This window comes from Girardinichthys multiradiatus, chromosome 7 (genome assembly GCF_021462225.1).
Source record: "Girardinichthys multiradiatus isolate DD_20200921_A chromosome 7, DD_fGirMul_XY1, whole genome shotgun sequence".
NCBI lineage: Eukaryota > Metazoa > Chordata > Actinopteri > Cyprinodontiformes > Goodeidae > Girardinichthys > Girardinichthys multiradiatus.
Window position 1 is genome coordinate 26584635 of NC_061800.1, and position 253165 is coordinate 26837799.

Below are 253165 nucleotides of genomic sequence, written 5' to 3' on the forward strand. Positions count from 1 at the left end.
CCAGTCTTCATCAACTAGGATGAGCCTGAGGAGCTTCCGCAGTGTCCCGCTGGTCCCCATGGAGACCTCGTCCTCCTCTTCTGATGACAGCTGCGACAGCTTTGGCTCTGACGGAGGCTTTGCGAATACGGTAATGATAAGAAAAATATTCATATCTGGCTGCAGTCTGACTGCGATGATGGCAGCTGATACCTTTTACTGACTTTAGAGGAGCCTGAAACAGACGAGGAGGACTGCAGAGAAACCAAAGGGTTTCGAAGCCACGTCGGAGGAGGACACATGCAGTGGGTTTGAGGAGAATGTGATCAGCAAGCAGATCAAAGCAATGGTAACAAATGCAGAACTTTTAAAACCGTTAAAGGTTGCAGGTTTCAGTTGGTAATAAACTGTTTTGTCTTTTAGAAAGTGGACAGTAAGGCCCCTAAACATGGCCGCAGGTCGAATTTCCTAAAAGTTGCCATGGCGTTCCCCACCAGGACAGACAGGAAGAGACCTGCGTCTGAGCCGCTACCTCAGCCTATAGTGCAGGACCCTGAGGACGAGGAGGAGGAGAGTGTCATGAACAAACGAGCTCTGAATATTAAAGAGAACAAAGAAATGGTATGATCTGTCTCTTTTGAGTCATAATAAATACTCAAGATAGAGATGCTCTCATCAGAAACTTGTGGCTGATTTCTGATCACCAGTTTTTGTAAAGCACTGCACTGTCAATTCAAATTTTAGCACATTTATTGACAATAATCTTATCAAGATGTTTTTTTGCCTTCCTGCCTTAAGGAGTTAATATATAGATGTATTAGCGGCAGAAACAAAATAATACACCATGTATGAGAGAGCAGCCACTGTTTGTGATTAGCAAGGTTAGCATTAATAAAACAGCCATCTCTGTGTATTCCCTGAACAATGTTGATCCTTAATTAACTCTGAGATCCCATAAAGGATACCAACTATCTCAAAATCAGCATGTTCCATACTTAAAAGGATATGGCAGAGCAATTTTGCTGTACCCCGTTTAGCCTCCCTGTTATCTGCCGAAAGTCTTGCTCTCTCTTGCAGAATGAAGAATGAACCACAGACATCTCTTAACAAGTCGTAGAGGTTTAATTCTTAAACATCCTACTAATACTGAAAATGGATAACAATGTCTTCACTTAGCAACAACTCAAACACTGAAGGATGCTGTTATTCCAGTAACCTGATCACAGTTAGGTGTGGTGCATGTTCTGTTCAGAAAAGACAGAATTTTTGATTTTCAGACCAGTCAGGGCCAGTAAAGCTAAAATTTGGCAGATTCTGGTCACCTTCCAATTACATGGTACATCTCTATGTGACCCTAATAATTTTAATTGATACGTGTTAATTATACTTCATGGATTTTTTATTTTCAGCTTGCAAAGCTCTTGGCAGAGTTGAACAAAATACCTAGACTTCTTCCAGGAAAACAAATGGCAAAGTCAGCTTCAACCAAGGTAATACATAACCTGGAATGAATTTACTGTTACAGATTTACTGCTTTGCATAGGTTAATATATTTTTCTTTCAGACTACACGGAGGCCTCAAGGGTCACCTCAGACACAATGGGCTCACTGGAGAACCCCAGATCGCTTGACACCCCTCCTCACACGGTCCCGCTCTCAGGTGAATGGACCTTCTAGCCTGCCACCAGAGGAAGATACCATGGATAAATTCAGCCTGGTTCGCAAAAGCCCATACTACGAAGAAGATGACGAACCTGTAAGTCTAATCATGAGCATCACTATATCACCCCACCTTCTTAGCATTAATAGCGTTGTAACAACACTGATTTCCTTCACAGCCGCGTCGCCGATCGTACAATAGGCCCAATACCATCCTTCATGTGGTGCGGCCTGTGGAGGAAATTACCGAGGTGGAGCTTCAGAGAATCTGCTATAACGTCCGAGAGAAAGTCTACAATAGCTCCACTGTGAGTCTTGCATCATCAGAACTCTGAAAACAGTCCGTGTTGGTGCAGCTTTGTGACTGGATTTTTATATCTTTATTCTCTGTTCAGGGTTCCACCTGCCACCAGTGCCGACAGAAGACGACCGACACCAAAACCAACTGCCGTAATTCAGAGTGTATGGGGGTGAGGGGGCAGTTTTGCGGCCCGTGCCTCCGTAACCGATACGGAGAGGAGGTCCGAGATGCTCTACTGAATCCAGTAAGTAGCAAGTTATTTAGCACTGTAATCACCTTTCATAATGCATGTGTTGATTAATTTTCATGCTTGTTGCAGGAGTGGCAGTGTCCGCCTTGCAGAGGGATCTGTAACTGCAGCTTTTGTCGGGCGAGAGAAGGCCGATGTGCCACGGGAGTGTTAGTCTACCTTGCTAAACACCATGGCTTTGATAATGTGCACGCTTACCTGAAAAGGTGAGGATGCCTTTGAGCTTTAAATTGATTTATATTTCTTTCATTTCAGCTTTGACCACTGCCAATACCCATTTTCGACCTTTTATATTTAAAAAGACAGAGGAATTTTGAATACCTTCTTGATCAGGTCCACCATCACTATTGGAAACCTCTAAATTCATTATGTTGTCTGACAAATGGAGGGTTGAAAGCTCAAACAGAGGAATTTTGCTGTAAATAAATTCAACCTTCCTGTGATTTGCTGAAAGTCCTGCTCTCTCTCGCTCTTTTGCAGCCTGAATAAACAACAGATGTTATAGAAAGTAGTTTTTCTTTTAAACGGCTTTGGGAATCTGCTTCCTCTGAAGCATTTTCTGCGAACCTCACTAATACTGAAAAAGGTTTTCTTTTTCTCATTAATGACTTCTTAACCGAAGAGTGTTGCCAAGGAAACCACTTACATTAGGTGCATTCAGTTACTGGAAAAAGATTGGAATTTTGAACGGCTGTTAAGCCGGGCAAGCTAAAAATTATCCAGTCTGATTTTAAGGTTCATCTCTGGTATTTGTTTAAGTATATCAGATGCTTGATAGCATATATTCTTTATATTCTCTGCAGTTTGAAAAAGGAGATGGAAGAAGAGAGCTGCAAGTGAATAGTGGAGGAGAAACCACTGCAGATACCCCTGACGACTGACAAGCTTCCTGACCAGTTTATACACAACATTGCTCACTGTGTTTAAAGCACAATAGCTCTCAGTGCTAATTGTTTTTGACTGTCTGTAAGCTATAACTGTGGAAAATAATTGCCCTGTACGCCATTTGCAGTCTTATCTGTGATCGAATTAAATCGTCCTACGATGCAAATGTTTCCTTCCAGGCTTTAGACTGATCCCTTTCTGCTTTACATTGTTTTAAAGGTGTTCCTTTTGAAACATGATTAAATCAATTAAGCCTGTTCTTTGGCTTCAGGTTAATGCTTGTGTTCCTACAAGTTGCTTTTATATTTGCTTGCATGCATAAAAGAAAGCTTTCCTGTCTGTTGTAATCTAAAAATGGCCCAGGGATCCTCCTGCTGTAGGTTGGAAAAAGGGCATATAGAGCGAGGTCCACTGCCTTCCTCCTCTAAACCATGAGGAGCTGTGATAAACTGCAGCGCCTGGTTAAATATCCTTCATTAGATAACTGTCACTAATGGTGTGGAAACAATTAGCACACTCTAATGGGTATCTCATACCTGTAAATCACTTTCTCCCGTTAAAGCACGTTCTCGCTCTGCACCAGCCTCTGTGGCTCATTTTCTGCCGTTCAATTGTTGAACAGAAATGGCTGAAAGTACCTCTGAAGTGGCAGCAGAGTTATAGCCTGCATTTTCTGCTCACAGCTCTGATCCTCTACATGAAATGACATAAAATTAACCTTTATACTGTTCATTGTTGTAATGTACTTGGTTTGACCTATGGTTGAGGATACTTAATCCTACGGTGCTGTTGCAAAATGTGATCAGTTAGATATTTTTGTCTTTTACAGTAATTGCAGGTGGAGGTTGTTATATTGATGGTTCTATGTTCCAAACACAAAGGAAATGTGCCTTGCGCTCATTGTGTTTTATGTACATGTTCAATAAAGCGTTAATCGGTGCAGAATTGTGTCAGTGGTCCTTTTTCTCTGTAACAGTGGCAGCTGTAATCACTGGTTTTAAAACACGAAGAAAATTCTTGAGTGACTACAGACATGAAACCAGGAGGTTTATTTGAAACGTTACTGGGGTACAGCTAGTGTTTTTGGTGAAACCTCCATTCCTTCGGGGTAAATTTCAACAGAGCCGATGACCTACAAACACTTAAGCAGTGAAATTGGTTGTCAGCTACCTGCACAAGCTCGAACAGGTCAGATGATCACCATTTACATCAGCACGGTGCTGCATTAGGAGCGCGACAGAAATGCATGTTGGGTATGTCAGATGAACCTCAATTGGTCAAAAGAATGTAAAACCAAGTTATGCCACTTTGTTAATATAAAAAGTGGTCATAGAAAAGATGATAGTACACCCCTTTCCAATTCCTGGGTTTATATAACAAAAATTATCTGGTCTCTTCTTGGTACTGGAATCATTTCAATATAACTTCAAGCATACAAAAATCCAAAACAGATCTAAAACCTCCCATTATTTATTGAACTAAAACAAAGCCACAATCAAAGCTGTGAAAGCGGGAAAAATTGAACACACCCTTGTTTCTTCCATAGGATTTAAGAAGAAAGACAGCAGCCAGGTGCATACATGTGGGTCTGTTCACAATGCCAAGGTGGAAAGATGTCAGCAATGACCTTGGAGAAGCAACTATTGCATTCCCCATCCATTCAAATGTGAGGTTAGGACAACAGAAGTACTGAAAAAAGAAAAGCGTCACAATGGCCCAGCCAAAGTGCAGACCTCAGTCTGCGAAAATAAAGCAAAACAAATGCCCGCAAACTTCAATTAACTGAGGCAACATTGTAAGGAAGAGTGTTTTCCTCCATCACAATGTAAGAGTGAAACGTAGGTATATTTTATGTTTGTAAAACATCCCAGAAGTTTATCAAGGAGCTATGAATTTTCTTTGAATCTGTAAAGCCAGATGCAGTGGAGGAAGAGCAAACAATTCAGGCATCTGACAAACTGGAAGCCTATCAGAAGACGGACATGTGTAATCAAAGATGACTCGTTTTAAATTGTTAATTTAGCAGCACTACAGCAAAATTAGGGATTCATATTTCATGACAAATATCTCACAACTACCTGTAACATATCTATGAACATTCTAACCCATTCAGCCTTCTGGCAGTACAGCGTTTCACAGACCTTAGAAGAAGCTTGTTCGAGCCCAAGAAGTGGAGGACAGCTAGTTTGGGTAGACTGGAAATCAAAACGTGTTTTTTGGTGTTCACAGTTGTTAGTTTGAATTTTGCAGGTCCTCCAGCATCCTCCCAGAGTCCAAAGAACTGGATCTTAGATTAATCAGTGACTCTAAATTGCCTTTGGTGTGTCTGAGTTGGTTCTATGAAAGACTGGCAACCCCTGGTCCAATGTCTGGCTCTAATCCTGCCCTGTCACCCTGAAAAGGAGTTGGTTACTGAAAATGGATGGATGGGTACAACAGCCAATTGTCAATGGGAGAAGAACCTAATTGCAAGGATTCTACTTATACTAATCTTTAAATAATTCAATCATTTGTTCTTCTTTGTATAGCCATCAGTTAAGATTTTCTGATGACAGAATCTGGATTCTTGTAGCGCTTTTGCTCGTGATTTTGTTGCACGGTGACTTTCAGCCTTTCAGGGTTATGTTTACAGCTCACATTATGGCCCATCTGTACATTATTGCTATTATTATTCTTGCAGCCCACAGGCTTCCCCTTGTAAATGCTACCATTTGTTGAGCAGAAATGAAGACAGCAGAAGAACTAAAGGTACCTGACATTAGCCATGCACAACACTGACAATACGATGCAACAAATCTTCAGCAGAGCTGCACAAAACATATTATTGTTACCAAGTTCACATATGCAGACTTGACTCAATTGCAAACCTAAATCTATTGACCCAGCAGGCTTACCTGCTTACAGTGATCATTCTCAATTTCATTTCCACTCTCTGTTACTTTTTTAGCACAATTTGTGTCTCATTGTGACAGTTTTGTTATTTCTACACGATCCTTTGCGGCACATAGTCATATTGTGTCTCAATTTTCTTCATGCATCTGTTAGATTATGTAATATTGTAAACATTTTACATGATAGTTTGTCTCTGATTCATTTCATGTGACTTTAGCTTGGCCATTTATTGTGCAGCATCTTCACAAAGGGGTGCATCTTTCTATAAAACCTCCTAAATAAATAACTAAATGACAAAATAACTTAACGAATAACTAAATAATAAATAAAATAAAAAAAACAAATAAATAAGTAATAAATGAACTCCTTTGACCAGAAATATTTCAGCAAATGGAAATCTTTTCAATAAATCTTCAGATGAACAATAAAATCATTTGCTGAGTATGTTGTGGAGCAGTTATGAGGTGTAGTGTCTACATAAAACTACATGTATCTTCTGGAAGCAAGGTTATGTAGTGAATACTGAGTTGCATTGAAATGTTAGTATGCAAATAAAGTCTGGAAATTAAAAATGCCTGAATGGAGTAGAAAAACTAAACTAAACATGTAGCTGAACGTCTGGAGGGAGTAGGTCAGAAAGGTTTCCTGATGCCTGTGAATTTATATATTGATTATGGCAACTGTCAGGTAGATTTGGCAGATTTACTGCCGTCTCACTGTTCCAGTCTTAAACTAAGGCGGTAGTTAAATAAGATCCAATTATCTACTATGCAGGAAAAATAGGAAATACTGATTGTTCATTAGCAATTAGCCATTCAGAAAAAATGAAACTATTACCTCTGGTTTTGAATGTTTGTAAATCAAAAATTAGTTTGTAAAACTAACAAAAAACCTCACTTTATAAATGTGTAGTTTTCTGTCATTTCTAATTAATTATCAGATAATTTATCAATTATCAATCAGTTGAGTTTATAATCATGCATTTTGTAAACAATATATACATTAAGTTAGAACATCACATATTTTTCTTATCATTTTCCTTTCAAAAGGAGCATTTCAAAAACTATTATTAGTATAATAAAGATGCACTTGAGAATACTGGTCCTGTATTAAATATCAATGATCATCCACTTTGGGTGATGAATATTTAGGGAAGTAATTGTTTACAACGCTCGAGCATTGAGCTGATCTGGTAATCAGGCTATGAAATACAATATTTATTCATTAGAGCAGATTTAATGAGGCCTTGCGGCGCTAATTATGAAAACCAGTGTAGCAGTAAATGAATAGTGTGCGGTGGTGGGCTGCGGGGTACCTGTGAGGAGGGTCTGGGGCTTGAAGTGCCCTGAGTAGCATGGCGCGGTGAGCAGCGACACAGGGACGCTGGCTCAGGCTGTCCAGCTCACAGATGTTCACAACCAGACCTGCAGACATGCTGCAGATGGGACCTCACATTCCAGCATGACCCAACACCTGGAAGTGTCACATCTAAATATGGTGCCTTATTGCACCTAAACACACAGGATGCCCTGACAGAGGCAGAGGTATATGGCAAGGCTTTTAAAACATTGTTTTACGGATACTCTGCAGACCATGAATCTGAAACAGGCTGTAGTTTCTATTTGCATGCAGATCTGAAGATATGTGGTAGGATTTCACAGCATAATATGGGCTTTTGATTGACTGATATTTTCATTATGGCTGCAGGGTAGCGTGAACACTGTTAATTTGCTTGAGAGTCCTGCAGGTATACGGTGATTGTAGCGGAGCCAGAAGAAAAGCTGAATAAATGAAACTCACAGGGCACAATCACAATCTGTGGGTCAAAATCAACTGATTAATTATAATTTAGAATCAATCTGTCAGGCCTCTGTAATAAACACCCGTTCAGGCTTGCTGCTTAATAACCAGCTTTACATGGTACAATAATGTGGACTATATTAAAACTCCTCCATTATACTGAATACAAAATAATGCTTGGAGAAATATAATAAGAGCAAACATTAAGGGGGAAAAGAGATACACTGTTTGTATTTTTGATGCAGCTCATCATGAAGACTTTCCACATAAAATCTCCCCCACTGGCTCTGACCTCTACATCCTGTGAAGTACAGTGAGGAAAGTGCTGCTAAATGCATAGTGAGTGACTCTGGGTGGCAGGAGGCTTATGACATGTTCCTTTCCTGGCTGGAACAGCCAGGAAAGTGATGGAAACAGCAGTTTGGTCCAGGTGTCAGGGACATTATCAAAGAAAAGGGCTGCCTGCAGTTGCTCCATCTTGCAGGAAATTGCCAACTCACCCTAACAAAGGAAGGCATAAGTGCACTTGCTGCTGCCTTCAAGGGGAGCGTGATAAGATGACATTATAAATACAGAATTGTTCGCAAGAGGTGGAGGGCTAGGCACATCAGGCAGCTGAACTTGGCAATTTAGCTCCTCGCGTGCACGTCCAAAAGCCTCTGTGGGTTTGTCTGGAACAACATCTGCTGCTTATTCTGCAGAGGAGTTATACATTTAAAGATATATTAAATTTTAATTGTGGATATTTTTGCCTGCTTGGGAATGCTGCTGATCACAATATTTAAGATCAGTTCCAGGATAGCAAGCAAACTTGGAAGGACGAGCAGATAAGAAGCATTTAGAAAACAAAAGAAATGTATCAAAATCATATAATAACAAAATTATAACGTATCAATTTAATGGCTATTAATAAAAAAATGCTTAAAAAGAGTTCCAGAAATTTCACCAAGTATGACTAAACATTTACCAAATAATAATTAAAAAAACAAATAATGGGAATAAATAGACATTTCTCATAAATTATGTTGTTTATACTCTCATGCCAAGAGGTTGCTGTTGAGATAAAGAGTTCTCCTTCTTACCTGAAGGGGGAGCTCTAATGCAGGTAACCTGGTCCACTTTGTCTCTCCTCAACTTTCAACAACTCTTTGGTGCTCAGGAAAGAGTAAAATAAAACCTTCATCTACTATATATCATATTTAATAGACACAAAATGATTCGCAGCTAACAACCGTCAAAGGTCTTTCTTCTTGCTTTAACTTTAGGGTTCAGAGCTGAATATTCATCGCTTAGACAGATTATTGCAACAAAATGTTGTGAAACTTTATTTTTTTAAAATATTTTTTAGGAGTCCATTAGCAACACAGGGTGCAGGACCCCGAGAAGCTGCTGTTGGGGGGTGAATAAGACCAGCTCTCTGATCTGTAAATCCTTTCCTAAACTGAAAGAGCAGGTACACTGGATTGATTTTATTGAGATCATGCATCATAAATGGGGCATGGAGAGGCTCTGAGCAGCCTTGAGATGGTGCTCCTCACGTGCTTCATTAATTTTTACTTCATTAACTCTCTCCTTCAGAGCCTGCAACATAGGATTCATTGCAGGTCATGAAGCCAAGGCTTCGGACAAACGGACGCAAGCTGCTGGTTGCATTGAATAACACTGTCAAAACAGATCAGGAACAGAGGAAACCCACAGAAACTATGGATCACGCCTTGTTTATATGTGCAGTCAGTTCTTCTGGACAAATTCAGAAGGATTTAAATGATGCAAAATGGAGAAAGAGTTAGACAGTGGCAGTAAATTCTGCAACGGATGTAAAAGTTCTGCAACAGATAAGAGGCCCCATGAAGTCAACTCACAATGACAATCACATACATTTATTTAAAAGATAGCAGTTCTGTTTTCCTGCAATCTTTTCACTTACTTTTTGTGCCTGAGTGGTGCTTCGGCAGTCGCTTTCTTGTCTCACAGCGAGAAATTTCAAGGTCTCCGGTTGGCCCCCCTTTAGAACGGACCATTTGTTTAATATTATAGCCTTAAACCTAACAATATCAATCAGTCATGAAAGCGCCTATGCATGCTGCTATGCCCTGCATCACCATTAACTCCACAGAAGTGACGGCCTCCGCTGGATCGCATGGAGATCAGAGGGAGGCTGTCTGCAGGTAAATAAATGGATGGTGTTGCTTTGCTGTGGCAGATCCCCCCCCCCCCCAACTGGACCACCACTTCCACCTTATTTCACCTTTTATTTCTACTAACAGTATAGGTGTGTGAGGGACTTTCAGTAGAGTATCAACAGTGGATGCTGATCTCTTGTGTAAAGTTGAAGCAAAACTTGTTAGATCTGAGATTTAGTTAAGAAGTGCCTCAAATTGAAATCTTAACCAAAGATTTCAAGAAATGTAACAATCCACTGTTTTATATCGCCTGTATTTGTTTTATTTTCTTTCTCACACAAATACGAAGACCAACAGATGTGTCCTACAACTCTTGACTCTTAACTTAAATCTACTAAAAACCTGACTTTAACACACTATGCAACACAGAGCTGAGATTTCCACAGGAAATTTGTGCAAACTGTAACATTCATGACTGACAAGGCTGCAGTCCCAGAGAAATAAAAGCAGCTATAAACATGGACGTCCTCACGTATTCATAAGGTGAACATATATGGATATGAAAATAGCTTTTTTGAGTAAAACGTTGCACAACCTGAGGGAAAACAATGCTCGATCAATTTTAAAAAGAAAATTACATCTTAAGACGAACGCATTACATCCTCATTCAAAAATTAACTCATTAAATGTATGCAATTATGTTTAAATATCACTATCCTATGGCCTGGATTACCTTAACTTTTCGACATTAATTCATTTTTGTTTTATTATTTTTTATTTTAACTGAGTTAAATAAATATTTCCTTGGTACATGGTTAAGTTTAATTTGTTTTAATTAGGTCTATAAAATATAATGAATCTTGGTGTTAGAATGAGCTGTTCTTTTTCTTGTGTCAGCCTTGTTGAATTTATCAAAACAGGTTAAAATATGAAAATGATGTGATGAAACAGCAAAGAGTTTTAAAATCATTCTAACCAATTCAGGTAACGCAAGACCAACAGCTGTAGGCTGAACAGTGCTGGTTTTTGACATGGGCGATGTGGCTCACTGCCAAGGGAGCCATTCCATCAGGGGGCGGCAGTATTCAGATAAAACAACTATCTATTGCTTTCTTACCTTATAAGGGGGATGGGCTCAATGTTCTTTAAGAAATCCAGACTGAATTTGATTATCTTGACTCCAAAACAGATGTGGATTGGTCTACATTCAGCAGAGATTCTTAAAAAAAACTGTTTGAGATTTACAAAATATTCACTTGATGCCATCAGTTTTGACTTAAGGACCACCTTTAAAAACAAACATAAAAAACTACACTATATAGACTAGTTAAACCTGGACTGGACACATATTTTTAAAAAGACTGTTTTGATTTGTTAAACCTGAAATGGTGGCAAACCCATACACTGGAGTAAATTCTTGGGTTAAATCTTTTGGAAGGTGGTGCTTTGTTTTCTAAATCTATGTTTTTCTTTGGAGTTTGGCTGGTTCACATTCACTCTCATTCCGGTTCCTGAAGTTTGCGTGTCGGTTACACATATGGATTATTCTTGCACAAAATAGCTCCAAATCTCAAATGAAGAACCAGTGTCTCAGATACTTTTTCACAAACCAATTTAAATTAGATCTTTAGACACTCAGTAGCTGCTTTTTTAATTTTAATTTTTTTTGTTTTTACATAGACATAGCTTTCCCCCATTCCTTCAGCTGGATCAATGAGAAAATACCAAAGATGACATAAGTTGACTGACAAAATAGTATTTTTGCTCCAAAAAGTGATTACCAAAGAGGCTGAAATGTGACACACAGTAGATGATGAGCTGAAGGGGGATGCCTTTCTCAGGTCCTGTGTCAGGTCATAATTTCTTCCACCTTGTCTGCTGTGAATAGCTTTTTGGACATGATACTTCTTCTTTTGTCCTCCACTTTATTTATTTATTTTTTTAGCAAACACTGCAGATTATGTCATGGCCGGACAAAAACTGGACAGAATAAAAAAAAAAAGGCCTTTGAAAGAGCTTCTGAAAATCTGAAAAAATATTGATCAAGACCACTGTGGGTGTATAAAATAGAAATCTCTGTAAAAATTGTATTTAAGTGTCAGATTTGCATACACCCAACAAGAATAAATTGTTTACTTACCGCAATATGTTGATGTTATGCACACATATTTCAACTTAGGTTAGTCAGACATGTATCCCAGTTGATTTTGTTTCCTTTGTGCAGTTTTTTTCACACGTTATATACTACAAACCCACCGCCTCTCCTCAGTGAGCATGAGAACAAGACACATCAGCGAGCCGGCGCAGAGAGCCTCTCGTCAGAAATTCTTCACATTTCAAATCTGTTACGACAGCTGTCCCACAGAACATGTGTGAGGGTCTGTTTCCACCGCACATGTTGAAATGATGATTCCCTCATTACATTTGACATCAGATAATATCTCCAAAGCTAACAGTTTGACCAAATCTAGTAAAACAAAAAGCATTCTGGGTAAGCTCTTGAAGGGAGAATTAATGGGAGCAAAACAAAAACAGCTCTTAGACAATTAGCACCATGGACCACTCTGTAATCTTAAGATTATTTTCACCACTTAAAAGCAGCACACATGGTTTGTATTGTGGTAGTGGCAGAATGAACAACAGTCGAGAGGATTTGACTTTCTGTCTCCCTAATCTGCATTTCCTTTAACGATCCTTTCTTCTGTTTGAAAAAATGACAGCGACGATCAAATCCAGCTGCAGGACGTTGTTATCACTCACAGTTGTTAAATCTTTGAGAGGATTTTTCCCATGAGGATGGCGTGAAGTTTATAAAGCTGCTGAGTTTGATGTTTAGCTCTGAGCTAAACAGTTACTGCGTTTTGTGGAAGTCTTCATACCCCTTCAACTTTTCCATGTTTTGTCAAGCTACAGCTACAGCATGTTTCTACCATCTTTGTACATCTAGAAGCTGAAATCTTTGCACGTTGTTCCTTGCAAAATAGCTCAAGCTCAGTCAGATTGCATAGAGAAAAGTCATGCAAAGAGAAAAGTCATGCAACAGCACTTTTCAAGTCTTGCCGCAGATTCTCAGTTGGATTTAGGTCTGGACTTTAACTAGGCCATTCTAACACATGAATATGTTTTTATCTAAACTATTCCATCAATGCTCTGGTTGGATTTATAGGGTCATTGTCCTGCTAGAAGGTGAACCGTAACTCCAATCTCAAGTCTTTCAGAAGAAAAGCACCCCACAGCATGATGCTACCATCACCTTGTTTCAGGATGGAATGGTTAGTTTATGGTGATGTGCATTTTCTGCCACATATAGTGCTTTGAATGTAGGGCAAAAAGCTTAGTTTTGTTCTCTTCTGACCAGAACATCTTCTTCAACATGTTTGCTTGCTTGTAGCAAACTGCAAATAGGACTTCTTATGGTTTTCAACAAAAACTTTCTTCTTACATAAAAGCCAGATGTGCAAAGTGCACATATTTATACATCTGCAGCTCCTCCACAGTTGGCTGCTTTTCTGATTAATGCTCTACTTGCTCAGCCTATCAGGCCCATTCAGCTGAATAGCCAAGTCTTTGTAGATTTGAGGCCGTAAAATACTGTACATTTTGAGATGATGGATTGAAAGGTGCTCTGTGAGATGCTTAAAGCTTTAGATATAGTTTTATAACCTAACCCTGCTTTAAACTTCTCCACAACTGTATCGCTGACCTGTCTGCCGGGTTACTTGATCTTCATGATGCTGTTTGTTTACTAATGTTCTCTAACAAACCTCTGAGCCCTTTGAGTCTCTGTTTACCAACTAGGCACCTCCTTCATGAAATTGGTTGCACTGGATTTTTAGGATATTTAGAAGCAACAGAGTAAAGGATGTTGAGTTCAAATACACATTATAATTTTCATATTTTTGTTTGTAAATAAGTTTAAAAACTATGTGTCATTTTACATTTATGCTCCTCTGTGTGTTGGCCTGTCAAAATCCCAATAAAATACATTAAAGTATTATATCAATACATTTGAAAAGTACTATATGCATAAGCTTGACCAAAACACATTCACGTTAAATGAAACATGATAAAAGACTCCTGAGCTGCTTTAGAAGCTAATAATTGTATCTATAGCATATATAGACGTCTTGTTGATGACCTAAAAATCGAAATTCTTCTACTGTAAGATATAGCGAGTGAAATTAATTCATTTTTCTGGAGAATTCCCCCCAGCACTCTCAAAGGGACCCTCAGGGAAGCCACTTTAAGAGGCTCCACACTGGATCTGGTTAACAGAAACATCCCAAAGCTATATTCATTTAAATAACACAATGTAGTTTGTGTATTAACAAAAACTGTAATTGCAAAATCTGAAATGTAACCCTGGGGCTTGTTGCTTAACCAAACATGCTTTGGCTGGTTAGGCTTAGTCACAGAGGAAATGTCTGGCACGCAGATTGGATTTGTTCTCTCCAAAGTCAAAGGCAGGAAAACAATTAAGTGTCTGCCGCACATTTCACTGAGTGCCGCTTGACACAGTTTCTCACATCGTTGGGGCAATTGTCTGCCGAGAGCGTCGAGACAAAGCCATTACTTCCAACGTTTGTCATTTTCTGATTTTGAAACATTTCAATTAAACCACTGATGGAGATAATAAACATAATAGCGTGAGAATCTCACTGTTTTCTTTTGTCCTGTCATGTCCATTTTCAGGACTGAGGGTGTGTAAGGGGGAAGTTTGGGCCCAGAGGTGTGTGTGTGGTTTGTTACACCCCTCCCCAGCCCCTCCTGAACCCTCGTCTTTCATTCTGTGTCTGGTCCTTTCAAAACAAGGTGAAGTTCAGCAAAGTTTCTCTGCAGAGATGATCAAACAGTCACATCACTAATGGCGATGGGTGACAGGGCCAGTGAATACAGATCAGCTTTAATTGTGGTGGGTCTTACTGCCACTGTCTGTCAATCTGAGCCTTTGAATACGTGAAAATTTGCTCCGTTCATTCTGTTAAATGATGTATCCAATTAAACGCTTCAGAATTCACGATCTTCAGTCAAGGTTAAATGAAAGCAGTTACTCCTGTCAATGAGGTGATTAACAGCTGCCTTCTTCGTGCACATTTTGTGCAAAAAATTCAAATTTGAGACTAAAGCATGAATCTTAATTCATTACATGCAGCCCTGCTTCATAAATGTCCAGCTTGGTCGCTCTTAATCACCTTGTTCATTTAAAATCTCAGTTTGGACCTTTTATTATTAAGAAGCATCCCAGTATTTAAGTCCGAGTGTTTTACACACTCTGATTAAACTTACTCAGTGGCAGATTCACATTTAAAGGTTTTTTTTTTCTCTCTTTTATCCTGAAAGAGTTTTGTCCTAAAATAAAGTACTTAAAGTATTTTAGGATGTGTCTCTACCAGCTTACTTATTTAAAGATAGCAATTTTTGGCTATTTTTCTTTGCAAACCAGGTCTAGCTCAGTCAGACTTGATGGCAAGTGTCTGTGAACATCAGTTTTTGAGTTTTGCTCCAAATTATCCAGTAAATGTAGGTCTTGACTTTGGCTAGGACATTCCAATACATGAATGTGCTTTTATCTAAACAATTTTTTTGTAGCTCTAGTTGTATGTTGAGGGTCGTTTGTCTCCTGAAAGGTGAACCTTCACCCTACTCTCAAGTCTGTTGGGGCCTCTAATAGGCTTTCTACAACTTCTTCCTCGCTGTTAATGAAAAACATCCACACAACATGATACTGCCACCACCATGTGTAACAATGGGGATGGTGTGCTTGGAGTAGTTTTTTGCAATAATCCTTCCGAATTCATGATTTTCAGTAGAGGTTAAAAGAAAAGCAGATTAAAAGCTGCCTTGCTTGGGAACATTATGTGCAAGAAATGCAATTGTGGGGCTAAAACATGAATCTTCAATAATTAGATGCTATCCTGCCCCATAAATGCCCAGCTCATTTATGGGCGCCTTGTTCATGTAAAATCTCAGTTTGGTCCATTTCTTTTATTATTAAGAGGCATTCAGTTATTTAAATAAGAGTGTTGTACATACTCTGATTAAACCTTCTCAGTGGGTATGTTCATATTTAAAAAGCCCCCTTTTTGTTTTCCCTTTCATCCTGTAAAAGATTGTTAACCTAAAATAAAATCATTAAAGTTTGAGTCTTTCAAAACAGTCTCTCAGAGTAACAATGCCAAATAAAATTTGACCCACTGGCTCTTTAACAGTGATTGAATGGACACCGCAAAGCCCGCTTAGCAAAACAAAGGAAAAGCTTTCTGACAATTGACATTAAAATGAACAAGTGCATAAGAGGAGGAGAATTAATTTCCTCTCTGCAAGATGAATGCTGCAGCAGGTTATTAATGAGCATATAATATGCTTGTGCAAGTAAGTTTCACTGTGTGGTGGTGATAAATGTGATAAAGATGGTGAGGAGCATGTTGACTAATGAGTATTGTCCAGAGATCTGAACCTCTTGCCCTCTGGGGGGAGAGCCGCAGTCTGAATTTCACACATCACATGATGGTACATCCTGAGGTCCACCAGACAAGCTGCTGGGTGCAAACTGTGCTCTGTCATTCCTACAGAACTTCTGCCCTCTCCAGGCTCAGGTTCAGATGCAGCCTCAGGACTTTGTTTTAAAATTGACAGAAACTAAAAATCTCACTGTTTTTTAGATGGGAGGCATTTCATTGTAAAATATGAGGCATTGTTCCTTTTGTAATAAGAAATGTGGACACATGTAAAAATTACTGCAATGAAATGAGTCAGCGGCCGATTATCAAAGAAGGCAAATGTTTTTTAAGCAAAGCAAAGACATGAAGAGAACAATTTAATGTTCAGGGCTGTTTTAGATACACTGGCATTTTATTTTACAATAAATAAATAAAAAATGTAAAAACTTACCGAAAGCACATTCAATGATTTTTGATTTGAAAGCAACTTTTCTGAAAGTGTGTGCTTAACAAATATTGTTTATTTTTTGTTTTACACTCAATTTCTCCACATAAGTTTTGACATTTTTCAACCTTATTCCTATAGTTAGTTTTATTAAATCACAAATAAATTTTATTGTTTCATAATTTTTCCTTAGATGTGCAAAAATATTTCAAATAGTCTCAAAGTTAGATCTTCAGAAAAACAACATATGTTAACTTGGAGTGCCAAAATCTTGTGTAAATTTGCAATGGTAATTTTAAAGGCAAAACACTTTTTTTCTTTGATGTAATTAACCAAACGGGGAGGTATGTAACTGTAACGTTCTAGTCCTACAGTTTTGGAAACACAGCAACACCATTCTCTGTGGAAACCGTGGTAAAGATGTGTAGAAAGTCTTAAATAAATTAACCTTTTTCTGCAGTAGCAAAGTTACACCAAAAATTTTGATGCAGTTCTCCGACATTGAGTTTTGAAGATTTTTTACCTTCCTTATCATCCTCTTTACTGTGTGTAATGATGATTCTTTGAAAAACCGTATGAACAACAGAGATACCAGGCTTCGACTGAGGAAGTTCAGGACGAACAAATCCTCAAAGTCCGAGTTATTCTGGTTTCTCTCAAACCCCCAGTCGGTCGTGGCAGATGGCCGCTCACACTGAGCCTGGTTCTGCTGGAGGTTTCTTCCTGTTAAAAGGGAGTTTTTCCTCTCCACTGTCGCTACATGCATGCTCAGTATGAGGGATTGCTGCAAAGTCAACGCCAGTGACTGTCCACTGTCTCTACATGCTCATCCAGGAGGAGTGAATGCTGCAAGTCACTGACTGGATGCAATCTGCTGGGTTTCCTTAGACAGAAAAACGTTTTATCCAATTTGAATAAAAAGCTAACTCCGACTGCACTGTTCAATTGTTAGGATTAATTTGAATGTATGTACCTGACTGTTGTGAAGTACCTTGAGACAACATGTGTTGTGAATTGGCGCTATATAAATAAAACTGAATTGAATTGAATTGAATCTACCTTATTTAGTTTTTTTTACAATTTGTAGTACATTGTTAAATGTGGTTTAAACCGCTCCTGGTCATGCCGAAAACGCGACGTCAGAAGACTGTTGGTCACTGATTGGATAGGGGGCGAAGTCACTAGTCACAGCATATTATAATAACTAATAACTTCAACTGTTAAATCGCTTTATGCTGGATCTAATGTGTATATGAGCACCATTTTAGCAAGCTAGCATTAGGTAGCATTAGCTTACCTTCACAGGTCCACTAGCTTGTATCCTTCTGTTTGATACCACTTGGCTTCCCTATCTCCCAGTACTTAACCAGTGTGCTTTGTCTTGCCGCCCGCAGCCATCTCTGGCTCTCTTCTTTCACTCTGAGTCTGACAACAGCCATAAACAGAGCAGCAGTCAATGCTGTTGCTGTGTTTATGTCACTACAAATCGCATCATGTTACTTTTTCCGGACTGTGGGGCCGCCTTGCTATTAAAAATCTCGTCTACTCAATTGTAATGGAAAATTAATCATAAGGGTAGCATTACCCGTGAAGCAGGCTGTGAAGCAGGCAAAGAAATGAAATGACAGCAACACAAAGAAGGGTTATACCAAAGTACAGAATTTAGTTCTTTGCAAACCAGGTCTAGCTCAGTCAGACTTGATGGCAAGTGTCTGTGAACATCAGTTTTTGAGTTTTGCTCCAAATTATCCAGTAAATGTAGGTCTTGACTTTGGCTAGGACATTCCAATACATGAATGTGCTTTTATCTAAACAATTTTTTTGTAGCTCTAGTTGTATGTTGAGGGTTGTTTGTCTCCTGAAAGGTGAACCTTCACCCTACTCTCAAGTCTGTTGGGGCCTCTAATAGGCTTTCTACAGCTTCTTCCTCGCTGTTAATGAAAAACATCCACACAACATGATACTGCCACCACCATGTGTAACAATGGGGATGGTGTGCTTGGAGTAGTTTTTTGCAATAATCCTTCCGAATTCATGATTTTCAGTAGAGGTTAAAAGAAAAGCAGATTAAAAGCTGCCTTGCTTGGGAACATTATGTGCAAGAAATGCAATTGTGGGCCTAAAACATGAATCTTCAATAATTAGATGCTATCCTGCCCCATAAATGCCCAGCTCATTTTGCCTTGTTCATGTAAAATCTCAATTTAGTCCATTTCTTTTATTATTAAGAGGCATTCAGTTATTTAAATAAAAGTGTTGTACATACTCTGATTAAACCTTCTCTGATTGTATGTTCATATTTAAAAAGCCCCCTTTTTGTTGTCCCTTTCATCCTGTAAAAGATTGTTACCCTAAAATAAAATCAGAACAGAATTTAGTTATGTTAGTGATTGCTCTGACAACAGATATTAACAAGTTTGGGGGAAGAGCTATTTTCTTGTGGCCTTTAAAGATCAACACCCATCTGCTTTACTTCACTGACATGGTCTCCTGTTTTTCCCATTTTGAAGAGTGGCCAAGACAAATGGGCCTCTGTGACACATCATATTTACACCTCAGCAAAAAAGGAAGTCATGAAGAACTGAATATAAATTAAAAGTAAAGTATAATTATTAAAATGCTTTTTTACAACAACTGGCAGTATAGGGATTTTATTAAAAACAATTATTTCTCAACACTATTCTCTGAATAATTGTACTTACAATAAATGGGATGTTTTGTTACTGCACTAAGAAATTAGGAAATGTTATACATAATTATGCACATTATATTGCATATATTCCAGGAAAACTGTGTAACTCACATTTCTTCCTTTATTCTATATGTTAGACATTTTGATTTGCACAAATTCACAAAAATGTATTTGGAAAGAATACATAATTTAAAATCAAGTAAACATTGACTTACTTGACTTACCTAGCTACAGTTATGAGATACTGCCACACACGCAAAAACTGATTTATGAATAGAAGTCAAGTTGTCTCATGTTTGCAGATAATTTTGTGCAACTTGTTTTAAAAGTTACATGAGTGGAAGAAGGCAGTAGGAGCTGCAGACAAGCTTAAAACGGAACAAAATAAAACCATCACAGATTTCTATATATCGAGTCCCATGGATGAATAATGGGAGTCGAGCCTGGAGGCCAAAATGCACATTTGAACGACTGCCAAGTATACAAACTAGGTTCAGTCTCAGGGGGCTGGGTGAATAAAGGAAGCAGTGGATTAAATCTGATCCCTTCTCAAGCTGCTGCTCCTGTGCGCCACTCCCAGTATAGAGACCATTTATACTCTAGAAAGGGCCAAACATCAGCAGTTGGTCTCCTTTAAACAAGCCTGACTAAAGTAGAAAAATAAATAAAGCCCCGGGCGCTACACTTTAATGTATTCAATTAACTGGGATCCCTCTAGAGAACTCCAGCTCACACTTGGATAAAGAGAGCGCGTATCGCCTGGAGATGAATATGCTGAATGCTCTCATTCTGAAGACCATGATTGGAAATCTTCCTCAACAGGTTCTTACTTAATTAAACTTCCCTTCATCTGACTTTCTGTGGCTTTCGAGGGAAAATTGGCGGCGGCGGCGGCACATTCAAAGCCGGAGGGAAACTTCGCTCACTATTGCTTGTTGTTTACGGGGCAATTCGGGAGACATGTAGGGCCCCCGTGACATCCATCCGCCATCCTCGTGGAAAGTCAACTCTGCCTGAAAGAACAGAGAACTATATGAAATCTCCAGTTCAATCACAGACAATTATGTGGTGAAATGAAAGAAATTCACCAGCCGTCAAGTCTGAGTGGGAGGGATAATTATCTGGCAGTCATTACTGCTCCCATTATAGCATTTAACCACATTCATATACTGTATGAACATATTGCACTTGTTGGGGACGGGAAAATAATCAGAGCAGCCTTTTCTTGGAGATGTATGAGAAATATAACATGTTCATCACCATGTCCTTGACTGATAGATGTATGTTAGAGTGAAATCTATCTAATTATCTCAAATATGTCTCATGAGGACCCATTCAGGGTCTATCCTCTACCTTATTTTCTCTCTGCAGCCCCTTTGTGCAGCAAAGCCCCAACAGTATTTTCTATCTATTAAAATCCATCTCTCGTCACATTCACCATTCGCAGCTCTTTTTCTATAACAAATCAACTTAATCAAGCTCAATTAAGTGCCATTATTAGCTATTTATTGTTATCTCCCTCAATGTGGGGCTGACAAGTTCACCCCGCCCACGCTTGTCCCGCCTGATTCCGGGACCTTTGCTTGTCATGCTCAGTTCTAATTGGCCTCAATTGTGTTGTTCTTGTAGGAAAAAAGATGGGGCACAAACTCTGAACTCTGAGCAGCTCCGACAAATCCTCCAAAAAGGAGGAAACACTGCATTAAGATTCAGTGATATTTGCTTTGAATAGGATGTGGAGAACAGGCATGAAGAGGGGTGGGCGGGTGTCAGGGATCCCTATTGTGTTTAAGCCTGCAGTTAAATCCTGGTGGATTCTCCTTAATGCAGCATAGCAAATGTGTTTCCACAGCTGTCAGAGTGATGGACTCCACTGCTGCTACCTGTGCTCCATAGACCTGCAGCATGGTGGTGTTGCCTGATGAGAGGATGAAAGGAGGGAGGGTGCGTGTGTGCTCCAGTCACAGAGGGGGGTATATGTGGGGAAGTTGCATCCCATCGCAGGAGTTATTAAGTTTGTCTCTCGGACACACTCGGTTTCACCAGGCTGCTCGTCCTTCATTTATAATAGATGCTAATCTGTTCAGGGCTGACTGATGACAGAGCTTCCTGCCCTTCACAGAATTAGTCCTCGGCTTTATCAAAGGACCCAAACTGCCTGCTAATTAGACTCGTTTGCTCCAGCATGAATTATTTATTCCCTTTGTAACTGATCAGAGGCGATTGTGACGCATCGCGCTGCTTCCAGTTTTCACACAGATGCTCATGCCTCCACAAATTTACTTTCTGTTTAGGACTTAATGGCAGCAAGTGCTACAGACGCTTCAATCAGAGCTGGGTTTGCTTAAAAAGAGACAATGCCAACAGAAACCTTATTAACATTTAAGTATTGGGTAAAATAATATCCCATAGAAGCCCAGTTTTAATGCCACAAGACAAGGAAAGCTTTTTTGAGTGGCACCATTCAAACACAAGGTAATTTAATGTGCTGTGCAGAAAAATAAAGGAACTCGGGTGAAAGAATCACATCTTAACAAAACGTAATTTAGGGAACAATTGCAAAAAAGAATTAGGCATCACATGAAAAGAGAAATATAAAAATTACTAATTTAGTTAAATGAAAAGCCAAGACATGGTAGAAATGATCTGAGAAACATTGAAAGTAAATGCTGCCTCCCCTTGTTTAGTCCTGGTCCTGAGAACACAGAGTGAAGATGTCTGGATGTTCTCAGAGGTCCACATGTTCAAAGTTCACCAGCAGCTCTGAAATGTATTTAGGCCCAAGACCAGTCAATGCCTTAGAGACCATCAACCAGATATATAATAATGAAAGGGCCAGGTTTGTTTGGATAATCTTTCCCCTTAATGAATGAAAGCATGATTTCAAAACAGCTTTTTGATTTCACTGAGGTCTGTGTTTGTCTTATATCCAAATTTATTTGAGGATCTGAAACATTTAAGTGTGGAAAAAAAAAGCAAAAACAGAAGAAATCTCTAAAGGGGACAATATTTTATCAAATCACTATATATACGACCTGAAGCTCTGGTTATCTTCATCCACTGTTTAGCACAGTAAGGAGCAATAAGTTCACATTTTGAACACAACAGAAAGTATTAAACGCTTATTATTTGCTTTCTGGTTGCATTTACAGTCTTGACTCACCTGTTGCCATCTGCATTTAGCTTTCTGCCTGTTTTAATTCATGTATAATTATGGTCTGTTACCTTATCTGTTACTTCTGCTCCCTAATTTGCTGGGCTGTCCTGTGTCTGCTGTTTTCTTTCCTCAGCATATATACTTTAGTTTTCAGTACTTCTTCCTCATTGTCCCTGTATTTGCCCTGGTGTATTGTTTATGTAGTCCAAGGCTCGGCATCCTTTGGCTCCAGAGCCACATGTTACTCTTTGGACCGAGAAATTACTAAAAGAAATGTAATGCTTATAAAAATGGCTTCATCATGCAATATCTTGAATTTCCAAAAAGAATAAAACTAACTTTACAAGCAATTTCTTTTTTTTTTTTGGTCACCAGGATGCAAACTTTGTACTTTTTTTAGTCATTTTCCATAAAAGTATTAAAAGCTTCCTTTAAGTATTTATAGTCTTTTAGTAAAAGTTTACACGAAAAATCAAATTTTTAACCGTAAAACAAGTATGTTTTCTATATATTTATAAAAACGCATGTGTTACAATTTTCTTTTAGCTTTCGTGGCTCTGGACAAATTTTATTTTGCAGACAACTCTATGGATAGTGAAGGTTCCTGGCCCCTGACCTATCTTACAGGTTTACTGTGCAGTGTGGATGCATTGTATTTATATTGTGTTTAATGCATTTTCTGTCTTTTGATGCCTCGAAATACAGCTGGGGGTATTTGATGCTATTGAAAATAATATCTACAACTTTTTGTGTGTTTTAAACAGTGTGGTGAGGTTTTCTCAAATTATATGATTTTTGTTCACTTCGCTAAATCAAGACTCATTAGGTGGCAAGTGGTTCTTTTACAATTATATTTAAAAGCACGGTTCCTTCTAAATAAACCATTGATTCATTAAAATAAAGTAAAAAATAATTATGGTTTATATCACAGCATTGTGATTGTGATAATCCACCCTGACACGGTGAGCAACATTTTTTCCTCTTTCTTTGCAGAACTGCATCCAAGAACACAATATTACATCAAATTTAGTCAAGCTCTGATTTTGTGTCATATTTATTCTTTTGTTTAACAAAGACCCCAACCAGGAAAGCAGAAACAACAAAGTTTCTACTAAAATGACCAAAACACAGAAGGATGCACTTATCCAGAAACAGAACAATTATAGCAACCAATCATGCTTCTATTCTTCATGTGGAGTATTCCATTAAAATAGACCCTACAGAAATTATAGATACACGATTCTTACAGCAGCTTCAGGATGTTCCAGCAGAAAGGTTTATGGATATATTCCAAAAAGTTTTCTTCTCATCAAAACATTCACTTCCTAATTACATCTACTTAAGCAATTTTGTGAAGGAAAAAAAAATGTTGCGCCTAATTGCATTACTATCTGGAAGGCAAAAATATGCAGAGGGAAATAAACATATAGCAACGTGAGGGAGCTGTTAATTAGTCATATGTTTGGCATACATTACCCAGCAGCACAATCCGGCCTGCTCAGATAGGAGGGCAAAGGTAGCAAGGCTTCTGCTCCTGAAGCTGCAATCAAATAAAAACAGATGTACAGATAAACAGCTGAGAAAAAGTTTGGAGTGATTGTTCTTCTGCCCAAAGGGATGATTTTCCTTGAGATGAAAAATCTCAAACTACAATACCTCCTGATAAGGTTAATAAAAACAGTCCAAGTATTACAATAGCTTGAAACGTGTAACTACTGAAATATTCATGATGGAGCATTGTGCTGCGTTTAAAAAGCTCCTATTTACAAATCATGCCCAATACAATGTGATCCCGAAGCCTGCCATTTTCTCACCCAGCATGGGTCAGCACACGGTAAAGCAGAGTTTTATCTCACAATTTAAAAGTTTATTCAGACTTTGAAAGCCAGCTGCTGGAAAAAAAAGCCCTCCATTCCATAATAATACTTAAAAATGCTCTTTTGGTTGCCAATTTTAACATGAACAATAGGAAATTATATTGAGGCAAAGAAAGAAAAAATCTTTTATAATGAATACCACCTTTAGTGATTGCAAATAATTGCGTTAAGTGGCTTATTTGCCTTAGGTTGGGGAGGGTGACTCCAGTATAACTAATATAAGGATGTGAACCCGCACCCACACTGATGAGGTCTATTCACATCTCGGCTGCCCTGTGCCCCCTCCCGGCTTCTTGTTCTCGGGCGTGATATGAAGTATGATGTTAAAGTTTCAGATCAGTAAATTTATACTATTATGAGGCAGAAAGCAACAGCAGGAGCATTTTCTCAGCATGCAAGAAGAGGGGGAGCTAAAGACATACCTGAAACTGTGTAATAGCTAACCATGCAGAGAGCATAAAGCTTTATAATAAAAGCAAAATGTAAAAGAAAATAATTGATATAAAAACCTTCAGTTTTCAGTAAGCATTAGTACTATTTAAATCAAAAGTACAAAAAATAAGATATACTTGTGGTTAAAAATGTTTATTTGTGTCTGTGAAATTAACAAAATGGTGTCATTAGTAACAGGTTGGCAAAACATCACTTGCCATGTGGCTTCCCCTTAACCAATAACAAATAACTTTAAGCTGTAGTTAAACAAAGATATGTTAACAATTAGCCGCTCAACATTAGCTGGTGTCTAAGCCCTTCAGACTGCGGTTCAAGGAAGCTTGCATGGCTGAAGCATGTCTAGGTCCAGCCAGCTAACTCGGCACCAGACCTCTACATTCCTCACCACAGGTGATGGTCCAGTTTAGACCATGCTTTCTGTTGCTGCTTTATTTTAAATGTGGGCGAGCAAAAAGAGACACGGCTCGACCACCAAGTTGCTTCTCCTCCTGGTCCCGGAAGACTGTCCTGGTTTCCATTTTTAAGTTGAATTTTGTTGTCTGCAAGGTCTTTGATTTGCTCTTAGTTTGAGCTGATCTTAGAGGACAGTTTTCCACGGGGCCAAAGTTCCAATTTTCTGGGGTCCTCAAAATCCTCCTTCACATTACCATGTGGATTCTGTGGAGCAGAGATTCTGGCCAATCAACTGAAAATGGTTGCCACGTCCTCTAAACAGAGAACAACTTGGGGTAAGGTGAATCCATCACTGTGGCAGAGATGGTGAAGGTAGTTAAGAAGCTCCCTGGTGGGAGGGAGCCAAGAGTGAATGAGATTTATCTTGGGGTGTATTGGGGATGTTGTGGTTGATGCTTCTTCAGTGTCACTATGGGCAACTCAGACAGCTCCCACAAAGTCGCAGACTAAGGAGGTTGTTCCATTTTTTTGAAACAGGGGACTACTTGCTGGCATTCCTGCAAAACTGTACTCCAACAAACTGGAAAAGAGGCTCTGACTGATTTGGATTCTGCACAATGAAATGTTGTTTATCCAGGCTGTGGAACAATTGACCAGAATTTCACTCTCACAGACCTACTAAGGGCTTTGGCGGTCAAGTCCAAATGTGTTTTGTGGACCTGGAGAAGGCTTATGTCCCCTGAGGCATTTTGTTGGGGGTAATGTGGGAGTATTAGGATGCCCTTTGAATTCTTCAAGTCATGACCTTCAGCATACAGCAGAGATCAGAGTCATCTCTGAAGTCTGAAGCCATGATTCCTGAGTGAAAAAAGGCAGACCTTGCTTCTGGGTTTTGGGTCAGCCTCTGTCTCAGCTGCAGCAGCTTGAGTATCTTGGTGTCTTGCCAAGTTCCAAACCCTTAACTATGGCTCATGCCTGAAAGAACGAGATCCTGGATGCAAGCATGGCTGGTCTTAATCTTAGAGACAGGGTAAGGAGCTCCATTATCCATGAGTAGCATGGTGTAGAGTTGCTGTTAATTGAGTTGGCTTAGGTATCTTTGACTAGGACTCCCTCCTTTGGAGGGTCTGGATTTCCCTCCAGAACCTGCTTACCTCTGCAACCTGATATCAGACAAGCATAAGAGAACAGGCGAATCAATGGTTGCGCTTCAATCTGCCCTTAAGGTGTACCATTTTTAGCTAAAAAAATGACAAAACCCCCATTGAAATATATGCTACCTTTAAAATGTATTGTAGCACAATAAATTTCCTTTCTGTTTCTAAGGTGGATTATATCCAGAACTTTTAATATATTAAATCAATTTGTGGTAAATCTTCAGAAGTCGCAAAAGATTTATATTTTAGAATCATGTTTATCCAAATTTTCAAATATATTTTTTTCAGTGCCTCATTTTGGCTCTTCTGGTTTGAAGGAATTAATGTCTATAATAACTATAATGTCAATACAAAAATGAACAATGTCACCTCAACGCATCAAAGCAGAAGTGGTGAAATAAGAATGGATGAATGTAACACTACAATAAAACATGGTGGAGATGTAGCATGATGTGGGGCTGTTTTACATGTCGAGGCCCTGGAGACTCCAAGTGATTCAAAAGATTAATGTGTTCTGCAACGCTCTTGGTTCTAACAACCAAAAACAAAAACGAGCAGTTGGACTACAGAAGAGTAAAAAACAAGAGTAGATGGATTAAGCTTAACAGAAGAGCAATACGTTCCTATCTAAAACACTTTAGGGCAGAGTTTTGTCATATTCAAAATTTGGTTCATGTTTTTTTTAAACACCAGTAAAAGGCACCAATAACTGTAATGAGACAGGTTTTATGAACATACTTTCAAATCTTCAGAATTATTCAGGAGTTCCAGCAGTTACATTGCTTTGAAATTGACCAAAACAACATCAAATCACACCTGAAGCCACAAAACCAGTAGATCTGAAGGTTTTTCAGTCTCCCCAACTAGGCCCTGTGAATGAGTTTGTTAGTAAAATTACAATGTTGTAACATAATTTTAATTGTGACATGATGTTCTAAATAAATTAAAGTCTGTTCATCTTGAGACCCTCTTGGGGAAAAAAACACTCTCTAAAATTGGTTTAATGAAAACAGAATCAAACCAGGAAATTAGTTTTGTTTCAGAACAAATCCTTTACATCACTGTGTTACAGTTTACCTTTCGGACAAAAAAAGGATCATTAGCAGTATTCTGGCTGATGGTGAAAAACAAAAATATAAAAATGACTGCACACATTGTCTTCCTTTTGAAAAGAGATGCCTGGGGAAATCATCAAGAGAACAAAAAACAAAATGGTGCCATAATTACTTTAGGGTACCCAGTACTCTCTTATGAAATCTATCAGTGGCCACCATGTCTGCGGTTTGACCTGCAGTTTAGCTGCAGAAATCTGAAGCAAACAAGGGAGCAGAAATGGACCTCCCATTATGGATGGCTGCAAGAGAAGAAAACCCTGCAGACACTGACCAACTGGACAAAAAGGACACAGCAGGCTCCAACTCTGCAGGGAATATTTGATTCAGTTTTTTGTATTTTATGAACAAGTAAGGTGTTAAATAATGGAAGTTGACTGGATTTGTTGGAGCACTCACAAGAGTAGTTCTGTGAAGAATTAAATTGCAACTCTGGAAACAAAGAAGGTAGAATAGCTGCAGGAAAGTGGTTATTTTTGTTAATTTCAATAAAAAAAGACAATAGTTACTGCAATTTAAAAATAAAAAAATAGAAATTTAAATAAAAGAAACCTTTTTCTAACAGGTGCAAGTTTGCTCCTCTTGTCGTCTTCTAAAAACATTCGATGGTTGCTTGAGACCTCAGGAGACCAAACTCTCAGGGAATAAAATCAGGTCATACCCTCCAGACTCTCAACTCCCCATATTGAAGTGTCTTTGTGCAAGACACCAGACATCATATTTTTTCCCCAATTTGCTCAGTGTTGAGTGTGTTGGCAAAATACCCTGAAATAAAGGGCTTTGTATAAGTAAGTGTGTGAATGGGACATCTAACAAAGTGCTTTGAGCGCTTGACATCAAGCTATGTAAATGCAGTCCGTTTTCCATTCTTGCTTGATATAAGATTTCAACACTTCAGAGTCTTCTGCAACACACTTTTCATCTTATGATGAGCAAAATTCATTCAGAGGGTGATAGTTATGGACTGCAGGCAGGACAATTTAAGCTAGTTTACTAAGGGGTCAGACTTCTGCAAAATGCAGAAAGTGTGTTGGCTCTGTGTGCTCAAATATTTCATTCTCCATCAGTGGGGACTTTACACATAAGCTTTTGGAGAGGTGCCTGATTATAGTATAATATATGGGGGCAAATTTGGAAAAATAAAAAATTTCAGTATTAAGCTTGTTTAAAGAGTTTACAGCTGAATTTTGTTTGACAATAGTCACTTGGATAATGTCTCTATGAGTGGTGGGGAACACTGGACAACTGTACGTGTTTGCATGTCACTGCAGGTTGGTCACAGGTCTGAACAGCCTGTAGGCTCCACCTGAACAGTTGATTGGTGAAGAAAGTCCTCTACTGTTGTTTATCTGATTTACAGTGAGTAGAAGAGATTCAGCACTGCTATCACATTTTAAAAAGCTGGGTGGGACTGAAATGTAGCAATTATTTCTAATATTTAGTTTTGCTTGCTTTTAAAAAAAGTATACTAGAAACTTCCAGATACTTTATTAATTTGTCTAAGTGCAGGGGATGATTAGATATCTTTGGGTCAAGATTTGCTCCCCCACATTTAAAATCGAAGTAGCAGTTGCTCCACTTGTTTCATCCCTCAGGCTTATATGGCTCTCTGGGCAATTTGCCTTAGAAGCTAGAAGTTACATCTCAGTTTTGCTTGTCTGGTTAAAAGTTAAAAAAATGTGTGATGTTTTCATTGGTGTGGTCAACAACATGGCTGACTACTTTTGACAATACAAGCGGATAATGTAATTCTCTCAATTTTATGCATTCAAGCTCAATAGGAACAGCTACAATAATATAAAGTGTACAGTGCTGCCTCTGGTCTAAGGAGAAAGAACCCATCAGAAGTGCAAATAAGCAGTTTATTTTTCCAACTTTCACTGTGTTTTATATGTACGGCAGCCATATTGATATTGAAATCAGGGCTGCTCAGCGACCTTCGATTTTCCAACCTAGAATTTCAACATCAAAGGGTTTTCTACTTGATTTTTCCAACTTGAAGGTAGACTGCATACGTTCCAGCTTAGGGTTGAAACAGCTTGTGTAGTTTTCAAAATATCCAATGTTAATCATACTGAAGGAAAGTTTTACACTTCACTGGCGTACTATACGTGATTCTAAACTGGTCACAAAATGTCACTTATTAATGACAAGCCATAACCCACATTCAATGAAATATTTCAACTATATTTCAAGTTTATTGAATAAAAAGATTGTGTAGTTTGAACCTGAGAATGATGTTCCAAACTGGTGATTTTTGAGCATTCCTCAACTGTTCAAGTCTTTTGTTGTCCCTGTCTCAGCTTTTTTGTACCGTGTTGCAAGCATCAAATTCAAAATGAGTAAATTTTATTAAATGTTTTTGAGGCACTGGTGGCCTTTATTTTGCAAGTTGATCGACAGGAAATGGCATGGAGAGAAGGGGAAAGACATGCAGCAAAGGTCAATGGGCCAGGACTCGAACCAATGACGGTGCCATGGAGGACTGTAGCCTCCATATATGGTTCACCCCTGCGCCACCGCCATGCACCCTAAATGAGTGAATATTTGCAAAATAACACTAAAGTTTATCAGTTTGAACATTTTTGTTTTACACAATGTCCCAAATTCATTGGAATTGGGGTTGTATTTATATGTTCTATATATAAGTTATATATGCACTCACCGGCCACTTTATTAGGTACACCTGTCCAACTGCTTGTTAACGTAAATGTCTAATCAGCCAATCACATGGCAGCAACTCAATGCATTTAGGCATGTAGACGTGGTCCAGATGATCTGCTGCAGTTCAAACTGAGCATCAGAATGGGGAAGAAAGGTGATTTAAGTGACTTTGAACGTGGCATGGTTGTTGGTGCCAGACGGGCTGGTCTAAGTATTTCAGACACTGCTGATCTACTGGGATTTTCATGCACTACCATCTCTAGGGTTTACACAGAATGGTCAGAAAAAGAGAAAACATCCAGTGAGCGGCAGTTCTGTGGGCGCAAATGCCTTGTTGATGCCAGAGTTCAGAGGAGAATGGCCAGACTGGTTCAAGCTGATAGAAAGGCAACAGTAAGTCAAATAACCACTCGTTACAGCCAAGGCATGCAGAAGAGCATCTCTGAGCGCACAACACGTTGAACCTTGAGGCGGATGGGCTACAGCAGCAGAAGACCACAACGGGTGCCGCTCCTGTCAGCTAAGAACAGGAAACTGAGGCTACAATTTGCACAGGCTCAACAAAGTTGGTCAATAGAAGATTGGAAAAACATTGCCTGGTCTGATGAGTCTCGATTTCTGCTGCGACATTCAGATGGTAGGGTCAGAATTTGGTGTCAACAACATGAAAACATGGATCCATCCTGTCTTGTATCAACGGTTCAGGCTGGTGGTGGTGGTGTAATGGTGTGAGGGATATTTTCTTGGCACACTTTGGGCCCCTTAGTACCAACTGAGCATCGTGTCAACGCTACAGCCTACCTGAGTATTGTTGCTGACCATGTCCATCCCTTTATGACCACAGTGTACCCATCTTCTGATGGTTACTTCCAGCAGAATAACGCGCCATGTCATAAAGCACGTATCATCTCAGACTGGTTTCTTGAACATGACAATGAGTTCACTGTACTCAAATGGCCTCCACAGTCACCAGATCTCAATCCAATAGAGCACCTTTGGGATGTGGTGGAACGGGAGATTCGCATCATGGATGTGCATCTGTGTGATGCTATCATGTGAATATTGACCAAACGTTCTGAGGAATGTTTCCAGTACCTTGTTGAATCTATGCCACCAAGGATTAAGGCAGTTCTGAAGCCAAAAGGGGTCCAACCCGGTACTAGCAAGGTGTACCTAATAAAGTGGCCGTGTATATATATATATATATATATATATATATATATATATATAAACACCCATAAATGTCTAATCTTTGTACTTTTGTTTGCATGGACTTGTTAATACTTAGATTGTTGCTGCTGCAACTGTCTTTGTTGTCACACAATAGTTTTCTAAAGTGTTTCTCACTCCACACATGGTATTCTTGAACCGATTAAATATTTACACACATTCTTTCCCATAGTGGTCCAACCCCAACCTTGCGTTTCTTCTCACAGTTTCTGCTTCCTTTATTCTCTCTTTGTATCCAATCATGGCACCAGTCTGTTTGCAATTAAATTAATTAGCTGATAGAATAGACATGTTGCTTTTTTTAGAGTTTTATTTCAAAACACTGCTATATATTTTGCTAACAGTGTGTCAGTTTGTTTTTAGTTAGAGGATTTTATTCATTTTGAACTTTCAGATTATTTAAATCCCTCAAAGTTTTAAATTAACAAAGGATTATCAATGATAACATTATCTAAGTGGCCTTTAAAAATCTTTTGTTTAGTGTTCAATTGGGATTGGGACCTTGAATGACTCTGATCAGTGTCAGGGAGAAACAAATCCTCATCAGGACAACCCTTACCATGAGTCAAAATCAGTGACAGCTGCACTGCAGTCAAACTGTACTAAGGATGTTATCTGATATGGCATGTACTCCCGCTCTGTGTTACACTAATATACTGGTTGAAAGAACATCTATATGCCCCCCATTTTCATAGAAAAGGAGGAGAAGTTAATTTAAATATACCAAATCTTTTCTCTTCAGCACTTAATTTTCATATTTGATCCTCAGGAAAAAAAACCACAGTAAATGGTTAGACTGTTCAGATTTCATTAGTTAACTATTACCTGTCATTTCTTCAAGACTGGACCACTTATTTCTTAATCTTGCTCTATTAACTGTTTAAGACACCAGTTTTCTCCTGCGTTTAGAGGTAGATTAGAAAACAAAAACAGGCAAACATTGCTTTTATTTGCTGGTCAATGGTGAGATGGTGAGATGGCAAGATTGTTTTATTTCTGCTTCAACAACATTTCTCCTTATTGGTGTTATGAATATTTATACGTGTTGAACTTTTCCTCATTTTAACAATCATTACTGTTTTCCAGCCTCCCTAAGTCAATACTTTGTAGCTCCACCTTTTGCTGCAATTACAGGTCCATATCTTTTGACATATGTCTCCACCAGTTTTGCACGTCTGGAGGTTGAAAATTTTACCCATTCTTCAGATTGGATGGATAGTGGCTGTGAACATAAATTTTCAAGTCTTACCACAGGTTCTCTGGATTTCTGGACTTTGACTGCTCCATTGAAATGCACAAATAAACTCAGAACTAAACCTTTTCATCTTAGCTCTGGCTGAATGTTTGGGGTTGTTGTCCTGCTGGAAGGCGAACCTCCGCCTCAGTCTGAAGTCTTTTGCAGCCTCTAATAGGTTTTCTTCCAGTATTGCTCTGTGTTTAGCTTCATGAATCTTCCCATAAACTCTGACCAGCTTCCTTGTTCATGCAGAAGAAAAACATTCCCACAACATAATGCTGCCACCACCATGTTTCAGTGTGGGAATGGTGTGTTTAGGATAAAATGTGTTTTGCATGTAGGCTACAGAGTTCAGTTATGCTCTGTTCTGTCCAGAACACCTTCTGTAACATGTTTGTGGACCCCTAAATGGCTTGTGGCAAAACTCATCTTCTTATGGCTTTCTTTCATAAATGTCTTCATTCGTGCCACTTTGTCATAAAGGCCTGAGTTATGGTATGCACAAATAATAGTTGTCATGCTGACAGACTCCCTCCTATGCTGTGGATCTCTGCAGCTCCTCCTGAGTCACCATGGGTCTCTTGGCTACATCTCTTGTTAATGCTCTCCTTGACCAGGCAGTCAGTTAAGGTGGACAGACATACATTGTTGGATTTGCAATTGTGTTATACTCCACTTATACTTTCCACTTTCAGATGAAGGATTTAAAGTGCAGTTAAGTGACTTCTGAATGAAGTTGGTTTCACAGAGAAATATTTTCTGGTATCAGAGCAAAGGGGAATTTTATAAAAAAAATTGAAAACATCTATCTATCTATCTATCTATCTATCTATCTATCTATCTATCTATCTATCTATCTATCTATCTATCTATCTATCTATCTATCTATCTATCTATCTATCTATCTATCTATCTATCTATCTATCTATCTATCTATCTATCTATCTATCTATCTATCTATCTATCTATCTATCTATCTATCTATCTATCTATCTATCTATCTATCTATCTATCTATCTATCTATCTATCTATCTATCTATCTATCTCTATCTATCTATCTATCTATCTATCTATCTATCTATCTATCTATCTATCTATCTATCTATCTATCTATCTATCTATCTATCTCTCTCTCTCTCTCTCTCTCTCTCTCTCTCTCTCTCTCTCCTCTCTCTCTCTCTCTCTATTCAATTCAATTCAGTTTATTTATATAGCACTAATTCACAACACATGTCGTCTCAAGGCACTTCACAGAGGGTTTGAAATGGTGCGGTTAGAATAAACTACTGTGTGCTTGGCCATTTTAGAATGGGCTATGTGTAGGGGTACTAAGTAAAATAATAAACTGATAAAGTTTGTCCATCTAGGGCCCACTGGTGGCCATTGTTATACTTAAAACCACAAGGATCAGGATACCGCTCTGTCAGACTGATTATAACCATTGGAAAAGAGAGGGGGTCATACAGGTTGTAGAAATGGAGGGTGTGTTTGCACCTCAACCATAACTGAGCCGGTTTAGGCTAAACCTGACTCCCCCTTACTACATCCAACAGGGAGGGAGGAAGGCAGAGGTAAAAATAATTGGAGTGTTTCCTGTTACATTGTGTGAAAGGTGGGTAACTTTAAAATGGGCTGAGTCAGTTCAATAGAATCATACAGATTTCAAGTCAGGTACATACATTCCACTTAATCCTAACTATCGAACAGTGCAGTCATATTCAGTTATTTATTCAAACTGCTGAAAAGGTTTTTCTATCTAAGGAAACCCAGCAGATTGCATCAAGTCAGTGACTTGCAGCATTCCCTCCTCCCAGATGAGCATGTAGAGACAGTGGACAGTCACTGGCGTTGACTTTGCAGCAATCCCTCATACTGAGCATGCATGTAGCGACAGTGGAGAGGAAAAACTCCCTTTTCACAGGAAGAAACCTCCAGCAAAACCAGGCTCAGTGTGAGCGGCCATCTGCCACGATCGACTGGGGGTTTGAGAGAACAGAGCAGAGACACAAAGAGAACAAAGAAGCACTGATCCAGGAGTACTTTCTATGGGAAGGAAAAGTACAGGTCCTTCTCAAAATATTAGCATATTGTGATAAAGTTCATTATTTTCCATAATGTCATGATGAAAATTTAACATTCATATATTTTAGATTCATTGCACACTAACTGAAATATTTCAGGTCTTTCATTGTCTTAATACAGATGATTATGGCATACAGCTCATGAAAACCCAAAATTCCTATCTCACAAAATTAGCATATTTCATCCGACCAATAAAATAAAAGTGTTTTTAATACAAAAAACGTCAACCTTCAAATAATCATGTACAGTTATGTACTCAATACTTGGTCGGGAATCCTTTTGCAGAAATGACTGCTTCAATGCGGCGTGGCATGGAGGCAATCAACCTGTGGCACTGCTGAGGTCTTATGGAGGCCCAGGATGCTTCGATAGCGGCCTTTAGCTCATCCAGAGTGTTGGGTCTTGAGTCTCTCAACGTTCTCTTCACAATATCCCACAGATTCTCTATGGGGTTCAGGTCAGGAGAGTTGGCAGGCCAATTGAGCACAGTGATACCATGGTCAGTAAACCATTTACCAGTGGTTTTGGCACTGTGAGCAGGTGCCAGGTTGTGCTGAAAAGTGAAATCTTCATCTCCATAAAGCTTTTCAGCAGATGGAAGCATGAAGTGCTCCAAAATCTCTTGATAGCTAGCTGCATTGACCCTGCCCTTGATAAAACACAGTGGACCAACACCAGCAGCTGACACGGCACCCCAGACCATCACTGACTGTGGGTACTTGACACTGGACTTCTGGCATTTTGGCATTTCCTTCTCCCCAGTCTTCCTCCAGACTCTGGCACCTTGATTTCCGAATGACATGCAGAATTTGCTTTGATCCGAAAAAAGTACTTTGGACCACTGAGCAACAGTCCAGTGCTGCTTCTCTGTAGCCCAGGTCTGGGGAATGCGGCACCTGTAGCCCATTTCCTGCACACGCCTGTGCACGGTGGCTCTGGATGTTTCTACTCCAGACTCAGTCCACTGCTTCCGCAGGTCCCCCAAGGTCTGGAATCGGCCCTTCTCCATAATCTTCCTCAGGGTCCGGTCACCTATTCTCGTTGTGCAGCATTTTCTGCCACACTTTTTCCTTCCCACAGACTTCCCAGTGAGGTGCCTTGATACAGCACTCTGGGAACAGCCTATTCGTTCAGAAATTTATTTCTGTGTCTTACCCTCTTGCTTGAGGGTGTCAATAGTGGCCTTCTGGACAGCAGTCAGGTCGGCAGTCTTACCCATGATTGGGCTTTTGAGTGATGAACCAGGCTGGGAGTTTTAAAGGCCTCAGGAATCTTTTGCAGGTGTTTAGAGTTAACTCGTTGATTCAGATGATTAGGTTCATAGCTCGTTTAGAGACCCTTTTAATGATATGCTAATTTTGTGAGATAGGAATTTTGGGTTTTCATGAGCTGTATGCCAAAATCATCCGTATTAAGACAATAAAAGACCTGAAATATTTCAGTTAGTGTGCCATGAATCTAAAATATATGAATGTTAAATTTTCATCATGACATTATGGAAAATAATGAACTTTATCACAATATGCTAATTTTTTGAGAAGGACCTGTAAATGTTAATGGATGTAGCTCCTTTGGTGGTTTCATCTAGGAAGAAAAAATAGATAAACTCTGAGCCAGTTTTTGAGTTTAGAGTATGAGAGAGAGCACATACAGTTAGTCACAGTAAAAGCTCAGCCAGTAGCTATGTCTAGAAGAAAAATAGGGTTAAACACTGAAAGACAGGGCCAAGTGTATCATCGGTAGAAGGTGAGCATTAAGTTGTTGCCAGCAGAAGCTTGGACGATGCCCCCCTCCAGAAAGGTGTCACAGGTAGATACAGAGTCAGCCCAGGTGTAGCTTCTGGGAAGAGAAAAGAGAGAGAACATAAAGTTAAAAGCTGAAATAACAGCAAATAATGCAAAATTAGAGAGTAGTGTGAGAATGTAGCAGAGAGAGTGAAAGTGGTCATTATGTCCTCCAGCAGCCTAAGCCTATAGCAGCATAACTACAGAGATAGCTCAAGATAACCTAAGCCACTCTAACTATAAGCTTTATCAAAAAGGAAAGTTTTAAGCCTAGCCTTAAAAGTAGACAGGGTGTCTGCCTCACGGACTAAAACTGGGAGCTGGTTCCACAGGAGAGGAGCCTGATAACTAAAGGATCTGCCTCCCACTTCTAGAGACTCTAGGAACCACCAGTAAACCTGCAGTCTGAGAACGAAGTGCTCTGTTAGGAATATATTTTTAATTTTCATCAGAACTCTTGCTGCAGCATTTTGAATCAGCTGAAGGCTTTTGACTGCATTTTGTGGACATCCTGATAGTAAAGAATTACAATAGTCCAGCCTTGAAGTAACAAATGCATGGACTAGTTTTTCAGCGTCACTCCTGGATAGGATATTTTTAATTTTGGCAATATTCCAGGAGTGAAAGAAGAAAATCCTAGAAATCTGTTTAATATAAAAATAACACCAAAAATAACACCAAGGTTTTTTACTTTATTACCGGAGGTCAATTTAATGCCATCCAGGTTAAGTGATTGACTAAGCAGTTTCTTTATTAAAGAAACTGCTTAGTCAAAGACGACAACTTCTGTCTTGTCTGAATTTAGAAGCAGAAAATTTAAAGTCATCCATGTTTTCAAGACATGCTTGTAGTCTATCTAACAGGTTGGACCGGTCAGGATTTATGGATAAGTAAAGCTGAGTATCATCAGCGTAACAGTGAAAATTTATCCTACGCTGCCTGATAATTTGACCTATTGGAAGCATATATATAGTAAAGAGAATTGGCCCAAGTACTGAACCCTGTGGTACTCCACAATTAACCCTGTAGTTTAAAGATGATTTATCATTTAAATGAACAAACTGGAATCTGTCAAACAGATAAGATTTAAACCAGCCTAGCGCTGTTCCCCTGATCCCTACAGCATATTCCAGCCTTTCTAAGAGAATTTTGTGACCGACTGTATCAAATGCAGCACTGAGATCTAACAGAACCAGAACAGACACAAGTCCATTATCTGAGGCCATAAGAATATCATTAGTGACTTTCAGCAGAGCTGTTTCAGTGCTATGATGAGCTCTGAAGCCTGACTGAAACTCTTCAAACAGGTCATTGCTGTGTGAATGCTCACACATTTGATTAGCAACAATTTTCTCAAGAATTTTAGATAAGATTGGATATAGTACTGTAATTTATTAAATCATCTTGATCAAGCGAAGGTTTCTTAAGTAAAGGTTTAGTTACAGCTACCTTAAAAGCTTGTAGTACACACACAAACACACACACAATCACAACCACACACAACACACAAGCACACACAAAAAAAAAACACACCCCACACTATATATATATTATATAATATATATATATATATATATATGAATATGTATATGTTATATTATATTATATATATATATATATATATATATATATATATTATATATATATATATATAATATATATATATATACTAGAAAGTTTGTTAGACTGTTTGTTAGGTTGTTTGCTACATTGTTTAAGCTCAAACCCAATTTTTTAGAAATGTAAGTCTCTGGAGTTAATTCCCAGCACAAATGATTTTTTTTCCAAGACTGCACCTCATGTCAGAATAATTAGTTCATTTTATCTGATTCACGTGAATGCATTCAAGCAATCACTTCAGGGTGATTGTAGTGTGCAGGAAAGTTTTTCAATTTTAAATTTAACTGAAATAACAAATTATGCACAAATTATTAAACCGTCCGTCGGTGGCAATATTTGTGAAGGAGGAATTACTGTATGGGTAATTTCTAAATAGATTAAAAACAAATGTATGGTGATTAGAAAGCAGAGTGAGATTTCTAGCATGATTAAAATAATGAGTGTTGAGATGTTGCAGCATAGAGCAAAGTTTTGCTGTGCATGGTCTCTGTAGGAGCCGGCACTTAGCCTATTAGAGCCTGAGCCTTGGCAGGCTCGCAATTAAACATCTCCATGAAAAATGGCCTCTCAGAGCACATTTAATGGCAAGGGAACTAATACAGGTGGCTCTGAATGGCAGGAGAGGTGACTCACCTTACAGTACAGACTCCATCACACCCTTACCACGATCCTGCACAGAGCCCCATCTCATCAGCATCAACGATCCTGCCACAGCACCCAAATTAAAAAACATCACATATAATAGCACTCCTCTGATGTGATTCTGACTGGGAGATTTGCTTTCGCTCTAATTTCTTTACTTTTATAAAGAGAGAGCATGTCACATGGGGTCAACGTTTGAGTTGATACGTTGCTTTTAATAGAGAAAGATGAAAACATCAATACAAGCTCATTTACAAATACATTCTGTAGTCCAGTTGCTCATACCTAATTGATTTTAACAGCTTCACAGATGAGGTAGCAAGAAATCAATGCAGGGGCCAAGTTAAGTGACTGCATGACAGCTTGTATTGAACACAATCCAAGTATAATCTAACTGGACAATAATCCAAAGACAACATTGCTGGAGGAGATGCAAACATCACAGCAGAGTCCGACCACGTGTCACCGTGACACGCCGGTGTCTGGTAAGAAGACGAGATGGAGTGGAATAAATTTTTCCGGTAAATGTTATTCCAAACAATATGAAACGTGACCAAGGGGTGAAGCGGTCTACGCAGACTGACCATCCTGCAAACCGTTTATCAGCTTGAAATGCTATTTCATGCATTAATACTCCACAGACCGCACCCCAGCCCCCCCAACTCTTTGAGTAGAAAAGCCTCCGATTTATGATTACCAGTCAACTAAGCAACAGCCTGTGGCCCCTGTTGACATGGTGCTACCTTTTACTTCCCTCGTCGTGGGCTTGTTTCCGGGCCCCTGCAGGCTAAGAGACAAGGCTGTCAGGATAATGTGATCAAGGTGGATGCAGGCTGGTGACAAGCTAAATCGTGGCTGAAGAGCGAGTGAGGGTTGGGGGGGGGGGGGGGGGGGGGGGATGTGACATTCTTTGATTTTTAACCATTACAGAGTTTTCACAGAGCTGCAGTCAATTTATTTTATTTATTCTAATGAAGAGCATTAGGAGTGCCATAGTGTGCCGAGCTGCACATTGATCGCCTCGTTAATCACACTTTGCAGACACTCGCAAATCAAGTTCTAACAGCAAGCACTGAATCAAGAGCAATGAAGCATGAGCTCCTTCACAATTTATGATCTTTCAAATTGCATCTTTTCAACCATTAAATTGCAAGATACCATAAATTTTTATCCTCTCCTCTTCAGCCCCGCTATCGATTCTGTCGTGTGAAAAATAGAAGAGTAGTAAATTCAGCCAGTTAGACAAAATTTAAGCTTAGTCTTCGATAAAGGAAACTGAATGGCACACGGAAGGCTGTTAATTTGCCATTGAGAACAAATATCAGGGGTGATAAAAATTTTAAAGTCCAACAGGGGCTTTAAAGACGTGATTCAGGTGGGTTTCAGTCCTCTGCAACCTTGAGCTCTTTACCTTAACTGCCTCCCAAAATGCCTGGAAACGTTCAGGATGTTTTACCAACCCGTATTTCAAGATTAGGTTCCTGATGTGATACAGAATTAAAATTAAATGGCCCCCAAATAGTGCATAAAATGACCCAACTCTCTTTTCTGCAGCTGTCACAGATCCACCAGGTTTTAAACAAGATGTAAGAACAAGGTGCAAAAAATGGCAAAGATGGTTGTGTAGGTATTTCATTTTTCACTTTCCTTTTCTTTCCTGCAGAAAAAAAGTAGTCAAGTTTTTCTTTCTCCCAAACTCTACAATTCAGTACTTAAGAGTGGTCATTACATTTAACCTGCGAAAATCTAAAACGGTTCTTACCTGCCCCATACTGTTCTCGGAAAATGGCATAATTGTTCCTAGATTGCATTTCGCTCACACCAAGCTGTAAGGAACACTTGTCAAACAATAGAGTCAAATTAGTTCTCTGTGATTGAGCATGTTGAGCATCAATCTAGCGCATTATATATCTGGGAAAAGAAACAGGAGTGCCATGAAATAGACTCAATTACTGTGATAAAGCAAAGGAGAGGCAAGAAAACCAGGCAGTGGCTTCCAAAAATTAAGGATTAACCTCTTCACGTCTGTACAGAGACCAACTCTTAAGTTGTGATTGGAAAGACTGCCTGCTGTTACTTACTTACCTGACTGGAAATAACAATGCCCACATTTGTCTTGGAAAAGTTTTAAGTCCGTTGCACGTTTGCTTCTCTTTGTACTTGGTACAACTTAATGAACTTAGGGCTAGCTTTGATGTACAGTGCCTCCAAAAGGAGTACCCATCCTTTTTAACACTAAGTTTTTGTGATGTAGAAAAGTGATTACATGATGCATTTTCAAAACCTTTCCACCTTTAATGTCACATATCCAGTGTAATTCAACTATAAAATGATCATCTGGTAGAGAGAAAAAATAAAAAAGCTGCAATAACCTGCATAAGTGTGCTCCACTGTAAACCAATTTTTATTCAAGCACCTTTTGATTTAACTTGAGCCTTCAGTTTTTGACTGGATCAGCATCCCACATCCCACATGGGGGCATCTCTTGTCGCCAGCCATGTTTAGGTGATTCCACTGATTTTCTGACGTGTTTAATCCAGAACTCCTTCTAAATTGGCCCAAAACTTTAATTTCAAGTTATGCTGATTTTGATGTATGCTTGACTGTTCATAGTTTCATTAACCACAACACAAATTCCAGTTCCAGCTAAAGCTAAATAATCCTAGAACATGATTCTGCCACTACCGTGTTTCACTGTGGGTTTGGTGACATCACTTCCAGCCATCGATGGAAACACAACAGGTTTTGTGCCAAGTAGAGTGAGGTAGAGCGGAGTGGAGCTGTGTGGTGCTAGAACAGTGAATGGAAAAGAGGCAAGAGAGAATCCAGTAGATCATTGTCACAAGTAGAGCACAACCAGTGCTTGATGAAAATGTATGCAGTTGATTTTTACTGTCAGGCTTCTGTCAGACTGGATGACCAGTCTCCCTCTTGTTTTTTCATGACTTTCTCTAACCTCTCTGCACACTATAGCTTCAGCAAAATCATGCAAAGGAGCAAAATCATCCGAATTTCCAATTCAGATATACTATAAATATTAGGTGTGTATTCAAGAAGACTAAATGTTGAAACTGAATCAAAAAGGGCTTTCACAATCTATTAGTTTAAGGGTGTGCAGAATATTGTTTTTTAATTTTATACATTTTAACAAATTTGTTTGTTTTTCATTTTAACTGATGTCATCTTAAAGACTGAAACACTTTTGAAATGGTTTATCATGGGCTTCTTTTTCTACACCACAGAAACCTGATATGTTAATAGGAGTGTTTCACTTTCAAAATCTACTTTAAACAGAAGTAAAATTAGTTCAGACAATCTTCCTAAAGTTTGAAACTCCATATAGCAGAGAAATCCTCAGCGACCTCTGCAGAAAGACACCATAAATTATATAGAACTTTAACAGGGCACCGTTCTGAAAAGCTGAACAGCGAAACCACAGTGGCATGGCCAACAGGGAGCGGAGATAAAGCCCGTCTTTTCCTGCCAAACTGAGACAGCACGCCCAATATGACTCCACAAACCGAGCAATGCGACGCTGGTCAGGCAGCAAGCGTTTCAGACACAGGCACTCCCCGAGGGGACGGCAAATCAGCAGAGGAAATAGCACGTAAGGAAAACAAACCATAAGAAAAGGCATAAAAGCTCACAAACATGGGATTGATCAGACAATTACATCCCATCTGGCTTGTTAAACTCAATCTGTTATCATGCAAAGGCCTGATGTTTTTTTTTTTTTTTTTGCATAAGGCTGTTATGAGACCTGCAAACAACCGAACCAGGAAAGATGGTGATATTTAATATTGGGCCTAATTAGAATTGAAACATATATACAGTGCCCTGCATATTTAATGGCACTCCTATAAGTTGTTATATAAATAAGTTGATTTTATTTGAATTGAATTCAATCATGGATGAGTACACAAGCAAAACTGCATTTTAGTGGATGTTAAACAATTTTAATGAAAATTGGATCAGTTTTGGATTCAGGTGTGAGTTCCTTACTGGTTTGAGGGTGTGGATATTTATATGTGGTAGAAAATAGAAAATCTGGGTAGCTATGACATATTTGGAGCCTGGAAAGTGAAACTAAATGTAGAACCTTTTCATTAGCTTTACAGCTTTTTAAATGTTTCTTGAACTAAAAACAGGGGAGCTCTTAGTTTTGATGCCTTTAAACAAAAGGAAAAGAAGTTCGTGTTTTTCAGTATTTGACTGGCCTGAGCAGATTAAACGGGAAATTGCTGATTCAGATATTTGTCCAAATGACTGGTGCATCTCTATTCCTATGCTTTGCCTTACCCAATGCCATTCTAATACGTTTTATGAGGTCATAACTATAAGTTAAATAAAAGGGAATAGTCCAAATTAACACAAAACCTGAAATGAAAAACCGTTTTAAACAGTACAGAAAGGATGCTCTAGTTTCATGGATAGGCATCTATGAAACTGTCTAAATATTTTCCTTTTATCGAGAGAAATCTGAGAGAACAGAAATTACATTTGGGATTCCTCTAGGCTCCATTCTTGGCCTATTTTTATTCAACACCTACTTGCTCCCCCTTGCTCAGATCATGGACTACTACAATATCTTTTACCATACATATGCTAATGACACACAGCTTTCTATTTCTGTCACCACATGACCACAATCACTTAAAGTCCCTGAGTTGGTGTGTTCATAATATCAATGAGTTGATGCATCAGAAGTTCATCCAAGTTAATGCAAAAAAGATTGTAAAAAAGAAATAATTGTTTTTGGTCTTAACAATGCAAGGCAAGATGTCAGGAATTATCTAGACTCAAAGAGACCTAAGACAGCAGAGCTTGCAAGAAACATTCAAAAACTACTACATTATAAAACAATAATAAAGGGTTTCCTTTCACATTAAGGCATAAAACAGTTGATGCATCATTTTACCTTCAGTGGGTAAAGCTTTTGTAATGGTGTGTTTACTGGTCTATAAGGCACTGAATTGTATTGCACCTCAATATTTATACTCAGTGTTCCCCATGTCCAGAACTAAATAACCGGCAGCATTTAGTTCCTATGGTCCTGAGCTCTGGAGCCAACTCCTTAAAAACCTGAGATGTGCTGAAACTGTTGGCTCTTTTGAATCAGTAATAAAATCATTGGCTGCAGCAGCTTTCTCATAAAGATCCGAGATTACTTTATCGGTTCAGTTTTTATCATGTCTTTATTTTTGGTGATGCTTACATTTTACTATTATTCACGTATTTTTTGTTTTTTAATATAACTTAATTTAATCCTGTTCTTTTATTCCAACGTAAAGCCCTTTGAATTACCTTATGAATGCATGATGCTACACAAATAAACTCGCATTGCCTTGATTTAAAGGAATGACAAATTTGATCTTTGGACTAGAATTTTGTTGTACTGCACAATGACAATAAAGTATCTTATCTTATCTTATCTTATCTTATCTTATCTCATCTCATCTCATCTCATCTCATCTCATCTCATCTCATCTCATCTCATCTCATCTCATCTCATCTCATCTCATCTCATCTCATCTCATCTCATCTCATCTCATCTCATCTCATCTCATCTCATCTCATCTCATCTCATCTTATCTTATCTTATCTTATCTTATCTTATCTTATCTTATCTTATCTTATCTTATCTTATCTTATCTTATCTTATCTAAATTTGATGATCCATGCCTAAAGGATCCTTCAACATGCTGAGCTGATCTTCACTCACAAGTTGTGTTGAACAATATACTTCATCACTCATTTCCTTTTGTGATACCACACCACATCAGTAACGTGGTATCACGAGATTAACTACAATGTGACATCACAGTTCATCCTGCCATGGCTCAAACAGATAATGGGACCCAAACATGTCTATGTACAAGCGTCTATCAACAAGCACACAATAGGGCACTAAAAGATTTACTTTCTCCAGACCAACAAAGGGAGATGCTGCAGGATACGACAACTTCTTATGAACAACAAAAATGCTGCCTGACAAGCTCTCTGAGGACAGTTGAGCTCCTGGCAGATTACATAGATCTGTATCTTTTCATAAAATGGACTGCTGCATTTAAGTGGCAATGACTGAAAATACAATCTGAATTGTTAAGTGTGCCACAGCCATTACACAGAGATGTCTGGGCAAGTAATGGTGAGAGCTATCGTGTGATGACAGTTTCATTGCACAGCGACATTCTCAGAGGTATTGTCATCATCCATGACAGGTAATATGGGTCCACTGGGAGCTGCGTACGGCGTACAGTTAGTTTCTTCTTCCTATAAACACCCACCAGCCCATCTTTACTTACAGCTCCGTCAAACCCCCAGAAAACACGTTTTTTCAGTGTAGCTTCAGGTCTGAGTGCGGTAATTAGATGTTAATGTGAAATAATGGAATCATGGAGGGTTGTTACATAGGGAGAAACGCAGACCTGGGCATGATCTCAGAGCAAAAAGCACAATTGCTTAAAAATCAAAACATGCTGTCAGCGGCTCACCTAAGCAGCAGCAAATGCCCCGGCTTTGGAATACATTACAATGGTAATTGCTCCCAGCAAAATTACCTTGTCTTAGATGAGCTCGACCAGACATCCGAGACATGCATGTCGATTGGCTCAATTTCACGATCATTGGGAGGCTGAAATCAAGGCCTTTATGTGGGAGAAAATCAGAGCGGAAATTGACACAAACATCTCATTGGAGATATTACAGGAAATTGTACAGAGAGCTCCATTTTGACAAGCTATTTTCATGAATCTATTCAAAGTGGAGCTATACTTTGAGAGGTTTTTTTTTCCAGGTGCACGTCTATACATTTCATGGAAAAAGGAAGTAGCGCAAGTGTGGGGGCAAACTCACCTTCTGGCACACTGAGGAATATTTGCGAAGTGTGATGTATACTAACTGCAGTTAGCTTTCAAATCCTGCAAAGATGCTTCTGTTTCACCTCTGCCTCAGCTGCCAAAACTGTGTTTCTGCATCCTAAAGAGAAACAAAGGAGATGGAACGACACACAAAAAATGACTTAATAAACAAAAACATGCCATCATTTACGTATCCACCTATGATTGTTAGCTTTGTCTCCTCCCGCCTTGGCTTTTTTTCTTCACATACATCAGGACGGGGGAGAGTTAAAATGCCTCTCCTGTCTGTGATCTGATGAGGATCACCTTCATCCCATTTGAAAGGTGATTTCCGAGCAAAATTGTTTTCCCCGAACACATGCTGCTTTAGCCGAGAGCACATTTTTCCAGCATGTTAACAAACATATAATTTCCATAAACACGTCCAGTAATTGACAGCTTGATTTTGGCTCTGCCAGGAAGCTGACAGACAGTTCTTGGCTGCTTTAATGCAGACAACGCGGGCTTAAGGCCTCACCAGGCTGTAATGAGCTTCTCAGGGCTTTGTCTGGATTAGACCACTGAACACAAACAAAAATCTCCCTTAAATCCCATCCAACATTCTTTATCCTGTTGCACAATGCACTAAATTAGACATTTTGTTAAATTAATGTAAGGTTTCTGCTTGTTTTTCGAAAAGATTCCTAATTTGTCTACATGTTTTATTAACTTGACTTATGTTTTGATGTACACCTGACTTTTATGCAAATTGATAAATTATGCAAGAATATCAATGAAAGTTAGGCTTCTTTGAAAGAAAGCTGTAAAGAGTGACTGCTACAATGAGTTTTATGTAAAAATTTACTGTACAAAAAACCCCAAAAGTAAATTACAAAAAATATTTTAGCATCCCTACAAATCAATGCTTTATGGCAACTTATAGCCCAGGTTTACAGTAGTTTTTTGTAGACACGTACAGTATTTAACTGTAGAAATTAGCCTTAAATGAAAGTAAAGCGTGATCATGTTTGTAAAAGTCAACATTAGGTTGAAAGATTTTATAAACAATGACCGTTTTAAATTCAAGAAAAGACAGGATGAAAAAGGTTCAGATAGGTACACTCTTCTGTCTTCTTGTGCTGCATCTAACCTATGAAACCATTTGCAGAATGACCAAAAAAATGAAGGATATGTTCTCCTGCAACAAGTTTGAAGATCTTCTCAGTGAATTGGAGCCAAAAACCTCTGGCTATGGATTTTTGCCTGTTTGATTTAATTTAGAAGAAAATGTTGCTAGATGTTTGCGTGTGTCTATATGCTTCAATTGTTGACTTTTGTCCTGTCTTACCTCTTACACAAAATGATTTGTAAAATATGAAAAAAAAATTCTAATTAAATGAAGGTTTCCGCAACACTCATAACCAATGATGTAAGCTCCTAGCATGGCATTTATTTAATTACAAATGTATTGAAGAATATGTATGATACATCATGGAGGATTTTTCTTCTCTTTTGTCTGCTGGCTGTTTGAGGAGTTCCTGCTGTATCTCCGGCCTGGTTGAACATCAGCGGGTCTTTTCTGCTGATGAAAAGCTCCGGTCCAAGTGCATGCATGAAGATGAATGTAAGCACAAGAGGCAGGAGGGAAAAAAGAGTCCGATAAATCTGTATTGAACAGCTTGTGAAGGATGTTAATACATATTAATGGTGACAGGAATATTTGCAAGTGAATACACTGGTAAAGGGGATTAAACATAACTCTCCATAGAAGGGGAGGTATCATCACTCCCATTCTGGCGTGGGACTCGGCCATATCAGATTCATCCCCATGCACATTGCCAGCAAACACTAAGCCCTTATCTCTCTGCTGGGCCTCTCCGGAGAGTTTACAATTTCTCGCTTCGTTGGAGCCTGAGCTGAGCTTGTTACTGGCACAAAGGCTGAGAGATGGCCTGGTTGAGAGCACAAAGCTGCTCCCTCCTCTGGACGGACATATTTCCCTCAGATAACGGACGACTTGTTGGACAGCAGCACTACAGTGTCCCTATACATTAGTATGACAGCCGCACATTCTGCACACACTGAGGCACGCAAGAAAAGTTAAAGTTCGGGAAAATACATGACACGCTGTCATGGCATTGGTAACGTCCCCTTATTAATGAGCTGTTGGACGTGGCAGGGGGACATGAACTCAGCAGATGTGCTCCGGTCCCTGTGAGACACTTCTAGCCATCAGCAGTATTCTCGAGGGCGAAGGCATCACGACCACGAGCCATTTGCTATGCCACTGATCACATCAACTCTCAAGGGGATTAATGATGGGAACACAGACATGAAATTTAGAGTAAATGTACCTTTTAACCAGACAAAAATCTATGTTCAGTCATTTTTATACAAGTGACCACATTCAGAGTTTAATGTTGGAAGACGTCTTTCAGCCCTCTGGGCACATGTGGTTCTGATTCATATGTAATATCTAAACTATCTGCAACCCTATTAAATAAAGCTTTGACTATGTCTGTTGGGGATTAAACGAAAATCCAAATGTATTATTTCCTAAATGAAATGTTTATAAATATTTAAGAAATAGTTTTATGGACGGGGATGCTGGTTATGTTGTGTTACAGTTAGTATCACACATTACAAACACTGGCACTTATAAACTTTGAATATGGATTTGGTGTGTTACCTTGAAATGCACACTGGCCTGTACTCTTTCCTTATGACTGCATGTCTTACACCTTGAATTAGAAACTGCTGCTTCCAGCTTGAGATGCTGTATGTTATCTGGTGTTTTGAAGTGTCTCTTCTCTAAAACCTAAACGTATTGGTTGTATAATGAGATGTGGCACACAGATCATATCATTCCTGATCAACTGGTTGCAGTGTTTTTAGCACTAATGTACATCTTGTCATTCTTTGAGTGTTTTCCTTGATTGTGTTCATGCACCTGGTGTTAGCAACTCATTGCAGCTGGTTATTCCTTTAAAATAATTCAGCAGAATTATCAAATGTTATCAAATAATTCAGCTCTGAATACAGAAAGAGGAACAATTCAAAATCAGTGCCCAGAAAGGAACTGTCGGCCAGTCTGACAGTGACCTAACTGGCCGAACAACAGCTTTATGTCATCAAGACATCAGCATCGGCACCTACAGAAACGGGAGTGTGGGAACAGGACCCGCTGAGGTTCTAATCATGTTCCCAGAACAAGGTGACCCAGTTTGATTCCAGACCAAAGTAAGTCCTCAAATCAGCTTTACCTTGCTGGTTCAATAGCAGCTTGGGCTGAAGAATCATAAGTGGCTAATTTTAAATTACTTTTCTATTTCTACCAAACTTTCCCACAGGTTTAAGTCAGGTAAAATAAACCTATTAGAAGAAAACCTTTAAGTTTGAATTTCAGAGACAGACAGTGATAGAACTTTGGATAAAGTCAGACATTTAATGTTCATTTTCAGTTCCCTTTGGGATTTTAAGTAGTTGTTTGTTTATGTTTGTGTCTTTATTTATTCACTAAGATCAATCTGTGTGATGGATTTATGAGTAGGTGGGTGATTATAGTCAGTCAGTACCTGTGTAAATATTGTAAGACTTAAAATAAATACTCTGTTTAATACACAGATCTCACTTTTTCTTTAAAATGTGTGTTTAGAATGTAATTAAAGAAAATTATTTACCCATCAGGATTATAATGGATAGATGAGACTGATCAGTTTTCGTTCGTTCGTTCGTCGTCTTCCGCTTATCCAGGACCGGGTCGCAGGGGCAGCAGACTCAGCAGAGACGCCCAGACGTCCCTCTCTCCAGACACCTCCTCCAGCTCCTCCAGGGGGAGCCCAAGGCGTTCCCAGGCCAGCCGAGAGACATAGTCCCTCCAGCGTGTCCTGGGCCGTCCCCTGGGCCTCCTCCCGGTGGGACGTGCCTGGAACACCTCCCGAGGAAGGCGTCCAGGAGGCATCCGGTATAGATGCCCGAGCCACCTCAACTGGCTCCTCTCAATGTGGAGGAGCAGCGGCTCTACTCCGAGCTCCTCCCGGATGGCCGAGCTCCTCACCCTATCTCTAAGGGAGTGCCCGGCCATCCTACGGAGGAAGCTCATTTCAGCCGCTTGTATCCGTGATCTCGTTCTTTCGGTCATGACCCAAAGTTCATGGCCATAGGTGAGGGTAGGAACGTAGACCGACCAGTAAATTGAGAGCTTTGCTTTTCGGCTCAGCTCTCTCTTCACCACAATGGACCGGCACAGCGCCCCCATTACTGTGGCAGCTGCACCGATCCGTCTGTCGATCTCCCGCTCCATTCTTCCCTCACTCGTGAACAAGACCCCGAGATACTTAAACTCCTCCACTTGAGGCAGGAACTCCCCTCCAACCTGAAGAGGACAAGCCACCATTTTCCGGTCGAGTACCATGGCCTCGGACTTGGAGGAGCTGATCCTCATCCCAGCCGCTTCACACTCGGCTGCGAACCACCACAGCGCATGCTGTAGGTCTTGGCTAGAGGGGGCCAGCAGGACCACGTCATCCGCAAAAAGAAGAGACGAAATCCACTGGTCCCCAAACCAGACCCCCTCCGGCCCTTGGCTGCGTCTAGAAATCCTGTCCATAAAAGTTATGAACAGGACCGGTGACAAAGGGCAGCCCTGCCGGAGTCCAACATGCACTGGGAACAGGTCCGACTTAGTGCCGGCAATGCGGACCAAACTCCTGCTCCGCTTGTACAGGGACCGGATGGCCCCTAATAAAGGGCCCCCGATTCCATACTCCTGGAGCACCCCCCACAGGGCATCATGAGGGACACAGTCGAATGCCTTCTCCAGGTCCACAAAACACATGTGACTCAGTTGGGCAAACTCCCATGAACCCTCGAGCACCCTGTAGAGGGTATAGAGCTGGTCCAGTGTTCCACGGCTGGGACGAAAACCACACTGTTCCTCCTGAAGCCGAGGTTCGACTATCGGTCGGACTCTTCTCTCCAATACCCTGGCGTAGGCCTTACCAGGGAGGCTGAGGAGTGTGATCCCCCTGTAGTTGGAACACACCCTCCGGTCCCCCTTCTTATAAAGGGGGACCACCACCCCAGTCTGCCAGTCCAGAGGCACTGTCCCCGACCGCCCCGCAATGTTGAAGAGGCGTGTCAACCATGACAGCCCTACAACATCCAGACACTTGAGGTACTCAGGGCGGATCTCATCCACCCCCGAAGCCTTGCCACCGCGGAGCTTTTTAACCACCTCGGTGACTTCAGTCTGGGTGATGAAAGAGTCCAACCCCGAGTCCCCAGCCTCTGTTTCCACCACGGAATGCGTGATGGCAGGATTGAGGAGATCCTCGAAGTACTCCTTCCACCGCCCGATAATGTCCTCAGTCGAGGTCAGCAGTCTCCCGCCCCCACTATAAACAGTGTTGGCAAAGCACTGCTTCCCCCTCCCGAGGCGCCGGACGGTTTGCCAGAATCGCTTCGAGGCCAACCGGTAGTCCTTCTCCATGGCCTCACCGAACTCTTCCCAGGCCCGAGTTTTTGCCTCTGCCACAGCCCGGGCCGCAGCACGCTTGGCCTCACGGTACCCGTCAGCCGCCTCAGGAGTCCCACAAGCCAACCACAGCCGATAGGACTCCTTCTTCAGCTTAACTGCATCCCTCACTGCCGGTGTCCACCACCGGGTTCTGGGATTGCCGCCACGACAGGCACCGCAGACCTTACGGCCGCAGCTATGGGCAGCAGCATCGACAATAGATGCGGAGAACATGGTCCACTCGGACTCTATGTCTCCAACATCCCCCGGGATCTGGCCGAAGCTCTCCCGGAGGTGGGAGTTGAATACATCCCTGGCCGAGGGCTCCGCCAGGCGTTCCCAGCAGACCCTCACTATGCGCTTGGGCCTGCCGAGTCTGTCCGGCTTTCTCCTCCTCCAGCGGATCCAACTCACCACCAGGTGATGATCAGTGGACAGCTCAGCCCCTCTCTTCACCCGAGTGTCCAAAACATGCGGCCGAAGGTCTGATGATACGACAACAAAGTCGATCATTGACCTCCTGCCTAGGGTGTCCTGGTGCCAAGTGCACTGATGGACACCCTTATGTTTGAACATGGTGTTCGTTATGGACAATCCGTGACTAGCACAGAAGTCCAATAACAAAACACCACTCGGATTCAGATCGGGGAGGCCATTCCTCCCGATCACGCCTCTCCAGGTGTCACTGTCGTTCCCCACGTGGGCGTTGAAGTCCCCCAGCAGAATAATAGAGTCCCCGGGAGGGGCACTATCCAGCACCCCCGACAGGGACGCCAAGAAGGCAGGGTACTCTGCACTACCACTCGGCCCGTAGGCTGAAATGATAGTCAAAGACCTCTCCCCAACCCGAAGGCGCAGGGATACAACCCTCTCATCCACTGGGGTAAACCCCAACACGAGACGGCTGAGCTGGGGGGCAACAAGCAAACCCACACCAGCCCGCCGCCTCTCCCCATGGGCCACTCCAGAGTAGAAGAGAGTCCAACCCCTCTCAAGGAGATGGGTTCCAGAGCCCACGCTGTGTGTGGAGGCGAGCCCGACTATTTCTAGTCGATATCTCTCGACCTCCCGCACAAGCTCAGGCTCCTTCCCCCCCAGCGAGGTGACATTCCACGTCCCTAGAGCCAGCCTAAGCATCCGGGGATCGGGCCGTTGAGGTCTCCACCTTCGTCCGCCACCCAATCCTCTTTGCACCGGTCCCTCACGGTTCCCCCTGCAGGTGGTGGGCCCACTGGTGGATGGCCTCGCGTCTCTCGTTCGGGCTTGGCCCGGCCGGGTCCCGCGAGGAGCAACCCGACTGATCAGTTTTATTGAATAAAATTGAATGATATATAATTTAACATAGCCTTTATCATTGACTGCGCTATTATTCGTCAACATTACAGCAAAGTCATTAGCACCACTAAAACTGAAAACCACTAAACACACTCAAAACAACAATTATCTCCCCACCGTCCCCTGGGGAAAAAACTTAGCAGATCATAAATCTATGGAAGCATTTCTTTCTTGGAAAATATACAGTACAGAGCAAAAGTTTGGACACACCTTCTCATTCAAAGAGTTTTCTTTATTTTCATGACTATGAATATTGTAGCTTCACACTGAAGGCATCAAAACTATGAATTAACACGTGGAATTATATAGTGAACAAAAAAGTGTGAAACATCTGAAAATATGTCTTATATTCTAGATTCTTCAAAGTAGCCACCTTTTGCTTTGATTACTGCTCTGCACACTCTTGGCATTCTGTTGATGAACTTCAAGAGGTAGTCACCTGAAATGGTTTTCACTTCACAGGTGTGCCCTGTCAGGTTTAATAAGTGGGATTTCAAGCTTTATAAATGGGGTTGGGACCATCAGTTGTGTTGTACAGGAGGTGGATACAGTACACAGCTGATAGTCCTACTGAATAGACTGTCAGAATTTGTATCATGGCAAGAAAAAAACAGCTAAGTAAAGAAAAACGAGTGGGCATCATTACTTTAAGAAATGAAGGTCAGTCAGTCTGAACAATTGGGAAAACTTTGAAAGTGTCCCCCAGTGCAGTCGCAAAAACCATCAAGCGCCACAAAGAAACTGGCTCACATGAGGACCGCCCCAGGAAAGGAAGACCAAGAGTTACCTCTGCTGCGGACGATAAGTTCATCCGAGTCTCCAGCCTCAGAAATCGCAGGTTAAAAGCAGCTCAGATCAGAGAACAGGTCAATGCCACACAGAGTTCTAGCAGCAGACACATCTCTAGAACAACTGTTAAGAGGAGACTGTGTGAATCAGGCCTTCATGGTAAAATAACTGCTAGGAAACCACTGCTGAGGACAGGCAACAAGCAGAAGAGACTTGTTTGGGCTAAAGAACACAAGGAATGGACATTAGACCAGTGGAAATCTGTGCTTTGGTCTGATGAGTCCAAGTTTCAGATCTTTGGTTCCAACCACTGTGTCTTTGCGCGGCGCAGAAGAGGTGAACGGATGGACTCTACATGCCTGGTTCCCACCTTGAAGCATGGAGGAGGAGGTGGGATGGTGTGGGGGTGCTTTGCTGGTGACACTGTTGGGGATTTATTCAAAATTGAAGGCATACTGAACCAGCATGGCTACCACAGCATCTTGCAGCGGCTTGCTATTCCATCCAGTTTGCGTTTAGTTGGACCATCATTTATTTTTCAACAGGACAATGACCCCAAACACACCTCCAGGCTGTGTAAGGGCTATTTGACCAAGAAGGAGAGTGATGGGGTGCTGCGCCAGATGACCTGGCCTCCACAGTCACCGGACCTGAACCCAATCGAGATGGTTTGGGGTGAGATGGACCGCAGAGTGAAGGCAAAAGGGCCAACAAGTGCTAAGAATCTCTGGGAACTCCTTCAAGACTGTTGGAAAACCATTTCAGGTGACTACCTCTTGAAGCTCATCAACAGAATGCCAAGAGTGTACGTAGCAGTAATCAAAGCAAAAGGTGGCTACTTTGAAGAACCTAGAATATAAGACATATTTTCAATTGTTTCACACTTTTTTGTTCAGTATATAATTCCACATGTGTTAATTCATAGTTTTGATGCCTTCAGTGTGAAGCTACAATATTCATAGTCATGAAAATAAAGAAAACTCTTCGAATGAGAAGATGTGTCCAAACCTGTGGTCTGTACTGTAAATGGCTACTTTTTTAACCTTCTGTAACAGTTAGCTGTAGTCCGAATCAGTTTTATTGGCCAAGTTTGTGTGCGCAAACAAGGAATCTGACTTCGGTTTCACCTGCTTACAGCGTACAGACATTACATTTAAATATACAAACTTTAGGAGATTAGAAAAAAAAAATATCAATATGTACATATAGTGCAATTATGCTTATTTTGCTCCACAGCAGAGTAGCTGACTACTCAGGCTTTAAGGTATTCATTGTGTTCATCAGTGAGACAGCCTGGGGGAAGAAACTGTCTCTGCGAAAGCTGTTCTTTTGCAAATAGCACTGTGTAATGCCGACCTCAAAGTAAAAGTCTAAACAGTTTGTATCCAGGATGTGTGGGGTCTACAGACATGTCAATGGCCTGTTTCCTGATCCTAGACCTGAACACGTCCTGGATGGACGAAAGGTCAGCCCTGATGATTCTCTCTGCAGACCTGATGTTTTCTTGCATTTTGGCACTGTCCTATTTTGTGGATGAGTCAAACCACACAGTGACGGACAAACAAAGGACAGACTGAATAACTGCAGTGTAGAAGATGACCAGCAGCACATGTAGGTAGTGGAGGATTTTTTAGGTCATCCTTCCAGTCTTTGGCAGACAAAGGCCCTTCTATAAATTATCCCATTTAAAACGTAAGAGTTGATATTGTATCATGTTTAATCCATATTTGTTTTGCATGTAAGAGTGCTGGTCCAGACGTTACCTGCATAGATCATGCACGGGTTCTTTCAACAAAGTGGATAGTCCCTTTCAGATCACTTTCAAGTAGCTATTTCCACCTGTTTATCATGCATTTTCACTCTTGCTCCTACTAAGTAAAATTGGTCTAGAGCTGCAAAACCTTCACAACCTTACCTGGCTTAAGGTATGAAGAGCCACATTGGAGGGTGTAAAGGGCCATATTTGGGTCTGAAGTGCAGATTATCATTTAGCTTCCCTTTAAAGTAAAAACAATAAAAAAAACAAGTTATTTCACTGTAACTCACAGCAAAAATGTCAGAATGGTTTCAGTAGATTGTAAGTTGACAAGTTATATTGGATTGCTGCTTGTCTTACAGTAGGACTACTAGTCACAGCAATTTTAGCAGACATGTTGCTGAGACAGCTCTGGCATTGTTTTCTGGGACACAGTGAAATTCTATTTTCAGTCTTAGTTGGTGCAGTAATTATCTGCATTGTTGGTGAGAATAAAGAAAATAAAGTGCATGAATATGTGCCGGTCAATTGGATTCTGTCAGTTTGAGCAGAAATGGGTACACAAGCGAGCAGCTTGCCAGTTTGTAATAACGATGGTGTTTGCGTGGAACAATTTCCCCTCTAAAACAGCTCATCAACAGCAGAGAGAGTCTGTCACCCGGGGTACGGAGTGACAAGTCTTCTGCATCTTTGTCTGTTATTAACATGTCTCTTACGACAAGCTCAATTATCTGACACTGCCCGCAATTTCCATTCCTTTTTCTGGCACAATGTAAAGTTCCTCTCCTTCATTTTCAAAGCTGGTCGTTTTGGATCCGGCAAATACTGATATAAGACATGTGTGGGAGGAGGAAGTGAAAACTGAGAGAAAAACATCTGCGAGTCAGAGCAAAGTTGCTGCTGGCTCGCAACATTGAGACTTGATCAGTTCTGTTTCATAAAGTAATAGTCTTGAAAATATTTCATACAGTTAAGCAGAAGGAAAAATATAAAAGTTTTAAGATTTCAATGGCTTTTCTATGTCACAGTTAACTACGTATTCATTTAGTTCGGTTTTCTTCTCGACTAGGATTTCACATGTAGTCTAGACCAAAACTGACTTTTAGTTTTTTTGTAGTCAAAATAAATTTTTCAGACCCTCAAACAAAGTTTAATTTCAGAAACAGATAACCAGTATAAACAATATGCAGTTTTGAAATGATAATTTAGTTTATTGAGGGAAGCAAGCCATCCAAACCAACGAGGCCCTGTGTCAAAAGGTAGTTGCCCCTTAAACTCAATAACTGGTTATGGCTCCCAACAACTACCTTTAAGTGTTTGTGATAACAGACAATCAGTCTTTTACATCACTGTGGAGCAAAGCGAGGAAGTGTTTTTTCCACTCTTTGTTGGAAAATTGTTCTAATTTGGCCACACTGGAACATTTTTGAGCATGTACAGTGGTTATACACAGCTAAATCCAAACTTTGACTAGGTCTTGACAAAACCTTTCATTGTTTTTTTTTTTGCCGTTCAGGAGTTGGACTCCTGTGCTTTGGATTCTTGTCCTGCTATATAACCCAAATGCACTTGAGCCTGGATTGATTGCTGGATTTTTCCATCAGGGTTTTCTGCTAAAAAGCATAAACTGGGGTTCCATCAATTACAGCAAGACAACCAGGTTCTGAAGCAGCAAAGCAAGCACAGATTGGTGGTGTGATGTTGTTTTTATGAAATGTTTTGTAACTTTTCCACCAGATGTAAAAAGACTCACACTTTCAAACAAGTTCCAATGTTTTTTTTTTCAGTCCACAGAATATTTTCCAAAAGGTTTTGGAGATCATCAAGTTTTTATTGGCAAATGTGAGACACAGTGTTGTATTCAGCTTTGGTTTTTACCTTAAAACTCTGTTGGGCTTTTAATTCATGATTCACCATGGGGGTGATTACATTTTCAAAAGCGCAAGGTTGGTTTGGATAGCTGTTATCAATTAATAAATGAAATCATAAAAGATGCTTTTCGTATTCACCCAGGCTATTTCTGCCTGATATTAAAATTTGTTCAATAATCTGAATCATTTACTGTAGGTGTGACAAAAAGCAAAAACAGAATAAATCTGTAAATGGGCCAATACTTTTTCACATCATTATAACTGTAACAGCTACACTGCAACACTGCATTTCGTATTCAGGGAATGAGGCTGTGAGTGACTGCTAAAGTGTCCCCTAAATATATTTTGTAAAGTACAACTTATTAATGTGTGAGGGACTTGCGACCTGTTTAGAGTGAACCCTAAACAGGTTGCCCACTGGCTGCTGAAGATAAGCACCAGCACCTTCATGAACCTGAAAAGGAAGAAGCAGGTCTGGACAATATATTGATGGATGGATAAGATGGTAACCCAGGAATACTATTTCCAAAATACTAAAAAACATATACATTTGGATTGAATGCATTCCTTAAAGAGACGGGAAACACTAGCTAGGTGTAATGCTACCACAAATGTTAAGCTAATGTCAGGATTCTGACATGATTTCAGGGTGTTTGGGTTCAAGTTATTCTTACTTTCAGTTTATGTTTTGGATCTTGTTTCTGTTATTTTCCTGGCTGTGCTCTAGTTTTTTCGTGTTCTAGTTCATGTTCTGTATGTTATTTTTCCTGATTAGTTTGTATCCTTGAATTTCTGTTTTGCTCCAGTCACGTTTTGTTCTCTCCTATCTGTTTACAATTAGCCTCATTCAGTCCACCTGTACCATGTTAATCAGTTTTGTTTTTCACCTGTACCCTGCTCCATTTATACACCTTCATTCTGTTCATTTCTCGCGGAAACATTTCGGATCATGTCACCCTGTTTTCAGCCAGTTATTACAGTTCATGCCAAGCTTGTCCATGCCTGTTTTTGCCATCACCTTCTGAAAGTGAGTTTCATTTATTAAATCATTTACTCAGCACCCATGCTTCCTGCCCATCTGCATTCCGGGGTCCTCCGCCACACCACACCTGACAGATTCAGCATAAAAATCAAAACTTTGTGCATTAATGTCCTTGTAGTGTAATATCAACTTATTCTCTGTATACAAATGCACGTGAATAAATACGTTTTTTCTCTAGGTTAAGATTTAACTCAGTGCCAACTTCTTAAAATTTCAGTCTCGTTTCAATCTCCAAATTACTCTGGCTTGTTCTTGGTTTCACATTAATGGCCTTTACTATGATTCTGGTCATCATAAAATGTACCTCGCAGTGAAAAGCAGTAATTTCTTCATTAAAAATAGATCAATAAAAATATTGTCCACTGACTATAGTGAATATGATTTAAATTACAATTAAAGCCCAAAGACTTTGTTGTAGATGCTGATTAGTATGAATTTCAGACGGTGCTGTAATCAGTAAGCTATATGTGCATAATGTCTGTGACCTCCGCAGTTTTGATTCCTCTGTCTGCCTGTAGTGTGGCTGCACTCATTTGAATGTTGAACAGTTTCTAAAGGCTTGTGCTAATGAAAAATTAAGTTAAAGGTGCTTTCTAGCTGCAAGTCCTGATTAACCAACTAATGCAGGAGCTTGTTCCCTTTCTGATTCACTTTAATGAACCATTCAAATGGCTTTTCACAGAACGGCCTGATAATTATTTTCAGTCTATATAATCTTGCAATCACTTTTGAATAACCCAACTAAAATAGAGGGTAAATGCCACTGAAATGACTAACCTCATCTTCATATTTTGATACAGATAAAGTATGGACAGACATTTCTTACAACCTTTTATCAAGAATTTCTCTTTTCGAGAGGCTTAGTTCTCGGTCTCAAAAGTTCAAGGCAGATCACTGATGGTGGCTATTCTAAAAAACTATTCAGTTCCCCAAATTCCTGTAAGATATAACCCTGGTGCTTTGAATCTTAAAGCTATCTCCATTTGTGTGCGGAGGGATGCCTGCAAAGTGAAAATGTTCCACCGAAGTGAAATATCGCCCTAAGTGGGAGTGTCCGGGTTGCTGCGGGGGAACGTTAGAGGAAGTGGTAATGATGACAGCTCTAACTCAGTGCAGGTGCAGTAAAGCATGGCGGGTTGGTCAATTGCCCAGAACCCATTACTTCTCCCTGGAGACCAACCTTGTAATGTGCAAGGTACCTTCTGTAAAGGACTGATCTATTGTCAACAGGGAAATCTCTCAGCTTCCACAGAAATACCTCACAAGGTTACATTGGCAGGTGAAGGGGTGGCTTTGCAAACATACTGTATCATGTAAGTAAACACATGTAGTAGTGGTTCATTAATAGCAATGAAATGTTCACCAATTTTTATAGCTACCATGTCTCATAAACACACTCCTTAAACTTGTGAAAACCATTCTCTGAAGCTGTTATAGGTGCAAAGGGTGGACCGATGTCATAATAAACCTTTTGGATTAAAAATGAAATGTCACCGAAGTTCGTGTGTGTTTGAAGACAAGTGAACCTATATAGTATTTCAACCAAAAACTAGCACCAAATGTAAAATAAATTTTACTGTATTCTGGACTTTATAACTATGTAAAGAAAAGCTTTGTAATTAAGTTTCTGTCCTTCTGAAGGAAGAAACAACACAAGTAGTCCTTTGTCTGAAGTTGTCTAATCCTTATGCCAAATAAGGCAACTTTTAGTTAGATGTTCTGCAGGTGATCTTCAGAATGGTCTGGCTTGTTTAACTTGTTACTGACTTCTCAGATTTCTAGGACTACAGCAGGGAAGGTGGAATATATTTAAAATGGGTTGGCCCATCAGTCACCGATGTAGGTGTTGTGCTGTGCCAAGGTTCCCTGTCGAGATGTCTTTCTCCGCAGCTTTTTAAGGCCACCTTTTACCTCTGTGGTGCATTCAAGTCAAATCGTATGGTGGAATATCTATATTACAATAACTTCAAAATAATTACTTTTTATCATCAAATGTCACCACGGTTTTATTCAGTGTTTCTATACCAACATCTGTGCTATTCAGATTGGTTCTATTAATGATAAAATCCAAATAAAACTCCACTGACATCTACACTAGTTACTTTTTCAAATGCTGCAATACAATACAATTTACATCTAATCAACACTAAAATTTCCTCAGTAGGTAATCCAAGTTTAGTGTTTAGTTTAGAAACTTAAAATAATAATTTAAAATTTTGCTGAAATGTCTAAGTTTGCAAAGTCTAGAGACTTACTGCATACAATGAACATCCGCAGTCTTTGAATTTAACCGAACCTGACCTGTGGGTTGCTGCTGTCCCTGGTACTAGTCAGTAGGATTGACTTTGTTATTAATTTAAAATATTAATATAAAAAATGCTATGATAATCTCACAATTTAACCATTTGCTTTATTAGCTATTAATCTACACCCATGGTAACAACACGCTGTCTAGAAGCGCATAATTATAAAGTATTAGTGCAGTAACTTTAGCCTGTAATAATTTATTTTGCATGTTTTAACACATTTTAATTAAACGATGATAATAATAACTGTGATAAATTTACAAACAATAATCTTGATGCAAAATGTTCTCAAAATCAAATCTCTATTTGTGAATAATGAAAAAAAAAAATCATTTGTCTGTAAGAACCTGTTCTCTACATGCAAGTGATAGCTACACCTGCAAGATAGTTCATAAGTGCACAGTGTTCATATGTGAGATTCATACTGTTTCTCTATTTGTGAGTGCCTTCACAGCAAAGAAAACCTGTAACTGCGCCAGAGATGGAAATGGGATGACCTTGGGTGGCAGACACAGCTCTGTTTCTGTGTCATCTTCAGACAGCCAATGTTTGACCACTATCTACTAGATGCATTCTATCCGACACTTGTAACAATGGTGTAAATGGGACACAAATTGAGCTCACCTTGAAGGCAGACTTCAGTCCTCTTGAAGGCTGAAAGCCCTGAATGAGCACAGTGCCCAGAGGCAGCTCAGAGTCCTTGTTTTGCTCCCTGAGACGTGTGTAATCAGAGAGAAAGTCCAGCACAGATTACAGTCTTCAATCAGTCACCAAGGAAAATGATATGTACATCATTGTCTCTGCAGCACATCCCAGCCACTGTCAGCCTCCATGCATATTACTTGTGTCAAAGCTGCCAGGGACATGACGAGAGAAACTGAGAGACATCAATGAGCCGCCACTCAGGGAAGGGCTGTCGGGTCTTTGAGCGCAGCAGCCAGACTCAGTCAGCCAGACTCTATACTCTGACCTCTCGGATGTTGTTGACACCGTTTAATGTACATTTTCAGATTCAAAATGTCTCCTTTCATATCTGAAACCACCCTCAATTGGTTGGTGGCTACCTCTTGTCACCAAAAGAAAATACTGAACACAAGCTCCCATTTTTCCCCTCTCACTCAAAGCCAGGAAAGTTACAGTCGTCTGACCTTGAGGTACACAATGGGGAGAGTTACTTCATATGGAGTGAAAACTATATGACTGCTGGGAGGACAGGCTAAAAATTATCCGTCTAATCTTCTCATAGATCTATAACATAATCGTGTTCAATTTTCTTCTCACTAAAACGCAGACACACGCTGTGTTTGAACGCAAAGGCATAATGTGGAAAATGTTGATGCAGGTGTCTCATTGTTGTCGATTCAATTTTCACAGTTGGATCTGGATGAGAAAACATATAGTATAAATGCAAAACAGCAGGAAGAAGAAATTTTGCAATAAAACAGCAAAGATGGATCTAGTCTGAATTCCACCCTCTTGAAATAGGACATGGCCAGACCATAATTTCCCTGAGACTAGAGTGTTTAATTTAAAACTGCGAAGGGCACCTCTGCAAATAAAAAGGAGATGGAAGGCAATTTGCAAACACACTAACCACACACACACTCATACGCACAGGCTGTACTTTTCTACCCAGTGTACTTCTTTAAATGTTTAGGATCCACCTGAACATTGCTAAAGCACAAGAAATACTGAGTCTTCAAGCATCAAAGCGCTACTTCGGAAACTCAGGTTTGTAGTGGATTGAAAAAGAATATATTTCAGTTTGTGGTTATAAAGTGAAAAAATAGGAAAAAGTTCAACAAGGGTGAATACTTAAAAGAAAAAAAAAACTGAAAAGAGTGATGTGTAATTGTATTGACCTAGTGCAACTGACTGGTTTTAGAATAGTACTTAAGTTCTGCCTGTAGTGTCAATCCAGCTGTTCTGTGAAGGCCTCAGAGGGTTGTTAGAGAACAAATAGCAATATGAAGACCAAGGAACACAGCAGACAGGCAAGGGATAATGTTGTGGAGACGTTTAAAGCAGAGTTAGGTAAAAAAATGGCTGTCCAACTAAACTGACAGAACGGGCAAGGAGAGTATTAACCAGAAAAGCAGCCGAAGGGGCCACTGGGAACTCTGGAGGAGGATCTGCAGGGATGCATACCTCTTGTTTAAGAATCTGCTGATAAGGCAAATATTAGTTATGTAATCCACATCTCTAAAAGCTCGGTAAATGGAAAGCCATTACTGAAAAAGAAAAGCTTTAACAAGCTCCATCTGCAGTTTGGCAAAACCCATGTAGGAGACACAGCAAACACATGGAAGAAGATGCCCTGGTCAGATGACACCAAAATTTTGCTTTTGACCAACTTGCAAAAATGCAGTTTGTAGTGGAAGAAACTACACATCCCCAGAGTGAAACAGGCTTGTGGCAGCATCATGCTGTGGGTTCGTCAAAGATGATGGGAAGATGGATGAAGGCAGAGGTCAGTCCTGGAAGAAAACACTTGAGATTGGGGTGGAGGTTCACCTTCCAGCAGGACAACAAACCGAAACATAAAACCAGAGCAACAAAAGAATGGTTTATATCAAAGTATATTCATGTGTAAGTCTAAGTCCAGGCCTAAAGTGAGCTGGGTATGTGTAGTAAAACTTGATGTAGTAAAACTTGATAACAGATGTTCATAGATGCTCTCCATTCAATCTGTCTGAGTTTAAGCTTTTTGGACAAAAAAGTGATATATCCCAAAAGACTGGCAACTACAATTGCAGTGAAATGTGGTTCTAAAAAGCATTGACTCGGGTGGGAGGGGGGATTAATAAAAATGCACACCAGACATTTCAGATTCTCATTTGTAAAAACGTTTAAAAAACGTAGATCACTTTTCTTTCCAAACACCAGTTATGTACTACTATGTTTTGTTCTATCACATAAAACCTTCTGAAGTTTGTGGTTGTAACAAAGGAAATGTGATGAAGTTCAAGGAGTATGAATACTTTTCCAAGACACTGTACATAATAGCTCCACTGTCCCACACCAGGTATCTTTTCACCTTGAGAAGTCCAGTGTGCACACAGACACCTTCTGGCTCGACAATTCTGTCTGTCTCCTCTGTTCCTGCTGGGGATCCAGAGGGAGGTCACCAAATGGAGTAAAAAAAAAAGAAAAAGGTGCTGACCTTCTGCTAAATTGTCCACATTCGTGGAATATCAGGTTATTGAGTTGATCCATGCTGGGTTTCAGAGGCTGGGGAAAATGATCTATGCTATTGTCTGACTTCTGCAGTAGATCAAAGACAAGAATATGTGTGTCGAGACGCGACACTTTTAAAAATGTTGCCCCAAATGTCCTAATGGTTTCAGGGGAGAAGTGAGCATCACAACTCTGTTGTAAACAAATACATTAAGCTTGGTGGTAAGTGCTTTCCACTTATGAAGATGCTTGCAGCTCATATCCAAAAGAAAATAAATAACAGCTCTTCACTCTAAATTCTTGGAGCCGCTGCTGAAAAAAAAGGGAACATTGTAAATGAATGCAGCTGCAGAACCCCAACAATTCATTGCACTGTACTTTCAAGTTGTTGATTCCTTGAGAAAGGCAAATAATAGTCATTTTGCAAAATTGCAGGCCTATCCTTCAACAACTGGCAAAAACAGTTAAAATTGGGCACGGCTAGGGAAGAAGCAGCCCCGTTGCTGAAGCATTTCATATATTTGGGACAACATAATGAAATAAGTCATTTCTGCCAACAGTTCACATTACCTCCCAATGGTTAAGAACCATAATCCCAATAGCATTTTGAATTCTACCACACGTACAGTGGAAAATGTTATTGCATGATTACAGTGTTCCTCTACCTCCACATAGTTATTTTATTTATGAATTTTGCACATGAATTAGAGCAGCTGAACACCGTGTTCAATTACACAGCAATTCGGAAAAGGGAGCTAGAACAACCACAGCTATCTGCTACAAAATGGCATGGAGAACTTGCAATGCAAACACAGTTTGAAATGATACCCGTCTATCACAAAAGACACTGTGGTCGTATAATTGAAAACTCTTCAGAAATAAGACCCAAGTCGAATTCTGTTTGACTCGTTTTTGCAAAATGTGCTTCACATTATGTCTGCGCAGCAACAATTACAAGATTCTCTGAGTGTTTGCTGCAGTGAGATGGTGCTTTGGCAAATCAAAGCCGCTGTTTCTTTGTGATTAAACCAAAGGTTCCTGTTAAGACTCATTAACTGGAACGATGAGAGCTCCTCTTATTACAGTGATGCTGACATCCTCATCAGAACAAAAAGGGAGAGAGGAAGTTTGTTGGCAAAGTTTGGCATAAATCAAGTTAGTCACTTGAAATGAAAGAAGGAACAGCAACCACTTAATCATTTCTTTTTTCACTTTAATCTGCCGAGCTGCCAGGGAGAATCAGGTTTTATCTGGACTGCTCAAAAAAAAAAAAAGGAACAAAAGGAGAACAGGTTATTCTAATTTTGATTTGCTCTGTAGTCAGTCTGGGTCTCAGGGTGGCGTTTGCACCACATTGCAGCAGTTTTGTCTGTGTTTGAGGTCTTGAAAAAGGGGTGAGTGCCCCCGGTATTGGTGAAAGGGGGGTGTGATGGCTCCCGGGCTTGATATGGGTGAACATCACCCATTATTCAAGGTCCATGTATAATTTTTAAGTATTAAGTGTGGACTTTTCCAGACTCAGCTTGCTGGAGCTCTCAGTCCTTTAAGTGCATTTCATACTATCTTAAAATACTGAAGTTCATTATGAGATATTTCTGAGGAGGGAAGGCTTTAAACAAGCTCCAAACTGATGGATGGATGGGTGAAAGAAACGAAGGATGGAAAGATAGAAGGAAGGAAGGATGGATGGATGGAGAAATACAGTGGGAATATTTTGTTTTTTTACATACTCATTCCAACCTGGAAAAAAACAAAAATCAAATTCTAGATTTTCCAGACTACGTAGGAACCTTATCACCTGCAGACAGAACATGTGTACATGGAAGCAGGTGCAATAACAAATTTACCTGCACACACAAGGAGCATGAAGCAGTGAGGAAAGTTGGTAATAGATTTGCTACTGATGGCCGTGGGTGCAATAGGAATTAAAATTTGATCTTGTTATCATTTTTATTATTACTTTTGTAATCATTGTGTGTTGTGGTTTATTGTTATTATTTTTGCCTGGTACCCCTGACCCCTTAAGAATCCATAGTTGAAACATTCCTTATTTCTTTTTAATTGTTATACCCTGATGAATTTGTACAGATACATCTTGGGCCAATAACTTCTTACAACTGTGCAACAGGATTAATGTCCATTTTCTCTCTTTTATGGAGCAAATCCGCCACTGACACTACAAGGCAACCAGTCCCACTACACTAAGCAGCGAGGACAGGAAACACAAAAGAAAAACCCTCCTGGTTGTGACATCAAACAATGCTGGGGTATCTTTTCCAACCTCCATCCTTCAGGCTAATCATCATTAAATTGGGAGTAAAAATGTGCAAGTTTATAACTAAATTTCCAATAAAAAAAAAAAAAAGAAAGAAATACAGTACGGGTCCAACAACTTAAAAGAAACCCCCCAAAAAACCTCGTTGATTCCCAGCTTGTTCGTCCCTGAGGTTTGTGTATCATAGGTTTCATTCCTGCAGGGAAGCAAAGATTATTACAATATTCAGATTACCGAGCAGGGGAAATTAATTGGACTAATTAACATACAAGTAAATGATGATACCGTTAACACATTTCATTAACTCAAACTGTCATTCTATGTTGCTGGTGCACTTGGTATTGCATTACAATGAATTTGATTCATTAAATTATGCAAATTAAAGAAATGAGAAAACAGACGAGTCTTTCTTTTTGGTGCACGATAGACCACTTTTTATGAAGTATTTTGCTCCAACTTAAATACAGCGTTAAAAAGCATACTCTTCTCACTAAGAATTACCAGACAAAGCCTTTCAGAGATGTTACTAAACACCAGGTAGGCTAGTGTGTCTCTTTCATGCAATTACTATCATTATGGGTACTATTAAATATCTAATAAATATCAAAGAAAAAAGGGGAAAAGTTCCTAATTATTAAAGACGTACACCGCAGGTTTTAGCAAGTGGAAGCTGTTATAGTTTTATATATATATTTATCATTCACTCATCTATGAAATATTACCTCTCAAGCCTCTGTGAGGTTTGCTCAAAGTCATGAGGCAGTGCTTTGTTCTCGTCCTGACATTTCTGTGTGACATTAACTCGCAGCTAATTGAGGGTCTGCACCTGCTGGTGGCCTTGGTGACTCCCATCTTCATCCTGGCAGCGCTACAAGAGGAGGGTCAAGGGGTCAAATATACCTCTCATCCTGCTCCCTTAGCTGTAGTGACATCTACTGGACTACTACCCCAGAGTGTAGGACGCATGGGGAAAACGAACCTCAACGCATCTTTACAAGGAAACAGTGAAAGTGTCAAGAGAAATAACATCAAAATGGGTCAAAGTCTTGTCACTGTAGCATGAAATACATCAGCCAAGGCAGATGGTTGTATTACATTAAAAACGACAATGTTTTAAATAAAATAAAGCAGAAAGGACATTGACAGGTTAACAGAAAATATTTGTATTGATGTTAAATGCTCACAAATGTTTTTACAGAAGAGTGGAATAAAGATAAACCCTCAGTGTTTAGTAAATAACGTTAATATGCTGCATGTTGGAGAAAGCTCCCAAAGAAGCCAGAATGGCCAAAAAAAAAAAAAAAAAAAAAGCAAACGGAAAAGACCGAAAAATTCCCCACATCACCATTAAAGTAACTACTCAGTGTGCATGTGCATTTCATTGTACAGTTTGGAGTCAGAAATGACATAAAGATATACCGCAAAATGGAAAAAAATGGGGAATGTAAAACATTTAAAATAAAATGACACGAGGATAGAGAAGCTGTACATGCGCTGACGTCGGTATAACAGTTTCCAACAAAACATTTAAATCCAAGATGATAAACAAGATTAAAGTGATGAGGACAGTGCTGCATAAAAGTACCATTTTCAACAATCCGTTACTTTTTGATATCGTGATAGGACCAACGAAGTAGGACAAAAGTTAAAAAAGCTGTTAAAATAAAGAGATTATTCAATATATATATATAAACATAGCATGATGACGGTTTATTAAGCACTTCATTTGTAAAATTGAGAGAGAAAAAGGAAACAGAAATATGGCCTGAGAAACAATATGGGTGATTTACTGTACTTATAGCACGCAGTCAAGAGTCACCCTGAGCTTGGAGTCAAATTTGGCAAATATCTCCAAAGATAATGGCTTTTTTTCTTTTCATATTACAGCACGCAGTTTCTTTCTGACGTTTTGCTTTTACCAAATAGGGTACAAAAACATGTTGATTACGCAGAATGGAAACATTTTAAATTTAGATATCACAAACGCACTTTCAATGTTCAAGACGAAATATATAAAAACATTTGATTGTTTTTCCATTTCCACCTGCTTAATGTTGTTGGTATGAACAATTCAACTATATATAGATATATATATATATCTATATATAGATATATATATATATATATCTATATATATATATATACATATGTATATACACACACACACAGAAATCTGGATGAAGAACAAACTGGAAGCAGGCTGGCTGCCAGAAAATGATGCACAACAATAATTAAAAACATTTTTACTTTTGCATGAACTTAATAGATTCACTTCAGCTGCATAAAACTTGCTCTGCTGTTGGGTCCAAGTCTCTCTTTAAAAATGTCTTTGAAACAAAAGTCATCCAGATATAATAGCAACAAAAGGTGAGAATACATTTGCTTCACTTAGCAATAGTTTTTCCCAGAAACACATAATTGACAAATAAGTAAACTTAAACAAAATGGCATTAAAACTACACAATATTGTACAAAATAAGGCATTTCTTTGTGTGTTTACTGCAACGTCTTATTCCCACCTTTTAGTCTCCACTTGCTTGTTTTCCCCAGTGGACACTAAAGATGGACATGGACTATTTCTGTGGTAAAATATATATTTATATATATATTTATAATCTATAATTTTCCTTCAAAACTCGAATAAAAATGCAAGAATACAGAATGAGAGATGTAGAAGTTCATAAGGGCAAATCACTTCATAACTTCACTGGCGGCGACCGTGGTGACGAGCTGGAGGGGGATCTCTGCGTTGGCCAGTATGTCCTGGGCGTTGTTCGAGCCCTGCTGGATGTTGGTGAGGATGAGGGTGGTTCCGCCCGCCGTGATGATGCTCTCAGAGGAGCCTGCCGACTCCATGGAGGCCACCACGGCGGCGCCAGAGTTCACGCCCTTTTTGTTCTGATGGGTTTTAATGTGCTTGGCCAGGTGGTCGCTCCGCATGAAGCGCTTGGAACATTCGGGGCAGACGAACTTCTTCTCTCCTGCCAGAAAGAAAATATAGTTTGATAAAGTTTGACGCTCAAAGCGTCCTAAAAACATAAGACTGTAACAAATCTTTCAACCCTTTTACAGATATGACATACACCCTGAACAATACAACTGTAAAAGGAATACATTTGTTAGATGTGAACACCCTTAAACTAATATGGTGTTTAAGCAATTTTGATTCAGTTTCAGCATTCAGTCTTGTTTATTAGGAGTTTTTTTAAGCAGTCCACATTTTAGCTTGGTATGGAGCCCGGCAAATGTCAGCAGGTAAAGAAAACAAAGCTGGTGGAAATCCATGCTCACAATGCTGCAATCCATGCGCGCAGATTACTCAGTGACATCTGTCGCATTAATGTTAGCCGCTGCCGTCATTTTAAACGTTTTATCTCAGTGTAACAAAAATAAAGTCATATTATAAGCTGTGAAGTGTGCTGATTAAAACATGGCGGTGCTTTAGGTTTATATATGACAACAGATCCACTGAATTTACCTCGCAGTTGCGGACCATGCGTCTAAACTCGACAGATGTCACTCAGTAATCTGCTCGCATGGATTGAAAACCAGAGTGTACGGTTTGGTCAAGCGTGGGCGCAGATTTCCACCACCGTTGTTTTTTTCCCCGCTGACACTTGCTGGGCTCCGTAGCTTGTTAATATTTGCCCACTCTATCATGCAAAAGTTATTCTAACCTGTCAGATTGTGAGGACATCTCTTTTCAGACGACGCCACATATTTTCTGTCAGATTTAATTCTGGCGTGGCCATTCCAGAAATAAAAATGTTCTCCTGTTGAAGCCATTATTTTGTTCATTTTGATCTGTGCTTGGACCCGCATCACTCAGCTCCTCTTCATCTTCAGCTTTCTAAGCAGACCCCTGAAGGTTTTGGATCAAAACTGATTTGGATTTAGCCCACCTTGACAAAAAGTGTTGTTCAATCTGAAGAAAAGTAACGTCGCAGCATGATGCTGCCACCACCACATTTCCCTTCGGGTACGGTGTTCCTATGTTGATGTGCGGTGTAGCTTTCATATCAACATTGCTCTTTAGGGTGGTGGATAAAAGTTCAACCTTACTTTCATCAGGTCATACTTTTTGCAAGATGTTGGGAGATTTTAGCCAGGCCTGGATGTCCCACTTAGTAGAAAAGGTTTCTGTTTTCCAACCCTGCTCCTTGTTGCAGACATTTGAACGACCAATTGCAAAACATCTTAAAGGATAAATATGCCGCTGTAGTTTAATGGAGAATGCCAACAGGTGCAAGAGATTCTACTGAGGCGTCCCTTCAGAGAGCTCAGCTTGCCGGTTATAGCAGAATAACAAGCCATGGCAACACTTTCATAGCTCTGTTTAGCCTTTCAAGATAATTTTTAGAATTAAAACAAAGACTCTTGAAAAAACTGCATTTTTTCCATTACTAGTGTCCAGACCCAGTCTGGCATTTTAGTCAACAGAAAGACAATGCTGTAATTTCTTGCATAATTCAGTTTACTGCTCACAAATTACCACATTTTACAAATTTTATGGATGTTTTCCTGGTGCACAGAACCTAAAAAAAAACAAAAAAACCAGAGGGGCACCTGTGTGTGTTCGTCTGTGCCTCTGCAGCTCATCGCTGCGTGTGAACCTCTTCCCGCAGAACATCCAGCTGCAGACGAACGGTCGCTCCCCGGAGTGCCAGCGCAGGTGCGCTCGCAGGTGTGACGTCTTTCCGTACACCTTCCCACAGCCCGCGATGTGGCAGATGTGCTGCTTCTTCTTCCCTGTGCCTGATCCTCTGCAAATAAACAGAAATACGTGCCTCGTTATCCAATTCTGTTTTAACTCCATCTAGGTCGGAGAACTGCTGAAAGCACAAGCCGGGCCTGCTCACCTGCCGCCCGACTCTTTGCAGTTAGGACAAGTACACGCGACTCGGCGCAGCCTCTTGCCCTCCTGACCGAGCAGATCCTCTTCTTCTATCAGTCTGCCAGGGAGGTGAGACAGATCGTTTGCGTTCAGGGTAGAGTCTGTGCTCAGCCAGTCTCCAGTGTCTGGCTCTTCTTTTATCCGAATATCTAAAGAAAATAACGTATAAAGGATGTTAGTGACACCTCTTGAACAACTATTGCTGCAGCTAATGTTCCACCTCATAGGCTGAAAATCTGTTTCCATTGAAAATCAACAGGCTCGAATATTCAACAGCTGTTTATGTGAGATACAGGTCCTTCTCAAAATATTAGCATATTGTGATAAAGTTCATTATTTTCCATAATGTCATGATGAAAATTTAACATTCATATATTTTAGATTCATTGCACACTAACTGAAATATTTCAGGTCTTTTATTGTCTTAATACGGATGATTGTGGCATACAGCTCATGAAAACCCAAAATTCCTATCTCACAAAATTAGCATATCATTAAAAGGGTCTCTAAACGAGCTATGAACCAAATCATCTGAATCAACGAGTTAACTCTAAACACCTGCAAAAGATTCCTGAGGCCTTTAAAACTCCCAGCCTGGTTCATCACTCAAAACCCCAATCATGGGTAAGACTGCCGACCTGACTGCTGTCCAGAAGGCCACTATTGACACCCTCAAGCAAGAGGGTAAGACACAGAAAGAAATGTCTGAACAAATAGGCTGTTCCCAGAGTGCTGTATCAAGGCACCTCAGTGGGAAGTCTGTGGGAAGGAAAAAGTGTGGCAGAAAACGCTGCACAACGAGAAGAGATGACCGGACCCTGAGGAAGATTGTGGAGAAGGGCCGATTCCAGACCTTGGGGGACCTGCGGAAGCAGTGGACTGAGTCTGGAGTAGAAACATCCAGAGCCACCGTGCACAGGCGTGTACAGGAAATGGGCTACAGGTGCCACATTCCCCAGACCTGGGCTACAGAGAAGCAGCACTGGACTGTTGCTCAGTGGTCCAAAGTACTTTTTTCGGATCAAAGCAAATTCTGCATGTCATTCGGAAATCAAGGTGCCAGAGTCTGGAGGAAGACTGGGGAGAAGGAAATGCCAAAATGCCAGAAGTCCAGTGTCAAGTACCCACAGTCAGTGATGGTCTGGGGTGCCGTGTCAGCTGCTGGTGTTGGTCCACTGTGTTTTATCAAGGGCAGGGTCAATGCAGCTAGCTATCAGGAGATTTTGGAGCACTTCATGCTTCCATCTGCTGAAAAGCTTTATGGAGATGAAGATTTCATTTTTCAGCACGACCTGGCACCTGCTCACAGTGCCAAAACCACTGGTAAATGGTTTACTGACCATGGTATCACTGTGCTCAATTGGCCTGCCAACTCTCCTGACCTGAACCCCATAGAGAATCTGTGGGATATTGTGAAGAGAACGTTGAGAGACTCAAGACCCAACACTCTGGATGAGCTAAAGGCCGCTATCAAAGCATCCTGGGCCTCCATAAGACCTTAGCAGTGCCACAGGCTGATTGCCTCCATGCCACGCCGCATTGAAGCAGTCATTTCTGCCAAAGGATTCCCGACCAAGTATTGAGTGCATAACTGTACATGATTATTTGAAGGTTGACGTTTTTTGGTCGGATGAAATATGCTAATTTTGTGAGATAGGAATTTTGGGTTTTCATGAGCTGTATGCCAAAATCATCCGTATTAAGACAATAAAAGACCTGAAATATTTCAGTTAGTGTGCAATGAATCTAAAATATATGAATGTTAAATTTTCATCACGACATTATGGAAAATAATGAACTTTATCACAATATGCTAATATTTTGAGAAGGACCTGTATTTATCGTGGGACAACTGCTACTTGCTTCATCGACGTATGTGCAGTTATCACACTGTTTATAGTTCTTAGGTAGAAATGTTACAGAGACAGGAATTGTGATTTGCAATGATAATTATAAACTTTGGTTTTTGCAAACCTTTCAAGCTAAGTGGTTAGGATTGTTACTTCTACTATTATTCCCACTCCGTTTGATGAAGGCATCAATAAATGCCAGTATTTTTGGAAATATGAGGTAACACAGTTGTTGTGTGCTGTTCTGAGGTATAACTGTGTAATTCTAATGTAACTAGTGTACTGTAGTAGCCCATTAGATGTTGGGTAGGTGTTTTTATTACCGCTGAGCTGGAAAGTGTTACAGAACCAAACAAAGTTTTTGCATTGCTGCATTTTAACACCTAGCTCCTTCCTTCTAGGCCTTACTCCTACATTTTGGCTGTTCACACCAAGGATGTACCCGTTGTTTCAGTAATGTTAAAAGGAGGACCAAATAGCAAGTTTATCTGACTCTTCAAACTGAGATCTTATTGTGTTGAAACAACAAATATAAAGTCTGGTTTGTTAGTATGTTTGGTATTATTGTCCATCTTCCGTTTTATGGTCATTTTTTTGCAGCCAAGCTGGATGACCGGCTTCATGTCATGATAAAATAAACTTGTCTATTGATGTTCAATCGCTAGCAACAAGGCTGTTAAGATGTGTAAAAAGACCTAAAATAAATTGCTACAGGAAAATCTCACAGATTTTATTTTTTTGAAAGAAACAACCTTTAATTTAAGTACCTTCACTGGTCCAAAACTCCCACATTAGCAAATGAATGTTTGTAACAAATTCTCCAGTGGCAGAACTGCTCCCCTGCTGTCAATGCTTTGTGTAAACCCTTTTTGCCAAGAGGACTGCAGTAACCAGCACTTCTAACATTTCAAGTTGGAGCAAACACAGAAAGTGATCTTTTACTGCTCCTTGGTTTCCTCTCCTTAGCTCATCCCGCAGGTTTTCTCTTCGATTTAGGCCTGCAGACTGTGTTAGCCGTTTCTGTGCTCCTGTTCTGGGACATTATCCTGCAGAAAGACCGAATTGTTACCCATTTCCAGTTTACTGGGAGAGGCTATCGTGGTTTTATCTAAAATCTCATGAGGCCATGAACTCTAACGTAGGACCCTTCCAGGACCTTAGGGAGAGAAACAGGCCCACAGCATCATACATCCTCCGCCATATCGCATGTTTCCAGTATGGAATCTTGAATGCTTTATCTCTGAAGCTTAATTTCCAGAAACCTCTATTCTACCTGGGTTGATTTTTTTTCTCTGTGTTTCCATTGTGGCGCCTCAAGTTCGTAGATTACTTCCTCTGACCCTGAGCAAGCAAGTGTGGTCTGAGGAGATCTTTGTGGACCGCAACAGGGAAGTCCAGAATGCAACTAAAAACAATACATTCTAAATATTACAGCATTAATCTGAGCCGGGTTCGTGGTAGTTATACTTTAAAAGCCATAGATCGCCACTCCAAATTGTGTGAACATTGGGTGAGAGGGTTTTAAATTAACTGAAGCGATCTAGTAGGAAGAATAACCACATATACCCACATGGCATGTCTGCACAATCCAAACTTCAACTTTGTAAATCCCGGGCTGCTTCGACGAGAACTTTACTCTCTCTCTTTCTGTAGATGCTGAAAGTAGAAGTCTGCACTTCCTTTAATTAAATATATCCACTATGGTTGATAGATTATATCAAGGCATTGGAAGGCAAACTCTGTAAAACGCTGGTATTTAGCAAGGGGGTATAGGTTTAAATGTTGTGTTTGCAAAAGAAAATACAGGCTAAGAAATGTCAAGCAGCAGAGGTCAAACTGGGATCGTGTTGACACCACCTACAGTTTTCTCTGAGAAATGTGAGAATTTCTTGACTGAAATGAATGGACAAAATAAATATTTTCATGTTATTTAAAATCCATTTTTATGGCAAAATAAACAGAACGTGTGATTAAAATATTGTTTTTGTTTAGATGCATTATACATTTACCATTTAAATGAACTAAAACCTGAAGCTCAGTTTGTTCAAAACAACTTTTCTTTTTTCTTTTTTATGTTTGCCGATTTGAAATTGGCAACATTAAAATTTGTCATCGTTTCATAGACTTAAGTGCAGACATTTTGTCACCAATGAGAAGCACAGGTGTAATTAAAACCATCAGGGATTGTTGTTCTACTCTATTTAAGTGCCCTCATACTCCATGACAGGATGACAGTGACTTCCCATGCAGTGCTGCGACATGAAAACCAAACTAAATCATCTATGGCCATTATTTACTGGAATCTTTATACGTGAGCTTTCATTCATGTCATGTGACATTTTCACTTGTCTTTAAAAATAATGTTTATTCACTCACATGGAAGGTAAAAAATGCGTCGGTCAACAATTAAAATTTCCATCGGACAAAAAAAAAAAAAAAAAAAAATGGTCCGTGCAAAAGTAATATGAATAAGTAAGAAAAAGATAAATGATAATAAATTATGGCAATTTAACAATAATAATAGACTCAATACACAAGAGTAATAAGATTTTTTAAAAGAACAAATGGAAAATTCTAATTTTGGCACATAATTTTAACTAGTAGCTGCCCTACTCTATGATCCCCACAACCAGAGAAACCCAAAAATGTGTGTGCACTGATAAGGATAAACATGTCCTTTTTCACACACTGTGTTGGGCATGTTACTTTAAAAAAGCAATTAGCTATAGTTACTAGTTACTTCTCCAAACAAGTAACTGAGTAACAGAGTTACTCAACTATAAAAGTAACCAGTTAACAAGGAAAGTACATAACTATTGTGTTACTTTTTTAAAGTTTGAATATGTCTACGAATTTAGATTTCTTTCCAAGATTTCACAAGCCAGTTGTATAAAGTGGAATTACATAGAAAAGTACTCACACTGAATGTTTAATATTAACTTCACATGTACGTTTTTGCCTTTTACCCAAAGGATAATAATGTAGTCTCTGTACTTCCACTTTAAAAACACAATTTTTCCCTCCAGACCTGGCATTGTTGCAGCTTACATCTGCTAGTTTGCCTGAGCAGGACTGCCGCATGCGTTTGTGTGGAAACTGAACATTGTATTACTGATATAAAAAAGATGTGCTGTACCTCCTGGGACCTCTGTGTCTCCTCCTCCTTCCTGTTGGCCAACTGAGTTGACCGTCACCGTCTGGAGGTTGGGGATCTGCCCCGCGCTGATGCTCCCCAGCGACAGGGTCTGGACAGGTGCCAGGGTTATCTGCTGGGGTGGTGTGGTGGGCAGCTGGAGGTTCTGAAGATTCTGCACTCCCTGTACCTGAAAGGTCTGCCATTGTATCTGACCTGACGGGGTGACCGTCTGAGCTTGGATGATGAAGGTTCCTGGGTTGATGAGCTGGACGTTTTGCAGGTTCTGTCCTCCTGTAGTCATGGACTGCACCACCTGGCCGTTGGTGGTTTGAATGGGCACCTGTTGCAGCTGGATGATGGGTTGAGCTGAGGAAACCTGGATGTTCTGCTCCTGATTTTGGTGGAGGAAGCTTTCTTGGAGAGCAGCACTTGAGTCTGCTTGCTCTGTTGCCACCGATTGTAACGAAGGGTCTTGTGTCTGCAGACCGGCCTCATTTGCTGGAACATGTAATTGAGAGGAAGACGTTGGCACATATATCTCAGTATTTGCATTTGGGTTATGTCCTGGTAGCGTCTGTGAGAGGTGATCATCTGTCTTGTTCAAACTCTCTGAGTTATCTCCTGGTTGATTTGCCATAATCAGCTGGCCATCAGCAGTGACCCCCGTTGCTATAGTCTGAGCACCCGACAGGCCAAGGGAGTCCAAGTCAACACTGTTAATAGGAACAAAAGTTATGTTCCCGGGAAGGCCCACAGGCACGTTTGTAACAACCTGGCCTTGGTTGTTAAAAGTGGAACTGCCAAAGGACACCCCTTGGATCTGCTGCACGCTGCCAGCCTGTGAAATGAGGTTTTGGTTGTTAAGGATGTTTGCAGATGTTGCCACATTAAGACTCTGGCTACCATCAGGCAAAATCTGAATCTGGCCTGTGGCATCCTGAGTCAGAGTTGGTCCCTCCACACCAGAGGTGGAGAAGCTCAGCTGTCCGTCAGCTGTCTGAATCTGAGGAATCACTTGGTACTGAATGTTAGGCACTGAGTTGGCAGAGGAGGCGTCTGTGCCAGACGTCACAAAGATAGGCTGACTCTGAAGGTTCTGGAGAGGAAGAACATATTGTCCGTTTGATGTCAATATTCCTTGACTCTGGATGTGTATTATTCCAGACTCGTCCTTTGCTGCTGTTGTGGGGGTTAGCACTTCCCATTTCTCAGTCCCAATAAGCTGAGAAGATGGCTCTGACGCCTAAGAAAAGAAAAGAGATTGAATTATTATCAGTTTTTAAAATGGTTTTTTTCATACCATTAAGAGAAAAAAAAAGAACTAAATCAGCAGCAGAAATTTGAGAAGCACACACTAAAATAGCCAGAATATTTTGCTGACCATCTACATGACTTTGATTGATCATCTACTCTGGTCTTAAGCAGGACTGCATCAATGACCACATATTTATGTCAATAGACACACAGGTCAATAAATACAAAATGTTCTTTTATTGGAATGAAAAGCAAAAGCAGATCAAGCCCTGGTGAAATTACTACTTCATACAGGGTTCTGAAACGTTCCAGACGTTTACAGGGTTACATTCCCAGACGTGTCAGATGACTTCTGGGCCATTTTTACCAATTGGCTTTATACACTCTCCAGACGCTATATTAGAAATAGCCATTAAAAGACGGGTACACTGTGGTCATCAAAGGATTAACATGGTCAGCAATAATTCTCAGGTAGGTTGTCGTGTTTAAAAAACGCCCAACTGGTTCTGAGTGGCTAGAAGTGTACCGAGAAAATCTACCCCATACATTTATACCACCACCTGCCTAAACCATTGCTTTTAGGCAGGAAGAATCATGCTTCTACTCTACTATCTTAGGCTTTTTAAAAAATTTCTTACAATCTGCTACTGCTGGGCGCTAAGCGATGTATTCTGATACCTGATGTTGTAACTATTGATTATATGAGCTGCTGGCCTTTCTATCATGTTGAACCAGTCAGTCTGTTCTCCTCTGACATCAACAAGACAGTTTTTAATTAACAAAACTTCCCTCACTGTATATTTCCTCTTTTTTGACCATTCTCTGTCAGCTTGTTGACCACGCCCAGATCGGTCCATTTGACACCAAAAATCATGCCACATGTTCAAAGTCATTTAAATCTCCCCTCTTCCCTATTCTGATTCTCAGTTTAAACTTCGGGAAGTCATCTTCACTACGTCTGGATCCCTTAATGCATTACGTTCTTGCCATGTGATTGGCCGACTCCTATTTATAGGATTAATAAACAATTAAACAGGTGCACCTAACAAAGTGGCCGGTAAGTGTATATTATTAGCATGCAAAGCATAAAGCAGCAAACCTAAAACAATATAGGCCATCAAATAAAGCATCCAAGTGGTCGTTTGCCCTGTCATATACATTGATATTACAATGAAGATTGTAATGCAATGTATTATCCAGCTTTAGCCCAGACTGCACAAAAAAGATGGACAGCAGGAAGCAACACATCTAACAAAAGTTGCATGTTTTAGTAACAATTTTATGGTGCTAATTAGAGATGCCAAATGACCCATATAAACTGGCCTGTTCTCATTTGCCCAAACTGACACACTTCTCATGGCAGCAGCGCTGCAATATCAGAGACACTCAGCCCCTCCCATCCCCGCAGCCACACCTGACCACAACAGTAAGCTGCTGCTAACATGGCAAGTACAGCCATAAAAAAAAAAACAACATATGTGACTATTAGCCAACAACGCAAAAGCAAAAATGTTTTCAAAAGTAATCTCCTATGAGGCTGACGAACAAGAGAAAAAAAAAAGAAATGTCGAAGGATGCCACATGCTAGCTGTGCTAATGCTACAAGCTAGCGCTGCGACACTGATGTTTGGGAGCAACTTAGAAAGGTTGAATGATCCGCTGACGGCTTAGTCAGCTTCTGAATAGTGAAGCAATGAAACAAACCAGTGTGCCCCCCTCCATTACTCCTCCGTTTAGTTGTAAAGGCATTAGAGGCTAGTGTAGCTAAAACAACACAAGTAATGGTGGAGCCAGACTAAAGTGGACATCTAGAGCAGAAAGAAATAGGAACCTGTAGCAACCTTTCCTGCTGCTGTTGTTAATTACTAAAGAAAATATTATGCAAAACCAGAAAGAAATTGTACAAGGCTGCTGCTGAATACATTCACATGGACCAGATTCTTGTTTACACTGTAAAAAATAAGTTTTGTTTGCCTGAAATCCATGTTTGTTTTGAAACACTATTTTAGTATAGAATGATCCTTTATTTGTCTGTGAGTAGTAACATTTACTTACATTAACAGCTAATTTACAGGCAAATTGAATCACATAGTGGGATACTAAAGATAAGCAATTTTAATAAAATAATTCCACAACTAAATCATAAGGTACACACTTCCACAAAGAATATTAACACGTATACTGTTATCTTGTCTACTGTTGTGCCAAACAGGGAAGCAACGCTTTTAAATTATATATTTCTCTAAACGATGGCTGAATTGTCTCCAACATATTGGCTTTGCCCTAATTAAGGAAGTTAAAAACTTGTCATATTGTAATAATCACGTTTTCTCTTAACTAGAAAGAACCCTGTGCCTTTAAAAAAATTTTGCTGTGGTGTCGAAAACGACATCGAGTATTTTTCCTCCGAATCAGCATCGAGTTTGAAATTTTAGTATCGTGACAACCCTAGTCCTAATTAGGTCTTCAGTTCAACAAAAGGTCCCAATTAGGACCAGAATAAAAAGCAGTATGTTGGATGCACAGGAGGAAACCCTTAAACATGCATTCTCCCTGCTCCAAGAACGAACTCACCCTCCTGCGACCCAAAGAGTTCAAAAGCTGCTGCCAATATCTTCTATCCACTTTCTTTATAGTGGACTATTGATTACACTATCAAGCTTGGTGATAATGTCAACATGAGTCTATAAAATGCTAATTAACAGAGCAAATTCAACCCAAACTGAACAGAGGTCTACATCTGAAGATTAACTGTTAATGCAACTGATTTACAGACTGAGAGCCTCTAATTTTTTACACTGGAAAAAAAGTACAATAATTATTTGGTAAATAAGTCTCATGAGACAAGCAGTTATGCAACAACAAAGGTGTGAGAGCAGCATGTTGTTTACATTTCTTTTTCATCTCTGAATGACATAAATTGTGATTTATTTATTTATTTATTTTGACTTTAAACATTAAGACCTTCTGTTCTGTAAAATAAATCTTTTTGTAGAGCTAAAATCACCCCGAGGAAATGGTCAAACAACACTACGTTTGCGTCCTAAGTACCAACGACATAAAGCTCTGACAGAGCCCAATAAATCTCTTAAAGCTGCTTTAAAGGGTGTAACCTTCTTCTTATTAGACATCAGACATTCTCAGTGAATCTCAAACTTGAATAGTATGCACACAGAATAAGTTGATCAGAAAAAAAGAACAACTTAATTATTAATTATTATTAAATTATTATTAATTAAACTGATCAGCATATTTAAAAAATGTACAGATGGTTTTTTTTTAACTGCTAATTTAGCAATTTTAAACTACAGGAAACCTGATACAATCATTAAGCCATATTTGAGTTTGTTGGACTAAAAAAAACATGTCAGCAGTCAAACAATTAATAAACAATCACAAAAACTAAAACGATCTATGAAACAGAAACCTAAAAACATAATCTGTATTAGCTGATAACTACAGCTGCTTATAGAGTTGCTGCACGTCTAGTTCACATCTGAAAGTGACGTTCTAACAAAGTGTAAAAAGGATATAGTACAAAGGCCCTTCCATATGCTTCACATATGGCACATCTGGTTACGCTATTCTTAAAGAGATACACGCACTAATACTCTGCAGTCATGTGCAAGGACCAGATAGATCTACCAAAATAAATAAAAAAATGATTTGTTAAATGATCGAAGGGAAATTTGGGTTAATTTTCTGGTGCAGTAAACAATTGTCACTAGGTATTGGCTGGGATGAGATTCTCACTATACAACTTCGAGTAATATTACCAAAGTATTACAGTAATTACACAAAAGGTAACCATATGGTTTCATGTAAATGGGGGGCGGAGGAGGATTCTTTCACTCAGCTGAACAAGAGTGCAGCAACAAGTGGGGGACGGGCAACTTTGACGTCTTTTTTCTGGGGATCTCATCAAAAGGGGTTCAAACTATGGGAATTATGTCAGAAGGTTTCAGCTGTTTTGCACTGATAATATTAAGACCCATGTGTAACTCGATATCGTAATCAACCCATGCTAGTTATCAGACTTGGTATTTCTGTTGTTTGGTACCAAAATGCAGCTGCTTTGTAAGAGACCGAGATATTAGTCCACAAGCAATTACAATATCATTGTGGAATATTGTGACAACTATATCAGTTATGATTAAACCAGAAATTTCTACTGCCTTCTCTTTCAGCATTCCAACAACAAAAGAGGGTAAACCCCAAACTTTACCTTCATTGATCAATAAATCTAAATCAATATCAGGTGTGGGAATCAAGGGCAGGGAATGTCATCCATTGGCATGAACAGCAAGAACACATTGCACTTGAAATATATTAACCTAGTAAGCCATTAGCTTCACATTGCACCCAAGCAAACTTTTGTGATTTTGCACACATAATATTTTGATGATGACTGCGATTTGACATATTGTGCAGCTCTACTTTGTGCAAGCATATCTAGGAAAAACCACCACCAGTTTGAAGAGTTGTGACTGAGCAACTCACTCGAGCTAAGATTGGACCAGATGTAGCAGAGGTGCTGACTTACCACATCAGCTGCAGCACCTCTGTTCACCTCTGACGATGGCGACTCAACCTGAGTGCAGGTCGTTGCTAGCAGGTCGAGGGGTGATTGTTGAGCATCCTACCCCACCACGGGGCAGTTTAAGGGGAAGAAAGTGGGTGGCCATTAGTCAGAGCCACACAGACAGAGTGACTCATAGCTTAAGAATGTAAAGGACTACAGCGTCCCAATATTGAGCCCCTCAGGCAGCACCTGAGCCCAATCCAGAACAGCTGAGAGCCTTAGGGGGGGGTTTCAATCTATCACAGTAATAAAGGAGGCGGGATCCATGGGGAGTGTTGCCTGAGAGGTTCAAATGAGGGTATAAGACCACCCTCACTTCCAAGTTTTAAATGTCCGAACTTCAGTACTCATCACTAAAGGTGACAAGACCGCAACAAGACTTATGATGCACTCATGATAAAAAAAAAAAAAAAAGAGTGAAACCTTACCTGATTGCCCCTGTCTTCATCCTGCTGGATAAAACTGTCGCGAACGCAATCCATTTCATCCGGTTTTAGCGGCTGTTCTGGGGCTGCGAGGTGAAAATAAGCTGGAGGTTAGCTCACCAAAACAGCAGTTGATGCTAATGTTAGCTGTACGTACCTGGCTATTACACAGACTGCCTAAAGTGTCGGCGAACAAGTAAGAGAAAAAAAACCAACACATTAACCGGCATTAGACTGCACTATCACTGAAAAAACTACTTAACTGCTCAGGTATACAGCGATGATTAGCTGTGTCACAAACGAGCATCCCTGCTAGCCCGAGTTAGCTAGTTAGCTTCCGTAGGGTGAAGAATAATAAATAAAAAAAACATACCAGTCATTGCGTAACTTGTCTTTAAACGGAAAGTCTTGATAGTCACAAACCACGGGGCATGATGAGCTGATTAAACTGATTGCATACGCGCAGAAATAGGTTATAACTGACTGATTTATTTCTGTTTTGATTGACGGGCGGTAGGTTACACAAAGGGTGGGGCCTCCACCGTTGACTGCGCCACATACAGGAAGTCCCACCGCTCTGCTGAAAGCTGATTGGCTGTTCCATAGCATTGAGCTGTGCCATTTGTCACTTTCAAATGTCCATCATTCTTTATTGGACCCCTCTGTTGAGCGTAGAAGTGTAGGTGGCAGTGAAGATTGTAGTTACGTTGTTTACCTTTAGTTACGTTGTTCTTAACACAGAGTCACACCTGGTCACAGAGAAGCCTGTGTGTATTAATGTTACAATTAGGAACGCGAAATATACAGTTGTTAACCTAGAATACAATTGTATCGAATAACCCTTTATTTTGGTCTTAGTGGGAAAATGTATCATCAGCAAAGAGATAAGCAAACAAACCAAAAAACACAGACACACAAATTAAACCATAGAAAACATAAATGTGACATAAATAGGAAATTCACATTCTAAAATATACAAGTGTATTGAGTTGAAGTGTACCTGCAAAAACTGTTATTTTTATACATAGGCTAGGTGGAAAAAAGAGAGATCTGTGCAGAGAACAGCAGAAATAAAAGCATTTTAATCTGAGTCGCTGGAAGCAGTGCTGGTTATACAGCCTTATTATTATATAGTAGTCTAAACACACACCTCTTAAATTTGAGCATGATTAACATTTGTCTACATATGTCACATTTGCCCCGTGCCATTTAACTGAAAAACATACTAATCTGTTGGTGGAGAATGTACACAATGTAATCCTTAAGCAAATTGTTGAAGCACCTTCTAAGTCACTTTCGACATTCAGTGTTTTTAAATTTACACATGCCATTAATTATAATAAGTCTAATTTAATCTGAAAAAAAGTTTAGCTGTCCGTATAAGGTTTTATAGAAATCCCATAGTTTATATAAATTCCTTCTTTATACTGTGTTTACGCTTTATTATTTTTCAAGTAATGCAGTTTTACCTCTCTTAGTCTTATCCAACTGTGCATTGTGTGTATGTGGGCCCCATATGGATTTTCCTCAGGTTTGATAGGCACTAAAAGGACCTTGCTTATTGTACTGGGCCCACTTTGGTGGGTTAAATACTACCCTAGTTGGGTTTCAAACAGGTATTAAGACATCATGTGCTATTAGTCACACTTTTTAATTTTTAGTTTTCCTGCATCAAATGTATGTGCACTGTATTGCAAAAGGATTGAAACCCCTATTTTACATTTTGTCAGACAACAAACTTCAGTACAACTTATTCAAATTCTGTGTGACAGACCAACACAAAGAAACGCATAATCGTGAAGTGCAAGGAAAATAATACATGATTTTTTGAAGTTATTTGCAAGTAAATGTCTGAAAAGTGTGGTGTGTATTTATTATCAGGCCCCACGGGTCTGTACTCTGTAGATCTCAAGTTAAATTTCAGCAAATTCTTCTTTGGTAAATAAATAGCACAAGATCTCTCAGTTCGATGTGTAGCCACAAATTGCCCAAAATTATAACTTAGCCTTAAGGTTCCCATAGAGTTGGGCATACCTGACTCCAAGGACATCCGCGAGTACTCGAGGCGGACTCCATGCGGTCTCAAGGCGGATGTTGGCTGGACATGTCCGCGCAAAGCTAAATGTTTACGACCACATACCTACGTACCAGTGTCACACAATAAACTGCTCTGTGGGAAAAAAGTCTCCACATCTCCACATCTGTTTTATATGTGACACACTGCTCTGAGAAACCATTCGCAAAGATGCACAGTGTCATTGCCGTTTTTTGCACCGCACTGACAGGTGTAGTCCCTTTCTTCTTCCCAAGTATGGTATAATCGCATTTAATACCACCTTCTTTCATTTTGTTTTTCCAAAGCGAAAAGACAAATTAGCTCTTCCTCCCCGTCTAATGACGTCAAGATGGAAAGTGTGAAAAATGTAGGGATTGGTACGCTTGACTATGACTACAGTGGGGTCAGCACGGACTACAGTATGGCAGACTGTGGGAGCCTTTAGAAATGGACAGGGCCATTCTAACATAAGAATATGTTTTGATTTAAACCACTGTAGCTTCACGGTGTGGAGGCTATCTTCAAGGTGATGTGCAATGTTAGATTACGATAGAAAACACATATTTTGTAAATCAGGAAAAGTTCAGCTAATTCTGAAAGTTGATGCTGAAACTGGAAGGTGAGTCCGGAGCAAAAGTGGTTCTTTATTGTGGCCTCAGGTGTTTTGCATTATGGGTGTAGTATAAGTACATGTGTCCTCAGTCCACCAATCTGTCATTAGAGCATTCAGGCCTGTATATACTGGCATTAAGTTAAAATCAGATCACCCAGGACGAATGTTAGGTCTATCTAAATGGAAAAAAGGAAGTAAGCTCTGATGATATCTGTAGAGGACAGGGTGTGTAAATTCATGCAAAATAGACAAAAGCCACAGTCCTAAATGCTTGTCATTATTAAAGCAAGACTACATCCAATGATAATATTTTCATTGTGTCATTCTACACACAGTTGTGTAGCTCTTAGACTTTTGTTGACTTTTTATGGCCAGAAACATATAAGATATTGCTGTGTTTTTGTAATTTCTATAAGTATCGCAGGCTGCGACTTCAGAGAGAACCTGCATGGATGTCCATTTCTGGAAAGACTGTCAACTGTCTTGAATGTTTTCCACTTGTGAATAATCTGTCTCACTGCAAACAGATGGCCTGGGAATTGTTAGCAAATTACTTTATAACCCCAGCCAGATTGACGAGCAGCAGCAATTGCTTCTGAAAGATCAGTGTTGATCTTTTTCCTCCTTGGCATTGTGTTAACACACACCTGAATACTACAGTGCAGAAAAATATTGAAAATATTGTTTCAAGTGTTATGTTTTTCTGCATCTGAAGATGTCTTACCTGATGTAAGATGAACAACTGATGATTTATTGTGTATATTGATATGTGGAATTGATCCAAAATGATTTAACCACTTGTGAAGATCTAAAATTGGTACACTTTAATCTGCTAATGCAATTATGTTTCTATGTACATTTATTTTTAATAAAGTGTATGTTTTATTCAACTAAAAAATGAAAATACATATTGAACACTGATTAAAATTACTTAATAGGGGTTTGCTCAAGAAACAACTAATATAAAAAAAACTAGTGACTGAGAATAATGTATGTTTCTAAGATTTACATGTTAGAACCTACTTATGATGTTGTGTGCTCTTCTGTAAAAATCTAAAAATTCATGTTAACTTATTTGATGCGTTTTTCTGACATATAGTAGTTTTTCTTCTCAATATCTTTAGAAAAATACACAGACAAGACAGAACCAGAGTTTGAATTTGACTTGATTTCTTCCCCTCCATCTGACTGTGCAGATTACAGCATTGTGAAAGTGCATTGAAATGAGAACCTGCATGCTATTGTATCTGCTCTGTGGCTGTGATGCTATCAGGACCCCACTTCTGAGTATTATTTGTGGTGTGTCAGTTCCTCACAGTGCGCGGTCACACTGAGGCTATTTCGCCCCAACCTTCAATTCAAACTTGGCCCATTACAGCCAGACTACAAAAGCACTTTCCATGCACTCAGGAGCTCACTGCAGTGAATGGTGGATATTTCCAATCACTCTGCTGTCAATCCAAGTGTCAGGTAAACACAGGCCAATGGAAACAGCTTTAGAAAACCTCACAGCTACGTCTGTCTTGCTCCAGGAGTCCTTGGAAATGTATCAACAATTTCTGCAAAGACCTCCAAGTTAAAGGGAAAAGTCAAATATCCTAAAAGCAATACAAATGTAACTCAGAGATGGAGGCTGTGGTCTACACAGACACGTACCTTTTGCCAAGTTTGTCTTCAGAGCTGTATAAGTGTTGTCTCAAGCTGAAGCTGCAAACAAAAGAAATGATAATGTATTGACAGATCTCATGAGAGGAGTTTGAAGTCAACAGAGTTATTTCTCTGCTGGGGTTTCTTTAAACATTCGGTTTGACAGATATACCTGTAAACAGCTACATCTGTGATTTACTTCATGAACACAGATTTGTTTTGCTGTAAATGACTAAATATTTACTTGTGAATGCAGGAAAATTAATTCATTTTAGCTTACAAATTACATAAGGAACATTTTTACTAGTTGGAATAGTCTCATGTATTTAACTGCAGTATATGGTAGTTAGGGCACATTGCAGAACTATGAAATGGCTATTTGTGTGTTAGTGTCCCTTGTAAAAGTATTCATACCCCTTGAACCTATTTACATATCTCAAAAAACTTTTATATATTTTACTGGGATGTTTTTGACTTTATTTTCATCACATATTTTCCAACAATGCAGAGCAAATACGGTTCAAGGAGATCTAAACGTAGTGTGAAGATTGTTCCAAGTCATCAGTTCCATCATCAGTAATGCAGCTTTCATATCTGTTAATGGGGTATCTCCATACTTATATGTAGTTTTCCCATTTTCTCAAAAAATTTTATCAATTAGTAATTATTCTGTGTGTATTCAGGTTGGGATAAGCATTAACTCAAGCTTTGAATATCACAGCCTGTTATTCAATCCATCATTTCAAAATGATGGATTGAAAATGATGGACAACTGCAAACCTACTAAGACAGGGTTATCTACTTAAACTGACAGGCTGGGCAGAGTAAACATTATTCACGGATGCAGTCAAGAGGCCCATACTAACTCTAGAGTAGCTGCAGATATCCACAGCTCAGGTAAGAGAATCTGTCAACCGGGTAACCATTAGTTGTGCTCTCCACAAATCAGATGTTTGTGGCACAGTAGAAAGAAGAAAGCCATTGTTAAAAAGGCATAAGAAGTCCTGTTTGCTATCATGTAGGGGACACAGCAAACATTAGAAAGAGATGAAAAATAATTATTTTACCAACATGCAAAATGCAATGTGTGGTTGAAAGCTAACAGTGAAGCCCCAGAAGCCCCACTGTGAAACATGGCAGTGGCAGCATGATGCTGTGGGGAAGGTTTCTTTAGCAAAGACAGATACGCTGCATAGAGTTTATTGGAAGTGGGATGAAGCTAAATACAGGGCAATCCTAGAAGAAAACATATTATAAGTGGCAAAAAACTTGAGACTGATGAGGTTCACCTTCCAGCAGGGCGACGACCTTAAACATACAACCAGAATTGTCAGAATCCGTGGTGTGTCTGCCTGCAGCTAACCATTTTACCGCCAGGTGCCGTTGCCTGGAGGTGCAGGAGAAGGGACAGGTGCAGCTCATCAGGCTTATCAACTGGGCAGTATATGAAGAGGCGGCGCCTGCACTTCGTTGACTGAGCGTTTTGCCCTTGCGGTACAGCTACTGCCCTCCCCTGAAATCTACTCTCGTAGTTTGAAAGTTATTTCTGAAATTTTCTGTAAACTTGCACTGATTTTACCTGTCCGGACACTTCCAGGTGCCTTACCTCTGAATCCGACGGAGTTGACCAGAGATGTAAAGAATCGGTTTGAACCGAGTCCCGAATTGAACCTTCAGGCTGACTCTTCTGTGAGCCGCCAGCGAAGTGAATCCTGTCCACCCTCCCAGCACCTTCTGTCGGCCCCATCTCAACGAACACGGCGGTCAAGGCGAGCCACTCTCTCTTACACCACTGGATCTATGACCATTCCCCCCGACGGGTTTCCCTGCGCTTACAGGTAAGCTGCACGTTCAGTCCTGGTGCATTTTCTGAGGTCCAGTTTGTAACTCTGCTCTTCTCCCGCAGCTAAACGGTTTCAGTCTTGTTTCCCGTTCCCAGGATCATTTATTACCCAGTCAAAGTCAGACCTGAATCCATTTGAGGATTTGAGGATTTTTGCAAAAATTGAAAATCTGTCTGTGCTTAGGCTATATTGCAAAGAAGAATGTGCAAAAATATCAGTGTCTATATTTGTGGAGTTGGCACTGACATACCCCAGAAGACCTGCAGCTGTAATTGTAAATGAAATGTAGTTCTGCAAAGCATTGGCTCAGCAGGGCTGAAAACCTATCGCCCACAACCTAGTTTTTGTAAGACTTAGAAAATCTTGAAAATCATTTTCTTTCTACAGCATAATTATGCATCAATTTGTGTTGGTCTATCATGTAAAATTCCAATAAAATAACACTGAAGTTTGTGGTTAACAAAATGTGAAAAGGTTTGAGGGTTATGAATATTTTTGTTGAGCTCCTCAGTGGGAGGAGTAGTTTTCTTGCAATCTTGCAAAGTAGTGAGTTTGATTCCAGCTTCCTCCTGCCACATGTTGATGTGCCCCTGGGCAAGGCACTTAACCTCAGTGTATGAATGTGTGCAGGTTTGTTAGTGCAATTGGGTGAATGTGGCTCTAGTGCAGAGTATGACTGGAAGAATAATATATACATTTAGACAGTTTACCATTTAAAATATTAACAGTTTGTTTTATGAAGGGCAGTCAGAGACAGAGTGACCCTACTGCACACAAAACTGTGTTGTAACATACAATGATTCCAGTTTTAACTGGCTTTCATACTGAGAAGAGCTAAAACAGAAAATGTAAACAAAAATACACAGAAGAATAAGCTAAACTTATGATAATGTGTAATGAAATGAGTGCTATATGCAAAACATACAGCACTCTTCACATTGGCTCTACTCATAAAGATTTGGAAAAAGCCTTAAAAGAAATTAGTCTTTTATTGCCGTGTAATTATTTCACACTGAAAACTTTGCTGCAGTTCCCTATTAGGGAGCTTAAGACATTTTTATGTATCTTTCTTATCATCCTCTCCACTGTATGTGCTAATAAGATAATCATGAGTCCCAATTCAGCCTTGTTTTAGTTGTTTTAAATGTTTTTGACTATTGTAGGACTTGATACCATTCAATGAATCCGCAGAAATGTCTTCATATTTTTGTCAAATCTTAAATGCTATTCCTGAATAGGTGTGATAAACACTGCTATTAAAACAGAGTTCTTCTGCAAAAGAAAAAATATTTAGTGGCCTATAAACCCTACAGTAGTAGATATTCAGTAGAAGCTGTTAACAGTTTAAATAGAGGGGTTAAAATTTTAAGAACGACAAACTTTTAGACTTCTAGAGATGGCAAAGATTGTAGAGTTTGTTATCAGCAAGATGTTCAAAAGCCAGAATATTGGATTGAATTTGTACTTAAGACATGAGTAAATTAAACTTCCACAACAGCATTATTGATGAGTTTTGTCCGCAGGCTGCAGAGCATCTTTTTCAGTTATTTATGCAACTGTTTTTTGACTGACAATGTTTTCACTGATTACATACCTGTGACAATCTGGACTGTATTACAAGTGTAATAAATAAGTGTGGTTGTAAAAATGACCCTACCAGCTGCATAAACCTGTCACCTGCAAAAAGCACAACCCCACAAAACAGATGAGGCCCCTAACTGTTTATCAGCCAGGATCCCGAGATCCAAAATGGTTATAAGATTTTGCTCAAAGATGTGATCAAACACTGAAAATATATGTGTGGATTCAACAAAGAAATTAGATCATAAGTTATTAAAATGATTTATCTTCAATATTGTATATTTCTGAACAAAAATGGTTAGTAAGTTGTGTTCCATCTTTCCAAAATATATAATGAGTTTTACTAAGTAAAGATTATGCATGTATGATAAACAAAGGGTGAAACTATCCTTCTATAAGGTAAATAATTATTATAATTCAGTTGCATTTTAAGTTCTTTGGCCTTGTCATGTTAGACATTAAACAGAAACCAGATTACTAATATAAAGCTTCTCTAATTGTGCTGATAACCTAAAGCACTTATTACTCACTAGTTTGCAGATGGGTTTAGTGCCTTGCTCAAGACACTAAGCAGCATGTGGCAGGGGAAGCTGGAATTAGAACGACAGCTTCTCAGGCAGGTGATGAACCACAACTGCCCCAATCTCAGCTTTTCAATATACATTTGAGTATTTGTTTTTGGAAGGTGTTGAAGTCAGGTAACTGGTGTAAAAGCACATGAGTCACAAGCAAGAGATAAAAACACCCATTTAAGTTTAGAAAGTTATATTTTACCTGCTTGTTTTTCATAATTAATGTCTCAAATTCAAATTATAATGATCCTAAAAACATGTCAGCTTATATGATAAATAGCGTCTTATTAAACGCTGATAACATGGCAGAGAAAATAAAAAGCAAAAAGTAGAAACCAAACGTCATGGGGTGAAATCTAATGGCTCCTTACCAAGCTCAGCTGTTTACATTGTTCTTTTCACTCAGCGCTGCATCAACAAAGTGTCATCCTCTTGACAGCGTGAACAATAAATCTAAGCAGTTCGCTGTATCATGGTGGCACAACATAAGGGAGAGGAAATTGCTGCATAAACACTCCTCTATATGCACACTTTACTGTTATTTTTGTCACATCATGGTGCCGTTTTGACGATGTGCAGCTTATAGTGTCAGGCAGGAAATCACACAATAACAACAATTACAACATGGCTTTTATTGTCATCCAAAATAGAGATAATTTCTTTTTTGTAATGATACACTACAGTGTTTTTGCTACAACCATCAGATTTCCCAATACAATCCCCCCGTGCATAGTTACAGCTCTGAAAAATGCCACATGTTTATTTGTTAAAACTCATACATCTTTTTTTTTATTCTTCAAAGGTTGTTGGTGAGAGCGAAGCGTGATTTACGATGGCAGGCCGCTCTCTGTTTTGTTGGGTGTGAGTTTTAAAAGCAAGCTTTCCACTCTTTGCTCTTCTTGATTCGATGCCACTGTGGTTTGCCTCGGGCCAGAGTGGCACCACTTGATTGATGGCACTGACAGCAGATTTCTGCAGAGATTCTGTCACGTTTCCTGGATTGTCAGTCCTGCAGGGCAGCTTTTTAAAATCCACCTGATAATAGCTACGAACAGCAACGTGAACAGCTGTTTTCTTAATCAAGAGCCATGACGTCACCACAGAAATGACACAAGATCCTCTTCTGAATCCTTAAATCATCTCTTTCATGTGACAGCAAAATTGCTGCTATCAAAGCCTGAAACATCATGTTGGGGATGGAACAAGAGATTTTTTTGCATGATGTTTTGATTCTAAATAGCTTTATTACTTGCGCTGAAGAGATTTATTGGCACTTTATAAAAAACAAAATTCTCCTCGAACCAGACCACTTCGAAGAACTCATCAATCCCAGAGCCTCAAAATTGCAGCGGATGAATAATCTTCTGTGTGGGGTTTAGGTTGGCCAACACCACTGCCATCCCAAGAAGAATGCAAAAGCAGTTTTGGTCTCAAGCCCCCATTGTGATCTCCAGAGGATTTGAATGGTTTCACTTAAAAAACTGTCAGCTGAAGCTCGATGAAGGAGTATATATGAGGCCTCTAAGTGATGGGTCCCTCCTTTGTGTGTTGTGTGGAGTTTGAGTGATTAAAATCTGCGGTTAACACAAAGCAAAATAAGCCCAGTGGTTTATGATCCACACATGTCCCTCCGTGATGCTTTTTAAATAAGCACAATGAACACCCTCCTATATTTTGCCACTGATCTCAGACCTCCAAGACTGTAATCCACCTTATTTCCATGACAAACACCATGCTTTCTGCAGCCTCCACAAAACATCCCATCCAAAAGTTGGATATGCAACACATTTTTTTTTTGCTGCAAAATGACCATTTTTATTCAATCTTTTCGTCCCCATCAAATGGCCATTTTCTTTCGCTGCACTCTTAATGCTTACGAGATATTCAGCAAAGCGCTGCTGATCTACAGCTCTTTTGTCCGGACTCCCGCCGAGAACACAATCTTACTCAGAAGTAGCTCGGGCTGCAGCAGCGCAATTCCATCAGCATAAATGCTTCACAAACACTTACACACAAAGTATAGGGGTGAGAAAAACACTACTTCAGACAACAGGAATCGTTTTCTGGCTGCATGGCCGGATTGTGCAGATGTCTATTTTCATGCTATACCGAGTGTTCTGAAATGTGGAGTTTTTCCCCAAGGAAATGTGCTGTGAGTTAGTGCCTCTTTTCGTTTTGTTAATATGCATTTGGGCCTCACTGTTCGAACAGAGAAGGAAAAACGCCTCATCCTGGAAAGAAGAGGTTTTCAAACTTTGTGTTCAAAGGTCAAAATCTGCCTTTAAGGTATGGTCAAGAAAACCTATTAAAGAGCAAATCCTTTTTAAGTCACAGTTATAAGAAATGGCACTTTATGCTTGCAAGTGTTTGATTTGTGACTTTGAGCGGTTCTAGATTTTGACAGTAAAGTGTTTTAAGCAGTTTAATGGTATACAAAAATGTTCCCCAAACTTGATTTAACTTACTTTTCATGTCTCAACAAATAAAGAATCGATAACATAAGTAACATCAAAGCCTGTACTGTATCTTCCGTACCATCCAATATCCCGTTTAAACAATAATTTAAATCATGTGGATCCCTGAGTATTCATTTAAAACCCAGGCAGATAGTGATTTAAATTTATTGTTATTCAACCAAGAAGTTTGAATGTAAATGACAAAGGCATCTCTCATAGGATTACAAAAGAACGTACAAAGAGCATCATTTAAAAAAACCACACAAATGAAAAATGTCATGTTGAAAATCATCTTTTTTTGTCATTACAGCAATCTATTCCTTTGCATGAAATGCTGACCAGTTTCTTTTTTTATTATTCCACTGATATTTTAATGATTCATTTTTGTTGAGCTCCACGTCTTTGAGGTAGGAAGGCCTCCTTGCTATCACGCTTATCTTTGCCTCCCTCCACAGATTCTCTATTAGATTCAAGTTGAGACTCTTGCTTGGCCACTCCAAAATGTTACATCCTGTCAGAAGAAACATGATGGTAAAATCAAAAGATTACTTTAAACCCTGAATCTGGCCGGGGTATGACTAATTTGAGTCTTAACTGTAAATACTGCAATATAGTTTTTTATATATTTTTTTTGTTGTTGTTTATACTATAATAATTATGCTACATTGTGTAAAATATTTAACCTAAAAGAAAAACAGTATAGAATTATGTGGTTTTATAAATGTGTAACATTTCAACAGTTACTCTTAAACAAATCCCATGGATTTTTTGGGATGGAGTTTCTAAACAGCTTTCCCTGCTTCAACATTGATATTAAAACCTGTTTTTGAAAGATGCTACAATGTTTTAACAAAACTCTACCAAAAACAGGCGGAGCTTTATCACCATTTTCTAATAGCTTTCTTAATTTGCACATTCAGTAACAAAAAAGCTTTGTTAAAGGAGCATCTCTCTCTAATTGACAATCTTTGCACAGGGTGGTGCTGGATTAGCTTTCTTTCTCCCTGTTTTGATATAACTCATTGATAATTTGGCTTATACAGCATTTTCTTTGCAGTTCCACTTAAAAAATGTCGGCCCACACTCACAGATTGAGTTTTTCTCGTCATTTATAAACTAGGCACTCTAGAAATAATCATTATTAGTGATTGCTGTTACAGCAGTGTGCTACAGGTGTCTCCCAGGTGGCGCTCAGTTGAGTGTGCCCTTAAACTAAGGTGTGGGCAGCGTCCAGCTTGGCTTACTTGAATCGAACTTTAGAGAATCATCCCTCCAAAGATTGTGTGCGCCGAAAGCAGAATGTCATTTTGTGGCCCATTTAAACTTATTAAAATTCACTTAAAATTGACCGCTCTTAATTGTTGTACATTTAATACATCTTTCATTAAGAACTGAGCAAATGATAAATTCACTAGATGACAGAATGTGATCAGTTGCTTCAGGTTATTTATTTAATAAATAAATAGTACTTAGTGTAAAACAGTAAAAATGTCAGTCAGTCAGTCATTTCCTACAGCTTCTTCCATAGTGGGTCGCAGGGAAGCTGGTGCCTATCTCCAGCAGTCTATGGGCGGGAGGTGGGGTCCACCCTAAACATGTCGCCAGTCCATCGCAGGGCACAGTAAGTAAATTGTGGAGACGCTGTAGGTAATTTCACTGACTCAGTCATTTGCACTGGTTGTTGTGTCTAGTATAAAACTCTGCAGAGTGAAGGGGAGGCCGAGTTTAATTGGATGTTTTTAAGCAACCGTAGAACCTGTCATTTGATTAAAATTCTTTGCAAACTGCAAATGTACAAAATATCAGCAAAAACTTCATAAAGGACAAACGTAGTGTTACATTTTGACAAATTCTAACAATTAAACTAGTAATATGGAATTGTTTATTAAAACTACACCATTTGTCAGTTATTACAATTCCTACATAAAATGTTAACATTTAAAATATTCCGGATTTATCTTTCAGAAACCATATGAGCCCATTTAAAAGTAAGCCTGTTCTTTGTGAATCCAGCTTGAAATATGTAATCTTCTGTTTTCTGTGTTATAATCGAGTCCTCACAGAGGTTGCCCTGCTGGCCTTGATGCCATAAGTATCAGCGGCTTAGTTTGCTTATGCCTTGGGCCAGATCTGGTTTCAGGGGAGAGAGCGCACACACATTCAGTGAAAGGTTAACTCAATCTGTTTGGAAATAATAATTAAAATGACCACTTTCTTTTGGCAAAAAGCACCTGAATCCTCCATGTGCCCTTCCAAAATCAGCATCACTTAACAGACTTAATTATAATTGTCCCCTCTACACTACAGTCAGTGTCAGCTGTGTCTTTTAATTCTCTAATCAGTGGTCGGCAGGACCGCTATCGCCGTCCCCATGCAGCTCTCCACTCAATACAGACATCCCTAAACACACACAGGCTGGTTTTCGTCAAATGTTTTATTGAGTGTAGACATCTGGCCTACTGTAAAACATGCTTTATCTGCAGGAGGGGGAGCAGAGCAGGTGGTATTGTCTCTGCTGTCAGCTGTGTCAGCGCTGGCACCAGTGATGGAGATTAATGAAGTATCTAGAGACTAATATGCTCCTTAAAATGCTGCTTCGATTTGGAGGGGGGGGTCTATCCCCCGATCCCGAACCTAAACAGAGAAACTGTCAGAATTTACACAGCCTGTTTTTTGGCTCTCAAGGTGGGGGAACCAAAACCTTTGGATAGGCGCTAGAATGCCACCAGATAATATTCACACCCTCTCACTTTTTCTACTCTTTGTGTTAGAGACTTTTTCTAAAGTAGATCTGAATATTTCTTTATCTACACACACAGTACCCAATGACTATAGGAGAAAACAGCTTTTAAAATAAATGTGAAAATTAATCATGTATTTCATGGCCATGGTTCAATATTTTGTTGTTGCACCTTTGGTCAGCCTCAAGTATCCTTATGTAGGTCTCTACAAGCTTGGGACACCCGCTTTGAGTATCTACCATTCTTCTCTGTAGATCCTTCCAAACTCAGTGAGGTTTGATGGGCAGTTTTAGACAACAGACATTTTTTAAATCTTTCCCTGAAATTTTATTTGGATTTAAGTCCAGCTCTGGCTGGGCCACTCAAGTCTGAGTTACAGAGCTCTCTGGATCAGGTTTTCTTAGAAAAAACAGTGTATATTTGACTGCTGTTATCTTATCTAGTGACCCAGTTCCTGCCACAGAAAAACACAGCATGATGTTGCCACCACCATGCTTGATAGGAGGGATGGTGTTAGCAAAGCAATGAGCAATGCTTGTTTTTCTCCAGACATGATGCTTGGAGTTTAGGCATGAAAGCTTTGTTTAGGATGATGAAAACCTTAATTTGTTTCTTCGCTCTAAAAATCTCCAAAGTGTTTTTCTGAGTAAAATTCAAGCTGGCCGCCATGTCCGCTTAATTGCTTGATTTCTACTCCGATATCCACTGTCAACTGTGTGACATCATATTCAACCAATTGAACTTTAGCACAGGTGGGCTCCTGTTAAGTTGCAGAAACATCTCAAGGGAAATCAGTGGAAATCAGATGACTGAGTTCCATTTTAACTGTCATAGCAAAGGGTGTGAATACTTACGTACCTATTATGTTGGTGTTAAATTTTCTACAAATTTTCAAAAATGTCTGACAATATATTTTCGCCTTGTCTTTATGGAGTATTTTGAGTAGACCCTTTTTTAAAAGAAAACTTTACACAAATTGGTTTCAGAATAGGTGTGTAATGTATTGAAAAGTGGAAAAAGGGAACGGGTGTGAATACTTTCTGATGACACTGCATGTATCCGCCCAAAAAAAGCCATGAAAAATAAAATCAGTTGTGTAAACAACAATAACATTCTTCCCAAGTCACTTCTTCTTTGGTGCATTTGGTGCATTGAATTTGAAAAAGATGACATCTCCATCCTCAACGGTGTAGTTTCTGCCCTGCTGTCTGTATTTCCCAGCTGCCTGTTAGAAACAAAAAAAGATGAAGTAAAATAACAGGAAACAGAACTGGCATAAGTTTATAGTACCATTACACAAACTACATTAACTATTTGGTTTAATACAAAAAACATAGTAATTACAACAAGCTTAAATCGACGGGTACCGGATTTTCGCTGTTTTTCTAAAAACATTTCGACACCTATCCAGGAGTTTATGTCAGTTCTGGAGGCTTGGAGTTGAGCATCCTGGAGTTGGAAGCTGCTATTTTTAAGCACTTGGAAGCCCATCCTCCTTGGAGCAATCCATCTATTGTCTGCATCTCAGATTGAACTGAAGGTGGAATCTGAAGACTGCAAGCTTTCTGAAATTATGCTCATACTCCTGCATGAACATAAGGGTATCGTTCCCAAATGTAACATGACATGAATGCTCCTTGGAGGATGGGCCTTCAAGTGTTTAAATACATCAGCTTCCAACTCTAGGTTGCCCAACTCTGAGCCTCTGGAACTGACAAAGAACCCTGGATAGGTGTTGAAACATTTCCAGAAAAACCGAGTGAAAGTCCAGGGGTTTTCTATTTAAGCCTGTTGTAGTTGCCATGACTTGGATGATTGGAAATATCTGTCTGTCTGTCTGTCTGTCTGTCTGTCTGTCTATCTATCTATATTATTTACTTTGGGATATTAAACTGCACTGGGGCACTTCCAGAAGCTTTTAAAGCAGTGACCAAATGGGGCCCACTTATAATCTTGGGTAGGCACCCCAAAAAGACAATACAAAAATTATATCGGCACACTAAGAACAAAAAATTGTCATATTCATAAAAAAATTAAAGGAATAAATGAATATGCAACTTATAGAAGCATTTCCTCACCAATTACGCTGCATATGAGACTGTTTTACCTGGGGTAGGGCACTTGGGTGGGCAGTAAATCTATTGGGGTGGCCATTGCCCCTGTGCACACCCTTTGGTGGCGCCACTATCACTTGCATATATCAAACTTGCAAACACACACACTGAATCAAACACACAGAAATGCATGCATGTTTTGCTGGTGGGGGTGCCTGAATTCCCACTGAGCGAGTAATCCTCTCGTCTGCCCATTTGAGCTTTGTGTGCACAGGCCCAAAATGTTAATAAGTCTTTGATTACAGCGATTTGAAACTTCTCAAGGAAACTAAATAAGTTCTAACATTTCTTTTGTATACTGTAAGTGTTTGTTCTTCTTCCCGGCAAACTCAAAATAATTGACTTGAAGTGCTAACACAGACAGGTTTATGCATTCTGGTTCTGCACAGTGCACAATTAATTAGAGGAATCAATGTCCCTTTAAAAGGCTCAGGAGACCATTTAATCCAAGCTCAATACCACCAGAAACACAGGATGGAGAGGCAAACAGGAAAAAAAAAAAAAATCAATGGCTATTTGTGATTCCTGAGTATGTATTAAACCCGACACATCTAACTGGTTCATTTGCACTTGAAAGCAGCCATCTGGAGCAGCAAGCTTGGCTTAAGCAGATATGATTACTAATAATGTGATATCCCCGTACTCTGGCCCTATTCATGCAGCCTATTCCCACAACTGGCATTAAATAGCACGGACCTTAATGCCGCAGTCAGAGACGCTTCATGTTCTTCTGAGGCTCAAAAAGGGATTAAAGAGAGAGCAAGCAGTGAGGACCTGACATTCAGATCTCAACCCTGGATAACAATGGTGAAACCCCCCCAGAGACCAACACGATTCACTGTGTTACCAGCTTATGGGGGGTGTGGACAATACACTGCCACTGCATTAAATATAAAAAAAAAATTTTTTAAAAGAGGCTTGAATACTAAAGAGGTTTAAATGTTTTTTAGTGCTTCCTTCCTCACTGGTCTCCATGGGCCTTTTGTGCCACCATAATTACATTAGCTGAGTCTGTAAGTGGGCACATGGAGTAGATGCTGCTGATAAAGAGATCGTGCCAGCATGGCTTACGGCTGCTGATCACAAGGTTTATGCAGAGCAAACTCAGTCACTTCTGCTTTCATTTAATGAAACAACAATTTTATAGAGGTTTGTTAAATCTGAAAAAAAAATCTTATGGCACTAATTGGTTGAATTTTTATTCTGTAGTTTCAGCTTCCAGATTAGAAGCTAATGCCAGACCAAAACTTTATATTTAAAATAATTCATTAAAAAAACACAATGACATACACTGTCTTAAAAATAATTAATAACCCTTTTGGCACTTAATCACGTTACAACCATGAGCCTCTGTGTATTTTATCAGGATTTCACATGATAGTCCAACAAAAAGCAGCATATAATTATGAAGTGGGAAGAAAAGGATTTTCAAACTTTTTTAAACCAGTACAAATCTGAAAAGTGTATTTGTCCCCCTTCACTGTGGCACCCCTAAATAGAATCCAGGGCAGCCAACTGCCTAATAAAAGTCTGCCTGTGAGTCATTTAATCTACATATAATCCAACAACTGAGAAGGCATTAGAAGTTTGTTAGGGAACAAACAGCATCGGACAGCTCAGGGATAAAATTGTGGCCAAGTTTAAAGCAGGGTTAGTTTACAGAACAATATACCAAATATGGCACAGAAGGAGCTCTGGTCAGGTTAGACTAAAACTGAACCTTTTGGCCTACATGCAAAATGCTTTTGATGGTTGAAAACTAACTCTACACATCAACTTGAACACACCATCCCAATAGTAAAGCATGGTAGTGGCAGTACTGTGCCTTTTAACAAGGACAGGGATGCTGGTAGGAGTTTGCTGGGAATACGTGTGGTGTAACATATAATGCAGTCCTGGAAGAAAACGTGTTAAAAGCAACATCTTTAAGTAGGAACAAGAACCCTGTACAGCCAGAGCTACAATGGAGTAGTTTAGATCAGTGCACATTCAGGTGTTAGAATGGCCCAGTCAAAGTCCAAATCTAAATCAATTGAGAGTTTGAGAGTTCATTTTCTTGTCACTGTATTTTGTTTAGTGCTGTTGTCAAGGGGGGCTGAACAGATTTCAGATTTTTACAAGTTAAATAATTACTAGGTAACACTTCCTTCCACATCACAAGTTTGTACTCCCCATCGAATAAAATCCCAATAAAATATGTTGATTACTGTGCTTGAAATGTGACAGAAAGGTAATATAGTTTAGTGGGTGTGAGTAATTTTGTAACACTGTTTGTTATTATATTTAACATGAGGGTGCACATGAACAATTAAAAGGTCAAAACAAAGGCTGGCAGACATGTAACTAAGACATGCAAGTCATATTTCCGTGCTACCATCCATGAAGCTGTCCTTATTTGAGGAATTTTACACTTTATTTAACTTGCCACTTTATATCACTGTCACATGCCTACAGTGGGGACCTGGCGAGGGAGAGGTCTGAGCTACTGGCACTCTGTACGGATCTGATAAACGCCCGGCGAGCTGAAGAAGTGCCTCCTCTGAGCGTCTGAGCCGAGCCAAAAGCAAGAGCTACCATCAGCCAGTTAGAACACAATGGGATAAAGATATGCACAGCTGGAGCACGATAGCAGTGTTTAGAGCCACCATCAGCTGGCTTGTCACTGGTGGTGCCTGAGTGTGTGCAGTAATTTCTTCCCCCGAGTAAAGGTGAAGAGGAGTTTTCAGTCGGAGCTGCGTTGCGACTGTCAGCTCCACAGATCACAGGAGACTTTCCCTTCATCTCCTCCGGCACACTAACTGCTCACCTTGACAGCGCTCTCGCTGCCTTCTTCTTTAAAATCCTGGAATTTCATTACTTCTGCCATAATGAAGCCCCTCTCGAAGTCCGTGTGGATCTTCCCCGCAGCCTGTGGAGCCTTCGTTTCTTTCTGTTACAGAGGAAGGAGAGGAGAAGACAAATGAATTGTTTTGGAGAAGATGGATTACAGCAGGCGAGGGACATGGTGTTTGATAGGGTGATAGCAGCGTAATGACTCCAGGGGTGTTTTTTCAGTCGCCGGGTATTCTTGCCTCTGACCAGATTTCTGGATAGCTTTCCACTCAGCTGTGGCCTGCTAGGGCAGCTTGGACACCGATAAGGACCTAGCGCTGCTATCAATGCTTTCTGAGTCCCATTCCTTGGCTGTATTGATTTCTGTCCAAGCAATCTTGTCTCATTGTGGGTCGCTTCTCTGCTCTCTGGTCATGACAGCAACAGGACCCGGTGTTGCAGTGAGAGGCTAAGGTGGTATAGACCTCACTCTATCAGGTCAAACTATTGTGAGACCCCAGAGTTTGTAATTCAAATCCATGTTTGGCCCTCAGAGATTTTATGCCGTGTTAGATATGTTGCTATGAACTGCTGTTTCATTATCTGTTGTTTGACTTAAGAGGTCTTAAAATATCCAGTTTAAATGACGAATTCAACAAATCTGAATGGTTTGCCAGAATCAAATCAATCAAAGTCATATCACAGAACATCAGTGGGATGCTGAGGCTCAAAAAAGTAATAATGTTAATAATAATAATCTAATGATAACAGGGATGCTTTTGGGACTATATGATGGATAAAATAAATTTTTTCTGCAGTACTTTTACAAATATATATAGCCCCCATTCCCAGGACTTGTCTTGTTGAGTGTTGATTCTGTAACTCACAGCTTTTCATTTAGTCTGTCCTGCAGTAATAACTGAACATAGTCTGCTTGCATGAAAGTTGTTTAAAGTGGAGAAAGTGTTGGTAGTCTGCTTCACTGTACTTGTATTTTAAGCTTTATCATTATAGAAATGTCAGTAGGTTGGCTGTGTGGTTTTGCAGATCACGTTTTCATAGATCTGCTGCAAACGGAGTGAATAACTAAGAATATTGCTTTGGTTGCAGCTTAAAAAGTTAGTAGTTACAGCTGTGATCTGTTTTTTTTTGTATTGGTGGTGGGTAGAGAAGCTCAGCTGTGATAGGCATGGCTTGTCGTCATTAACATTAATTTGGTACGGCTGTTTGTATTGGTTTCTGTGTTTGTATTGGTTCCTGCTCTACCGTCCCTCTGTTGGCTGCAGGAATTGTTGCTTCAGTTCTAACAGCGGTACTGGTATGTTGAGGTGTCCAGAAGCTCCTCACTTTGGACTCAACTGAGTGATGCACTTGAAGACAGTCACAGAGTGATGCTTTGGTCAAAAATCTTTCCAGGAAGTTCAAACAAACAGGAGAATGTGGCGTGGGGTTCGACTTAGAACAACCTGGTCCAGAAGCTCTGTTCTAGGGTTTGGTCTCCTACATGTAAACAAACTTACAATTTGGTTCAAATTATTCATCCCCCTTGCAAGATTTAGGTTTATTTTACTAACATGTTTCTTCAGATTAGAAGTGATTTAGGACTGTCCAAGCCAGAGTCCTGTATGGAATCTGACGGAGGATATTTGGAGTAGCTACCGATTATATGGCTAAGATTTGGAGTTCATTACCAAAGATAAATGGACAAAAAAACTACAGTGGAAATAGGAATTTTTTTTAGGGACAATACCTCTACATTGTCTAATTACAAGTATGATATTAACTATCTAGAGAGGATTTTAAGAAAACGTAAGGTAGGTAAGGTAAGTTTATTTATATTACGCCTTTCGGCAACGAGACACTCAAAGCGCTGAGCTTTATGTGTGAACGTGAGCGTTATGTGACATCATACAACCAACAATTTAAGGGAGCCATTTAAAGTTCTTTTGTGATGTTAGACAGTTTCACAGATCTGCGACTTTATTAAAAGATACTTTCCTTTCTGACAAAAAACAAACTGTCTGGCTAGCGTTGTTCTGCACATTGACAGTATTTCAGTATTTCAGGATACAAGCACCCTCAATGGACATTCAGTATTCACCATTACAATGATTAACTATGGATTATTTCAATAAAAAGGAAATTAAATAGTTAACTTCATGGTCTCTTGTTTTGTCTAATATCTGCTTTTATAAAAACACATTGGCATATTATTTTCACAGGGTTATTTCGACTAAGTAACTTCAGCTGGTTGGCCGAAGTGAGCAAAAGAGCAGAAACTCCCTTAAACTAAAAAGTCAGAATGTAAAGCTTGCTTCATGCTATAAAACACATTTTGAGACATATTTTGCATTAGCTGAATAGTTTTGTAAAATTTTTCTGAAACACTTTAAGACACAAGTGCTGAATGATGAAATGTGCAATATATATGCACCGAAATGATGTGCGGAAATGACAAATGAGCCAAATAAGTGACGTTGCCGCCGTGCATCATCGTGACTCCTGCCTGTCGAGCCGCTCCCTGCTCAGGGGCTGTTGAGCGGTTTTAATTATGTATATAATCAGGCTGGGGTCAACATATTTCATGCCACAAGAATGATGCGTATTTAATGACTCTAATACATTACCATCTATTTGCAATCTCACTGACGGAGTACTTGTGTGTTTAACTACCATTAATCAGCATCAAGGTTTGTCTATTTGGAGAAAAAATAGATTAAGGTTATTTTTTTTTTTTTTTTCATTCGGTGCTTTACAGGAGAGCTACATTGTCCAAGTTAAGAGCTATGCAGAGCAGGATGATAGATAATGGTCACCTCAAGGCTGCCTAATAAAGCATGTTAAAGAACTTAGGAACATGACATTACTGAGCAGAGTTTTTACAATGCAAGATGTATTGGCTTAATATAGTTACTCACTGATGCTTACCTGACTAAATGCCCCTCGCACACAAATCAAGGCTTGCTGTAATCACTTACACCGATGAGACACAAGCCTGTTTTTTAAGGATACCTTTGAAGCATTCGGGGGCTTTTATTGTAAATAGCAAGGACATCAGTCATCATGAGATAGATCCGATGATGTCATCTGACTGAGACATAATGAGTTCTGCGTGAGAAAACAGGAAGTGAGCTCACCTTTACCCCAGGCTGGTGCACGGTTTTAGATTCTTCAGTAAATTACATGCAAAGGAGAGAAAGCATCCTGAGATGTGTTGGAAAGACTGACCTGTACAACCAGAGGAATTTGATGGAGCAATCTGAGCATTTTGGTTTTCCCGTGTTTTTAATAGGTTGTTTTTGTGTTATGTGCTGTTTATATTCAAATTCAAAATCTAATGATATAAAAACTGTTAAAAACATCCTGTAGTATTTTTTTATTAAATATTTTGTGTTCAAAGTTGTTGAGAGGGATTTAATTAGATTAAAATTAAACTTTAATATCACAATCAAAACCTAAGAAAGGAACTTCAAGAATAAATACCTACATTTCTTGGGCTTGCTTTTGTCACCTTATAAATTTACTATTTTATTGATATTTGCAATGAAATGGATAAAATCTGACTATACCACTGGATTCACTTTGGATTAACTGGATTGACTAGAACTGAACCTGGATTCTGTGTAACTAGAAATTAATTGGACTGGCTTGTCTTTTGGGCCTGACCAGAAGCCGGCCACAGTTCTGGATCTGTTTTGTTGAAATCTGAGGAAGCACTTTACATTATTGGTAACAAACAGCTTTTTTTATAGCTGTGGAGCAAAATACTGGCATATATGCATGGTCGAATATTGTTACAACCAATTGGAGTTATGGGAATTGTGAAGTGGAAAGAGAAATAAAAAATTGTTTCCAAACTTTTCTTATAAATAAAACTGATCAGTGTGTCAAGTATTTTACCTTACTTTGATACCCAAATTAGTAATTGAATACTGTGTACTTAAATGCCTTCAGAAGTTACCAAATTAGCAAATACAGTTTGCCTGTGTGCCATATAGTGTCAGTAAATAGAGCTGTTCAGTTCTGTGAAGACCTCAGAGGTTTGTTAAAATAGTAGTGAACAAACAGCATTGCAGAAGTCAGAAGAAACCATCTTCAGCGCCATTTAGGGGACACCGCCAGCATGAAAAAAGGTGCTCTGGCTATCAGTTGTGGAAAGTTAACACTGCACATCACCCTGAACACACAATCTCTATAATGAAACATTGTGGTGGCAACTTTATGCTGTGGGGATTCTTTTCTTCAGCAGGGACAGCAAAGCAGGTCAGAGCTGATGGGAAGATGGATGAAGATACATACAGCAGAATCCTGAGGAAAATCTGTCAGAGGCTGCAAAATACTTAATATTGCGGCAGAAGTTCACTTTCCAGCAGAACAACAAACCCAAACATGCAGCCAGAGCTCCACTGGAATGGTTTGGATCAAAGCATGTTCATTTGTTAGAATGGCCCAGTCAAAGTTCAGACCTAAGTCCAACTGCATACCTGTTGCAATACTAGAAAAAATGCAGTTCACAGATGACCTGACTGAGCATGGGCAATTTTACAAAAAGAATAGGCAAATATTTCAATCTTACAACTATAATTCCTGTATCCAATATAAAGTAAAAGGTTGTTTCCGGGGGGCTGAATATAAATGCACGCCACTCTTTCAGATTTCTGTACAATAAATATTTTGAAAACTATGTATCAATTATGCACTACTTTGTTTATGTAAATCTATAAAATCAGGTTTGTGGTTGTAACTTGACTTTTTATTTTATTTTAAGGGGTATTTTTAGAATATTTTATTATTTTTGTTGCTTTTGTCTGTTTTCATATGAACTTTAAGTGGTGGTTATTATAGTGATGAGAGGTTATTAATGGCCTGAGTGTGAAAAAAAGGGCAAATGTGTCAAACAAACAAACAGCTTCTCTGAACTATTAGTTTGAAAGGTGAACTAACAATGCAAACCTTGCTTGGGTTTACTACTCAACATGGATTGTAAAGTCTAAATGTTAAAAACAATGAATTTACAGCGACCCATTTAGAGATTTTAAACATGTCAGCATAAGAAAGACTGAGATTCAGAAATCTTTTCTGATCTTTTTGGCAAAAATTGCTTTGCGCAACAATAAGAGGAATTACAGCAATGTATATTAATTTTCAAATGGATTGAAATCAATCTCCACGGTAACATTGGGATTTAAAACAGCTTAAAAACATTTGTATGAATCCTTATTTTTTTCTTTTTACATTTTCATCAACAACCATTTTAAAGCTGCACTTTTATCCACACAAAGAAAAACAGAGAGAAAACACACAATACCAACATGCAACGCCGACATCTGTATTGATGTAAATCCTGTGATCCCATTGCACGGAGCTCTTGGCGGGCAGGGCTCTGTAAACTGAGACACACACGGAGGAGGAACCCCCAGCAAGGCCCACAAACAGTCGGATGAAAAGCGACATCAATTTTGGCACAGACACCCCCCGTCACACAGATTAGGCAGGCACAATGCAAGGCCTCCTTATCTCCAGCGGCAGGAGGAGGGCAGGCAGATCTGCACAGGATGGAAACATTCTCACGGACGTAATGGGCAAAATCAATTGTTGTCCTCCTCAATCAATGTGGGCCCCCACTTTCACCGTTCAGCAGCTCACCAGTAATTGAAGTTATCCTCGGCCTGTAATGACTAGCTAAAGCAGGACCATGACAAAGTTGGAAGTGCTTGATATCAGCGAGGGTGTCAGCAGGGTGGAACATGGGATGCTGTGAGTGTTCACGTCGTGGTGCGGTCAGCTCTTACCCGGATGGTCCAGGCGCGGACCTCATCTGGACCGGCGGTAAAGAAGTACTCCAGCTGCAGGGCCGCGTAACCCGCCTTAATGATCTTGCTCAGGGCGCTGGTGGAGAGAAATTGTAGCCAGAATCAAAGAGTCTGAAATGTTTTATTATACTTCATTGACACCGGCGGCTAGGCAAAGTTCGCTTCAGCGGCAAGGCGTCGTATATTCCAATACAAACTCATTAAGTGAGCAAGATGGGTCACTTCATTTCACATGAGACATTCAACTCTCCAGTGGTTTGCATGATTAATTAGAATGCTTGTATTCCCATTTAACATTTTTAAGAATTCAACTCGACGCCTCGGTCTTTGCTACGAAAAAAGAGAAGGGGAAAAAAAATGTCTCCGCTGTCACAATTTTTCTCTCCATAGAGGTTTTCACAGGAGAACAATAAACCCAAAATGGCCAAGTTATAATTATACCTACAGATGACAGATGACAGTTAAAAACTTAATTTGGAGGAAAACCCTTTGACTGAGTTGTTCAAGAAGAAGAGGGATCCTTTGCTTTATAATGGTAATTACTCTGCCATTTATTATTCTATCAGCACATGCAATTAAAGGAGTGCATGGAGGACACAGCTGATAATAAAGTGTGGGGAGACTGAATGCTAATTAACCTCTGCGTCTTGTGCTCTTTGCAGCACTTCTGTCTGTCCTCTTCGCTCATGTTCTGCAGCCGACTCTCCAGGTTGCCGCTGAAGGGGATGACCAAGGCTCCGGGGTCGTGACTGTCCACCCACTCCTTGATTTTCACCAACCTGATGGAGAAACAGCAGCCCCAAAAACATTTGATTTAGAGGGAAGCATTTCTTGTCGGCTTGGAAATGCATATTCACGAGAACAGTAGAGAATGGAAATAGTTTTTTAAGAGGCTGTCTTTCAGAGAGATGATTTGTTTTGACGGAGTAACTGGAGTAAAGAAAGCACAAAGAATTTTTTTATAAAAAAGTCTGTAAAGTAAATGATACCACCAGAAGTGAATACATGTATTATCTGTGTACTGGTACGTTTTGGACAAAAAATAAAGCTAAAAACAATTTAAAATATCCTTTCTTCACCTGCAGATATTCAGTAAGACTAAATATCAGCTTTTATTTTTAATTTCCATTGCACCAGATTTGTGACAGTTGACATTTTTTATCAGCATCACTGAATCCCTGTTACAAGGTTGTAATTTACTCTTAAGCTCAAAGTTTAGGTTAGGGGGAAGTGAAAAAACATCTGTTCAGATTTCTGATTGTTCTTAATGTTTCTGATCCACAAAGAGAACTAAAAAAAACACTTAATTTGGTTTGAAAACATATTGATTCTGAGAATATTTTTTACAGTTGTATGTTCCAAAAAATAGCTCAGAGTTTAATAGGTTATAGAAGTCCCCATAATTATTGGTATTTGTAATAAAAATGTGTAAAACAACATAACATAAATTCATTTTTAATTAAATCTAATTAAACTTTTAACTCGAGTATATTTATTCTTTTTCTATGATCATTTTTGTTTTTTTAATCATAAGTGTCCCACCAAGCATGCCGATATAGATAAATAAAGCCGTTTTGTAATTTTACTGAAAAAGGAACAATTAACTTTTTTTTGTTGTCTAATTAGATGCGGGGTTTTGCTCTGCCTTAGCTATAAATACAGGTGCGTTACAATAAATTAGAAAATCATAAAGTAGTTAATCTATTTCAGTGATTCAATTTGAAAAAAATGAAACATATAAATAAAATATTTGTGTTTATGTTGACGCTTATAGCTAATGCAAACTAAAAAATATGTCTCTTACAAATTAGAATAGCACATAAGACCAATAGGAAAAAGATTTTCAATACAAAAATGTTATATTTTGTCCATGTCATGGTGTACAAAATCATGAGGAACAGCAGGTTTTCCTTCCACTTCATTTTCTAATGCAATGCTTGGACACAACACTATGTGAATGTCGCGTTCTGAGGTTTAGATTGACCAAAGCGCAGACAAGAGCTAGGCAGCAGCATGTTTAAAGGAGTCTTCTTCTTTATTCAAAGAATAATCCAAAACGTAGCAAAAAACACTGCAGGTACAACACAAGATGAAAATCCAAAAACTTACAAAGTTTATTCTGCAGGAACATAGTAGACACCGTACTTAGGCGAGGGTAGTGAACGGGGTGGTGAACGGAAGGAATCAGTGAGGAACTAAGAACACAGACCAACTAATACACCGAGGGAGACAAAGGCAGATAATCAAAGGAACTAAGAACAGGTGTGACAAGGAGGCTGGAGGAACAGATGGAACTAATACATAGACTAAAACATGGCAAAGGGACTAATAAACAATAAAGAGACACAGACCTAAAAACCTATAGACAAAGATAAATAACCAAATGAAGCATAAGAAAACTAGAATAATCATGAACTAAAGGAAACAGGGAAACAGAAGAACAACAACCTAAGACCTGGCAACCTAAGAATAAACAAAGAATTCATAAAGAGACCCTGATTACAAAAGTAAACAAACCGAAAGCCACACTGACTCAATTAACTAGAAAGGAGACAGAGAACTAGAATAAAAGTAAACAATAACTAAAGCTAACCTATCAGGAGGGAGAACTAGAACTATAGAAACTAAACATAAGGAACTATGCTAAAAAGAACAGAAAAATGGGAACTAACACAGAATAGAATAAACCACAGAAGGGGAACCAAGACGAGGAGAAACAAGAGAAAGTAAACAGTAAACTAGAAGAGTGCAAGGTGAACAAAATACCAAACCATAAATAAACACAGAGATACTGAATGAGAAAACTAAACTAGAGAACACAAGGAAGACAAGGGAACTAGAGCAACAAATATAATAATAATCATAATAATAAGAAAACTATAACAAGTAATAGGAAAGCAACCACTAAAGGAACTAGTGGTCGCTTTAGTGGTTGCTTTCCTATTACTTGTTATAGTTTTAGGAAAGCAACCACTAAAGGAACTACACAAAAACCCAAACTAAATGAAAAGTTGAAAACACAAGACCACAACAAAGTCCAAAATGTCGTACCACGACAGTGAACAGTCTTCCTCATGATTAAGTAGGCCATCACATGCACAGATTTTCTGAAAGAAGTTTTTTTTCTTTTGGTATATTCTACTTTTCTGAGAAGCTGAATTTTGGCGATAATCATTAGAATAAAAACAACAGAAAAAAATATTTCACTATTTATTAAATCTATATAAGATATTAATTTCACTCTCTGTGTTGAAGTACTGAAATAAATAGGAAATATTGCAAATCTAAACGGATTTGCTTATTATTATTATTTGCTCTTCTGATGGCTTATATCTTAATAAACTATTGACACAGTACACTATACACAGAACAGTAGAAATGGGGAGCAGTCCCATCAAACACAAGCAATGGATGAGAAAAGCATGACAGATGCCATAGATGGAGGCTGTCAGAATTGTGTCTGATACACACTAAACGGTGTTGCATCCTTCCGTCAACAAACCGCACCACGTATGACGTCAAATGTTCTTCTGTGTATGCTGTTCACACTGGAGCTTGATTCACATTTGAATTATTCTGTCAACAATCGTGCAAACAAATCCAAATCTCACCTATTGCTGGACATGTAGTATGAATGTAGCCTTAGCCACGTGTCGTTCAAGTAAGTATGCTGATTTTAATAAGTCTAAAAAGGGCTAAAAAAAACAGCTGCTGGCCTAAATCTGTTCTTATAATACAGTCAGAGCAGTAACTACACAGCTTAAAACAGCTGGAACTGTGACAAACAAGACTTGGCAAGAAACAAAGTAAAACTTGCCAGCACATATGGAGAAATAGGATGGGATGGGATGTAAACAATATGGGAGGTATAAATAAAGTGTACAATTTAATGTTTTTTTAGGGGGCTATGTATCTATCAAAAAATCCATTGTAATCAAATAAATGGTAAGTAAAAAGCATGCAGTTTCCCTCTGAAATATAACTAATATTTCCACAGGTAACAAAACCCAAACATTCGGCTGCTTGGCAAATGTTTTATTATGGAGGAAATTGAATTTATCTGCTGGGTGTTAAATAAACATTTAGCCTAGAGCCTGGAGGGTAAAGAACAAATAAGCACTAAGTGTTTCCTTACTTTTAAATGTCTTTGTAACATTTTGTTTTGTCTTCCAGTTCCAGCAGAACACCTGACATTGTAGGACAAAGATATCCTCACATTTAATGGCAACGCTCAGTCAGAACAATACAATGGGGTAAGGGCAATTATGAGATTAGCCCACAAGCTCCAAGGCTGGGATTGGACAGATCGCGAAGAGCAGCATTGCACAAATCCATTTTCACACGTCGACACCCGGGCCCCGGATTGATTCTGAGGGGGTCCCTGTCATTATGTGTAATCCAGGTTTCCTTTTTAAAGGCTCCATAAGGAATCAAAGACTGGGAGGAACCCAGAGCGCCTCAATATCAGATCTGTTCCAATAACAATGTCCCCAGCGTTATTGCCCGCAGCACCAGATCATTGCCTCTACCTAATGATTATCAATATACAACATATAAAAGGGTAGCACACACAAGGACGGCGCCATTTGCTTTGACTGAATGCTGTTTAAGTGTCAGTTTGTTTCTCAGTTTACATGCACAGCTATTAAGAGACATAACCTAATATTTCCCTTTTCTTTCTGCATTTTGAATAAAAGTGGTAACCAAAGTCTTACAGGAAAGTAAGAAAAAGCCGAAAAAGCCTCAAAACATAGGATATGGAGGGGTGCTCCGAGGCGGGGGGGTCCAATCTTAGATAATAACAGCTGTAGTTTGTCACTTTTAGCGGCACAGCTATCTATTTGGTGGCATGTTATTTGCATTCCTCAGGTATTGCGTTCTCCTCAGGCGGCTTGAATAATGATTCACAAATCACTCTCTCCACACCAGTCAAGGGCTGTGATCCTTTGAATAGACCATTGTACCTGGGACTGTAATTGGTGAAGACTTTGACAGAGCCGAGCGAGCCGGCCGGGTAACAAAGAGGTTATTGGTGGAGGGCTGAGGGATGATTTTAATAATGTGAAGCCGAGATGGAGAATGCGAGCCACAAATGAGCATCGGGGGTCTCTGGGTCCTTGCACTGAGTGACATGGGAGCAGACAAACACCTTGCTATGAGGGAACATGAAACACCCCCTTGCCTCAACTCCCGAAACAAAGCGCTGTCAATTAAGAGCTTTGATGCACCGTCAACAGGGCGCCTGAAACCAGTTCTGTCAGCATCACCACTACATCCTGTACTTACTTTTGCTATGTGTCTCTGTGTAGCTTCCAATTATTTATGTGGATGTTCAAATTTTATAAAATATTTATGTAAACCTTGCTTCAGTTCATCTTTCATGTGTTTTTGTGCAGATTTACAATCTAATTTATTCTCTTTTAGATAGATTTTATAAATCCAACAATGAAAGCTATGAATAACCCATTCCTTTAGTTAGATTCACTTTTGAAAGCTTCTACAAGTCTGAAGAAAGACTGTTTGAGTGTAAGTGTCTCTTGTCAGTCTCCCATTATGTCCCAATGCTGAGTGCCATCTCTCACTGCTCTGCTAATAGACAGATTCAGCACTTTCTGGTCCTGATATCCCCCTCTGAACAAATGATGCCTGAAATTTTTATTCTCTTTATAATGGAACTTCAATGGCCTCGGCTGCAAATCAAGTGGAAATTTTTGCATATCAAGTGGGAAAAATTAAATGTTAACCACGTTTTAATGTGATTAAGGGTGACAGGGACATTATTTCTGCTAATCATTCAGTGGCATGAAGGCTTCAAACAAGGCAAAGGCGCGAGCCATGTTTGCTGCTTTACTTTCAGATCATACTCAGAATACTCCTTCTGCCGCTCATGATTTGAGCAAACTTTTCTGAAATATACACCATGCATGCATAGTTTCTATTTAAACGAGTAAAACAGGTCTTTATGAAAGTATCGCGTTCATCTTTCAGTGCCTTGCAAAAACCCTCATACATCCTAAACCTTTCTACACACACTTTTAGTGAAGGACCAACACACAGTAGCACATAATTATAAAGGGGAAGGAAAGATTTGAAAAGTGTGGTGTGCATTTGTATTGCAGACAGCTATACTCCGATACCCCTAATTATAATCCACTGCAATCAATTACCTTCAGAAGTCACCTTACAATTTTGTATGTATGTAATGTAATGTAAATCTCAATATAAATCCAGCGATTCTGTGAAGGCCTCAGAGGTTTGTTATACAACATTAATGAACAAACACCATCATGAAGATCAAGGAACACAGCAAGCAACAGGGAGGACTATGGTAACTCTGGAGAAGCTGAATAGATCAACAGCTCTGGTGGGAGAGCAAGTATTCGTTGTGCAATCTAGCCTTTAAGAAATGATTGGCAAGAGTGGCAAGAAGAAGCAAACATTAAAAGAAATCCACAAGAAGTCCTATATGCAATTTGCTTCAAGCCATGTAGGGGCACAGCAAACATGAGCAGGAAGTAGCTCTTGTCATATGACACCAAAATTAAACTTCTTAACCTACATGTTAACTACTATGCATGGAGGAAAACTAACTCTGCACATCTACCGAAAGATGCCATCTCCACTGTGAAACATGGCGGTGGCAGCATCATGCTGAGGAGAGGCTTTTCTTCAGCAGGGACAGGGAAGATGTTCAGGATAAATGGTAAAATGTCTAAAAAGGTCTCGAACCATGCATTTTCATGTGTTGGAATGGTCCAGTCAAAGCCCGGACCTAAATCCAATGGAAAAACTGTGCTCACTGACACCATGTATCTAATATGACTGATATTGTAGAAACATACCCCAAACAAATCCTGGGGAGGCTGAATACAAGAGCATGCCACATTTTATGATTTTTATTAGTAAGAAAACTTGAAAACTATACATAATATTCTTTCCGCTTTTGATGGTCCTTCACGTAAAATCCTAATAAAAAATCATTGAGATTGTGGTTATAATGTGGGAAAATGTGTAAAATTTCAAGGAATATGAATATTTTTGCAAGGCTCTTTTTATCAAAACAAACAGCTTTTTATTCAATGGCTGTTTCATTTACAGAGATCCCATTTTAAAACAACACATTACAAATAATGAGGAAAAATACAATCGAACCATCCACAACAGATCGGCTCTGAATAGTGACGTCCTACAGGGGGCCACCCTCTGGAGCTTATTTGTCCTTCTTTGTGTGGGAATCCTGAGGAGGGATAATTTTTGTCTTTCTGTTTGCCTGGGGCTTTCCTGGGCTTTGTCCCACCTTTGATCTGCTGAAACGGCTCAGGAGGGGCAAAACAATGGCACTTTTTTTTAAGTACGGGGACAGCTCTACCTGAGACAATGACCTGTGTCTGTACGCAGGTAGACTTTATTACGAGAGGGCCCAGTTAAGCCAGTAAAAGGTGGGTCACCACCTCTAGTTTGGGTTCTGATTTCAGAGGCAACTGAAAGCTGACAAACCAAAAGAGAAATCTGCTCCACGCCCGCAGGTGGAGACCCCAGCACCTGAACCCAAGCTATTTCGCACATTAACTAAAAGTCATCTATGTTCTGCAGCACACTATCCCCTCCTCTGCTTCTTCTGTTTAGAAGACAGAAATGAGAGGTATGAGCTCATGGTGGCTTTTGAGGCTGGGAAGTCAGGGTCTCTGTGGGATGCTTTTCATCCTCCCAGTGGTGAGCTCCTGAGCGACAAGAGTGCAGAAGCTCTCTGCTCCCTGTGGCCATAGCTGCACAGGAAAGCATTACACATCATCATCTGAGCACCACACACACACACACACACACACACACACACAAGCACACACACACACACACAAGCACACACACACACACACACACACACACACACACACACTTTATCCCCAATATTATCAACTTCTTTTAGCCTTCAAAGCAATCACAGGCTAGAGGAAACAGAACACGGTGCACGCACAATGGGAGCAGCTTTAATTAAGAGCATAGCACCTCTAACAAACCTTGAGGGTGTGCTGGTAACAAGCTTTTCTAAAGCAACTTTATTTTCTTTGATATTTGCACCCATTAAATCTCCCAACTTTAAAAATCCAAACACACCACGAAAGCTTAACCAACCACCAGTCCCTGTTTTATTTTCTTCAAAATGTTTGTCGAGGTGGCATTTTCAAAGCTAGATCAGTGTTTAGGGGTATTTACCAGTGTGCGAGGATAAGGAGAAGGCAAACATTATGAATTCAAACCCGAAAGAGTACAATCTGCATCACCAAAATGTTTCTCTATATGGGGTATCTATGCTGTCATTTATGGCGGTTGACTGGGTGAGAGAAAATAAGGGGGCTGGGGTGGAGAAGGGGGAGTCATCAAGATGTGACAATTGTGACAAGAGAAGGCAAAGTGTAGCGCCGACGAACACCACACATATTTCTCCATCTCGTCTCCCTTTTTTTTCTTCTTCAGGATGACAGCTTAATGTCTACCACATGCAATATTTATTCTCATCGTGTGTCAGACTGTCTAGCTGTCCCAGGGAGTACAAAGAATGCCACTTATTAGAATAAAAGCCGAAGGAAGGTAATCAAGGACATATGTAGCATCAGCCCATCATGCGCCCCCCCTTACAGTCCAACATCTTATTTTTTTTCTCCACTATTCATAACAGTTCAATAATAATCCTGATAATAAGCTTTCAGGAGCTCTATGTGGCAACACTAAATTCATTTATTTGTCTCATTAAGGCGACCAAGGCTGCAGGAGACTCTCTGTGGCAGGCCTGTTTGCTCTTAACTTTATCAGAAAATAATAAAATTCAAAGCACAGTACAACGACACAGGAGCAATGGGAATCTATCATTAGTCAAAGTTGACTCTCACCGACATTTCTTTTGTCTGCAAAATGTCAAACCTTAGACTTTACAGGTGATCAATTCCCAGGGTGGCTGCAAAAGAGAGTAAAGGATACCGTTGCTGCACAGGTGTCTAAATGCATTATGAACTGCAGGGGACCCGCTCTGTCTCCCTTTACGCTCATTTCTGATTATATGGGAAGGATTCACAGGGTGTTGATTTTTTTCTTTTAACAAACTGATTTCTGACAGTCACAAAAAGCAAAAACACACGTCTCAGTCACGTTTAGGCTCTTAGTTACACAGAGCTGCTCATTCTCCTAAAAAAATCTGAATTTTTTTTATCATGTAACCTCTCAAAAACTCTAAGAACTAAAAACATATGAAACTGTTTGATGTCAGGGTGGTCAGTTATTAATTTACAAATGAAATTACCCAGTAAAAAAATTGAATTGCCCCTATTCTCAGTTTCACATTTCAGGGACAGCAATAACACACTCCAGCCCAGTAGTTGCCGCTAATCCACCCACAGCTAAAAGATGAACAGGATGCATTGAAAACTGTATGAGGTCGGGTACATCCAGGACAGGTTGCCGTTCCATAACAAAGAACACCGAACCACGCGAAAACACACTCATGCCTAAGCCAAATTTAGAGCAACAGATTAACCTCGCTGTCGTGGTTTTGGACTGTGGCAGGAAACCCAAGCAACCAATGAAAAAGTTATTTTTGAGTCATTGTGCTGCCCCTTAAGCCCTGCCACCCAGGGTGGTAAGCCACAAAACCGTTCATTTAAAAAAAGCACAGACAATTTACAGTATTCCTTAAAAACAACGTTAACAATTGTTTTCCAGGCTTTCTGAATTTTTTTCTTTGCTGTTTTAGCAAAGAACTGCAAATACTTTTTTATATGCCAATCCGTATTATCCTTGGCAGTACTTTCAATTCATATCCGCCACGGAGGCCTTCTGTACCCACTTTGAAAGCTGATGATTAAAAATTATTTTTTAGAATCTCCTTATAGTTTTATAGTTTATCATATTTGACAGAAGTCAGCCAGGTTAAATAAAATATAGAATCTGCAAAAACAAAAAACAAAAAAACACACACACACAAAAAGGAAAGCCTTAAGTGGGATTTCAGCATTTTTCTAACATTTTATCGCATCACTTTACAACATTACAAGCGGTAATACAAAATGGAAGAAGTTAAAGACAAAATGGTAACACAGATACAAAATAGAATAGAATAGAAAATTGGCGAAGGGGTGAAAAGTGAGTTCTTTGCCAACTTGTCTGTTTTGCAAAGACACAACAATGGTTAATCTCTTGAGTTAAGAGCCTTTTCATGTTTGCTTGATTTACAAGTCAGTGTCAAGTGGCATAGCAACCAAATATATGTATGTAAAAAAAAAAGTTAAAATAATGACGTGGTGCTGAAAAATAATGAAAAATAAGCAAAATGCAGAGAAAAACATGGAAAAATTTTCAGAAGGCATTTAGAAGTATTGATAAAGACCACTTAAAAATTACAATAAAAGTCAGGCACTTTGGAACCACAAAATACAGAAGTGTGATGACTCAAGACTTTTGTACAGCACAGCCGAGACAAGGTGCTTTCAGAGTAAAGCTTAAATGATTCAAATTTAGCTAATTCTACCACATTTATATATATATATATATATATATATATATATATATATATATATATATATATAATATATATATATATATTTTATTTATTTATTTATTTATTTTTTAAACATTTATTTATATTTTAACAAGTTTTGGGCTGTTTTCTTCTTTCTATCTCAATATTTTATATTTCATTTTTCTTATCTTATTTGCCTTATCTTATTTCTTCATGGTTCTGTAAAGCTGTTAAAGAACAAATAATAAAATAAACCAAAAATGATTCATCTTATGAAAATATAACTTTAAATTGAAGAGATGGCAACAAAAACAGAAGCAAATCTGTTTTAATAAATCAGGGCTTTCTTCACTTTAATAGTTCACGCTCCTCCTACAGGCCGACCTGAGTATCAGATCTGAGTAAAGCAGAGTTATTACTACACTTTTACACTGAAGTGTCTTTAAAGTTTATGTTATTTTGCCAACTGCTAACAAATCCAATGCAGTCATTTAAACCACTGGTTCAGGCCTTCTTTAAATATTGCCTCCACTGTAACTTTAAACCTAAGTCAAATTGTTCCTAATATATAGTATTGAAAATCTTTTCTTTACTTTCAAAAATAAAACAGGCTTTGCAATAAATTAATCACATTTTACTAACAAGTACTAAATGGCAAATAAAGGGGCATTTTTGTGAATTATTTTCAACTATAATTTAGTATCAGAGTATTAGCCACAGCAGCAGCATGGCATAAAGAAGGTTGGTAGGTAAACTGCACTGCTTGTGTTTACAGTAAGGCTCCCCTTTCAAATAACTAATAAACTGGTAATAACCTGTTACTAATGAAACTGCGGTAAGTAAATATTCTGTAAACCATTAATAGATAATATAATGCATTATTTAGAGGGTGAGAGAGTCTTTCAAAGTGAGCATTACTTCACCAAATAGTGATTCTGCATCAGTGTTTGAAAAGTTTCCTATAATGTCCGTATACCTGCTTTTAAATAGCTTTTAAGTGTTAATAGTTTAATCATATCATCATTATCAATAATTTATAATCACTTTTTCCAAAGTAGTGCCCAGTGTATGTTTCTTATTTGAAATAATGCCAAAGTTTGCAAATACTTTGGCATTATTTCTGTAAACTTTATCTTTTAACAGTACAAATCTGGTTAATATTAAATAATCAACTTGAAGTTTCTTAAGTGTTTATGACTGAGAGGCATTGCGTAAGTAAATCTCAAGTCTTTCCACTCAAGTCTCAAGTCTCTAGGAAAGTGAAGACATGCAAGTTCTCGGTCAAACCCCAAATGATAAACCTTGAATTTACCAGATATGCCATCTAAAAGCAAAGTAATAAATAACGAAAGTAACAGAGGGAGTAGTACGTTCAACTGAACTTGATCAAAAAACATGCTCGTGTTGCATTGCACATTCAAAGATTGTACCCAGAACTTCAACAGAATGATTCTTCATAGTACCATACCTGTTACCTTTAAACAGTGCATCTCCAAAACTATTATAATAAACTGATACTGTATGTAGCTGCATGTTTTATGTCTAAAATAGTTAAAGATATCAATGCAATCAGCTGCTTCCTAAAACTTGTAATATAATTCAGACAGACTGTAAAGAGAAATAAAAAAAACGTAGTAGAAATAATTCTGGCAATTACACTAAAGTAACTTCCTACATAAAAGTATATGCTTTAAACTTCAGATATGTAAAGATTTGCTCCGTTTTGGGGTATATATTTTTTTTCAGCAGGTTTTATACCTGTTTATACCTGTTTTTATACCTGGTCTTATGTGGAAAACGTATTTTTTGTCCCCTTGTTATATTATTAATTAACTGTGATTAACCACATTTCTTTTGGGTCTTTTTCACTTATCACAGACAGGCTTGATTATTAACACACATTTACTTAAATAGAAACATTTTGCCTGCATAAAACAGACCAAAAGATCCCCAAAAGCAACACATCCTGTTCCATTTAAAAGAAATTCAAGATTAGAAACAAATACGTCGACATTTCTCAGTCTGGAAAGGGTTACAAAGCCATTTCTAAGGCTTTGGGACTCCAGTTAACCACAGTGGAGAAAACATGGGACAGTGAGGAACCTTCCCATGGTTGGCCGACCTACCAAAGCTACTCCAAGAGTACACCAAACACTAATCCAAGAGGTTAAAAAAGGGCCCATTACAGCATTTAAAATACTGCAGCCCTCACTTGCCTCAGTTAAGGTCAGTGTTCATGATTGGACAAGAAGAAAGAGACTTAATATAAATGGCATCCACAACAATTCAAAAACTGCTGACCAAAAATAACATAAAGATTCATCTCAATGCTGTCAAAAAACACATTGATGATCCCCAAGACTTTTGGGAAAATGTTCTTTGAACTGCGAGACAAAAGTTAAAACTTTTTGGAAGATGTGCCTCCTTTTCATCTGCTGTAAAACTAAAAGCAATTTAAAAACAAGAAGATGGTGGTGATATTGTGGCTACTTTACTACTTCAGGACCAGGACAAAATTCCACCCCGGCTATCAGTTTGTGACATTAAGTTCAAGTGAACTTGAATACTGCAGCAAGACAATGATCCAAAGCTCAGCAGCAAGCCTACCTATGACTGGCTCAAAAAACAATTGAGGTTATGGAGTGGCCTATTCAAAGTGTGGACTGAAATTTAATAGAGACAGTGTGACCTCAAACAGGTTGTTTATGCTCAAACCCCCAAAAGTGTAGCTAAATTAAAACCATTCTGCAAAGAAGACTGGGACAAAAGTCCTTCACAGTGGTTTAGAAAACTCATTGCCAGGTTTAGCAAACTCTTGATAGCAGTTGTTGGCACCAAGGTTTAGAGGCAGTCACATTTTCACATAGGTCCAATTTGGTTTGAAAAGCTTTTCGCCCTAATGAATGAAATAATAATTTGAAAACTGCAGCTTGTATTTACTACGTTTATTGTTAAGTTTGTTGTCTGATAAATTTTTTTTTGATAAGTTCAACAAAAAAGCATAAATAGAATAAATCTGTTAAACGATTAATACTTTTTCTACATCAGTGTGTTCTACACAACAATTAGTTATCAGAATCAGAATCAGAATCAGAAAAGCTTTATTGCCAAGTACGTTTTTGGACATACAAGGAATTTGTTTTGGCGTAGTCGGTGCAATACAGTACAAATTAAACAGTACAAACATATCTACAATATAATATAAATATAAGTGCACAGTTTTAAGTGAGTGAGAGTAAATATAGAGCAGTATAAGATGCAAGAGCAATACAACAGTGCAGGTGATCATTGTGCAAGTAAAGCAGTGCAAGTAAGCAGGAGTCCAAGCTGAGCGTTAATGTAACGCATAGAGTTGGAGTTATTTGGTTCATCTGGGTACGTAAATTTTGACCAACACAGTTTGCATTCTGTATTTTGTTTCTTGTTGAACACTTTTTGTAAAGAAATTAAATGACATGAGTTTAATTTTTCCTTGACTGGCGCTCAGTTGGGTTACCATACTTCTTCATGCTTCTGTTCTGCAACTTGATTGTATGCTGTGTGACTCTTCTGCACACACAGAAGTCAAGAAATGTTTGAGCCACACATTGTTTGTGTACAATATCAAGTATTTTCAAGTCAAAAAGCTCAAGTCCAAGGAAAGTCATGAGTGACTGGTGTGAAAGCCTGAGTTAAATTCCAAGTCTTTTGTGATTTTATGAAGCTCAGTCTAAAGTCACTCAAACCGTGACTCCAGTTCACTGGAGTACACACCTCTGTCTACTTATTTTCCATCTTTTTAAACATCTTGATTTGCTCTGATGAGAGTCTACAGATGAATTACACCATGACCAAAAAATCATGGAGAAATAAACATAAAAATGTTGTGTTTGATTAAGGAATGACAGAGGGGATTAGAAGCTTTGGTATGTCATTCTTGTGGCTTCATGGTATAATAAGTACACATATTTAATTCAACACAGACTGAGTGTCAAATACTGTTCACAAAATACGTTAACACATACGTTTGGGACAAAATATGAAGTGTTTAAACTAAAGAGAGAAGTCCACATGCTTTAATCTGCCACACACACACATAAAGACTGGCATATAGTCATAGAGGAAAAACTAGAGCCAGACTAACAGAGTTAATAAAAGCTGTTTGCGATGGTACCCTGCAGTTCTTCCTCTCACCGGGGAAAACCACTTGGCAGAGGCACTCACAGACAGGTCACCCTTGCTGGTTTCCTTAAAGGTCAACTCATCTACTTAAGAGGCTCCAATTTACTTTAATGCACATTGTCCAAAAGAAAAAAAAATAATAGCAGAAAGAAAAGGAAATGACTAGAAAGAAAAACATCGCAGCATATAGCTGGAATATTCTCAAGCATGTCCTTTTCTCTCCCAACTACAACTGCTCTTTGTTCTCGGAGGAAGATTGGATAAATATCTGATTTCAAAAAGAATAAAGACTAATAAAAATTGTCGCATGGTTGTAAAACAAATAATGTCTTCGATGATGGGGCAGAGTGCAGCCACCACATCGTCAGCAGTGCTCTAATGACCTTTCCTACAAAACAAACTTCAGGAAACCCAGCAGAGAAATAGTCTGCCAAACAGAGGAGAAGGCCTCTTGACAGTCTCTTGTAGATGCCATTCCCTATCACGCAATGCCTCTCAGTCATAAACACATGACAAATGCAGCCTTAATCATTTTTTACGAGCGGGGATGTGCAGGGGGCAGCGCATGGCTAGAGGGGAGCGGCGAGCAGCAGGCGGCCCCCTCTGCACAGAGGAGAGGGCTGTGTGGTAAAGTCTCCTCTGGAACATCACTCGGCCAGCGCGCCTTTGATCTTCGCACCGCAATTACGCCAGCATCCAAATGAGCATGGAGTCGCCTCTGAAACAGACTTCAAACATGCACATGTACGCATTCTCATACACATGCACTGTATAGGATTGAAGCCATGTGCTCCTCTCGACAGTAAATGATGTTCTGTCTCCAGCAGAGAACCTGAGGATGAAAGGAGGCCTTGCTCCTCGTCTGATCCCTCCATTAATGATGGCTTGCTAAAGCTAATACTGTGTATTCTTGTCTAAACAAGGGCAGCTTGGTATGTGGTTCCCATACTCCAAACGAGATGATCTAACTCGGTTTCAGAAGCGCAAGTTGTTAAATAGGCAAATGTGTGCGTTAAAACGTGGTTAAATGGTCAATGGTGGCAACAACATGAGCAAAGACTATGTTTGCTGGGGTATGTTGCTAAAATTGACCTAAATCACACTGGGGAGCATACACTCAAAGACACACTTCAAATGACAACAACTCTTGTGAACCTGTGGAATGGCCTGAATGGGCATCCCAAAAAGCCACCGATGAAATTTGCCTAATTCTGTGATCCATCGTCTTTTCCTTGGCACATTAAACCTGAGAATGCAATTTGTCTTTCTGTTTGGTTTGAATAGTTCTTAACCGTATCATCATCTCAACTGCAGCGGTGGAAAAACACGGGAGCATGGCGACAGCCAAATGGCAGTCTGGCGTCTCTGCAGCAGACTAGCTGCCATTAGGGCTGAGAGCAGCATTTATTGTACAATTAGAGCCGACGAGATCTACCTGTAATCATCTCCATACAGGTGTGAGCTCCTCTCTGGACAAGGGAAGTGACTCATCACTTGTCAAACGTCAACACTTTGATGTCAGCATTGTTCATTGCAGAGCCCTCGGGGAGCGCTACTGTTTGACTGTTTAAAGCAATCAAAGATTTATGCTGTTTCACACCTTAAAAAAACATGGGAAATGAAAAAAAAACTATTTTCCCTCTGACGATGGATGTTCGTCTTTCCATGAATCACTTGATTTATGAGCTCTTCCTCCTCCCCCTTTCTGACAGTTTTACATCTGTGACAGGAAAATTTTAACAATCATAGATAAACAACTTCTCTCGCATTACAATGCTGTCAAGTAAAGCTCCAAAAGTACATTTTTCTTTTATTTGTAAGCCTGACACAACAAGCCTGGAGGACGGCTGGAAAAGTGCAATAACAATCCACATGGTTGGTTCTGTGGACAAAACAGCTGTTGTGTAGAAAGGTAACCCTCTAAACTTAGCCCAGCAGGGCACATTAGCCATTGAGGACTATTATTTTTGCAAGATCCCAAAAAAGTCTTGCAAGATAAAAGATTACTTTCATTTAAATCTCATACAAGTTCCTGATTTCTTTTATGTGACATATCAGAAAGGGTTTTGCGATATTTGATGAAGGTTGTGCAAGGCTCCAATGTACTTGTGGTAAAATCTGAAAAACGTTTTGCAAGATTAAGACGATTCCTGAAAGGTTTTAAGAATTCCCGCATAAGTGAGATAACCCAGACATTTTACAAGATCGCAAATTACTTTTTGAGAGAGCCCACAAACGTTTGCAAAGTTCAGAGTTAATTTTGTGATGTCACAAAAAATCTTTGCAATATTCTCAAATGGTTTTTGCAGAGATCCCGCAAAGGATTTACTTGATTCAGAGGTACTTTTGCAATATCCCGCAAAGGTTTTGCTAGGTCTTAGTTTACTACTGCAGGATCCCATAAAGGTTGGTGGCTCAGTTCAAACCCCCGCTCCATCCATGTCAGACACTTCACCCGTCTTGCCTGCTGATGGTGGTCAGAGGGTCCAGTGGAGCAGAATGTATGGCAGCCCCACTTCTGTCAGTCTGCCCCAGGGAAGCTATGGCTATAGTACTGTCAGTGTGTGAATGTGTGTATGAATGGGTGGAAGACTGATTGTAGCGTAGCGTGTTACACTACAAGGAGTCCTTGGACTTGATCAAGCCCTATACAAGTGCAGGCCATTTACAATTTTGCAAGATCACAAATTACTTTAGACAAATTATGCAAACGTTTTGAGTGACGAATAAAGTTTGTGACTTCCCGCAAAACCTTTAGAAGATTCTGAATTTCTTTTACAGAGATCCTGCCAAAGGTTTTCTAGAATCAGAGTTATTTAGCAAATTTCCACATAAGTTTTATAGGATTGCAAATGACGCTTTGTGGTATCCCTCAACAGTTTTTCAAGCTCCCTATTTACTTTTGACAAGATATAGAGAAGGTTTTCCTAGATCCATAGTTAGTTTTGTGAATTCCTGCAAAACATTTCTGCCAAAGCATTTAAATGAAGACCACAAGGAGCATCTCCACCAGAAATAACAACAGAGGTTTGAGTAGTTCTTGTTGTTTCTTCTTTGTTTCAACAGTTATTGTTTTTTAGGAGCGGGTAACTCTTAATTAAGTGGAACATGCACAAATGATTAAATACAAAAGAACACTGTAAATTACCTACTTATGCAGTCTAAAAGTTAGCACAGTGATAAAAGTAGGTGTACATATAAGAGTGAGTCGCACACAAACTTAAAGTCTTTTCAGTGCTGCTCACTAAAAAGACTTTAAGCCTGAGAGACTATGTGATGGAAAATTAACCACTTTTAACCAACCCATGCCTATTTGTGGCAATTTGCAGCAAAAATTAACCCAACTGAGAATCTCTTCTCACCAGTTCTCTAGCAACAGGTGAGAAAATGTTTTCGAGACAGGCAAGAAGCCCACATTGCAGTGTTAAAACCTATCTGTCAACATGACTACCGTCCTGTAAACCAAGTTGTACAAAGTTCTGTTTATTAAAAGTTTAATTAAAGTTTAACATGCATGTATCTGTTCATCACTGCTGCCTGAGTCGTCGTGTTGAAGCGTGGGAGTTTCATAGCCCTAAAAAAAAAGGTTGTAAAGCAGCAGCGACAACATGTGAAGACAACCCCAACTATTTGGAGCAAAAAAAGCTGCAGTTAATTTGTGTCACTATGATTCATCGCCTCGCCTCCAGATAATATCAATCACTTGTTTTGGCTTTAAATGTACACATGCTAGTTTTGTCACTGGAAGCGCCTCCTCCTGCTTTGATATCACATGGAAAAGAGAAATTTTGATGCAAAATGAGGACCATATGCTTGCGTGCGCTTAATGAAGTGCACAGTCTGGGGGCTGCGGTTACAGTTTGCAGAGTTGGATGCTGTGTTGGGAGTTTTACTCATTGCCACCTCCGGGCACAATCTCTCTCAAAGATGTGACCGTTTGCACCAGCAGGGGACTACAGTCAGCTTCATGCGCCTGCTAACGGATGCACGCAGAGGGAGGCACATGCATGTTCTGTGGCTAACTGCAGAATCAGTGAAAAGTTAGTTAAAATGAATGCAACTCCTTACATAAGAAGAATGCACAAGCTCTTTGGTGGTGATTAGAGAGTGCGGCGAGTCTGCCCACGCCCTTCTTCTGAGCACTTACCATTTGTTCTTCCTCCTTATGTAGTCTTTCTCAGACAGATTAACGAGGTAGATCATTGGTTTGGATGTCAAAAACAAGTATTTGTTCAGCACTTCGATCTGAGGGAGAAAGAAAGACGAGTTCTGACAATCCCAAAACTTTTCAAAAGTGGCCTTTGAGGAGAGCACAGACAGGGACAAATGAAGCCAAATGAAATTATAAGCTCTGCAGGGGGACAGCTAGGAAGAGCCTAAATCTAGATCAGACTGGCCAGATGTCATTAACTTGTACAAAAGTGAGATTTAACAGAAAAGAATACGAACATGAATGTAGCAGATTTACTTTCAGGTCACATAAAAAGATTGCCAAGATAAATCACTTTAATAAATTCGACATTCACATCAAAGTCTGACCTCCTTGTCGTTCCAGTCGTGATAGTAGCGGACGTGCTTCTTTTCATCCATGACCCAGCTCTTTATTTTGCACATAACGTCCTGTTTGGGGTTAAAACAGAATGAACAAGAAGCCATTAAAGGAGATGAAACAGAATAAACCCAGCAGGGTATGGGGTAATTATTTCCTAAATGCATGGCATCCTGATGCCAAAGGGAACAATGGCTTGAGCTCGCATTCAGGCAGGAGTGGCCCTGCTTCGACAGGGGAAGGCAAGAACAAGACCCCTTCCTTTAAGCCCTGACAAAATGCCTTCTGGGGTGTCTCTCGGCTCCACTGGGACTGTTTAATGAAAAGGAAAGACAAAATTGCAAAGAGCAGGGAACTAATTGAAAGTTGGTTAGTAAAGGTGTAAATTATTGGTCCTTCTTCAGGCACTTTACAGAGCGCAGTCATACTGAATAAGCACTTGTGAGCTGCGGCGCTAATTATTCACTGTTTCTGAAAATATTGAGCATTTACCGCAACGTACGCTGCATTCATCACTGACGCACTTGTGGGCTGAGACCACAGGCGAGACTGGGTCTTGACAGGATCTGGAAGCGGAAAAGGGTGGGAAATGGGAGGGGGTAGTTATAAAATTTGTAATAAAGAAATTGAGCCTATTATTGTTGATCCAGCCCTGCAGAAATTAGCGGAACACACTCTTTTTGTTCCTGTCAACTTGACCTCCCCCTTCATATAAAACTCCCCCACCCCCTGCAATACTCTCCCTGCCTCCTCCTTCCCTCCCCGAACCCTTGCAGCACTTCACAATCATACTCTCTTTTGAAAGAACTGAGGAAAAAAATCCTGCCAGAGCCTCAATTACACAATGGCAGAAAAAGCTCCACACACTGACCCCCAGCCAGCTGCATTCACTCTCTGCACATCTCTCTCCGCAGGAATTCTAAAGGCCTTTTAGTCAGGCAGCCAGAGTGCAGCCAGCGGGAGAGAGTGCAGGAAGAGCTGCATACACTCCGCCCGCGCCGACCCAAGTCTTCATAGAGAGATTAATCATCTGTGAAATGGAAACAGCAAACGGCCAGTGACACGGGCTGAACCCGCTCCAGGTTTCCCTCATCAGCTCGCAGCCGCCTCGCAGCGCTCCTCTAACAGGCAGGTGTTAATAAAAGACATATAGGTCCCACAGGGGTCAAACACATACGCTTGCCACCATGGAGCGCCGCTGGTGGGCCAGTTTCTTATTATTGTTTTGCGGAGGAGAGGGAATTTTGAGGATCCGTGCGGACTGAAAATGATGGACTGCTGTTTTTTGTAAACATGGCGCCGGCAAAAATGAATTTACAACGGTGCATACATATGAGCTCTGCACTCCTGCATGCACGTACATTTTATCTTGGATTTGATGCAGAATATTAAATGTACTGTTTTTTATTATGATAGCAGATAGTACTTTTTTCTGCTCAGGTCTAGAAATAAATGTACAAAGACTCTTAAAGAACATCTTTAGGTTGTCTTTAAATCTTTTACACTTAAAGTCTTCAAGCTTTTGTTTTGCATTCAAACTGTTTCTGCATGAATGCTTTTATCTAAAACCATAAATATTCAGCTTTTTTTTTTTGCATATCTTAAATGAAAATATCCAGTTTTACACAGCTTTTCATGGTTTTATACCCTAAATCTTATAAACACATATTTTACTTTTAATTTCTCTACCTATCATTACTTTGCCCATTTTTAAATGATACACGGGAAACGTTCAGACATGTTTCTTCCCAAAGCATCTTCCACTTTTGTAAATATCTGTATATTATGTCAAATAATCAAAGATTTTATTGTTTCAAGTCGCTATCTTGGAAAGCATTATGTTTACATCTGTGACAGCAACATACACAAGTAAAGAAATGCAGTGCATTGCAAAAGTATTCATACCCATTGAACCTCTTCACATTTTGTCAGGTTACAACGACAAATGTCTTTTGAATGTCATGTGATAGATCAACATAAAGTAATGCGTAATTGTGAAGTGGAAGAAAAATTCGACATGTGGCGTGCATATATGCTTATAAATGCTTTTAGAAATCCATATTTAGTAAAAACATTTATGTTTCTGAATCTTAGCATTAATCCATATGGTCTGTGAAAGCCTCAGAGATCTGTCAGAGAGTATCAGTGAACAAACAGCATCATGGAGACCAAAGAACCCAGCACACAGCTTGGGCAGAAAGTTGAGGGAAGATAAAGGCAGGGTTAGGTAATCAAATGACATACCAAGATAGCAAGAAGAGCACCTAAACTGACAGGCTGAGCAAGGAGAGCATTATTCAGGAAAGCAGTCAATAGGCCCATAGTGATTCTGGAAGAGACAGAGATTCACAAGTAAATTTGCAGAATCTGTCTGTTATAGTTGTGCACTAAAACAAAAAGAAGAAACATGTGGAAGAAGGTGCTCTGCTCAGATGAGGCCCTGCTTGAATTTTTCACCTACATGCAAAGCGTTATGTGTAGCAAACAACTAGCACTACAATTTACACTGAACACACCATCCCCACAGTGAAACAAGGTGGTGGCAAGGCTGCTTTTCTTCAGCAGAGACAGGGAAAATAGTCAGAGATAATAAGATGATGGTTGGAGCTAAAAACAGGGCAATCCTGCAAGAAAACAAGTTAGAGGCTGCAAAAAGCTTGAAACTGGGGCAGAGGTTTAACTTTGAGCAGGACGGCATTAAACATACTGCTAGAGCTACCATGGAATGACTTTGATTAAATAATATTGATGTGTTAGAATGAGCCTAGTCAAAGCCAGACCTAAATCTAACTGAAAGCATGTACCCAAACCATGTATAACTTTACTTACACTTTACAGTAATGCACTACTTTGTGTTGGTCTGCTCTAGAATCCCACCCAATAAATACACTGAAGTTTAGGGTTGTAACATGAAAAATGTGAAAAAAAAATCCAAGGATATTAATAGTTTTGCAAAGCACTATGAGTGCCTTTAAATCCATATTAGATTTTATCAAATGTACTTAGACAAATGAATTTTTTTCTTGTAAAGTCTCGTGACACAATGATTAAACACAAATTCAAATACGTTTTTAAACTACATTGCAAAGAAAAATATTTGAACAACTGTACTCATTTCCCCGTTTTCATTTTGGCCACGTTGTCTTGATGCTCTGCATATGGATGGTGACATAAACACGTGCAAGTGAGCCTGCGCACAGCTGAGCACGTCAAACCTCTGGCTCAGCGTGCAAGGCAATCACACAATCCCACTCCAGCCTGAAAGCTCGCTGCAGCCCTTTGATGGTCGCCATTCTTTAGACCGTCTAGAGAGGTTCTTCTATAGATTCTCACTTGCCGATGCGTGCGCAACCTTTGACAAGTAATGTAGATTATTTTTATTCATTGCCTAAAATTGTTAGCAATTATGGCAGTAAGCGGCCACCTGCCTAGCCTGAATGGCTCCTGTCTGTGCGGCGTTGGGGAGGGCTGCTGGCTGAAAGAGGACGGATGGTGGTTGTGGGCAGGGGGGCCGGGGGGTGAGGGTAGGTTGTCTGAAGCAAACCAACCACTGACTGGGTGTCTGCAGCAGGTGAAATAGCCCCCCTCGTTAGTGTAATGAGTGGTCAGATCTGGAATTGGGCCGCTCCACTTCGACTGAAAGACCAAATATATTCCTTGCATACCAATCTGTTCCTTCCTGGTCCAATGATAGGTTAGCATCAAATCATCACTAAGGTTGCCCTCTCAGCCTCATTACTGCAACAATATAACAATCCGAGAGCTTGTGAATCCACATTCAGCTTGATCCGACATTCAGGGTGCGGATTTTATCTCCTTGGCCTAATCTGATTTTTTTTTGTAACCTAGCACCTCCGACAAACTGTCAAGGATTATTCTAAACATTTACAGTATTTGTAACCTGGTATAGACGTATGTGTCAGCCACTGTATGGCCTTAAACAATTTCCCGAGCTGCTGTAGGAGGATTAGCACGAGCAAGAGCTGTGCCATGATTTGAGTATTACTTTAGATGAAAAGAGCTGTGTGGAAACACTTTCATTAGCCCAGTGCTGTGACCCGGGGTCGGCAGCTGAATAAGTAACACTCTATTAATGATTTCTACAGCAGAAAACCCCTGACCCCTGATCACTTTCAATCTCAGAGAGGGAAAATGGGCCAGGGGGAGGGGTAGGACCTATTGGAGGAAGATGAAAAAAAAACATACTTTTTTTCTCCACGGCCATGTGTGTGGGAGGGTTATTATTTGTGCCTTGCTGTGAGGGGGAGCAAAGGGCCTGCTGGGACATTGACTCACATATTCTGGTTTGAGTTTCTTGTCACCGCCTCTAACGGCCATTTTCTCCAGCTTGTCGATAATGGGGATGATCATCTCCACATCCTTCAACCTCAGCTCCTCGTGGATGATCTCCATATCTCGAACAGGGTCTACCGTCCCCTCAACGTGGATGATATCCTCATCCTCAAAAGAACCTGCAGGGACAGGACGACAGGACACAAACACACACAGTCAAAAAAAAAAATATATATATAAATAAATATAAATAAATATATATATATATATATATATATATATATATATATATATATATATATATATATATTATATATATATATATATATATATATATATATATATATATATATATATATATATATATATATATATATATATATGTTTCTTTATCTCAACAACAATACCTTTGATTTTTGTGAATAACATGTAATACAGAGCAGTGGATCAAAGCAGCAAAATCAATGACATTGACTTTCTGGGAACAAATGTGAAACTGTGATTCAGCTAAGAAAGGAAGGAATCACTAGTTGATGCAGAGAATGTGGGACAAATAGACATCCAGATTTAAAGCCTTGTGGGAGTTTTTGGAAAGTCACAACAAACACAATTGGGAGTTTAGAAATACAGATAATGTTTCCTTTTCAGTCTGAAAGTTAAAGAGATGCTAGAAACCAACTTCAAGTGTCATAGTACATTAAACTCATCTAAAACTGGAATGCAACAAAACAGGCAAATTATTATAAAAAACTGGCCCAGAGATTGAAAATATAGCACAGAATTTTGCTTAATTAAAAAAAGCATGTCATCATTCATAAATAAAGGAGGAGAGTCCTAATCTCCTAATCATGTGCATCTTAACGTTGGCGTTGCTGGTGATTAGGTAATGAGTCTCTGAAGCGGACCATTTAGCCAGTAGCGGGCTCTCAGGACCCTCTCTTCTCATTCTCTGGCAGGGGTGGGAGCAGGTGATGAGGGGAACTGGAGAGTACATCTGCCACATGAGAGCGGCAGCCTTTAACATTAACAGGGGATTAGACATTGTAAAACCTATTTCATTTGTTAAACTTGAGGGTTGTGATCCATTTAACTTTAAAATGTGATTTAATTTACTTTTTAAAACAGAAAGGAATGGTTCAGAACCCACCAACTTCTTAGAAGAAGCCTATTTTATGAAAGACAGGACCTTTTTATGTGACTCATTAGAAACATGAAAAAGAAAAATTAGCTGTTCAGCAATATTCTTTTGGTTTATAAGACAAACTTTCATTGGATAAATTTACATGCTACATATATAGATAAACATGCAATCTACAGGACAGCAACACGTTCTTAGAATATTAAAACACCCCAGTATTTATGTGAAGTCTGCCCATTAAAGTGCTATCAAGCAGATGTCAGCACAATTATGTCTGGTGAAAAAAGTTTAAGCTGTTATTATGGGCCCCAGCTATGAGTCTGAATGCTTCATGTTTTATACTATGTTGTATCTTTGTTTAAGAGTCTTGTTTTGAAGAATCAAATGAAGCAGTTCTCGAGTTGTTGCCCTGTTGTGTTGACAGACCCAGCTAACAAAAGCTGCTCATCGGGCTGCCTGAAAACACTCACTTACTTTGAAAAAGTCCTCACCACATAATTAAATCATTTGGTAGCATTTCTAGGACTCGGTAGAAAAAAGAAATGGTGACAGAGTTACAGACCAAATACAAACCATTTGTAAACCAGAGTGACAAAACTTAACTGGCTAAGTTAGCTGCTAACAATGCTAAAGCTACCCTCTGCTTCAGTGCTGCCTATAAACTCTGACTCAAAGGTCTGTTTCATTGCTTTTAATTAGCCTGATCTATCTATCTATCTATCTATCTATCTATCTATCTATCTATCTATCTATCTATCTATCTATCTATCTATCTATCTATCTATCTATCTATCTATCTATCTATCTATCTATCTATCTATCTATCTATCTATCTATCTATCTATCTATCTATCTATCTATCTATCTATCTATCTATCTATCTATCTATCTATCTATCTGTCTATCTGTCTATCTGTCTGTCTGTCTGTCTGTCTGTCTGTCTGTCTGTCCGTCCGTCCGTCCGTCCGTCTGTCTGTCTCACTTATATTTTAAGGGAATTCCAGTATAATCAGCATTTTTGGTTTGTGTGAGAAAACATTTATTTGAGTAAATGTATTTTAAATACCTTAGCGATGAGACAATCTGCAGACTCCTTAAAAACCTGTGTTTTAGCTCTCTATTTTAGTTATGCATCAGATGCCCGTTTGAAAGTTCTAAGCCACCTGTGGTGTGTAGACATATTTTCTTACAACATTTGTGCTGTGCACAACACTAGAGGATATCCATTCAACACTGACTGAATGTGTATATGAGCAATAGCAACCTTATTTGTCACTGACAGATTACTTTTCTCCCAATGTGTCTCCAGGCCAAGCCGCCCTGGGCCATGAGCCATAATTACTATCTGAACAAAAAAAAAAAACAGCCTGAGAAATAAGATATAACCTTACTGACTGTTAAAGTATTGTTAAAATATTGTCACATAAAGTGGCTGAGAAGCAGTGATGGGAAAAACGGCATGAAAAAAAACGGCATTACTTTTTTCAGTAACGAGTTATCAAATAAATGACTTTTTTTTCCACGTTATGCCGGGTTGCGTTATTAACTAAAGCTACTCATTGAAGCTCCTGTCATCCGTCGGGAGCTTAGTTTTTTTTTCTTTGGTGAAGGGAGGAGCAAGGAGCAAGACAATCGCATAAGTCATGCTGATTGGCTAAGGTAGAGTAAGCTTTCATTGTAAGCCAATCAGAGGCAGTGTTCAGTTTATAAATAACAACCAATGCACGCCCTGCTCAGGGAAACTAGCAGATGTAAGCTGCAACAATGGCGGGTCTGGAGAGAAAGACTGAGTTTTCAAAGTGGAAGTACAGACACTGCTTTATTCTCCTTGAGGTAAAAGGCAAGAACGTACATGTGAAGTAAATATTAAAAGTTCAATGTATGTACTTGTCTATTTAATTCCACTTTATGCAACTGGGTTCCGAAACCTTATATATGCATACTTAAACTTAAAAAAAGTAACGTAATAGTTGCTTTCCCTGTTAACTAGTTACTTTTATAGTAGAGTAACTCAGTTTAAACTCAGTTACATTTTGAGAGAAGTAACTAGTTACTATAACTAATTACTTTTTTTAAAGTAACATGCTCAACACTGCTGAGAAGTAGATAAGTGAACACATAAGCATCTTGATATAATCAAATATACTACAAACACAGTCATTTTCCTTCTCTAACCTTGATGCTAGTTTGTAAGGTCTATCTCCTGGAGATGGTTTTCAAATGCATGCACTGTTGTCAAACAGAAAACAACCATCACTTGTTAAGTTTTACAGGGCAGCATAATGACTCTGCTGTCTCATGACAAGTAAGTGGATGTCAGGTTGAATGATGGCTTGCCTTTAGCTGTTGCAGTGTTGAGGGACATAATGTTTGGAATGTGCACAGAGGAACCACTGAATCCATATTCCTGTGTTGACACCTGAGTTTGTGCAGAGGTGTTGACAGGTGAGGCCCTGTGAGATTACATCTAAGCAGGATTTAGCAGTAACGCATGCAGAAAATAATTTAGAAAACAAAGGTTTGCATGGCTTTCTTAGCGGGAAATCCTTATCATTTGATACACCATAGAGCATGTGATCCAAATGAAAGCATTAACTGGACTGAGTACCTGCTTAAATTTAGAATAGAAATAGAATATAAACATTTATTATTGTTGCACCCTGGGGAAATTCTAGTGTACCAGCAGCAAAGTAAAAGGTAAAGGGATTCATGCACATACACACAAAGGTAAAAAACATAAAAACAACAACAACAAAAAAGAATAAGAGATTTTATAGTAAAGTGAAAATTTACAACATAGGAAAAAAATTCTGAATAGTTGTTAGAATAGCATACCCCGATTACAAGAAACGTGCAACTGAGTTGGGTGATATAAAAAATTACAAAATATGCATGTATGTTAGCGCATAAAAAAACTACAACAACAACAAACTCTTTACAAGAAATGGAAAACTTGTGCAAATAAAAGCAGGGATGTAAAAAGGCATTGAGTTGCAAAGATGTTTATAAAGGCTAACAGCTGCTGGGAGGAAGGATCTGCAATAAAGCTCCTTTGTGCACCTAGGATGCAGCAGTCACTGAAGGAGATCTCCAGTTCTGCAACAACTTCATGCATGGGGTGGGAGACATTGTCCAAGACTGATGTTATTTTTGCTACAGTCCTTCTGCCTTCTGTATGAATTCCCTCATCAGTAACTTCTGCATCCATTACGGCGTGACGTGTTTATTAAACAGTCAGATACAGTACATACACAGATTTTTAATGCATAAATTAAAATATATTCCCCACGTGAAGAAAATAAACAATCTTTTTTTATGACAAATCTATTCAGCAAATTGCTATTTTGAATGATAATGAATCAACAGGGGTTAAATCAACTAGGAATGTAACTTTATAGCCAGAATATACAATGAAGGGAGTTTTAGTACTTCACTTGCATATAAAAACATATGTTAAATATAGAACTGAAAATACTTAAGCTCAAACTTGTATTGACAAAATTCTTTATAATTATTCATTTTCTTTATTATAATTCAGTTTCATTTCTTAATATCTTATACTTTCAACATTTCATTTTCATGTTGAGCCATAACTGGACCTTCTGCTCAAAACTCTAATTATGAGGTATTTGTCTGTTGTTTGTTCTGATAACTTGTAACACAGAATTAAACTAAAAACAGAAAACACAATTTTTAACCCAAATATTACCTGTTTAAAAATTAAGGATATTGGATTAATTTTCACCTCACTATTTAGTAGCCCTAACGTAGTTCAATGTTTGCATAACCGAAAAATTAGTCTAAAATGTCACAAGCTGCAGTTGTCTTTTGAAGACATATATGGTTAAAATAAATTGTCAGTTGCTGCACTTTGGTTCAATTTGTTTTATTTGGTAATAAGGGTTCAGTAGCATTAAATATGTATGTCTTTTTCCATTATGTTGACACCAAAGTGATCTAGTTTACTGGTTGAAGCGGTGATAAACACCTGATTTTTTCATAAAAGCCCTCCTGACTGCTTTTACAATCAACACCAAAACACAAGACATCCCAACATCCAACACCTTATTACTCATGCAAGTCAACCGAAGCTGCAGACTATGGTGCAAGCTGTCATCCTGTGTGTTGTCCTCATGGTGAAATGAACTTATTCAATTACTCTTTGCCTAATCAGGCTGTTTTGGTTCCTCTCCTCTTGCAGAGGTACTCCACAGTATAAACAGTTCACTTACGCCACACAGAAAGGGGCTAATCAGTGGAATTATTGTTTTGCCGCTCCAATTTAGCAGCTTGCTGTTTAGCACTGATTGGAATAAAAATTTTCCATTGTGTCTGCATGAACTCTGGAAATATAATGCAAAGTAATCATTTTGTTAGCTGCAGGAATATACATACATTATGAATAATTAGGATTTACAGTTTTGAGGCACTGTCTTTCAGAAGGAAAAGGCATCAGTTCACTTAATCTTAACCAGTGTTAAAAAGCTTTATAAACAAATAAGAGCACTTAAAAATATGTTTTTTAAGGATGACGTAGAAAATTATTATTTTCCAACAAATCCTAAGATAATCAACAATTCATGAACATTTAGATAAAGAAAAACTCTAAATCAAAAATTCAAACAGGCTTTTAAGGAGCAAGAGCAGCTGACCACTCAATATCTAGTCCTCTCATTCCAGAGTAATTTTCCTCAATTCATTTCGCCTAATTTAACATTCACATCCACTTTAACCACCTTCCCATTCAGGGCTTAGAGCTAGACAATAAATGCATGAAGGAGAAGAAAAATCTGATGGGCCAATCTCCACAATTAGTCCTTTTAACAACTGGGTCAGGGCAGTGAAGACAGGCTTTATGAAACGGCGCCGCCGCACAAAGCCTGGTGTAAAACAATAAAAACATGGGAGAACTAGGGAAGACGTTGAAAAGAGGAGTCAGCGTAGTCTCACGATTCAATTTTTACTGCCTCAGTTCAAGCAGTGTATGTAGACATGCATAAAGACACTATTAACAGGTGCTCCTCTGCTGACAGAACAATGGGATTATTCTCTAGAGAGCGAGTTGTGTTCAATGGCCTGATTAGGGATCAGGCTAAGCTGCTCAAAATCACAGCAGCACCCCAGGCAGATGTAGCCCGAGAAGGAATAACTTATTCTGACATTTACAAATGAGAGTGATTTTAAAAGGAAAAACAGAACAACAAAGAAGGCTCATGATTATACATTAACTCCATTATGTTCTCTGCAACCCGGTTTCTGAAAACTGTCTCTTCATTTAGAGCGTGCAACAACAAAAAACATAAAGTAATCTCAAGTTATCCTAAATCATTGCCAGGCAGTCATTCATGCAAAGGGAAGATCAATACTGATTGAGGTGCGTCCTCTGAAGCTCTTACTTGGATTGGGAAGATATGTGGTCAACATAATTCAGGTAAATTACAGTATTCATTGACTTCTTACTTCCTGTACGTGTTTTCACATGCAAGATGGAGAGCACATCTAAAGAACTTGCATTTCTAACACTGCTTTTAAAAATGTTCATGCAAACTCAGTGCCGCAATCCTTCTGGCATTCAGGGCAATAAAAGCTATTTTATGAGTGTGTCAGGGGGAAAGCACAATATGGACAACTTCCAAGCCTAAAAAACACAAGCGATAGACTTGAGGGCATTTATGCTCATTCAGGAAATCTCCTCTACTCAGTTTTATTTAGATTTATGAATTTGACAGCAATCCTGCTTCTATAACTAAGTTTGTGGAAGATTAACTTTTGTGTTACAGCAAATGGTAATTATGGCAACTATGTACATTGGCAACTAAAAAGCAGTTTGACACCAAAAGAGGGTGTTACTCAATAAGTGATACACTAATCACCCCATTTATCAAAACTGATCTCTGTGAAATTGCAGTAGTCATTAGCAGAATATGGATTCTTCCTGATTCACCGATACTCTGGTGAAAGTGAGCCGGTACGGTCCGGTACTGCGTACCACTAAAAGATTCTGCGCCGATACGCAGTACCGGGATGAGGTAAGAACGGCTGTCTGCTATGAAGCCGTCATCCAGAACCAGTTGCGGCTGCAAGAATTCACGAGCACACAAATGTTGGACCACTTGTTTGCTGAATATTGGACCATTTGCACGTTGCTGGACACCACCAGGCCTCCTGGCGTTTTCGGCCATTTTATATCCAGGACAGTCCGTTCCTACAGATCCCGTCGGACATTGCGACTGATATGACGGGGCGCCCCAAGTCTGACGTCACAGGACGCTATATAGGAAGGCGTCCATTTTGAACACTCGCCTTCAGCTGGAGACCGTGGCACGGTTACCAACATCTGAAGCATCACCTGGAGAAGAGTCCCGAGTGGATTTCATTTATTCTCTCTCGTTGGCCAACGAAGAATTCATAACTGAGGTTTCTGGAATAAGAAGGCCAGAAATTTCACTTTGCCGATGGAAGACGTGAGTTTAACACGTAACTAAAAAACCACGAAGTTTCAAGGAGCCACCTTGTTTTGTCCTAGTCGACTGTGGTGGTCAGATCATATTTTCCCTTTCGCCAAGGAGGCCAGAGGACGAAGATTAACCGCTTTCCCTGAAGTTAACTGTGGATGCACAGTAACGTCCAACTTCCACCCCATTCTCTCTCAACTCCACTCAGAAGGGAGACAACGACAAGTAAAACCCATCCTTTATTTTATTTCTTTCTTAGAAAGTCTGGGCAGGGTACAGGAGGTTTTAGTGCGATGAGATTCGCTATTTAATCTAATGTGTTCTGAATGATATGTGCATGTAACCTTTTTATTGAAACTTTCATGTGCCGTGTTGGATGTCTGGAAGCCGCTGCGCTACCCAGCTTTGTGTGTGTTTTGCAGGGTTGTTGAACACCTGAGAGCAAGCGCAGGTGCGCTGTAAGACTGGACTGTTATAATAACTTCATGGTGAAAGTCACCATTTTCTTTGTCTTCAACCTTACTGCTTGCTAGCTTGCCGCCAAACGTTTTATAACCCCTTGTCTGATCACCTCGCCCAGCATTGGGGGAGGTTTTATGACTGAGTATAACTGAGTTACAGTTGGAGCTGCGCCCCAACCTCCACTCACCACCACACCCCTTTGTCATATTATCATTTTTGCCATAACTGCTGGTTTGATCCCATACGCACCGCACCCACTGCTGTTTTGGTTTATTTTGTTTAGTTAGATATTGTATCCCATTTTTGTGTAGAACTTTGCATGTTTGAGTAGGTGAAGATTATTAAATCGGAAGAGCGAGTGCATCAGGGCTGCGATTTAATAAATATTCATATAGATGGTAACAACGTTCTGTGTTTATTTTGTGCAAGAGTGATTCGTCAGTCAAGATAAGGTTGAAGTTCCACACGTTTCGGCAGAAACGGTCGATTAAACAGTGACATCTCTGGTAATAGTTATTAATTATTACTGAGTATTTAACGGTTGTAATTATCAAAGGCATTGAGCCACAATTACAACACCAGAAGACATCTCTGGTCTCGATTCATAAATGTGGATTTTGGTTAAATTAATTTTGTCACATTATGATTTTTAATTATAATTATTGATAAAGATTAATGAATCAATAATCATAGTTCCAACACAAAGAAGATCAGATCCGCTAGCAATAGGCAGTCTAAAACATGACTTAATCTGTTTATAAATATAGTTTATTTTCTCCTCATTCCAAATAGTTTCTGAACTGTTCTGCTATGCTGGAGCCTCAATGTTCTTTGCTTCTCTCCCCTCTGAGCTCGAGGTTTTTGTGAACAGCCAGCTTTTAAAACGAGCACCACTACGTTTAATGTCTGTCTGCTCGCTGCTAAATACCCCAGTTAAAAGCAAAGGGAGAGAAACTAGTTGTGGTTCAGGTAATTGTGCTGAATTACAACAACACAGTACAGCTCGAAAACACCGCTTATGACCAGAGATTTCACATACGCTACACGAGAGCGCATGCGCACTTACCTACAAAACAGAGCGGTTGCCAAGGAGATCAGTGCGTTCGATTTAATGAACTGGGAGATTTTACACAGGAGAAGCACAGACATAAAAAACCTCCGCTTGCATTAGGACAGGACGAACAATAAATCACTTACCATCAGACTTTTAAATAAAAACCACAAAAACAACCGAACTGTAAATGTTTTTATTTAAATGAAATCAAAACTCGACCAAAATGCAGAGAACAACAAGAACTTCTGTGTTCAAAAGAAAAGACGGAAACTGAAGATGAAAAGTTATGCATCACAAAATGGTTTATCATTGTTTCATACGTGGCAGTTCTTTATTCTACATGGTCAAGTGATTCTAATTTCTGCCTTATACAGACAGCCTACAGTAAAGTAAAATATTGATCCCGGTATTGATTAGTTTGAGTTTGGACTTTGCTGAGAGAGAGAGAGAGAGAGAGAGAGATCTTGAGGGGGCCACAGATGAGAGTAGAATTTTAAACCACTTTTACCCCTGCCGATACTACACATAAAACTGTAATCTTATTTCATAATTAAAACAGAAAAGCTAGCTGTTAGACCCAATACTTAAATCCTTTTCTTACCACTGTATTCACTTCTTTGGGTAAGAATACAGATTCTCGTTGGGTGTTGTTTTCCTAAAATGCTATGTTAACGCCCTTCTGGTGAGGAATAACCTTAATGTTTCAGTGTGAAATCATTTTAGACTAACATCTAATTTGCCACTTTAAAGGGAACATATCATGCAAAATCCACTTTTGCAGCCCTTAAATACTTTTTGTTTTGTACTTTGAGTCTGTAGGAATGCAGAAACGTTGAATTTAGTCTCTCTAGGTGCTGCATAGATATCTTTATATTCCGTTTGGGTCATATTTTTCAATCCGTTCAGTTTTCTCTATTTTGTATTATGTTTTTTGAACTGTTACATCACAGTATTTGCTGCAGAACAACTAAACAAGGTCATGAACTTCCTGGTAACCAATTTTGCGAATCCACCATTTTATTTCTCGCTGTGATTTTGTAGTCCACGCTTAAGTATGCTGAAGCTGCAGGTGAATAAGTCTAAATGTTCGGTCGTTGGGTGTAACTCACACAATTCATTATACCATACCCCATCATCAGAACCTTTTCAAAGTGTAAACTACACTTCTTAAGTTACTTCTTGTAGTTACTTGGTATGGATGGGGCGTTGTAAATACATTAATAACACACCATTTTAAGGTGTGGTTCTGCAGGTTTGTCGTCTTCATTCTTCTGAGTCAGACTCTGGCTTGAACATATCTTCCGTTGCTAGATAATAGTATCTGTTATCAAACTACAAGAATGGCAGGGAGGAGCTACAATAACAAGGAATTCAGATCAAAGCATTGCAGTCCCACTATATATAGACCACAACTGAATGATTTGGGTATGAAAAGGAAGGTTTTAAAAGCATGATATGTTGCCTTTAAAGAAAAGTTTTAGAGATGCTAAGACTTTCAAAAACTCCCAGAACATAAAATAAAGAAATAGTAGTCAGGTTTCAGATCTAATCTTAGTGCAGAAACTGCACTCCCAAAGATTCTGAATGACCACAGGTGTAAAATGAATAAAAACAAACATTATTAGTAGTGCTAAACCTAAGGAAAGAGTTTGATACTGTTGGTACTGATACTAAACAGGCTCAGACAGATTGAAATCTCTAGACCTGTCCTTAAGTGGTTCAACTAATGTCTCACTGATAGTAAATTCTTTTTAGATGAAGAAAATTGTTCAAAGGAATGTAACTTAAATTTTGGAGTACCCCAAGGCTCAATTTCAAATAGTACACCTTTTGATTCATACATGGCATCATTAGGTGGTGGCATCAGGTAACAATGTTACATAATTATTATTTTATTTTATTGTGTGGAACTATTCCTTAAGTGGTTAAACACACAACTTACTGACTGTGAATCAAAATCTTATGTTTAAACTATAAACTACCTCAAGGTTCAATTGCAGGCCCCACATTTTGTAAATGTTACTATTTGAGGATTACATTAGGACACATTTCATTAATTTAAATAGCCATGCTGATGACACACAGCTCTATACTGCCCTGTGTATGGATAACAAGTGGCCAATTGATACACATTTTAACAGTATTTTAGACACAAAGTCATCAATGACAGTAAATTGTTTTCAGCTTAGACAGAACAAAACTACAGTTTCAGTCATTGGCACAGACCCTTAGAGAGATAAACTAATAGCACACCTTCGAACACTAGCAATAAACATTTGAGATCAGGTCCAAAACCCTGGGCATCATCTTAGCTTCAAATGTAAAGTTTACTGCATATTATAAATGTTACAAAGAGGATGTTTGAACTGTAGAAACTTATAGAAATGATTACTGTGATATACTATATACTTTCTGGTCATTCTAGGAAAACATGTCTCCATTACAGCACTATTGAAATTTAGCTGCAAGACAGTTGACAAGGACAAGGACCAGAACCCATATCCCAGTTTCCCAGCCTCTGCATTGGTTACCCGTACATTTAGAACTGACTTTAAGTGCTTTTACTGAGCATTTATGCTCTTAGTCCACCATTATTTGTTAAAGTTGCTTTCTTTGCACAGGCAAGTCAGAACCATTTTGTCTTCAGGAGAGGATCTTCTGTTAGAAAGTAAAGTAAGTACTAAAACTTACAGAAAGGCATCTCTTCCTGCTATGACCTTTAGTTGTGGAACAGCCCTGAGGGCAGCTGAAAAAATTGTTCATAATCCGTGTTATATGTTCAAATCTATTTGATTGTTTTGTATTTTTTTATATTTTACAATTCCTTACCAATACTTTGATCTTCGCGTATTAGTATTTATATGTTTAGGTTTATTGAAATTTGGTGCTTTTATACTTTTTTGTCCTCTATAAGAGTTTAGTTTCTTAGGATTTCATAATTTCTAGTGTGTTTTATGTGTTAGGCCGGTTTTTAGCGTTTACCTGCACTTTGTGTCATAACTATCTGTTTGAAAAGTACAACAAAAAGTACAAAAAAGTTCATTTAATCTTATTAATGTATCACTGAATTTAATGGTGTATATTTCCACCGTGCTTGATATCGCTCCCAGTAAAGGAAAAGTGTTGGTTAGGGTACCTTGTTGTACAGACATGTCTGACCCAAGTGCAATGGAAAGTCCTAGGAAGTCTGTGATTTTTCCCTGAACTAAAAACAAGAACAGCCGGATTAATTTTATTTTCATTAGCTTAACCTCTATCGTCCCATTTATTTAGCCAAACCTCTAAACATGAGAGCACCTTGATTGAAAGGAACAGTCAGATGCAGAGAACTGTTGTCCCACATCATTCAGAGAACAAACCTTTTCAGATCCCTAACTACTACAGGGCTGCTGATTGCACAGACACCGGCAATTTCCTAACCAACTGCCACCTGAACAATGATGTGTTCGGCTTTCAAGCCCTCCAGTCTTTCAAAGGTGAATCATTTCACAGTTTGGAACGAGATCTCCATAGCAACTCCCTTTTGAAGAGTGTAGAATCACCGTCCAATAATTCTATGATCATTGGGCCTCGCCGTTCCCAGTGGTTCTTTTCACGGCGGACAGGCGGAGGGGGGTGGGAAGGGGAAGCAGGAAGATTCTACAGTCTATTTCAGGCAATTCATCTTGCGGGCCCATTAGAATTCAAAATATTGCGACCTTCAATCACTGGGCATGTTATCTGGAGCTGTGGCGATCTCCAGTCAAGATGGGTAGACATTTTTCTCTAATCATCCTCGATGAGTGGAGGCTGACAAAAACTCTTCATTCTCGCCGAAGCAAAATGCTCATTTAAATGCTGTGACAGCACCTCAACGCAGCCTGGATACACACAGACAAAAGGAGGACGATTCCACCGCAGACACATGATTGAGACTTTACAGTCGGAATATTGCTTAAAGCAGGGACCAATATAAACAAAGAACCACATGATGCTTGGGGGGGGGGAGGATTTTTTTTCTGACCTGTTTATAACGCAGTGTTGCTGTTTTTGCTCAAGAAGATGCACAAGGCAATGAATTAGAAGGCAACTAAGACTATCCCCACTGCAAAGTATTTATAGCAAAGCCTTGGAAGTCCTTGTTGGTTGGTTAACTGGCCACAATTTATGAAAGAATCAAAACACCTTACAAGACTCCACACTAGAGTAAAAAAGTATTTGCCCACTAAAGATTTCTTGTATTTTTGCATTTTATCTCTCACATAAATGTTTCAAATGATCAAACCAATTTTAATATCCAACAAAGATAACCTGAGAATGTATTAGATTAAATTAATAAAGTAGTTTCCATTCTATTTTATTCTAAACACAAAATGCAGTTTTGAAATGATAATTTCATTTATTGAGGAACAAATATAAAAACAAACTAGTCCTATGTTAAATTGATGAATTAACTGTTAACCAAATTTGTTTAGGTTCAGTTTTACTAGCCAAACCCAGGCCTGATTACTGCCTGACCTGTAGAATCAAAAATCACTTAAATAGAACCTGCCTGACACCACAAAGTAGACCAAAACATCCTAAAGCAACACAGCATGCACTAATTTGGAGAAATTAAAGATCAGATGAGAAACAAGGTCAATGACATCTGTCAGTCTGGAAAGTTTTACAAAGTAACTTCTAATCAGAATCAGAATCAGAAAAGCTTTATTGCCAAGTACGTTTTTGGACATACAAGGAATTTGTTTTGGCGTAGTCGGTGCAATACAATACAAATTAAACAGTATAAACATATCTACAATATAATATAAATATATGTGCACAGTTTTAAGTGAGTGAGAGTAAATATAGAGCAGTATAAGATGCAAGAGCAATACAACAGTGCAGGTGATCATTGTGCAAGTATGGCAGTGCAAGTAAAGCAGGTGTCCATGCTGAGCGTTATTTTTATTTTTATTATTATTAATTTTTTTATGAAGTAATGAAGCAACAAAACAACAATCAGCAAAGGCCAATAAACAATGGAAGCAGACGACATATTTACACATGGCTTACTGCTCTGGGCTGACTGAGGCGTACTGGACGTTTGTCAAGTTCGAGAATCCGTGAGTTGATGAGTGATAAGGCAGAAATCCCGGAGTCAGCCATTACTGGCGTCAGTCGGGAGGCAGGCCAGCTATAAATCATCTTAGCCTGAAGAGTCAGTCGACTTTGCTTGTAACGCCTGTGGCTGAGAATCAGGTACTTTTTTCCAGTGAGCCGTTCACACAACATGAAGTCACATGACATTAATATACCTTTAAGGTAATCAACTTAACTCAGAGAACAAGAAGAATAATTTATTATTATTATTATTATTTATGAATTAATTTAGGTATTTTCTTCTCAAACAATCCAAATCTATAAGTCATACTGAGTCCACCTTTTTTCCTTTTGCACTATTTGTACCATCTATCCATCTATTAAGAAGATTCTCCAAACTTTATAAAAAAAAATTTTTAGCTTTCACTTCCTTGCCATGTACAACTGCTTTTTTCAGTCCAACAGTTTCATGCAGCCTTTTAGATATCCAACACTGCAAGACTAAATTCAGCCTTTGTCTGAAATAAAGTTTTATTGCCCTCAGGTCCCTGGTTGGTGTGTTGCTGTTGCTGAGTGAGCTACAGTAATTATTTGTTTCCCCTGTCCACCACTGCACTGTATAAACACAGGAACTGAATACAGCTTTAGATTATGTTTAATCCTTACAAAAACTGACATTTTAGTCTTCTTCATGTATTGCACCCCAGACCATCACTGACTGTGGGTACTTGACACTGGACTTCTGGCATTTTGGTATTTCCTTCTCCCCAGTCTTCCTCCAGACTCTGGCACCTTGATTTCCGAATGACATGCAGAATTTGCTTTCATCTGAAAAAAGTACTTTGGACCACTGAGCAACAGTCCAGTGCTGCTTCTCTGTAGCCCAGGTCAGGCGCTTCTGCCGCTGTTTCTGGTTCAAAAGTGGCTTGACCTGGGGAATGCGGCACCTGTAGCCCATTTCCTGCACACGCCTGTGCACGGTGGCTCTGGATGTTTCTACTCCAGACTATGTCCACTGCTTCCGCAGGTCCCCCAAGGTCTGGAATCGGCCCTTCTCCACAATCTTCCTCAGGGTCCGGTCACCTATTCTCGTTGTGCAGCGTTTTCTGCCACACTTTTTCCTTCCCACAGACTTCCCACTGAGGTGCCTTGATACAGCACTCTGGGAACAGCCTATTCGTTCAGAAATTTCTTTCTGTGTCTTACCCTCTTGCTTGAGGGTGTCAATAGTGGCCTTCTGGACAGCAGTCAGGTCGGCAGTCTTACCCATGATTGGGGCTTTTGAGTGATGAACCAGGCTGGGAGTTTTAAAGGCCTCAGGAATCTTTTGCGGGTGTTTAGAGTTAACTCGTTGATTCAGATGATTAGGTTCATAGCTCGTTTAGAGACCCTTTTAATGATATGCTAATTTTGTGAGATAGGAATTTTGGGTTTTCATGAGCTGTATGCCAAAATCATCCGTATTAAGACAATAAAAGACCTGAAATATTTCAGTTCGTGTGCAATGAATCTAAAATATATGAATGTTAAATTTTCATCATGACATTATGGAAAATAATAAACTTTATCACAATATGCTAATATTTTGAGAAGGACCTGTACATTCTTACCAGGGGTCGGGAGAGCACTACATTTAAAACTTTTTGGACTAAAAATATAAGCTTTATAGAGGAGCATAAACCTTCAAGCAGCAAAATGTAAGAATAAAAGAGTTTTGACTAAACTGGGCATTCAGGCGCTGACAGCATGAAGATCACAGTAAGAGTCTTTGCCAAACATATCAGCTATTTTCCATATTATTATATTATTTATTATTACTACAGCTATATTTATTATATTGACAGTGACTCTATGGTCGTGAAATTTTCATAGGAATATTCTATTGATGTTTCAGAGATCAGGTTTGAAATTTTAATTAAATCTCAATTATTGAGATTAAATATAAAATCTGCATCAGCTTAAATGCCATTTAGTGAGTAAAGTAATGTAAAAGTGTTTGGTTTCTTTTTAACTGCTGTGCACAGAGATGGATCAGCTTACAAAGACATAAAACAAACAGCTAAGTTGTAGAGAACTTTAGTTGCAGTTGTAGTATTGCGTGCGTTTTGTGCTGATTTTTATGTCTTTACTGCTCTGCTCTTCTTAAAGTTATATTGAAAGCTTGACAGGTTTATGTTAGTCTCCAGCAGGCTGTTTATTTTGCCCACAGACACGCTACCTCCTAAAGCTTGACAGCATTACTTCAAAAAGCATGATAACTATTAGCCTTGCCGCAACTGTCTGTGATTTTCGCCACTAGAAATATTTCCAAAAATCTTTAGAATTAAGGCATAACGTTTGGGTAACTGACCTCAATGCAGTCCTCTTATACAGCTGACTGACAGCAAATGAAATAGTTTGACTTCAAACATAATTTAATTTGATCAGATTCAGATAGATAAATTAATGTAATTTCAGTAGTAACAATAAGATGCTAGCAGCGAGCTTTAAATGAAATACTAGATGCTTCTGCAAAAAACTAAAAACTAAAAAAAACCCTCAAGATGCAAGAAGTGTGATTCTCTCAAGCATATAATCAAGCTATATAAAAGAAGAAGCTTCAGCGCTGCACTCTGCTCAGATAGATATAATTACAAAACCAAAGCTGCTTTGTTTAATGTTAAACTGCAACAAACCGCATTGTTTCTAAAGACTTGACAAGTGTGGAAACAATAGCATGCCAGATAGCTGCACATAAGAAGCTTTCGATTTCTATTTCCAATTGGTATGTTTGCCCTCTCTGAGTGAAAGGAAACAAAAGAACTGGTTTTGAGGTGAGGATCTGGCGTATTCATTTAGTCCTCAGTCAAAGAAAAAAACAAACAAACTATGGGTTCGTTTGACCATATTTACAATAGAGTATATGAAAAATCCATAACTCAACATAAGCAATGCTACTGTATAGACTGCAATGCATACCATAAAAAATTTTTAAAACACAAGAATGGAAAACTCTCTTTAGAAACTTGAATGCAAACAAGAAAATGTCTGACAACAATTAAAAAGAACAACGTTTCTTACCAGAAAAAGATCCCTGAACAAATTTGAAACAACAAGGGGTAGCTCCTAAGAAAGAAACCATAATTTTATGTGTGGTAAAAATCTGTTACAGATTATTTCATGTAAAGACAATTATATTTCAACAGTTTTTGTCTCTTTGAAAAACTGGTATGGGATGCTCATGTCACTGAATGCTTCATGTGGATCTTCCAATGCACAGTCATCATACCACTATTTTCACTATCTGCATAAAAAAACAAAATCAGCTCAAGGTTTGTTGCAAGGTACAGGTCCTGGTATGGCCAAAAATAATCAAGGTCCCAAACAACACATGACAGAAATTTAAAGCCTTAGTTGATAGCTGTCATGATCTTCTGTCCTAACGGAAAATGAAAAATCACTCTTTTTAGGACTCATTGCCTGTGTTTCTTGAATTATTGCTCTGTGACCACTAAGCAGGCTCATGAACACAGTTTGAATTATACAGTAGGAGCGGACTGGATGTTCTGCACTGTTGAGTGAAAGAGTTTATAAATCGTCCCTCTCTTGATTTTAGGTTCAATTTTGCATCAATCTGTGATTTTTTCCCAGTTAAAGGGTTTCTTGGCTGTGCTATTTTAGCAAATTGTGCCCCTCTTGTTTGTTTTGGTTCACCAAAGCTTTTAGGTTTATTGATTTTTCTTGTCATTTGTCAAATTGCTTTAACACATACTACATCATGACTGTCTGGAAGATTTAGCTTGTTTATTTATTTATTTGTTGATTTTTTTAGTAATTCAATAATGAATTGTTATTACTAATATTTGCCAATATTTTGATTACTATTTCTTCTTGTTAGTAATGCCTGACACTGATTTTGCTTTTTGGCATTCGTTTAACTTTGTCCTTTGTACTCCACATCCCAACATTTATCACAGTCTTGGCCCTAAAATGTCCTCTTTCCTTCAGTATCTCAGAACTGTCAGGCTTTCCTAGTTTTAATTGGGTGGTCTGAAACAGAGCATTAATAGAGTCTGCTGCTGCCAACAGTTTATTTTGTAAATTAAACTCATAGGCTTGCACTAATGTCACTGGATCTATAAATTGCATCTGTTGGGAGTCAGGCTGTCATGAAACACTGAGTGTTTTTAGGACCAGCATGCAGATCAGGAACATCTAGCTACATGGTGAGTTGAACAGAACTTTAACAACTTAATACACAGGCAAAACGTACACAGGTGGGGTAGGAACAAGCTAACATGCTTGGAGTGGGTGGTCAACAGTACGATCCAGTGGTGAGAACAGAAAACCAGAGAGAATAAATACTGAGGGAGAATGGGGAATGGACCAATGAACCAAGGGAACTAATCAGAGAGGGAATCAGAAACAGCTGGAGGAAGAGAGACCGAAGGCAACTGAGGGAGGGTGGCCAATTAACAAAAATGAGCAGGGAGTCTAATGAAGTAACAGAAAACTTTTAAGTGAACAGAAATAAGTAAACAGTGAAACTAAAACTACAGAACATAAACAGAGAGGAACCAGATCTATCAGGATATATGAACTAGGGGTTCAAAGAACTCCCGTCTTTGAGTTGTTTGGACAAATTTCTTGACTTAGGCGTATTTCTAACAAAATGCTACTGTCAACACTCCTGACATTTGAGGTGTTATATCTCAAGAACACCTAATGTGACTTATGAAGCCCCTGACAGGTTGATGAAGCGCCTGAAAGGTTGCACCAGGCACATCTGGTATTTTGAGACCATCATTGAAAGAAAGATTATGTGCTGAATTTCAATGAAATCATTGTAGTTTTAATGACCTTTTTAAACTGGTCTTGAGTAATTTGTTAATTGGTTACACCTTAACAATTGTGGATTATGTCAATAACTCTTGTTTGCATTGGGGGCATTGAGTAATTTTTGTGTGATTTTGTTTCTCTTTTTAAATTAGTCAATAACTCTTCAGTTTTGTGGCAGAACAATACAATAAATCTTGCTTCAGAAACACTGGCTGTGCTGTTTAAAAGGCCCATTCATTGTTGGTTACTGTCTTTTATGGGGAAACAAAGGGACCTAAAATTCATTGAAAAGCCACAGACATAATAACTAATTTATAAAGTTGCTAACTTGATCATATTTTTGGTATCTGCTCATGATTAAAAATTATAGAATAACATTAATCTTATTATGTGACTTTTATTGCAGAACTCATTGTTGACTCAAGTCGCAACCGTTAATTTCACCTGACAGGTCCTGTAAATCATTTTTGAATCGTTCAGTACGTTCTTTTTCCTTATTTAGTGTCACAAAGCGTGAAGATGAACAAAACAAAGGGAAAACTTCACTGCCACAGATACAAGATGTCTGTGATAACTTATGAACAATATAGAAGAATGACTACATTTTATGCTATTTTCCATCTGTTTGCTCTCTCACCTGCCCCAATCAGAGCTCTTTTCATACAGCAGAGAGTCAATACAATCAGCAAACAAATTCTGCGATTTCTGTCTAAATGGACCTTCTTCTTCTTCTTCTTCATTTTACCCACTGCCATGTGAAGTATTCTAGCGCGTAACACTTTAATTGGCCAAGACAAAGACCACGAGGGAGAAGAAGAACTAGAGGCAGAGAACAAACATTGAAAATGGTTTAAAGTCTATCGAAGCAGCAAGCAATATTTGCAAACAGAGTAAATAAAGAACAGAGTTAGAAATGATAAGAAAGATAAATGGAAACGAAAGTAAACGATCTGACAAGATACAGTTCAACTGAACTGAATGCCTTTATTGTCACTGCATTTTAATTCCATTGCACATTACAGAACAATGAAATTAAAAAGCAAACCCCATGTGGTTAAACATAAAACAAGTATGACTTAAAACAAGCATCAAGGACAATTAAATCAAGTACATTAAACAACCATCAATGAAATGGTCAAATATAAAATACAAGACACTTACCTCCTTTGCTCCCATTTAGTTTCAAATCAAAAAGCTTTAAAAAGGATTTAGGGCAAATTTTTATTCAAGGGGTTTCCCTGTAGGTTTGTGTTGGATGGTATGGCTTCATTCATTTTAACTGTTTAGTTGGTCTTGGCTCCAATGATCCCAGATGTCCTGCCAGCAAAGCTAAGTGAAGCTACAGCTTCTGGTTTCAAGCGGTAGTGTCCAAAAACAACTCTCTAATATATGTGTAATTCCTGATTATATGAAGCTCGGTATAATTAAGCAAATTTTGACTCACGTGTCAGGTGGAAGATACCATCACAGGCACTGATGTGGGACAGGAAGGCATTTCCCAGGCCTTGGCCAACATGAGCACCTTTCACCAGGCCAGCAATGTCCACAACATTAAGGAACGCTGGGATTTTACTACAAAAAAAATTAGATAAACCAGAAACTTCTTCAGATACGTCTATGTTCTTCACAAAGTTTCAAGAAAATTTGATGAAAATCCCCCAAACAGATTTCTTACAGATTGTCTTTAGTTTTTTATCTATTCTTAAATTTCTGCTTTTTGAGATCTTTTAGCTAACTTCATGTCATGTTGCCAGACAGGTCCTATTTAATTGATTTCTTGACCATCAGGCCATGGTGTGGCTAGTGAAACTAAAACAAAGAAATGTGGTTTATTAAATTATTTATTGATTTAAAAAGTATTTGATAAACTCAAGTGTTTGCTTGGACAGCCAGAACTGGGTATGCTGGCAGTTTTTAATGTCCTCCACTTGTAAACTATTTTCCATACAGTAATATGACTGATTTCAAATTTTTGGGATACCTCTCTAAATTCCTAACCAGACTCACAACCTGCTACAATCTTCTTTCTGAAAGTCTCAGACAGCTCTTTTAATCTTACCATGGAGTTCACTCAGATTTCAACTGTCAGGAACACAACAAACTGCATGTCTAATGTTTAAACAGGATAAATCTGCTTTAAAATGCTGAGTAATACCTTTCTCACCGTGTGTACCTGATGTAATACGTCCCTGTGTGAGTTTAACTGCTTTAAGTGGTAAATACAGGTTAGAATGTCCTGACTTGTTTATCACCATAAGACGCAATGTTTTATTACATTTTACAGGAAAATGAAAAACACATTTTCCTCAGTTTTTATTGTTCATATTTCTTGAAATTGATTATCCATAGGTTTAGGGTTTGCTATTTTTTTCCCACCACTGTTTGTTCAGTTTTACACAGCGGTGCTGGAGCTTAACTGGTCCTTCAGTGGTTTTGTTTTGTACTAGAGCTACATTTCTTAAAAACTCCTCTTGCTTGTTCATTGCCTTTTAACGCTCTATCTTTGATATTTTAGGCATGTATTACATTTTCATGGACTTGGCTGTTCTTCAAATACAATGATGGCTATTAACTTTCAGTTTGAAAGCAATGTCTTCAGTAACAAAAATGTTAGCAACTACTTTGAAGCTACTAGAGGCAATACTAACAGCACTTCTAGCCTATTACTACTACTACACTTGCTATGACTACCACTATTAAAGGATTGCCACATAGCAAAGTTGGTGAAAATAGGTTGCATGTAGTCCAAGGCAGCAATTGATTCAGGGGCCCACTTTCAGTTAAATTAGCTATACACCAGCCACCCCAGTACCACTAATATTTCTTTCATATTGTCCATACTTAATTTTTTTCTGTGGCATAGCAGCTATATAAAATTCAATATGGCTTTATCCACACTATTAATAATTAAAAGTAGCTTTTTTAGGATGAATCACACCAGGTCAAATAGGTATTGAACATTTTTTCTAAATTTTTCTTAATTTAAATATTTCTAATGGACTATTGACATCAAATTACCACCAGATTTCGGCAACAACCCAAGTAATCTACAAATATAAAGAAATCCTAACAATCCACAAATGAAGCATTGAATAAAAAAATTATTATTACAAAGAATAAATATTGAATACATGAAGGAAGGGATGTGCAAAAAGCCATCAAAAGCCAAAAAACTAACTGATATCTATCAATATGTAGAAAGCATTCCTGCTGCTATAGGAAATCAGTTTCAGCTGGTTTTATAACTGTTGGCCTATAAGGAGGTTTGTCATTACTAAGTATTGCTCAGAATGGTACAATTAGTAATAGTAAAGAGACCTTCACAAACTAAGCTTACTGTTGCGAAACATACTAAGGCCAATGGTAACAGCTGCATGTCTAAACCTCTGAAAGAACATAATTTAACCCTGAACCAGCCATGGCCAGGTATCCTACATATGATTTCGGACAGAAGAGTCAACAAAATAATTAAAAGACTTGTCCAAGGGTCAATGGGCAAAACCAAGAGAACTTCAGAAACACCTGGACATTGGAGGTACAGCTTTTCCAATGAAAAAGAAATGAGTAATGCACTAAACTGCAAATGCCTCTACGCACACTCACTGTGAAAGACTCCACATCTGAAGAGAAGACTGTTGAAGCTTGCTTAAAGTTAGCTGCAGAAGATTTCACCAAAAAATACCATGCAAAAAGTGAAGTTCACAAGTTAGAAATATTAAAACCAAGAAAAACCTTGATGTATTAAATGGTTATTTTACCTGCTATATATAAAATGCTGTGAACATCCTCTTGTAAAGAACTTGTATGATAGGCCATCAGCTACTAAGCAGTTTTAATAAACATTGAGTTTATTCAAATGTTTGTATTTGTACTGTTGCAACCATTTTTCATGCATTTGATATAGACCATATTGTAGCCTGAATAACTGGTTTCTGTCTACTTAAACAGCTTCTATGGATGTACATTATCATTGGGTGTTTGATGTTTCTTTTCTTTGAGAGAAGGAGAATAGAGCATCAATTGAACATCACACAGAGCACATTATACAGCTAGATATCAACAACATTGTTGTGTGATTTCTCACAACTATAGCACAGGGGGCTTCAGAAGCTACGAATGCGAAGTGTGAATAATGCGTGATGGATGAGACCCCATACCTGGCAGGTTTGTGGAATTGGCAGAGGAAATCATAGCGTTCATCTGGAATGGGCACTCTGCTTTCATTTGGGTCAATGGTGCAGAAGGGGAAATTTTCTGCTGCAGCCTGACTCTTTGTCAGCACGTTGAAAAAGGTTGACTTCCTGAAAACAACAACAGTACTGAGGTCAGGACACCTGAAAATGCTGGTGTGTGGACCCTTGAAGGTTTGATAGGATGAACATGAAACACTGAGGTAAATGATGCAAAACTGACTTCTTCTATTGGACACAAAACAGAAACTCACTCATAATAATCCGATGATTTTAGCTCTAATGCTAATCCCACATTCAAGATAACCATAAGACCAACAGAACATGAAATTTCATGCTGTGATCACAGTTGTACTTCTTTACTTTGGTACAAGCTGTTTTAAGAGCAATAGAAATATAAGATTAAGAGAGCAAGATTTAAAATCTCATTTAAATGAAGTTTGATTGCTGCACGTTTGTTGGCTTCTTTTAAGAAAAAGAAGCCAGCAAATGATGGCACATAGATTATTTTTAGTAGAAGCCTGTAAATAATGTGGCCATTATAATAAATTAAAATAGTAAATTTTAAAAAACTTAACTAGGGGCACGATGCTGGTGGTGTAGGGGTTAAGCGTGCGACCACATATAGAGGCTATAGTCCTCGAAGCGGCCATTCGAGTCCCGGACCCGGCGACCTTTGCCGAATATCTCCCTCTCTTTTTGCCCCTCTTTCCTGTCTACCTACTAAAATGAAAAATAAAGGTCTCTAGTGCTGAAAAAATATCTTAAAAAAAAAAAAAAACTTAACTAGGCCAAATACATAAAGTGAAACTATTGGTTAATGCGTTACACCTGGGTAAGGGTGGGTAAATTGTAAATTGTTCAATTAGAATATTATTATTATTGTTATCAATATTATATTATGTTATAATATTTTTCTGTTTTTGCTATTTGTCCTGCTTCTGTCCAGTGCAACAAACACTGAATACCAAAACCTGTATTTTAATTAAATAAGTAAACAACAACATCCACAGTAAAGTGCCCTCTTGCTACAAAAAATTCTGCTCATTAATCTTAAGAAAAACAAAGACAATAAAACTAATTTATCAGCATGAGAGCATAAAATTTGGCATATAGACTATATCACCATTTTTCCAACATGTTTTCAAACTTACTCTCGAGTAATTATCTCTTTAGATTTATGATGATTAGGAAAAAGCTCTTTGAATTACTGCCAACTTCTCAGCTCAGCTTCTGTACAATTTTTCATCTACTGTATGTTAACCAACATTTCTTGACTATTCTTAACATACAATAATTCAAAACCTTTTTATTATTAGTTAGATCTGTTGGGACCCAGCCATGGATTTCAACATTAAACTCCGGTACGAACTCTTCTGGAACTTTTCAAAATAAAGTGCATTAACCTTCTTCCGGCACAGCCAGGAAACGGAATAACTGCGGACTTCCTGTGACGCCGCTACCCAAATAAAAGCACCGCTGTTGCTACATCCGCTCTCTTCCACACCGGTGTTCATCGGGATAGGAGGGGGACAAAGCGCGCTAATAAAGACATAAACTCTTCAAACTGAATCCAAGAGTGTCATAAGATCATGCGATCATATGCACAAGTTAAATATGAGTGAAGCACTGTTTGTGTACCCGGTGATTTCATTCATAAAGAAGGGAAATTGAGGTATAAGCATTGCTTGACTTTCTCTCCGAGCCCTGCAGAAGCAAACGGTGTTCGAGAGAAGCCCCTGCAAAGATGCGGTCTCCCAGTCTGGAAGGAAGACAGCAGAGACCGCATCACCGTGTTAACCCGTGTGGTCAGCGGACAGGACGGGCCGCCCAGCTACAGCTCCGGAGCTAACCCTTTTGTTCACAGAGCGAACGCACCTTCATCCCCCAGCGAAGCTACCGAGGTTAGCTGAAAGCTAACCGCTTGTTGACTGTGGACGTTTCTTCAAACTTCATCGCCCCTTGGACAACATTTCCTCACCATGGTCAGAGGTTAGGTTTGGGCAGATTAACAGTTAGGATGAAATGATCTGAATGTTTTCATTCTATGAAGTTTGATTTTGTTTGTATTTTTAAAGGTATGTGTTTGATTCTGGTGCTAAATAATATTTACCCAGAAAGGTTTAGTCTTCAATCCAGTAAATAATAGTCCCTAAACATCATTTACTAGATTTGATAACTAAGTAAACACCATTAAGCCCCATTTCTCCAGAAAGATTTGGCTTGTTTCCAAAATACTCCCTTAATAATATTTCTTCAAATATTATTTCAATAAATAAAGGCAGCTAATTAGACACTGTTGAGAAATGGTCATCCAGAAGGTTGGTTTTATTCAGCATATCGTTCTTAAAACATTATTTTATTAAAATAATATTTTATCTGATCTTGCATTGTGAATGGTTGTCTAAAGGTATACCAATTATTGTCTAAGTTGGTTCCAAGACTAACTTAACTTCACTTCCAGATTCTTCAAGATAATCCTTGGTTCACAAACATAAACATTGCATGATAATGTTGCATCACTCTTTCGGTCATGGTTTCAATCATCTTTAATCAACTTGTTTATATTGTACATAGCCCATTAGTCTTCATTATTCTTTAATTCTGCTTGGTAGTTTAGTTGAATTGTTTTAGCACAGTAAAGAGTTTGTTGATTGAAATATGTTTGACTTTGAGTTGACTTATTTTTGTTAATAAATTCTTGTATTTTAAGAAATTGTGTGAATTCATTCCATATGTGTGCAGAGTTTATGCTGTTCAATAATGTCAGAGCTCGTCTCACACCTTTCTATTTTGTCCTAATACCATCGCCTTACTGGGCTGGTATTCACAGGACAACCCTTAACAGACCGAAACATTATTTGATAAAATATTAAAATATTTATATTAAATATCAAATAATATTCTCAGATTCATAATTCCAACAGATCTATCATTGTACAGTGTTGTAGGTGTCGTCCCTTATGATATTTTGTACCTATATACCTGGTTGAAACATACAAAACAGCATGCTGCTGAAACAGCAGATAGCCTGACCATGCCACCACATGTTAAGGACAGTCACGTTCTTTGGTTACCTTACCAATTTTTAGTTGTGCTTTGTCTTTATGACTGATTTTCAGTAATAATATAGGTTTGGGTGTCTTTTAAAAACACCTTGTCCAAATGAATGTTAGATGCATTTGCCAAAAAAAGGCTCCAGGATGTGCTTGTCAAAGATGTAAATGTTCCTGAATTATTAGCTCTTCTGATACTCAAGTAGTTATTTAGAGGTGGATAAATTACACTTTTTTCACAGATTATGTATTTTAATTGTACCTCTTACTCTACAGCACCCTTCATGTTTATTTACAACCCTTGTAAAGATTAGCAAAATGTCATGAAATATGTTTATCTGTTTTGCTGTAGCATATTTCTACAAAACAAAAACATTTTGCAGTTCTTTAACAATGAGTTTAGGAGAATTTATATTTTTTTTACCTCCCTTACCATCCTTTAATGGCATGTTGTTTTGTCCTTCCCATTTTGAACTGTGGCTTGTAGAACTGGGCATCTGGGATACAGGAAGTCTCAATGTAAATGTTTCTATATGTTAATTAGGTAGTTTCATGTCTTTTATAAGAATTGTGAAGTAAAACCATATAGAAAAAATTTAAATCTGTGAATTTGAGAGTTTCACGAGTCAACTAAAACTGATGCTTAAGCAAAAGAAGAATATCATTATCTATCTGAGCTCATGTAGTGGGTTAAGGGCAGTTTGGTCTTTGTGCTTCTATAAGAGTTAAATAGACAGAAATAAAGTTTTTTCAGCATCATGAAAGATAAAGTCAGACAGTTTCCTAAGTGTGAGGCATGTCAAATTACAGCCAACTAACAGCTGGTTTAGATCTGAACACAGTTCATTCATGAAGAGAAAGTTGGAGGGTGGACGAGTTCTACTTTGACAGAAATATGAAGTGGCAGGCTACAACCTTGCAACTTTTACTTCCTATATGAGGAAGAAACTGTGGTTTTGCCTTGATGAGAATTGAAAACATGGGATCTGTTTGCAGAAGCCTCTAAAACCCTCCATGCTATCAACTTGCGCTGCATATGAAGTGATATCTGCAGGAAACTGGAGCTGTACGTAATATTTTCCTCCACTGGAAACCACTATACAAACCGGAGTTAAATGGCTGCTAAAACACACCCCTGACCTGTCAAAACTTTAATCAAAACATTCTTGGTGACTTCATGGGTAAAAACTACAATAAAATAACTAGACAACACCTTCATATCAAGACCCTTTATTTTCTTTAAGCTTTTTTCAGTTGAATAAAAACAAAACTGGGGCAATTATTTTTGTACTAAAGGAGGAGCGATCAAGAGTCAGCACACAGCTTCAGTTACTACAGCTAGAAACCACTGATCAGACCCAAAGTCTGGGTGCAGTGATGGACTCACACCTGAACCTTCAGAGGCACATAAAGACAATTACTAAGTCGGTCTTCTATCACCTGAAGAACATCTCCAGGATTAAAAGACTAATGTCCCAGCATGATCTTGAAAAACTCATCCATGCCTTTATCTTTAGTCAAATTAATTTTTGCATCCTTGTCTTCACAGGTCTGCCTAAGAAGTCAATCAGACAGTTGCAGCTAATCCAGAACGCTGCTGCCTCATCCTCACTAAAACTAAGAAAGCAGAGAACATCAACCCAGTTCTAAAGTCCCTACACTGGCTCCCTGTATCTCAGAGAGTAGATTTTAAATTATTTTTCTTTGTTTATAGGTCACTGAATGGCTGAGAACCAAAACACTTTAAAGACCTATTGCTGCTATATCAACCTTCTAGACCACTTAGGTCTTCTGGTTCAATTCTACTCTGCATCCTCACAACCAAAACCAAACATGGAGAAGCAGCATTATATGCTCCACTAATCTGGAGCATAACAAACTTCCAAAACTGCAAAAATGCTGAATCCCTGAGTTCTTTTAAATCAAGGCTAAAAACCCATGTGTCTAGAATTACCTTTGGCAGTTTAAACTGCTAGCGGAAACATCTTTAACTTCAGTATACAGTCTGACTTTTCTTTACTTTCCATTGTTATGCCACTCCTATGTACTTTCTTTTTCTGTTTTATTTTCTAATGTTTTCATCCTGTAAAGTGTTTGAATTGTCTTGTTTCTGAAATGTGCTATCAAATAAACTTGCTTTAACTTGCCTTTGTGTAAGAAAAAAGAGGCTGACATACTCCTGCAGACAATACCTGAAAATCGGAGTAACAGGGAGGGAATGTGTCTTGGTTTAATAGGTCCTAAACTGCAAATAGTCTCATACTGGGGAAGACCTTAGCAAGAGCTCACATGGACAGTAGCCCGGGCCTCAGAGGGTTCAAGGGGGCCCCCAGAAATTGGAGGATTACTTTAATGAACAAATGTTCAAAAAACACTGCATAACTCGTCTCACTGTGAAGTTTTTTCATTTGTTTAAAAAAAATTTGTAAAAGACCACTACACAACCATTTGATGTCATAACCCCAAAGCCTATAGAATTTGATCACCAGCTAAGCAAGGCTGTCTGATCTTTGGCACATGATGCGTAATTCGTATGAGCACCACAGCTCAGACATGCATACACAGGTGTGAGCAAACACTACAGAATCATTGCAAATGAGACTCAAAAATGCAGCAATGACACAATAGTTACATAGCCTAAACTCACGCTACACTATGCAGAAGCTCTGTCCGCACTGATGCAAATTCACTCACCTCAAGTGAAAAGTAAAAGTGAAACTAATGACTTGTCATGCTTTCTGATTAATGCGGCTATGAATTATTTTTACCACATGGAGAACTCACAGAGCAATAGAATTTCATTCCCAGAGGATCAGCTGATTCTTTAATATGAAGAAAATAAATCATAAATGAATTATTAAACCCAAACACACCATGAAAAGAAACATACCCCATCCTGATGCAGCAGAACAATTCCCCACCCCTGATCCCAGTACGCATGCACTATTCAAAGACAAAGACCCTGCAAAAAAGTAATCTGATTACATGTTCAAATAAATACCCTCCATATCCCCACATTTAGACCCAAATCATGTTCATTTCTCAATACACCAGCATTCATAGTAAATATGGCAACAGTGTGACAGCAGCTTTAGTTTAGACTTCAGGCAGCTTCAAGCGTATGCCCCACTGCATCTCAGTGACATTTATTTCATCATTACTAGAATGTTAGCTTGGGGACTAAACCTGGCTCCTAAATTCAGCCCTGAATGACTTTGTCAATGCATTCTTGATGATAGCTTAACCTTTGACCACTGTAAGACATGATGAGTTACATAAGAAGCTATTTAAAAGAAACAGAATATTTTATGCATGATTCCCATCTGTTTACCTCTGCTTTCTGAAACCAAATAAACATGAAACAATCAGGCTTTTCCTTTCCAATGTGATCTGTTTGGGGTTTTTTTAGGTCTTACCTGCCGATTCCAATATTGACAAATTTAGTTTGTTATTCTAAGGACTACAACACACAAATAGGATAAATATGGACAAATATGTCCTTAACCTTTATCTTTTTATAGTAAACTCAGAAGCGGGCACTTAGGTGCATGCAGTTGGTTTGTGTGTTATTGACCAGAAAAAGTGGAGTTCTTTGTTTTTATACATTTTATGAATAGAAAAAAAACATGTTCTGTTTTTAATGTTTATGTTTGAGCTGCCAATCACTAATCAAAGCTGCTCCTGGTCTGGTTTGACTAATTGACTGGTGCATTTCTGGTGCATCTCTGTATGAAAAAAAGTATATCAAAGTTTTTGCTTGCTGTCATGTAATTAGAAATTTTCCAATGAAAATGTATAAATGTTTTGAGGTACAATTATTTACCTAAAGAAGATGCCTTGGAATGCAGCTGCCTATAGTCATAAATAATAAGTTCCTATAAATGTCAAGTCTCTGATATCTTACTTACCTAAATAAAACATATAGAAGATGACAGGACAGGTAATTCAAAACAGCTCAAGAGAGTGAGAAATGTAGTATGCAAGTAAGGAAAGATGAGCTGGGGAACACATGGCTTTAGACATTTACCAGCCTTTGCAGTGCTGCAGATGTAAAGGACTAGAGGCACCTTTTCCACACTGAGATCCACACTGTCCTAAGCTGACCATACTTTTAAAGTTCTGCTCTTATAGTGAAATATGAATTGCATTAATGTTCTACTCAGCACCTATTAATATTTGTACGATTAAAAAAAGGAAGAATGTAATGGTGATGTAGAGAGAAGGTCATTATATCTATACTCACCCAACATTGGGCAATCCGACAATCCCTATCTTGAGAGAAGTCCCAAACCTTCCAATAGGCGGTGGTGGCGTTGGTACATCATCTCCTTTGGCCTAATGAAGACAGCGTGGAAATGTCTGCAGTCAAAATCAGCACTTGCCATTACATATAAACTCTGATTCTCGCTCTTTTTTTGGAACCTTTCGTCTTTCACAAAACACACCTTTTTCGGAGCCATCTCTCTCACTCTTAAACTCTGAATCGACTTCTACAGCAGATAACACACTCACAAAAGCACATTCATTCGCTGCAAAAAGAGCTCAGTCTTTAAACATAACCAGCCTGACTGCAAGCACTTCAGCTTGAACGCTGTCTGCATGCGCTCAAAATAGAAGCATGCAGCATGGGGAAATGTAAGTTGACACTGTAAGTTGGCGAGATGACCTGCACCTCCATATTTAGCTGACGGTATTATCATTGCGGGTTAATGAGCTCCTATAAAACCCACCCTAAGCAGTGCATGTGTGGAAAAGCCCACTTTGTCAGCATTCAAGGCAGCACCTTTATGTTATGCATCAACTTCCTGTCTTTTCAGCTTTGTCTTTTTATAATGTTTTTTTTTTTTTTTTTTTGAACCTGACAAGGTATATAATGGGATGTTCATTTGTTGAAGACAAATATGCAAAAAGGGGTAATATCCCAGAACATCCCCTGACACTCCAGGGCAACCAGGCCCACCATACTGCCTAAGCTGAGAAAAAGATGTTTTCATCAATTTTGAGCGGTATCAAAGTAAAGATACAAATATTTCAGCAGGATGAACAATGTTACTGATGTATGAATCTGTTTTCTTACTGTGGCCTTATTTAATCTACCAAATTACAGTGAACAAGCTGGGGAAGCTCCAGCAAGTTATGTGAAAATCTCAAGGGAAATAGAAAAAAATGAATGAAGATATTGTCTGGTTGAGGACAAAACACAACAAAATTATAGAAACAGTTTCTAGAGAACAAAAAAGAACAATTTTTAGGGAAAAATCTGCAAGAAAGATGCACTTTACGCTGGAGTAAATGGAGCTGTCAGACAGGTTCACAGCACAACATCCCTTCACACACAGTTTACCCGGACCCCCTTAGAGAGGAACAGGTGTAGCCACATGAGCGCATGAAATTACAACAATTAGTTAAACATCCTCAAATAAACTTCCCTCTGCAGACGCACAAATTGAGGCGCAGCCACACCAGAGAGCCTTGCCCCAATCCAGCAAAGCCTGCCTGGGTTTAACATGCAGAAAATGAGTCTCTAATAATCTGGATTTGAGGCAAAGGGGCCTGCGCATTTTGCAGCGAAGAACCCAGAAATGAATAGATCTGAATTAATCATTTATCTTTTGTTGATGGATGCACCCCCACTTAGACTCGTCACAATAGATGCAGAGCGTTTTGTTCGACCAAATAAATCATTCCCATTGTTTAAGGTACATTGATCAATCTAATGGCATGTAATGAGCTCCTAATTGCCACAGAGAAGTGCTCACGAATGCAGCGCGGTATTACAGATTCAACTCTTGGGTTTTCACTCCAATGACAAGGAAAGAGTGTGTTCAGTCCTCTTGTCCCATAAAAGGAAAAAAATATTCAGCTTTTATTCTGCAAACAAAGGGGTTTATTTTTTTTTCTTTATTAAATTCTGAGATTTATTTATTTATTATTGCACATACACTCAATAAATCTGATCACAAATCTAACGCTTGAAAATAATTATTTTAAAATATTTTTAATTGTATTTTACTTAGTGTGAGTAAATTATGTATTTCCGGAATCAAAATGAATCCAACTTTTTTTTAAAGATGACAATCAGCCCTGCCTGTTAATAAAGTTAACAGCATTCAAATAGCTAATTGTCATAACTGCAAAAATAAAATAAAATAATAATAATAATAATTATTATTATTATATTTTTCTTGACAGTGTTCACTTACTGATGAGATTTTTATTCACCCCCTTCCAAAGGTGCTTGGGAGCTTTAAAGCAGGAGAAAATGAAGAGCATTTGAACAAATTGCGTCTGTGTTTACTGGCAGCATTCACACCACATAATAGTGCATTATTTGCTTGTTTTTGAATACGGTGATGAGTATCCTTCGGTCCAGCTGTTTTTTTTTTTTTTTTTCCTCACTGGAAAATTGCTTTGACTTAAAAAAAATCGCATCAGAGCAGGTCAATTTTACTTTGTGCCATTATCCCCGATCGTTTCAACAAGCCAGCGTACTTGTTGACAAATCAACTGCAAGTTTTTTTTAAAATAACACAGCGTCTGCTTTATTGTGCACATTTAACTGAATGTGCAATTAAGCTGGAAATGCACGCTAAGGGCATGCAGTGCATCGGCCTCTGAAGGATGCAGAAATTGTCTTTAAATTCCTTCTTTTTCAAAAATTTTGCAACAATCGCTGAAAACTGTCGTTTTTAATTAACCTCTCACCTGCTCTCCCTGACAAGTGCGCTGAGGAAACGCGTGCGCCAAAAAGACCAACACGTGTGCAACCTGGAAATGAATTTAAGAAAAATGCGAAGTTGATCCATTAACACGTGTCTCCAAATCTGATTTGGATTGACATGCGGTTTTACGCATTCCGCTCTCGGAGGAGCGCTATGCTGCAGGCCCTCTCCAAACTTCATCCAGCCCCCATTGAAAAATTCTTCCACTATGACTTATCAAATTCATAAGATATATAACAGCCTCTGAGAGCAGCTGATTTTCACCAAACTAATGCATGCATAACACACATCACTGACGGCAGCCAGCCAGTTTGGATAAAGTAATCTGCAAGTTAAGCCAAACTATTTTAAACGACGTATTGCGCATGATCTGAATATGAAAATAAGACCTGAAGCAGAGAGCAGGGCCGCGAAACGCTGTTAATAAAATGAGCGAAACGCTTACCTTCCGGAGATCTGATGCGGGAACTCAATTCTGCAATCAAAAAGAGAGGGGACATTGCGCTCTTCGTGTGAGAATGCGTAAAAATAAACTGCGTGCATTTAAAAAAACAATTTGATCAAATCGCGCCTTTGGGTGACAGTCTGAGGCATAAGGCTGCACGGCACATGATTGACGGCGGGGTTTTCAGTGTTTCTATCTGCGGTCGGGCTTCTCATTGGCTGACTGCGAACCCCCGGTCAAGTCTGCGGCCACGGGATTGGCTGCGCGTCCTTTCCAGCTGTACTTCAAAGAACACGCTCGCTACAACTAGGTAGTGTCGGGGTTGCTGCGAGCCAAGAGAGAGAAACAAACCCGTGTGACCTGAGTCACAACGCGGTGAAATCTCAATCACATTGGAGTCATACAGCCTCGATATCGCAGACACTCTCAGCGCTGCGCAGAGCCTGGATATGGCTACGTCTATACTCGGGGTGAGTCTGGCTTCATTCGCCTAAAAAGTTACGTTGCTTCGCAAAAACAGGGAAAAACTTTGTTGCTTTTTTGTAAACATTTTGCGTTTGTTGTCACCTATAAATCTTTGACTTGTTTTTTATTAGATAATCAAACTTAAAATTGTTTTTATATATAAAAGCAAGAACATGTGTATAGCAGTTTGAACGTTTGCCTCATGTTTCAGGAAACTTAAAAACAGTTCCTAGTTGCACAGATTACAGAAACGCGCCAACCTTTTTTTTTGGACCTGTTTTGTATATCTTTCTTATTATAAACCCAAAAAAGTGCCTCAAAACGGAAACTTTTGTGTTTAGGGAACTTATTAAAGCTGTTCTGTGTTGCTCAGATAACTGAAATTGAAATATTTGTGTGTCGATACATTTTCCGTGGAATCTCTTCTAAATATAACAATAACTTTGTAAATAATTCGTATTTGCAGTTTCTCACTGTATGTGTTGCTGCTTGCTTTTAATGAGAAACTTTCTGTGTGTCCTCTCAGGAAGAGCCACGGTTTGGAACTACACCCCTCGCTATGCTGGCTGCAACCTGCAACAAAATCGGCAACACCAGCCCTCTGACAACTTTGCCAGACTCCAGTGCTTTCTCCAAAGGCGGATTTCACCCGTGGAAAAGGTCCTCCTCCAGCTGCAACCTGGGCTCCAGCCTGCCTGGCTTCACGGTGGCAACCAGCCGAGCCTCGACGGGACTGACGCCGACGAGCGGCGGGGGTAACAGCGCCTTCTGCTTAGCCTCCACCTCGCCGACATCCTCCGCGTTTTCCACCGAGTATAGCGGCTTGTTCTCCAACTCCGCCGGCGTCACGACGCAGGAGTCCGGCCAGTCCGCATTCATCTCCAAAGTGCACACTTCGGCGGAGACTCTATACCCGAGGGTGGGGATGGCGCACCCGTACGAGTCGTGGTACAAGTCCGGCTTTCACTCCACCATCTCCGGCGACGTCACCAACGGCGCGTCCTCGTGGTGGGACGTCCACAGCAACCCCGGGTCGTGGCTGGACGTCCAGAATCCCGCGGGCACCCTCCAGACCTCGCTGCACTCCGGGACCCCCCAGGCAATCCACTCCCAGCTCAGCGGCTACAACCCGGACTTCTCCTCGCTGACCCACTCGGCCTTCAGCTCCACCGGGATCAGCCCGTCCGCGTCTCACCTACTGTCCACCAGCCAGCACCTGTTAACCCAGGACGGCTTCAAGACAGTCATTCCTACTTACACAGACGCTTCCGCCGCCAACGCCATGATTTCGGGCGGCACTTCAGGAATAAGTAGCTCCTCCCGGTCCTCCAGGCGGTACTCCGGCAGAGCAACGTGTGACTGTCCGAACTGCCAGGAGGCCGAGCGGCTGGGCCCCGCGGGGGCCAGCCTCCGGAGGAAGGGACTGCACAGCTGCCACATCCCGGGCTGCGGTAAAGTCTATGGGAAAACATCCCACCTGAAGGCGCACTTGAGGTGGCACACCGGCGAGCGGCCTTTTGTGTGCAACTGGCTTTTCTGCGGCAAAAGGTTCACTCGGTCCGACGAGCTGCAGAGACACCTGCGCACTCACACCGGCGAGAAAAGGTTCGCCTGTCCGGTGTGCAACAAGCGCTTTATGCGCAGTGACCATTTGAGCAAGCACATCAAGACGCACACGGCGGGCGGAGGGGGCAAAAAGGGCAGCGACAGTGACACCGACACCAGTAACCTGGAGACCCCCAGGTCCGAATCCCCAGAACTTATTTTAGAAGGGGTGAACCCCAGAATCACAGTTAAGGATCCGTCTCCTCATGATGAGCCGTGAGGCTTAATTCTCCAAAACAAAAACAACAAAACGACAGCAGCTTATTAAATAAACTGCACAATGAAAACGGGTCCAATTTCACAGACTTAAAAAAGGGAAAACAATATTTTCCAGAAGCAACTGCAAAAATTAAGAAAACTATATAGATTCTTCTCTGGCGTGATGATTATGTCATTCGTAAATTCATCCAAAAGAAAACATTAATTTACTGAGGGAATATTTGAGGGAGGGAATGAAAAGGATGTTGACAAAAGGCTGCGCCAAACCTTGTTGAACTTTCCTTGGACAGTGTTGTACATTGAGGACTAAAAAAAAAAAAAGCCCCAACTGTGTTATTTTTCATGTAAATGTTATAGGCTCTGATTGTTTTCTTCGTGTTGGTATCCTGGAAATCAGGGAGTTTTACTTTTCGACGCACTTTTGTGGATATGTATGTAACACGGCTTTTTAAAACTTCTGTTAATCATTTTTTTTTTATTTCTTTGCTAAAAAAAATAATTATCTATATATAAATGTTTACCTGTATAAAGTCACACGTATAAGACCTTCATTTATCGTAATTAAAACATGTTTAAAACATGCCATGTGATGCAGAGTTTATATTTATTTGTTAGAATTTGATGTGGGAAAAAATAAGTATTTTATTTTTTAACATTTTAGCAAACCTTAACAAAAAAAAAAAACTCTATACTTCGATGGTTTCCCCTATGGAATAAATTAATGTTTAATGCCCCGGAAAAGACATTTCATGCCCAAATGAAAATCTTGTTAAATGGTATTAATTATGACTTGGAGCACATCGCAGCCCCATGTGTCTTGTATTTGCGATTAGGGGATTCGTGTCTTATCAAATATCTAATTAATCTCCGAGACATCTATTGTTCACTTTCACTTTATCGAGGGGCTCCGCTGACAAAAGTCCCCGAATCTTTATTCTAATTGTCCAAATTAACTGCTTTCATTTGCATAGCAAACGACAATACAGATAATTATGGGTATATCTTCTGTCTTTTTGCAGGAAAACATGGATGTAAAGGGAATAGAGTTTTTTTTTTTCTTAAACTGGAAGGGGAAAAGAGGGCAAAAAGTCAAATGCAAATGTTGAATTTTAAATGCTTTCTGCGCGCCGCAGTCAAATGGTCCCTGCGTGTTATTTGAATATCAGTAGCCCCGCACTGAAAAGGTTCAAGGATGCTCCCTGACTTCTTTGTGCTTACCCAGTGCAGCGTCCGACTGCCAAAGAAAAAGGGGAAAAGAGAGAAAGAGACGGGAAATAATTACAGCATGAATTCAGGACTGGGAATACATCATGGAAGAGCATCTCACCCAGACAAGCCTCCATTTTTACCCCCCTATAAGTAGGATGTTAAATTGAGCAGAAGGTAATGGGGAGGGAAATTATTTTCATTTCCTTTTGTGCAACTGCGTTTTTTTAAAGGAAGCGGCCAGATTGTAAAACTATGACATTAGGCATTCAATTTGTTCTTAACAAAAATAAATAATAAAACACAAGAGGTGGGGGAAATAGAAAAATTGTAAAATTTTGACGACTGAAGTGACGGGCTTAATAAAATATCCAAATTTTAAAATAGTCAAAATATCTTTAGTTTAATGGCTCTAATAATTTAACATGATATTAAAAATACAGTAAAAGAACGCCATGTCTATATAAAATACCTGTATAATCTCAAGAAAATATATAAACAAGCGTTATTACCTCTATTGTTTTATGTAATTTATATATGAAATTTTATTTTAGCTTTCAGAGCGAGAATTATCCAGGAAAAATCATTGTTCCTTTTGAATAAAAAAACAAACAAAGCATCAAATGGAGGCATTTCACGCGTATGCAGCAGCTAAAACCTTCCCGATTATTTTAAAAAACAAACAAATCGAAAAACCTCGAAGTATATGACGTTGTTTTGATATCTATTATTACCAAATTATTTCATTTACATTACTCTTAATTTTATTCTATAATACATTAACTTTGTACAAAATACGAGCACAGAATAAGAAAAAGGTACTCCAAATTTTAAATGTATTGTTTTTATTTGAAAGGAATTAATAGGCTTCTAATTATGACACATGGTTAGAGGGGAATAAAAGAAAAACGAGCACAGAAAGAATAATTCAAAGAAAGTTGTTTTTCCTGTGGACTCCTTATAACAAACCAAAAATCCAACACTTTTCAACGAACAAAATAGTTTCGTGGTAAATAATTTATACCTTTTTATTAAAAGCACAGAGCGCATGTTGACATTTCCTGTTCACTGCTTCCCCCTAGTGGACAGAAACGAGATCAACGCGTAGTTTGAGCACAATAATCGTCAAACGGGGGATCCTACAGGATGTTCAAAACTTTACAGTCATGTACAACAAAGAAAACAAAATACATCACAAATTTTCTGCTTTAAAAATTGGGAGAGCTTTTATAATAAAAATTAATGTTTTCTTTTTATTCTGTCCCTACTCCTGCTCCTAGTTCTTCCCCGAACCTCTCTGTCTTCTCTCTTCTCTCTGCTTCTGCTCCTCCTATCAGCTGTTCTGCCTTTGTTTCCATCTGTGCTTCTCCTGCTCCTCTCGCCGTCTCCACTGTGACGTTTGTCTTTATCCCGGTCCTCCCTGCCTCTCTCACGGCTTCTGCTTCTGTCCAATCTAACCGCAGAGCTGCTGACTTCCTGCCTGTGCCTGCTGTTATGCCTCCTTCTCTCTTGACCTCCCTCCAGCCTGATCTTGTTTTCGGGGGTGCGGTACCGGCTCCCGCTCCTTCCCTTGTCTGTCCTTCTTTGTCTATAATCTCCAGAGTCCTCTTTAGCCCTCTTCTGTCCAGTGTGGGGGCTCGATGACCTGCTTCTGTGAGAGGAGGCCTGTTTCTGACTCTTCACTCTTTGCTCGTTCTGTGAGCTGTTATCCCGACGGGATTCTTCTTTCTCGTTCTTCTTCCTCTTTTGGCCCTTGGACTTGCCCTGACTGTCTGAATCTGAGTCACTATTGCTGCTGCTGCTTTTGGAGGAGTCACACGAGCTATCACTGCTCTCTGGCTTTTTCTTGTGCTTTCTTTTGCTTTTCTTCTTCTGTTTTTTGCTCTTCTTCTTCTTGGACTTCTTTTTTTCCAACCGGTCAAGTTTTCTGTAAAATGGGGAAATTAAAGGAAAAAGAATTCAATGAAATCTTTTAGACAAGATAGCAGAAAAAGGTGCTTACAATAGATGAAAAACAGCAAAGTCAAAATCTCCAAAACAATTTCCAAAAAAATCAAATCGCTATTATACGAGCTTATTATTGATTTGGGGTTTTTTTGGTGATGGAAAAAAGTGATTCATCAATATAAGGGTTTCTGATACACTTCTCACATATCTTTAAAATAAAGGGTTCAGCGAAAAATCAAAAAGGAATTGTTTTCATGCTGTTACCTCAGAAGTTTCTGCTTCTGCTTGGTCGTTAATGATTTCAGAAATTCCACCTCAGGATCATCTTCCTCATCGCTGGCAACATATTCCTGATCAAGTACAAACATTTACATTCTTACTGCAGTCAGAACATCAGTTTGCAGATGCATATGATATAAATATATATAGCTTTCTGTAGAGATCTAATCAACCTACAAACCTTTGAAAGAGACACTTGCTTTTCTGATATTTGAGCAGATTCAAGCATCATCAGCCCTTGTACATTTTGTTACAACCACAAACTAATGCATCTTGCAGATATTTTGGCTGATAGACCGACACACATTTAGTGCATAATTGTGAGGTGGAAGGAAAATGTGCATTCCGCTTTTGGGATATGTTTCTACCAGTTGTGGGTATATGTACAGTACAGAGCAAAAGTTTGGACACACCTTCTCATTCAAAGAGTTTTCTTTATTTTCATGACTATGAATATTGTAGCTTCACACTGAAGGCATCAAAACTATGAATTAACACATGTGGAATTATGTACTGAACAATAATGTGAAACAACTGAAAATATGTCTTATATTCTAGGTTCTTCAAAGTAGCTACTTTTTGCTTTGATTACTGCTCCGCACACTCTTGGCATTCTGATGATGAGCTTCAAGAGGTCGTCATCTGAAACGGTTTTCACTTCACAGGTGTGTCCTGTCAGGTTTAATAAGTGGGATTTCAAGCCTTATAAATGGGGTTGGGACCATCAGTTGTGTTGTGCAGAAGGTGGATACAGTACACAGCAGATAGTCCTACTGAATAGACTGTTAGAATTTGTATTATTGCAAGAAAAAAGCAGCTAAGTAAAGAAAAACAAGTGGCCATCCTTACTTTAAGAAATGAAGGTCAGTCAGTCCGAACAATTGGGAAAACTTTGAAAGTGTACCCAAGTGCAGTCGCAAAAACCATCAAGCGCTACAAAGAAACTGGCTCACATGAGGACCGCCCCAGGAAAGGAAGACCAAGAGTCACCTCTGCTGCGGACGATACGTTCATCCGAGTCACCAGCCTCAGAAATCGCAGGTTAACAGCAGCTCAGATTAGAGAAAAGGTCAATGCCACACAGAGTTCTAGCAGCAGACACATCTCTAGAACAACTGTTAAGAGGAGACTGTGTGAATCAGGCCTTCATGGTAAAATAGCTGCTAGGAAACCACTGCTGAGGACAGGCAACAAGCAGAAGAGACTTGTTTGGGCTAAATAACACAAGGAATGGACATTAGACCAGTGGAAATCTGTGCTTTGGTCTGATGAGTCCAAGTTTGAGATCTTTGGTTCCAACCACCGTGTCTTTGTGCGGCGCAGAAGAGGTGAACGAATGGACTCTACATGCCTGGTTCCCACCGTGAAGCATGGAGGAGGAGGTGTGATGGTGTGGTGGTGCTTTGCTGGTGACACTGTTGGGAATTTATTCAAAATTGAAGGCATACTGAACCAGCATGGCTACCACAGCATCTTGCAGCGGCATGTTATTCCATCCAGTTTGCGTTTAGTTGGACCATCATTTATTTTTCAACAGGACAATGACCCCAAACACACCTCCAGGCTGTGTAAGGGCTATTTGACTAAGAAGGACAGTGATGGGTTGCTGCGCCAGATGACCTGGCCTCCACAGTCACCGGACCTGAACCCAATCGAGATGGTTTGGGGTGAGCTGGACTGCAGAGTGAAGGCAAAAGGGCCAACAAGTGCTAAGCATCTCTGGGAACTCCTTCGAGACTGTTGGAAAACCATTTCAGGTGACTACCTCTTGAAGCTCATCAACAGAATGCCAAGAGTGTGTGGAGCAGTAATCAAAGCAAAAGGTGGCTACTTTGAAGAACCTAGAATATAAGACATATTTTCAGTTGTTTCACACTTTTTTGTTCAGTATATAATTCCACGTGTGTTCATTCATAGTTTTGATGCCTTCAGTGTGAAGCTACAATATTCATAGTCATGAAAATAAAGAAAACTCTTTGAATGAGAAGGTATGTCCAAACTTTGATCTCTACTGTAAATATGCACAACTGGTAGATATACAGGTCCTTCTCAAAATATTAGCATATTGTGATAAAGTTCATTATTTTCTATAATGTCATGATGAAAATTTAACATTCATATATTTTAGATTCATTGCACACTAACTGAAATATTTCAGGTCTTTTATTGTCTTAATACGGATGATTTTGGCATACAGCTCATGAAAACCCAAAATTACCTATCTCACAAAATTAGCATATCATTAAAAGGGTCTCTAAACGAGCTATGAACCTAATCATCTGAATCAACGAGTTAACTCTAAACACCTGCAAAAGATTCCTGAGGCCTTTAAAACTCCCAGCCTGGTTCATCAATCAAAACCCCAATCATGGGTAAGACTGCCGACCTGACTGCTGTCCAGAAGGCCACTATTGACACCCTCAAGCAAGAGGGTAAGACACAGAAATAAATTTCTGAACGAATAGGCTGTTCCCAGAGTGCTGTATCAAGGTACCTCAGTGGGAAGGAAAAAGTGTGGCAGAAAACGCTGCACAACGAGAAGAGGTGACCGGACCCTGAGAAAGATTGTGGAGAAGGGCCGATTCCAGACCTTGGGGGACCTGCGGAAGCAGTGGACTGAGTCTGGAGTAGAAACATCCAGAGCCACCGTGCACAGGCGTGTGCAGGAAATGGGCTACAGGTGCCGCATTCCCCAGGTCAAGCCACTTTTGAACCAGAAACAGCGGCAGAAGCGCCTGACCTGGGCTACAGAGAAGCAGCACTGGACTGTTGCTCAGTGGTCCAAAGCACTTTTTTCGGATGAAAGCAAATTCTGCATGTCATTCGGAAATCAAGGTGCCAGAGTCTGGAGGAAGACTGGGGAGAAGGAAATGCCAAAATGCCAGAAGTCCAGTGTCAAGTACCCACAGTCAGTGATGGTCCGGGGTGCCGTGTCAGCTGCTGGTGTTGGTCCACTGTGTTTTATCAAGGGCAGGGTCAATGCAGCTAGCTATCAGGAGATTTTGGAGCACTTCATGCTTCCATCTGCTGGAAAGCTTTATGGAGATGAAGATTTCATTTTTCAGCACGACCTGGCACCTGCTCACAGTGCCAAAACCACTGGTAAATGGTTTACTGACCATGGTATCACTGTGCTCAATTGGCCTGCCAACTCTCCTGACCTGAACCCCATAGAGAATCTGTGGGATATTGTGAAGAGAACATTGAGAGACTCAAGACCCAACACTCTGGATGAGCTAAAGGCCGCTATCGAAGCATCCTGGGCCTCCATAAGACCTCAGCAGTGCCACAGGCTGATTGCCTCCATGCCACGCCGCATTGAAGCAGTCATTTCATTCCTGACCAAGTATTGAGTGCATAACTGTACATGATTATTTGAAGGTTGACGTTTTTTGGTCGGATGAAATATGCTAATTTTGTGAGATAGGAATTTTGGGTTTTCATGAGCTGTATGCCAAAATCATCCGTATTAAGACAATAAAAAACCTGAAATATTTCAGTTAGTGTGCAATGAATCTAAAATATATGAATGTTAAATTTTCATCATGACATTATGGAAAATAATTAACTTTATCACAATATGCTAATATTTTGAGAAGGACCTGTAGAGACTGTTCCCTACATAGCATGCGGCAAAGCACAAACATAAATACTTATGGTTTTATTTTAATAGTGGACGTTTGCAGGCCACTAAGAGGTGTCCCATTACCAGATTCTCCCAGCTGAGCTGTGGACCGCAGCAGCTCCTCCAGTGTTACCATCGACCAATTTGTTGCTTCTTGGATAAATGCTCTCCTCACTTGGCATGTCAGTTTAAGCTGACAACCGCAGTCTTTACAGTTTCAGATGATGACTCACCAGCACGCTGTACGCTTTCAATTTCTCAACAACCTTCTCCCTGACCAGTCTGCTGTCGTTCTTGGTCTTCATGATGCTGTTTGTTCACCTACCTTCTCCTCTGAGGCCTTCACAGAACAGCTGGATTAATACTGAGGTTAAATCCCACATAGCAGGACTCTGTTAGCAAATTAGATGACTCCTGAATAAAGGGGGATGAATATATAATGCAGGGCACAATATTTTTGTTTTTTAACTGTAAGAACCATTTAAAAACCATCTTTTCTTTCCAATCCACAACTCTGCACTACTTTGTGTTGCTCTCTTACATAAAATCCCACTAAAATATATTGAGGTTTGTTGTTGTAATGCGACATAATGGGAAAAGATTCATGGGGTATAAATATGCCTGCGGGGCACTAAACGTATGTGAAAATTTCAGTCTATTTTCATGGTGTACTACTGTATAAATGTGTGTTTTTGTGTATTGTCCTGTGAACACCAAGATGGCAGAGCGAGACAATTACCTGTGAAGGATCACAAACAGTAGAACTCCTATCAAGGACACATTTTTTCAGGGCAAAGCCACTGTTTCGCATCTCGGCCATTAACTCAGAGGGGTGCATCGACGGGCCTGTTGGCACAAATCACAGCCTCAGAGTCCCATTGATGTGGGAACGCATATAGTCCGCTATCTCCACAGTGGGAATTTCAAAGGCTGCTTTGTTAACCGAATGGGACATCGAATCAGCTCGCTCCACTTCCGGCTGAGCAAATCACACAATATCATCCTCCGCCAAAGCAGCGGTTAGGGGAATCAGAATACACAATAATTACATTTTTCTCTCCCGGCACAGGAGGGGGACCATTACAGCACTCCACCATCAACCCCACTGACTGGACTCTCTGAGGGTAAACATTATTACTTTACAACTCAACTCGCTGATTGCAGAACTCAGAATCAGCTCAATGCAGGGAAGCTGGAGCTGAAGCTGAGTAGGAAAAAGTGCAGCAAGAAGCCAGACAGAAAAAAGCTCCTTCAGCAGGAAGAAAAAAAAGCTTCTCATTCTTCCCAACACAAGCCAGTTAAACCCATAAATCATAAGAGATCATGTTTCATTAGTCATAACTCATCTGTATGGCAACATAAACCTTAACCTACCGACCTTTACTTGCATGTTGTCATCTTTTACGTCTAAATAAAGCTTGTGCTGACATTTTAGAAGCATGCTTTATAAAACAAAAAACAATATTTGAGGAGGACATTTAAAACTATTATATACCTGCTGCGTCGTCTGTGGCCACTGAACTGGCATTGATCCCTGACAGTCCAAACAGCGGACACTCTCTGTCTGTGTTCACATGGCCCCATTTGTGACATTTGATGCATCTCACGTTGCGCACCTTGAGAAACAACACAATCCAAGTTAGTTTATTTACATAGCAACAAAAGTCACCTCAAGGCACTTCATATTACAAACAGTTACATTTTATACCCGATTAATTCCAGTATGGTCTAATGTTTTTGTCCGATTCGACTTTTACAGACTTTTTCTGGCCAATTACGATTTTCTTCTGAGGTCTGACCTGCTGATTTCCTTTTTGACCAATTCAGATACGTTTTTAGGACTATAATATGTTAAAGAGGAAAGAAATGTGCTGCAGGTTTTCCAACAAAGGTGGTACTTTTCAATCCATTATCTTCAGCTCTTTCTTAGATTTAGTTCAAAGTGATGCTCTAGTCAGTCAGCAGGTTTTTGATTTCAGTAGAAATTAGATAAAAGGGGTCTTTTTGCCTGCCAGTGAATTTGTAGCCCCTTTATGGTCTGTTGGATTCAAAACTGCTACCTTTACTGAGTAAAATGAGGCACATTCTTTTCCTTTTACAGTCAAAGTTTATTACATTTAGTTGCCGAATTAGAACAAACTTTCTATAAATGGGTTTGCATATGTTCTGGCACAAATCATGTGTTTGAATGTGTCTATGCTCCTTAAAGATGGAATTTAGGATTTGGCTTTTCAAGTGTGTGCAATGACACAAATAACCATGGGTACGTGAGGTAGGTTGTATATATTGAAGGAGTAATTAATAGCTAAAATACAGTAGTAACTGATGTCATGAGCAATGTAACTCTCAGAAGTATAGTTCCTAAAAACGACAGAAACACGACTGAGTTGTATAATTACGTAGAACCTCTGTAACATGAACAGTGTGACCCGAGTAGAAGCTCTCTGTGAACCACACAGTCTGAAGTGTAAACTTCTCCTATCACTGTAAACAGAGCAGGACTTCCACTTTTTTGTGCACACGTGTTTGGCCCACTTCTATCAGGTTAGCACTGAATTTAACGAACTAGGCTTTAGCCTAAAGTTAGGAGGATCCTACTAACAAATACAAGAGGACTGTATCACACTCACTTTGGACCTGTCATTTGCCCCCATTATCCTTTTATCAGACTCTGCTTTTGCCTTTTTTCTTGATTTTTAGTTTTGATTTGAGCTCTGGGGTTTTTTTCCCTACATGTTTGTAACCTTTTCTTTAAAAAAAGATTTTATTAAATACAATTGTTCAAGACATCTGGCAGCAATGAAGTGATACCACTCCTGTACGTCTGTGGAGCGAATCTGCTTCAAAATAACAATAATCTCTTACCTGGATACCAAATGGCTGATCTCTAATATTCATGTCATCCTTCGCATACCTACGAGGCAAAAATAGAACAAGGTGAGAACGACGGATAGAAACGCTGACTTACAACTTAAATGTCAAATGTTAGAAACCATCACTTACTTCTCTCGAGGAGCCACCTTCTGCCATTCAAATTTGCACTCTTCCTCTCCTTCCTGAGAAGCAAACTCTTTCAGTGTTAATTATTCCTCAACGGTTACTTCCACTCACATGATTTTACAACTTAATCAACAAAGAATATTGTAATTTGGAAGACATATTAGAATTTTCTTGCAATGCACAATTTATAAAAATGCAAAGACAATTATTAGTCTATCAGAGTTTGGATAAAGGAATTTTAGCACATGACTTGTTCTAAACTGCTGCTCGTCAAAAATGCGACACCAGGTTTACTTATTTGGAAGTACTAAATAGTAACATTAACAGTGATCAGAAGAATATTAAATTTTTTTTGAGAGACAGAAAAAAAGTTGAAACCTTAGTTTTAACTTTAAACCTTAAGACACTTTACTTCTTATTTACCTCTTTCTTCTCCTCTTCAGGTCAGAGGCAAGTAATGGAGAGTTAAAGAAAGAAGAGCACACATTAAACACTTAAAGTCTTTACCTTAACAGTCAAATAACCCTGAAAAGTAGTGATAATATTTTTGAAGAGCTGCCCTAAGCAAGAAATAATTTACCTTTGGATGCTCCAGGTGGAGCTTCGTACATAAAATTGAGTCCATTTTTAACACGATCATCTCCCATCAACACCCTACGGGTTTAAAAAAAAAAAAAAAAAAAAAGAGCTACAATGCACTGCTTTTTTAAACATTTATGATCAAGGTGTAAAACATATGAGGTTAGAGGAGGCCTTAAAAGAGACTTCTTTCAAAGTCCAAGACTAACCTGTTGTTGTAAGTATCCTGTTCTTTTAAATATGCCTGCATAAGATCTTCCTGCTTCTTCTTGTCGAAAGTTAGTTTCTGTTCAGCCATCCATACCTACAAGATCAAAAGACAGGGATATTTAGAGCAGATTTCCTTCCTACTTCCCTATACTTATGTTAGGAAACTCAAAAACATAAACTACTCCTCCCACACCTACACAGTGCTCAAAGTATTGCTGATGCACTCGTACTATTAGCTGTGTCATCGATCAGGTTTTATCACAGTAAAAAAAGATCAACAAAAATAGGAACTAACAATATTAGCAGGTCAATAGCGTCAAGTAATAAAAGCAAAGTCTGAATTTGGAGTGTCAAAAAAAATATATACAAACTTACAACTGAAGGAATTATCCCTAAATAAGTAACATAGGTAATTAGTTACTGTTAGTAACATGAAGTATTTCCAAAATTCACAATATCATTTTTGGGATTGAATACTTTTTCTCTTCAATAGAGCAAACTGCTGTTATAAAACAAATCACTGTCAAATTGTGACGAAAAAGCTAGAAGGAACCGAAATGAAACGTTAACCTGTTATTTTATTTCTTAAACCAAGGCCACAATAAGTACACCTCAGTAGACATGGTGTATTTATTGACATTTTTTGGTATTAGTTAAGTGGTAGCTTTCGCTTTTGCTCGCAAGTAAGCCGTCTACAGCTAACAGCTAACTAGCTAGTTACCCTCAATCATGCTAACGCTTACGGGAAACTAGCTCTTACCTTTTTAATATTCGACTTAGAGGCAGGATGAAAATCCTTTTTACACATAAAATTAGCAAATGACTTCCCCATGGCTGTTGTTAACCACTGTAAGAAGACAGGAAACTGTTGCGTTGCTTTAAGCTAAAAGAGCCACTAGTAGTTTAGCTTCCCTTCGCTTGTAAACAAAACCGTGAAAACGAAGTTGGTTTCACGTTGATATACGACCGTCTCATGTAAATCTCGTCATCAAGCGCATGCCCACTACAACAAATTAAATTTCATTAGTGTTTTTATTCTGTTTTCTGTTTATTATATTGCATTTTAAAATATTTATTCATATGAAGTTCGCCTTCCTACTTTATGTACCACTTATATTTTATTAATGACAATGATCCAGTGATGATTAATGAATTTATTCTGTAATATCTATCTATCTATCTATCTATCTATCTATCTATCTATCTATCTATCTATCTATCTATCTATCTATCTATCTATCTATCTATCTATCTATCTATCTATCTATCTATCTATCTATCTATCTATCTATCTATCTATCTATCTATCTATCTATCTATCTATCTATCTATCTATCTATCTATCTATCTATCTATCTATCTATCTATCTATCTATCTATCTATCTATCTATCTATCTATCTATCTATCTATCTATCTATCTATCTATCTATCTATCTATCTATCTATCTATCTATCTATCTATCTATCTATCTATCTATCTATCTATCTATCTATCTATCCATCCAAAGGTCACTGTTCTTCTTCAACAGTGCCAAAAGATTTAATGTAAGAAAATATTTTGTTTGTTTGTTTTTTGTAAAAAAAAAATCTATCCGACATAATTATTACGTGCTAATTTATTCTGAGATATCATATAAAAATATCTAAATATTTCCTGATATGATTTATTACAGAATGCAATAAATAGTTGCTTATCGTTGTCAATATAATGTATAGAAATATGCTAAGGAGATTAAAATCTAAATAAATAATTAAATGTTAAAAAAAAAAAAAAAATGACATACCTAGACTTTAAGTGAATGAAATAAATATAATAATCTGAAATATTAATTCACGGATGTGTTGGTATTTCAACACTGTCCATCTTAAGGCAGTTTCTGTTTACTCCGAATCTAAACGTGACTTCATGTTTTTGTCACGTGACTGTGTTGTTTCCGTGTCAGTGCTAAGAACACAAAGCCGCTGAGATCCTGCAGACAAGCAGGAATAGAAACCGATACTGACAGCCGCCAGACAACGGCTCAGGTGGTGTGCAGTTTTTGTGTCGTGAAGAAGTGGCTGCGTTCGTTGGGATTCTCATAAAAAGACTTTTTGACAAACTTATTTTTTCTCTCCTATCTAGCCTATGATTGAAATGTTTCCATCCTCCTGTGACACCTTTGTGGCTCTGCCTCCTTCCTCTGAGGGACAGCGCGTCATTTTTGGGAAAAACTCGGACAGACCCTGTGATGAAGTCCAAGAGGTTGTGTATTTTCCTGCCAGAGACTATGGTCCAGAGGAGAAGGTTGAGGTAGGTGACACATAAATTGCTCATGACTTAAACTTGCTGATTATGAGACTTTGCAACTTTTTAATCTCCTGTGTCCTGTTACGTTTGTGAAAAAAGTGCACATATATAGAGATCGAGCAGGTCGCCCACACCAATGCAGTTGTCCTGAGCAAGCCAGCATGGCTGTGGGGGGCTGAGATGGGTGCAAATGAGCATCAAGTGTGCATTGGCAATGAGGCAGTGTGGGGCAGAGAGAGCGCTGATGGTGAGGAAGCTCTGCTCGGAATGGACCTTGTCAGGTAAAATCAATGCTCTGTCCAGCTCTTTGTTAGATGCTGTTGAGGTAGGAAAACTTTACTGGCTGTCAGTTAACTCTTACATTACTCCTCACCTCTCCCCGACTCTTTTATTTGGCACCCAAAGGACAATCCTCAGTCAGAGATCAGTTGTACGCTTCCACAAGTTTATAAATAAACCAATCTGAATTCAGAGAGGGGACACACACTCACACTGGTGCCTAGAAACGTCTGTGTGTTGTCCGTTTTGGAGGGGCCACAAATACCTTTATATACCCCTCGCTGCTATGCAGTACACATACACAATCATTCTATCTGTGGATATCTCCCCAGCAACCATATAACCTCATATCCAAATAAGGAGTATTTCTGGTTCTTCTCTTATAACAAACTTATCCCGCCTTGTCTCCTTCCCCAATTTATGACCTTGCCCTCTCTGTGCGCTGTTCTCCCCTGTCTTCTTCTCCACCATCAGTGATTCCTTGTCCTTCACTAATTTATGACTTTGGACTCTCTACTTCCCTCCCCAAGGACCTTGCACTTTCTATGCTTCACTCCCTAAGCTTGACCCCCCCTATGCTCTATGTACACATGCCAGTTACACACAGAGATAGTTAATATTACACACATAAATAGTTTATATTCTACAATGCTCAACTGTACAGTGCGATGCAAACGTGTTGATAGTCCTCAAACTTGTTCCTTTTCCCTTTATTTTGTGGAGGTAATGTGATAATTGTGGCTAATTGTGAAGGGGAAGGACGGGAGCCATAGTTTTAATTTTCCTTTTTGCAAAAACAAATCTGAAAACTGTGGCGTGCATTTGTAATTAGCCTGCCCTGAGTCAATCATCCGTAGACCCGCATGAACTGCAATTAAGTTGCACGTTTTTGGGGGCATCTCATGTTTCCTGTTTTGTATACAGGCAGAAAAGTTTGATTTTAATGTTTTCTGCAGATCTCCTCTTCCACATGTTTGCTATGTGGAGTTCTTACAGCATTCTTTCAACAATGACCTCCCTAGCTGGAGTTCAGGACCAGAAGTTATCCTGCCCACAGATTTTCCCACCTGAGTTGTGGATTTCTGCAGCTCCTACAGAGTTACCATGACTTTCTTGGCTCCTTCTCTGATTAATACTCTCATTCCCCACCTTTTTAGTTTTGGCAGATGGCCATATCTTGGCTGGTTTGCACAGCTGTGCCATACAGTTCTCGTTTTGAATGATGATGAATTACTCACGATGATCTGCTTGAATTGCAGAGGAAATGTAGTGACATTTACAGCTATTCCTCAATAGATAATAAAACTACTATGGACCATTAATAATTACAAAACTATCTGAATCTTATTGTAGGTGCTCTAATTATTTCTGATGACGTTTATGAAATAATAGAAGATGAATTTGTGATTCTGCAATTTTACAGACTTGGTCTTGAGCGTGCTGACACGGCTGAGAAAGCCGTTGACGTTATCGCTGTGCTGCTGGAGAAGTACGGTCAGGGAGGCCCGTGTATGGAGGATCAGTGTGGCTTCACCTACCACAACAGCTTCCTCATCTCAGACAGGAAGGAGGCGTGGGTGCTGGAAACATCCGGGAAGTACTGGGCAGCGGAGCGAGTGGAAGGTAATCAGAAACGGAAAGCAGATTGGCAATTAGGGGAAAAGGTTGAAGTTGCTGTACACTCCTGAGACTCACAGTGGATATCCAACACTTTCAGGTATCATCAGTTGTAATGCCTTGCAAAAGGTTTCAGACCCCTTAAACCCTTTCATATTTTTTTATTGTACAACCATAAACTCGAGTGTGTTTTGTTAAGGTTTCATGTGGTTAGGTTAGTAACTTTTTGGCCAACATACAAAATGCTGTGTGCCGGAAAATTAACACTACACATTACCCCACACACACAAATCAGACAGTGCATCATTTGTAGTAGCAGCATCATGCTGAGGGGATCCTTTTCCTCATCAGGGACAGAACTGAGGTGAGAACGGATAGTGCCAAATATGGGGCAGTCCTGGAAAGAAACCTGGAAAAGCTTCATCTTCCAGCCAGCTGGCAACTCTAAACCTACAACCAGAGCTACAATTAGTCGTTCAAACAATAGAAAGTCTATGTGTCAAAATTGTCTAGTCAAAGTCTGGGTCTAAATACAATTGAGAATCTATGGTGAGACTTGAAACCAAATGTTTACAGATACTCACTATCCAGTCTGACTGAGCTGGAGCTCTTTTGCAAAGAAGAATGTTTAAAACATTTCCGTCTTTAAAGGTGCAAAGCTGGTAGAGACATACCCCCAAAAACCTACAGAGATACTGGCAGGGAATGGTTGTTCTACAAAGTATTGACTCAGCTTAGCAGAATTCAAATGCACAGTTTACAGATTTTAATTTGAATGAAAAAAGAACAAACAACATGTATCATTTTACCTCATAATTATGCATTCCTTTGGGCTTGTCTGTCGCCAAAAATCCTATTAGAATACAATGAAATTTGTGGTTGTAATGTAAAAAAACTGTAAATAATTTAAAAAAAGGGTCACTTTGCAAGGCCATCCACATTGAAAAGCTGGTTATTGTTTGGTTAACGATATATAAAGGTTTAGTAAAAAATTCTGCAAAAGATTGAAAAACTGGACTCTAATGCAAACAGCTGTCTCCATCTCAAAAATTATTTTCTCAGAATAAACTGTTGCTCAATCAAACCTGTAATATACTGAATAAACCTTCAGCTGTGCAAATTCCTATGCACTTATCTATGTCCGGTATTAACATGATGCTTCAGTAACTGGTGAATATCATAGTTTCACACCTTGTTTCCAGGTGGATGTCGGAACATCTCCAACCAGTATGGAATAACAACAAAGATAGACAAGGAGCATCCAGGAATGAGGGAATATGCTCGAAGCAAAGGCTGGTGGGATGGAAAGTCAGAGTTCAACTTTGCGACGGTCTACTCTTTTCTGACCACAGCCAGAATAGAGTCTGCTGGGACTCGGTACTGTGAGGGGAAGAGCTTGTTGGAAAGGAGAAATGGTTGGTTTCCTCAGATGTCACTGTGGTGATTTGGAATCTCGACAGGAAAAAAAAAAGGTGGAAACGTTGACAGTTTCTTTATGTCTTGTCTTTTTTTTTCCCTCAAGGCCATATTAGTGCAGAGGCAATGATGGATATTCTGCGCGATAGAGACAGTGGCATCAACATGGAGGGCATGTTCATGACAACAGGAAGCATGGTGTCTGTGGTACCCACGGATCCGGCTCTGCCTGGGGTTCATTATTTCACAGCAACTCCAGACCCAGAGAGGTGCCACAACTCATCAGACCGTCGGTTCATGAGCAACAACTGTAACTACAGGAGATTTACTCTGTCCTTCATTTATTCATCAGGTCTGTTTTCAAACCGTTTATATTTGTGAAAAACGCTCATGAGCTGAAGGAGACGTCCTCCCCCAGCTTTGGTCCAGACGATCCAGTGAAGAACAAACCTCGCTTCCAGAGCAAACCGGACCGCAAACATCCATTGTTTGTCAAGCATGAGCTTATCGTTGCCATCATTGACTCTTACAAGGTTCAACACCCTCACTAAGGCCACAGAACGATCTAACCTAATCCTTTACCATAGCGAGGTTCATTGTTAACATATCCTCTTGTTTTTAGGAGAGAGGACAGAAGATCACAGAAGGTCTGAGGCAGCTTGAGAAAGAGACGATTAAAGAGATGGAGAAGCTTCTAGAAGTGGGTGTGGAAGTTCCTGATATTTGGGTGAACCTGTTCTCCGGTTGTGTCCAGAAAGAACTGGGTGTGTACAGCAATAGCTAAGAGCTGTGTGACATGATGGAGAACTGCAGCAGGCCTACAGTGTTTCCTTATGTGCTGCTTGGAGTCAGTTAACAGTGACCTTCATGAGATCTCTGCATAGCATTGTACATGAATCCTGCAATATATATAAAAACATACTTTTATTAAATAAACATTTGACTGTAAGCTTAGACAAGAACTTTATGTATATTTAATTTAAATTAGTTTAAGTTTTTTTGCATTACAGATGTGTAGCAGTTGGCAGAACACACTACAGATTCAATTGGACATTAAAGGATTTATAAACAACTTACAACATTAAAATCAATAAAACACCTTGAAAAAACAGACAATTGATCTCTTTTTATTCAAAATTAAGAATTAAAGTAGCAGCATTTTAATCTTAATTCAACAAGGTTTAAGTAACAGGTTATTCGAAAGAAGCATTTTCAAGGCAATACAGCAGAGCCCTTTTCTACAAAGCAACCCTTTTATCATGGATGAAGACATCTTGATGGTCCTTGTTGGTCTTCAGCTGAAAATCCATCCAGGTCTTTTCAATGAGTGACATTAGACATCAGACATTCAATCACAAACATGGACCAGGAGCTGCAGATTTCCCTCAAGAACAAATATTTTTTTAACACAAATATGAAGCATTCAGCAAATATGCACTGAAAGAAACAAGATACTGGTAACATCACCAGTAAAAAATGAACCCTTCCCACTAACAATGCTCAAGTCATGACAAACTGCAAACCTCTTAAGCAACAATGCTTTAACAGTGCTTCATTTCATAATAGCTCTTAAATAAGTAAGAAAGCAAATGCTGAACATATAATCTTAACTTCCCTTTAAGACATGGGCCATTTTAACCATATTCAATTTATTAAACATATTATAAATTGTTTTTTTGTATTATTTTAAAATAAAAGAACCATCATATTTTAACTCTTATTTGAGGTTATACATCAAAAACATTTTCTACAAGATGGGCAAAATTCTTTTTTATATTTACGAATGATAGGTCACTTAAAAATAAAATAAAGTACATAATTTGCAGCTAAATGACATTTAGCTGCAAATTAGTAAGAAAAATAAAAAATCTATCATCCCGAGTGTCATTATGCTGTGGAAATTCTATGGAAATGTTTGATTTAAAAAAAAAGTTTTTTCTACTGCTTTTTATGTACAACATTTCTGCTCATTTTTGTTATTTTTTAAATTTTTAAGTTATGAAAACCCACTTTAGAGGGCCTGAAGACCTACAAGTGGCTCTGGAGCTGCAGGTTGCAGACCTATGTTTTAGGGGACTGGCCTTAGGTAGGAGTGATAACATGTGCACAGTTTTCAATAATGAATACATTCAACAGATAGGTAGCATTTTGTTTCCCTGCAAAATCACACTGTGCTAAAACATGCAACGACTGCATGAAAATCTAATGAAAATAGACTCAATTGAGAGACTTTTTTTAACATCAAAAGGCCAACAATTCCCTACAATACAGAGAAAACTCCTAAGTCCGTTTTTTTCCCATACAACCAAGTTTAACGGCAATAATTACAGTATATGCACATTCAGTTTTACCTTCAAGTAAGTGGTTTAATGAACATGAAAGATCATCTGAAAGTATATCTGTACTGATTATATATATATATATATTATTTTTTTTTTCCCTTTTTAATATCACCACAAAAGCACTCAACACACCCTAAAAATCACAGTTGTTGCTCAACCAGAGTTGAATGTTATATAACATATAGCTCTCCTGAGAGCTGCTTTGTACAGTGCACAAACTAAGCAAACATTCCTGCATGAACTGAAACGTGTCTCTTTGCACCTTATGGGAATCTCTTTGGGAATAAAGTCAGAATCGACTTTGATGCCTTGTTTTATGTAGTAAAGTAGTAATGAAGCTCACTGTCTTCGAAGCTGTACTCCTGCTTGATGTGCTGAAGCACCCTGCCCTGCTGCAGCCGTGACCCATAGAGGACTGCCTCGCCGCGGTCCTGCGCCAAACCCACCTGCTGAAGCCAGTCCACCAGCTCGCAGCCACGAAAACAATCCAGCATAGTCCTCACCCCACACCTGTAAGGCAGTAAAGATTTTAGCTGCAGGACCGCTGCTCTGAACATAGAGAAGTAGCTGAGCGACCACACACACTAGAATGTCTCATAAACATACACCAGAGATTTACTCAAGATAGTTTCCAAACAAGCTCAGAACAGAGCAGCTTTGAGTAAGTCTGTATTCTGTCACCTTCTCTTTTTAACAATGTCATGAAAACACTGCTGTTTGTGGTATTTGGTGAATTGAAGGCAGGTCATCCTGATGTCATCTGGTAAATCAGGCTCCGGCTCCTCTTTCTTCTTCCTTCCAAACCAGCGACTGTATAACCTAAACACCAGTTTAAAGAATAAAAAAAGAAAAAAATGTAGAATCCAAATGTACACATAATACATTGTATTATACAGTTTACATACACACATCATTGGCAAGAATATCATTATTCATTTTAGGCCTTTAACACATTATCTGATTTGTTCTTTATTTGTTTTGGGTGGATAGTACAACTAAAATGATTTCTGCAAGCACGATATGCTCAAATTGGAATTTATTTTGAATTTTCTCTCAACCAAAATAAACAAACTGATTTAAATACACAGCCTTGCTAATATTTAGATAAATGTCTCAGAACAAGAAATAAAAAAAAGGCATGCTGTTTGCAGCCATCAACAAGCCACTGGCCTAATTCTAGCAGGATATTAGATCACTCTTTTTATTTCTTTCATACAAAATTGGGGCACTTAAGTCTGTCTTCTTGCTGCCCTCCCAACCACTTAAAATGCAGAAAATTATCTGAGTTTCAGGGGCGGGATGAAATTTTGTGCAGTCCCTCTCAAAGCACATAACCTAGTCTCCTTGTTCAGGGCACATCCAACAGAAAAGTACATTTCTTTTAACATTGTGCTCCTTTAGGTCTCCTCTCTAATGCCACCCTGGGCAGTTGCCCAGGGTGGCCCATATCAAAAACCATCCCTGGAAAGATTCAACACATGCGGATACTTAGCCCGTGCTCGGAGTTCATGGCTCTTTAATGGGAAAGTAGATGCTGTGATTTGAAGGCAAATAATTTCAAAGTATGGGGTGTTCGGTGCAATAAAAACTCAGAATAAGCAAACTAACCTGATTTCCTACTGTATTTATTTCAATTATACGTTACGTGTATGGATGGCTTGATCTGCAACACGGTGTAAATTACTTGGAGTGTAGCTGTGTTATTCAAACTATTCATGCTCTTTTGGAAAGAGTACAGTTAAATATAACAAAAAACTGGGCCCACTACTTTAGTACAAAACTTTACTACAAAACATTGCTTAATAAAATAGATGTAGAGTAGCAGACTTTATTATATAACCTGGAAATCCAATGAAGTTGTCCTGACATACATGCCTGGGTTGCGTCATTGGAGACAGGCTGAAGTGACAGGTTTTGATTACAGGTGCACCGATTGCAGTTTTCTGGCCGAATACTCATCTTTAAAAAGCCTGACCTGCTGAGTCCAATATTGGCCGATACCGATATTCTTTATAACCGACACTGTCAGGTGTCATAAGGTCACAACACACCTTCAATGTTCCAATCTTATGTTGTCAACAGTTGTGAACCGCACATGTGCAGTCGTGACCTGGTGGGCGGGTCAGTCAGTCAACGCTCTCTCACAGCAGATCAAAAGGACAGTGGGTGATTTTCAGACCTTTGTGGAGATGGATAAAATTGGTGGATAAGATCGGTTTCACATGCAAGTATTGGCTGATCACCGATCACCCAAAATTAAGGAAATCGGGGCCAATCCATTGGTGCACCCCTAGTTTTGATCCCTTTACAACAAAGACGCTATATTACTGTTTGCCTTCTCTGGAATGATGTTTAAGCACCTAAAACTTGGAAAACATATGTGTACTTAGTTTTAGCTTTATTGCACCAAACACCCCAGAATTTGCATTGGCTCTCATTCAAATTGTTGCATCTACTCTACTTTCGCCCCAAAAAGGAGCTTTTTTTTGGAAGAAAGAAGTGACAAGAAGTGCTCTTGAATCTATCCATTGTCCTGATGGAACATCCAGCTGTGTCAAAGTTCAACCATCTGACCGAAACTGTCACCGTCACACGACAGGGAATTGGTCAGGATGTTCAGGAACCACCTAAGGTCAGGCCTGTCATAAACAGGAAGATGCTGAAACTCCATGGTTACAGTCCACACTGAAGCCAGAGTTATATCATCAATGGCTATAAGAGTCTCAACAAAGAGAGAAGCACCACCTTCAAATTTAGCGCTTTCAGACTAGACTGGCCACATGGAAACCCTTCAGTTAAAAAGTTTAATGGCCAAACAAGACAAAGATTAGTCAATTTGTTCTCCATTACAAGATGTTAGGAGAGGTCAGGCTGATGCTTTCAAACGGAGACCCCTGTACCAACTGTCAAGTATTTATACATTTTCAACTTCATCTTAAATCAACAGCTTGTCAATTGAAACGTGGAGAAACAATAGTTTGTTCCAACTGGACAATGATCCTAAACACACAACAGAACCACTTTTATAGTGGATCAAACACGATGTGAACCCCATTAGAAACTTCGAAAAAATGCTTCAACAGGCCAGTTCAATGTGACCCAGTAATAAGTTCTACCATTTTTGATTAAAAAAAAGTGGTTAAATATTAGCAGGAATGATTCCAGTACATTGCTACAAAAATCCTACAAAAAGCATTTGGTTTTTTGTTAAGAGACATTTCATCAAATATCAGTAGCAGAGTGTATATTTTAGCCTGTATGAATAATTTTGACCCTGTGTGGGTTAGAGAAAATCCACAATAACGTCACAGTTGAAGACCCAGCGTTGTCTGTTATAAAATCAACCCAACCTGATTAAACAACACTCCAAAAAAAAAGAATGAGTCTGAAGTTAATATGACATTCCTGCTAAAGAGGAGTGTAGGCAAATTAAAAGAAATGCATTTTAGAGACGTCTTTAATTGCGCTTCATGGCATTACTGTTCATTACCTCTTCAATGGCAGTAAAATCAAATGCTTGTCCAGTCCGAAAAGAGCAAAGGAGATAAATCCCTGTCAAGACGAAGAAGAATGCGGATTATTTCTGTGTGGAAGTAAAGCTACACGATTTACAGACATCTTTATTTATTAGACTGACCTGTCCATAGTTGGCTATAGCACAGAAGAACTGAAGCTCCAAGTAGAGACGCCCATGAAGGTGGTTGTAAAGCAACCACAGAGAGCTGGAAAAGTTCTGTTATTAGGAGAACATGACAGAGGTTAAACTCTGCTGATCACACTTATTGGTGCCTCTGGTGAAGATGTGTAAAAATACTTAAATCAATTTAAGCTTTTATTGCAGTTGCATAGCCTTACTGAAAAAAAAAACTTTAAAAAACCCTTTAACTTAATTGTATTTCTCTATTTTTTTAAATTTAGATTTTTTTGATTATTGACTGAGAAACATCTAACTAGTAATCCATTACTTTCTGTTTCACTCATAAGTATGACATGACACAGAGGTTCATTTGCTTTAAGCCTGTGGCTACAAGGCTAGACAAGGACCCATATTTTTCTTGCTACAATGCAAGGTGAGCAGGATGATAAGTGAGGTAAAATGTATGGATATTGAAAGCTTATTGTTTGAGAGCTGCAGCAAGGTGTGGCCTCTTGGGGTCATCAAGTTTCCCTAAAAAATGACAAGATGTCAAGCTGTAGTTGTTTGGATGACATGTCTGGAAAAGGCCTTTTTTTTTTTCCATTGCCACAAACGTAAACATGTGGAAATTGCTAAATCCTACTTGGACTTTAAATGTAACCGTGTGCTTTCGTCAGATGCACAAACACTCAAGGAAGATTACCTCATGGCCACTATTAAGCATGGTGGTGGATCTGTGATGCGTTGGGCCCTTGAAACATTGTTATTGTGCATGACATTAGAAGCTCATTGAAATACCAGCAGATTTTAAATAACTAAACTGAAAACAGGGTTGTGCATGGGTCTTTCAACAAAATAGGGATTAGAAAATGGTTTAAAAGACACTACATCAACCTTCTTCCTTGGCCGTTTCAGTCTCCAGACCTAAATCCTAAAGAAAACCTGCGAGAAAAAGATCCTTCTCTCGGGTCCAAACATGTGAAAGGTTATAGGCGGAGACCAAGTGCTGGTCTAATGGCATGATAGGGTCACAAAGGATTAACAGGAGGCGAAACTATAATTGTGCCAATGGCGATTTTGCTGAAAACAATAATTTCTTAAGGTTAAAAACATTGTTTTCCTTATTTTTTTCCTTCTGAATAAATATGTTTAATTAAAAGCTGGATTTGTAAAAAAAAAAATCTTTCTGAAGTATAGCTACTGAAATTTAAAAAAGTAATATATTTTCAGTCTGTTTACACATTTTTTCCAGAGGTGACAACAAATTTGTCCACAACCATATATTTGAAATGTAGGTCAGTCCTGTTCTAGCTCCAGCTGGTAGAAATCAACTAATTTCATTTCCAAAAAAACATGTTTTTCTACTGATCTCATTATCAGATCTAAAGGAATCGATAAAACCTTAAGCTAAAAAAGAAAACAAAAAAAAAGAGACATTAGGTTTCACCATCTAGGTTTTAAAAATTGGGGTATTTCTCAGAAAAGATCTAGGAATTGTACATTTATTTGAATGGTTTGTGACAATGGCGGTGTTTTACTCACGGCCAAAAGGAAGACAATCAGAAGCAGACACAGGAGCACATGACGGACCACTTGTCTATCTGCGACCTGTTGGAGCTCATCCATTTGAGCAAGGAGGCAGTCTTTTGACTCGCAACAATTCTCACACTGACCTGAAGAGGGCAGCAGCACAACAGAAAATGAACGTCCACAAGAGAAAGGACTTTGCTGCACCGAATGTGTCTTTACAGTTCTTAAATTACAAGGTTAAAAATGAAGGAATTTCTACCCTAATATGATTTAGGTCTGAAACGCCCTCCCTGGGGGGTTTAGTGCTTTTAAAATATTCCTGCGAGAAAGAAAACATGCCAGTTGGTTATCAGTGGAAATACCTGAACATGAGGTTGGGGTGTTGTTCATATTTGTGCTGATGATCATGTCAGGCATGGGTGTGGCTGCAGCACAGGCACATCTGAGACACTCTGATAGAGCAACCAAAATGAAAAGGACCCTCTTAATATATAATTACACTTCCTGTCTGAATTACTAACGAGAGACAGTACAAAACAGCATGTACAGTATATACAGTAATCAGTAAAACACATTGATTTAATAAAAAAAAGGTTATTTTACAACTATACTTTGTTGCTTTTGATTTGATTTAATTTTATTTTATACTATTGCTGTGATCAGTTAGAAGAAACCAACAGTAACAATACACCCAACTACTGGTTTTATCACTTTCCCATCTTCAATGTATTTTATTAGGATTGCATATAATAGACCAACACAAGAGTGCATAATTGTGAAGTGGAAGTAAAATGATATAAAAACATTTTTGTAAAAAATCTGAAAAGCGTGGTCTGCATTTGTATTTAGCACCATAATTGTTTAACAACTTTTTGTTACATTTAAAACTGCAAGTAGTTCAGGGTTTGTCTTGACTAGCTTCCTGTATTTCTGCCCATTGCTCTCTACAAAATAGCTCAAGGTCAGTCAGGTTAGATTTAAAGAGTCTTAACATCAATTTTAATGTCTTGTCAAACATTCTCAATTAGATTACGGCCTGGACTACGTGTCTAGGCTGTTGTCCTGCTGGACAGTGAATCTCTGTCCCAATATCAAGTCTTTTGCAGCCTCTAACAGGTTTTCTACCCTAATTGTCTTGTATTTAACTTCATCCATCTTTCAACTCTGATCAGCTTCCCTGTGTCTACTGAGAAAAACATCCCCACGGCATGATGCTTCCACCACCACTTTCTAGAGAGGATCTCTGCAGCTCCCTCAGAGCTACCATGGGTCTCTTGGCTACTTCTCTGAATTCTGAAGGCAAATTGGTTGCACTACATTTTATTTAGGGGGCTCAGAGGAAAGGGGGTCAAATACAATTTCACGCAATACTTTTCATATGTTTAAAACATTCCTGAAAACCATGTATCCTTTCCCTTCTACTTCACAATTATGGATTACTTTGCATTGATCTATCACTAAAAATCCCTTTACCTAGACGTTTGTGGCTGTTTCTTGATAAAATGTTAAAAAAATTTGAAGAGATCAATATTTTTGCAAGGTATAAATACAGTTGGGCGTGATCATGCGCTCATTGGTGAAATAATCTTTTTTCTGCTAAAAAATGACTTCTCTGCGTTTCCTACGGTGCTTGCTTTAAGTTTTTGTAACTGTGCCGGGTTTTTAAACACACGTAGCAGAAAGTATAAATCAAAGAAAGACTTGGTATTAACATACAGAGTTGTTTACAACACTTTTGTAATGGCAGCTTGTAGATAAATCCTAATCTGTATTACTGATTGTTGCCTTAATTGCCAGCACTCAACTAGTGTCTTATTAACCACCTTTGGATATTTGGCAAGACCGTTTTCAATAGATGAAAGTAAGGCTCCACGCTATTAGACAAACCTCACAAAACAATATTATTGCTGAATATTTTGGCACCCAAAAAGTCATGGACTACCATATACTGAATTCAAGCTGTCCTTTCTGATGGTAATGCTGCAGACAACAATAGTGCGATGATGACTGCTAATTGATAGCTTGTGCAGCTCTACCTGAAAGTAACATTAATAAATGGGCTGCTCGCTGCTAAGCTGCAAACTGAAAAACTATAAAATGGCAATGAGATGAAATGAACAGCCCGGGTTTTTGATTTATTTGTTAGGTAATTTGCATTCCGTTTATGGTGTGGGAACTGTTTACATCTCTTCAGTTGAAGCATTTAATTTCACTGCTGGTGCAATGCCAATAAAAGTATTCATTCAGCCATTCAAATGATGATTTGTGAAAAGACAAATAGAGATAAAAGACTAATTTGAAACTATTTCACATTAGAAAGTACCTCCTTCTCCGTTTCCTGCTTCTATGAGAGTCCGAGTATCTGGCTCAACCACGGTTGCCTGATCCTGTGCAGCTTCAGATGAAAAGTTTCTTTCTTGGTTTTGTTCATCTTGACCCCAACTTCCTCTACTGAGACACACCAAGGAGCCTCCTCCCAGGAGTATGCTGAAGCTGACCACTACCATGGTGCAGATTATCTAACAAAAACACAAAAATTAGACACAATTTGTAGCTCTGGAATATTACTAAAAATTACAGAAGACATTAACATTATTCTTCCTGTTTTTGTTTTTTTTTGTACCTGTAGTTTGCCGTAGAAGAATGAGGAATCAATAGCGTCAGACCTTTTCTCGCCAAAGATGAGCAGGATAGAGGTTACCAAGGAAGGGATCCTGTAAAACATGTGTTTGTTCAAATGATTAAAATGTTAAACAGAAACCGCTTAGCAACACTGCCATAAAACATGGAGCTGTGGCACTGATCTGCATTAAGAACTAGCAGGAAGACAAAACACACAGTTAAACACAGAAATATATGAATATCTTAATAAATACATTATTGTGCTGATATATAAAAATATTAAAATTGATTATTTTAGCTCTCATTTCCTTCGTTTTTTCTTTGCATTCATTTTTTTAATAGCATAATTTTCTTGAACTTATTTATTTCTGCCACACGTTCTCAATCACTGTTCTTGGCTTTAGTGTTTCTGTAAATGTATTTTAGTGTGTTTACTTTATCACAGATCAATTAGCGGCTGAAAAAAAAACAACTTCCATAATCCTCTTTGATAAAACAGATACTTGTTGTCATAGTTTGAGATACAGCTTGGGTTTTTATTTTCTGCGAATCAGAGGTGACTCACCCCCACCCCGCGATGACCAGCACGCCTGGTGCTCCTCTCAGATCCTCATACTTTTTCATGAGCACAATCGAGAGTGCTATTAATCCTAAAACCAAAGACATTTCCATTATAAAACTAACAATCAAATTCAGATTTCAGAGTAGATTTAATTCTGTATATGGATAAATGTGTTGTAGGCTTACCTGGCCACATAAAACTACTATAAAGTGAAACAGACAGGAGTGTGAAAGTGAAGATCTGTGCGATGAAGTTGTCTTCCTTCACCATAAAGTTCCACAGGATCATCCCAAAGCAGCTTAACAGCTGGAAAACCACAGCACCAAACATACAGTTAAAGGCTTTGCTGATGAGAAGTTACTTACAGCTACAGTTTTTTACTTGTTTTATTTCAGAGAGAAATACAATTTAAACTAAGACTGCTGAGCAGCAGGCTTACCTGTGCCAAGAACAGGTTGACTGTAAACATATGAGGTAGCCTCTTAAACTTTTTACTTAAAAACATGACAGCAACTGTCCACAGCTGGCAGGGAAGAAAGCAATTTGAAATTAGTTAAACAAAGACTTTTGCACAGATGTTAAACTTTCAAATTTGTTGGGTCCTGAACTAAAACCAACGCACTTCATAAAAATTTTGGAAAAATTGAACATTATGCAAAAAAACAAAACATCTTAAAAATATAAACATTAGTAAACCACAATAAGTCTTTAAATTGTTTTTCAGAGCAGATAAGTAATTACAAATGCATGTTTGGAGTCTCTTTTTGCATATCTTCCAAATTCTTCCAAAATATGGATTTGGTCAGCTGGTCTCTCAATGCAATTGATCAAATTTTCTCGACGAGAAGACAGGGGTTGGGAGAGCCCGCTTGCCCGGACGGGACATTTTTCTCCGGATACACGATGGACTCCTGGCAGACGTGGAGGATTGTGTGTTTGTCGATAATGTCAGTCGAGGATGTGGAAGATGTGTATATAATTGGATGTTTGATATCAGGATTTCTGCTTTTTGGAGTCAGCGGTTACCTGGCATATCGAGAAATTCTGAGAATGTCAGCAGCTGTTCTGGCAATTGTAAGGCTGCCTGGCATGTGTGATGGGATCTTCAGAGCGATCAACACTCAGACTGAGATGTTACGTGAGCTGAATCGCAGACTGGATGTGATCCTTATACAGGATCGCAGGCAAGTTGCGGTTCCTGGACTCAGAGGTGAAATGGGATAAATCTTGGAGAAAGTTGTTCGCTTGGATCTGGCAGAAAGACCAGGAATTTGGCTGTTGGGATTCGCCTTTGAGAAGCACTAGTGAGACTCTCAAGGCTGACGGAAAATTAAGAGTCAGCCTAACCCAAATAATTATTGTTTTTCTGAATCTGGGTCCCCTGCACGGCCTTGATGGCTGGCTATCTTCAACCTCTCCTGGAAGTTATGTAAACATGACGCTCTGCTCCCTCTGCACCCTCCCTTCCCTGAGGACATCTGTGGACCTGCTCAGAACTTTGTGGCCGGTTGATGAACATTCCAACGTACCATCAAGGACAATGGCCTCTGTGACAGTGCTTAATGGACTTACTTGCACACACTCACTCGCACACACACACATGCTCAAGATAAACATATGCATCCCTCACACCACCTTCACTGTTCCCGGCATGATGTTGTTTTGTCAACTTGTTGCTTCTTTGTGCTGAGGTTTTTTGCAATCTCAAACTGAATCCTGCTAAGGATAAAGTGTGAAATATGATTTTTTTTCCCTCTACTTACCTAATGTGGCCTCTTTTCTCATCTAACAAGGGCAGCGCCTGTGAGTGGGCAGCAAAGCCTTGGTGACCCGTCTCCCTTGTCTTGTGTCATGATGTATGTTTGAATGGGTTGTACTGGAATTCTAATTTCCCCTCGGGGATCAATAAAGTATCTTTGAATTGAATTGAATTGATTGATGTTTGTGGTGCAAAAAGACTTTAGAGTCACGCCTCTCTAAAACAGAAAGACATTGCCATAAATGGACGATGACAAATCGCCCGGAGGATGGAGAGGGCCCTCTTACTTTGCCATCTGATCCTTTTAGCAGGAAAGTGGGTAAGATTTGTTAAAGTTACTATGTGAAGACGGCGGATTTCTGCTCACCCACCAAAAAGGGCGTCTTTTCCTGAAACACTTTTTGCACTATGATAATTGGAATCCTCCCTTAAGGCAACAAATAACCCAAAGCTAATGGAAGAAGACACAAAAATAGTTCATGCCAAAGCAAAGACAAATCCCTCTATCAGTGAGTCAGTAGCCAGACCATTATGGCGACTGTGGGTGTTGTTGGTAAGCATAAAGTTTCTCAGGTAAGGTGGTTTTAACTTTTGCGTCCTCTGTCAGTTCCAAACATTTACTCACATCCAAAGATATTATTATTAAACTAAAAGAACTGATGTCACCAACCATTCCTCCATAATGTTTACATATTTTTTTTTCTCAGTGCCTGAGCCAAATGAACAAATTGCATATCAGCATTTTGACTTCCTATCAACAGCTCTAATGCTGCACACCACATATGTTACATTGGCAGTGAAACCTTCACATGTAAAACACAGACAGATTACGTGTAGAAAACTGAGACTTTCAGGTGCTTCCATTCACTGTGGATTTGTGTTACACAACCAATGAAGTGCTGCTCGCCAATATACTCTGATGACATAGTTGTTTGGAAAAAAGGGTGAGCCAACCCCCAGGCTTATCGGTGTAACAATGTTGGTTATAAAATTAGCAGAAATTCCAACGTCTGCCTGAATGCTGCCAGTTTTCTTTTTTTTTTTTACTTAAAATTTTTATTTTAAAGGAGGCACTGACCACTGTGGTAAATTACAGGTAGACTGGGCCCATCACAGAGTACATATAAATTCCTGGTAGGATGCTGGTCTGTTAGGTCTCTAGCCTACTGCTTTCAGACATTTCTTCTGGCCTTCTCTTCACTGGAAAAATGTAATTATGCTATGCTGAAACTTTGTGTAACATACATAACCTCATCATTCTTTTGGCTTTATCGTCTGTTCTTTGTGCTGACTTTCTTACTTTTAAAGCTTTTTTTGATATTTTTGTGATGGAAATAACATATCCATCTTGAACTGCAGGCCAGAACAAAACTGAAAATAGGAAACATGCCCTTTCAAAATACAGCGGAAAAGTTAAATTATATGAAAACACAAAACCAGATGTGGTTAGCTTTCATCAGTGATGGGGCTACATTTTAAGTTCCGTAAAAGTGACACTGAAAGTAAGAATGGGGAAGTAGGTCTGGTTCCGTGAGGCAACTCATCCTCTGAAAAGTTGAGGCTTTTAGAGACAGATGGTTCAGTATTTTAAGACATGAAAAAATACCAATTTGTAAATATCATTTCCTTTAAAAGGAAAAGTCTAGTCCAAACAGTAAACTGGGTCTACTAATCGAGCCAACATTAACTGGTAGGTTATAATGCCGTCAATCCACTTCTAGGAAAAATAAAAACAAAAGAAAGAAACAAAAAGGAAGAGTCTGGTTAAAAGCCAGTTATGAACAACAAGTCTGTGCATGTTACACTGCGCCTTACCAGAGCCACTAAGCTCACTATGCTCATATTAAAGCTGACAGTCTCAAGTGAATTCATCAAACACTGGGGATCCATCAAGTGGATGGTGAGTAGCCAGGCTGAGACGTACATTATGGGAGCTGAGAGAAAAGTGCTGATCACCAACCCAGAAGTTACCTGTCACAACAAAACACATGTCAAAGAAAAGCATAAAGAGGACAATTACCAAACAAATAAGAAAGCTAAGCTGTAGTTCATACTGTAAGCAACTCACAACTTCTAGTTCAGTGTTATAGTAAACAGCATAGATGGCCACGCTTGGTGCAGTGGGGAAGACTCCGTACAGAAAAGCAAAATCTGAGAGACTGGAGTGGTTCGTAGTATTGTTGGTGGAATCCAAAAGATCCACCATGTCCTTACAGATAAGGGGCATTATCAGCCTAGAAGCCCAAAATAAAAAAGAGATGAAATAGTTAAAAGTGCAGTGAGGGGAACTGAAATACTTGGATAAACTAGCTGATAAAATGCCATGTGCTCCTGAGACCTCAACATCAAATTTGGTAATGACTTGTGGTCAGAGAAAGCTCTGCGTCATCTAAACCATTAGCACAAAACTACATGTTAGGGACACTTCACTTTACTCACCCTCTAAGACTATGCACCACTGTTATAGTAATACCAAAGCATCTGTTGTTCAAAATAGCCATAAAATGCAATGAAATTCAACTCACAGTTTTGCTGTAATGAGCAAAATCAGCGTCACAACAGTGGATCTGGTCAGTCTCCTCAACTGGCCCACCATCGTCAGACCCAAATAGAACAAAGCTGCTCCTCCGAAAGAGTTGGCCAAGCCGTCTATGAACTCAGCCATGAAAGCAGGGATTCTCTGGTGCAGTGCAAAGTGGGCAATGATGCCTACAATGACCATGAATACAATGGGGTTCTTTAGGACTTGCAGGACTACATGTCCCACAATCAGCAGTTTTCTCTGCTGCTGGTTTTCCTGATTCTTGAACTTTTGGATCTCGCACAGGGCAAAGCCGATGGGATTTAGGAGCATCAGGGACACAGGTGCAACCAGGTAGATATACTGGAGGTACTCTGGGTATGTGCTTTGGTAGAGGGCTTCAACTGTGGATAGAGATGAAAGCAAATGGGTCAAAGAACAAAGTAAAAATCAGGCAAATCTAAGGTCTTGTTAATACTTTCTAGTATTTTAACTGTAAAAGTTTGAACAGAAATATTTTCACGTGCACTGCTTGCAAAACTGTATTATTGTCAATGCACATTAGTTTATTGATTTAGGAGAGACTGTATTGGGGTCTGATGCTCCCTTTCTGTATGATCATGCAACCTGCTTAGAGAGAAGCTGTAGCAGCACTCATTCAATCTCAGACACCCAAAGCAAAATGTTCAGTTTATTAAGCAAGAGAAAAAAACTCAATTTTCTTTGCACACGATTACCTGGACTCAAACTGAAATATGTTACAAGCCAAATTATCAACATGTCATATCAAAACAAAGAGCAAGCATGCTAATGTTAGCCTAACACATCAACACTTTCAGCAGGAGGTAGATGTAAATTCATTGAACACTGTAGCTATATGTGTAGGTCCAGATATTTCATTAGAGACAAATGTTGAGCTAACCTCATGTTGGAGTCGCACATTTAGGCAGTCCTGCCAAAACTCTGGTTGGGGCAATTCATCTGTTTATGTCAAAAGATAATAAAACATCTTGAACGTCACTGGCGTGTGTGTTATGTAGGTAAACAATCACACCACTGTAGACCAGAATATAATACTGACAAAATATTATCTCATATAAGAATAATTAGTTTTCATGATTTTTCATGAAAGCTGGAGATTCCACAAGACACGAAGCAGACCAAAAGCTCCAGTTTTATTTCAGAAATAAAACAAAAGAAACTGAACCACTAAGCACTGACAGCAACACAGACAAGCTCCTGCCACAGCTTTGAAAATGAATTGGAAACAGTTTCCTCCTGCTCCAACTGTTAAACGGAGTCACAACCTGCAAAAAAAGCCCACACACGTGTACTTTAATTTGTTTAATCTATTACACTGAATTCAATTTTGTTCTTACTTAAGGGTATTTCCATTAAGGATTTGTGTTGTGCTTGAAATTTGATCCGCAGTGACAGTGAGAAGTATGAATAGCATGAATATCATTCAGCTTTTAAAGATATATTCGAACCATGTTTTTGTCAGCATGGAGGAATTATAAAAACAATCAACAACAGTGATAAAAAAAAAAAAAAAAACTAGTTCTGGGTGGACACAATTTTGAACTTATCAGTTCTCTTTATGAAGTGCCCAGTTGGAAAGTTTCAAGAGTTTAGCTGTTAATTTGAGAGGAAGCTTTTAGAAGTAGTCTTTCATCTTCATTAGTCCAGCCATTCTACGCAGTGCACCCATACAACTGGCAGCTAAACAAGCCCACAGCATGATGCTGCCAACACCAAGGCATTTAGCTTGTCAAACATATGCAGCCTACTGAGAGCACCAATCAAAAAAAAAAAAAAAGGAATCCCCTGCTCCAAAATGAACACCTCCAAGATGACTGGAATTTGCAACTGAGCACACAGACAAGCTGAATCCCTTCTGAAGAAAAATGTATGTCCAGATAAGACAAAGATTATGTTACTTGGCCATGGCGAGGCTATTAAAAGTGTAACCACTGTTTTGACTGTCAAGCATGGTGGTGGTAGCATCATGTTGACAGTACATTTTTGGACTACATCCTAATTCTTCAACTTCCCCTCAAATCAGTGGTTGAAACCTCCAGCTGGGTACTTCAACGGAAAATGATTCAACTCTGAAATAGCAACAATTGAAAAGTATCTTTGTCCCAAATGAATATAAAGATGTGGATGTTTACATGAAAACACTTACCTATTGGATAGCCCAAAGCAAAGTCATTGCTTTGGGTTGCAAATATTGAGAACAGACCAGCCTTGCTGTAGCGGCTATCAGGACTAGACACTATCAAAGTGAGGACGCAAACAATGCAAAACACAGACACTTTGGCAATGAGGATGCCCCACAAGAAGGGCCAGATCACGTTGCCAAAGTCCAGCAACACCATGTTCTTAAACAGCAGCGCAGGGAGAGCGAACTTTGACACAAAGTTTCCCAATCCTTTGGCCTGAGTGGAGGTGATGATGTTGGCCCTTCCTGCGATGTATCCACACAGGATGATCCCAAAGCACTCCAGGAGAGCAGGTAGGAGCCTGTCTATGGACATGGTGGAGGGCACAGGGGGTGGGCTGGGGCTCCCCTCCACGCTGAAGGAGAAGCTGAAGCCGTCTGTTGGCTCCATCCTGCTGATGAAGGTCTGTGTCTTCTGTTAGGACTGATCTGTGGTCCTGCTAAGGTGGAGTCGGTCACCGATCAGCACCGCCTGACACTGAAGGCGGAAGACAGAGAGAGAAGAAGAAGCTTTAAACTTCCGATTCAATCTAAAGCTACCTACTTAGTAACCAAAAAACCAAAGAGCATCACATCTGAAGCAATGACTCAACCTTGCTCCCTGATACCAACAAATAACTGGACATGTTAAATAAATTAGCTAATTTAAGTTTGTGTGGCTCTAAAAATACCCACTCTTACCGTTGTGACAGCGGATTTGTCCTCTTATGTCCCCCATGTGTCGGTTATAGTTCCCTCCCTGGGAGTTAAAACAACCAGCTAACGTTTACGTGAAGGAGCAAACTCACTAAAACAAAAGGAAACTTGCAAACTTCTCCCGCAAAAGGATTTAAAACACTTTCAACTAGCGTGTTTATGTAGCCAGTTGCTTACAGTCACTGGTCTACGTCACTGCCTGTGCTTTTCATAATCTCTGATTTGTCAACAGAACCTGACCAATCACGTTCAGCAGAGGCAGAGAAGGGGCGGGGCTTACCGAGCAGTAATCTCTGGAGTGTTTCTTGTTATAAAACCAGTGATAACCTGGACTGGAAAAACATGGAGAGTTACAAACAAATATTTTACTGGGAATAAAGTAAAATAAGCTTTATCTAAAATCCTCCACAGACTAGAAAATGGGAAAGAAACGTTTCGCCGCTTATTTTACAGTGCTTATAAAGAAAGTCGAAGACAAAAGAAGAAGTGTCAGAGCTGTAAAATACCTCAGTATTGGGAAAGACTTTTTGAAAGTCATAACTTTAAAAAAGAGGAAAACATTCAGCTAAAACTTGACAAACAAACTGCAAGTTACACCATCCTTCATTTGACCATATGCGCCAAATGATAAGAGCCTTTTAGGGACCTCCCTGTTAACAAATGTGGCCTGAATACTGGAGCAAAATATGTATTTATTACAGAGAAACTGGTTGGAAATTAGATCCTTGCTAAGTTTTGCTAAAAAATGTTCTGCTAGATTACTCTTATGTCAAACAAAAACAAACAAAAAATCAACCAAATAAATAAATTGGATGTAAGAAGTGAAGAATAACTGAGGATTCCAAGACGCATTGTAGCTGAGTCGATATGCTTACTATAAATAGACTCTATATGATAGGAAAAGAAATTATTGCCATTCCAAAGATATTGTAGCCTTTGAATTCTGCAGTGATGTGTACTTAGTTTAAGGAGTGGGTCAGGGGCCAGGTTCGTATCCCACAGATTACCACTCTGGGTCCCTGAGCAAGACCCTTATACCCAGAATGCTCCCCGGGCGCCCACTGCTCCCTGTAAGGGATTGGTTAAATGCATAGGACACATTTCGTTGTAATGTATATGTGCAATGACCAATAAAGATGATTATCACATGTAACCCCATGCAATTTAATACATATCAACCACATTTGGGAATAACCAGAAAATAATCAAAGCAGTATCCATTTTATTTTATTTTGTTCCAGAGTTTCACAGTAACAAGAAAACCATAATATGGTTAAAACACAAACAAGCATAAAACTACACAATAAAAAAAAAAAAAGACCAAACGTCAGAACAGATGAAGCGAACGAGTTTAACAAACAACAGATCTGTTGTGCAGGCTGCCACTAGATGGCAGAATAATACAGAGAAGCGATGGCAACAGTCCCAAAGCTTTAAGAAATTCAAAACCCAAAATTACATTAAAGTGCTCCTTTGGTTCTTCCTTGTCTCCTATCTACTTGCTACATTTGTCTGATACTGTATAAACGTCGTCTTTCCTGTCACATACTGAACATGTGCTTCAGAACATCAGAAAGTTGATTGTTTTTTTTCACTAGTAGTGAAATGGGAAGTATACATGTCAGCAGTCTTAATGATTGCATAAGGTCATAACATAACACATTATGAAATTAATTTATCTTATATCGAGATATGTAACAAATGGATATAATAAACGAGTTTCCCTTTCTTAATGAATTTACTGAAACAATTGGACTTTATTTCAACGACATCCATATTTATTGAGCTGCACCATTAAGCACACAAGAGCTAAGTGGTTCATCCCAGTCAAAAGGTCCATGTCAAAGAGGAACAAGCTGATTTCAAAGTCCTTTCAGCTGAACACAGTCTTTATCGGTAATTGATTGTTGTCATGTGATTTTTTCAAACAAGGCAGTTTAGCGTAACATCAACAAAAAGCACAAACAACCAACAAAATGGTGTGATAGACATTATTATTACCTAATCTTTAGAGAGAGGTGATTGCATATTTAGATTTAAAGGGAATGTTTTTTTCTCAATAGAAATGTATATATCTATGACAGACAAAAACCTTTAAAGAAATAAAAATGTGAAGTTTTTTTAGAACATGGCATGCAACGTCTTTGAATTACCAACAGGGGGAGCTGTTTCTATTTTTTCATTCTTTGTGTTCACAGCCAATCAAGAACACCCTCCACAATTCATACACCAAAATCAGTGTTTTGTTCAACCCAAAAGCAAATTATAATTAAAGGATAAGAAGCCAATTGTATTTTATAAATTCTAAAAACCATGGACTTACGCTGGCATATCACACAGAAAAACATCGAAGATATGCTTCGTTCATGTTGTTTTCTTGTTTTGCTGTTATCCCAGTGAGAGCATCTTTTTGAGCTGGCTTCTCTTCCACACTTTCTTGTCAGCAGCCATATCAGAGACCGGGACCCAGTGATGTATTATACATTAAAGCTAAGGCCCGCTTTCAGACATGACAGCACAGAGGGACACTGGGTAATGAGGCGGGCCTTACACACTGGGAACATTGCCAGATGTGCACATAAACTGGGAAGTTACTGCAGCAGCAGATGCAGGGACAGTTAAGCTGATAAACAGGATTAAATACAAGGATTAGCAAAATGTAGTTAGATGATGATAAAAAAACAAACCCTAGAAAATAAGGGTAAGTAGACATTGTATATAATGTTGCAATAATAAAGCAAAATTCTGAGCAAAAGGAAAGCAAAGAGAAATCACTAAAAGACAGATTTACTTGATTCATGTTAACAGTTACGAAATTAGCCCTGTATTTCTATGGTTTTTAAATCAGGCCTGTAAGATTATTGGCTTGGAGAAGTTCTCACTCCAGGAATTACACGATCGATCAGACATAAGAAACCCACCCAGGTCTATAAAGACTTTTCTCATCCTCTTCACTCACTTTCTAACTCAAAGTACCAATATCATGGAAATACTGATATAAGAAATCTTTTATTCCTTTGGCTATAATTTTTTCAAAACAAGGAAATACTGCAATTGTGTTTTGCTTTCCCTTTTAATTTATTTTATTTATTCCACAGGTGCATCTGAATAATTCCTCAATAAAGTTAATTTATTTCAGTAATTCCTTTCAAAATGTAAAACTCAGGTATAGTTTTTTTTTATTACACACAGTGATATAAAATTGATATAGTGTTTGTTTCTGTTAGTTTGAATGATTTTGGCTTACAGCTAATAAAAACCCCAAATGAATTGGTGAATCCATACTACATGCATTTCCTCTAAACTCTTGAATGAGCTTTGCTTCACATTCTTCTCAAGGTTGCACTTTACCCCATTCCTTGTGTACATTTGTCCCCCTCACTTTTTTCTTTCACTCAATTTTCCTTTTAATAGCCAGCTGTTTTGTCAACACTAATATTTCTGTTTTAAAAATCTTTCCTAATGATCTTATGGAAGGTTGTAATTTTTGGGGAAACAGAATTTCGAGTTTTCATTAATTGTAAGCCATTATCATCATAATTAACATAAATAAATGCCTGAAATGCATCACTCTGCACGCAATCACTCTACATCATATGTGGGTGAAACTCACATTCGTGAACTTGTTCATATTTTGGTTTCATACACCTTAATTTGAAAAAAAAAGGGTTTAATAATTTGAGAACCTTGTAGGACGTAGCATAGACAATACAAGACGAAAATCAAAGGTTCCTGTTATGAAATGAGAAGTAAATATTAAACCAGATAGCTTTACAAGTGTGTGATGTTTCATTTCTGTTTTAACCTATTTATTAAAAGCTGGATTAAACTTCATGTTTACAAACATGCGTGACTCAGACTGACAGAAGGAGAGTGATTACGTGTGGATTAAGTGCTTTGCAGGACAGATGACTTTCTATCGTCTAGACAAAAAAAATCAGTTAGGTAGGAGAAGCAGCACAGAGATTTTCCAGTAGCTCCTCAAGATTCCAGATTGATTGCATTGCATCATTCCTGTGTGCCCAAACAGTAATGTGGTCCCAAGAACAATTTCAAAGCCAATTTGGCACTGCAGAGAGAAACAGAGGACTCATCAACACGAGCAATGATATCCTAAATGTTAATGCAAAGAGACATCAGTGCCCGAGGACCAGAGGGAGAGTACATGTTGTTCTGAAGCAGTAGCGTGTCAGAGGCAGCATATGGTTTGGCTGCTGGTGATGATGGGGGTCTCCAACACAGAGAACGGATTTAGCATAAAATTTGAGCTGTCACACAGTGCAGGTTTACATAAAAAATATTTATACTGTTTATGATGCAAACTAAAATTGGAGCCGCTTATTGTTGTAAAGGTTAGGATTTGCAGGTTTAATGAAGCTGACTGACATGAAAAAATTAGGTTTGAGGAATAAAAGGAGACATGGCTTGGATTAAATATAGCCTGCCTGCATGCTTGTTGGGGAGAACCAGATCTGGACACCAAATGTCAGAAGATGGGACTCTGGTCCTTTTGATGGCTTTGTAGTCTTCTCCCCTTCCGTCCAGGTTTACGTTGTTCCACTAACAGACTTGAGGTGAATTTTGTTGTATGTTGGCACCATGTTAACAAACCAAACAAAATGTTTGGAAGAAATTAGTTTAAATCTCAATACATTTAGAAAGCTGATTTCTGGTTACAATTCAGCCTCTGGAGACACAGTACTGAGCCAAAGTTTTAGGCTGGTGTGGAAGAAATATCTAAAGGAAGAATACATTAAAAAATAAACAGTCATATTAAATACATTTGAATATAATTGAAAACCATACAAAGACTGCAAAGACTTTTTCATCACACATTATCTATCCTGTACCAGCAATGCAGAGAGATGGAGATTTCAAATGGACTGGGTTTTGTTCAATTGTTTTGAGGACAGCCCAAGAAATGGGCAACATTGATGATCGAACAAGCAAATAGATGAAAAACACATAAAGCCTATTTTTCCTTGAAGCTCAGAATTTTCAAAAATCAGTGGAACAGATTCACCGATCAGCTGTCTGGAAGTAGTGCAGTCAGAAAGACATGGAAACAAAGGCAATTAACTCAACTATGCATGAAAACATAAAACTAGAATGTAGAAAAATGACAGCTGGTCCTCCGGACTGATGGGATGTTGAAATCCTCGGGGTGTAACTGAGAGCTGTTTGTTCACCGTGGGTTTGGAAAGCAGTGCATCACTGAGTGTCTGCAGGCAACAGTGACGCATGGAGGAGGTTCCTTGCAAGTCTGAGAGTTCATTTCTTTAAACTGAGTTAGAAATTTGGACAAAATTAATGTTTTTTCTCAACATGTTTTCCTGAAAAATACAGAAGTTTCCTCAAATCAAATAATATGAAAATGAAAAAAAATCTGGATGTGACAGTGCTGCTGTCCCAGAGCCCAGATCTGAGCATCATTGGGTGTGTCTTGGATGGTATGAAGAGATAGATGTATCTGAGGAGGCCCACATTTGCAGAATATCAGACATTAGCCCTCCAAAATTTGTAGAAACAACCTACAAACTGGAGTTTTTCACAAACTATGTGCAAGTGTTTCTAGAAGGCAAAGCGAGGTCTCATCAAATACTGATTTATAATTAGATTTATCTTTTATTTTTGCATGGTAATGTATGCAATGTATGATTAATAGGCATTGAGGACAGGCGTAGTTGAAAACAAACATGGTTGCGTTCATGTTTTTATTAATTATCTAACGAGCTAGACTTGTGCGGCTGCAGGAGGATTTATATTTACTTCAGCAAAGATTCATGTAGGCCAGATTCTGTCTTTTACAATAATACAGATAGGTTCCAACTAGGAAATTAGTCAAAGATTGACTAGAATCTCTAATTGCAGATGAAGAAAATCTACATATATAATTATAATAAAACAATTTAATAGATTTAGTTTTCCGGCAGCTTTGTGTCTCTAAGAGACCAGGTGCTTTGCTTACATATCTCTTCTCTGGTTTGCTCCACCCTGCTCCGTCAGACCCGTGATGGGTCAAGCAACCCAATTTCCTCACATCCCCGATCTGTTCAATCAGCCAACCACTCAACCACAAGCTCCATTCATCTCACTTAGTGACAAATGACCATTTTGGCAACATTTGAATTAGAAAGACTTGGCTTAACCCTCTCCCCTCCTCCTTTCCATCCAACCACTCAAGTCACCTGAATTTAAAGCATTTACGCACCAGTTATTCAGCCCGCCTCACGTCTCAATTTTTATTGTGTTCAGATGTTTGACGTGTTTGCTTCTCTGATTATGGCTTCCTATCCAACCCTTCGAGGACTGTACCTCATCTGTTTACATCTTCTCTGTTTACATCTATTTACATCTTCTGATTAAATGTTCAGTAAATCTGAATAGAAGCATCAATCTGCAGGGGGTTGATGAAAACTAGACACATTAGACTTTTAGGCCTGGATGGAGATTAAGAGGATTAGAGAGCTTTTATAGGAGAGATTATAATGTTCTTGAAACAATGTAAATAACACAGTGTTCTAACATAAATAAAGATACATCATATTATTCTTTAAAGGGCAAACATGATTTTTTAGAGTAACGTGTCCAACTCCATTCCTTGACGGGACAAGCGCCTTGCAGGTTTTAGACGTGTCCCTGCTTTAGTACAGCTCATTCAAATGGCTAAATTACCTCATCAACATGCCGCCTTGCTTTGCAGGGTCTTAGTAAACCATTCATTTAATTCAGGTGTGTGGAATCAGGGCAAAATCTAAAACATGCAGGACCCTCAGCTTCTGGAGACTGACTACTGGCAACACTGAGATAGAACAGAAAACCTAGAAATCCCAAATGTACAAAAGATAAATCAAATACAGTTGGGCTTGAGAATGTTTTTCAAAGTAAGACTGAAATGCACACCTGAATCACATAAGCAGGTCACTGGCAGGTCTATGTAGAACTGTTGGACTTGAGAAACCATCTCTCTCCAAACATCTCTGTTACATTTTTACCCACAATAACTGACGGTAGCATTTAACTTCTCTTCCGACCACCATGTGTAAAAAACATAGAGAAGACTTTCAGCTGCTTGAATTCACTTTTGCTCTTTTTCACAAGCGCTACAGGCCTCCATAATAAAAGGCATTTTGCTGGCAGAGTTGTTGGGGGGAAAGGAATTTCAGACACCTGTTTGTAACAGAGAAACAATGCTGGTCAGAATCAGAACTGACATAAGATCTACCTGAATATTGCAGCCATTTGTCACATTGTTAAATAACAGGACACTCTACAGAGTGCTTTAAAATCCCAAGGTAGGGTGCCTGTTAGTTAAGTCTCCAAAAACTGCTTTAAGATCATATTTCTTGTGACTCTTTCTGCCTCACTAAACAAATTACCATATAAATCTTCACTGTCTGAACCTGCATTCAAGCTTTGTATTTTGTGGCCATTGTGTTTTACATCAATGTCCGAGTTCAGTATACTATTGATCCCATTCTGCAACTTTTCGCTGAATAACTAGCTGCCTTATGCTTACTTTCTTTCACGCTGTTTTTACTTTACATTTCTCAACTTTGGACTAGAAAATAAATACAAACAGAATTGCAATTAAAAAAGTAAAACTGATGATACATGCCCTGTATGTAAAAAATGTTACCTTTTTTCAGATATTTCTGCCATTTTTATAACACAACCCAACATAATGTACATTTCTGTTGTGCTTTATTTTCATGAAGAAAATTAACCTGACTGCATTGGTGTACGTAGGGTAAAAATAAACTTCATAACAGAATAAGAATCATATCTTATATTTTCCCTCTGGTAAAATGATTGTTCTATATTTTACAACTTTTATATGTTTTCAGGTCAGCATTTTGCAGGGAGGAAATTTTAACACTAAGTTCAGAGCGAAAGGTCAGTTTTCTCATGGATCACAGCCTTTTAAATTTACTCTCATTGCTATGTTGCCTTGAATAATGCACATCTAATGCACAGCACAATAAAGAGACACCACTCTTGCATGGCATCATCTGCCTGGGAGAAAAGGTCCCTGGTAGCTGTATTAGTATGATTTGCCTCATTGTACAGTCAGTGTAGATCATAGATGAAGGTAGGATATATTTAAAATAGAAAGGGCAGGCTAAACGGTTGGATAAAAATCCAATTTTGCCACACAATTACTAGAGACACGTCTGGGCTTGGCTTTGTTAACTCAATGTGATGTGGTCACAACACCCTTGTAGCTTGACTGCTGCACAAACGATAGATAGATATGAGATAGATAGATAGATAGATAGATAGATAGATAGATAGATAGATAGATAGATAGATAGATAGATAGATAGATAGATAGATAGATAGATAGATAGATAGATAGATAGATAGATAGATAGATAGATAGATAGATAGATAGATAGATAGATAGATAGATAGATAGATAGATAGATAGATAGATAGATAGATAGATAGATAGATAGATAGATAGATAGATAGATAGATAGATAGATAGATAGATAGATAGATAGATAGATAGATAGATAGATAGATAGATAGATAGATAGATAGATAGATAGATAGATAGATAGATAGATAGATAGATAGAGCTATTACCAATAGCTAAACTCAACTTGAGTGCATTGTTTTATAATTAGGATGAAATTGGGATGTACTGACTTTAAATCTTCTTGTAATGGACTCAATTGACTACATATTTCTGTATATGAACTGAATCTCTTTGTTGTAAAGTGACCTAAGACGACATTTGTTTTGACATTTGTGAATTGGCACCAAATAAACTGAATTAAATTGAACTGATTAAATGTTAGGGTGTCAAAATTTATTGCTCACCAGAAACAGGCTGTTTTATTTAATTACATTTTTGCAAGAGGTTTTTAATGTGTCTTCTTCTGTTTAAATGTCTTGTCAAATTACACATTTTGTGAACTTTTCAGTGTTGTTAAAATTGATATTAAATATCCATATGTTCAAATGTATAAGAAACATAACTGTATATACCAGTTTTGTCTTCTGAACCTCAGCAGTATGAATAGAAATTTGTATAATGGGGCCAAGATGATGAGCATGACTGGTTCTTGTAAATTGTTTGAAAAGAAATTAATTAATTCTGTGTGACATTGTTTACATATATATCCAGTAATTAAAAACCCTTCAGGAGCCCATGGGTGTAGCTCTAGGTAACAAGGGTCAGGTTTAATCACACAGAGGATCTATGCGACTGAAGAGTTGCTTGAGGGTGTCTTTGGGAAAGTAATTTTATTAATGGGGATTTTTAGCGGCACTTTTTAAAAAAAGACTTGAAACTTATATTTTTATTGTGTTATTATATTATACTACAAACCACTGGTAGTTTCCCGGCTGAATAATTTAATGATGTATAAGGTCCTTAGCAGAGTTTGATTCTCTGTAAAGGGGCCAAAGCTTTATTCATTTGTTGGTTAGTTTGTAGTTACATTGTGCCTAAATTGCAACCCCAGCAGTAGACATAATTCAACTAGCACCATCATTCAGTGACTATAAAATATTAACAATTTATTTTGCATAACTGCATTAATCACATTAGGCAGTTCTTTAAAATCCTAAATAAATTTCTGTTTTGTATTTAAAGGAACTGAAAAAAAAAATTAATAATAATAAACAAATTCAGAAACCTGTAAATTAGGCTAATTCTTAACTTAACTGCAGATTTGAAATGTTAAGATCTATGTGGCAATTTAGTTTGCTTATGCTTTGGACAGGTTCTGTCCAGACATGAAGAGCATTTTGTGAGACGTTAATACCATCACAAGATTGAAGAATGCACATAGTTTATGAAGCATTCATCAACATGTCTGTTCCACAATTACGTAGAAATGGTTCTTTAATTACCAGTATGATGTTGATTCTTTATTAAGGCAACAATTCAGGAAAAATTCGTCAAAGTAGGGTTTTAATAAATTAAATTGATCATGCACAGGTTGTATAGAAAAACATTACAGTACAAAATTAATTTCACAAATAATGCTGTTTCATAGCACAATACAAATGCAACAGTGTTTACATACGGAAAGTAGATTCAACTAAAAACTGTGGATCACCTACAAACAATCAAGGAGGTAAAAAAATACAGCATCATAAAAAAATCACCTAAGAAAATTTAGTAGCTTGTTTATATATCCAGATGTACAAAGTTTCACAGAAATAACTGCAGAGCAGGCAGAAAGAAAGGAATGTGGACGATACTTACTAACTACAGGACAGACTAAAATAAAATCACAATCATAACACGTGATAAGTTACAACAAATCAAAAGAGACCTTGCACCATGCATGCTGGCCTTCTAAAAAAGCCCCGACAAAAATGGGGAGTCAGGAAATAGGTGTAAGGTGCATCATCTGCACCCAGAACAGATGTTAGTCCAGATGCAAGCATTTAAAAAAGTGTCCATCATTATAATACAAAACAATCTTTACACAAAAAAAAACAGTTGGAAAATGTTCTCACAAAAGACCTGATCAGAGCTTAAAAGAGCAGGTCTTCTTTTTTAATGAGCACCTCCACCACCTGCCTCTGGTGGCGGATGTCGTTCAGGGCCGCCATGGCATCCTGGTTGGGCGCACGCATGAGGGTGGGCCCAAAGACAATGCCGAGGTTCTCTGCGCTCATCAAGTTGAATTTCTCATTCTGTGTGACCCTGGAATATTTATTACAGTTACACATACATACAACTCCATGCCAGTGGGAGAGGAATGGGAATAACTGATGTTTTGTTTTTAAAGTAGGGAACTTCCATTCTCTCATTTCATCTTAAATTTCATTCAGTCCATTAACCGTTACAGGGTTTGTTTGCATTACTCACCTTTTTAAATGGGCCATGAGGTACTTGAGAGTTTCCTTGTGTGATGGTGGCAGCAGAGCGAGAGCCTCCCGGAAAGTTTCCAGCTTCTTCTCCGGATCTGTGAGCTCTGCCAAACAAAGAGGATGACGTGATCAGCATGAAAAGATTTCTGAAAGGGACACAGGGGCACAGGCTTGGGGGCCCGAGGGGTAATATATATATATATATATATATATATATATATGTACATATGTGTGTGTGTGTGTGTGAGTGTATATATATATATAGTCCCATGTTAGTAAACAATTGTTTTACAAAATTCCACAATCTATGAAATTAATGTAACTGAAGCAGTCTTTCTTCATTAGCCATTGATTAGGAACTTTTAATCATTCATCCAGGGGAATAAATATGATGCAACACAGAAACCTATTAGTGCTTCATAGGAATGCTCCCCGAAGTCAGAATTCCCACTGGAAAAGTCAGAGCTCTCTGAGCAACTGACAGTTCAGTAACCGGTATTGCTGCACGCTCATAAAATGTAGTGAAAGCTGCCAGTATAAACTGTACACCAAGCATAATTAGCCATTAACAATATACACTGCTCAAAAAAATAAAGGGAACACTCAAATAACACATCCTAGATCTAAATGAATGAAATATTCTCATTTAATACTTTGTTCTGTACAAAGTTGAATGTGCTGACAACAAAATCACACAAAAATCATCAATTGAAATCAAATTTATTAACCAATGGAGGCCTGGATTTGGAGTCACACACAAAATTAAAGTGGAAAAACACAATACAGGCTGATCCAACTTTGATGTAATGTCCTTAAAACAAGTCAAAATGAGGCTCAGTATTGTGTGTGGCCTCCACGTGTCTGTATGACCTCCCTACAACACCTGGAGATGCTCCTGATGAGACGGTGGATGGTCTCCTGAGGGATCTCCTCCCAGACCTGGACTAAAGCATCCACCAACTCCTGGACAGTCTGTGGTGCAACGTGACGTTGGTGGATGGAGCGAGACATGATGTCCCAGATGTGCTCAGTCGGATTCAGGTCTGGGGAACGGGCGGGCCAGTCCATAGCTTCAATGTCTTCTTGCAGGAACTGCTGACACACTCCAGCCACATGAGGTCTAGCATTGTCCTGCATTAGGAGGAACCCAGGGCCAACCGCACCAGCATATGGTCTCACAAGGGGTCTGAGGATCTCATCTTGGTACCTAATGGCAGTCAGGCTACCTCTGGCGAGCACGTGGAGAGCCGTGCGGCCCTCCAAAGAAATGCCACCCCACACCATTACTGACCCACTGCCAAACCAGTCATGCTGAAGGATGTTGCAGGCAGCAGATCGCTCTCCACAATGTCTCCAGACTCTGTCACGTCTGTCACATGTGCTCAGTGGGAACCTGCTTTCATCTGTGAAGAGCACAGGGCACCAGTGGCGAATTTGCCAATCCTGGTGTTCTCTGGCAAATGCCAAGCGTCCTGCACGGTGTTGGGCTGTGAGCACAACCCCCATTTGTGGACGTCGGGCCCTCATACCATCCTCATGGAGTCAGTTTCTAACCGTTTGTGCAGACACATGCACATTTGTGGCCTGCTGGAGGTCATTTTGCAGGGCTCTGGCAGTGCTCCTCCTGTTCCTCCTTGCACAAAGGCGGAGGTAGCGGTCCTGCTGCTGGGTTGTTGCCTACGGCCTCCTCCATGTCTCCTGGTGTACTGGCCTGTCTCCTGGTAGCGCCTCCAGGCTCTGGACACTACGCTGACAGACACAGCAAACCTTCTTGCCACAGCTCACATTGATGTGCCATCCTGGATGAGCTGCACTACCTGAGCCACTTGTGTGGGTTGTAGAGTCCGTCTCATGCTACCACGAGTGTGAAAGCACCACCAACATTCAAAAGTGACCAAAACATCAGCCAGAAAGCATAGGTACTGAGAAGTGGTCTGCGGTCCCCACCTGCAGAACCTCTCCTTTATTGAGTGTCTTGCTAATCGCCAAAGATTTTTCCCTGTTGTCTTTTCCATTTGAACAACAGCTGTGAAATTGATTGTCAATCAGCGCTGCTTCCTAAGTGGACAGTTTAATTTCACAGAAGTGTGATTTACTTGAAGTTATATTGTGTTGTTTAAGTGTTCCCTTTATTTTTTTGAGCAGTGTACATCAAGTGCGGACATTAAGGGAAGTCTATCCAACCGGCAAATATCCTATCAATGTGTGGGTGACCGCATGACACTGGAACTACAGCAACCTACTAAATGCTATATCCACACAGTCCTTGCAATGTTGCACACAATGATTGAAGACAGCTGCGATTTGATGTACTGTGCAGCTTTAGTAAGGGGGTTAAAATATCTCCACGTTGCTGAAAACTTTCCAGTGTGTGATTATATTACTGCAATAAAAAAATAATTCATTTTAATGCATTTTTCATGCATTTTTAAAAACGTACAAGTAACAGTTTGAGATGAAAATATAAGAAGGATCCAATAAACAACAAAGGTTGTAACAAACATGTTAAACTGAAATAAACTCAGACTACTTTTTACATTTTGTACTTTTAAATTAGTATAAGTATAAACTAAAAGGATAACAAAATAGGTGAAAATAACATTGTTTGCCATGAATACATACAAACAAAGTAAGATACAACAGCTCACCGAGGCATCCTGCATTTTAAATCATTTATCAATTTAGAAGTGGCCGGACATCACTCTCTAACCTCAAAGGAAGCAGTGAGGAATATAAGTACTTCCTGTTGTGCACTAAAAGCCATTTGTATCAAAGAGGAGCAATGGGCGATGTGGTTTTTAGATTTCTGGTTTAAAGCAAGGCAAGATAGGTTTATTTGTACAATACCATTAAGTAAAATGCATCATGTGCACCAACACTGGAACAGATGTAGTTAAAGTATGTACATTAAGGGAAAGTGCAAAAATTTATTAGCAAGGCAATCCAACATTATAGCATTATTTAAAGAGAAGCTTCATCTTTCCTATGTCTAGAGGTAGTGTTGCTCATCTAAAGATCTTATGCACAATGAATGTGAAAGGAAAAGAAAAGCTTTCTAGATGAATAATGTTTGTGTGCTTTAATAGTGACATACTTGTGGCCTCGATGAACCTGGGGTAAGCATCATAGGAGATTACAGGAACAGGCAAATCCCTGAGGTACAGCTTCAGCGCACTGGTGATGATGTTGATGTCTTCATAGGCGTTCACTGAGATGTCTGTCTTCTCGCCATCTGCAGACATGTGGGATAGGATAAGGGAGACGAGAGTGAGAAAATGAGAGTGCTCGCACTGAAAACGGCTCACATCAGCTCTTCTTCTTCACAGGGTGAACTGAAGAGGAAAGAAACGGTGTTGAGGTGGTGGAAAAAATTCAATTTCAGCTCGCTCTGTTATTTTTTTTCTCCAAAGTATCAGAAATCATCCCTTTGGCCTGTTTAATTCTGACTTTGGCTCATTTATGCATGCTTTCCAGAGGAGAGCGTGGCCTACTTGTGCTGGCAGACTGAACATCACAGCGCTGTGAGCTGGAATGACACTCTGTCATGGATGATATCCTGCAAGCGGATCCGGCTCAGGGTTCAGACCGCTGCTGCGGGGTTTTTCTCACAGTTAAAATTCATACGGCACTCGGTCACGACAGGTTTATTCTCACTAAGTTGACTACTGAATCCCAACACGGCCACGTTTAAGACAGTGTCACCCCTCTGAGGAATCTCCCTGTCTGTCCACACAATGAAATGCTGCATGAGAGGGAGATGTCAAAATTGGCATTCCCAGATGCACACCAATCCTGTCAATTTTCCATTAATCTGAAGAGATCTGGCTCCTTTGTGGACATATGCAAACAGGCAGAGTCTTCAAGTGTCATATTTGACTTGATAACAATTTATAAAACAAAGAAGACAGACCTTTATCAAACCCCATCTTGACTTCTTCTACTGAATCACTGAATCCAGATATCCTGTAGAGGCCCTCGGACATCAGTCCTTAAAGAAAAAACATGAAAAACTCAAACTTTCAAATATCAACAAGCAGTCAGGAGAGATGTAGAGAGTTTCAACCTGCATTTAGCAATGTCTAATTTAAGAAATAATCTGAAATATTCAGAAGAAATTAAGGACAAAATACCCTCAGTGTCATGCAATAAAAGAAACATGGGTCCGTGGAAACAGTTTTTTGCATCACAGAGCAAAATAATAAAAACATAAATCAAACTTAGCTACAGACAGACATTAGAGGGGAGACAATGAGAGATCCCTGAATGATTTAACTGAAATGTAATCAGCTAAGGCAGCAGGAAACAGAGCAGTGTTTTCCTCATTACACATTTACAATTACCAGCAATCTCATCACTCCTCAGCCTCCGCTCACGAACAAAAACATTAAATTAGCTGATAATTGAATCAGACTTTAAGCACTACAACCCAAAGGGTACATGTTGCAGATGAACTGAAAGAAAGCTGTTTTACAACAAAATATAACACAAGAAAGAAGAAGCCTTAAAGCAACTCAAATGCTATTAGCTGTTAAGAAATGAGCTAAAAACTTCTTAAAACAGAAGGTTAGTAAAGGTGTGAACATCTACACAAGTATAATAATTAATTGAAATAAGTCAAATACAAAAATGTAATTTTTTTGTCTTAAAAGTCTTAGAAGTAAGGTTTTGTTTTAAATCACACTGCAGAGTTCGTAAGAACGGGACCTAAACTTTCACCTTTAATTACTATAACTTTTATTACCAAACACATTTTTTACCCATTTATAGTGCCTTGCAAAAGTATTCATACCTCTTGAACTTTTCCACATTTTATTCATGTTACAACAGCAAACGTCTGTGGATTTTGTTGTGACTTTATGAAATACAAAAAAGTATGGCTCACCCTTGAAGCAGAAGGAAATATGTGATTTGTAACATTTAAAAATTGTGATGGGCATTTGTAGCCCCATTTACTCTGATACCCCTGAATAAAAGCCAGTGCAACCTTCAGAGTACCCTCTGGGTGTAATTTAATCCAAGTATAAATAAACCTAATATTAGCAACTATCTGTTGGGAAATTCACAAATGTAGCCTTAATAACAGAGAAACACATAAAAGTTTGTGGATGTAACGTGACAAAAACTAACCTCTGGATTCAATTTCTCGTATGCACATGTCCACCACCATGGGTCGGGCTGTGTTATAGGCCTTCACCAGGGTCGTGAGGTCGCAGCTGTAGACCTTACGGATGTGTCTCAGGTCGGGCTTGCAGTCGTCGGGCACCAGAGCCGAGCACTCTTTGTGAACATTCATACCACAGTCTGTAAAAAGAGGAGTCGGATCATTAATAAACAGTTGCTCTGATGCGAGGTTCTTGTTTGCTTGAATGCATTTGGCAACAAATATGATACAAAGCTCACTGGACAATTTGTTAGTTTTTTTTCATATTAGCTGCTTAAATGTCACAGCACCTCTGGAGAATTTGTTTCATCTCCTCACAGCATTCGAGTAACCTTGAGTACCAAATAGATCCAAATGCCCTTCCAGATGGCCTTAAATGAATTCAAATAAATTAATTACGGAAAGATGAACTAAAAGACAAGACTGGAAGATGCAGTTCAATGTTTTAGTCGATGTCCAAAAATATCTACAACACATAACACGCACTCCGACTAGTGTTTTAGAAGCATATCAGGAAAAGCAGAACATATTGTGTCTTTCTCTGTCACAGCGTACGAGGCCTTGAGGCGCAGCTTCTTTTATTGTGTCGAGAACAGAGCATCAGCAGACAGAGAGAGAGATCCTGCAGCTTTGCTCTTTAACAGGGACACATGTAGGGAGTTAGAGGCACAGTGAAAATGCTGGTGCCCAGAGGAAGGACAGTCAGCGCAGGGCTCTATTGTTTTCCAAATCTAAGCTTGCACACATTGTGAGTGGAAGCGTGCTGCGGGCTACAGAAGACCTACTTTCCCAGACTTAAATGGGCCATCTCTTTAGCTCTTTAGATCTTATATGATCTTGTTTCCCTGAGTTCTGGGAGGGTTTTTGTTTCACAAATGCAATCAGACACCAAAAGATATTAAAACTATACATTTAAAAACCAGAAGAGAAATATAATATTTTCTTCATTATACAGGAAAAGAAAGCAAGGAAAGCTTTGGAAGCTGTTAGCATTTGAGAATATTTAGATTAATATGGGTCCCTGGAGAAATTTGCTTTGCACCGCCTGCATCTGTATGCATTGATGCAGAAATGTAATTAACCTAAGAGATGATTCTCTTAAAGACATGAACAATGTCATTGGTGTCAAGCCTGCTGAGCCATCCCTGTCCATGTAAGGATGGTAATGGTTCTAGGTCCCAGGTGGAGGAGGTTGATCCCATGGGAGTCCAGACTCTAACTCTTGCTATTCTCACATTTGAGAAAGGGTTGGTAATTCATACCATCACCCAATCTAGAAAATGTACTGGACATCTTACTGACTGGAGATTCTTTTGGTAGGTTTCGTTTTTATATATATTATTTCAAGTGTTTGGGTTAAATAGGGCTTGACCCAGCTCTGATTGAAATAGGCAGAATTTTAATGTGTGTGTGGAAATAAAGAGCTTTTCTCCACACAGTCCCAACTCTGCACCTCATTAAAGAGATATGCCAGCTTTGTTTTCCTTCACAGGCATGATGGTATGAGGGGTGGGTTGGTGGGTGTGTGGGGGAGTTCACTCTGATGAGGAAATGTGCCACAACAAGCACAAGAAGAGCCTTGCTCTTTGGCACTGGGCCAAAAACAATTCACACATACAAAAAAGGAATAGGGGGTGGAAGAACTGTGAGGGCTTTTTTTTGGTATGTAAATGTAAGAATCATGGGAGACTTTGCTGCCCTAGATTCAGCAGGCTGGGGTTGAGTCTGAAGGAATGATGTGAATGCATGTAAGCCGCTGATAAAGATTGACTTCCTCCATATGTGGCTTTATGTGGCTTGTTGTCAGCTCTCAACATTACGGTGTTAATAATTAATATCAGAGCTCTAGCAGAGTTACGTGACACACTTTGTTGCATCAATAAAACATCAAAGACATACATCAGACTCGGTTATAGTGCTGAGATAGAAATCTCACCTGGAGATTTTGACAAGTAAGAGATCAAACGCACTCAAAGAATTTTACTCACAACAGAAGGACGGAGCAAATTCAGAAAGACAGAAAATGACTCCACAAAGTGGATGAGTAAAGAAAATGTGCTCAGAATTTTGTGGCCGATATCTATATTTTTTCTTTTAAAGCTTCAACCTGCTGTTATGGAGTGCAGCTTTCAGGAAAAGCTGTTAAGAGATTTTTTCTAGCTTTCTAGCCATGAACAATTATTAATTTTTTATATTTGGAGCAGAGGAGACATCACACTACATGTGGTAGTACTGTGATTTTTAAGCAATGACAAAATGATGAAATAGTTGAAACTTTGAACTGTTATTAGCAATTATTATGTTTAATAATTATTATTAATATTAATATTTATTTAAACAGAGATCTCCATGTGTATTCCCAAAAGGTTGCAGACTTTTACATCAACTAGAATTTTTAATTGGCTACCAGCATTTCCAAATAAAAGATTTTCTTTCACAGACAGAGACTGAAACTTAATATGACAAAACAGGATAGCTTTGCTGTATCCTGCTCAGCCTTTCTGTTATCAGATGTCTTGCTCTCTTTCTGTCCCTAAATGTCTCGACATTGCAAAGAAAACACATATTCCTTTGAAATAGCTTTGTTACAGCTCTGTAATTTTGCTGAGTTAATTTTAAAAACATAACAACTTCCACCCCAAAGATGGTTGTCAGCATGACCTATTAGTGCTTAGTATGGTGTGTTCACTGATTGGAAAAAGATGGAAATTTTGAGTTTCCAACTGGTTGGTCACGGGCCTGTGCCTCTCAAGTGAATGTTCTTTAAATGTACTCAGCTTGGGAAGTTTAATCAATCAACAGAGAATTAAAAGTGCTGTAAAACAAATCAACCCCAATAGACTTATTATGTATCTTCAGTCCCAAAAAGAGGCAATTTTTTATCCAATAAATAATCTGAGTAGTTAACTCAGAAAGCTTTTGTTTGTGTGATAACACTCAGAAGATCATAAGTCCAGAGACGAAGCAGATTAGAAAATAGGGAAATGTATATCTCAGAAGGTCATTGTTCCACATGACTGACCACCATAATACTTAGTGCAGACAAAAGTAGGTCAAAAATAAGGTTTTACATCCCATTGGATATCTCTTACATCACAGCTAGAGAGTCCTCATTTCACTCTGTTGTACAGTCAATAATCCTGAAACTGGTGTTGAGAGTTTTGGATTAAAATTCAATAATCCAGCTCCAGATGTACTGTAAACCAAGTAACCCACATAAAGTAATACTCATTTTGAACAACATCAGTTTAACAAAGAAATTCAATAAAGAGATGAAGCAGTTTATATAATGTTGCTGTAACGGGATGAATGAAACATACCTGCACATTTGACCCCCTGAGCCATGAGTCCCCACATAAATCTGGCACAGTGCTCGCACCACTGAGGTCCCCGGAAGCTGTGGACCTGCAGCAAGAAGGACAGGGATGGAAATTAGAAATACGAAAAGAAAAGTGCAGTCTTTTAGCCCAACTTATTCACATGGAAATTATTTCAACTCTTTCCCCTCATGCTTAGCCCCCAACCAGGGGTGGTTTTTGATATGGGCAATATGGCCCACCACCCAGGGCGCCATTCTGTGAGGGGTGATACAATAATTTAGGAAAAGAAAATCTATTGGGGCCCACATCAATTATATGAAAATATGACCATTCAAATGGCTAGTTAATGATGCAGAATTTCTAGATTTAAGGGCTATTTTAATGTTTTTTTTTTTTAAGGAATCTGGACTGCATTTGATAATCTCAGGTTAAAAGAAAAAAAACCTGAACTGGAGATTTTAACACAATTTTAGATTCATAAAATTTTTTTGCAGAACAAAAACAGAGCATTGGTGATCCTTACTTTAAAAAACATAATTAAAATATCTTTGCTACCCAGTATTTCCCATTGCAACAACCATTATAATGGACATTTTGGAAACGGGTTCAGCCTTAAAGAAGAATGAGAGTTATATGATTGTGTACAACTGATGGGGGAGCTTGAATCTTTGTGAGATGTCCACACAGTGACGGTATAAGTTGCAGGGAGTCTTTTCAGCGGAAACAGTAGAGCAAAGGTTGCTCCCACACTGCATTGGGTAACAACAGCCCAGCCAATCAGAGAGGCCCCTGAACCAAACAAGAACAAACCAGTGCTCTGCCAGTTTTTCCGCAGCAAGTAAATAAACGACAGAGGGAAATGTGTTTTTGTATTTATAAGGGGCTATAAGAAAAATAATTAAATCTTATATAGACAAAATATTTTAACACACTCATCTGATGCAAAGCACTTTGTGTTGCCCTCGAGGTGTATGAAAAGCACTCTATAAATAGAGATCAACTGATAAATTAGAGACACATTGTACCAGATTTAACTACTGACTAATGTGTAAACACATATTCCCCCTCTATAAATCGCAAATAAAAATCATAATCACCAAACCTGAATCAAGTTAAAAACTTAAATCAATTATTATTTTGAATAAAATGTTTGGTGTCATTAACCCAATATACTTCATTATCTGAGGTAGTTTTGGTTCTTTAACATGAAATCTAAAGGATCTTACTTCGTTTACAATGGGAAGATATAGTTTCTTTTAAACTGTAAATCCATAATATTATGAATTTAACTAATTGTCAGGTTGAAATAAAAAAAGCTCAGTTTTGTGGCACAGTTTCATGTTTTCTCGATTATGACAGCACACTACCATCAATACTGTGTATTATCACACACTTGCAATGATCAGCAAACTAAAAGGGCAAAGCAGCAGGAAGAGACCAGCACTTAGTCATATTTCTGCTGGTGTTCTCTGTCCCATTAAAACCAAACCAAACTGGAGCCTAAGAGGGATGCTCTCCTCCATCGTTTCACTCTCATCCAGCTTCATAATCTTCCCATCTGGTGCTCTAACTGTCAGCAGCGCTCCACAGCCCGACCACCAGATTTTCTGTTGATAAAACCTCTCCGGACAGACCAAAACAGCTCTGTTTTTCAGCCCCCACCCCCCCCTTCTCCCACAGAGAAGCAGCCCTTCAGCCACACACGATGACATTAAGCCACAGTTTTGCAGAGGCATACCTTACCTTAAAGTTGTGGACTTTGTCAGACCTGGGCGTCCGATCGACCTCCTTCAGCGTGGCTCTGCGAACCAGTGATGTGAGCTGCGAGTAGGCTAACAGTTTGAGTGGTTGCCAAAAAGTGGCTGAAGGTTTCTGTGGCCCCATCCTCATTCCCAGAGCCGCTGCCAGAATGTCCTCCTGATTTGCCTCTTGCTTGGCCTTTTGTACCAGATGCTTTTCTTTCTTTTGAACATCAAAGGACTCTCGAGATGGCATTCTGAAGCTTCAGTCCCCAGACAGGACAAAAAGATGGTCAAGTGGAAAAAAGTCCCAAAAAATGAGGATAGTCTCCTTGTTTTTTTAAAGCAAGTAACTGTCAAACAATATGACTTGCATTTTCCCAGTTAAATAAGCACATCTCTGACATAAAGGTGCTTTTAGTGTATAATGAAAAAGTGTGCAAAAAATACCTTTAAATAAGAAACAAATTGTCGTCTTTGTATCTTCACACGGCAGTAACAGCAGATCAAGTGCAGCCTCTATGATTGGAGTGCCAGGTTTTATACAAAAGGGGTGCAGCCTTGGATGCTCATGTGCTTCCCTAGAAGCGTAAATGCAGATGAGATGAGTGGCTGAGCTAATCCTCTCCTCCCTGCGCAGAGCTGATACTCTCCCCTGGAACAGAGACAGCACACTGTTGTGTGTGGATGCTGACAGGGGCGGGCTGAAAAGTGGAGAGGGGGAGGAGGATGGAGGTGGACCCTCTAGTAGTGGCAGCAGATTAAATGGATCACACCAGCCAATCACGGTGCGGATACACCAGCTTTGTAGTAGCCTCTATCCCGCCTCCCCCCACCACATGAACCATTCAAGCAGGATGACATGAAATGAGAGTGGGATGATAATGAGCAATGAATGAGTCATGCATCCAGAGTGGGCTCCAGCCTGGAGAACTTGCGACAGCATGTGGGCCGTTAGAGATTAAGCTATTTTCAAAACTGGGTTGCCACAGAAACCGGTGACGACTGGAGTCTTCAAGAGCAAAGACGCACAAGCTGAAAGCATCAGACTAAACAGGAAATGCATGGATGCATGCCATCATATTGGGTGATGCAAAAAAAGTTTAGATTTAAAAGAATTCAAACTAAAACGTAGGATCAAATGTATGTTATATATATAAAGTAGCCATCTTCTGTAAAACACATTTATTAAATTTTTTTTGTTGTTTGCAGCAAGGCCTGTCTGAATGTTCACCTACAGGAATCGCTGTTCTCCAGGTTCTTTAAAATGCCAGCTTTAGATCTAATCAAATCAAACTTCTCATCCATGCAGGTGGCGACCCAAGATTTTCAAAATATGAGAAGGAGATGACAACGTTACTTACATCCATTTCTGCAATCATCGTTTTGTACCACTGTATACTTGATTCGAAACTAGTTAGTCATAGCCTGTACATATCTAAAGTAATAGTCGTTCTAGTTACATGCACTGCTTTGGAAATATCTGCTTATATAATTTTTATCACTGCTTAAGCACTCCTGGTTGGATGCATACTTTATTTTGTTGCCTTGTACTTGCGACATGTGCAATAAAGTTGAGTCTAATCTAAATATTGCTTTCTTGTTAGGCTCCAAATGTTTTGTCTGAATATCTGTGGATACATTTTCAAGTATTTATATGATTAGTTTTATTTTACTAATTTAGAAATTATAACAGTTTTGAAATAACCAAAAATTTAATTTTAAATTAAATATTTTCTTGTTGATATGTAAGACCTTGCATCATTTAATAGAAAGATCACGTTTTAGAAAGACAGTTATGTTTAAACAGTCTCTGTCATGAGATTGTTATTTGGCTATAAAGGTGGATTTCTTTCATTTTTTATATATATCTGAGTCTAAACAAATAGTTAAAAAAAATGGTGTAATCCTTTTTTAACCGGCTGTCTAATGGGGCATGCTTCTTATGATAGCCCAAGACCACTTCTGATTGGTTGATCAGTCCCTTGTGTTGTCTCCTCACCTAGAAGTACTATACTATGTTTTAAAAAACAGGAAGATGCTAAGAATCCACTAAAAACAATCTATGAAGGGCGCAGAGCATTCAGCCAGAATTCATCAAAAAGGTCCGTTTCGTCTGGGTCAGAGAGGACCAATCAACCTTTCGAGATACAGTTGCGATAAAAATAGTTTTTATTTGCATCTTACTCTGTAGTACCTCTCTCTATTTTTGTGTGAAGTTCCTGCTTCATTTTGTTTTTCCTCCATACACATTGGATGTGTGCCTAGTGTCACTCTAGGAAAGGTCTTTGAGTTTCCAGTCCAGTTCCGTAGGTCATCCAAAGCGAGGAGCCTCCAGACATTCGAAGGCTGTGCCAAAACGAACAGTAAGCCAGTTTGAGAGTGACCTTTGGCAGACAGAACAGCTGTTGGCACAGAAGAGGACTGCTTTCAGACATCAAGAGACTAGGGTGGGGAAACCGCTTTAGCAGAAACTGGTTGTGTGACAGTCACACATGCGTCTGGACCACTAAGGTACTCTTTCCTGTTCCGTTAGTAATAAAAGTTGACTGATCAAGGCTGGTTCTGAATCTTGGTCATGTCCCTTTTCCTTGCCCCTATCAGATTGAAGTAGAGATTAAGATCAAAATGATGACGTAAAACCCCTTTCTGTTGGGACTCTCATAAGATCCTATTAACGCCTGGATTATTATCCAGTTAAATTATTATTTTGAGTGTTCATTCTCTAGTTATAAATTTTTTTAAATCCAGGGGTCTCATACCTTAGTCTTTAGATCTGACTCTGGTTCTGCATACTTGAATAAAATTGCTGGATTACCTCCTTAGCACATGATACACTTCTAAAGAGTCCTCCTAATGATCCAATGATTTGAAGCAGAGACCTATGCAAACGTTGCAAGTTCAGACTAGGCTGCTGAAGTTCTCACTTTTACTACAGAAGCAGAGGAAGGGACTGCATGCAGACAGAAGAATCAGAAATCGAAGGTTTGAGTTTATGCTGCTCATATTTTATTGGAGAGGAATCAGTATGAGAGTATGAGCTGCAGAGAAGAGGAGAAAAGAGGCTTTGAAGATCAGAGTGATTATGTAGAATGGCATCCCAAACTGAGCTGTCTGACAGGGACTGGTTTGAAACATAAAAGTCACGAGACAGAGTGCTTCTAGAGTAGCTCTCTCAGTTGAAGTCTCTGCTCACGGGGGTACCTGAGAGTGATAGATAAAACACAGTGAGGGCCTTTTATATGCATCAGTCCATCCTCCTCACACCTGGAGCAGTTTCTGCTGGTTTTGCAGAGTAATTGTGTTGCCTGCTGTTGACTGCTTCATTCCCAGTATGTGGCTCACTTTGACTGCAGCTCTAATTGACACTGATTGATTTTCTTGTTTTCCCAAACATGCCCAGAGATGGGACCCTTGAGGACAGATGCACAGGATGTGGGAGTTTTCCATCTGTGTCCAGTCTGGACTCTTCCACATTCAAGGTTTACACAATAATCCAGCCCTGACAATCTAGTTTAATTCTTACTTATCCCAAAAACACAACCTGAATACAATTTTTCTTCAAACTTTATTTCCTTTCTTCCTTCCAGCCTTTTCTAATCCATTAAGCCGTGGCTAAATGTTTCTGCTGGGTTCAGGGACTGTTACATAAGGAAATGTTGGTGTGATTGCACTGATGACCCACAATGGCATAAAGACCTATTCATTCTCAGAAAATAAATGTGAACTCTGAGTGCTATTTCTAGGGCCGACTTCATATAACAGTGTTTGTGATTGAGTAAGAACAGCCAAACTAATCCATCCTTACTCACTGTCAAAGCGAATGAAAGTCACATAAAGGCTTTAAATCAATGTAAAATGGCTGCTGATCCATTAGCAAAAGTGTTGCAAATTCATTTACATAATTCTGCATAACCTGTAGTTTTATTGACAAAATAACAGACAATCCATAAGACAAAGACTGAATATAAACAAAGATTGGTGTTAAATCTGTCCTTTGCAGCCTTTTAAAAACATTAATCCATAACACATCACAATTTCATTGTAATGATTAAAGATTAAATGTGAAGCAAATATCATGCAATGTGTAACAAAGCTAAAGACCAAATATTTATGATATTATTACAACAGAATAATGATCCTGAACAGCTCTTTGATTTCACAACAAAAAAAGTTACAGTAGTTGCAAGCCGAGGGTTTTGCTAATGCTTTCTTAGCCTACATTTATAAATCTGTGAATGGATCAGTCGATGCAAAGCAGAGATGGAATTTCTCTTTCATTTAGCACAAAGAATTTAAATTAGTGTCACAAGCAAGGAGTTATGGTTGGTGGAGGACCCAAATGCAATACTAAAAATAGTAATGTTCCATGTAAACTGTTAGAGCTGTGCCGAACCGCGCTGAGTAGGGACTAATGGAAAAGAGGCCTAAATAAAACCAAAAAACAAACCAGGAACATAGATGGAAGACAATGGAGGGCATAATTACACAGGAGAGACTAGAGCAATATCAAGCAGGGCTGACCAGATAAACCAGCAAAGAACAATGACAACCAGTGAGCTACTGATACTGAGGGAAGAGTGAAGAATAACGTAGACTCCAGGTGAGTTAATCAGGGGCTTAGGAACAGCTGTGGAGGAGAGCAAAGAGGCAGTCTCAATAATTAAAACAAAGAAAGCTGTACTAGACACAAAGAAACTTCAAACCAAGGGTGAAACACGGACTGGTCTAAAAGAAATAGATCCAAATGCACAAAGAACAGAAAACAAGAATAAAGTAAGAAACTATACACAATATGGCAACACTATTCTAGCAATATTGAACACAGAGAAATTAACTGCATTCGGCAAGACATTTTAAACAATAATAAAGAACACAGAAATGATCAAATCACAAACACAAATGAAAATCAAAATCAAATTCCCAAGGATTTTAACAATTAAATAGCATTTTGTTTGTTTTGTTCATCAAAATGACAAACCTTTACAGATTAAAACAGAGAGTCTGCTTTGTCACTGCCAGAGAGTCACTGCCAGGAAATAACACATATGCATAAGATGCTGCACAAACACTCCCTTTTTTCTGCTGCTCCTGCAAGAACCGCAGAACAAATTACACCACATTTCACCAGTACAAATAGATTACCTGGGATGGGATCCCTCTGTGCATTGACAGTGATTTATGGTAGGCTGCTATCACACTTTGCTATTCACACTGCAAGGTCAGACCAGGCGTAGGGCATAGTCAACACAATGCATGCACACAATATAGACTGACAAAAGCTTTGGCTGTATTTTTAAGTGAGACATCATGAGAGATGGATTATAAGAGTATGTTTCATGGCTAAAGCAATTGTCATAAAAGACCTCATTTTATAATTTAAACAGAAAGTATCTGGTTAGTCATTAATTGTCTAAAATATAGGGCTGTAATAACTGGGTACTTTTGTTTCTGGGGTCTAACATCTAGAAGCAACCTCATAATTACAAGCGGTCAAGTGCAAACGCTTTAATTAATCCTGTGTTGAGAAACAGTTCATTAACCACAAGAGATTATTAAAGGTAATTACCTACATTTATAAAGAAAGAGTGTATATTAGATGAAATGACAAATGACTGCGAAGAATAATTGAAATGCTTGATTATTTTTTTTACTCAGTGTGAGGCTCTAGACTTGTTCCCTGAATTATAATGCAAATTCCTTTTCAGAGCAAGATAAATGGCTCATTGTGCAGGAGGCATTTGGGCAACAAAGAGGTGATATGAGGACCAAATGAGTTACTTGGCACCTTTAAATACAACCCCAGTTCCAATAAGGTTACGATGTTTAAAATGTAAATAAAAACACAATACAATGATTTGCAAATCCTGTTCAACCTGTATGCAACTGAATGCACTACAAAAACAAGATATTTTATGTTAAAACTGATAAATGTTATTGTTTTTTGCAAATATTCACTTATTTTTAATTTGATCCTTGCATCCCATTCCAAACAGGCTGGAACAGGAGCATGTTTACCACTGTGTTGCATCACCTTTCCTTTAAACAACACTCAGTAAGCGTTTGGGAACTGAGGACACTCATTGTTTTGTAGGTGGAAGTCTTTCCCATTCTTTCTTGATGTACAACTTCAGTTGCTCAACAGTCCAGGGTTGTCATATTATGTGCTTCATAAAGTGCCACACAATTTCATTGGGAGTGTTGTGACTATGAATCTGAAAATAGTATTTAATATTTAATATAAATAATTTAATATTTTATCAAATAATATTTCGGTCTGTTAAGGGTTGTCCTATGAATAAAAGCTGAGTAAGGCAGTGGTAATAGGACAAAATAGAAAGGTGTGAGACGAGCTCTGACATTATTGAACAGCAAAACTCTGCTGGAAGCCGGTTAAATGCAATTTATTTTGAAAGTTCCAGAAAAGTCTGTACCGGAGATTTCATGTTGCAATCCATGGCTGTGGTCCCAACAGGAGACAGGTCTGGACTCCAGACCCTAATCCAAACCCAAGCCAGTCTAGTACCCGCACTCTTTTACTACGAAGCCACGCTGTTGTAACACGTGCAGAATGTGGCTTGGCATTGTCTTGCTGAAATAAGCAGGGACGTCCCTGAAAAAGACGTTGCTTGGATGGCAGCATATGCTGCTCCAAAACCTGTATGTACCTTTCAGCATTAATGGTGCCTTCACAGATGTGCAAGTTACCCATGGACACTAACACAACCCCATTCCATATAGATGCTGGCTTTTGAACTGTGTGCTGATAACAGTTCAGAAGGTCCTTTTCCTCTTTGACCCGAAGGACACGACGTCCATGATTTCCAAAAACAATTTGATATGTGGCTTTCGGTTTGCATGGAAGAGTTTTAACTTGAACTTGTAGATGTAACGACGAACTGTGTTAACTGACAATGGTTTTCTGAAGTGTTAATGAGCTTACGTGGTAATATCCATAACATAATGCAGTGACCCTGAGAAATCGAAGGTCACAGGCATTGAGTGTTAGTTTTCTGCCTTCCCGCTTACGTGCAGAGATTTCTCCAGCTCTCTGAATCTTTTGATGATATTATGGACTGTAGATGATGAAATCTCTGAATTCCTTGCACCTGTATATTGAGAAACGTTGTGGAGATTGGGCGCGGTACAGGCAGGCCAGGAACAAACTAACAAAAGAGATCAAAGCAGCTAAGAGAAGCTATAGTGAGAAGTTTAAGAACAGCCTTTCTACTGGTGACACTTCAGCTGTATGGACTGGTCTGAGAAACCTGACTGCCTACAAGAGCCCATCCTGAACAGAGTCGTCTCCTGGCCAACCGTCTGAATGGCTTCTATTGCAGATATGACAAGAAGCCATTCACACCTCAAATCATCCCCTCTACATCCCATTCAGGAACAAATTCCTCCCATAAAGCAACCAACCCCCCACCATCAGATCCTCTGCCTGCACTAAAGATCTCCGAGGAAGAGGTAAACAGGCTCTTTCAGCGCATGAAAACAAAGAAACCTGATGGGGAGACCTGATAACGTCTCCCCATCATGCCTGAAAGCCAGCGCACATCAACTTGCTCCGATCTTCACAAGGATCTTCAACAAGTCACTGGAGAAATGTGAGGTCCCCTCCTGCTTCAAACGATCCACCATCATCCTGGTTCCCAAGAAACCCACCATTGTAGGATTAAATGACAACAGGCCTGTAGCCCTGACGTCTGTGGTCATGAAATCCTTTGAGCGGCTGGTGTTGAAACACCTGAAAGACATCACAGGCCCCCTGCTGGACCCCCGGCAGTTTGCATACTGAGCAAACAGGTCGGCAGATGATGCTGTTAACTTAGGTCTACACTTCATCCTGCAACATCTCGACCACCCAGGGACGTACGCCAGGATCCTGTTTGTAGACTTCAGCTCGGCCTTCAACACCATCATACCAGACATCCTCCACCAGAAGCTCACACAGCTCAACGTCCCAGCCTCCACCTGTCAGTGGATCAACAGCTTCCTGACGGACCGACAGCAGCAGGTGAGACTGGGGAGCATCTTCTCCCGATCCAGATCAATAAGTACTGGTGCCCCCCAGGGGTGTGTTCTATCCCCACTCCTCTTCTCTCTGTACACAAATGACTGCACCTCATCGGACTCGTCCGTGAAACTCCTTAAGTTTGCAGATGACACCACTGTCATGGGACTGATCCAGGACGGTGATGAGTCTGCATACAGACAGCAGGTGGATCGGCTGGTACACTGGTGCGGTCAGAACTACCTTGAACTGAACCCACTCAAGACTGTGGAAATGGTGGTGGACTTTCGGAGAACACCACCCCCATACACCCCCCTCACCATCCTCAACAACACTGTATCGGCCGTGGACCACTTCAGGTTCTTAGGAACCACCATCTCTGAGGACCTGAGATGGTCTTCACACATAGACACTGTTCGAAAGAAGGCCCAGCAGAGACTGTACTTCCTGAGGCAACTCAAGAAGTTCAACCTTCCACAGGAGCTGTTGGTCATCTTCTACACTGCCATCATTCAGTCTGTCCTGTCTTCATCCATCTCAGTGTGGTTTGGCTCATCCACAAAACAGGACAGATCCAGACTGCAACGGATAATCAGGACTGCAGAGAGAATAATCAGAGCTGACCTTCCCTCCATCCAGGACTTATACAGGTCTAGGGTCAAGAAAAGAGCTGCCAAAATCTCTGCAGACCCCACACACCCTGCACATAAACTGTTTAGAGTTTTACCTTCAGGCCACCGCTACAGAGCACTGTTCACTAAAACCAGCCGCCACAGAGACAGTTTCTTCCCCCAGGCTGTTTCTCTGATGAACATTCAATAGAGTACAGAACAACAGCATACAGATGTTGCAAATGCACCTTTTGTATTACATATGTGTATATTGTACATTGTAAATTGTAAATTTGTATTCTGTAATGCAAAAACAGAACAAAAGAGCAAACTGTACCGGAGGCAAATTCCTTGTTTGTATGCACGAACATGGCAATAAAGCTTATTCTGATTCTGATTCTTAAACTGTTGGACTATTGGGTCACGCAGTTGTTCACAAAGTAGTGAACCTCGCCCCATCCTTGCTTGTGAATGACTGAGCCACAATGGCCTAATTTATTTGAAATTGGGATTGCATTTAAGCAGAGGAAAGTGAAATCAATAGAAAATAAAGAGATACTGTTGTTGTCAAGTTGGGGTTTGGTGTAGGACCCAAGTACAGACAGGATTGTGGGTTGAGCATTAGCAGAGTGATGATTCATAAAAAAATAAAAAGCAAACTTAAAGAATTAAGCACAAGGATAACATGATGTGGAACACAGGAATAATAATAAGCAGGACATGGCAGCACGGAGGACACAGTCAGGCACATGGAGGGGGGAACATGGAAGAAGAACAGAATAAGTGATCAAAACACAAACATGAATGAAAACCAAAACCCAAACACCTGTGTATCATGACAGTATACCAACAAAGCTGCACAGGACTGGAAAAAACACATTTAGCTTTATTGAATATTACAATATAATTAAAGATTGTATACTAATGCAGAATTGTATTTTACAAATCAAACCTGGCAGACTTATTTCAAATTGCACAGCTAGCCATATGCTCATCTTGATATTTACAGCTACTTGCTTGCACTCCCAAAACATATACAGGTCCTTCTCAAAATATTAGCATATTGTGATAAAGTTCATTATTTTCCATAACGTCATGATGAAAATTTAACATTCATATATTTTAGATTCATTGCACACTAACTGAAATATTTCAGGTCTTTTATTGTCTTAATACGGATGATTTTGGCATACAGCTCATGAAAACCCAAAATTCCTATCTCACAAAATTAGCATATTTTATCCGACCAATAAAAGAAAAGTGCTTTTAATACAAAAAACGTCAACCTTCAAATAATCATGTACAGTTATGCACTCAATACTTGGTCGGGAATCCTTTGGCAGAAATGACTGCTTCAATGCGGCGTGGCATGGAGGCAATCAGCCTGTGGCACTGCTGAGGTCTTATGGAGGCCCAGGATGCTTCGATAGCGGCCTTTAGCTCATCCAGAGTGTTGGGTCTTGAGTCTCTCAACGTTCTCTTCACAATATCCCACAGATTCTCTATGGGGTTCAGGTCAGGAGAGTTGGCAGGCCAATTGAGCACAGTGATACCATGGTCAGTAAACCATTTACCAGTGGTTTTGGCACTGTGAGCAGGTACCAGGTCGTGCTGAAAAACTGAAATCTTCATCTCCATAAAGTTTTTCAGCAGATGGAAGCATGAAGTGCTCCAAAATCTCCTGATAGCTAGCTGCATTGACCCTGCCCTTGATAAAACACAGTGGACCAACACCAGCAGCTGACACAGCACCCCAGACCATCACTGACTCTGGGTACTTGACACTGGACTTCTGGCATTTTGGCATTTCCTTCTCCCCAGTCTTCCTCCAGACTCTGGCACCTTGATTTCCGAATGACATGCAGAATTTGCTTTCATCCGAAAAAAGTACTTTGGACCACTGAGCAACAGTCCAGTGCTGCTTCTCTGTAGCCCAGGTCAGGCGCTTCTGCCGCTGTTTCTGGATCAAAAGTGGCTTGACCTGGAAAATGCGGCACCTGTAGCCCATTTCCTGCACACGCCTGTGCACGGTGGCTCTGGATGTTTCTACTCCAGACTCAGTCCACTGCTTCCGCAGGTCCCCCAAGGTCTGGAATAGGCCCTTCTCCACAATCTTCCTCAGGGTCCGGTCACCTCTTCTAGTTGTGCAGCGTTTTCTGCCACACTTTTTCCTTCCCACAGACTTCCCACTGAGGTGCCTTGATACAGCAATCTGGGAACAGCCTATTTGTTCAGAAATTTATTTCTGTGTCTTACCCTCTTGCTTGAGGGTGTCAATAGTGGCCTTCTGGACAGCAGTCAGGTCAGCAGTCTTACCCATGATTGGGGTTTTGAGTGATGAACCAGGCTGGGAGTTTTAAAGGCCTCAGGAATCTTTTGCAGGTGTTTAGAGTTAACTCGTTGATTCAGATGATTAGGTTCATAGCTCGTTTAGAGACCCTTTTAATGATATGCTAATTTTGTGAGATAGGAATTTTGGGTTTTCATGAGCTGTATGCCAAAATCATCCGTATTAAGACAATAAAAGACCTGAAATATTTCAGTTAGTGTGCAATGAATCTAAAATATATGAATGTTAAATTTTCATCATGACATTATGGAAAATAATGAACTTTATCACAATATGCTAATATTTTGAGAAGGACCTGTATGTCCAGAGAATAATAATTCTAAAATGGGAGTTAAGAGCAGTTTTGATTATAAAATTTGGCATTAAAACAAAGCTGAACATTTTCTTTAGTTGTCATGAACATCAACATTACATTCTATTTTCATGAATGCCCATTAATAACCATCTGAGTGTAGAGAGTATTCTCTTTATCATGGATGAATAGAGCAGCTACAATTTTTCACTCTTATGTAACTGTACTTTACTCCACATCTTTGAAGAAACAAAGCCTGACAGGCCCCGAAGCATCCTGCAAGATGCTCCAAAACCTGATTTGTTTTATCAGCTCAGTCAACTTTGCTTTTATTAATACCAGTAGTCCATTTGTTTTTCATCACAGTAAAATTACACTAACAAACATGAGCTCACACAAAAACCGATTGGATTTTTTAACCCAAATGTTGGGTTTCTGCTGGAAAGAAGTTGGGTAGTTTTTAACCAAATACTGGGTCCACAATTGGGTGCCAGATCAGAAGGAGCCTCATCATTCTTTACAGGCGGCCATTTTGATCTATACACCTGCTTGAGCAGACCTCACTCAACGTCTTAAGCAGAATGAAAAATTATGATAAGATAAAATCATGTTATATAAATGAGCTTGTGTTAATTTAGTTCAAACTAGAGAGAATGAGTATTTTAGTTTTTGATAGCATTAGCTTCTACCTGCTAAGTTATTAGCTAAAGCTAGTGCTAGCTATGTTCAACATTCACACTTTAACCAATGAACAGACATAAAAATAAATTGTTTGTCAACAATAGTCTTATTAAACTTATAAGGTATTTGTCTGTTTTTATATGATATTTGTAATCCAGATGTAAACTAACATTATAACCCATTAGTGCTGCATGGGGTAGCAGTTGTTAGCACTGTTGCCTCACAGCAAGAATGACCTTGGTTCTTTCTGTGGTAAGATAAAGCTGGCATAAAAAATTAAAGGAGGGAATAAATTAGTTTATTTTATCCCCAAAACATATATATTTAGCAATCTATGTATATCTTTTCAAGCCACTCATTGGTTGTTGTAATATTTGACATTAGTTTAATATTTCTTTTGTGTTGAAAACCTAACCAGTATGCCGGTTAGCCACAGTCATGACCCAACTATATTTTCTTAAATCTAATTAGGGCTAAATTTGACCCCATGACTGGAATTGTGAAGTAACTCAAACTGAGTTGTTTTTTAAAGTACGTGTTTTATCAGATAATCATAGGAATAACAATGACATTAAAACAAAGACAGAACAATGAGGCACAATACACAATTTTTGTTGTCCATGTTGCCTCCCTCTTACACAGCGTTATTTTTTGAAGAAAGGGCAGGCATGGAGACAAGGACAGTTGTTACCTTCTCTAAAGCAGACGAAAACATAAATCTTTACCTGCTTCTCACCTGCTGTTTGTGCTCACATACCTGAACAGTCTGACAGCAGTTCATGTTCTTGTTACAAATTAAATAAAAAAAGAAGCTTGTTTTCCATTGTTTGGAGCCACATGGCCCTCAGTAACATTTTGGCAGCAGGTCTGACTTCCAGATCAGCTGCTCCTTGTCTGTTCTGACTGGAGGACACAAACCTGTGGAGAGGGGACCATATTGTGTCTTACTGGATTTCATTTTCTGTTCAGGAATAACATCTGTTTGAAGTGTCATGTTCCCATGAGAACAACACCTTTCATCCACCACTGGTTTTCTCACAATCTGAATTTCAAAGACCAGTCCCATGAGCAGACAATGTTAAGTGATATGTAATAGGAATAATTTGACTAATGTACTGAAGGCTGAAAACAATTCTGAGTGCAGATTTTTTTTTTTTTAGAAAACTTTGATGTTATATTGATGGAGCTTAATTTAAGTTAAAAGACATAATAATGAATACATCTTGTTCTTTTTAGTTTTGTTCTGGCTTGAAGCTCACAACAGTTAAATTTGTCTATCTAATCTAAGTCAGAAGGCGAGAAAAGTAAAAAAGTGTAAAACAAAAAGTACACGGTAGGTGAGAACTCAGCTAAAAGTTGGAGAAGAGTGATGACAAAAAAAGATAAAGCAGAGAAGAGATAGTAAAGTGATGATTTGTATGGGTGTTAGGGTCATGAAGGAGGAGGTCATGAGAATTGTTATCTGAGAGCAGTAGCTTGGATTTAAAAATGCTCTGTGGCTCTGTCCAATCTGTCTTTAATTCTCAGTAAATTACCGGTTGAAACAAAAATAAATTGTAATTCAAGAAACTAAACATCTTTCAGCATTCAGTTAGATGTTGTAATTTCAGCTACTTTTCTGACCAACATTGTTACTAGCACTCTAATTTTTCAATACAACTGTCACATGAATACTTTATATTAGTAAGCAATGCACTGGTTGTGTAAAACATAATAGGAGTGAATGAAAGCAGCTAAAAGTCTCACTTTTCTCCACATAGTCAGTTTTAGTCCTGAGTGGTTGACAGCACTAGAGTAATGTATTTGTCTTATTACATTGGCATACCACCTCCACTGGTCAGGAACTCAAACATTTTAAGTCAATTTACAGGGTAGAGATTAAGCTAATGCTGTGTGTGGGTTGGAGGGGAAGTACAAAATACAGACAAAATCTGTTAATTTGACTCTGATAACACAGATACTGAAGTAAATTAATAAAAACCTAAACATTTAAACATAATGAGGACAAAAGTATTCACAATAATGGCTTAATATTTTGTTGATGAATCACTATTAGCATCCTGAAGTTTTTATGTATGATTCTACAAGCTTAGCATACTTGTTTTTGTTTTAATTCCATTGGAGAGAGGGGTTATTGATTTAATTAATAACTTGATCCAAGGATATCAGCAGACATGTTATACTAACAGAGGACATATAAAAAGCAAACACAACTGAAAACAACACATTTTCTTCCCTTAGAAACTTTATGCTAGCAAACTATACCCACAGTTTGGGAACAGTGGAAGCGCTCTGTCCAACATTTTCTGTTACCAATCAATGGTCACAAGTCCGTTCAACATTTCCCCTTAGACAGCACATTTTTGCCAAGAACACCATCTTTTTTTTCAGCTTAAAACAATAAGTCGTACTCTGTTGTGACATTCGCTACGTCATCATTCATCTGTGGTTACAGTGAATCTGTTAGAGAAAGCCCCAAAGACTCAATTTGTGTCAGAAAACTGTGTTCTGAAAATCCTTTATCTGTTTAAAAACAATGGAACTTGATTGTGATCTCCTTATGTTTTATGCTTTCAAAACGTTTTAGGTTTTATGGCTCACTGACTTTCTAATACTAATCCCAGGCAATAATTACACACTACCGATACATTGGCATGATCACACACAAGACAACATCTTTAACTGTTTCCTGTAAAATGAATCCAGTATGTGTGATCATCATTAGCATCTCAACCTTTCATGTGAGTTGGTGCAGACTGACTGATTATGTTTTAAAGTTTGTTTTTATTTACGATGTAAATATTAACTTATTTTTACATTCTTATTAGACCGTTTGTTTCTATGGATAGCTAATGGGAACTGGGACAACAAGAGGGTTTAATTACCACACTAGGCGAATACCCTATGGTGCTATTAATATTATGCTGCTTTGCTCAGTTGTTTATCTTAGTATCTTTTCCAAACATGCATGACTGTGAAGAAAAAAGAAAAATGATGGGAACATTCAGGAACTACACTACAATGACTGAACGGTTTTACATATATAAGTAATGAGTTAGGTGAAGGATTACTGGCACAATGGCCTCAAATATCCACTAAAGGCAATTTATTTGGTTCCACAACGAAAAACACTACAATTAAACATCAATATCTAAACTTGAAATTCTCTTTTCCAGCTTTAGTCATCATAACCCAAATGGATTTTTTTTTGTCTCTAATACCAGTCCAATTCTAAGAATAAAATCAATAACACCCTACAATTTTAAAATATTACATGCTTTAGTTTTGTGGTGCTGTAGTCTGTCTTAATAACATTTCTGTACAGAGTTTCAGTAAAACAGCCTTAAAATGTTGCTCTAACATGGGTTAGCTATGTTAATGCCCACATTACTCTATTGTTTATCCATATCTAGCTTTTGTTTCAGTGGCAAGGAAGACATGATGCTATAGGAAAATACATTCTGGTGTTGCCTTAGCATTATGCATTTACCACTGTGGCCTGCAGGATGACTGCAACACAGAGATTGGCGTCGTGTGTGTCGTTACCTTTTGGGGAAATTCCACATATTTCTTTAATCAGATGCAGCGCCGAAGATCAGATGTATGCTGCAAGTGGTAGGCCACACCCATTTGGTTCTGCATTCATGACCACATGGTTTGAAAGGCCACAGGGACTGTGATCTTGGTGGTTTGAGTTGTATGGTGTGAATGGACAAAATGATCTGGAATGGGGACTTTGTAGTTGCATTTTCTTTTACAGAACTATGATCTGAAAGAGGCTAAAGAACATGAACTGAATCAACCAATCAAGCATCTCTTTTACTTTATATATATATATATATATATATATATATATATATATATGAACAATGTACTAGTTGTGTTTTAATTAATAACAATTGTATTATTCTTATTTTGTAAAAAGTGTGTGTTAAGAGTTATACAACATCTTACATTTTTTTGTAAAAATGTTTACTGTCTTAATACCAATGTATGCACACCTATTTATGGGGACCATCTGCAGAGATCATGTCTGACCATTCATGGTAGGACCACTCTGAAAAAAAACATTATTATAATTTCCTAAATTTATCTGATCTTATTTAAAAAATAAGTAATAGGGCATAGAACAAGAACAATAGTGGCAAAGCTGACCCAGCCATGTTTGTTCATGTATTGCATTGTTATGATATCACTGCAGCTGGCAAAGGGAAAATGAGTGACACTGATTGCTGCACAAACAAGCCAGCTGATAAAAATGAAAGCATATGAATTTATTTCTGTTGCAAACAAGGCATTTGGCTGGAGGCAGTTTCCAAATCAGCAGGCCATGAATAAGAAAAAAATCCTTTAAAATAAAACGCAGAACAGGGCCACTGGTGGACATCTGCTCAGCTGCTGTCTGTGCTGCACTGCCTGCTAGTTAGCATATCAAAGACAGGAATGTATCTTTTACAGGCAGAAAGAGAAAAGTAACCCTTAAAAAGGAAAAAATTATTTTAGGATCTTGATTTTTCTTTTTGAATGCTTAAAATACAGTTTACAAAATATGAACCTTCTCTTTACATAACACCCAGCAGAGGACATTACACAAGCAGTGAGGTGATGGATGTAATCTGCCAGGATTTTCAGACAGTTTCTCTTTGTTTTTCTTCCCTGAAGTGGCCCCCACCACCCCGAGCTACCGCCATCGTGTTATTCAACACTTTCTGAATCCCCTCTACATTGGGAATACAAAAAACAAGTCAGACATTTGCTTCAGAGGTTGTTTATTTGAAGATTGCGCCAAACTATAAAAAGTTTGGGTAATCTCATCCTTTGGTGCTGAGGAGAGACAGTAGTGTCTATTGTTGACACACTGCTTTGCCTTTGGTATGTGGTCTGCTTACACAGTACTGCAATTTCTCTCATGGGAACAACTTTGACCCAGTTCTAACACCAGTTCCTTGGCTCTTTAAATAGCACATAGAGTCTTCTCTTTTCACCAAGTAATTTGAATTTTCTGAATGGTCTGATGTTCATACAACCTAAAGTCCACCATAAAGCTGTGATTATCCTCTAGTATAGATTATTTTGTAAGCAAGGTTTTGGATGAACATGAATACATGAAACCAGCCTGGTTATAACAAGTGCTAGAAGAAGAGTTTAGAGTAGTGGCTCCCAAACCTTTCAGCTTCAGATCTCCCAAAACAAGTCAAAGAGAGTCGTGACCCCAACTCTCAGTTGAGTATAAAAACATTACAAGTAAGTAAATTAAACTTGGGTACAGTAACCACACATATAGCATCAACTACAAATATATTGCTCAATTAATTTTCTTTAATCAATTTGTAAATATTTTGACAATTTAGGAGCTGACATAAACATATTTTTTATATATTTGAATAATGTTTTTATTTATATCTTATCATTTTAATTATTAATTTTATTCTCTTTAATTATTTGTGTTCGTTAATTATTTAATTACATTTATGCCACTGTAATGTACTTTTTCTATTATGTTCCTTTTTCTTAGTTTTTCATGTAAAACATTTTGAATTGTCTTGCTACTGAAATGTGTTATATAAATTAACTTTTCTTGCCTTTTCCTTACTTTGCAAAACTACATTACATATAGCTGAACAAGCTATATGTAATGTACGAGCATAACTTTTAGGTATTGTTTTACATTTATGTATAATTTTGCAATAAATGTACCTTGTGTATTTGTTTTCAGTCATACGCCTGTAAAAATTTGACATACTTTCAGACTCAGTTGAACAGCTCTTCCTGTTCAGTGAGCGCCAGATGTGCTTTGAGTGACAACCTTCCAAAATCGAAACGTGTAAAACAGACCGAAATGACACACACACCCCTGACCGACAGGGACTGCACAAGCATTGTTTAAGTCCTGTTGATATCACCTTAACAGATATGACGTTCAAAGCAGAGTGCTAAGCTTATAAGCAGTTTTCCCTGTATGCTATTTTCCACATTCATTTAACTGGAACAGCAATGAAATATGTCAAATTATCAATGAGTCATATTAAAAAAAGAGGAGAAACACGCTTGCACTAGCCTAGCATTTCAGCAAACTGCTTCTCATCCAGACATTGTTAGCAGGAGCAAGGCTTGAGTTTCTTTAAGACTGTAGCTCTGTTAAGAAACCAGACATATCTTCTGAAACAAATGCTAGGCTATGTGTTAGCTGAGGTGTTTCCAGATCATAATAGTAGTTTTCTTAACCAAGTTAGCCTGACAGGGAATGCTTAGTCCCTATGTCATGTGACACCATAAATAACAAAAGCAAGCATAAAGTGGTCAAGAAAGAAACCTACTTTTATGTTTGATGATACAATGCAACACAAAAATGGTGGTTGCATTCTCAAATGTATACCTGGATTTCTTGACATCATCATAAGCGACATTTATAGAAGACCTAATTTCCCAGGATGTAAATGTTACAGCAATTTAAATTATGCATTTGTATTTATTTTTTTTTAATGACTAATTGTTTGATGAGAAAGTTGTTTTGTGTTGGTCCATTTTAATCTTTTTTCTACTCTGACCAGCTTTAAGAAGAATCTGTTTCATTTAATTAAAAATCCTAACAGCTTTATCTATACCAGGTAAGATATTGATGGCTCATAACCTCTTGAAAGAGTCCCACATTTAACTTAACCCTTAAACCGACATTTGGTATAAGACAATTTGTCTTATTCTTGCAAGGCATAAAAATAATTGACTAAAAATTGGTCAGAGCCGTCAATAGATCAAATCATTTGTAATATGATCTTACAGATGTTTACAAGCTGAATTAGCATCAGACAAAATTGGGGAGAAATCTTAAAAGTGTATAAAATATATGTAATAGCAGGTGTCAGTTTACAGAGGTTTTCTGTGGAATTGTGTTTCTGCAATCAGTTGGAAATATTCAAATGTTTTAAATATTAATATTTTCTACATGCCAACTTTGCTCTATTTTCAGTTGGGAATTTATGTATTGAGGGGCTTATATGCAGCATCTCCACCTTTTGTGGAATCATAGCAGCACAAACCAAAAGCTTTTCTGTATCATATGAACTGGCATATAAATGACTCCGCTCACCCTGGTGAAGAACACAGAGGCAGCGATGTGGAAAGCATTTTTCATTTTGATCATCAGGTCTTTCTCTTTCTGCTCATTTCAGGCCTCTCATCTTGTCAGCGACAACAAACTGACGCCGATCCCACTCAGCTTATTTACCAACCTGCTCTGTTAGGGTGCTCTGAACTGATTATAACTGCATCAAATGAAAAATGCAGACATGTCGGAGACTCCAAACAATTTGGTTATGAAGGCAAAAAAAAATCTATGCTGCAGTATAAACCTCCGAGACTGTACAGTCAGCTGTGGCAGACACTTCTGGCAGTCTGCTGAAGGCCTGTCTTATCAGGTGGATAAAATGATTGTACTTTAAATCGCCATTATGCCCCTTTATTGCTTTTCAGACCTTGGGATTGTGAAGGAGGGTAATTTCTGATTTAACCCAGCAGAAGAAGGCACTCGGTTTGTTTGCTGTGGGATATAAATGTAATAATAGCATGAAAATATGACCACGTCTGAACTGATCAATAAATGTCAGGCTTATATCTACCAGAGCTGCATGTTTGCACTGCTTTGTCAAGATTACAGAGACAGGAGCTTGACATGCAATTAAAAATAAGGGGGTTCATGTTAAACAAAACATACATTCAGTCGGGGTCCCAACGGAGGCATTTTTACAGTGTCAAGACTGTTTTCTTTCTGCGTGATGTCATGTGACCTGCAGTGCTCTGTGCTCAGAATACCAGATAAGTACTCAGTGGCATCAAATGCCCGATTTTAAATGACTCATATTGGTAGTTGGGACAAAGCATTCTGATCCCTAATTTACAATACCTGCTGCTAAAAATTGCAGTTTTTTATTTCTCAGTGACAAAAATGCTACTTATTAAATAGTGCTAATGCTCCACAAGGATGGAGTTCTCCCTCATTAATTTAAAGCCGTAAAAGGTAGATTGAGAAATAAAGACAATATATTTTACTATCATAATAATAAAACTGCTTGATTAATTGAAACTGAGGTAATTCTTTAACATACCAAACATCAACATGTTCACTTTCCAGTTCTGGGATCAAATAAAGTTTGTCTCTCTACATAGACAGAAAGATAATTTAATAATATCAGTGTCTGGTCAGGATGAGAGATCTTTTAAAAAAATCCAGCATGTCTTGAAAGCAATTTTTAGCATCCTGAAAGTACAAGTAATAATTAGCCATCGCTTTATTTTAATAGGCAATTGTTAAAACATTGATTAACTTTTGTTTGTTTCCTTGATTAATTCATTTGCTTGCATGAAAGCAAGCAGCTGCGTGTGTTCTGTAATCAGTAGCAGCAATCAGCAAAAACCCTGCAATCTTTGCCACCATCTGGGCTGAGTGAATGACACTGAGCACAGAGAGATCGATCATGACTTTAAGGACATGAATATATATGTCATAGGCTTCCCCACTTCAAGTTCCACAAAAATACATTATAATGGTCTAGTTCTTAAAATATATACCTCATTACAAACTGCTGATGAATGAAGAAAACTAATTAAAAGACGTCGACTGAAAATAATAACAAAGCTCACTCATGCTACTAATAATCTGGGTCTCTTTAATCTTCTTTTTTGCCGTTTTACTGTGATTAATAGAATTCAAACTGAGATTTTTTAAAATCTTTTGCATGCAATATTAAGACAGTAAGTTAGTGAAGACAATCTGCTCAACACTTATGTTCAATACGCAAAACTAATCAGAGTCCTGCAAGGTTTAGATTGCACACCCTGTAAAACTATGCATGTTGATTAACTGAAAAAGAGACCTAATAAATAGTCATTCAGATACCATAGCATGAAGTCTCTCCACGCTGCCAACATCATCGAGACCAACAGAAAGGTTTCTGACAAGCCAAGGACTCAGAAAAATGGTCCTGTCTGAATGTAACTGGTAGGCATATGCAGACCAAAGATGGGGTTGGAAATAATTTGATGTATAAGGAAGCAGAAATATCAAGAACATCCAACACCCGTTTATTCTACACACACAAACACACACCGACACACAAGTACTCCAAATGGTTGAAGGTCATACAAACACTGGTTACTATTACATCAATGTGGCCTGCCTACTTTGATGCTGAATGCAGTCTTCATTTAAGAAAGACAATCATGCAATTAGGATATCGGTTTTGTTGAGCAAATTTGCCCTGGCACATGTAGGCAACCAGCATCTCCATATGGTATGCCTGAAATACCAAGACAGGATACGTGAAACAAACAAAGAAATATCTAGAGCATGTACCAGTTAGCATAAATGGTAATGGCATCCTCCATTCATCCATCAATTGTTTTATATCTACCTAATACTTGTAGGGTGGCAGGCGTTTGTGGGAAGGTGTCAGTCTACAGCGGTCCATGGCTGAGAGGTGGGGTACACCCTGGAAAAGCTACCAGTCCATCAAACGACAACAGAGAGATACACATAAATGACTGTGTTTGCACCTCAGGACAATTAAAAGCAGCGACCAGTTAACTTAACATTTATGATTTTAGAGAGTGAGAGAAAGCTGGAGTTTCGAAAGACAAGCCACTCATGCACCGTTAAAACATGCACACTCCACACAAAAAAATAACCTTCTTGCTGTGAGGCAACAGTGCTGCATGAGTCCAGCAGTGGTAATAACAGGCAGTTACAGGAGCATCCGTCAGTCACTTTACAGTGTATGGTAAGCCTATGGGGCCCTAGCCGATGGGTGTATGTCCCTCAAACACTTCCAGGTTTTAGTGTCAGGCTACTGTGATATCTGTTTGCCCATCAACCATCAAGTGCTGAAAATGGTGTTAAGTGACTCTACGATGCATCATCTGAGCCTTGAATCACTGTTCCGACTACCTGTTGAGTGCTCCGGTAACTGCCAGACTGACCCCAACATGGAAGGTACGGTCCCTGCAGCCATATGTGGCATGCGGTCTGTTATCGTCCTCACCCATCTCTTCTGATGCCCTGCCCCCTAGGCCAGTTCCAAAAATTTAAAACTGAAATATTATTACCTGAACATGTAAAAAAACAAAAGAGCTGAAACATCTTAGAGGAAAAAAATTCATACAAAAAAGTGTACAAAAAAATGAATTATATCTTCATTCAAGCTGAAAGAAACTATATATTCACTTTTGTATTTTAAATATACTTTTATGTAATTTTACATTTAATTTAAACTATTATGTCTTCAGTTTCAGCTGTTTGTTTCAAATATTGTAAGATTATGGCTTTCATTAGGCTCCATACCAGGATGGTTTGGATGGTTTTGTTTACTTTAAATCATTATGGAAACCTGCCTTTGATCAAGCTAACTCTGTCTGATATAAAAATTATTTTGGCAATTGGAAACATGTAAGTGTGACAAAAAAAAAACCTCAATCAGCAAAAATCTGAAAACAGACTAATATTTTTTTATGGCACTGTATCTAAATATATTAATTAATCTGTTGATTTATTCAGGCCTTCAACCTATATATGTTTTCTTACATGTTGTTAAGTTCTGTAAACCTTCTCTCTTAAGATGTTTCATATAAGCAGACATGTGTCTGTAGAATATAGAGGCACATAAACAAATGCGAACACTCGCCCAGCATGACCTAGATATGTGTATAAACATGTTTGCTCTGTGGAAACTGTGAACCGAAACTGAGCTTTCTTGAATAAAAAAACTGAATACATATCACATTCTTTGTTATTATATGGACTTTGTGTTGACAGGGTATTAATGGAACATGTCATAAACACTAAAATAAACCGTTAAAAAATAACAAATTGAACAACACCTGTGCCAAATGTGCAATTAAAATAAATCAGAAACACCACCACTACAATGCCAACAGTTTAATATCACGGTACCTTGAAGAAGCACTGTTTAATGATGTTAAATTATAATTACTTGCTGTCATCCAATATTAAATCTTGAAAAACATGGAAGAGAGAAATTTACATTTTATATGAAATATAGGTTTAATTTTTTAATATGCAGAAGTAAATGTTCTTCGTTTAATTTATCATTAATATGGTAAAAATACACAGATTCCTTTAAAATGACTGTTTAATAAATATAGATTGCTCAGTGTAGGTATTAAGTTGCTTTATGATTGGCATCTTTGCCACCAGCAGGTGTTGTTGCCTTTGTTTGCCTTTGAGACCGACGTGATCTGCATTTTGCCTCGAGTTGTATTGATGAGAATGAAGAATCCCAGGTTTTTTAAATACAGACAATGAAAGCAGCATCCCGCAGACCCTGAGGTGATATACTGAACAAAAATAATCACGCTCCCCCTCATGTGTAATGAGAAGTGTCCTCATTAGCTCAGTGCTGCTCTTAAACATTTGACATTCAGATCCTGGGTTAGCAGCCTCGACTATAATCCCATTAACTTCACCGAGCTCAGCCCAGACTTAGTCACCAAAGAAAATGGGACTTCAGATGGTGCAGCAGCTTACTGAAAGAAAGCTAATTCTATCAAATATTGTGCATCTTGAAAATATCTCTAAAGTCCACATGAGGTTTTTGGGAATTCATGTGAAGGCAAATCTGTTTTTAACACCATTTAGAAGATTTATGGAAATCCCATTAAAGGGTGACTGACTTGAGTTGGTGCAGCTGATGCAAGAAGACACAACTGACAAAGACAGCAGAATATTATGGATTTGGTGACAATAAAGATGATGGAAGACAGTCACTGAGAGCAGAGAAGGAAATAAAAACACGGATGGATCATTGTGGTTACGGATGAGACACAATAGATTTATTTGGTTCTTAAATTTTGGTGGATTGTACATTTTTAGCAGTTATATTAGAGCTGCACTCTTCGTTAAAAGGCAAAATGGTTTGGCAATTAAGAGGCATTAGGACCTACTCCCATAATGCTACTTCCCATGGCATCTACTGCAGACATGACAATAAGCCATTCACACCTCAAATCATCCCCTCTACATCCCATTCAGGAACAAATTCCTCCAATAAAGCAACCAACCCCCCACCATCAGATCCTCTGTCTGCACTAAAGATCTCCGAGGAAGAGGTAAACAGGCTTGTTCAGCGCATGAAAACAAAGAAAGCTGGAGGACTTGATCACGTCTCCCCATCATGCCTGAAAGCCAGCGCACATCAACTCGCTCTAATCTTCACAAGGATCTTCAACAAGTCACTGGAGAAATGTGAGGTCCCCTCCTGCCTCAAACGATCCACCATCATCCTGGTTCCCAAGAAACCCACCATTGTAGGATTAAATGACAACAGGCCTGTAGCCCTGACGTCTGTGGTCATGAAATCCTTTGAGCGGCTGGTGTTGAAACACCTGAAAGACATCACAGGCCCCCTGCTGGACCCCCGGCAGTTTGCATACTGAGCAAACAGGTCGGCAGATGATGCTGTTAACTTAGGTCTACACTTCATCCTGCAACATCTCGACCACCCAGGGACGTACGCCAGGATCCTGTTTGTAGACTTCAGCTCGGCCTTCAACACCATCATACCAGACATCCTCCACCAGAAGCTCACACAGCTCAACGTCCCAGCCTCCACCTGTCAGTGGATCAACAGCTTCCTGACGGACCGACAGCAGCAGGTGAGACTGGGGAGCATCTTCTCCCGATCCAGATCAATAAGTACTGGTGCCCCCCAGGGGTGTGTTCTATCCCCACTCCTCTTCTCTCTGTACACAAATGACTGCACCTCATCAGACTCGTCCATGAAACTCCTTAAGTTTGCAAATGACACCACTGTCATTGGACTGATCCAGGACGGTGATGAGTCTGCATACAGACAGCAGGTGGATCGGCTGGTACACTGGTGCAGTCAGAACTACCTTGAACTGAACCCACTCAAGACTGTGGAAATGGTGGTGGACTTTCGGAGAACACCACCCCCATACACCCCCCTCACCATCCTCAACAACACTGTATCGGCCGTGGACCACTTCAGGTTCTTAGGAACCACCATCTCTGAGGACCTGAGATGGTCTTCACACATAGACACTGTTCGAAAGAAGGCCCAGCAGAGACTGTACTTCCTGAGGCAACTCAAGAAGTTCAACCTTCCACAGGAGCTGTTGGTCATCTTCTACACCACCATCATTCAGTCTGTCCTGTCTTCATCCATCTCAGTGTGGTTTGGCTCATCCACAAAAAAGGACAGGTCCAGACTGCAACGAATAATCAGGACCGCAGAGAATAATCAGAGCTGACCTTCCCTCCATCCAGGACTTATACAGGTCTAGGGTCAAGAAAAGAGCTGCTAAAATCTCTGCAGAACCCACACACCCTGCACATAAACTGTTTAGAGTTTTACCTTCAGGCCGCCATTACAGAGACCTGTTCACTAAAACCAGCCGCCACAGAGACAGTTTCTTCCCCCAGGTTGTTTCTCTGATGAACATTCAATAGAGTACAGAACAACAGCATACAGAAGTTGCAAAGGCACCTTTTTTATTAGATATGTGTATATTGTACATTGTAAATTTGTATATTCTGTAATACAAAAACAGAAGAGCAAAGTGTACCGGAGGCAAATTCCTTGTTTGTATGTACGAACTTGGCAATAAAGCTGATTCTGATTCTGATAAGCTTTCTCCTTTTGAGTTTCTTTCCTTCCTCAATAACAATGTTAAAGCCAAAAGCATTTTTAGCATCTCTGTCTGTGTATAAAATCTGACATTTTTAGCTGCTGCTTGTGCAAAGTTACTGTTATTCTTTAGCAACCACACTTGCTTAATGAATAGAAGACCTTAGAGGTTTTAGTGTCACTCAGTGGTTAATTAAGTTACTTGAAAATTTACTACAAAATAATATCAATGTGATGCCAGTTGTAATGCAAGACAGAAGATCATCGCATGCCATGGATGTCATTACAAAGATAAGTTATTCCTGAAAGGTTTTTGAAAAGCCATTGTAGTTGTAGACTATCCAGTATTATTTGTGCCACGAAGGGGAAAGTACACAAAGAATAAAAAAAATCTAGAATTATTATGTCAAATATTTCTGTACGACTGAGCACCATGCAAGAACATAAACAGAAAAAGAATCCTTCTCCTTAGAAGTCCTAAGACGATTCTTAGGATGGAAAGTCCTAAGAAGCATCTTAGGATGACTGGTGAGCAGGTAAGTGTTTTGAGAATGAGGATCAATCTGAGGAGCAAATAGATCCAGACCTGGACAATAATCCCACAATGGCTTGAACCTGGGAGGCACAGAGAGGACGAGGAGTGAACAACTCAAAAGCAAACTCAGAATAACACGAGTAATTAACCTGAGTACCCTACCAAAGATCATAATACCAGGAATGTAACTTGGAGGACTTGACCTTACCATATTGATTGATCATCAGATGGACAGTCAGCCAGTTTCAAACTCATAGAAATGATGAGGAGACTGCACTCATGTGTGAGAACTACAAAGTACCAACCAAGCTTACCAGAGGAGATAAAGCCTCCCACTTACTGGTACACACTGAAGAATCACATACATCTCCCATGAAAGTTAAACATTTGCAGTCTCTTTCTGATAGTACAGGCATGCATATTTATATTGGTAATAGCAAGGGCCTGCCTGCCGTAGGTCCTATTCTGACATTTTTGTGTTTTTGGAGACTTCTTTTAGCATCTTGTAGTCTGCTCTCTGGATGAACTCGTTTGCACGGCCGGACCTGGACATGTTGGTGTTTGTTTTGAGTTTCCTCTACTTGTAGACTATTGTCCAGACAGTGGAATGGCTCATTTCAAATTCTTCTGAATCCTCCAAATCCCTCACCTACCTCATGAGCTGCAACAATCATCTTTCTGAAGGCATCAAGCAGATCATTTGTTCTCATGGTGTTCTCTCTCACTTCAACAGTCAGGGTCCCACCAAACTAAATGTCTGAGGTTTAAACAGAGCAAACCTGCTGGGCAACAATGTTCTTATCATGTGCACCTCATTTAATATGCCAATGTAAGATTCTTGCCATTTCAAGTGATAATATATGTATGGGTGCCCTAAGTTATGCCTCGTCAGAAATTGTATATTTTCTTTTTGCAAAATTACATTTTAGATCAAATTTAAATGTCCTTTCTTCAGCTTTCATTTTTTAAGATTATTCGAATTTGTCAGTATTGGCCGCATAACATGGCTTCAGTCCTGGACGCAGCTGTCTCAGCTTCGAGTTCCACTTTTGCTGCATGTCTCCCCCTCTCTCCACCCCGCTTGCTTTCGAAGAAATAACAAAAACTAAAGGCCACTAGTGCTATATAAAAAAAAAGGTCAGTATTGTTCAAATTAAAATATCTGTATGTCCAAATATGCTGAGAAACATACAGGCTGTTGTAGGTTGTGGTATTCTTTCACATGACTGTGTATGGTGCATAAAGAAACAGTAAAATGAAAAGAAAAAAATATTTTTTCTTCTCTAAATGCAAATTATTTGTGAACTTCTACCAGCTGTGATGGTGCAATAACAAACTAACCTACATATTTACTTTCAAAAGCAGAAACTGTGATGCTTTTCTTTGTTTTTGTCTGAGTTACTCTGATGAAATACATGAAGTTAATTTGGGCTTCATTGTAAGTAATGCTTATCTCTTTGAAGCGAATAAGCAGGAACAAACAGTGTACAGGCTTTGGGTCACAACACAGATTGTCAGTAGCTGAATATTGTATTTGGATACAGTCCAGAGGTTCTTTCCAGTCTAGAATAGGGTTCAGAGGCATTCTGGCCACATATTTAACAAAAAGGAAGATTCTGCAAAGTCTAACACAATAACCACAGCCAACGAAGCTGAATAAAAGTCTGAGTACAATATGACCCGCCACGAAATGATCGACGGTGTAATGAAGGAGCTAATGAGGGGGATCAAGATTGCTGCTGGGCCAATAAATCAACACAACGGTGCCTAAAGTGATACAGGAGCAATCAGTAATGCTGGCCAGTGTTCAGGGAGCAGAGGAGGGGGATTATGAGTGGGGGGGGGGGATTCTGTAATGAAAGTCAATGTTGCACCGATCATCTTTTTCTGGTTTTGAAAAAGCAATGTCATTGGGAGCCTTTGTGGCAAAAGTTGACAATAATTTAATGGCAGCAGTATATATTAGAAGTGACTTCTTTTGAAACCACCCTGCAGGTATAATCAATCCTTTCTAAGGATCAATTAGGCTTTGCACTGATCAGCACATCCTGAGGAGGATTCTCCTGTGTAAGCTTTGTGGAACCAAAGGTCAAACAACAACACTCCAGTTCAAACACATCTTCCATGTACTAGCCCACATTTAAAAGGGCTCAGTCCTCATCAGAAAATAACTCCACCTCTGCTATTGCTCACTGATGAATTAAATGGGAATACCAAACAGATGACTGTTATCAGCAAAGAAAATAGGACAGAGAAAAGAGTTGTCGTAATTATTTAATTCCAGAAATGAAGAAGTGCAAATAGAGACAGTGTATAGATAATTCACATTGGTTTGACATTTTTCTACCTCACCTTCATGTCTGGATCTGTGGTATAAGCCTCAACAGAAACTACTCAAACATGTTGTACCTGATTACATCTGACTAGGGAGTGTTGAGACTGGGGTTAGATCCTCTCTGGGGGGTAAATAGCCTGAACTCGCATTTTATAGTCATCAGCAAACTTCAGGCATTACTTTGGTTTGATCACTGTTTGATCACTCTTCTTTTTAGAATTGGTAAAAGTTTTATATATAAACATAATAGACCTGGGTTTTGACTTTTTAAATGCAAACATTTCTCATTAGGGTTTAAGCTAGAGGTCATCCCTGAAGCTTGATGTTAGCCATTTTTATCAATTCTAAAACTAATTTTCTTGTCTGTTAGGGATTATTGTCCTGTTGGAACACCCAGTTGTATTAAATGTTTACTCATCTGATCCAAACTGTTAGCTGTGATGTAATGATTGGTTAGGATGTTCAAGAACATTCCAGGAACCACCAACGCTCAAATCTGCTAATAAATGGCAGCTGTGGAAGTACACGTATCAGAGGCTAAGAAGCCTCAGCTCCAAAATGGATACCCTCAAATTTGACTGAAATCCACAGCCGTCCAGCTGGACAAGTCAAAGGTCTTCCGCTTATGGTCAGAGGAGACAAAGATTGAGCCATTTAGCCACTATGATAAAAAGAATGTTTGGAGGAATCACAGTTAGGCTATCGAGCACGGTGCTGGCAGCAAGTTCCTGAGGGCTTGTTTAGCATGGAATGATATAGACGAAGGACTACCATATTCATAATTTTCTTTAAATTCATCTTGAATCAGCAGCTAGGTCTACCTGGACACAACTGAATGTTTCAACAGTGATCCTGAACCATAACAGGACCTTTTGGATGGCTACAAAAAGCTTGTGGTTTCTCTGCAAATTGCTGAGGGACATTTATTCATGTATTTGTATTAGTTGCTAGTATGAGTATAGTTTTGATTTTTTTTGGATTAGAGAAAATTCATTCATTTATTCATCTTCTATACCGCTTCTTCCAAAGTGGGTCACGGGGGAGCTGGTGCCTATTTCCAGCAGTCTACCGGCGAAAGGCAGGGTGACACTTGACAGGCCGGATTAGAGAAAATCCACAATAAATGTAATATTGTAAACTCAGTTGCACATTGTATAATCAGTGTAACCCTAACAAAAATGCTTCAAGTAAATCATCAAAAGGCTAAAATAAACATGACATGGACCTGATAAATTCAGACTAGAACCACTGACATTCTGACTGGATGGAGATCAGCTCTGCTAACTGACCCTCCGGGTAAAAATAATCAGCAGAAATTAATGAGATAACAAACTTTTTCTGCAAAAAGGAGATACAAAAGTATCAAACCTCCATGATAACCTATTGCTTTTTCTGTGCAAACGCCAATGCAACTAAACCTATTTCATGCCATGATAAGATAATTATCCCTCAAATGATCTATATGTGTATTTCAATATATATAGAAAAAAATGTTTTCTCCAATCACCAAGCTAAGAGAGAGTACAGGACAGCTACAGACATGGATCTGATATGAAGGAGACATTAACAGCTCTGAAATGTCTGGAAGGGTCAGCAGATTTAATGCTCAGGAAGTTATCCATCATTTTTAAATCAAGTTATCCTGCCAGAGGCTGTTAAGATGGTAGAAAGAGGGTAACATGATTTCTGTTGGTAAGTTTGTCATAAAATGGAAGTCCAAAAGGAGTTCTTGCTGCACAGCTGAATCCTGATTGTGGGAAGACTTAATCAGGTGACGGCCTAACAAGAGTCCAGAGAGAAAGCAGACAGTTAGCAGAAGTGACAAATGCACATGTGAGCTATTTTATCAAAAGGCTATTTTTGAAGAAAAATATTCTTTAGATGAAGAAAAGCTAATGTAGATGAAATGTTTTAAATAAATGCATTGAAGTTGCATGAGTGCATATTTCTGCTTTCCATTTCAAGCACACCGTTTTTGTTCGACTGCATGCAGAGGTAATTAAAGAATCCATACAGACAGTCTTCTTTAAAAACCACAAGGAAAAACGAGGGCAGTCTGAGTCAGAGGATACAAAACTGATTCGGAGCACTGTTTTGCTTCAGCAACTTGCTGAATCATTTCAGAGATGGAGACGAACAGCAGAATCTGCCAGATTCTGTGTATTACAGTTCAGATGTTAGACTTCTGTTTCACTTCATGCTTCATCTCAGCCACAAATATTGCACTTCGTACTACATTTCCCAACCCAATTCTGGGCCAAATATGAACCGGTCCAGCCCTGGGCTGAATGAAAAGGCACCTGACTGGGTTTTGGGTTTAATAGTACTCTGGGTTAGAGGGGTTAAACTGACAGTTTAATGTTAAGGCTAAATAGCAGTTTGAAAAGAGTAACAACATTCCCTTATGGTGCAGAAAATCATCTAGTTTAACCTTATCCTTGTTTTAGTTATTTTATTTTTATTTTATTTTATACATTTTACCCATTATTGTTTGATAGCAAAGCTGCATAAACAGGTAATATTTGTCTCAAAATAATGTTTTTGTTTACTTCTGCATTAGCATAATCTGATTAACAAATTACCCTTTCAATATCTAATTTGACATTTATTGACAAATAACTAATAACAAAATAACATGTTTAACATTATTCATCTTTGGTTAAAACTTTAAATAAAATTAATTGTTAAATTAAAGTTAAATCAGTTAGAATAGTGTTTTGCATCCAATGAAAGTCACCATGTTTCATTTATTCATGCTTAATGACCATCTTTGCAAGGTCAAGCCATCTTTAATTCTCATAATCAAACTTAACAGCTGCTAACCTTCCAATCTACTGCATTGCAGGGTTTTCATGTTGCCCTGAGGCACTTTGCACTGGAATTGTAAAACAAGACTTTTTAACAAGAAGGATTTTTGAAATAATTTAAGTTACTCTGGTTCCTTCACAATTTTTTATTGCCTGATTTCTTCCAAATTTAGTCCTTTGTTTTGCATTAAATTGTGTCACCTTTAGTTGCATCAAAATATGTTGATTGAACTGAATTACGGTTGATGGGTTAATAAAAATCTACCATGTCTGCATGCGATCAATCAAAGTGCATCTCGAAACGTATCATATCGGCTACAAGGCAGAGCTACCCAACCTTGGTACACAATGGGTGGCACCTTTCTATCTGAATCAAGGATAATCATTTCGAATAAAAACCGAAAGCAATGCTTACTTTGTTGCTCTGAATAGTTCTGCTGGTAAACAATGAAGTGCTGACTAAACAACTATAAGCGCTTAGTTCCAGCAGACTGTGCAGCCTTGTATCATCATCACTCAGAGTGCATCGGACCAGCATTAAATATTGATAACAAAATAAGCTAAATCACATGGGAAACAAGGCTAAAGGGTGGTAGGACCTGCCTGTAGTGTAACAGCCCCTCCAGTTAGAAAAGACCTTCAGTGCATACTAATGTCAGCAGAGGCGCCTAACTGTCTCCAAACACGCTGGAGAGTTGATGCCCAGGGGAAAGATTGGCAGAGTCCAAATCACTCCATGCACGTGCAGGTTTACACTGATTTGCATCCACTGGCGTACTGAGCGATAGCTGAGCTGATACACCTCCTTAATGCTATTAAACCGATGCACATCACCAGTGGAATACACACATGCCTGACAGCCCTTCATCCAAGAGCAAGAGCAAACAGATTCAGTTTGCCTGGTACTGTTTGTGGAGGCTGCAGACCAGGAATAATGACAAGTTATCAGTATTTGTAGAAAGAACGTATTATATCTCACAGTGAGTTTAATTAAATGTCCTCCCCATGTATAAAAGATTTATATTTGATGCCCCTCATTTCAATGACAATAGGGGCCATCTCTGCTGGCCTCTGCAGGCAGCTTGCATTGTGTCCCCTGTTTGATTTG

The 253165-nt window shown here is 39.0% G+C and overlaps 8 protein-coding genes across 15 annotated transcripts in view; 3 read left to right on the top strand and 5 right to left on the bottom strand.

The window, feature by feature from the left end:
• Window positions 1–4019, top strand: part of cdca7a (cell division cycle associated 7a) — a 4811-nt gene extending 792 nt beyond the window's left edge. Inside the window, exons 2-10 of the mRNA XM_047369894.1 lie at window positions 1–130; window positions 209–328; window positions 403–600; window positions 1389–1469; window positions 1544–1735; window positions 1818–1946; window positions 2034–2183; window positions 2259–2395; window positions 2993–4019. The exon at window positions 1–130 is cut by the window's left edge and continues 11 nt beyond it. Coding sequence (XP_047225850.1) covers window positions 1–130; window positions 209–328; window positions 403–600; window positions 1389–1469; window positions 1544–1735; window positions 1818–1946; window positions 2034–2183; window positions 2259–2395; window positions 2993–3029 — 1174 coding nt within the window. The 3' untranslated portion in view covers window positions 3030–4019. The remainder of the gene's footprint in view (window positions 131–208; window positions 329–402; window positions 601–1388; window positions 1470–1543; window positions 1736–1817; window positions 1947–2033; window positions 2184–2258; window positions 2396–2992) is intronic.
• Window positions 4020–66930: 62911 nt separating this feature from the next.
• sp3a (sp3a transcription factor) lies at window positions 66931–82480 on the bottom strand. 6 transcript variants are annotated; one of them, XM_047371268.1, is made up of 8 exons: window positions 82298–82480; window positions 82082–82101; window positions 81928–82010; window positions 81461–81556; window positions 75664–76906; window positions 70643–70826; window positions 70350–70546; window positions 66931–68764 (listed from the first exon to the last, which is right to left on the bottom strand). In XM_047371268.1, exons 3-8 carry the CDS (start codon window positions 81979–81981, stop codon window positions 68475–68477), a joined length of 2064 nt encoding a protein of 687 aa, XP_047227224.1. In that variant the 5' UTR covers window positions 81982–82010; window positions 82082–82101; window positions 82298–82480; the 3' UTR covers window positions 66931–68474. The 6 variants fall into 6 exon arrangements, with proteins under 6 accessions (XP_047227224.1, XP_047227222.1, XP_047227227.1 ...); XM_047371266.1 differs by lacking the exon at window positions 82082–82101; XM_047371271.1 differs by lacking the exon at window positions 81461–81556.
• A 12629-nt stretch (window positions 82481–95109) lies between these two features.
• On the bottom strand, window positions 95110–160526 carry LOC124871526 (obg-like ATPase 1). The gene is made up of 11 exons (XM_047370890.1): window positions 160362–160526; window positions 160160–160251; window positions 152828–152971; window positions 150115–150242; window positions 129686–129861; window positions 125380–125460; window positions 124988–125085; window positions 106811–106951; window positions 106152–106248; window positions 100355–100477; window positions 95110–96659 (listed from the first exon to the last, which is right to left on the bottom strand). Exons 1-11 carry the CDS (start codon window positions 160374–160376, stop codon window positions 96558–96560), a joined length of 1197 nt encoding a protein of 398 aa, XP_047226846.1. The 5' UTR covers window positions 160377–160526; the 3' UTR covers window positions 95110–96557.
• A 2779-nt stretch (window positions 160527–163305) lies between these two features.
• On the top strand, window positions 163306–165952 carry sp9 (sp9 transcription factor). The gene is made up of 2 exons (XM_047370889.1): window positions 163306–163553; window positions 164075–165952. Exons 1-2 carry the CDS (start codon window positions 163533–163535, stop codon window positions 165371–165373), a joined length of 1320 nt encoding a protein of 439 aa, XP_047226845.1. The 5' UTR covers window positions 163306–163532; the 3' UTR covers window positions 165374–165952.
• A 1454-nt stretch (window positions 165953–167406) lies between these two features.
• On the bottom strand, window positions 167407–177168 carry cir1 (corepressor interacting with RBPJ, CIR1). The gene is made up of 10 exons (XM_047369625.1): window positions 176979–177168; window positions 176218–176312; window positions 176010–176083; window positions 175853–175866; window positions 175433–175485; window positions 175295–175343; window positions 173925–174045; window positions 173169–173275; window positions 168790–168875; window positions 167407–168505 (listed from the first exon to the last, which is right to left on the bottom strand). The coding sequence occupies exons 1-10, from the start codon at window positions 177048–177050 to the stop codon at window positions 167818–167820; spliced, it is 1359 nt and encodes a 452-aa protein (XP_047225581.1). The 5' UTR covers window positions 177051–177168; the 3' UTR covers window positions 167407–167817.
• Window positions 177169–178118: 950 nt separating this feature from the next.
• On the top strand, window positions 178119–182930 carry scrn3 (secernin 3). Of its 2 annotated transcripts, XM_047370474.1 has the most exons (8): window positions 178119–178245; window positions 178343–178510; window positions 178607–178788; window positions 180210–180409; window positions 181606–181818; window positions 181926–182088; window positions 182172–182352; window positions 182442–182930. In XM_047370474.1, the coding sequence occupies exons 2-8, from the start codon at window positions 178346–178348 to the stop codon at window positions 182601–182603; spliced, it is 1266 nt and encodes a 421-aa protein (XP_047226430.1). In that variant the 5' UTR covers window positions 178119–178245; window positions 178343–178345; the 3' UTR covers window positions 182604–182930. The 2 variants fall into 2 exon arrangements, with proteins under 2 accessions (XP_047226430.1, XP_047226429.1); XM_047370473.1 differs by lacking the exon at window positions 178119–178245 and having other exon boundaries at window positions 178252–178510.
• gpr155a (G protein-coupled receptor 155a) lies at window positions 182931–202185 on the bottom strand. 2 transcript variants are annotated; one of them, XM_047370472.1, is made up of 16 exons: window positions 202036–202185; window positions 198981–199494; window positions 196797–197196; window positions 196340–196505; window positions 196087–196242; window positions 192952–193035; window positions 192698–192818; window positions 192516–192600; window positions 191952–192042; window positions 191652–191847; window positions 189691–189780; window positions 189341–189471; window positions 187799–187894; window positions 187652–187713; window positions 184843–184980; window positions 182931–184671 (listed from the first exon to the last, which is right to left on the bottom strand). In XM_047370472.1, exons 2-16 carry the CDS (start codon window positions 199405–199407, stop codon window positions 184476–184478), a joined length of 2439 nt encoding a protein of 812 aa, XP_047226428.1. In that variant the 5' UTR covers window positions 199408–199494; window positions 202036–202185; the 3' UTR covers window positions 182931–184475. The 2 variants fall into 2 exon arrangements, with proteins under 2 accessions (XP_047226428.1, XP_047226427.1); XM_047370471.1 differs by lacking the exon at window positions 202036–202185 and adding an exon at window positions 199698–199907.
• A 7438-nt stretch (window positions 202186–209623) lies between these two features.
• chn1 (chimerin 1) lies at window positions 209624–221420 on the bottom strand. Its single transcript, XM_047369675.1, has 7 exons — window positions 220776–221420; window positions 219033–219117; window positions 215679–215852; window positions 214462–214539; window positions 213646–213783; window positions 210550–210655; window positions 209624–210384 (listed from the first exon to the last, which is right to left on the bottom strand). The coding sequence occupies exons 1-7, from the start codon at window positions 221025–221027 to the stop codon at window positions 210213–210215; spliced, it is 1005 nt and encodes a 334-aa protein (XP_047225631.1). The 5' UTR covers window positions 221028–221420; the 3' UTR covers window positions 209624–210212.
• Between the last annotated feature and the right edge of the window lie 31745 nt (window positions 221421–253165).

What these genes read in the sequence shown, in the direction of transcription:
- sp3a (XM_047371266.1), bottom strand. An exon ending in TGCAAAGAGTCGGGCGGCAG is followed by an intron (nt 70,547 to 70,642) that starts GTGAGCAGGCCC and finishes GTTTATTTGCAG; the next exon opens with AGGATCAGGCACAGGGAAGA. An exon ending in GCACAGACGAACACACACAG is followed by an intron (nt 68,765 to 70,349) that starts GTGCCCCTCTGG and finishes TCTTTCTGGCAG; the next exon opens with GAGAGAAGAAGTTCGTCTGC.
- chn1 (XM_047369675.1), bottom strand. Translation starts at nt 221,027, where the DNA reads ATGCCATCTCGAGAGTCCTTTGATGTTCAAAAGAAAGAAAAGCATCTG. An exon ending in ACAAAGTCCACAACTTTAAG is followed by an intron (nt 219,118 to 220,775) that starts GTAAGGTATGCC and finishes TTCTTGCTGCAG; the next exon opens with GTCCACAGCTTCCGGGGACC. An exon ending in CAGGTTCATCGAGGCCACAA is followed by an intron (nt 210,656 to 213,645) that starts GTATGTCACTAT and finishes TTTGTTTGGCAG; the next exon opens with AGCTCACAGATCCGGAGAAG.
- scrn3 (XM_047370474.1), top strand. Translation starts at nt 178,346, where the DNA reads ATGATTGAAATGTTTCCATCCTCCTGTGACACCTTTGTGGCTCTGCCT. An exon ending in CTCGGAATGGACCTTGTCAG is followed by an intron (nt 178,789 to 180,209) that starts GTAAAATCAATG and finishes GCAATTTTACAG; the next exon opens with ACTTGGTCTTGAGCGTGCTG. An exon ending in GCAACTCCAGACCCAGAGAG is followed by an intron (nt 182,089 to 182,171) that starts GTGCCACAACTC and finishes TTTATTCATCAG; the next exon opens with GTCTGTTTTCAAACCGTTTA.
- gpr155a (XM_047370472.1), bottom strand. Translation starts at nt 199,407, where the DNA reads ATGGAGCCAACAGACGGCTTCAGCTTCTCCTTCAGCGTGGAGGGGAGC. An exon ending in TTGCTCATTACAGCAAAACT is followed by an intron (nt 196,506 to 196,796) that starts GTGAGTTGAATT and finishes TTGGGCTTCTAG; the next exon opens with GCTGATAATGCCCCTTATCT. An exon ending in GACATTGTTAAAAAGAGAAG is followed by an intron (nt 184,672 to 184,842) that starts GTGACAGAATAC and finishes ACTGCCTTACAG; the next exon opens with GTGTGGGGTGAGGACTATGC.
- cir1 (XM_047369625.1), bottom strand. Translation starts at nt 177,050, where the DNA reads ATGGGGAAGTCATTTGCTAATTTTATGTGTAAAAAGGATTTTCATCCT. An exon ending in CTAAGTCGAATATTAAAAAG is followed by an intron (nt 176,313 to 176,978) that starts GTAAGAGCTAGT and finishes TTGATCTTGTAG; the next exon opens with GTATGGATGGCTGAACAGAA. An exon ending in AAGGTGGCTCCTCGAGAGAA is followed by an intron (nt 175,344 to 175,432) that starts GTAAGTGATGGT and finishes TTTGCCTCGTAG; the next exon opens with GTATGCGAAGGATGACATGA.
- LOC124871526 (XM_047370890.1), bottom strand. An exon ending in TGGTATCTTCCACCTGACAC is followed by an intron (nt 129,862 to 150,114) that starts GTGAGTCAAAAT and finishes CTGTCCCTGCAG; the next exon opens with GTTCTTTTGAGGATGAGGAT. An exon ending in GCAGCGAGAGCGCTGTCAAG is followed by an intron (nt 96,660 to 100,354) that starts GTGAGCAGTTAG and finishes TGTTTCTAACAG; the next exon opens with GCAGCTGGGAAATACAGACA.
- sp9 (XM_047370889.1), top strand. Translation starts at nt 163,533, where the DNA reads ATGGCTACGTCTATACTCGGG. An exon ending in TGGCTACGTCTATACTCGGG is followed by an intron (nt 163,554 to 164,074) that starts GTGAGTCTGGCT and finishes GTGTCCTCTCAG; the next exon opens with GAAGAGCCACGGTTTGGAAC.